The sequence below is a fragment of the Panulirus ornatus genome, chromosome 23, assembly GCF_036320965.1.
Source record: "Panulirus ornatus isolate Po-2019 chromosome 23, ASM3632096v1, whole genome shotgun sequence".
In the NCBI taxonomy this organism is placed as follows: Eukaryota; Metazoa; Arthropoda; class Malacostraca; order Decapoda; family Palinuridae; genus Panulirus; species Panulirus ornatus.
In genome coordinates this window covers 6,366,933-6,618,363 of record NC_092246.1, presented here as the reverse complement: position 1 = coordinate 6,618,363, position 251,431 = coordinate 6,366,933, and the positions used below count along the sequence as shown (strand labels likewise).

Below are 251,431 nucleotides of genomic sequence, written 5' to 3'. Positions count from 1 at the left end.
ATCGCAGCTGCAGATAATTATGTGCGCTTTTATCTAGAGCTTGGATAGGATTGCGAGCGTTGGGAATTACCAGAGCTTCTCAGAACTAGGAACACTTTTTTTGTACCGTGAACATGATACATGCTTGTCTTCACCCCTACGGCTGGGCGAGATCTCCAAGGCATATTATACGACGCAGAATTGTCTATTGCCTCATTCATGCTTAAGGAAAAGGAAGGAAAAGTTGAGAATGTCTTACCTGCAATGTTGGAAGTATTGTATGTTATTTTACAGAGCACATGATCAATATAAAGTGTTTTCCTGGAGCCGTTGGTGATACTGTGGAAAATTTGAAACAAACATATATATATATATATATATATATATATATATATATTTTTTTTTTTTTTTTTTTTTTTTATACTTTGTCGCTGTCTCCCGCGTTTGCGAGGTAGCGGAAGGAAACAGACGAAAGAAATGGCCCAACCCCCCCATACACATGTACATACACACGTCCACACACACAAATATACATACCTACACAGCTTTCCATGGTTTACCCCGGACGCTTCACATGCCTTGATTCAATCCACTGACAGCACGTCAACCCCTGTATACCACATCGCTCCAATTCACTCTATTCCTTGCCCTCCTTTCACCCTCCTGCATGTTCAGGCCCCGATCACACAAAATCTTTTTCACTCCATATATATATATATATATATATATATATATATATATATATATATATGCATGTATATTCATTTTTTCATATACTTTCTCGCTGCCTCCCGCGTTAGGGAGGTAACGCAAGGAAAGAAACGAAAGAATGGCCCAACCCACCCACATACACATATATATACATACACGTCCACACACGCACATTTACTGTCTGCCCTTATTCATTTCCATCGCCACCCCGCCGCATAATGAAATACCAACCCCCTCCCCCTTAATATATATATATATATATATATATATATATATATATATATATATATATATATATATATATATATATATATATGTATGTATACTTAGGAAATTTAGTTGTGTATATGTCGGTTCTTTTAGAGTGATTGTTGAATGTTATTGTTTACAGTTTCCACGGCAACCGGTGGCGTGGTTCGAGCGTTTTGGTTGTGTTGCCGCCAGTCATGGATACAGTGTATCCTTTTTCTGCTAACAAATACCAGAGTGTTGCATGCTAATAACGTCTTATCATTTGATTTAAAGTTAATAATCGCGAATGTTATTCTGTGTTTAAAACGTGAGTTTCGTCGTTATCAGACTTCACATTTGAATACACTTCATAGCTAGTTCTGAATACTCGAGAATCATAAGTTAAATGAGTGTCATGATAATGATGATTGTGATATTTATGATACGTAATTATATAATATTGGTACTACTCTCTGAATATCGGATAGAAGCAAATAACAGGACTTGGCACAAGATAATACCCATTATTAGTTACCAGTTATCTGTGTATTTATTAATGTATATCATATATATATATATATATATATATATATATATATATATATATATATATATATATATATATATATATATATATATATATATATATAATAGTTTGGAACAGTGGTTAAAATATGTTTCATAAACTGTAGGCAAAGATAATGTTTAATTACCATATATTTCACAGTTTAAGTTTAAAAGGAATATTCTCAAAGACTTCTCCCTCAAAGCCTGTAACATCGAATGATGTTGTCATCAAGGCTTGGGTGTTTGCTGAGCAGAAGACAGTGTTCAACTAACTTCCTCAGAATACCGCAAATCCTGTAACCATCGTTATCTACATGTATCATCCCCATGGGTTTCCCACAGACTTTCTGGCACCTCCATCACTGTATCGTATTACACTCATGTTTTATTTATCTTTTTTTATCATCATCCATCGTCATGAGGCAACGCCTCCTTAACCCTTTGGTGCAGTGGTGTGCTGGTGGGTCCCTGGAAAGTGGACGGCCTGCGGGTAGCGGGTGGTAGGGCGGTGTGGGCGGCTAGTGGAGGGATAGTGGCCACGCCCGTCACACGCCCGCAACCCGACGGCCGTAGAGCGAACCAGGAGGGAGGCTCGGATGTGAGCTGTGTCACGCAATCTGCCGGAGTCGCCCAGAAAGAGGATGGATCCGAGGAAGACGACACAGGTGGCTCCTGCTACATGAGCGTGGCGCCCCTCGTTACAGTAGACGCACTCGAGGTGAGGGGCTCCCATCCATTCCATGTTCTTCTCCATAACTAATTCTTTCCATTTATCATTATTATCTTTCATCCTCTTGGGGTAAGGTGATGAGACAACGAAACGGCACTCGTGCTTTCATATTTCCTAAACGGGATATGTTCAGGGCTAGGGTTCGTCTCCCCAGGATGCACCCAAAGTCAAAATTTACTTCACGGTTGTACCTACACGACACCCAGGTCCACAGATTGATACCCCCCCCCCCCCCATGGCACGACTCCTGGTGTGATGACCTGCGCATCACATGCCCAAGGGTCGTCCCGTCCTGCTTTTTTTTAGGGGTGGGTGGGTGGCCAAGTCTGACCCAGGACATCCAGTGTCTGTTATGTCAGTCAACTGTTTCCTTCTAACGGAATCTGAAACACTGAGGCAAAATGATGCAAACAATGGCTGCTTCTGCCTCGCCATTCTCGACCAGGTAAGTGGTCGAACATTGTTAGAAACCAGTGGGTACAGTGCCTACAGGTGCATTGTTAGGAACCACTGGGTACAGTGCCAACAGCTACACTGTTAGGAACCACTGGGTACAGTGCCAACAGCTACACTGTTAGGAACCACTGGGTACAGTGCCAACAGCTACACTCCCTAGTGTGACACAAGGGGGCGTTCATGTGGGTTATACACACGGTAAAGTGACGCTACTTTTGAGAACCACAACACACACACACACACACACACACACACACACACACACACACGGTGTATCTACGATAACTTAATGAATATGTTACTGTTCGCTGGTGGTTCTTGACCCTTGCACTCTCTCACGATAGATCAGTCCGTGTGGGTGGCATGTGGTGGTTGGTGGGCGGCTTGTGGGCGGCGAGGGCGTGTTGCTGTGGCGAGCCTGGCCCTTGCTCCTCCGGGGTCCTACCCATGTCATTGTCACGGGACACATTGTACACCAGCTGGAGTTCAGGTCAGGACGGGTCAGCAAGATGAATTACTTTGATTACAGTGTCGCTGAATTACTTTTGATTACAAGTGTCACTTAATTACTTTTGATTACAGGTATCGCTAAATTGCTTTGATATCAAGTGTCACTTAAGTACTTTTGATTACAGGTGTCGCTAAATTACTTTTACAAGTGTCACTTAATTATTTTGGTGTACAGTGTCGCTAAATTACTTTGATTGCAAGTGTCTTTTAATTACTTTTGTTTACAGTGTCTTTTAATTACTTTGATTACAGAGTCTCTGAATTACTTTTGATCACAGTGCCGCTGAATTACTTTTGACCACAGTGTCACTGAATTACTTTTTATTACAATCTCTTGTTTTCATGCACCCACCAGTGTTATCACATCCCTCAATCCTGCTTCATTCCTTCGTCTCATTGTTCATGTACCTCGCGAGGTCTAACTGTGCCCCATAGCTGCTGTAGGGACGACCCTGTGACCTGTCTGTCTGTCTGTCTCTCACACACAGCGCCGAAGGGGATCACCTGGGCGTCCTGTCTACCCCCCAGAGCCCCAGGGAATCCCCCGACACCGCAGGAGGGACTGAGGAGGGAGACACCGCCCAGGAACTGCCCACCAAGCTGATGTTGTCCCTGTGGAAGTGGCCGGCAGCGCCTCCCGCGTCCAACGGCGACAGTGGCAGCTGCCCGGACGTTCCAGCGGAGGGCGCACAGTCCTCCCCCCAGCAGGAGGTCGTGACGTCACTGGAGCTGCGGGCAGAGCAGGTGACCCGTATGTCACTGACCCGGGGGCTCTCCGGGGGCATGGTGGCCGCCATGCTAGTAGGTAGGTGGGTGACCTGTTGTGGGCGTGGTGGACCACGCACGGTTCCACCAATGACACATTGACGAGGTCACCTCCGTGGTGGTCGGGCGGTTAGCGTTCCTGGTCGTGACGCATTCACGGGCCGCCCAGGGTCGAGCACATAGGTTCGACTCCTGGTTGCGGTCGTCGGTCCACAGTCAGCCTAGATGATCATCCACTTTTAGGTCGATAAAATGGATACCTGGCTCAGGCTAAGACACAATCACTCACACACACACACACACACACACACACACACACACACACACATTTTATATATATATATATATATATATATATATATATATATATATATATATATATATATATATATATATATATTTTTTTTTTTTTTTTTTCTTTTTTTTTTTTTTGCTTTGTCGCTGTCTCCCGCGTTTGCGAGGTAGCGCAAGGAAACAGACGAAAGAAATGGCCCAACCCACCCCCATACACATGTATATACATACGTCCACACACGCAAATATACATACCTACACAGCTTTCCATGGTTTACCCCAGACGCTTCACATGCCCTGATTCAATCCACTGACAGCACGTCAACCCCGGTATACCACATCGATCCAATTCACTCTATTCCTTGCCCTCCTTTCACCCTCCTGCATGTTCAGGCCCCGATCACACAAAATCTTTTTCACTCCATCTTTCCACCTCCAATTTGGTCTCCCACTTCTCCTCGTTCCCTCCACCTCCGACACATATATCCTCTTGGTCAATCTTTCCTCACTCATTCTCTCCATGTGCCCAAACCATTTCAAAACATATATATATATATATATATATATATATATATATTATCCCTGGGGATAGGGGATTAAGAATACTTCCCACGTATTCCCTGCGTGTCGTAGAAGGCGACTAAAAGGGGAGGGAGCGGGGGGCTGGAAATCCTCCCCTCTCTTTTTTTTTTTTTTAATTTTCCAAAAGAAGGAACAGAGGGGGCCAGGTGAGGATATTCCAAAAAAGGCCCAATCCTCTGTTCTTAACGCTACCTCGCTATCGCGGGAAACGGCGAATAGTATGAAAAAAAAAAAAAAAAAAAATATATATATATATATATATATATATATATATATATATATATATATATATATATATATATATATATCATTAATGAGATAGCCTTGACCAGGGCCTCAGTTGCCCATGCCATTTCAACTACAAAACGAATAAATAAAAGCAATAATCTATAAAGAAAAATGATTAGCAATCAATCTTATTATCTCTATTGTACAACATAGATGTCAGGAGTGGTACTATGGCCTCTCCCTGTGAGCAGTGCCTTGACACTTGCTGTGTCTGAGGTGTGGCACTAATACGTGGTTGTGGTTGCCGGCAGTGGAGGACGAGGTGCAGGTGTGGCAGGTGATGACGGGGCCACTAGGAAGGCGCCTCGTCTGCCGCGTCGTCGGGTTCGGCCTCCTGAACCCCGACACTATCCACTCAGTGTGGTGCCTGGCTCCTGACGCGGTAAGTTGTGATGCTTGGCTCCTGACGGAGGTAGCTGTGGCGGGAGAGGCAGGGCGCCGCTGCCTGGCCCACGAGCGGCAGGGGAGGGTGCTGGTATGTGGTCTTCGAGAGACCTGGGTGGTTGGTGGTGTTGGATACGAGGAGCCAGGGGGGTCGGGCCAGCCACTACGTATGTAGGCTGCAGGAGGAACGAGAAGACAAGAGGAGGAGGAGGAGGAGGAGGGGGGTCTTGTCGTCTCACTGCAGTCCCGTCGAACTTCTCACTTTAAAGGAGGCCATCCTGTCCCTGCTACTGCCTGTAGTGCACATGCTCGAAGCTGCAATAGCCCCTGGGGTTTGTGGCTCCAGAAAACCCCTCGCGCAACAGGGTTGTGGGGTTTTATAAATACGGTTCCTCCTCAAGAACAATGATTCATTTTTTTGCTGTAATATTATTCGTATTTGATGAACATTGGATATCAGACTAACCATGATAATGTGCCTGGCTTAATCCCTCATATGTACTGAATAGTTTTATTTCTGTGACTATTTAATGTGGAGTGTTTACGTTGCAGCTGGCGATGGGCGTGGCCAGCGGTTGGGTGGTGGTGAGCGTGGGCGGGGAGGTGCGGGCGCGCGTGGGCGCAGGGGAACTTCAGCCATGCCATGAAGGACCTGTCACCGACCTGCGCCTCCACGGGTCCTACCTGTACACCCTAGGTCAGTACACACACACACACACACACACACACACACACACACACACACACACGGGTCCTACCTGTACACCCTGGGTCAGTCCCCGCACACACACACGGGTCCTACTTGTACACCCTGGGTCAGTCCCCACACACACACGGCTCCTACCTGTACACCCTGGGTCAGTCCCCACACCCAGTCAAGTCCCTACATTGTCTCACCTCTCAGCCAAATACACTATATAGTCGAAGGATGGTCTTATAAAGAATATTCATCAGTCATTCCTTCTCTACGACACGTCGTCCCTGCCACCTTCACTCGAACTCCCTGAGCACGAGAATGTGATCCTTTGGTGAGGTGGCCAACTGTGCGTCAAGGCACCTTTCAACCTTGAAGGTGTTTGACCGGGGCGACTGTTGCTTGAATTTCCTCTCGTAAACTAACGAAAGAATTTTACGGACCATTGCTTTTATGTCCACCCTCATTGGCTCTTTTTGGAATAACGGGTTCAGCGCCATCGCTGTCTCGAAACCTTCGAATATCATCTTTGTGTCGTGGCGTCGCCCAGGACGACTAACGGAGGTCGTGTTGCAGGTGGCGACGGAATGCTGAGGCTGTGGGAAGCGGAGATGTTGGAAGAAGCGGCTCTCACAGCTGCAGGTGGGTTGTTCTCTCCATCACCACCTGCCCCCGCCTCCCCCCGCCCCCCCCGGGGGGGGGGGGGGGGGGGGGGGGGGGGGGGGGGGGGGGGGTTAAAAAAAAAAAAAAAAAAAAAAAAAAATATTTTTATTTTATATTTATTTAATAAAAATAATTTTAAAAATTTTAAAATTTTTTATATATATAATATTTTTTATAATTTAAAAAAATTTAAAAATATTAAAAATTTTAAAAATATAAAAAATTTAAAAATTTTATAAAAATTTTTATTTTTAATAATTATATATTAAAAATTTTTTTTTTTTAATATTTTTTTTTTTTTTTATTTTTTTAAAATTTATTTTTTATATTTTTTTTTTTTTATATTTTATTTTTTTTTATATTATTTTAATTTTTTTTTTTTTTTATTTATTTTTAATTTTATTTTTTTTTAAATTTTTTTTTTTAAATAATATATTTTTTTATATTTTTATTATTTTATTTTTAATTTTTTTTTATATATTTTTTTTTAATTTTTTTTTTTATTTTTTTTTTTTATATTTTTTTTTTTAAAATTTTTTTTTTATTTTTTTATTTAATTTTTTTTTATTTTTTTTTTATTTTTTATTTATATATTTTTTTTTTTTTATTTTTAATTTTTATTTTTTTTTTTTTTTTTTTTTTTTTTTTAAAAGGGCCGGAATGCAGGGATGGGCTTCAGTACAGTAGGCCTGAATGCAGGAACGGACTTCAGTAAAGCAGACGCGTGTGTGTATTCATATGTATATAAAGATGCACTGTCTTGAGGGACCATTAAGTATTATTATTATTATTATTATTATTATTATTATTATTATTATTATTATTATTATCAAATGTGTTTGTGTTTGCTTGAAGAGAGAACCTGTCTCCCAGCACTTGTCTGAGGGTAACCAGACATTCCGCATGTGTGCTGGGGTCACTTGCGGCCATGTGTGGCTTGGTGTGGACATGGGGAAAGCCAGATAACGGAATACCCGATGGTATAGAACGAATTTGTGTGCAGAAGAACAGTGTAAGTGTCCAACACTCAGGAGCAAAATAACTTGTTATGGAACGCTATGCAATATAGAGTATACAGATATGGATATCTGATATGAAAACAGAAATGAATGGAAAACTTTTATGGAATGGGAGCCACCAGATACTCTGCGCATGCGCGATCATGAGCGACGCATTGGCTCGTTTGGGTTCGAATCCCGGGCGCGGCAGCTTGCCGGTCGGTAGGTTAGCCACGGCTCTGGTGAGAAAAATGACTTATGTACACGTATGTCAAATGTATTGATAGTTTGATGATATTACATTCCAATATTCTGTAATTCTGGTGAAGTTTTACACAGCTGGTGTACCGTCCCCGTAGGTGGTGTGGGCGAGATAGGAGGGTGGTGTGAACCTACCATGAAGACCAGTTGGCTACAGCTGGTGCGGGAACTGGCCGTCCACACAGGCCCGGGACAACCTGTCACCCTCACGCCCATAACCACGCCCACACTCGTTTGGCTGGTCCAGGTGAGACCAAAAAAACTAAAATGAATTTCCCATTTTATTTTTTTTTTTCACATCTCATCTTTCCTCCATCACCCAACTCCTTGCCTTTCTCACGCTTGTGCCTCTTACAGACCAACACGGGCGTGGTGTACGGCGTGTGGTCGGGAGAATGGGCGGCCCATATGTTGCACCAAGGGCCGAGTGGGCGGGTGGCTGGTGTGGCCATAGCACCGACTAGCCCTCGCCTGGCCACGGCAACTCACCATCGCTATCTCCAGGTCACAAGCCTCCCGCAGGTAAGGATTAATGAACTCGTCTCTATTAATTATATGTTCTTTATCACATTACTGTCTTTCCCTGGTTCTGATCCTTCGTGTCTGCTGCAGGTGGGCGTGGAAGAGGCTGGGAGGTGGAGAGTGCGGGCGCCCGCCTCCTTGGCCAGCGTTGAGGTGGAGGGTCGGCCGAGGTGCCTTGCATGGGCCGCCTGTCAGGTAGACTCACTGTTCCTTTCTTAACTTTACTTATAGTATAATATTGGGAAAGTCTGTTTTAACTGTGCATCTCTGTTATCTGTGGACATGGAATGATGACCTGGAATGTTCGTTTAGTGCTGAGAAAGTACAGTAACAGTTGCAGAGCAATGAAGGTCTGCGTTTTGCAGAGCGATATGAAATAGGTGACAGCGGTCAAGGTTGATGTGTATCACGAAAAATGGGTCAAATGATACAAAAGTAGGTGGCCACTGTCGTAACTTAATAGGGAATGAATTGTTTTCTTCATGGCTCAACTGGGTTCTGTTTACAAAACAAAGGGAGCATAACCGACCGCAGTCGCTACCAAACGTTGCCCCAGAGTGAAGCAATTATTTTTGGACTATTAAGTGTTTAACTGGAAGTACGCGGACCGATGTACTACGCTGAATATTACATATAAAGTGGCGACGAGGATAGAACTGCTGGAAAACGTTAATGAACAATGGAAAAGAGGGTATCCACGATCACCGGACGGTGTTGTCGAGTGATTTCTACAGTTGGTTTGCTGCAAGGAGCAACAATGTCTCTAATTGGTCACGCAAGTGAATTGGATCCAGACATTGAATCCTGGACTGAGTACAATGTGCGCCTGCAACATTATTTCTTGGAAAGTGACTGAAACGATGCAGGCAAGGAGAAAAATATATTGATAGCAATGGTAGGCCCTAAAACATACTAGTAGATGAAAAATTTATGCTAGCCTAAACGTCTTGGAATAGACATGACTTATGAAGAACTCTGTGAAGTGTTATCCAAACATCGTGAGCCAAAGCTGTCAAACACAATAACATGATTAAAGTTCTGCAACAGAATCCGGCGACCAGGAGAGCGTGGTGCTGAGTATATGACTGCCTTGAAAGAACTAACAGAGCACTAAAATTTCAGTCAGCTCTTTAACGACAGACGAGCAAGATCGAACGTTGCGCGATGAACAGACTCGAGCAAAACTACTGACAGTGGAGCGGCCAAGGCTGGTGAGATTCTGTTGTGCAAGAAAATCTACGATTTTGTGGAGGACCACTAAGAGGGGGAGGAGGACCACTAAGAGGGAGAAGAGGACCACCAAGAACAGGTAAAATGTATCAAGTGGAAAACGTAGAAGACCAGGAAGACGGATTAGAAAAGAATAATTCTATTGAGAAAGGTATGAAGGATTGTTTTGAATTCATTTTAGTATTATATTATAGTAGTAGACTAAATATTGAAGGGCAAGAGGTAGATCTGGAGATAGACACGAGTGAAAGTTTTACCATAATTGATGAACATGTTAATGAGAGTCTGTGACAAGGTGCCCAGATTACAAGAGAAACTAACGGATGATGATGTGATGCTAGTCATACAGAGGGGAAAGATTGATGAGAGTTAAAGGTGTTATGAAAGCTCATGTCACACACCATAGTCTAGTATGAGTTGTAGTTAGTAGCAGTAGAAGTTGATGGACGAAATTTGTTAGATAGGAACTGGTTACAAACACTTCAGTGTTTAATGTACAGGAACAGTTTGATGAGAGCCTGATTGGATTTGACCAGTGTAGACCCCGTTGCTCATGGATGTCAATTTGATAGGGAATGAATGCTTTTCGTAATGTCCCGACTAGGTTGTTTACAAAACAAGGGAGCATAAACCGACCGTTGTAGCTATCAGAAGTTTTTAACATTATTTTGGACTATTAAGTGTTTAATTGGAAGTACGTTGACCAATATACTACTCTAGATATTACATACACGTAAGAATCAATAAAGCCCTCATCCTGTAGCAGCAATTATAGCAGGAATACGCTCGTATAAAATTCGTCTGTTGTGGGGATGGCACAGCCGACACCCGACACCATATGTAAGCTAATCATGGGTGTGATGCATATTTCGACTGCCATACTGAACATCAAGGTAATTCTTGACTGCAAGGGAGGATGGATGAGGCTTTCATAAATTCGATTATTACGGGCGTATTGCTCACTTTCACATTAACCTCACATTTTCCCTGATGGTATATACCATCGCCTTAATTGGCATCGTTCAAAAAGAAAAATAATAATAATAATAATGCTCATATTCATACACAACAACTGTTATTGTATTCTCTAAACAGTAGACAAGGATTGCAGAATAAAATCACTTAATATATAGAGCTAATACTGAGTTGAAACTAACATAGACCCTTACGGATCACATGAAGACTCCCTGTGGTTTTTCTAGATTTCTGGGGTTAAACAAGAAACTTCTATTTGAAAGACGTGAAGGGTAATGCGTTACTCGTGTGATCTATATAGCTTGTAGCTGTTTCAGACTGCGTCGAAATGTCCTTTTCGTATTAAGTTGTGAAATTCGGAACATTGTACACGTTTACCTTATCCATGCCAAGTGATGGATATCATCAAGCATTCCAAGATGCGTCTCAACCTTGTAGGTGACAGGTGAGGACGATCTAGTGGTGGTGGGGCTGGAAGACGGCTCAGTTAATTTGTTCCTCCTGCACATACCGGCCAAGAGTACGAGGCAGCAACTGACTCTGGTGCAGGTGGAGCGGCCTCATGAAGCAGCTGTACGCCACATCAGCGTCTCGAAGAAAACGGACCCTAAAGTTAAAGGGGCAACTCCGGTACTCGTGACAGCCGGGGAGGACCGTCGGATGTTCATCTTCAGGTTGATCCGAGTGGGGAAAATCACAAAACTAGATCCGGTCGGCTTCCACCAGCTGGATTCTCTGCCAGAGAGAATTGAAGTGAAAGGGGTGAGTCATTTTTCAATGTAAGTATTCATGTGCAATGCATAAGGTCCTCCCGCAGGTAAACTTAGAACAAAACCATTTCTCGACCTCGTACAATCTCGCATATTTTTACCATTTTGAACTACGTCAATTCTTGTTTATACGCCCGCCTAATCCGCCTAATAATTTTCATTCTTTTAATTATTAAACTATGTAAGGCAGACGGTTTTATATTTTCATAATTGCTTACAGGAATCTGTTTTAGTGGAAATGCTGGATGGTTTAGTATTAGAAATTCCATCAGTCACCACCTGTCGTCCAAGCATCACCATGCCCGCCACTACACCCTCGCCCTCTACTGCTGCTGCTGCTACACCCACCAAAGCGTCGGCAAGGGCTGCGCCTGACTCGTGGCTGCTGCAGCGGCTCACCGGGCCACAGGAGACATGGGAGGGCGTGCGGGTGGTGCGCCGGCAGCTGGTAGAGGAGGTGGCCCAGACCTGCTGCTCCAGTGAGGACAACACCGTTGTCCTCACTGTCCCCTCGTAAGTTCCTGTTGTAGACCTCATCAGTCGTCGAGGCTTTCTCGTGGGTTCCAGTCTTCCAGAGGTTCTCTGGTGATGTTCAGTCACAGAACAGGTTCCGTAAGAGGCGTTCCAGGGCTTCTCAAAGGAAACGTAGTATTTCAGGGCGTACCACGGTGAGGTGACCATACGTGAACGTTCTCACTGAGGTGAGGCAGAGTCGTTCCCAGACGTTCCCTTATGGAATGCTAATCGTCCAGGTACTTTTCGGACATTTTCCAGGGCGTTCTGGTTGTTGACTGTCAATTACGAATTGTAAACTTGATCGCCATTTCTCACGTTAGCGAGGTAGCGCCAGGAACAAACGAAGAAAGGCTGCATCCGCTCACATTTATTATCTTTTCACCAAACCACTCTCCATGACTCTTTCACTTCGCATATCACCCCGAACAAAACACCCTACATCTACCACTCTATCTTCAAACACATTCAGCAGTCCTTCAAAACACTCGCTCTACATCTTCACTTCATCAATACCTGTTATCACTTCCCCTTTTGCTCCCTTCACCAATGTTCCCATTTGTTCTCTTGTCTTTCGGACATTATCTACCTCCTTCCAAAACATGTTTTTATTCTCCTTAAAGTTTTATGTTACTCTTACACTCCAACTCTTATTTGCTCTTTTTCATCCCCTGCACCTTCCTCTTGACCTCCTGCTGCTTTCTCTTATACATCTCCCAATCGGTTATACTCCTTCCTTGTAAGTACCGTCCAAATGCCTCCTTTTTTCTCTCTTTCACTGACAACTTTACTTCATCCCACCACTCACTACCCTTTCTAACCTGTCCACCTCCCACCTTTGTCATGCCACATGCATCTCTTGCGCATGTTATCATTGCTTCCCTAAATACCTCCCATTCGTCACCCACTCCCCTCAATTCATTTGCCATACTACACTCAGTCTCTGCTGGTATTTCTTCCCATAAGGCTCTTTCTCCGAGCTCGCTCACTCTCACAACTCTCTTCTCCCCAACATTGTCTCCTCTTTTTCGAAATCCTCAACAAATCTTCACCCTCGCCTCCACAAGATGATGATCAAACATCCCTCCAGCTGACCCTCTCAGCACATTTACATCCAAAAGTCTCTCTTTTATACGCTTGTCAGGTGATGCTTAATAGAGACCGTTGACCTTTTCTCCTGCCAGATATTCCCAATTAATAGTCTTTTCTCAACACAAAACTCTACCAGTTCTTCACCATTTCCATTCACAACACTGAATGTCCCATGTGCACCAATTATACCCTCACCTGCCATATTAGTGACCTTCACATTTAAGAATCACCCATCACTGATACCCGGTCTCGTGCAACAAACTGCTGACACTATCACTCAGGTGCATAAGCACCAATGATCCCCATATTTCGCCATCCATTTTCAGTTATACCCACAGCAGTCTAGAACTTATTTCCATACACTCTATCACACACTCCCACAACTCATGCTTCAGGAGTAGTGCTACTCCTTTCTTAGCTCTTGTCCTCTCACAAACCTTGATTTTACTCCTGAGACATTTCCAAACCACTCTTCCCCTTTACCCTTGATCTTCGTTTTTCTCAGAGCCAGAACATCCAGGTTTCTTTCCTCAAACATACTACCGATAACCCCATTCTTCTCGTCTCAGTTACATCTACACACATTCAGACACCCCAGTCTGAGCCTTCGAGGAATATGAACACTCCCTGCCTGCCTCAATCTTCTGTTTCCTCTTAGAATTTTTTTTTTCTTTTGTATCCAGTTATTCTTTTGGAAAACCTAAGGTTTTCGGAATCTTCCACTACAATGAACCACAAGAGGACCCGCCATCAGTTGGACCAACTGTTGGGATCACTTGAAATATTATTCTTAGGCAGTATCAAAGTTAGCCCGCGTCTTACAGCCAGTCGTTCTGTCAGTATATGGGTAACTAAAGAAGTGGAATGGTTGCGAGGCTTAGAGGAATCAGAATCAACTTCACAATGTTCTATTATTTCTCTCTCGTGCAAATAGACCTGATGGAGGGACGATGGTTGGTGTGACATCCCGCGGCCGCCTGGTGCACATCCACCAATCCCAGACATCCTACAGCGTCAGGATCTCCGGCAGGATGCGGAACAGTCCATCCTCAGAGGAGAGTACACACATCGCCGCCAGGCTTAGGGATGTCAGCAGTCACAGGGGTGAGTGAGTGTGGCTCCTAGTGACGACCCCTCGTGTGTACACTGAGGATTGTGGGTGATGCTCACTGCTTCCCGAGCCAGATAAAAGAGTCGAGGTTCTTGTGTGTGTGTTGATGCTTGTGAAGGTTTGTGAGTAAATATCTTTGAGCTTATTACTCATTGTTAAACCAAGTATATGTGGGTTTGTGAGTAAAGATCACTGTGCTTATTACTCATTGTTAAACCTAGTATGTGTAGGTTTGTGAGTAAAGATCCTTGCATTTATTGTTAAGCCTAGTTATGTAAGTTTGTGAGTAATCGTTGAGCTTATTACTCATTGTTGAGCGTAGTGTGTGAAAGTTTGTGAGTAAAGATCCTTGCACTGACTACTCATTAATAAGTCTACTTATATGAAGGTTTGTGAGTGCTTCTGAAGCTTTCGAAGTCAAAAGTTGTTGGTGTTTACCGGTGTTGTCAGAGCAGCAATCCAGTTCGTCATGATTCTTTTCATCTGTTTCATGGTGCTTAGGTCATGATGATTCCGTTTCCTAGTGAAGTTCAGGTGGTTTGCTCACTAGAAGTGGTATGAAGATTTATCACTGTTTAGCAATGGGATTACGAAATAGAATTGTCGTTTTCGATGAACGTTGTGGAATGTGACCCGTTTTCTGTTCGCGGACGATTCCCCAGAGGAATCAGGGTCGAGGACTGCTGGGGTCAAGAGGATCGTGCGGGAGGCCCTGGCCTGCGTGAGTGAGGATGGGGCGTGGGCGGCCGCCTGGGTGGCGGGCAGCGACCTCTTCCTCTTCCGAGCTCGAGGGGCGTCCTTCCCTTTGCCGCAGGAGACGCAGCCGCACCTCCGTCAGGTGGTCAGTACACTTTGGTTCATATTACTGTAGACATTTTCTAACCATTTTTCCCCCTTTTCTGTGCTTCAGCCACGTACTAGCGTCATATATATATATATATATATATATATATATATATATATATATATATATATATATATATATATATATATATATATATTTTTTTTTTTTTTTTTTTTTTCAGTTTTTTCCTCTTGATCTCAAAGCAGCACCTTCCTCTTCACTGTTGGGTCTCACTTGATCATGTAACTCGTTCACTTCATTAATTTCCAGAGTATTTACAAGAGCACATCATATACGTCGTAGAATGTTACATTAAAGATTATCTCTGAGCCACAGTGGCCCCTCCCTCCGTCGCGTCCTGTCTTGATGCAGGGCTGTCTAGCGCAGTCTGCTACGGTAGTATTGGAATTCTCATCGTCCTTTAGTCAATGGGTACAGTTCACATCATAGCCGCAATATGGAGGCTTATCAGCTAGTACAAAATGTGTCTCGTTTGAGGACGATTCTTGGGTACTGGTGATACGCGTCCGGTCTGATGCTGGTGTTCCCGGGCAGGGCGTGCGAGGCGTGGGGGCAGGTGTCGCAGGACCCAGCCTGGAGCAGCGGGCGCAGAAGGAGGCAGGGGAACGGCGGAAGGCGGCCATGGAGGCCCGGGCGTCCTCTCTGCAGCAGAAGCTCTCCAAGCTCAAGTGGGATTTCAGGAAGCTGGCTCTCAGGTACGAAGCCGTAGAGATCTCACTCGAGGGCGGGATGGCAATCGTACACCTCGCACTTGTTGAGTTATGCTCACCAGCGGCTCCTTCCTCACTCAGCTGACTAGCTTTGTGCTCACCAACGGCTCCTTCCTCACTCAGCTGACTAGCTTAGTGTGCTCACCAACGGCTCCTTCCTTACTCAGCTGACTAGCTTAGTGTGCTCACCAACGGCTCCTTCCTTACTCAGCTGACTAGCCTAGTGTGCTCACCAACGTCTCCTTCCTCACTTACCTGACTAGCCTAGTATGCTCGCCAACGGCTCCTTCCTCACTCACCTGACTAAGCCACTTAGTGCCACCTGCCCACCTGTGGTACTGGCCGAGTTGTTCCTGTTGGTGGAGAATAATAATGAGCAGTATGTCAGAACACTCACACGGAAGAGTCACCATGTTTTTTTTTTCCTTACAGAGCAGAAGAAATAGAGGGAGGTCGAGCAGTGTTGGAGGAGATCCCCCTGCACTCCATCATCACCACCACTCTCCACCAACACACCACCAACAATATGAACAAGGTCACACTTCAAGTTTCCCCACCTTGTTAACCTCTTCACTTCTACCTTGGTCATCTTGGTAGTTTGTTGCTAACCTAAACCTGTTCTCTTTTTGTCTCTTGTGTCAGGTATTGTAGGACAGAGCATTTACAGTATACTTTAGGTTGTAACTGTGAATGTTTTCCTGTTTAATGGCCCGATTTTCCTTTTTTCCTTTTCAAGAAAATTGTGTCAAGTCTCCCAAGTTCCCCGGAATGACAATCGAGATATCTATTTATGAATCAACTTTCCAAGTTGTCCTCCTCATATCATTATCACATTCTGAAAACTGGTGGGAAATATATGTCCTCCGTTCTCTGTGTTGCATGTTTTCCTCTGGGTGTTTACTTAACACGTGACGTCTTGCAGGTGGTGAGTGGCAGTAGCAGGGAGCTGGAACGTCTGGAGGTGCTGCTGGCTAAGCTGCGGACCCTCTACTCCTGGAACCCTCTGGTCTCCCTGCCTATCGTCCAGTTCCTGGGGTCAGTCACAGTCCAGGGAACACCCACCTCCTTACCCAACCTCTTGAGCCCCTCCCGCCTCATTAACCATTGAGTGTCCTCTTTTGTGTTCTGTGTGGTTTGATTCTTATACTCAGATAAATTTTCTGTGCCGTTAGCTTTTATTCCCCGTATTTTCATCTCAGGTGCTCAGTACAAACAGATTATGTACCCTCTTATGTTAGCTATTTCGTCAGTTTCTGTGTCCAGTAGGTAGATATAAGGCTTTCGAGCCTCATGAGTTCATTTTGTTCTGTGTAGTGTCAGCGTTTGAGCTTTATCTCATCTTTCAGTCTTAACATCGTTTTAAATTGTTTATACAGTCAATTTCTTTACTCTTTTTTTTTTTTTTATAAACGTTGATTTAAGAGGAATTTTGCGATCTTTGTTGTTTTTTTCGTAACGTCTAGTCGATAAATCTCGGTTTTTTGGAATTTGTGTTATCTACGGGAAAGACACAAAATCAAATACTTTAGCACTGATCTTTTAAAAGTTAGGGTTTTTACGTTTGCTGTCAAATCTGTAAAGTATATTCACACGCTTATAATGTCACATGTACTTAAATCTTTTACAGCAGCCGACACCGAATGACACCAAGTATATCCCTATGTTAATGCTTTTGTCCTCAGGTCCGATGGGAATGTGACAGCGGTCGACTCATCTGAGGAGGTTTTCGCTCTCCTGAGTCGTTTAGCTCAGGTAAATCCCAGGTTCACTGTGTTCCAGGTCAGTTCCGGGTTAACCGTGGTTCAGGTAAATCTCGGGTTCACTGTGGTCCAGGTCATTTCTCGGGTTCGTTGTGGTCAGGTGTCTCAGGTTCAACATGATCCTGGTGAGTGTGCTTCCTAGACGATGGTCTTGGCTTGATTCTGATTAAATTTCGTCTGTAACCCAGGTAGTATCCTGTGACCCATTGATTTAGATGATGGGTTGCTCACATGAGGCTCATATAGTTATTGACCCAGATGAACCCATGGTCTAAATAGTAACCCAAATTAACATTTGGTTGGAGATTGGTTTGTGAACGCTGGCCGAGGATAGATTAGGCTCCGGCAAATGAGTCTTAATCAAAATAAGTGCTCAGGATGAGCCTTTGTACCATGTTATTTTCACATTCTTGGCATCGGAATTAGTGTATAGACCCCCATGTCTCACTGCTGATGAGTTTCATGCCTTTGGGATAAAAGAACAGTGACGAACGGATGATTACAACTGTGTCGCTGTCTTCAGATCCGACAGGGGCGAGAGGCGGAGGGTGGCGATGGAGATGACGGCCCGGTCCTACAGCCTCACACTGTCCTTCAGGTAATCAACTCGACAAACTTCATGTGAGATACATCCAATAGAATGACTAAAGTGAATTTAAGATTTTGTTTTATCGAAGAAAAATGTTATGTACTTCAAAAAAGACAAAAAAAAAAAAAAAAATGGTTTGGATGATCCTGTATGGAATCGTTACACTGTGACCTTTTATATTTTGCAGGTTGGGGAACTCCTGGGCTTCTGGCTCAGGCTCATCCGCGAAGGGCCAGGTCCAACCGAGAGGGGTAAAGGGCCCCCAGCCAGGTAGGCACATGACAAAGCTTGTTAGAAGTCTGGATGCTCTACAAGGAACATGATTGCTGGAAGGCAGCGGTTATATTCTAGTGTTATAACTATGTAGGAGATATTGATACATTAGAACGGTGCTGCTTTACGTAGATGAGGCAGGCAGACTTGATCTCTGTGAAAAGAAAATATCTATTGAGGCTTAAACAAGCTTCACTTGTTAGTTTCCATGCAGTTAATGTATCCAAACTGTGTGCCTTTGCTTCAGCATGTAATTAGTTTCTTTGTGGGTTGTCTAATACGATATGTGCAGCGGAATGCAATTTTTATGAACATTTGGTTATATGGGAGACATCGTTAGTCATAATCTGTAACTCCATGTCTTCTTCAACAGAAAACTTATAATAAAAGTACAGTAATGTAAGTATTATGAGAGTCAATGAAAGTAGGAGCTGCTTAGCATATTGAAAACACTGGACATTTGTTTTTGTATAATTTTGAGAGGTGGGGGGCAATACGTCCTCGTAAAAATGGCTTAGGATTACAAGAAGCAGTAATCGCAAGCGATTATAGCTGTTGAAAATGGTAGGCAAGGAGCAGTTGAAAAGTGGTTTAACAGGCAGGAATGGAACCCTCACGACGAATTAATGAAGTACATGAGACTTGCCGTAGGTCAGTTGAAATGTGCTTCGAATTTTATGAAGCAAATCACCTCTGCTAGGAGGGAGCTTTCACATGAGATACGCTTTGCCGCTTCACGCCATAAGACTTTAAAGAGTACGACTAACTACATGAAAGTAACTGAACATTTTGCACTGCTAGAAACATGTAAGCCACAAGACGCTACAGAGCGTAGGGTGGGAGAGGTGGGCATGTGAAAGCTCCTTCCTAGCAGAGGTGATTTGCTTCATAAAATTCGAAGCACATTTCAACTGACCTACGGTAAGTCTCATGTACTTCATTAATTTTACGTCAGCAAATCACACCTCTGCTAGAGGTCGCTTTCCCATGAGGTTTTGAAGCCATGTGGGTGTCATACTGTAGACATGCAGAGAGGAGAAATGATACAAGCAGTAACCAACTGCAATATAGTAAGAAACCGCTCTCTACCTCAAAGTTTGGTCCTGGCGCCTTTGTCAATTATACTGTCATCGTTACCCAATTCCTCCACCCTGCCAACCTTTTGTCAGTCACCATCACTACCACCATCTCTACAGCTACTTGTTCTGCCACTCCTGTTTTAACGTTTTTTTCCAAGCTACCCTATGTATAACCACCCTCATTCCACCATCTATACAACAGCATGTGCCACTGTTTCTCTCTCCCACAGCCAACGCTATTACCAACATCTTTTTCACTATTTCTGCTGCCACTCCTGCAGTCATCCCTTCATTTGCCATCATGACGACCACCTCTACCACCCTAATCTCAATAGTTACCTGTGCCACCTCTTCCACCATCTTTGCCACTCTTGCTATCCTTTATCAATTGTTCCCCTTTTCAAACACCACCAACACCTCTTGCCATCATTAGTATCACCACCATAGCCACTGCCCCATCCATCATCTCAACCCTAGTTCTGTTCTCAGTTGAAATTTGATGTGCTGTCATCTCTTAAAAAGGAGGCCGCCTTCTCCTATATTTCGTACATCACAGGCAAGCTTCATAGTTGGGAGTTGCCTGTGTTTTCTATCAGATTCACCAGATAACATCACTTATAAGCATAGAATGAATACTCTTAATCCAGCTCCTGTTACCTGCTTATTATACAACAGTTTCTTCCACCATCACTGACTATCTTTGTGGTCATCACACGAATTACAATGGAAGATGAAAAATCATTGCTGGAAATACCAACATTTACAAGTGAATTCACATTAAACAAGGAGGAGACACCGTCAGAGTCATCTTTGCTGCACCTCAAGGAAACCTGAGATCATTTCCATGACCTCGACCTGACACATAAGGACCTGCATTACACCTCTACACCATAATGGATCATCTCAGAGGCTGTTTTCACTACACCTTTGACCTGGTACAGTCTGGTCAAATGCCATTGTCATTCCACCCATGCCACCAGCTATTAATGGACATGGCATTTAATAAGACCCATATGGATTAGTTTATATATCATCCTCACTACACCCTCATCTTTGCTGCACTCTCTCGACACCAATGACATTTGACTTGACCCTTTGAATTAGGCCAGAGGTTGATGCTGATTAATGGAAAGAATAAGAATGAGAAGAGGAAAGTAGGTACAACAGTTTCCCTCTTGCAGAGGAAGACATAACTAGTGAGAGCATCTGGATGGTGCAAGGAACTCATGATCTAATGAAATCTTGTCTGTTTACTGCTGGTAGGGTCACATACTTGCTTTACTTATCATTTATCACCCCACATACCCAATATACAACTTCCATATTGAAGATACTGAACACTTAATCATCAGCTGGCTTGCTTTCATCCAACCAAGACAAAACACATGACATTAGAACACATTTTGACACCTGACCCTTGCCATTGGTTGTGGCTAGCTTTCTGGATGCTGTAGGAGTCCCTTGAAAGAAGGTTTTGGAACAGGAGTAAGTGTCACATGTACCAGTATCACTTGGTATTATAATAAAGATTGCATAACAACTTCCACTTTCAGCACACAAATTATCATTAACCATCCCAAGAATTAGGTACAGTTTTATTGGTAGGTTGGAGTCAGTGGCAACTAAGCTTGGACAGGACAAACCACTGGAACAAGAAAGAGGACATGAACCCCTTCCTGATGCAGGGAGCCATAGAGAATGCCTTACCCCTCGTCCCAACAACCCTGCTCCTCCTTCTTCTGCAAATAGATCAGTCAGGTTAGTCTGATGTGCATTTTTATCAAGCTAGATTATTTTCTTTTATGATATTTTTTATCAAAATAGATGCATGTTGCATTGTGAAATTGGTTTCTAATATTCATCTTTGACAAATTAAAAACTTTCAGTTCAGTTGCTTCATATGTCAGAATCCTATTAAAGCAGTATTATAGTAAGATAGATTGAGCCATGATATTAGTTTATATTCTGAATGATACTGATAGCTAATAAGTTATGTGCTGTAGTTGATGCCTATGGTCTGACTTTGAGGCTCTTGCAAGTCTTTCTTGATTGAAAATTATGAATCTGTGGTGTTAATGGTTAGGGATTAATCTTATTTGATTGGAAATGCAGTTTTTATGGACCAGTGGGAGTGTGCATGTTTTCAATATCTATCCATTTATGTATGTGGTTATATCTCTGATGCTCATTCCCTCTGGGAACTCCCTCAAGGTGGTGACTGTGGCAAAAGTCTCCATGTGGCAAAAGTCTCCATAGCTGGTGAACTCTAGCGCTCCCTCTTAACCTTTAGTGCCTCACTCTTAACAGCCACTGGCTGATGGCAACTCTAGTGTAGTGTTTCCTGAGACTCCTAAGTCATGTTCGTACCAACTACTTCTACCTATGTTCCTGCCTGTTTTACCTATTTCATACTTCTACCTAGTGCTCCTGCCTAATGTTCTTACTACTAATAGTACTCATCCCTAATGTTCTTACCTACTACTTTTATCTGTTGCTTCAACCATTTTGCCAAGGACTGGGCTAGCACAAAGTGCTTACCACAGGAAAATCTAGAGGAATGAGAAATGATTTTTGTGAGTTGTGTCACATGTTATATGTGACAAGGAGAGATTGTATGTTCGTGAACAGAATGCTAGCAGAAAGAAAAGACAGCTGCCTGAGTCAGAGGACTGCAGGTTCACTATGGAAATGTCACTAACCCTCCTGATATGCATGAGGTAGTACTGGTAATATGCCTCCTTGGTCAGTGATTGCCTACAAACTGCTACTGTAGTAGACCAAATTGAAGGCATGCTCAATGACAACAGACAGTGTTTGCTGATTGTTGGCTGAAGAGAACAATAATTGTGTGCTTAATTTCATAAGACTGTACTGAGTGTGTCCTTGTCAGAAGGTCAAAATGTTTACCAGGTTATATTAGACCAGACTAAGTGTAAGTTCAGTGTCAAAGTATTGTTTGCCAGCAAACCAGAATAGGTGTGTGCAAGTTTGAGAAAGCCAAGGTAAGCATTTTTTTTTTTCAAACCAGAAGTGATTTGTTGAAGTGCTGGGTAGTCAGAATAAGTGTACCAAGAGTTGGTAGACCAGAATGAGTGTGCTGAGTGTTAGCAAACCAGGATATGTGGTGTAGTAGCAGACCAGATTAACCAATTCACAGACCCATGAAGCATAATGTTTTATCCAGGATTTGAGACCTATGAGATCCTAGGAGCGCAGATGCCACAAGCTCACTCACATCTTTGCTCTGCAAGGGCGAGCTAATAGATGCCTTCCAAAACTGAACTGGCATATATGATTCTATGCTTGGTGCAAACTAAGTAGAGCAAGTCTTGCTACACCCATAACCTAACCAAGAAATACTTAAACTCCTTCTTGAAGATGCATATTTCATTATCAGCCAGCAAAGGAGTGAAATATGTGAGATGCAAGGGGGTGAGATTTGCCCTACAGGCTAGCTCACTTTTCACTGAAAGGCCAGAATAAGTATGTACAGTGTGACAGCAGACCAAAGTAAGTATGTGTTGGAGTATTAGCAGACTATAATAACCATACGTAGAGTGTCAGCAGGCCTGTGTAAGTGTGAGAAGTATTAGCAGACCAGAATGGGTATGGAGCGAGTATGAACAGGCCAAAGTGAGTGTCTGTCAGCAGAGTAGTGAGGTTCTGAATGTTAACAGAGCAACACGAAGTTTAATGTGAACAGATCATTTTGTAGGTTTTGATTGTTAACAGACCAGCAAGAGGTTTTGAATATTAACAGACCAGTATGAGTTTTTGATATTAAACTAGCATGAGATTTTGAATGTTAACTACCATTGGGAATATGTGAATATTAACCTACCAGTGTAAGTTTTGAATTTCAGCATAGTGAGGTTGTGAATTTTAACATTACAGCTTAACAATTTGAATGCTGATCAGATCATAATGAGGTTGTGAGTCAGCAGATTGGATGTTAACAGACCAGAGAGAGATTAAGTTTAACATACCAGAATGAGGTTTTTGAATGTGAATCAGACCAGTGGCAATTAATTTTGATATACGAGAGTGATATTTTGTATATTAATGAGACCAAACTAAGTTGAATGTTAACTGACCAGATTGAGTTTGTGAATGTCAGCAGACCAGAGTGAATGTGGTGAGTGCATACACCTGACTCAACACCAGCCTTCCCCTTTCAGCTGTGAGGGTCATGAGGGGGACACCAGTGAGGAGGGCGAGGAGCAAGACAATGTAACCACTCTTCAGGCACAGGTGGGTCACCCTGCACTGCTTTATAGATCTTGAACTAACTATCTGAAAAAGAAATATTATTGTCATTGCACATTATATCATTATTCCATTCTTGGTTATTTTAAAAACATTATCTGTTCGTTTAATGACTTACCTTATTTTCAATTTTATTGCGAAGCACTGGTCACATTGATAGGCAGAGGAGATTCATTTGGAAAATTGACCCAGTGAGAATGAATTATTTGCAATAAGTTGCAAAGCAGACAAGAGACTCCACATAAAATGACATGTCATTTCCTGATGACACACTGTGCATTGATTACTTTTCAGTTTGCATAAAGAAGCCATTTCTAAGGAGGCTTTTAATGATAAGATACCAAGCATTGCTTTTAACATATGCCTCTTTGCTGTAGTAAATACGATAGTGCTGTGGCTCTTTAGGAGACATGTACTTTTCAAGAGGATTATGTCATGAAGCATTATAAACTATTTTAGGAGTAAGAATAAACACTGTATATACTGTTTATAACTGTTTATTCTTATGATAGACCTTTCTTGACTGATGAGCAGGTACGGGAAGTGGTGGGTCGTGTGGGGTCAGCAGGGCGAGGTGGGGGAGCTGACCTCGTTTCTGAGTCTGACCTGGACTTAGGGCATGACCTTAAGTGGAAACGTATGGCCTTGACCCGTCTGCAGGAGTACCGTGCTAGGGAGGCAGCAAGAGCATCCCAGGTAATACCATAGACACTGCTACAGGATGACTGTGGAAAGCAAAGTTTGGAAGATTTGAAGTGTTGTTCGTGTCTGGTATGTTAGTGGTGGTGGGGGGATAAAACTAGAAATAATACAGTTGGGTGTCTAGTGTTCCTGATTACCTGCTGTATCTTCATTGCATGATTGCTACTCACCAGCAGAATCTGTCTTGCAGTATCTGTTCTACTAAAATATATGCTAAACTATCGACATTTGTTGAAAACATGGAGAGACCTAATTTCATGTGAAGTAGCTATTTGGCTCAGAGCAGCATGTTCTCAAAGATGTTACACCTCATTAGCAGTAACACTGGAAATAACAAGGATGCCTGGAAGGTTCTTGAACTTGTCACCCATGTAGATCCACCACACTTGAAATACAGATATACTATGTACACTATAATATTCATTTTCCATGCTTTAAAAGTATATTTTACATCTGTACATGGCATACCCCACCCAGATCAACTCCAGGAGGATAGAGAGGTGAAATTTTGTGTCTTTATTCTACTACTATTTAAGGTTGAAATGTAGGAGAGTCAGGGCTCATTGTTTTGACATATATGACTTTGGGATATGTTATTCATGATGTAGTCCTGTTGTCATTGGCATTAGCACTGTTGAATAAGTTTAAGAATTTGAATACTTGCGTATCATCATTGATAAGTCATTTTGGTCTTGTCATTTTTACCTTAGAAATTCTACATTTTAATGAAAGTTGTACCAAATATTGCCTAAAACATTTGATATTGATAATGCTGTTCTCATCACCTTCAAAGATGTTGCTGACTGATAAATTTTTTCCCTCAGGTGTAGTAACCATCATACAAAGTGTCCCCCAAATATTTGTCAGTGCCTCACACATGACTTTTTTCACAGTTGTTCATAAATAATTCAATAGTCCTTCTCTGTACTAGTGTTATGGGTAGTATAGAACTTGATTCACTGATGTTTCTGACTAATATGTGACTCCTTTCCTCAGAGGTGTTGTTGTTTGGTAAGACAATTCCTTTCTATTCCAGTTGGCAGCATACAAGGTAGAACACTCCATTCCTGTAGAGAAGGGCAATGAAGGCGAGGGTAGACAAAGTGAGGAAGAGCAAGAGAAGGACATTCAAGATGAAATTAAAGTGCCACCTGCTAGTGTTACGGTGGCAGAGGTGGAGGCCCAGTTGTGGCGTCTCCTGGGCAAGGTTAGAACCATACTTCTGACCACACACCAGTAGTAGGATGTAAGGGAACAGAAAAATCATAAGTTGAAGAGCATTAGCTTGGTCTTGTTCTTTATGAGGGAAGGGTTTTATCCATTTACTAAAGTTCTTCTGATTGATTCATTTATGCTTGCAGAAATGAATATCCTTTCTGAACTTTATAAGGGTATGAATCTTAATCTTAAGATTTCAAAGTTTGTCAGTCTTTATGTTGACAGGCTTAGTGTTCTTCCAACTTAGTAAAGTAGCAGGGTTTAATTTTCAATGTTTTCACAGTTGTCTTCCTCAGCTGAAAATGACGTAGTAGTGTCTCACATGGGGTTATAGTCAGTGCTGTTGGATCAGGTTCCTGGTTGCTTTGGTGTGGTTCTTCCTGATTTATTAGTTTTTCGCACCTGCCAGTCTATATTTGACCAAGCTGTAGCCAACCTGTAACTCTCTTCCACTGTGATGATGTTATTCTCTAATGAAATATAGGCTGCTTTAATGGCTTTCCTCCTTTATGTGTCCAGCTTTTGTGGATAATTTGTGTCTCTTCCCATACAGGAAGATTTCCTGCTTGTTCTAATATATATATATATATATATATATATATATATATATATATATATATATATATATATATATATCCCTGGGGATAGGGGAGAAAGAATATTTCCCACGTATTCCCTGCGTGTCGTAGAAGGCGACTAAAAGGGGAGGGAGCGGGGGGCTGGAAATCCTCCCCTCTCATCATTTTTTTTTAATTTTCCAAAAGAAGGAACAGAGAAGGGGGCCAGGTGAGGATATTCCCTCAAAGGCCCAGTCCTCTGTTCTTAACGCTACCTCGCTAACGCGGGAAATGGCGAATAGTTTGAGAAAAAAAAAAAAATAGATATGGAAGGTATTAAGAATATATGGTGTGGGAGGCAAGTTGTTAGAAGCAGCGAAAAGTTTGTATCGAGGATGTAAGGCATGTGTACGTGTAGGAAGAGAGGAAAGTGATTGGTTCTCAGTGAATGTGGGTTTGCGGCAGGGGTGTGTGATGTCTCCATGGTTGTTTAATTTGTGTATGGATGGGGTTGTTAGGGAGGTGAATGCAAGAGTTTTGGAAAGAGGGGCAAGTATGAAGTATGTTGGGGATGAGAGAGCTTGGGAAGTGAGTCAGTTGTTGTTCGCTGATGATACAGCGCTGGTGGCTGATTCATGTGAGAAACTGCAGAAGCTGGTGACTGAGTTTGGTAAAGTGTGTGAAAGAAGAAAGTTAAGAGTAAATGTGAATATGAGCAAGGTTATTAGGTACAGTAGGGTTGAGGGTCAAGTCAATTGGGAGGTAAGTTTGAATGGAGAAAAACTGGAGGAAGTAAAGTGTTTTAGATATCTGGGAGTGGATGTGGCAGCGGATGGAACCATGGAAGCGGAAGTGGATCATAGGGTGAGGGAGGGGGCGAAAATCCTGGGAGCCTTGAAGAATGTGTGGAAGTCGAGAACATTATCTCGGAAAGCAAAAGTGGGTATGTTTGAAGGAATAGTGGTTCCAACAATGTTGTATGGTTGCGAGGCATGGGCTATGGATAGAGTTGTGCGCAGGAGGATGGATGTGCTGGAAATGAGATGTTTGAGGACAATGTGTGGTGTGAGGTGGTTTGATCGAGTAAGTAACGTAAGGGTAAGGGAGATGTGTGGAAATAAAAGCGTGGTTGAGAGAGCAGAAGAGGGTGTTTTGAAATGGTTTGGGCACATGGAGAGAATGAGTGAGGAAAGATTGACCAAGAGGATATATGTGTCGGAGGTGGAGGGAACGAGGAGAAGAGGGAGACCAAATTGGAGGTGGAAAGATGGAGTGAAAACGATTTTGTGTGATCGGGGCCTGAACATGCAGGAGGGTGAAAGGAGGGCAAGGAATAGAGTGAATTGGAGCGATGTGGTATACCGGGGTTGACGTGCTGTCAGTGGATTGAATCAAGGCATGTGAAGCGTCTGGGGTAAACCATGGAAAGCTGTGTAGGTATGTATATTTGCGTGTGTGGACGTATGTATATACATGTGTATGGGGGTGGGTTGGGCCATTTCTTTCGTCTGTTTCCTTGCGCTACCTCGCAAACGCGAGGAACAGAGAAGGGGGCCAGGTGAGGATATTCCCTCAAAGGCCCAGTCCTCTGTTCTTAGCGCTACCTCGCTAATGCGGGAAATGGCGAATAGTATGAAAAAAAAAAAAAAAAAATATATATATATATATATATATATATATATATATATATTGGAAAGGATCACAATTTTGCAAGTGATCAAGTATATTCCTATGAGTCCGCAGGGAAAATGAAAAACTATCAACTGTAAGTTCCCAAGTGCACTTTCATGTAATAATCACATCATCAGGGGAGATACAGGAAAGAAATGTGGGTCAGTTGATACACAATGAAGAGATGTAGCTAGGATGCCATTTGGTATATGTACAGCACTATTGCATAGGTAGATTTGTGGTTTGTTGTGTCATTTCTGTCTTCTCTTGTCCTTGTTTCCATGCCTCTATTAATTTTTCCTGCATATGTCCTGTTGCATCATCCGCATGACATTCTGTACACCAAACTTCTCTCTTGTGTATACTTTGGTCTTTAGCCTTTCTCAGCATTTCTTCTCTTGGTCTCTGATCCTATTGCCATGTCTGTGGGAGCACCACTTGAGATATCTCCCAGCGGGACTTGCTTCACTGGTAATAGGAACCAGTGTATATTTTCTCCATTTCACTTCTCTTGTTGTCCCTGCTCATCTCCATGATTCTCTTTGTCTTCTCTTTAACATTCACCAACATTCCACCTAGTTATTGAAGTTTTCTGAAAGCTTCCATTATCTTCACTAACTCCTACAGAAATTCCAGGCTGCATAACCTCTGTGCCTGTAGAAAGAAAGCCAGCCAGAATCTTGTCTCATTTGATCGCCCTGTCCTGAGCTAGAAAGAAGTGGATATAGTGTGGGAATCATGGGAAGGGAAGAGCTTCGTGGACCAATGCACTCTATCCCTGATGTGACAGCCATCAGAGTAGGAGGGATTAAACCACCTTGATTATGGGGAGAAGAAGGTACATAGGCTTTCATCCCAGCCAAGATACCATCTACTATATGGTCAGACAACCACTATAGTTCAGCACAGCTAGAGCCATCTCACCTAGCATTAATACCTGTCGCAGGAAAGTCAGTCAAGAAGCATTGCAGAGATGACTGCTGAGCTCTTCCAAAGTGCCAGAGTTGGCATTTTGAAAGGGAGATAAAGGGGTACTCATGCCCAAGTTAGAGGTGTTAAATGATGTCCTGAACAAGATACGGTGAAAATCGGTATTACAATTTATATTTTCTGAATACTGTAAACCCTCGATTTAACAGACCCTGATATAATGTATTTTGGATTTATTGGACCTGACAGATAATGATGTATTAATTAATAGTAAAAAAGAAATTCATGACGCACCATGTGCATTTCATATCGCACTTGTTTTTGGTATCAAAGGGTAGACTCGCTTTGTTTCAGTCTCAGTACATTCATGTTGTATGCAGAGAATTTTGAATTTATTTATTATATAATTTTGCAATCCTTACAATTCAAAATGGCATCAAGTGATAGAGGCGTTAAAAGAAAGCATTTGAACTTTATATTTTATTAAAAAATGGCCCGTTGGTTACATTCAATTTAACGGACTTTTGGCATTGACGGAGATCTCTTTCCCCATTAGTCTGTTAAATTGAGGGTTTACTTTACTGAATATTTTGAGTTTGCATCTGTAAAATTGAATTTTTGTTAGTTTTAACATTTCTGATACTTTTTATTAAGTGCTCCACCGTTTCTCAGACTGGGGATTATCTTGTTAATTTTCTTTTGTATTCTATCCATTTCATCATAGTCTGTCATTTGAAGTTGTCAGATATGCCCTGTCATCCTTAGGTAGAGCTTGAGGGCCAGCAGGTGAAGCAGTGGGTGGAGGAGGCCGCTGCTGCTCAAGAAGGTTTACTACGTCAGGTGAATCACTGGAGAGCAGAATGGGGCCATCCCCCCCTCACACTACCACATCTGCCACATCATCTCAATGTCCAGGTCAGTTATGTGCCCCAAGACCTTCATATCCAGGTAAGTCACCTACCCCTCTTGTTTGTTTGATCCACCATCTCTACAATCAAGTGAGTCATATTCCCCATGTATTTGTTACCTTACTCACCACCTCCAAATCCAGGTTGGTTATCTTCCCCTCAGTACTTGCTCACTGGACCCTTCCCCCTCCATGTCTAGTCCCTCATACTTGCTCTTCTGACCCACTACCTTCATAACCGAGTCACATGACCCATGACCTCCACTTCCAAGTAGATCATTTTTGCACTACCTTCACTTCCATTAGAGGCACATATTCTAAATATTTGATCATTTACCCCATTCCCTCTTACATCTAGGTGAGTTACCTGCCTCTTCCTGCTAGTTCACCTGCCTTGCCTTGTAAACACACATTGTGGAAAAAGCAAAAAACAATCCTAAACTTTTGCTTAGTTTTGTTGGAGCAAACTCTTGGTAAAAAAAAAAAAGAGCCTCTAAGCTATGGGTCTTGGAGGGAAGAATTCTTTAGGATGATGAGGAAATATGTGAGAAGATGAATGATAGATTTAAAAGTGTGTTCACTGTGGAGGACAATAATGTATCCACATTACTAAGGTGGGAAGGGGATGCAGCCTTGGAACATATGCTAATTGACTTAAACCCATATAAATCCTATGATACCGATGGAGTCTAGCCATACTTGCTGAAAGAATGTGCTAAGGCATTTGCAAGTCCACTAAGAATGTTGTTCAGTAGGTCGTTAATGGAAGGTGTTGTTCCAAAGATGTTGAAGAAGGCAAATGTTGTGCCTGTGTCTAAGAAAGGAGGTTGAGAAAGTGCACTGAACTACTGGCTAGTTTCATTGACAAGTGTTGTTTGTAAAACAATGAAAAATATAAGCAGAAAGCACATAAATGACTGCTTGCATAGGAGAAACTTTTTCACTGAGCAATAACATGATTTTAGGGAAAGGAGGTCTTGCATAACTATTCTTATAGACATCTATGACAGGAAGAGCCCCATCTTAGATCAAAGAGAAGGACATAAATACTATGTGTTCAAGGTATGTCAGAAAGCCTTTGACTGTTTCTCATTGGAGGTTGATTGAAAAGCTAGATTTGCAGCCAGGAATGAGAAGCAAAGAACACAGGTAAGAGGTGCATCCTGAAAGTGGGCTGGGGTGACAAGTGGGCTTGGGTTTAAACCCACTGCTATGCTTAGTGCATGTAAATGACTTGTTAGATAGACTGAACTCTTATTTGAATATGTTTATGGATGCGGATGATGTCAAGGTCATAAAAGAAATGATGATGATAGTGGCGTCAGCTTACGAGGGGACCTGGACAAATTTCAAAGCTGGTCAGGTGAATGGATGATGAGTTTCCAGCCAAGTTAGTGGAAGGTAATGAGGATAGGACAAAGCAAAAGATGGCCTTGATGTGTTTATTACCTAATGTGAAATAGATTACAGGAATTTGTATGTGAAAGGGATCATGGGGTCAATATTCTGCCCATTTTATAACCAGAGTTACATATTAGGATAAAAGAGAGAGGCATACTGTCCGCTGGCAGATATAAGAATTGCCGTATGATATATGAGCAGATTAATCACCACATTCTATCAGATGAAAACTGGATCATGTAACACAAGTCTGGTCCCTTCACCAAAAGAAGCATAAAGATCTGGTTGAAAGGGTAGAGAAAAGAGCAAGTGAATAAGAGAAGTGAGCTACAGTGAGAGGCTAAGGACTTCTGCCAAGATGTCCATTGTGGAGAAGAGGATAAAGGGAAGGGGTGGCTGATAACAACCTTAAAGTTTCTAAATCAGCTGGTTGATGTTAATAGGGAACAGTTCTTCAAGATATGGAACACCCGAGTAACCAGAAGCCATACTGAAAACCTAGGTAAAACGCTAATTAGAAAGGATGTTAAGAAGTGGTAGTTTAGTGTTACGGTGTTGGATGGTAGGAATAAACTAACCAAGTGACTGTGAATGCTGGCAATTTACAAAGATTTAAAAGCTTACTTGATGACGTTAAAAGTTCAGTAGATGGGATGTGTGTAGAACTTTCACCATGCACTGTACAAATAGGTATGTACATATGAAACACCTGGCAATCAAACTAGCTCACTCCTCCTGCCATCTCCACATATAGATGAATCCTGCCATCTCCACGTATAGATGAATCTTTTTTAGTGTAACTTCACTTGTAACCCATCTACCACTTCCAGATGAATTGCTTGTCCCATATCCTAACTCAATCACTCTGCCTCCTACATATATAGACAATTTGCCCTGTCCCATGTTTACCCACCAGCCTCACCCTTACATTCATGTGTGTAACTTGTCCCTAATGCTCACCTACATGCCAAACCTCCACATTCAAGTGATTCACCAGTCTCTCATTCATGCATCTGCTTCACTCTTATACATCTGTAGGTGTAATTTGTCTCTGGTTCATCCACCTGCCTCACATTCACATTCGGATGATGCACCTGTCTCTCATTTACTCAAGTGCTTCAGGTCCACGTCTGGGTAATTTATCTGTCCCTTGCATACCTCTTTTGTTTCATCACCTCAGTGCCCAATTTCAATTCATCAGTGCCACTTACTTCCTATTCTCAGTTGTTTTACTATTTCTCCATTAAGGTGACTGATCCTCCAGTATCAGATATACTGGTGCTGTTGGTGATTCTCTGCTCTGCTCCTCTTGCCTGTTAATTACTTTGTTGCTTTGATTTTTAGCTATTTTTACCCACGATCATTAATTTTTTATTGTTACCAACTTGGTCCAAATTTGCCTTAGTAAATCATGTAGCTTATTCACTGTAAATATTCTACAGACTGATTACAATATATGTCTTCTGAAACCAAGCTAACAAAGCAATAACAATGTTACAGGTTTCTGATGAGCTGGTTAATGAGTTCTACTGTGACGTGCTAGACCTAGATGAGTCAGGGGATATGGAAAGTTCTGGTGAGCGCCTGAGGCGAGGGACAGGTGGGGGCACCAGCAGGAGAGCCGCAGCAAGTAGGAGGACCAAATCATCTCCTTTAGCCACCACCCCTGGCAGGGACATGCATGCCAGGAGGAGACCAGATGCCAAGAAGAACATTGAGGGAGTAAGTATTTGCTAATGTAAGGGTTTTGTGCAATGCCAAATTTTTCCCAAAAAGAATTGCTAAAGTAGGTGTTTAGTTTAAAATAAGATAGTGTCAACAATGTTTCAAAAATTCTTTAAAAGAGTGGTCTTTACCACCACTACCTCAACATATAGTCAGTCACCTGAAGCACCATAATCTCACTGCTACCTTCACCCCATCAGTCACCACCACCATTACCACCCTCCTAAACCACCATAACTTAGACCATAATCATGGTGCAACTTACTGTTTTCTTGTAGCACTTGTCTTTTATATATAAAGTGCCTATGTTTCTTTTTAATATTCTTAGTACAACCAACATGATACAAAAAACAAAGAGCCAAGCATCCTGTAACTTGTGGTAATGGCATGCTGAAACTACCTTTGTTGACATTAAACTGGATAAACCAGTGTGTTATGAGACTGGATGAACCCCTGTCAATAAAGTGTATCTTTTGGTCCCATTCATATAATTTGCAATATTTTTAAGTATTACAAACATGCTGTATGTGAGATTTTTTTTTTTTTTTTTTTTTTCTGTCTCCTGCGTTTGCGAGGTAGCGCAAGGAAACAGACGAAAGAAATGGCCCAACCCACCCCCATACACATGTATATACATACGTCCACACACGCAAATATACATACCTACACAGCTTTCCATGGTTTACCCCAGACGCTTCACATGCCTTGATTCAATCCACTGACAGCACGTCAACCCCGGTATACCACATCGCTCCAATTCACTCTGTTCCTTGCCCTCCTTTCACCCTCCTTCATGTTCAGGCCCCGATCACACAAAATCTTTTTCACTCCATCTTTCCACCTCCAATTTGGTCTCCCTCTTCTCCTTGTTCCCTCCACCTCCGACACATATATCCTCTTGGTCAATCTTTCCTCACTCATTCTCTCCATGTGCCCAAACCATTTCAAAACACCCTCTTCTGCTCTCTCAACCACGCTCTTTTTATTTCCACACATCTCTCTTACCCTTACATTACTTACTCGATCAAACCACCTCACACCACACATTGTCCTCAAACATCTCATTTCCAGCACATCCATCCTCCTGCACACAACTCTATCCATAGCCCACGCCTCGCAACCATACAACATTGTTGGAACCACTATTCCTTCAAACATACCCATTTTTGCTTTCCGAGATAATGTTCTCGACTTCCCAGAAATATTTAGAGATTAATATTCCCAGAAATATTTAGAGATTAATGAAAAAAATTATTGAATGCACCCACCAAAATGCTCATGTTTCCAGTTTACATATGAGTGCAAATTCTAGAGTTTTCACATTGTTCATCTGTTCATGTATCAGGATTTGATATAGAGATGAGTCTTACCAGGTTTCATCCAAAAGAGGTTTCACTGCAAGTGAAATGACACCTTTTTGAGGTGGTATTATTGAGTGTACAGTCTTATCAAAGAACTTTTTATTCCAAAGTACAGTAAACCCTTGATTTAAAGGGACTAATCAGGGGGAGGGGGTTTCCTTTAATGCCGATAGTCTGTTAAATCAAGAATGTGATGTATGGGCCATATTTTAATACAGTATACAATATCCGGTAATACAATTTACAGTTCACATGCTTTCTTCTAACTCCTCTATCACTTGATGCCAGTTTGAATTGTAAGGATTGCAAAATTATTTGATAAAGTCACAGTTCTCTGTATACGGCCTGACCGCACAGTAGTTTGAGGTAGACTGATACTGAAATAAAGCGAGTACCCCACTTTATAAAAAACAAGTTTGACATGAAATTTTTGAATTTATGAAATTTTTGAATGATTAATTAATGTAATATCTTTTGCCCAGTCTGTTAAATCCAAAATCTGTTAAATCAGTGTCTGTTAGATTGAGGGTTTACTGTAGTTTACTTTTCCCTTCTACTGGATATAGCATATCCCTGGGCTGCAGGGCCCTTTAGAAAGGTATTGGTAAGCACCAGTGCTCTTTCATAGAAATTGGTCCTGGAGTATTTTTTCACAAATGTTACCATTTCCCATGTAAGGGAGGGAGGATAATTCTTAATGGATAAATAGAATATAAAGAAACATTATATCTCCTCACACACTTTTTCTTTACCTGTAGACTTTTTAGATAAGTGTTGAATACTTTTTTTTTAAACTGTTTTTTGACTTCTAAAATGAGTTAGAGCCAGGCATCTGTTAACTTGTGCCAGTGGCACTAAAAAACTACCTGTGTTAACACAAAACTGGATATAATATGATATGAGTGTAGATGACCTCTTGTCAGGAAGTGCTTTATTTTGCTATACAATAATCATTAACATGTTCAAGCAACACACATAAGCACACTGTAGGGAAAATATTTCTGGAAACATTAAGAGATCAATAACTGTTATTGCCATTTGTAAGCATTTAAATGCTCATCTTTAAGTTATATACAAGAGCAAATGTGTGAAAAGCAAAAATAGATATGTTTGAAGGAACAGTAGTTCCAACAATATTATGTGGTTGTGAGGCATGGGCTATAGATAAGGTTGTGGAGAGGAGGGTGGATGTGTTGGAAATGAAATGTTTGAGGACAATATGTGGTGTGAGGTGGTTTGATTAAGTAATGAAAGGGTAAGAGAGATTTGTGGTAATAAAAAGACTGTGGTTGAGAGAGCTGAAGAGGGTGCTTTGAAATGGTATGGACAGATGGTTAGACTTAGAGAGGAAAGGTTGACAAAGAGGATATATGTGTCAAAAGAGGGAACAAGGAGAGGTGAGAGACTAAATTAGAGGTGGAAGGATGGAGTGAAAAAGATTTTGAGCGATTGGGGCCTGAACATGCAGGAGAGTGAAAAGGCATGCATGGAATTGAGTGAATTGGAACGATGTGGTATACTGGGGTCGACGTGCTGTCATTGGACTGAACCAGGGCATGTGAAACATCTGGGGTAAACCATGGAAAGGTCTGTGGGTCCTAGATGTGGGTAGGGAGCTGTGGTTTCAATGCATTGCACATGACAGCTAGAGAATGAGTGTAAGCAGATGTGGCCTTTCTTTGCCTGTTTCCTGACGCTACCTCACTGATGCACGGGGTGATAATACTGTTTCCTGTGGGGTGGGGTGACTCCAGGAATGGATAAAGGTGAGCAAGTATGGATATGTGCATGTGTATATATTTTATTTATTTATTTTGCTTTGTCGCTGTCTCCCGCGTTTGCGAGGTAGTGGAAGGAAACAGACGAAAGAAATGGCCCAACCCACCCCCATACACAATGTATATACATACACGTCCACACACGCAAATATACGTACCTATACATCTCAATGTACACATATATATACACACACAGACACATACATATATACCCATGCACACAATTCACACTGTCTGCCTTTATTCATTCCCATTGCCACCTTGCCACACATGGAATACCATCCTCCTCCCCCCTCATGTGTGCGAGGTAGCACTAGGAAAAGACAACAAAGGCCCCATTCGTTCACACTCAGTCTCTAGCTGTCACGCAATAATGCCCAAAACCACAGCTCCCTTTCCACATCCAGGCCCCACACAACTTTCCATGGTTTACCCCAGACGCTTCACATGCCCTGATTCAATCCACTGACAGCACGTCAACCCCGGTATACCACATCGATCCAATTCACTCCATTCCTTGCCCGCCTTTCACCCTCCTGCATGTTCAGGCCCCAATCACACAAAATCTTTTTCACTCCATCTTTCCATCTCCAATTTGGTCTCCCACTTCTCGTCGTTCCCTCCACCTCCGACACATATATCCTCTTGGTCAATCTTTCCTCACTCATTCTCTCCATGTGCCCAAACCATTTCAAAACACTCTCTTCTGCTCTCTCGACCATGCTCTTTTTATTTCCACACATGTCTCTTACCCTTACATTACTTACTCGATCAAAACCACCTCACACCACACATTGTCTTCAGACATCTCATTTCCAGCACATCCACCTTCCTGCGCACAACTCTATCCATAGCCCACGCCTCGCAACCATACAACATTGTTGGAACCACTATTCCTTCAAACATACCCATTTTTGCTTTCCGAGATAATGTTCTTGATTTCCACACATTCTTCAAGGCTCCCAGGATTTTCGCCCCCCTCCCCCACCCTATGATCCACTTCCGCTTCCATGGTTCCATCCGCTGCCAGATCCACTCCCAGATATCTAAAACACTTTACTTCCTCCAGTTTTTCTCCATTCAAACTTACCTCCCAATTGACTTGACTCTCAACCCTACTGTACCTAATAACCTTGCTCTTATTCACATTTACTCTTAACTATCTTCTTTCACACACTTTACCAAACTCAGTCACCAGCTTCTGCAGTTTCTCACATGAATCAGCCACCAGCGCTGTATCATCAGCAAACAACAACTGACTCACTTCCCAAGCTCTCTCATCCACAAGACTTCATACTTGCCCCTCTTTCCAAAACTCTTGCATTCACCTCCCTAACACCCCCATCCATAAACAAATTAAACAACCATGGAGACATCACACACCCCTGCTGCAAACCTACATTCACTGAGAACCAATCACTTTCCTCTCTTCCTACACGTACACATGCCTTACATCCTTGATAAAAACTTTTCACTGCTTCTAACAACTTGCCTCCCACACCATATATTCTTAATACCTTCCACAGAGCATCTCTATCAACTCTTATCATATGCCTTCTCCAGATCCATAAATGCTACATATAAATCCATTTGCTTTTCTATATATTTCTCACATACATTCTTCAAAGCAAACACCTGATCCACACATCCTCTACCACTTTTGAAACTACACTGCTCTTCCCCAATCTGATGCTCTGTACATGCCTGTACATGTGTATATATATGTGTCAGAAATGTAATGTTGTGTGAGGTGGTTTGATCGAATAAGTAATGAAAGAGTAAGAGAGATGTATGGTAATGAAAAGAGTGTGGTTGAGAGAGCAGAAGAGAGTGTGTTGAAATGGTTTGGTCACATGGAGAGAATGAGTGAGGAAAGATTGACAAAGAGGATATATGTGTCAGCAGTCAGAGGTGGATTTATATATACTAGGCAGAGAGGAAGTTTTACACTCATGGGGCCCCAATTTCTTGGAAACCCCAGTCTCTTGAACATTCTCTTCTGTTACACAACTTTGCAAGGTTTAAGTATGCTGTCTTTATTGACCATATCCTTATTTATCGTAGTCTTTTCATCCACCACTCTAATACTATAAAAGTAATTTTTGTGTCTTTGATAAATTTCTTACTTGATTTCATGTTATGTCTTATGTTTGTATGTAATTACTTATTTGTTCTGTATGTAGAGGGAGTTTTACGTGTTTGAAGCTCCATCTCTTGAACATTATCTGCTATTAAGTTCCTGTATGTTGTCTTCATTTACCATCGTTTAACATCGTTTTAAACAAGTTTCTTTCTTTATGTCATGTATCCTCTGGTTGTTCTATCCCTAGATGTTTTGAAGAACTGTTTAGTGTCTACATCTGACTGAAAAGTGTAAAGGGTGTGATCAGGTTATCCCTCCCTTCTCTCTCCCAATGTGGGGAACTTTAGTGTTTATAGTCTTTTTTTTTTTTTTTGTAACTTAGCTCTCGTAATTTAGTACCATCTTTGTAGCTCTACCTTTGACCTTCTCAGTGAGCTCTTTGTACTTTAGGTGCATTGATCAAACTTGAGAAATATATTGTAGTTTAGGTCTATGTAGGATATAAACAGCTTGCTGAATGTTTTCGTATCCTTATAGTTGAAAGCTTTTCTAGTATTTGTGGGCAAACAATTTGCCTCTTAAGTGTTACCCTGATGAAGGTACCCTTTCTGCACCATATAATCTTGTTAAGGCTGAATCAGGTCGCAGCACAAATGTGTATGTCTCTGTGGATGTTGCAGACAGATGTGCCACCACTAAGTCTGTCTGGGTCCCCTCGTGTTGCCAAAAGTGCAAAGACTCCGCACACCACCAGGGATGCTCCTACCACTACTGCTCGCACTGCCCGTACTGCCACTACTTCTAGCACCACTGCCCGCACAACTATCACACCCCGAATTACTAAGACCCATCGAAGTGGTCGTGGGCGGCGCAGTGTGAGGGAAACTCCAAAACCACCACCTGCTCCTCGCCCAACCCTTACCCTGGACCAGGTGCAACGGATCCAGCGAGCGCGTACCTCCTACCTCACCTCTCTTGCTCAGGTGCGTGTGGTGAGGAAGGCATTACTGCTTGTTTTGGAATAAGGGTTGGAATATGTATCTTTAAGCTGGGGATGCTAGAGTTCAAAGATGTGAACTGGCAGGGTGCATATCTGTTTAGGGGATTAGTATACATGCTGGAGTAATGGAGAGCAGGTGTGTACAGGTAGGATGCATGTCTCTGGAGAGCCTGGTTTGAGTGTTTCTTTTGGAGATTACAATATGCATGGGAGAGTATAGAGAATGCTTGTTAATTTACGACAAAATTTGTATGTTTGTTAGGATGGAAGGTTAAGAATGTATTTACATGTGCATAATTTGCATGTGCATGTTAAGGTTTTTTCGTGTCCATCAGTTTGTTATGGGAGTGTGTTTGTGTGTTGGATATGGGTATGATGCATATATTATGTCAAGGGGTTATTGTGGCAAAACTACTGATCATCCATTGCCGTCCTCTGATCAGGGTCTGCTTTTTGTGGTTAGAGATAAAACTGCTGCTCCATCAGTTACTATAGATAGTCAGGGTCTGAGATATACAGTTAGTGGTAACACTGTTTCTGTGTCACCAGACTCTCTTATAATTACCATATATGATTAGGCTCTGTGGTCTACTGGTATTTGTGATAATATTCTTCCTTTAGCAGGTTCCTGAACCTCTTCAACTGGCTGCTCAGGAAGTGGATTCAGCTCTCAAGAAGCATGAGCAGGAAGTGATGAGTGAGCGTGGGAAGTTGGCATGGGCTGTGTTGAGGGCAGGACAGTTGGTAGAGGAGATCGGCGTGAGGGTGAGGTACAGTGACTCTGAAAAAAAACTTAGGATTGCTCTGAAGGAGAAGATCCGTGAGCAGCAGGTGGTGAAGGAAAAGGTAAGCCCCCTTAGGAAAGACCTTTCTGTGGTTTCCCCCATATATACTTGTACAACCCATTGACAGCACATTGTCCCCAGTAAACTGTATTTCTCCACTTTTGCTCTGTCCCTTGCATGCCTCACAATCTCCAGTATTTTCAGGCACCAAACCTTCAAAGCATCATTCATGCCATCTTTCACCTCTTCCTTGCTTACCCCCTTTTTCTTGTTCCCTCCATTCGTAACATTTATACCCTCATCATCATCCTTTCCTCACAGCCTCTCCTTATGAACAGACTGCTTCAACACACTCCTCTGTTCTTATACATACTTATCTTACCCTTTTATTTCTTATTCTGTCAACCCTCCTTACACCACATATTATCCTTAAACATTTCATTTTCTATGCAGGAAACAGCATCGCTGTCCCCCACTTCAGCAAGGTAGTGCCAGGAAAACAGACAAAAAAGGCCACATTTGTTCACACTCAGTCTCTAGCTATCACATGTAATGCACTGAAACTACAGCTTCCTATCCACATCCAGGCCCCTCAGACCTTTCCATGTTTTACCCCAGATGTTTCACATGCCCTGGTTCAGTCCATTGACAGCATGTTAACCCCAGTATACCACATCATTCCAATTCACTCCGTTCCTTACATGCCACTTGTATGTTCAGGCCCCGATCACTCAAAATCTTTTTCACCACATCCTTCCACCTCCAGTTTGGTCTCCTGCTTCTCCATGTCTCCTCCACCTTTGACACATATATCCTCTTTGTCAGCCTTTCCTCACTCATTTTCTCCATATATCCAAACCATTTCAACACACCCTCTTCTATCTCTCAACCTCCACACTCTTTTTATTATCACACATCTCTCTTATCCTTTCATTACTTACTCAGTCAAACCAACTTACACCACACATTGTCCTCAAACATTTAATTTCCAACACATCCACCCTCCTCCGTACAACCTTGTCTTTAGACCATGCCTCACAACCATATGATATTGTGAATGAGGAAAGGATGACTAAGAGGGTATACTTTAGAAGTGGATGGAACAAGGAAAAAGAGGGAACCATGGAGGAGATGGAAGGATGGAATGAAAGATATTTTGAAGGCTCAGGTCCTGAACATGCAAGGGGAGTGCAAGGCATGCAAGGGATATAACAAATTGGTGTGATGAGGTTTACAGGGAATAATATGCTGTCACTGGGTAGGACCAGGGCATATGAAAAGGTTGAGGGAACCTGGGGAAAGGACTGTGGGGCCTAATTGAGACAGTGGGCTCTGGGTTTTGTGCATAATACATAGCATTTAGAGAGTGGATGTGAGTGAGTGAGGCCATTTCTTCATCTGTTCCTCTTGCTAGCTTGTTGATGTGGGGAATAGTGAGCATTTTTTAATTTTTTTTTTTTTTATATACATTGCCATTTCCCGCATCAGCAAGGTAGCGTTAGGAACAAAGGACCGAGCCTAAGAGGGGAAAATCCTCACTTGGCCCCCTTCTCTGTTCCTTCTTTTGGAAAACTAAAAATTGCTGGGGGGATGATTGGATTATGTACTAATTGGTGGGCATGCAAAAGAGAGACTTGATTTGAATGTGCTGAGATAGGCATATGGTGGGATGTTGGGGGATGTCTGATCATTACTTGCTGGAGGTGAGGGTGAAGGTTTTTAGAGGTTTTAGGAAGAGAGAACATGCCTTAGGCAGGAAGAAGGTGATGAAAATGAGTGAACTTGGAAAAGAGGTTTGTGTGAAGAGATACCAGGAGTGATTGAATATGGAATGACGGAAGGTGAGATTAAATAAAGCTATGGGAATGGGTGAGGAATGAGAGATATTCAGGGTAGCCGTGCTAACATATGCAAGAGAAATGTGTAGCATGTGGGAGATGGATAATGAAGTTAAGTCATTAGTAAAACAAAAGAGAGGTGTATGGATGATATTTGTTGGAAAAGAGTGTGAATGATTAGATATACAAGAGAAAGCAGCAGGTTGTCAAAATGAAGAAGCTGGGCTGAAAAAGAGGCCATGTGAGAGTTGGGGTGAGCAAGCATCAGGAAAATTCAGGGAGAATAAGAAAATGTTTCGGAAGGAGGTTAATAGTGTGAGAAAAACAAGAGATCAGATTGGAGTGTTGGCAAATGCAAAAGGGGAAGAAGCAAGAGACAGAGATGTGGTGAAGAAAAGTTAGTGAGTATTTTGTAGGGTTGTTGAGTGTAGTCAGTGATAGGGTGGCAGGTGTGGGGTGTTTGAGTTGGGAAGTATGTGAGGTGAGAAAGTCATGGCAAGTGGTTTGGTGAAAAGAAAAGAAGTGATGGAAGCCTTGTGTAGGATGAAGTATAGTATGGCAGCTAGAATGGATGGCATTGCAACTGAATTTCATACAAAAGGTGACTTGTTTATTGATTGGTTGGTAAGGATTCTTAATGTAGGTATTCTTCTCATTAACCCCTCTCCTGTTTTATCTCACTTGTCCGTCCAGTACCTCTCTTACTTCTGCTTGCCGCTCCTCACTCTTACCATTCCCTCCTGTCCTCGCTGTCCCATTCTCTTCCTCACTTCTTTTCCAGATCTTCCCCTTCTCACCAAACCTGTTGCTCTTCCTGCAGGTCCTGGCCCTTCATCAGAAGATCCAGGAGTATGAGCATGAACTGGAATGTCTGGCTGAGCTTGAGGAGGAGGTGGACCAAGCATTTGCCAACTTAGTGGCTGACAATGCACAGTTTGAGGTCCAGCTTACTCGCTATTTCGAGTCCCGCACCACATCTGGTCTTGTGCACCCTGAAACAAGTACGTGCCTTAATTGTTGCATTAGATTTAGTTGTGCTGATCCAGATTTAGGTTCAGTTAAACCCTCAAGACCCTCACATGCATATTCATGGATTTCTAGAGTCATGTATGTTTCTTGAACCCTTCACCATGTTTGGTCTTGCAGCCCTAAGAGTCAGGTGTGATGCTTGAATTTACAGATCTGGAGTCAGATATAATGTCTTGAGTTCCATACCAGGCCTTTTCTTTATGACAAGTCATATGTGATGCTTAGAGTAGAATCCTGTGATGTATTTGGTCATGTATATGAGTATGTTGCTTTTAGTTTACACCACTCTACATTTTGCCTTTATAGGGTCATGTATGTATATTACAGGAATCCTTAAATAAAACTGAAAAATTGGATGACTTAGTGTTGTCTTTCACTAGAAACCATTATGGGAATCCTGGATTAAATGCTCTGTACACTCTGCCTAGAAATATGTAAATCATCCTCGTAGACAGAAATACTTAGAAATAATTTCCACCACATAGTAGCCCCAATTTATTATATGTATCAGCAGTTTGGTGACTCCATTTGTGGTACTTAGATTTGTAAGAGAGGGTCGAGTGGTGGGCATAAGAACTTTACACAAAGTAAGGAAGCTGAGCTGCTGCTAATCTTGCTGACGTCTGGACACATAATTACAACCTCCGAGATCCTCATTGGCTTTGACTGTTGACTTGGATCATTTTTGTAAAACAAATGAAGCAATGAAGTAGTCAGCTTAGGGAAAATGGGACACAAGCAAGGCAACCCAGAAAATGTGAAAAGCAATGATTTTGTACCAATAGTAGTGCATTAATGGAAAAAGTTACATGAAGTTTTAGTTGTGAGTGCAGAGAATATCAGCTAAGGAAATATTTATACTTACAAAATAGGTAAATAAATAGATAGATACATTGAGTAATATATGATGTACCATAGCATCCAGCAGTGGAAGCAGTGAGAACGAAGAAGGTAATGGCAGCAGTGACACTGGTGATAGCGACTCTGGTTTGGGCACTGATGAGGCAAGGACAGAGGGTGCTGGTCCCCGACCCCTTGGGTGTGAACCTGCTGTCTTTTCGCTTGTGACTGTTCTCCGGGAATTAAGGTATGTCAGTTATCTTGACTCATATGGTGCACCTTCAGTAGTTGAAAAATTCATTCAGACATAAAATGTTTCCCTTTTAAGCTTGTTTTCAGAACAGGAAAAGTTACTTCAGACTAGTTTTAGAATTGAGTTGTAGGGATGTAACCATAGATCTTATTTTCCAGTGAACAATATACTCTGAAATAGAATTTGGGTCCTTCAGTTTAGGAAATCTTGAATCTCCCTCAGTCTTATTTTTCTATCTGAGCAAGTTTGCTCTATCCTGCTGTTACTTTAATAGTGTTCATTACCCACTTACAACTCAAAATTCCTCCAAGGTGGCGAGTGGCAGGGGCAGTGGAACGATGTCGCCGGGAACGTGCCACAGAGGAGCGTCGACATGCAGCAGTCCTGCGACGTCTCCACCGTGCTACTCATATTGCTCATGCTGCCCTTACATCACTGACCACTCTCCAGGTAAGTCCAGATTTCACTACCCTTCTGAAAAATAAAAAGATTCTCAAATCTTTTTTACCGTTTCAACTAATCCTGGCACATGCTCATGCCCCAAACTATCTTCTCGGTTAGTTCAGGCTTCTTTTGCCTTCCTAGATAGCCCACCTAGACATCCCTCAACACTATTCAGGAAAGATCAGGCTATTCTGATGTCCCTCATCCCCAGCCAGGTGAGTTGCCCAGGCTGTTCCAATGTCCTCCACAACTCTCCAGGTGAATTCAGGCTGCCTTGTCATCCTTTGACATCCTCTATATGAGCCAAGACTACCCTATTATCCTTTGAAACCATTCAGAGGATACCAGGTGTTCTGACATTGCCTGAAACTCTCCAGCTGAGTTCAGGCCATTCTGTCCTGTTGTCCCTTGCTATCCTGGTAAGTCTATAACATCTTGCTCTCTGTCAACCCCTTCAAAAAGAGTATAGGCTGTCCTATCCTTCCTCACAGCCCTCAAAGCGGGTCAAGATCATCTTGGATTTGCCTCATCACCCTTTAGGTTAGCCCAGCGCACTTTATGGTCCCTGATACCCATTCCTACCATCTTCATAAATGAGATGAATCACAGAAAATTATACATTTATGTCATCAAGAAATAGATGTACTGCAACATCTCAGTAGATATTGATGAGAACCAAATGAAATGAAATAGAATTTTGAAGATTTTAGTGAAGATGCACAAATGAAAAAAATGGACTCATTCACTTACATCTTCTCCCTACGTGTTATATATATATTGCATGGAAAGTAGACTCCCCCACCCACAACCGATTCTCCAAATTTTGTCTAACCTTCCATATTTCGTGGTACAGCCAGTGATAGCACAGTGCCTCTCGTGTACCTCATCGCTCAAATTCGCTTTGTGTTTTGCACTTGCACAATCCTTCCCTCCTGTATTTTTTTCAAATGAGGAACAAAGAAAAGAGCCAAGTAAGAATTTTTTTTTTTACGGCTTAGTCCTCTTTTATGGAAAGTACCTCACTCACTCGGGAAATAGTGTACAAGTATGAATATATACACGTGTAATTTTTTCATACATATTTGCCATTTCCCATGTTAGTGAGGTAGCAATAGAAGGGAAAAATCCATACTTGGCTTGCATCTCTGTTCCTTCTTTAGGAGGGGAGGATTTCCAGACCCCCCTCACTATTACCCCTTTTTGTTGCTTTCTACAACATAGAGGGAATACATGGGAAGAATACTTTCTCCCCTATCTCCAGAGATAGTATATATTTTTTTTTTTTTTTTATACTTTGTCGCTGTCTCCCGCGTTTATTATTATTATTATTATTTATTATTATTATTATTATTATGATTATTATTATCATTATTTTTATTATTATTATTATTATTATTATTATTATTATTATTATTATTATTATTACTATTATTATTTTTATTATTGATATTATTAGTATTATTATTATTATGCTTATCGTTATTATTACACTTGATTACTGTTTCCTGAGTCAGCACTGGTTTCGGTGCATTACACATGACAGCTAGAAATTGAGTGTGAATGAATGTGGCCTTTTTTTGTCTGTTTTTCTGGCACTACCTCGCTGAAGCAGGGGGTAACAATGCTGTTTCCTGTGGGGTAGGGTAGTGCCAGGATTGGATGAAGGCAATAACATGGGAAACAGTGATCAAGTATGAAAAAAATATATATTTATGTGTGTGTGTGTGTGTGTGTTCTGTATGTGTGTGTGTGTGTGTCTGTGTGTGATAGAAATGTATTCATTCTTACATAGTTTTATTATGAAGTTTTACATGTTTCACTGTAGCAAGGATGCAATTTGTTTTGTGTTACAGAGTGAGCGGGAGGAGGTACTTGGTTCCATACCATCAGTGGTGTGGCTTCGACAAAGCCAAACAAGTGGCGACCTTATCTCCCTAACATGCCTCCCTATCCCGAACACAGAGGTTAGTCACTTTTCTTAAGTATGTGACTTGCCATCTTGTTCTCAACACAATAGGTAGGTCACTCTCCTCAGTTATATTACTGCAATCCTATCATAAATACATGAGGTTAGTCACCCTCCTTAGAAGTAAAACCTGCTGCCACGTCCCTAGTTGGGAGGTTAGTCCCCTCCCTTTGCTATATGATCAGACTTCCCACCCCTAACACATGGGTCAGTCACCTTTCTTTTACACTTTGAAATAGTTTTTGCTTCTCACTGATTTCTTTAAAGGATCGTGTGTTCACTGTGTTGAAATTGCTGTAAGATAGGTTTTTCTAGATTATTCCAGTGAATTTTGTTAAACTAATTTCCATGACTTGTTTGGTATCTGTGATTTTAGGTGGTAAAAATGTGTCTGCAAAATCACGAGTGGAAATATGTTAGCAGTGCGAATAGCCTATGTTTCGTGACTCTACTGTAGCTTAATTAAATCAGCTTTTTAATCATTATCATTATTTTCAGCAGTTATCTTAAGACATTTGGGGATAAAGAGAAGGGAGGCATCTTTGATGAGTCAAGGGTATCATTGGTTTCATCCACAGGTAAATTGCATCTTTGAAAATTACAGTAGCAGTAAGGTGCTAAAGCAAGATATAAAGTTTTTAATTTCTTTTGAAAGAGAAGAGAGAGGCATTTGGACGATTTTTGCAGGGAAAAAATGCAATTGAGTGGGAGATGTATAAAAGAAAGAGACAGGAGGTCAAGAGAAAGGTGCTAGAGGTGAAAAAAAGGGCAAATGAGAGTTGGGGTGAGAGAGTATCATTAAATTTTAGGGAGAATAAAAAGATGTTCTGGAAGGAGGTAAATAAAGTGTGTAAGACAAGGGAGCAAATAGGAATTTCAGTGAAGGGCGCAAATGGGGAGGTGATAACAAGTAGTGGTGATGTGAGAAGGAGATGGAGAGAGTATTTTGAAGGTTTGTTGAATGTGTTTGATGATAGAGTGGCAGATATAGGGTGGTTTGGTCGAGGTGGTGTGCAAAGTGAGAGGGTTAGGGAAAATTATTTGGTAAACAGAGAAGAGGTAGTAAAAGCTTTGCGGAAGATGAAAGCCGGCAAGGCAGCAGGTTTGGATGGTATTGCAGTGGAATTTATTAAAAAAGGGGGTGACTGTATTGTTGACTGGTTGGTAAGGTTATTTAATGTATGTATGACTCATGGTGAGGTGCCTGAGGATTGGCAGAATGCGTGCATAGTGCCATTGTACAAAGGCAAAGGGGATAAGAGTGAGTGCTCAAATTACAGAGGTATAAGTTTGTTGAGTATTCCTGGTAAATTATATGGGAGGGTATTGATTGAGAGGGTGAAGGCATGTACAGAGCATCAGATTGGGAAGAGCAGTGTGGTTTCAGAAGTGGTAGAGGATGTGTGGATCAGGTGTTTGCTTTGAAGAATGTATGTGAGAAATACTTAGAAAAGCAAATGGATTTGTATGTAGCATTTATGGATCTGGAGAAGGCATATGATAGAGTTGATAGAGATGCTCTGTGGAAGGTATTAAGAATATATGGTGTGGGAGGCAAGTTGTTAGAAGCAGTGAAAAGTTTTTATCGAGGATGTAAGGCATGTGTACGTGTAGGAAGAGAGGAAAGTGATTGGTTCTCAGTGAATGTAGGTTTGCGGCAGGGGTGTGTGATGTCTCCATGGTTGTTTAATTTGTTTATGGATGGGGATGTTAGGGAGGTGAATGCAAGAGTTTTGGAAAGAGGGGCAAGTATGAAGTCTGTTGGGGATGAGAGAGCGTAGGAAGTGAGTCAGTTGTTGTTCGCTGATGATACAGCGCTGGTGGCTGATTCATGTGAGAAACTGCAGAAGCTGGTGACTGAGTTTGGTAAAGTGTGTGAAAGAAGAAAGTTAAGAGTAAATGTGAATAAGAGCAAGGTTATTAGGTACAGTAGGGTTGAGGGTCAAGTCAATTGGGAGGTGAGTTTGAATGGAGAAAAGCTGGAGGAAGTGAAGTGTTTTAGATATCTGGGAGTGGATCTGGCAGCGGATGGAACCATGGAAGCGGAAGTGGATCATAGGGTGGGGGAGGGGGCGAAAATTCTGGGAGCCTTGAAGAATGTGTGGAAGTCGAGAACATTGCCTCGGAAAGCAAAAATGGGTATGTTTGAAGGAATAGTGGTTCCAACAATGTTGTATGGTTGCGAGGCGTGGGCTATGGATAGAGTTGTGCGGAGGAGGATGGATGTGCTGGAAATGAGATGTTTGAGGACAATGTGTGGTGTGAGGTGGTTTGATCGAGTAAGGAACGTAAGGGTAAGAGAGATGTGTGGAAATAAAAAGAGCGTGGTTGAGAGAGCAGAAGAGGGTGTTTTGAAATGGTTTGGGCACATGGAGAGAATGAGTGAGGAAAGATTGACCAAGAGGATATATGTGTCGGAGGTGGAGGGAATGAGGAGAAGAGGGAGACCAAATTGGAGGTGGATAGATGGAGTGAAAAAGATTTTGTGTGATCGGAGCCTGAACATGCAGGAGGGTGAAAGGAGGGCAAGGAAGAGAGTGAATTGGAGCAATGTGGTATACCGAGGTTGACGTGCTCTCAGTGGATTAAATCAGGGCATGTGAAGCGTCTGGGGTAAACCATGGAAAGCTGTGTAGGTATGTGTATTTGCGTGTGTGGACGTATGTATATACATGTGTATGGGGGTGGGTTGGGCCATTTCTTTTGTCTGATTCCTTGCGCTACCTCGCAAACGCGGGAGACAGCGAAAAAAAAAAAAAAAAAAGTTTGTTGAGTATTCCTGGGAAATTATATGGGAGGGTATTGATTGAGAGGGTAAAGGCATGTACAGAGCATCATATTGGGGAAGAGCAGTGTGGTTTCAGAAGTGGTAGAGGATGTGTGGATCAGGTATATGCTTTGAGAAATGTATGTGGGAGATACTTTGAAAAACAGATGGATTTGTATGCAGCATTTATGGATCTGGAGAGGGCATATGATAGAGTTGATAGAGATGCTATGTCTAAGGTATTAAGAATATATGGTGTGGGAGGAAAGTTACTAGAAGCAGTGAAAAGTTTTTATCAAGGATGTAAGGCATATGTACGAGTAGGAAGAGAGGAAAGTGACTAGTTCCCAGTGGATGTCAGTTTGTGGCAGGGGTGCATGATGTCTCCATCCATGGTTGTTTAATTTGTTTATGGATGGGGTTGTTAGGGAGGTGAAGCACGAGTTTTGGAGAGAGGGGCAAGCATGCATTCTGTTTTTGATGAGAGGGCTTGGGAAGTGAGTCAGTTGTTGTTCAATGATGATACAGCACTGGTGGCTGAATCAGGTGAGAACCTGCAGAAGCTGGTGATTGAGTTTGGTAAAGTGTGTGAAAGAAGAAAGCTGAGAGTGAATGTGAATAAGAGCAAGGTTATTAGGTTCAGTAGGGTTGAGGGACAGGTGAATTGGGAGTTAAGTTTGAATGGAGGAAAACTGGAGTAACTGAAGTGTTTTAGGTATCTGGGAGTGGATCTAGCAGCGGATGGAACCATGGAAGCGGAAGTGAGTCACAGGGTAGGGGAGGGGGCAAAGGTTCTGGTAACGTTGAAGAATGTGTGGAAGGTGAGAACATTATCTCGGAGCAAAAATGGGTATGTTTGAAGGGATAGTGGTTTCAACAATGTTTTATGGTTGCGAGTCATGGGGTGTGGATAGGGTTGTACAAAGGAGGGGAGATGTGTTGGAAATGAAATGTTTGAGGACAATATGTGGTGTGAGGTGGTTTTGATTGAGTAAGTAATTAAAGGGTAAGAGAGATGTGTGGTTAATAGAACGAGTGTGGTTGAGAGAGCAGAAATGGGTGTATTGAAATGGTTTGGTCACTTGAAGAGAATGAGTGAGGAAAGATTAACAAAGAGTATATATGTGTCAGAGGTGGAGGGAATAAGGAGAAGTAGGAAAACAAATTGAAGGTGGAAAGATGGAGTGAAAAAGATTTTGAGTGATCGGGGCCTGAACATACAGGAGGGTGAAAGGCATGCAAGGAATAGAGTGAATTGGAATGATATGGTATACCGGGTTTGATGTGCTGTCAGTGGATTGAACCAGGGCATGTGGAGCGTCTGGGGTAAGCTATGGAAAGTTTTGTGAGACCTGGATGTGGAAAGGGAGCTGTGCTTTTGGTGCATTACACATGACAGCTAGAGACTGAGTGTGAACAAATGTGGCCTTTGCTGTCTTTCCTTAACCCTACCTCGTGTGCGCGCCAGGGGAGGGGAGTGCCATTTCATGTGTGGCGGGATGGCGACAGAAATGGATGAAGGCAGTATGAATATGTACATGTGTGTATATGTATATGTCTGTGTATGCATTTGTATGTAAACATTGAAATGTATAGGTGTGTATATGTGCGTGTGTGGGCGTTTATGTATATACATGTGTATGTGGGTGTGTTTGGCCATTCTTTCGTGTGTTTCCTTGCACTACCTCGCTAACGCGGGAGACAGTGACTAAGTATAATAAATAAATAAATAAATAGATAAATAAATTTCTGGAGAAGGCATATGATAGAGATGGTAGATATGCTTTGTGGAAGGTATTAAGAGTATATGGTGTGGGAGTTAAGTTGCTAAAAGTGGTGAAAAGTTTTTACCAAGGATGTAAGGCATGTGTATGAGTAGGAAGAGAGGAAAGTGATTGGTTCCCAGTGAATGTTGGGTTGCATCAGGGGTGCATGATGTCTCCATGGTTGTTTAATTTGTTTATGGATGGGGTTGTTAGGGAGGTGAATGCAAGGGATTTGGAGAGAGGGGCAAGTATGCAGTCTGTTGTGGATGAGAGGGCTTGGGAAGTGAGTCCATTGTTGTTTGCTAATGATACAGCGCTGGTGGCTGATTTGGGTGAGAAACTGCAGAAGCTGGTGACTGAGTTTGGTAAAGTGTGTGAAAGAAGAAAGCTGAGAGTAGATGTGAATAAGAGCAAGGTTATTAGGTTCAGTAGGGTTGAGGGACAAGTTGATTCAGAGGTGAGTTTGGATGGAGAAAGACTGGAGGAAGTGAAGTGTTTTAGATATCTGGGAGTGGATTTAGCAGTGGATGGAACCATGGAAGCGGAAGTGAGTCACAGGGTAGGGGAAGGGGGCGAAGGCTCTGGGACTTTTGAAAAATGTGTGGAAGGCGAGAACATTATCTCGGAGGGCAAAAATGGGTATGCTTTAAGGAATAGTGGTTCCAACAATGGTATATGGTTGCAAGGCATGGGCTATAGATAAGGTTGTGCAAAGGAGGGTGGATGTGTTGGAAATGAACTGTTTGAAGACGATATGTGGTGGGAGGTGGTTTGATCGAGTAAGTAATGAAAAGGGTAAGAGAGATATGTGGTAATAAAAAGAGTGTGGTTGAGAGAGCAGAAGAGGGTGTATTGAAATGGTTTTTGTCACATGGAGAGAATGAGTGAGAAAAGATTGACAAAGAGGATATATGTGTCAGAGATGGAGGGAACGAGGAGAAGTGGGAGACCAAATTGGAGGTGAATGGATGGAGTGGAAAAGATTTTGAGCGATCAGGGCCTGAACATACAGGAGCGTGAAAGGCATGCAAGGAATAGAGTGAATTGGAACGATGTGGTATACCGGGGTCAACGTGCTATCAGTGGATGGAACCAGGGCATGTGAACCGTCTGGGGTAAACCTTGGAAAGTTTTGTGGGGCCTGGATGTGGAAAGGGAGCTGTGGTTTTAGTGCATTATACATGACAGCTAGAGACTGAGTGTGAATGAATGTGGCCTTTGTTGTCTTTCCTTAACCCTACCTCGTGTGCGCGCCAGGGGAGGGGAGTGCCATTTCATGTGTGGCGGATGGCGACAGAAATGGATGAAGGCAGTATGAATATGTACATGTGTGTATATGTATATGTCTGTGTATGCATTTGTATGTAAACATTGAAATGTATAGGTGATGTATATGTGCGTGTGTGGGCGTTTATGTATATACATGTGTATGTGGGTGTGTTTGGCCATTCTTTCGTGTGTTTCCTTGCACTACCTCGCTAACGCGGGAGACAGTGACTAAGTATAATAAATAAATAAATAAATAGATAAATAAATTTCTGGAGAAGGCATATGATAGAGATGGTAGATATGCTTTGTGGAAGGTATTAAGAGTATATGGTGTGGGAGTTAAGTTGCTAAAAGTGGTGAAAAGTTTTTACCAAGGATGTAAGGCATGTGTATGAGTAGGAAGAGAGGAAAGTGATTGGTTCCCAGTGAATGTTGGTTTGCATCAGGGGTGCATGATGTCTCCATGGTTGTTTAATTTGTTTATGGATGGGGTTGTTAGGGAGGTGAATGCAAGGGATTTGGAGAGAGGGGCAAGTATGCAGTCTGTTGTGGATGAGAGGGCTTGGGAAGTGAGTCCATTGTTGTTTGCTAATGATACAGCGCTGGTGGCTGATTTGGGTGAGAAACTGCAGAAGCTGGTGACTGAGTTTGGTAAAGTGTGTGAAAGAAGAAAGCTGAGAGTAGATGTGAATAAGAGCAAGGTTATTAGGTTCAGTAGGGTTGAGGGACAAGTTGATTCAGAGGTGAGTTTGGATGGAGAAAGACTGGAGGAAGTGAAGTGTTTTAGATATCTGGGAGTGGATTTAGCAGTGGATGGAACCATGGAAGCGGAAGTGAGTCACAGGGTAGGGGAAGGGGGCGAAGGCTCTGGGACTTTTGAAAAATGTGTGGAAGGCGAGAACATTATCTCGGAGGGCAAAAATGGGTATGCTTTAAGGAATAGTGGTTCCAACAATGGTATATGGTTGCAAGGCATGGGCTATAGATAAGGTTGTGCAAAGGAGGGTGGATGTGTTGGAAATGAACTGTTTGAAGACGATATGTGGTGGGAGGTGGTTTGATCGAGTAAGTAATGAAAAGGGTAAGAGAGATATGTGGTAATAAAAAGAGTGTGGTTGAGAGAGCAGAAGAGGGTGTATTGAAATGGTTTTTGTCACATGGAGAGAATGAGTGAGAAAAGATTGACAAAGAGGATATATGTGTCAGAGATGGAGGGAACGAGGAGAAGTGGGAGACCAAATTGGAGGTGAATGGATGGAGTGGAAAAGATTTTGAGCGATCAGGGCCTGAACATACAGGAGCGTGAAAGGCATGCAAGGAATAGAGTGAATTGGAACGATGTGGTATACCGGGGTCAACGTGCTATCAGTGGATGGAACCAGGGCATGTGAACCGTCTGGGGTAAACCTTGGAAAGTTTTGTGGGGCCTGGATGTGGAAAGGGAGCTGTGGTTTTAGTGCATTATACATGACAGCTAGAGACTGAGTGTGAATGAATGTGGCCTTTGTTGTCTTTTCCTAGCGCTACCTGGTGCGCATGCAGGGGGAGGGGGATGCTGTTTCATGTATGGTAGGATGGCGACGGGAATGGATGAGGGCAGCAAGTATGAATATCTACATGTGTCTATATGTATATGTCTGTATATATATATGTATGTGTGCGTTGAAATGTATTGGTATGTATATGTGCGTGTGTGGGCGTCTATGTATATGCATGTTTATGTAAGTGGGTTGGGCCATTCTTTTGTCTGTTTCCTTGCGCTATCTCGATGATGTGAGAGACAGCGACTAAGTATGATAATAAGTTTCTTTCAGTACTGTATTTTAGTTTTAAATGTATTGGTACATGTACATATATCAACAGGTTGACAGCTTGACTGCAGTGAAATGGGCAAGTAAGGATGATAATGCAGTGGCTACATTGCTCACTGAGTCCCATTTGCAGCAGCTGGAGCAGCGAGTTGCACAGGCTAAGGTTGTGCAAGAGTTGACTGCCCGTAGGCACAGGTCAGTTGATTAGTTATACAGGCCATTTGCACGGTCATATAAAATGTAAATAATTTGCAAGGTTTTAGATATCTGGGAGTGGATCTGGCAGCGGATGGAACCATGGAAGCAGAAGTGGATCATAGGGTGGGGGAGGGGGCGAAAATTCTGGGGGCCTTGAAGAATGTGTGGAAGTCGAGAACATTATCTCGGAAAGCAAAAATGAGTATGTTTAAAGGAATAGTGGTTCCAACAATGTTGTATGGTTGCGAGGCGTGGGCTATGGATAGAGTTGTGCGCAGGAGGATGGATGTGCTGGAAATGAGATGTTTGAGGACAATGTGTGGTGTGAGGTGGTTTGATCGAGTAAGTAACGTAAGGGTAAGAGAGATGTGTGGAAATAAAAAGAGCGTGGTTGAGAGAGCAGAAGAGGGTGTTTTGAAATGGTTTGGGCACGTGGAGAGAATGAGTGAGGAAAGATTGACCAAGAGGATATATGTGTCGGAGGTGGAGGGAACGAGGAGAAGAGGGAGACCAAATTGGAGGTGGAAAGATGGAGTGAAAAAGATTTTGTGTGATCGGGGCCTGAACATGCAGGAGGGTGAAAGGAGGGCAAGGAATAGAGTGAATTGGAGCGATGTGGTATACCGGGGTTGACGTGCTGTCAGTGGATTAAGTCGGGGCATGTGAAGCATCTGGGGTAAACCATGGAAAGCTGTGTAGGTATGTATATTTTGCGTGTGTGGACGTATGTATATACATGTGTATGGGGGTGGGTTGGGCCATTTCTTTCGTCTGTTTCCTTGCGCTACCTCGCAAATGCGGGAGACAGCGACAAAGCAAAAAAAAAAAAAAAAATTTGCAAGGTCACATTATGTCCCAAGTCATCAACAAGTCATTGTCAGTCCATAGATGATGCCCATCTCAAGTCATGTAGAAGGTTACTTCAAGCACTGGCCAGTTACAACATTGTTTTATGAACAGATTAGGCTCAAGGTCGAGTCAGGCACATGTCAGTGACAAGTTTATATTAAGGACAGATAATTCATCGTCATGCCAGGATATCCCTGAGGTAGAGGAGAAAGAATTTACCTCTTTATTCCCCACTTGTCATAGAAGTCGACTGAAGGGGGAGCAAGCGAGAGGCTGAAGACCCCTCCCCTTCTTGTATTTTTGTTTCTGAAATAGGAAACAAAAGGAGGAGTCAAGCAGGGATTGTTTATCCTCCTTAAAGGTAAAGGCTCAGGCTGGGGTGTCTGAATGTATGGATGAAACAAAGATGAGAACAGAGGAGAGATAGGTAGTATGTTTAAGGAAAGAAACCTGGATGTTCAGGTTCTGAGTTGAATGAATCCCAAGGGTAAAGGGGAAGAATGGTTTAGAATTTACTTGGGAGTAAAGTCAGGGGTTAGTGAGAATACAAGAGCTAAGGAAGGAGTAGCACTAATCCTAAAGCAGGAGTTGTGGGAATGTGTGTTAGCATGCTAGAAACTAAATTCTAGATTGATGTGGGTAAAATTGAAAGTGGATAGCGAAAGATGGCTGCTTATTGTTGCATATGCACCTGGCCATGAGAAGAAAGATCATAAGAGGCCCTGATCGCTCAAAATCTTTTTCACTTCATCCGTCCATCCCCAATTTGGTCTCCCACTCTCCTTGTTCCCTCCACCTGACACATTATATCATCTCTGCCAGTCTTTCCTCACTCATTCTCTCCAAATGTCCACATCATTTCAACATACCCTTTTCTGCTTTTTCAACCACACTCTTTTTATTTCCACACATCTCTCTTATCCTTTCATTACTTACTCTGTCAAACCATGTCACACCTCATATTGTCCTCAAACATTTCATTTCCAACACATCTTCCCTCCTCCATACAACCCTATCCATAGCCCATGTCTCGCAACCGCAACCATGTGATATTGTTGGAACTATTATTCTTTCAAACACCCATTTTTTGCTCTCCGAGATAACGTTCTCTCCTTTCTCACATGCTTCATTGCACCCAAACCCTTCACCCCTTCCCCTACCCTCTGACTCACTTCTGCTTCCATGGTTCCATTTGCTGCTAAGTCCACTCCCAGATATTTGAAACACTTCACTTCCTCCAGTTTTTCTCCATTCAAACTTACATCCCAATTGACTTATCCCTCAACCCTACTGAGCCTAATAACCTTGCTCTTATTCACATTTTATTCTCAACTTTCTCCTTTCACTCACTTTTTCAAACTCAGTCATCAACTTCTGCAGTTTCTCCCATGAATCAGTCACCAGAGCTGTGTGGTATCATCGGTGAACAACAACTGACTCACTTCCCAAGCCTTCTCATTCCCAACAGACTGCATACTCACCCCTCTCTCCAAAACTCTTGCATTTACCTCCCTGACCATCCCATCCATTAACAAATTAAACAACCATTGGGACATCACTCACCCCTGCTGCAAACCGACATTCATGGGAACCTATCACTCTCCTCTTTTCCTATTCATACACATGCCTTACATCTTTGGTAAAAACTTTTCACTACTTCTAGCAGCTTTCCTTGCGCACCATATAGTCTTAGGACCTTCCACAAAGTATCTCTATCAACCCTATCATATGCCCTTTTCTAGATCCATAAATGCTACACACAAATCCATGTTTTACTAAGTATTTCTCACATACATTCTTCAAAGCAAACACCTGATCCACACGTCCTCTGCTACTTTTGAAACCACACTGCTCTTCCCCAATCTGATATAATTTTCCAGGAATACTCAACAGACTTATGCCTCTGTAGTTTGTCACCTTTATCCCCTTTGCCTTGGTACAATGGCAGTATGCACGCATTTCACCAATCCTCAGGCACATCAGCATGATTGGTACAAGCATTGAATATCCTTACCAACCAATCAACAACCAACTCACCCCCTTAATAAATTCCATTGCAATACCATCCAAACCTGCCATCTTGCTAGATTTCACCTGCAAAGCTTTCACTACCTCTTCTCTCTTAACCAAACCATTCTCCCTGACTCTCTTACTTCGCACACCACCTTCACCAAAACACCCTATATCTGCCATTCTGTCATCAAACACATTTAACAAACCCTCAAAATACCCACTTTATCTCCTCACTTCATCACTACCTGTTATTACTTCCCCACTTGCCCCCTTCACTGATGTTTTCATTTGTTGTCTTGCCTTATGCACATTATTTACCTCCTTCCAAAGCATCTTTTTATTCTCCATAAAGTTTAATGATACTCTCTAACCCCAACTCTCATTTGCCCTCTTTTTCAACCCTTGCACCTTTCTCTTGACCTCTTGCTGCTTTCTTTTATACATCTCCCAGTCATTAGCTCTCCTTCCTTGCAAGTATTATCCAAACACCTCTCTTTTCTTTTTCACTAACAACTTTACTCCTGGTGTTAATAAGGCATATTATATATAGACATGGGTGTGAGAGAATGAGTTAGTGAGAGGTCCACAAAGAGGATATACATATGTGTTAGAAATGGAGGAAACAAGAAGGGGAGATCAGATTGGAGAAGGAAGGATTGAGTGAAAAAGATCTTGAGTGACTGGGGCCTGAACATGCAGGAAGGTGAAAGGTGTGCATGGGATAGAATGAATTGGAATGATGTGGTATACAGGGGTGAATGTGCTGTCACTGGACCGAATCAGGGCATGTAAAATGGCTGGGGTAAACCATACAAAGGTCTGAGGCCAAGGTGTGGATAGGGAGTTGTAGTTTTAGTGCATTACACATGACAGGTAGAGAATGGATGTGAGCGATTGTGGCCTTTCTTCATCTGCTCCTGTTGTTACCTTAGTAATGTAGGAAATGGCAGTCATGTATAAGAAAAAATATTTCACAATGTAAATTAACTGATTTGTAATTGTTGAAATATTCATTACTTCATGTATTGTGATAGGTTGGTTGGTTCTTTGGACTTTAGGCTTATCAACAGCCAGGGTCACTAAGGCTGTCAACATTAAGTTATATCAACCTGCTGTAAAGTCTGTAACACCTCTAAGAGTTAAGATTAATTCTAAGAACACACACATTCTCACAGTATTTGTGTCCTCTTAGTGCCAGTTATGACCCCATATTATTTAAGGGATGATGTTTGTTTTTAAATGTTGCACACATTACATCATAATATTCACATTATAATTTTTACAGTATGTGTTATTAGATAGATATGAAAGGTTGAGTGGGTTTTTAATCGATTTATTTCCTATTATATATTCTTAACAGGGAGGGACGGGCTGAGCGACGTGCCCTCACACAACAAGTTGAGCAGTTAAAGGAAGAGCTAGCTCATTTGCAGTGCACTTACCAGGTATTGTCATGCATCCATAAGCACCATAATACATCATTCCATATTGTCATCTACCCTAAGTTATTGTTTTGATATGATATTCACACATAAAGTGTTCTTCTATGTTCTTAGGCACAATATTTTAGCACACATTTTCTTGTATCTCTTGGTATTGTCATACATTACTCCATAGCTATATAATCCCTAGTGCCATCACCATTTACTTCATAATCACCAAGATTTCATTCTCACATTCCTATGTATCATAATGCATCCCAGGCATTACTACAAATTTATAGGTATTTTCATTCATTATAAAGTTTTATCTTGAATATTAAGTCCGTGAATCATTTATTGTTACACTCGTTCATAAATTTCTAGGTAATTTTATACACTTATGTGTACTATTATGTGTTTCTAGACCATCCAAGTTCATCAGGAATCATTATGCAACTAGTGTACCAGAGGCAGATTACTCATTAGGTTGGATAGGCTCCAGCCTAAGGACCAAGGACAGCAAGGGGGCCTGTATCTGCTGTTTGGGTGAAAGTGGTCATGTTAACATCTTTGATATAGAAAATATGTAAATGGGCAAAAGGCCTAAATCTGACAACATGGGTAGATAGTGGAGATAAAACTTTAATGCTCGGGCATAGTGAGGAAGTCGACTGTTTTAGAGATAAGAATGGAGTCTCATATATTACTTAACCTGAACTTCATTGATTTGATGGACAAATTTGTGGAAATATTTGAAATTATCTTTTTAGCTGCTTTGTATTTGTATTATCATTATATGTATTTCTCAAGATTTGACAAACAAATTTTCAGGAATGAAATGTTGCAAGTTTCTTTCTTTGCTGCTCTGAGCATGTACAGCCTTTGGGTTTATATCTTGTGAAATAGATATATGACCTACTGTCTGTTGTTTCATAAAATTTTTTGGCTCCTTGATATCCTGTATGAGGGACCTGCAAATGTTTCAGCCTAAAATTCATTAGCTCTTTCATCTGCCACTGTGTACATCATTATCTCTTTCACTATCTGTCTATCTATCTATCTATATTTCTGATGCTTGTTCCCTTCTGGAACTCCCTCAAGGGGATGGCCACAGCAATAATCTCCATAACTAGTGAACTCCAGCGCCATTTCTTAGACTATAGTGACTCATCAGTAACAGGCAACTGGCAGAGGGCAAGTCTAGTGTAGTGTTTGCAGAGGGTCCGACCTAATGTTCTCACCAAATGGGCTGTAAAATTACACATGTATACTACGTAGACACATTAGGTAATGTGTCTACCTAGTGTTCATGCGTAATTTTACAGCCCATTTCTTCTACCTAATGCTCAACTATTGCCTCTACCTGCTTCTTCTACCTAAAGCTCGAGGCTAATGTTCCAACCTACTACTTTTATCTTTTGCTCTTACTGTTTTAACAAAAGGTAGGGCCAGCGCAAAGTGCTCACCTTTGGAAAATCTATAGTTGTGAAGAATGAGTTATCTGAGTTCATCGTTGCGAAGTGTTACTTGTGACAAGGAAAGTTTGTATGTTTGTGGATGGAATGCCAGCAGTTTACGTGTAGGAGAGGTAGAAAGAAAAGACAGCTACCTGAGTCAAATGAGTGCAACTTGAGAACCACTGAAGTACTGGCATGGCCATCACTAACTCTCCCAGTATCTGATGCTTGTTCTCTTCAGGAACTCTCTTAAGGAGATGGCTGCGGCAAAAGTCTCCATATGTGGTGAACTCCAGTACTGGAGTTTACCTGTATTCTCAGATACTGTTTTCTACGTCCCCAAGCATAATCAAACATCCAGTTTTATTCTCTATTTTCAGATATATCCCAGTGTCCTGACGGATCATGCTACTTCCCATGGTACTATCCAACGCCAACAACCCCTGAAGCTTTTTATATTCTTAGTTAGATATCGTTCTTCTTTCCCAAGTACTGTCTTCCCCTACACCCATTGGTAATATCCATAATCTGTGATACTGTTGTACATTCTCTAGTGTTGTCCTTCCCTTAGTACTTTTCTAAATTTCTGGTTGTTTTCCTACATTTTCCTACATAATGTAGCATTCTACATTCTTAGGTATGATTGTATCACCTAAAGCATTTTCCCACAACCCAGGGTATCATTTTGTCCTATGCCCCTTGTTAATCCCTAATGTCCAGGAAATATTCTGTAACATATACCCTGAGGTACCATCCTGCAATACATGTGCTTGTACCTTCATATATCCACAAATGTCATTCTAGGTCTTGAAGAAGCATGTAATATCCTTTTGTTCTTTCCTGCACATTTAGGTACCATCCAACATCCCCAAGTACTGTTCTTATACCTCAGGCAGCATCTTAGATTCACAAGCTCTGTTCTTTATCCTTAGGTATTTATCTGCTTCCTCATAACTGTTCCAAATCTTGAGGTATCATTCTATTTCCTTTTTTACCTTAGTCCTCAGTGTTGTCTTCTTTCCTAGCTACCATCCTAATCCCTTCATACCAGTATACAGCCCTTTTGGGTCCCTTCCTTCATCTTTCACTCATATAGGACCGATGAAGCAGTTACTTATTGACACACATTCAGATGTGCATTGCCTTGGTGTCATCACCAGCTGTGTTCTGAACTTATGCATATCACATATCATCTTAGATGCATAGGTTACATAGATTATGTTATTTTGCTTGATTACATTTCCAGGGTGGACACCAGCATACATCCTTAGATTATGCACCAACTTACACCCACAGGTGTCCACCCTGGAAATGTAATCAAGCAAAATAACATAAGCTATGTGCCAACTTGCATTGCCATGTTATGTACCAGAAAGCATTCTTTATGTACATTAATTTTCGAAATAGGGCAATCTATTTGGGTAATCATAATTTGACCTGGAGACTCTTAGTGTCAGTTGTGTACATTTAGTCTGACAATATAGGCTTATGATTTAGGATTTACTCATTATAAAGGAAGAAAGTACACCAGGTGATAATCTTTTGGAATTGTTGTGAAAAGTAAGGATATTACCCAAAAAAGATTCAAAATATACTTTGGAACACATTCATATATCTATCCATCTCTATCTCTGATGCCCATTCATTCACTCTGGGAACTCAAACTCCCTCTAGTGGATGGCCATTGCAAAAAAGCCTTTATAACTGGTAAATTCCATTGCTGCTTCTTAGCCTTTGGTGCCTCCCTTTTGACAGGCCACTAGCAGAGGGGAACTCTAGTGCATTGTTTCAAGGGACCTCCTACCAGAAATTCTTACTTACTACTTCACCTAATGTTCCTGCTTAATGTTTCAACATACCACTTCTACTTACAGGAACTCACCTAATGTTTGTACCTCTTACTTCTACCTAATGTTTTTCCGTAATGCTTAATGTTCCTAGCTACTACTTCTGTTTTTTGCTTTACTATTTTGCCAAAAGGCAGGGCTATTACATAGTGCTTACTGCAGGAAATCTGGAGTTATGAAGAATGAGGTGTGTGAGTTAAGTGTTTTCAAGTGTTATGTAGGACAAGGAGAGATTGTATGTTTGTGCACAGAATGCTAGCAGTCCACATGTGGGTGAAGCAGAAGGAAAAGACAGTTTCCTGGGTCAGAGGAGTGCAACTTGACAACCACTGTGTAGCCATCACTAACCCTCCTGATACCCGGGCAGATTGCACCAACAATATACCTCCCTGGTTGGTGGCCACCTTCCAGCTACTATCATTCTTTATGTATAGAAAAATATCAAAAATAGAATAAGATTTTTATGAAAATATTTCTCTTTATCTAATTTGTGGCAAAAAATATAAGTAATGCCTTAGAAATCTTTAAATTGCAGCACATTTCATATAATTATGACATGCAGACTTTAGATATAGAAAACTACGACACTGCATATAGATATTTAGAAGGATTTTTATAGGACTTACCCTGATTTCCCTTGAATAGTACATTTTTATGGGTTTTATGTATATTTAGGAAGGAAGAAGATGTTGAACCGTGGTTTGCATACCATGGTACTGTCCCATTTCCACAAATGGCATCACTCATCTAGAGGTATCATAATTCTTTGTTTCATTTTCCTGTATTGTCTGTGTATTTAAACCTGAAAATAATGAATTCCTGTCAATTTCAGAAGCTGTGATGGCTCAAAAATGTGAAAACAGAATTTATGATATTCATATAAAGGTACAGAAGAGTATTTTGTTTACCCACACAGGTGACCAAGGAGTGCAAGCTAGGTGTGGGAGCTGAGGCTGACCTAGGTGTTGTTCAGGATGACTTGCGAACAAGTCTTGACCTTCGCTGGCCGGGCAAGGTGGTCAACCAGATGACCCGTCATGACACCACTATGACCCGGCTCAAGGTATCATGCATACTTGCAGGTTGCTTTTTTAATACCAGTGCACTTTAACACAGTAATGCTCTAAGTAAACATTAGAATGCCCACCTCTTTCTTATACTGAAGTGTCCTGCTAATTCATAAGCAAGCTCAAAAAGTATATTGACCTTAAGTGTTATACTGTTGTATCAGCATGATGTATTGACAAATATAAAGTTACCACTAACACACAAACAGTACACTAGAATTAATATTCTGAATTGCCTGATGTACTAACTGTATTAGAGAAAATTTCAAGTGTTCTTTGACTGTAGGCAGATATTGATGGGCGGACAAGAGAACTGCGGGCTTTACAGAAGGAGGAGGCTGCATTGGTAGCCCACATCTTGGCATTAAGACAAGAAAAGGAACACCTCCTGTATCACTTGTCACAAGCATCTTCACAAATGACATCCTCAGTAAATTTTAAACGTTTTTTTTCATAATTATAGTATTATATTCAAGATTTCCTTTTGTGAGTAATAAAGAAATCTTTTTTCTCATAAATGACAAAGATCCAGTTGCTTTCATGTATAGATTATTCTATTAAGTTCCATATGTACTCTTATCTCAGTGACATATTTCTAATCATAGGGACAACAAAAAAAGAGTGTTTCCAAGTCTGTTGTCTCAACAAAAAATGTAGGAGGGCCAGAAGAACTGCAGCATTTGAGGGCCACTGTGGCACAGCAGGACAACACCATCTCAGCTCTTAGGTGATTGTCATATTTGCTGTTGAGTACGAGTATAATTTTTCAAAGTGCATGTATTTCACAGGAGAGTGTTCAGTAGATGAATTGATTTGAAATCATATTCTTTCATGCCTTCATACTTGGTCACCATTTTGTGTTAGTGAGATAGCACCAGGAACAGATGAAGAAAGGTCACACTTGCTCATTGATGTGCTGCACAATTCATAGTACTGGTATACTTAGGAAAATTATTCCACATGAAAAATCTATTGTTGCATTAAAAATGTAAGTGGCTGCCTATAAAGCAAAATTATTCAACATGAGAAATGTACATTGTTACATTAAGGATGTTGGTGGCTGCTTAGCAACCATAAACTTAGCATGTTTATAATGAAATGAATTATCCTCCCATTACAGTCCCACCTCAGTATGCTTGGAACTTGGTAACATGTAGCGGCACTAGACTCCTCCAATCCAAACCACAGGTGCATTACACATGCCAACTCATTTGTGAATGTGAGCAGATGCGGCCTTTCTTTTGTCTGTTTCCTGGTGCTACCTTGCTGGTACAGGGTGTGGTGATTGGTTGTGGGGGAGAAGAGAATGTATATGTTATCTTTTTTCTTTTTCATCATGCATTTATGCTGTTTCCTGTGGGGTAGGGTGGCTTATGGAATAGATGGAGGTGAGCAAGTGTGAATAAGTACATGTGTATATATATGTTTTTTTTTTTTTTTTTTTTTATACTTTGTCGCTGTCTCCCGCGTTTGCGAGGTAGCGCAAGGAAACAGACGAAAGAAATGGCCCAACCCCCCCCCCCATACACATGTACATACACACGTCCACACACGCAAATATACATACCTACACAGCTTTCCATGGTTTACCCCAGACGCTTCACATGCCTTGCTTCAATCCACTGACAGCACGTCAACCCCTGTATACCACATGACTCCAATTCACTCTATTTCTTGCCCTCCTTTCACCCTCCTGCATGTTCAGGCCCCGATCACACAAAATCTTTTTCACTCCATCTTTCCACCTCCAATTTGGTCCCCCTCTTCTCCTCGTTCCCTCCACCTCCGACACATATATCCTCTTGGTCAATCTCTCCTCACTCATTCTCTCCATGTGCCCAAACCATTTCAAAACACCCTCTTCTGCTCTCTCGACCACGCTCTTTTTATTTCCACACATCTCTCTTACCCTTACGTTACTTACTCGATCAAACCACCTCACACCACACATTGTCCTCAAACATCTCATTTCCAGCACATCCATCCTCCTGCGCACATCTCTATCCATAGCCCACGCCTCGCAACCATACAGCATTGTTGGAACCACTATTCCCTCAAACATACCCATTTTTGCTTTCCGAGATAATGTTCTCGACTTCCACACATTTTTCAAGGCTCCCAAAATTTTCGCCCCCTCCCCCACCCTATGATCCACTTCCGCTTCCATGGTTCCATCCGCTGACAGATCCACTCCCAGATATCTAAAACACTTCACTTCCTCCAGTTTTTCTCCATTCAAACTCACCTCCCAATTGACTTGACCCTCACCCCTACTGTACCTAATAACCTTGCTCTTATTCACATTTACTCTCAACTTTCTTCTTCCACACACTTTACCAAACTCAGTCACCAGCTTCTGCAGTTTCTCACATGAATCAGCCACCAGCGCTGTATCATCAGCGAACAACAATTGACTCACTTCCCAAGCTCTCTCATCCCCAACAGACTTCATACTTGCCCCTCTTTCCAGGACTCTTGCATTTACCTCCTTTACAACCCCATCCATAAACAAATTAAACAACCATGGAGACATCACACACCCCTGCCGCAAACCTACATTCACTGAGAACCAATCACTTTCCTCTCTTCCTATTATTTATTTTATTTATTATACTTAGTCACTGTCTCCCGCATTAGCAAGGTAGCGCAAAGAAACATGAAAGAATGGCCCAACCCACCCACATACACATGTATGTTGTACATAAACGCCTTCACATGCACATATACATACCTATACATTTCAACGTATACATGCATATACATACACAGACATATACATATATACACATGTACATATTCATACTTGCTGCCTTCATCTATTCCCGTTGCCACCCCGCCACACACGAAATGATACCCCCTCCTCCTGTGCCCACGCGAGGTAGCATTAGGAAAAGACAACAAAGGCCACATTGGTTCACACTCAGTCTCTAGCTTTCATGTGTAATGCACTGAAACCACAGCTCCCTTTCCACATCCAGGCCCCACAAAACTTTCCATGGTTTACCCCAGACGCTTCACATGCCCTGGTTCAATCCATTGACAGCATGTTGACCCTGGTATACCACATTGTTCCAGTTCACTCTATTCCTTGCACACCTTTCACCCTTCTGTATGTTCAGGCCCTGATCGCTCAAAATCTTTTTCACTCCATCCTTCCACCTCCAGTTTGGTCTCCCACTTCTCCTTGTTCCCTCCACCTCTGACACATATATCCTCTTTGTCAATCTTTCCTCACTGTATATGTATGTATATGTATATTCATTTATATGTATATCTCTGTGTATATGAATGGATATGTCTTTCTCCATCTGTTTCCTGGGGCTGCCTTGCTAATGCAGGAAACAGTGATCAAGTATGGAAAAAAATGGAAAATAGAATTTAATCAGAACTAGGAAAATTTTGAAATCTTAACCTGGCTTATATTTGATGGGCATTTATATTTTTGGATGATTGCTCATAGCATGTTGAATAGTCACACTGAACTATGATGATTATTTGCTTAGTTTTTATTGTTGTTATTGTTTAGGTTCCCCATATTAATGGTTGGTTCACATAAAAGAATTTGAAAGTTCTCAACAGGCACCTTACATCTTTCGCAGAGTTGTCATGGTTGACTGATCAACTCAGAAAGTATTAGAAACTTAGATTTGCAGGAGTAAACTGTAATTAAAGAAGTTTATACTTCCACATCTTTGCAGACGTGAAATTAGAGGTCTTCGAAGCAAAACCGGCTCTGTGGCCCTTCCTGGTCAACCTTCCTTGTCTCCAGTGCCACACCCATCAAATGCTCCACTTGCACCACCATCTTCCTGGACAGAGGACTCTCATACTCAAAGAGAGCTTACATCTGCTGAAACAGCTGTGTTTGAAAGGAATCCCCAGCATCCACCAGAAACTGATCACAGTAAAACTAATGAAGATGAAAATGCAAGCAGTCCTATTTATGATGATAATGATGGTGATGACGAGCATACCACAAATTCTGGTGAAGATAATAGCATTAGTGCATCATCTGGTATGTGCAATTCTTAGGTCCATCTTCATTTTATACGGGCTTAAGATATTTAACCTATGATTGCAAGTGTGTTCCTGTGATTAGTATCATTGAATTTTTGCTCTGTATTTCATCCTTTTGTGGATGTTTTACAGGAATGTTAATGTAAAGAGTGACAGTTCTGACTGAAATATGGATTGATTGCAGTTATGGTTATGCATGTAGTATGCCCATGTAATGTTTTAAAAATTAGAGAAGCAGTAGAAAACAATTCTGTAGATTACTGAAAATTAGAAAGGGTAAAAAATTTGAGCTGATAGATATGACTATAAAGTCTGATTGGTCATGGAACAGCAGGACAACAGAATATAATGCATTGAAAGAACCTCCATTTTAATTCTTAAAGTCTCACAAATTTTAGTTTTTTCAGGTTTGAAGTTTTTTTTTTTCAATTCTACAGTTTCAAAGATTTTTTCATACATGTTCGCCATTTCCTGCATTAGTGAGGTAGCATTAAGGACAGGACTGAGCCAAAGAAGAAAATCCTCACTTGGCCCCATTCTTTGTTCCTTTTGGAAAAGTCAAAACTGGAGGGGAGGATTTCCAGCCCCCCACTCCCTCCCCTTTTAGTTGCCTGTTATGAAGTGCAGGGAATGCGAGGGAAGTATTCTTTCTCCACTATCCCCAGGGATAAGTTTGAAAGATATGGTCTGTGGATTACTAAGTTGCTAGGATTTTAACCCTTAAAGGACCAAGTCTCTAAATTTAAGGGGGGGGTTCCCATGACTTGAGTTAGCAGAACAATTTCAAAAGTATTTTTGCCTTGAATTATTAGGAAATATCAAAATAGAAAAGGAAGAATCTGGTAAATTATTTGCATTTGTCACTGTACAGACAATTTTGGCACACAGCATAGCTCAGCTTATTATGTGTATGTTGATTTATGTTGAATTGTACATCTTGGTCTCTTCTTTCCCACTGTCACCATATTACTTATATGCAAAAACTTTTCCTGGTGCTAACAGTTTTACTTTGCACAAGGAGGAACAGAAAAAGTGGCCAAGGGATGATTTTTTCCTCTAAGGCTCAAGCATCTGTTCTTGATGCTACCGTGTTAATTTGGGAAATGACAAATATGTATAGCTGTCTGTTATGAATTTGTCAAGTATGTATAACTGCCCATTATGAATTTGTAAGTTGATGTTTGTAAAATTGACAGAAATAGCCTCAGGAAAGCAGTTGTGCAAGAGGTGGACCATAATAAGAGAAACATAGCCTTTGGTCTGAAGCAGCCAGCTGGTTCAGCTAGAAATGCTTCATTTTGGAGAGATATTGAATATGTATAGGTATTTGTGGAAAGGTTTACCGGTACAGAAATGTGGTTGCATTAAAAAGTGTAGGATTTTACTAAGATATACAGCGTGCTTTATATAACACGTTACGGTATTATGAGAGTGATGGAAATTTACTTAGTTTTTTATATACGACTGTTATCACAGTTCAGTTTTGAGGTTAGACACCTTTACATGGGGGTTCCTGTTTTTGCCTTTTAGAGAGAGTTTTCACAACTTTCTTATTATGTATACAATGAGTGTAATTTCGTATATGGACTAATTAAGTGCCTCTATTTGCCACCCATTACCACAGCCCTAACTTGACATGTAGATCAAGTCATCATGATGGCATTCAAATGCCAGAAAAGGAGGATGATAGTGTCTGTGAAAAGCCTTGTTTTTCTTTCTGTCTATTAGTATCTTTGATGCCTTTTCTCTCCAGGAACTCCCATCAAGGGAGTGGTAAGGGCAGAAGAGCTTCCACCTTTCCCTGTCCCTACTTGCCTCCCTTGCATTTACTATTTCATGCATTCTTCGCACATTTCTCCTCCACTCTGTTTCACCATGTCACAGGTGGTTTTCCTTTCATATCATCCCTTTTGATTGTGTGACTCCCATATGTTTTTAAAGGTGATACATGGCTAAGGTTTATTGTTGGTACAACTATATGATGTTCTCATGGTGAAATCATCGTACACTTGGTTCCTGAGACTAATGTTCCTAATGGTGTGAGCAACAGCAACCTATGTTTCTTGGATGCCACTTCAAGTTGGGAATTTTGCTTCTGGGTACTGTATTTTTTTCAACTGTGTCAAGATGGTAGGCTCTTGCTTTTCTAAGGAGGAGAAAGCTCGAGTTCTTGCCTGGAAGCAAGAAAATGTTGGTACATGAGAGATTACTAGGCATGCTGGGTGCCCAGAGCACTTGATCAGGTGGCTGTTTCTTGCATCACCTCATCAGTGCCTTGCCTCTTGTAGAAGACCCTATGTACCCAAAACATGGACCTAAATTACTTTAGGAACCTTGCCAGTTATATGCCAAGACATTTGCAGATGGTAATCAAGGCCAAAGGAGAGATGACAAAGTACTCAAATGTAAGTGTGACATTGCCTTTGAAAATGTATAGGGAGGTTTTTTTTTTTTTTTGCAGACACTATTTTTGTGGTTGAGCAGGTACAGAAAGGCAAGGTAGATAGATACCCGAGGTGCAAGGATTCTCAGAATATTAAAACTGGTGAAATTATTGACCCCACCTACAACTTTCATGCTGCCTGGGACAAGCTTAGTTAGTAGGGTATAAACCAGTAGGTAGAACAGACTCTCATTGATAACAAGGGCTAAAATGAGAGAAAGAATGACCCCGAAGAATACTTCAGCGTCCACACGCTGATTTACAAGGAAACCTGAAAGACATGCAGGAAGATGTGGCTGAGTGGATTGCAGACTGAGGGAGACTGCAGTCTCAGTGAATGCCTTATCTGAAGCAGTGGAATCCTGAGGAAGCTTTTTGGATGAAAGTTAGGTGTCACATTGACGAAATCCCGAAGTATATTGCCATTACTGATTCGTTGAGTTCTTGCTTTCCTATCGTATTTTTGTGTGGGAGCAGCAGCAACAGAGTATTGTGAAAAAGAAAATGATTGGAGACTACTTCAAACAGGTTTCAAACTTATGGCAAGGGAGGTCAATTAGCCTCTGTCTGGAAATTAGTGCGTCTTCCTTTTTTATCACCTCTACACACTATAAGGGAGCAAACCTCAGCAGAAATTAAGTTCCTGCTCCATAGCCAAATTATTTTGTTGTTGCCAGCTTTTTGTGATCAGAGCATGCACACTTGTTCACTCCCACCAAATGAGGGACTGCTATTCCCTGTAAGTGCCTGATGCTCTCATGGATTGGGTTTATCATTTAGCTGGTCAGAGCATCATTGGGCAGAACAGCATGGCAGCAACTTTGCCATCTTGTATTCATGCTGTTACATCGTGTTCTGTACTGCATGTTACACATCCAGTAAAGTTTAAGTACCCAGTTATTGGTGAGTATATTATTTCACTTTCATTAATGTGCATGCATTTCCTGCTTAGTGTTCGGTTGTCCCATTTAACATAATTTGATTTTATAGTTGAGATATAAGGGAACTGATGTATGTAACGTAATACCTGAACTGGTTGAATGTAACTACATAATGTAATTGGTTATCAAATTTTCAAATATAGTTCTTTCACGCATTGGGCTCCCAGTGTGGCTTACGTGCCAGCTGCCTTGGAAGCAGGTCTTTGGATGTATTAATGGCTCACTTGAATAATGCAAAAAGTTCACTTTGCCTTAAAGTTTCTGTATTACTCCATTCCAGCCAATATAAGTTCCAGATGTGCATTAAGTGATAAGGAATGCTATGTTGCAGAGTTCAAGCAGAAGAGCATTACCATGGGTCAGACGTTAAGTTCTTTTACAGCACTCCCACTTGCACCCAAGCACAATTTAAGTGTTTTACTACCACCTAAGCTTCATCAGATTTTGGCACCATACCTTGGGATGTAACCCTTTCAAGTCATCTATGGCAAGTATTTATACAGTTCTGTTTTTGTAATGTACAAACATCATGTACATATTCATTTTTATTATTTCATGCCACTACAGGAAACATTATCTATTTTGTTGGTAGACTTGATCATTTATACTGTACAGGTGTGTAATCAAAAATGAAATTAATATTAAACTTTTCTTTCTTTCATACGTGATTACAGTTTTCTGCCTTTGCAAGTTATTTAGGAAATATCATCATTTGGCTCCTTCATGAGTTCCTTAAGTGATATGTGTAATAGAAACTAATGCATGAATAGTTACTAAAGATGGCTGAGAAGGTTGCATATCAAGGATAGGTGGCAAAATGTGTTGGGGTTTTGGGGTGTCATTAGGAGCATCATAAAATGTGTTCTCTTCCAAACTTTTGCTCCTCCTCTTAGCCTTTACCATCATTGACGAGTGTTCATACACTGCTGCTCTTATAGTATAAATCATGTACATATTTTTATGCATGAATTATTTTTTAAATTTCTAATTACACATCTGTACTGCATAAATGATTGACTGCCAGCAAAACATAAAAACAAAGACCCATTGCCTCCGGCCACCACCCTCACACACACTGCTTGTTTTTTAATTATCTTACTGTATTATTACTCTGCTACAACTGCTGTAGAACAGACACAACTATAATGGTACAAAACAGTCATATGTGCAACTTGATGGTAATTTTAAAATAATATGGGGTAGTATGCGAAGTGAGAGGGTCAGGGAGAAATGTTTGGTTAAGAGAGAAGAGATGTTGAAAGTCTTGTGGAAGATGAAGTCTGGCATAGTGGTGGGTTTGGATAGGATTGCAGTTAATTTTATTAAGAAAGGGGGTGACTGTGTTGTTGATTGGTTGGTAAAGATCTTCTGTGTACATTTGGATAATGGTGAAGTGCCTGAGGATTGGCGGAATGCATGCATAGTGGCATTGTACATAGGCAAAGGGGATAAAGGTGAGTGTTCAAACTACAGAGGCATAAGTCTGTTGAGTATACCTGGAATAACAACATTAAAGCCTAACACCACCTCAAGATCACACCAACATGTAGTTAAGAAATCTCCATATTTAAACACGAATGTATCATACAATATCAAAGGTGTTTCCAGACTCTGCCTGTACTTGGGTACATCATGAGAGAAAAGCCTCCCTTTGCAGGGGTGTAATGTTGTTACTGAATGAAAAGTAGTAGTCTCGTTCAGGAACTCCAAAGGTATCCATCATCTATCATTTCCTTGCTACTGATTGCAGGGAGCCTGTAAACGGGATCATGCACTTATACAGATACAGTAAAGAATACAGTATCAAATACAAGAACTGTTGGGGATGTTTATGAAAAAATTATGATTGGAAAAAGATCAAAGATGGAGTCATGGTTGGGTTTAACTTTATCATCCACACATTGGATAAAAAAATAATCAGTTTTAAGGGAACATTTTTTCCAGTTAAATGAGTTACATAGGATCAAAGTTTATGCAAACTGAGCCACACCAGTTGTATCAGCAAGGGAGTGGGGTACTAGTGTATTTCTCACTGAAATACACGTGTTGAAATATGGATGTTTCTTTACATTGGGGGGGGGGATACTGTTTCCTGTGGGGTGGGGTTGAAACAGGAATGGATGAAGGCAAGCAAGTATATGCACAGGTGTATATATATGTCTGTGTGTGTACATATATGTATGTATATGTTGACATGTCGACGTGCTGTCAATGGATTGAACCAGGGCATGTGAAGCGTCTGGGGTAGACCATGGAAAGTTTTGTGGGGCCTGGATGTGGAAAGGGAGCTATGGATTTCAGTGCATTATTACATGACAGCTAGAGACTGAGTGTGAACGAATGTGGCCTTTGTTGTCTTTTCCTAGCGCTACCTTATGCACATCAGGGGGGAGGGGGTTGTTACTTCATGTGTGGCGGGGTGGTGAAGGGAATGAATAAAGGCAGACTGTGAATTATGTACATGTGTATATACGTATATACCTGTGTGTGTATATATATGTATACGTTGAGATGTATAGGTATGTATCTGTGCGTGTGTGGACGTGTATGTATATACATGTGTATATGGGTGGGATGGGCCATTCTTTTGTCTGTTTCCTTGCACTACCTCGCTAATGCGGGAAACAGCGACAAAGCAAAATAAATAAATAAATGTTGACATGTATATGTATGTGCATATGTGGGCATTTATGTATATATACGTGTATAAGAGAATAAGTGAGGAAAGATTGACAAAGTATATATGTGTCAGAGGTGGAGGGAATGAGAAGTGGGAGACCAAATTGGAGGTGGAAGGATGGAGTGAAAAAGATTTTAAGTGATCGGGACCTGAACATACAAAAGGGTGAAAGGCGTGCAAGGAATAGAGTGAATTGGAATGATGTGGTATACTAGGGTCAGTGTGCTATCACTGGATTGAACCAGGGCATGTGAAGCACCTGGGGTAAGCCATGGAAAGTTTTGTGGGGCCTGGATGTGGAAAGGGAGCTGTGGCTTTTGATGCATAACACATGACAGCTAGAGAATGAGTGTGAATGAATGTGGCCTCTTTTGTCTTTTCCTAGCGCTACCTCGCACCCATGCAGGGGAGGAGGGTGACATTTCATGTGTGGTGGGGTGGTGATGGGAATAGATGAATCACTGTAATCAAAGAGGTATTAACATTAAATGAATTAAAGTATGTTGGTGGCCTGCAAGGTCATGTTTGGAACTATTGATATCTGTGGTAATATTTCCCTAGTTTTACATACATCATAGCAAAATATAAATATTTGTTATATTTTTCAGTAGTTATATGCAAGAGTTGCAAAAAATAATCCCCTAAAAAGTATTCATACGGAATTTTGTTGACTGATTTTTGAAGTCTATGCATCTCAGTGTGTGTGTATATATATATATATATATATATATATATATATATATATATATATATATATATATATATATATATATATATATATATCCTTTTCTAAGTATTTCTCACATACATTCTTCAAAGCAAACACCTGATCCACACATCCTCTACCACTTCTGAAACCGCACTGCTCTTCCCCAATCTGATGCTCTGTACATGCCTTCACCCTCTCAATCAATACCCTCCCATATAATTTACCAGGAATACTCAACAAACTTATACCTCTGTAATTTGAGCACTCACTCTTATCCCCTTTGCCTTTGTACAATGGCACTATGCACGCATTCCGCCAATCCTCAGGCACCTCACCATGAGTCATACATACATTAAATAACCTTACCAACCAGTCAACAATACAGTCACCCCCTTTCTTAATAAATTCCACTGCAATACCATCCAAACCTGCTGCCTTGCCGGCTTTCATCTTCCGCAAAGCTTTTACTACCTCTTCTCTGTTTACCAAATCATTTTCCCTAACCCTCTCACTTTGCACACCACCTCGACCAAAACACCCTATATCTGCCACTCTGTCATCAGACACATTCAACAAACCTTCAAAATACTCATTCCATCTCCTTCTCACATCACCGCTACTTGTTATCACCTCCCCATTTACGCCCTTCACTGAAGTTCCCATTTGCTCCCTTGTCTTACGCACCCTATTTACCTCCTTCCAGAACATCTTTTTATTCTCCCTAAAATTTACTGATAGTCTCTCACCCCAACTCTCATTTGCCCTTTTTTTCACCTCTTGCACCTTTCTCTTGACCTCCTGTCTCTTTCTTTTATACTTCTCCCACTCAATTGCATTTTTTCCCTGCAAAAATCGTCCAAATGCCTCTCTCTTCTCTTTCACTAATACTCTTACTTCTTCATCCCACCACTCACTACCCTTTCTAAACAGCCCACCTCCCACTCTTCTCATGCCACAAGCATCTTTTGCGCAATCCATCACTGATTCCCTAAATACATCCCATTCCTCCCCGACTCCCCTTACTTCCATTGTTCTCACCTTTTTCCATTCTGTAAACAGTCTCTCCTGGTACTTCCCCACACAGGTCTCCTTCCCAAGCTCACTTACTCTCACCACCTTCTTCACCCCAACATTCACTCCTCTTTTCTGAAAACCCATACTAATCTTCACCTTAGCCTCCACAAGAGGCTGATGATACAGCGCTGGTGGCTGATTCATGTGAGAAACTGCAGAAGCTGGTGACTGAGTTTGGTAAAGTGTGTGGAAGAAGAAAGGTGAGAGTAAATGTGAATAAGAGCAAGGTTATTAGGTACAGTAGGGGTGAGGGTCAAGTCAATTGGGAGGTGAGTTTGAATGGAGAAAAACTGGAGGAAGTGAAGTGTTTTAGATATCTGGGAGTGGATCTGTCAGCGGATGGAACCATGGAAGCGGAAGTGGATCATAGGGTGGGGGAGGGGGCGAAAATTTTGGGAGCCTTGAAAAATGTGTGGAAGTCGAGAACATTATCTCGGAAAGCAAAAATGGGTATGTTTGAGGGAATAGTGGTTCCAACAATGCTGTATGGTTGCGAGGCGTGGGCTATGGATAGAGATGTGCGCAGGAGGATGGATGTGCTGGAAATGAGATGTTTGAGGACAATGTGTGGTGTGAGGTGGTTTGATCGAGTAAGTAACGTAAGGGTAAGAGAGATGTGTGGAAATAAAAAGAGCGTGGTTGAGAGAGCAGAAGAGGGTGTTTTGAAATGGTTTGGGCACATGGAGAGAATGAGTGAGGAGAGATTGACCAAGAGGATATATGTGTCGGAGGTGGAGGGAACGAGGAGAAGAGGGAGACCAAATTGGAGGTGGAAAGATGGAGTGAAAAAGATTTTGTGTGATCGGGGCCTGAACATGCAGGAGGGTGAAAGGAGGGCAAGAAATAGAGTGAATTGGAGTCATGTGGTATACAGGGGTTGACGTGCTGTCAGTGGATTGAAGCAAGGCATGTGAAGCGTCTGGGGTAAACCATGGAAAGCTGTGTAGGTATGTATATTTGCGTGTGTGGACGTGTGTATGTACATGTGTATGGGGGGGGGGTTGGGCCATTTCTTTCGTCTGTTTCCTTGCGCTACCTCGCAAACGCGGGAGACAGCGACAAAGTATAAAAAAAAAAAAAAAATATATATATCCTGGGGATAGGGGATTAAGAATACTTCCCACGTATTCCCTGCATGTCGTAGAAGGCGACTAGAAGGGGAGGGAGCGGGGGGCTGGAAATCCTCCCCTCTCGTTTTTTTTTAATTTTCCAAAAGAAGGAACAGAGGGGGCCAGGTGAGGATATTCCAAAAAAGGCCCAGTCCTCTGTTCCTAACGCTACCTCGCTAATGCGGGAAATGGTGAAGTTTAAAAGAAAAAAAGATATATATATATATTTAGCGGGGGACTGGAAATCCTCCCCTCTCATTTTTTTTTTTTTTTTCTTAATTTTATAAAAGAAGGAACTGAGAAGGGGGCTGGGTGAGGATATTCCCTCAGAGGCCCAGTCCTCAGTTCTTAATGCTACCCTGCTAATGCGGGAAATGGCGAATAGTTTGAAAGAAAAAGAAAAAGAATATATATATATATATATATTATCCCTGGGGATAGGGGAGAAAGAATACTTCCCACGTTTCCCTGCGTGTCGTAGAAGGCGACTAAAAGGGGAGGGAGCGGGTGGCTGGAAATCCTCTCCTCTCATTTTTTTTTTTGATTTTCCAAATGAAGGAACAGAGAAGGGGGCCAGGTGAGGATTTTCCCTCTAAGGCCCAGTCCTCTGTTCTTAACACTACCTCGCAAACGCGGGAAATGGCGAATAGTATGAAAAATATATATATATATATATATATATATATATATATATATATATATATTATCCCTGGGGATAGGGGAGAAAGAATACTTCCCACGTATTCCCTGCGTGTCGTAGAAGGCGACTAAAAGGGGAGGGAGCGGGGGGCTGGAAATCCTCCCCTCTCATTATTTTTTTTTTAATTTTCCAAAAGAAGGAACAGAGAAGGGGGCCAGGTGAGGATATTCCATCAAAGGCCCAGTTCTCTGTTCTTAACGCTACCTTGCTAACGCGGGAAATGGCGAATAGTTTGAAAGAAATATATATATATATATATCTCTATATATATATATATGTCTGTGTATGTATATGTATGTATCCATTGAAATGTATAGGTATGTGTGAGTGTGTGGGCATTTATGTGTATACATGTGTATGTGGGTGGGTTGGGCCATTCTTTCATCTGTTTCCTTGTGCTACCTTGCTAACGTAGGAGACAGCGACAAAGTATAATAAATAGATGAAATATTTATGTATTTGAGTGGGTGGGCCATTCTTCATCTGTTTCTAGGCACTACCTCGCTGATGCGGGAGATGGCAGTTATGTGTAAAAATATATTATTCATGTAGCAATGAAAGATAAAGAGCAAAATTATCAGTATGAGGGATGAAGTAATGGTAAATTAACAAAAAATGAAGCATTTTTGTAGTGAAAAAAGAGAAAAAGTTGCAAGACATTTCTGACTGAAGAAGAGTGAATAGTAGGTTTAGTATAAATATCAAATGGAATTAGATTTATGTTTGGGTATGGTTTATCTGGATACTTGAGCCTTTAAAATGACAATAGAGATAATGGAAATTTAGGGAAATCCTACTACCACAATGCCTTCTTTTTTAGTTTTTCATACTGTTCACCAAATCCCACAGAGAGGTTGCATCATTAAATGAAAGTCATCTTTTTTTTTCCATTCACTCCATAGCTGGCATATAAAACACAAGAGACCAAAGTCCTTCATCCACACCCAAGATCTCAAAATAATTTCTAAATCGTATAATTTATAGGTCTTGATGCTTGGTATTATATTTTTCCAAATATGGTTATGAAATCAAATGCAAACTTCCTGTAACTGTTTATTTCCTATAATAAATTAAAAAATAAATAATGGCAATTGGATCTGGCTGACAAGAGGCAGGGCATGGGAATGGAGAGATCCTTCTCTGAAAGAAGGAAATATTCTTCAAAAGATAGCAAAGGTTCTGTAGAAAATGTTCACTTAAATTACCTACAAAGCTAATTCCTTCAGTGACTGAATTATAATGCCCAAAATGAGAATCAAACAATCCTTGTTCAATTAAGCTTTTAAATGCGCTGATACTGGTTCAAGACAGAAATTACAATGCGAATTGTCATAAACTTTTAGCTTGGAAACCTGTACCTTACTGAGGATGCCATATATCATTCATCAGTCATTTTATTTATTTATTTATTTTGCTTTGTCGCTGTCTCCCGCGTTAGCGAGGTAGCACAAGGAAACAAATGAAAGAATGGCCCAACCCACCGACATACACATGTATATACATACACGTCCACACACAGCACATATACATACCTATACATCTCAATGTATACATATATATACACACACAGACATATACATATATATCCATGTACATAATTCATACTGTCTGCCTTTATTCATTCCCATCGCCACCCTGCCACACATATAATAACAACACCCTCCCCCCTCATCAGTCATATTTACCAAAATATTTTTCCTCCACCCACTGTTTTTGAAGCACTTTATTTATTGATATGGAATTAATTATGCACTGTAATCAAAGAGGTATTAACATTAAATGAATTAAAGTATGTTGGTGGCCTGCAAGGTCATGTTTGGAACTATTGATATCTGTGGTAATATTTCCCTAGTTTTACATACATCATTGCAAAATATGAATATTTGTTATATTTTTCAGTAGTTATATGCAAGAGTTGCAAAAATAATCCCCTAAAAAGTATTCATGCGGAATTTTGTTGACTGAATTTTGAAGTCTATGCATCTCAGTCTGGTACAAAGCAGAAAAGTCAGTGAATATTGCAAATAATTAAAATAGGTAAATTATAATGGCGTACTTGACTTACAAATATAGTCCAGTTTTGCAGTAAAGATTCTCTCTATACTTTTCTATAAAATTTTCTCCATTCCCATGTCCCAAACAACCTTTAACCCATATGGGCGGTGTTTTTCTATTGTTAAGGTCACAGGTTAAGCAAATTTGGCCATTTGGTATTACAGTCTTGAGGCTCAACAGTTTATAATTAACAATTATATTAATTCTCATGGATTTAACTACCAGAAACAGCAATTTGCCAATCCTGTTACATAAAGTATGCTTAGGGATATAGATTACAACAAACAGCTCAGATTTGTAAGAGCAATTCAAATCCACCACAGCCTGACCACTAAAAACTGTGGACACATACAGATTTTCAGTTTAGTCAAGACCGTCAACTGTTAAACTTCACTGTTTGGTGCAAGTTAACCCCATTGATATTTACATGGATATTGCAGTAATCCATAAATGTAGGGATGGTCAATAATCTTCATAAGATAGGATAGTGTTCATAATATGACTTGACCTTAAAACTGATGGACAATCTTTGCTGCAAGACGATCTTGTGCTTTCCTGATTCAGGAGTTATAAATGGTTTGAGAATATGGTATGGTTGAACTAAGCTGCAAACGTAATCCGTAGTACTTCAATTAAAATAACTGTGCTCCATATAATGGAGGCGATCTATCACATACTGCATGGTATCTGATTATAAAAAGGATAAATATGTAGATTCAACAAAGTATTTGGTACAATTCTGCACTTGTAGAAATCGTCTCACAGTCAATAACAGTGAATGGCAACAATGAATACATTTAATCATTTCATATTTTTTTTTTATACTTTTAACTTAATATCTAATAAATTAATGAGCTATAGTGAATGCTCCTTTCATACCTGAACATCATACATATATTCTCAGTTTCCAATACCTGCTAAGTGTGACAACTTATAACTGCCACATTATATACAGTCTAAGACACTATTACACAGTTGTGAAAGACTGTATTCAGTCCTCAGTTCATGATACATGGAAACATTTTAAAATCATTCTCTTTAATTTTCAAGAGGTAATTGTTGGCTCACATATCAAGCAATTTTCCATCTTCAGACACTTCATAGTCTTCCTTTCATCTATTAGTCTACATCATAAGTGTTGTTACCACATTCACAGTAGGATGGCTTATGCATAGCCTTCCCCAAATGTATTTGTTACCATTATCTCCACATCTATAAATGTTGAAGATAGATCAACAGCAAAGATGCATACAGGAGAATTCTTGTAAGCTTATCATGTAACAAATAATTACCATATGCAAGAAACATACACCTACGGAAAAATGAGGTTCCCTCTATAAGAATACATAGGGGAATGTAGATAAAGGCAAGAAGAGCAGGAATTAGGGAAGGATTAAAATATAGGGAAAGCAGGCTATGATGGACATTGAGGAGATTTAAGAGTATGTGGTAAGGCAGTGTAACTTCCCAAAAGCAAGAGCCAAAAATGGTAGAAAGAGCAATCCCTCTGTGAAGTGGTTCTTTTAAGTGCCAGAGACTACATGATCTACTTCCTAAAAATAGATTTTCATTGGTTAATGAACCTTGTGCCCTACCTTTTACAAACCATGACACTTAAGTCCTAACCTGTACAAAATCTCAAATTTTCATTCTTCATATTTACACATACAGGCAGGGAATACTGAAACTGCAATATTATTAGTGTACCATGAATATGTTCATAGCAGCAGACATTCTTCCCATTCATCGTATCAAGAGCATGCTAGTGAGTTACTGACTATTTTCAGTTCCACAAGAAAATCTTTAATCAAGGTTAATCCTCCAAATATTGTGGTGGCTTATTTACTAATCTTTCTTTTTGTACTCATGTTTGTTGATGAATAAAGTTTCAATATAAAACTGAATGGACTTACCTAAATTCTTCATAAATGTAATTACTCCATGTTCAATACCAAATACCCATATGAACATATTTTGTGTAAAAATAAGATGCTTCAAATGCTTAAAAAAGAAGATACACTTTGAGCTTTCACAGAGAATTACATCTAAGTACATGCAGTATCAAGTACAGTTACTTCAACATTTGGTATCAATATTGCGCAGAGTGCCTAGCAGAGTTTCTTAACCTACAGTTTATTCTTATCTAGTATCTGAACAGTTCAGTTTGCTTTCATTATTACATAATACCTCAATTGCAAACATATGACTGAAATCTCACAGTTTTACTGTACACAAGACTCAGAAAATGCAACTCTTAAGCCTCCAGTCAGCAAAATTGTATCTTTTTCTTTTGATGAAAGTTATTCCTCATTATAGACTGGCTTAGGAGATGCAATGAGACGTCTCTGTAAAAGGCACTTAAAAGGCAACCTGGACTGTGCATAACAAGATATGTGCAATTTTTCTGACTAGATGAACCATAAGGCAGCCATACTGATGCAGATCACCAGCCTCATGCTGGATAATGTCCTTAATGTACCACCTTGACTATTCCTTAATAATATTCTGACTTTGGAACACTGTTTGACCCTATTTTGAAGTTTTGTTGTCTTAAGCTCTTTTTGCAAAAGCATTGCTAAAATACAAAATATAAACTGATTCCTATACAGTACTAGCCTAACAGTAAAGCCTTTCTGGTCACATTGGTAGCTGTCCTTATTATGTGTTAACAGTGTATCATAATTAGATATCTTAAATCCTTTTTTTCCATTGTAAAATGAAGACATCAGGACAATTCTGTAGCTATCTTGATCTTTTCCTGATAACGTCATTGACTAATGATTCAATTTCACTCCAAGTGAATGCTAAGTAATACTTTTTTCACAAATATCACACAAGTCAGGTGCTTCTTCATCTGATAATGGTATCTACAACTGAATTTTTACAGGCAAAACCAACTAACCTGACAAAATACATATTTCACTCATAGATATCAAGTAATCAAAATATGGAAACTATTTAAACACCTCATGTTTGACAGCACAGAAGCAGTTACATCAAAAGTAAAAATTTATGATGGATAACCTCAGATGTTAAGTTTAAAACAAAGTACATTTCTTCTTGGGCCAGACAGGCTGAGCAAAAAATGGCACAGACATCATATTAATGCAGAGATTCTGACTAGATGTTACAGAATGTTATCCCTGTTTGGGGAAGTTTAATGTCTTCTATACATCTCATTTCAAATGAAATGTTCAGAAAACAACCAGTTATATACTTAATCCTGATGAAAGTGCTTGATATTAAGAAGCTGGCTGTTACATAAATAGTGAAGGGGTTATTCTCAGTGTATCATTCCTTATTATGTGTTAATAGTGTATCATGATGTAATATCTTAAATACTTTTTTCCACTGAAATGTGAAGTGATCATAACAATTCTGTAGCTATCTTGATCTTTTCCTGACACTGTCATTGATTAATGATTCAATTTCACTCCAACTGAATGCTAAGTAATACTTTTCCCACAAATTTCACTGAAGTCAGTTGCTTCTATCCAAATACTGTTATAATCAGATACTGGTATCTATCACTGAATTTTGACAGGCAAAACCGACTAGCCTGACAAAATATACATTTCTACTTATGGATATCAATTAATCAAAATATGGAAACAGTATTTAAACACCATCTAATGGTGGACAGCACTGAAGCAGAAGTATGAAAAGTTCAAATTTATGATGGATAACCTTGGATGTTAAGTTTAAAGCAAAATACATTTCTTCTTGGGCCAGACAGGCTGAGCAAAATATGGCACAGACATCATATTAACGCAGAGATTCTGACTAGATGTTACAGAATGTTATCCCTGTTTGGGGAAGTTTAATGTCTTCTATACATCTCATTTCAAATGAAATGTTAAGAAAACAACCAGTTATATACTTAATCCTGATGAAAGTGCTTGATATCAAGAAGCTGGCTATTACATGAATAGTGAAGGGGTTCTTCCCAGTGTATCATTCTTAAAGTACTATTACCTATTTACCAATATTCTAACTGGCTCATCTAATATCTTAAAAACTATGACAGACTAAGTGTAATGTGGAAACCCTCATAACGAAGGATACAATTACAATTTGTAAATTCTCCAAGTCTTTTGATGATCTCCACACTTCAAGCAGCCTCATCAACAAATCAATCTTAACATTTATTTCTATGATTAATGATATATGGCGTCATAGTAAAGAGTACAAGTTTTGCTACATGAGTTTAAATTATGAATAATTGTCATTAACAAAATATTAATCTTAACATAAAAATTATTTAACGAGAAAAATATTGATATAAACATTCTATCACTACCTTTAAAAGAAAAACAGTATTTCAGATAAAGAATCGAATCTCAAGAAATAAGAAAAGCATAAATTTATAATATCAGTATTATGCAACTGAGGGACAACGTACAGACTTATGAATTTTCTCTTTTAGAAGAAGTCAAGTTGAAAAAGAAAAAGAACACAAATGGAAACCTGATTTGAGAAACTCTCAGCAAAATGTATCACGTATGAGAACTGGGTTATGACAGACCTAGGCAAGTCATCACAGAATGGTTGGTCTCTACCTTACACTTTGTAGGACACCTCGTTTCTTTCTCTTGTAACAAAAACAAGTAGAACTGTAAAAAATTAGTATTATACAATTTCTTAGAATATTCAAAGCACTGTAACTATTATATATCTTAAGAAGCTACATGAACTTCATTTTCAACTATCTTGTACAACAGTATCCATATAAATGTTTTCATATGATTACAGTATTGTGTTTACAGTGGCGAGATCATGACAATGATCCCAACATAGGTCATGAACACCAAGTTACAGAAACACAAGTTTCATGAGCTTTCCACGCATAAGCTCAAGACCACACCCACATCCACCCTGGCTAGCTGATGCACGACTGCTGTGGGTGTGGCCGGCTCAACAAGTGTTCACAACCAGGGTGGCAGTGGCCTGGGGTGGAGCCTAACTGCCTGAAGTAGGTTCCATTATGGTAGACTCCCAATGAACTGGGGTCAAACCCTAACAGAATGCAGTGTATAGATATACCTCCAGGATGGAATGACACCTAAAGGCACAAGTGGGTGGTTGGGCAGCAGAGGTTGGCCTGGATCCTATGGCATTGCCAGCACTAGTGCTTCACTGGATGCCTCCCATCATGGAGCCGAGAAGACTCTACTGCATGCGAGCCTCCTGCAATTGTGGCTGGGCTGCCTGATAGGGTGAAAGGGGAATCGTCCCCGCGGCTGCTGCAGCTGCAGCAGTAGCTGTCGGTGGTAGTGACCATGAATAACCAGGCACAGCAGCTGCATACTGAGACATAGCTGAAGCTGTAAGAGAAAAGACATGCTGAGGTACTGGTATACAAATAGCAGGCTTCCTTAGTTTATAAAAAAACCAAACTGCAAAGGTTACATACAACTATATCATTTGATAAGTTGAATGACATTTTGAGGAGAATCCTTATATTGGTCAGATTTTAAAGATATTATCAACTCTAACTTTCACGGGAAATATCTAATGCAGGTAGTACTGGATTCTGCCAGCTTGAGGTTGCACCATGTAACCTCAAGTGAAAAGTTACCTTTAGCAAGACTATATCATGAGTTAACGAAAGGGTATAATCTTGGAAAAGAAATTCTCACTTCAAAGGAGTTCTTCTTGTACCCTGCTACTAAGTTTTGAGCAGCCTTGAAGCTGCAGGAATCCCTAAAGAAGGGGTCCTGGGTTATATAATGATATCTTAGATGTGAGATACAACAATGAACTAGTAGCTCTTCAAGTTATACAAATTTTGTTTGCTTATCATATATAATAATTTGCAAGCAAAGGGAGAAAATAATGACCTTTCTAAAGGAAAATTAATAGCAGCAATGATATAATACAAGCAGACTTAAGAGGGTCAACAGACAGTGTATCTACACAATTTGCTCCAAAATCAAATGACTGGATCTCATGATCGTAAAGAACTGTAAAACAATACTTTGCAATGAGGATTAAATTTTGTACAAAAAGAACAATTAGATTAGTGGACTTTTATGGAATAAGCATGCTGTTTTTGGAGAATAATAGGATTTTTTTCTTTAACCCTGAAGTATTCATTGTAGGACTGAAGGTATGTATCTCAAGAGTCACTCTCTCCAAGCTACCATTTCCCATAGGTCTTGCCAGCCCCTGTTTAGCTAACCATGGGGTCTTTCAGGAACGTAACCCCATGGTTGACAAAGGACTTCTATACAACGTAACAATATACAGTACTGTTATTATACAAAAACTACAGTACAATAGTGTATTTTATATCTAAAATGCTTTCTTACTTTTCAATATTCAATCATATGACTGGCAGCTTGGTACAGTCTTGGAAGTTAGTCAACATATTATGCTGTCTCAGTTACTCAATGATATTCATATTGGAGGGATGCAACTTTTGCACACTGTCCTTGTGTTTAGTGATATTTTCGCTATTTCAGTTCTGAGATATATATTTTTCCTCTAACATTAACTGTCTTAAGAAGTTGTCTCAGGAAGAGTCCTGTATTCTTTCTTGAAGCAAGAAAAAGTGTCTATAAATAATATTTCAAAAAGCATTGGAAGGGCCCAGTTCATCATCTGGATTTTTTTTTTCTTCCTTTTAAAGTCATCCCTCACTGAAAAGCTGGGTTAGCCAACCTAGAAAGACCAGTAAGATGACTGATAACCTCAATGCCTCAAGCTTCATCAGGTTAATAGTCACCTTACTGGACTTTCAAGATGGACTTCACCAAGCTTTTCTGGAAGGAGTATGTTAGAAGTAGAAAAAATAAAGTGTCCAGATGGTGAACTCAGCCTTCACAGTACCTCTTGAAATCTTGTTTATAAGCACACTGCCGTGCCTTCAAGCAAGCATACAGCTTAGGACCCATGACCGAGGAAAAATATTACTTGAAACAGAAATAGCAAAAAAAATATCTACACACAAAAACAACCTCCTAAAGTTGCATCCTCCACTCTCAACACCACTGGGTAACTGAGGTGGCATACCATGTTATCTGACTTTTAGGACTACCCTGCTGGCAATTAAAACCTTATTTTAGATGATAATCATAAGAATTTTTTACTTTTAATCTGGGTAATCCGATACACATTTTAGATTGCTGCCCATGAATTCCAGCTTGATAATTTTGTCTTTGCACGGTGATGTCAGCACACTAACTGTATTCTATTCTGGAAAGTGTGACCTGAAGACGTTAGTAACAGTTCTGCTTTTCTTTCCCTAGCCTGCCATTATCTCTAAAGCAACAGAGTTGGTGTGTTCAATGATAATAAAGTTAGCTGACATAATTACACTCGTGCATTTACATATTTCCTCCATGTTTCAAGTATTCATCATCTTTTTATATTTCTTAATGGCAGGGTCTGCCACATAAATAAAACCGAGCAGCACTTAAGACAGGATGGGATGAAAGGACACCACAACAGAGCAGGCTGGTGAGATAACTATATCTGGCAGGGAAAGTAAGATCCTTGAGTGTTCCCTCAATGATGCTGACTACTTTGGACTCAACTTCTATCAAAATCACTACCATCTTCTGAAACTACATGAGAAAACTTTTTTTCGATGGTAGCACATAGCTTTGGCAACTGAATGTTTTAATTATAGCTATCTCATATATGCTACATATATTACTGATGAAAAGCTTGTAGATTTGTGTGCTGAAAAAGGCCGGGTGATTGGGAATACCTGGTTTAAAAAGAGAGATATACATAAGTATACATATGTAAGTAGGAGAGATGGCCAGAGCGTTACTGGATTACGTGTTAATTGATAGGCACGTAAAAGAGAAACTTTTGGATGTTAATGTGCTGAGAGAGGCAACTGGAGGGATGTCTGATCAGTATCTTGTGGAGGTGAAGGTGAAGATATGTAGAGGTTTTCAGAAAAGAAGAGAGAATGTTGGGGTGAAGAGAGTAAGTGAGCTTGGAAAGGAGACTTGTGTGAGGTAGTACCAGGAGAGACTGAGTGCAGAATGGGAAAAGGTGAGAGCAAATGACATAAGGGGAGTGGGGGAGGAATGGGATGTATTTAGGGAAGCAATGATGGCTTGCACAAAAGATGCCTGTGGCATGAGAAAGTTGGGAGGTGGACAGATTAGAAAGGGTAGTGCGTGAGTGATGGGATGAAGAAGTAAGAAAGTTAATGAAAGAGAAGAGAGAGGCATTTGGACGATTTTTGCATGGAAATAGTGAAAACGACTGGGAGATGTATAAAAGATTGAGGCAAGAAGTCAAGAGGAAGGTGCAAGAGGTGAAAAAGAGGGCAAATGAGAGTTGGGGAGAGAGAGTATCATTAAATTTTAGGGAGAATAAAAAGATGATTTGGAAGGAGGTAAATAAAGTGTGTAAGACAAGAGAACAAATGGGAACATCGGTGAAGGTGGCTAATGGGGAGGTATTAACAAGTAGTGGTGAAGTGAGAGGGAGATGGAGTGAGTATTTTGAAGGTCTGATGAATGTGTATGATGACAGAGTGGCAGATATAGGGTGTTTTGGTCAAAGTGGTGTGTGAAGTGAGAGGGCCAGGGAGAGTGATTTGGTAAACAGAGAAGAGGTAGTGAAAGCTTTGCAGAAGATGGAAAGCCGGCAAGGCGGCGGGTTTGGATGGTATTGCTGTGGAATTGATTAAATAAGGGGGTGACTGTGTCGTTGATTGGTTGGTGAGGATATTCAACGTATGTATGGTTCATGGTGAAGTGCCTGAGGATTGGTGAAATGTATGCATAGTGCCACTGTCCAAAGGCAAAGGGGATAAAGGTGAGTGCTCAAATCAGATGTATGAGTTTGTTGAGTATTCCTGGGAAATTATATGGGAGAGTATTGGTTTAGAGGGTCAAGGCATATACAGAGCATCAGACTGGGGAAGAGCAGTGTGGTTTCAGAAGTAGTAGAGAATGTGTGCATCAGGTGTTTGCTTTGAAGAATGTATGTGAGAAATACTCAGAAAAACACATGGATTTGTACATTGCATTTATGGATCTGAAAAAGGCATATGACAGAGTTGAAAGAAATGCTCTGTGGAAGGTATTAAGAGTATATGGTGTGGGAGGTAAGTTATTAGAAGCAGTGAAAAGTTTTTATCGAGGGTGTAAGGCATGTGTACGAGTAGGAAGAGAGGAAAGTGATTGGTTCCCAGTGAATGTCCATTTGCAGCAGGGATGTGTGATGTCTCCATGGTTGTTTAATTTGTTTATGGATGGGGTTGATATGTAGGTGAATGCAAGAGTTTTGGAGAGAGGGGCAAGTATGCAGTCTGTTGTAGATGAGAGGGCTTGGGAAGTGAGTCAGTTGTTGCTTGCTGGTGATACAGTGCTAGTGGCTGATTTGGGTGAGAAACTGCAAAAGTTGGTGACTGAGTTTTGGTAAAGTGTATGAGAAAGAAAGCTGAGAGTAAATGTGAATAAGAGCAAGGTTATTAGGTTCAGTAGGGTTGAGGGACAAGTAAATGGGGGGGGGGGGGGGGGGGTGAATTTGAAGAGAAAAACTGGAGGAAGTGAAGTGTTTTAGATATCAGGGAGTGGATTTGGCAGAGGATGGAACCATGGAAGTGGAAGTGAGTCACACAGTGGGGGAGGGGGTGAAGGTTCTGGGAGCGTTGAAGGTGTGGAAGGCCAGAACATTATCTCGGAGAGCAAAAATGGGTATGTTTGAAGGAATAGTGGTTCCAACAATGTTATATGGTTGTGAAGCATGGGCTCTAGATAGGGTTGTGCTGAGGAGGGTGGATGTGTTGGAAATGAGATGTTTGAGGACAATATGTGGTGTGAGTGGTTTGATCAAATAAGTAATAAAAGGGTAAGAGAGATGTGTGGTTATAAAAAGAGTGTGGCTGAGACAGCAGAAGAGGGTGTATTGAGATGGTTTGGTCACATGGAGAGAATGGGTGGGGAAAGATTGACAAAGAAGATATATGTGTCAGAAGTGAAGTGAACAAGGAGAGGTGGAAGACCAAATTGGAGGAGGAAGGATGAAGTGAAAAAGATTTTAAGCGAGCGGGGCCTGGACATACAGGAGGGTGAAAGGTGTGCAAGGAATAGAGTGAATTGGAATGATGTGGTATACCAGGGTTGACGTGTCTGGGGTAAACCATGGAAAGTTTTGTGGGGCCTGGATGTGGAAAGGGAGCCGTGGTTTTGGTGCATTACACATGGCAGCTAGACTGAATGTGAACGAATGTGGCCTTTGTTGTCTTTTTCTGGTGCTACCTCGAGCACGTGCAGGGGAAGGGGGGTGCCATTTCATGTGTGGTGGGGTGGTGGCAGGAATGGATGAAGGCATGTATGAATATGTGCATGTGTATATATGCATATGTCTGTGTATGTATACGATGAAATGTATAGGTATGTATATGTGCGTGTGTGGGCGTTTATGTATATACATGTATATGTGGGAGGGTTGGGCCATTCTTTCATCTGTTTCCTTGTGCTACCTCGCTAACGTGGGAGACAGCGACAAAGTGTAATAAATAAATAAATAAAATATTATTGATATGTAACTCCAAGACCTTTTTCTTTGAAAGGGCTCGTGTAGCTTCAAGGATGCACTACTGCAAGTCACAGGGAAATGATGGACGCCTTTGAAGTGAAAAGTTCTTTGATGAGACTGTACTGTCATCAACAGATAATGATACAGCATCAATGAAGGAGACTCTTTCATTGGTGGCATAATCACAAGCAAGCAGAGTCTGATAACACCTATGCTACAAATATATGAACCCCAGCCTAAGCCATGTACCCATTTATGAACTAGCCTCAAGGGCTGACTGAACATCTGGGTTGGCTATGAGCCCATTGCCCTTCCTTGGATTTTAGCTCAGATAGGTCTGAGTCAGAAATGCTAAAAACTTCAGTTTTTCTCTTTCACTGGAGTGTTGTTTCACAGAGTAGTGTGTTGCTATGATTCTAACCTATTCATCTGTCATTGATCAGGAAGATTTTATTAACAGCTACTGGACAAAAACATAGCTGGACTAAGTCCTTTTACTTGATACATTAAACATATTAATTTTGATGACGTAAGTTCAAGCCTTTTGCATGTAGTGTGCTATACCTTTTAGGATTAGTGATGGTAATTTCACTTCACATGCACAGCTTGTTACTTGCAGACAAATTACTTGAAATGCCTTATACCATACCTGCAGACACAGCTGCTGCTGCATATGGTTCAATGCCAGTTGCGGCAGCTGTCTGGTATGTACCTGGGTAGGCAGCTGCAGCACTAGTGTAGTCAAAGTATGCCTGTTGGCCAGCAGCTGTGAGTGCAGCAGCATGGTTGATTGGTGTATGTGTCACTGGTAGGAGACCAGCAGCAGTGGGTAGATAGGACGGATGGCAGATGTAGTTTGGATGAAGACTGGAAAAAAATATATACATTATTTCTATAAAACATATATGAATATTAACATATATATATATATATATATATATATATAAATATATATATTTTTTTTTTGCTTTGTCGCTGTCCCCGCGTTTGCGAGGTAGCGCAAAGAAACAGACGAAAGAAATGGCCCAACCCACCCCCATACACATGTATATACATATGTCCACACACGCAAATATACATACCTACACAGCTTTCCATGGTTTACCCCAGACGCTTCACATGCCCTGATTCAATCCACTGACAGCACGTCAACCCCGGTATACCACATCGATCCAATTCACTCTATTCCTTGCCCTCCTTTCACCCTCCTGCATGTTCAGGCCCCAATCACACAAAATCTTTTTCACTCCATCTTTCCACCTCCAATTTGGTCTCCCACTTCTCCTCGTTCCCTCCACCTCCGACACATATATCCTCTTGGTCAATCTTTCCTCACTCATTCTCTCCATGTGCCCAAACCATTTCAAAACACCCTCTTCTGCTCTCTCAACCACGCTCTTTTTATTTCCACACATCTCTCTTACCCTTACGTTACTTACTCGATCAAACCACCTCACACCACACATTGTCCTCAAACATCTCATTTCCAGCACATCCATCCTCCTGCGTGCAACTCTATCCATAGCCCACGCCTCGCAACCATACAACATTGTTGGAACCACTATTCCTTCAAACATACCCATTTTTGCTTTCCGAGATAATGTTCTCGACTTCCACACATTCTTCAAGGCTCCCAGGATTTTCGCCCCCTCCCCCACCCTATGATCCACTTCTGCTTCCATGGTTCCATCCGCAGCCAGATCCACTCCCAGATATCTAAAACACTTTACTTCCTCCAGTTTTTCTCCATTCAAACTTACCTCCCAATTGACTTGACCCTTAACCCTACTGTACCTAATAACCTTGCTCTTATTCACATTTACTCTTAACTTTCTTCTTTCACACACACACACACACACACATATATATATATATATATATATATATTTTTTTTTTTGCTTTGTCGCTGTCTCCCGCGTTTGCGAGGTAGCGCAAGGAAACAGACGAAAGAAATGGCCCAACCCACCCCCATACACATGTATATACATACATCCACACACGCAAATATACAATACCTACATAGCTTTCCATGGTTTACCCCAGACGCTTCACATGCCCTGATTCAATCCACTGACATCATGTCAACCCTGGTATACCACATCGATCCAATTCACTCTTATTCCTTGCCCTCCTTTCACCCTCCTGCATGTTCAGGCCTCGATCACACAAAATCTTTTTCACTCCATCTTTCCACCTCCAATTTGGCCTCCCACTTCTCCTCGTTCCCTCCACCTCCGACACATATATCCTCTTGGTCAATCTTTCCTCACTCATTCTCTCCATGTGCCCAAACCATTTCAAAACGCCCTCTTCGGCTCTCTCAACCATGCTCTTTTTATTTCCACACATCTCTCTTACCCTTACGTTACTTACTCAATCAAACCACCTCACACCACACATTGTCCTCAAACATCTCATTTCCAGCACATCCATCCTCCTGCGCACAACTCTATCCATAGCCCACGCCTCGCAACCATACAACATTGTTGGAACCACTATTCCTTCAAACATACCCATTTTTGCTTTCCGAGATAATGTTCTAAACTTCCACACATTCTTCAAGGTTCCCAGGATTTTCGCCCCCTCCCCCACCCTATGATCCATTTCCGCTTCCATGGTTCCATCTGCTGCCAGATCCACTTCCAGATATCTAAAACACTTTACTTCCTCCAGTTTTTCTCCATTCAAACTTACCTCCCAATTGAATTGACCCTCAACCCTACTGTACCTAATTACCTTGCTCTTATTCACATTTACTCTTAACTTCCTTCTTTCACACACTTTATCAAACTCAGTCACCAGCTTCTGCAGTTTCTCACATGAATCAGCCACCAGCGCTGTATCATCAGCGAACAACAACTGACTCACTTCCCAAGCTCTCTTATCCCCAACAGACTTCATACTTGCCCCTCTTTCCAAAACTCTTGCATTCACCTCCCTAACAACCCCATCCATAAACAAATTAAACAACCATGGCGATATCACACACCCCTGCCGCAAACCTACATTCACTGAGAACCAATCACTTTCCTCTCTTCCTACACGTACACATGCCTTACATCCTCGATAAAAACTTTTCACAACTTCTAACAACTTGGCTCCCACACCATATATTCTTAATACCTTCCACAGAGCATCTCTATCAACTCTATCATATGCCTTCTCCAGATCCATAAATGCTACATACAAATCCATTTGCTTTTCTAAGTATTTCTCACATACATTCTTCAAAGCAAACACCTGATCCACACATCCTCTACCACTTCTGAAACCACACTGCTCTTCCCCAATCTGATGCTCTGTACATGCCTTCACCCTCTCAATCAATACCCTCCCATATAATTTCCCAGGAATACTCAACAAACTTATACCTCTGTAATTTGAGCACTCACTCTTATCCCCTTTGCCTTTGTACAAAGGCACTATGCACGCATTCCACCAATCTTCAGGCACCTCACCATGAGTCATACATACATTAAATAACCTTACCAACCAGTCAATAATACAGTCACCCCCTTTTTTAATAAATTCCACTGCAATACCATCCAAACCTGCTGCCTTGCTGGCTTTCATCTTCCGCAAAGCTTTTACTACCTCTTCTCTGTTTACCAAATCATTTTCCCTAACCCTCTCACTTTGCACACCACCTCGACCAAAACACCCTATATCTGCCACTCTATCATCAAACACATTCAACAAACCTTCAAAATACTCACTCCATCTCCTTCTCACATCACCACTACTTGTTATCACCTCCCCTTTTGTGCCCTTAACTGAAGTTCCCATTTGCTCCCTTGTCTTACGCACTTTATTTACCTCCTTCCAGAACATCTTTTTATTCTCCCTAAAATTTAATGGTACTCTCTCACCCCAACTCTCATTTGCCCTCTTTTTCACCTCTTGCACCTTTCTCTTGACCTCCTGTCTCTTTCTTCATACATCTCCCACTCAATTGCATTTTTTCCCTGCAAAAATCGTCCAAATGCCTCTCTCTTCTCTTTCACTAATAATCTTACTTCTTCATCCCACCACTCACTACCCTTTCTAATCAACCCATATATATATATATATATATATATATATATATATATATATATATATATATATATGGTGCAAAACAAGTAGTGATAATCTCGAAAACTCTACACCACCAGAAACCACTTCCCAGACAAACACGAGTCACACTTTCCAATCTAGACTCCAAATATCACTCATTCTTTTAATGATAAAAACACTTTTTTTTTTTTTTATATTCTAAGTCTTGGGATAAGTGCAGCTACCACAGCCAAGACACCAAGCACTAAACTTTATGGTCTGTGGCCCAAACCAGTGCACGTGTGCTACAGGAACCTTATAAAGATGGAAGGATTTCGAATAGACAAATAATAATACAGTACATTAATAATAACTCAAAGAATAAGAAAATAAGAAACCAAACCATGCATCATACGCACTTCATATTGCACTAATTTTTCAGCCTCAGTCTGCCTCAAGCTATTGTGTGGTCAGATTGTAAACAAACTATTTCTGTAATTTCAGAATTGTGACTATCAAATGATTTTGCCACCATCACATTTCAGAATAACATCAAATGATTGTAAGAAGTACAATGAAAGCAGGCAGTCCGTCCTCACTTTTATTATAAAGAAGTATCCTTTCACAGGAGAAGGGTGGCATTACCCACGCTTTCAATCTGACTCCAGCTTACACCTGCCAGGCGAGCGTTTCCACGCTGCCGGGTGCCCGCTACCCAACTGTCGTACCTCACACTTAACCCAACAGTGACAGAGTTAAAATTTTAGAAAGCGTGTTAAACGTAAATGTGGCACAGTTACTCTCGATTTAACGGACTTTCGGCATTAACAGATACCCTTTCATCATGTTAGTCAGTTAAATCGAGGGTTTATATATATATATATATATATATATATATATATATATATATATATATATATATATATATATATATATATATATATATATATATATTGGAAAGGATCACAATTTTGCGCGTGATCAAGATATTCCTATGAATCCACGGGGAAAATGAAAGACGAAAAGTTCCCAAGTGCACTTTCGTGTAATAATCACATCATCAGGGGAGACACAAGAGAGAAATATAAGTCAGTTGATATACATCGAAGAGACGAAGCTAGGACGCCATTTGGTAAACATGTTTACCAAAACGGCACAATATCACTTAAATCTCAACTAAAACATACTGCTCTTTTCAGCTTTACAATAACCCTGCAAGAAAAGTAAACGCCTTTTCTCAATGTGTTGATCTGAGCTTGGCGAGGTCTCGTACAGTCCCAATCAATCAAATGAATGGTTGATTTTAGGGCTACACTTTACCTGTTTACTTATAAAATTACCCCACATTTTCCTGCTATTAAGAGTAGTACAGTCACAGTCTGCAGGGGTAGCACAGTTCATCACAGTGTCCATACAACTGGATCTACTGTGAAGATATATAATATTTTAGCTGTTTATTTGGTGATATGGTTATATTAGCGCGTGTGTGTGTGATGACGAGAGGTGCTACGTGTTCACAGAGACACAGTCGCCACTCTACCCCGGGAGACAACAGCAGTGGCGAGGGTCAGGGCAACACGTCGGGGTGGTCAAGGAGAGAGGTTGGGGACCTACGGCGCCACGGGCTCCTCATGATCAAACCGTCATGTAAAATTCAGCATCACCTGACAGGCGCGGCGCTGCCCCGGCAACCTCCCTCGGTCACGCTAACGTTCCTCCTATTCCTTCCGCTTCTTTCACATCCACTCCAACCCCTCATCCGCACTACTACTCCTGCCGTTCACATACTCCTCCTCCCCGCCTTCTTATTATCCATATCCCTCCCTCCTGCTCCCCGGCCGCACCCTCTTACCGACAACCTATCGTCTCTATCTACTCCTCCTCCTCCGCCGCTCCTGTAAAGCTGAGGGCAACGAGATAATCTACAACCTACAAACCATGGGTTGTTGAGGGAAGAATTAAGGGAGAAGGCCACTCTATGTGTGTGTGTGTGTGTGTGTGTGTGTGGGAGGAGGGGAGGGGAGACAAGACCAGGCCAGCGTGCAGTATTCATGACCAACAATTACAGAACACTTGTCCGTCACGCTATCCTGCCCCCCCCCCCCCCCCCCACCCACCGTGCACACACTCACACCCTGCTATAACACACTCACACCCTACTATAACACACTCACAGTCTTCTATATCACTCACACTCTACTATAACACACTCACACCCTACTATAACACACTCAGTCTTCTATATCACTCACACCCTGCTATAACACACTCACACCCTACTATAACACACTCACAGCCTTCTATATCACTCACACCCTGCTATAACACACTCACACCCTACTATAACACACTCACAGCCTTCTATATCACTCACACCCTGCTATAACACACTCACACCCTACTATAACACACTCACAGCCTTCTATATCACTCACACCCTGCTATAACAAACTCACACCCTACTATAACACACTCACAGCCTTCTATATCACTCTCACCCTACTATAACACACTCACACCCTGCTATAGCACACTGACAACCTGTCATAACACACTCACAGCTTGCCATAACACACACACACACACACACACACACACACTGGCCAGGAGCTGTAAGGTAATCCCTGATATGTGATAGTAATTCTACACCTCTGTCTTTGACAACAATTATACAAAACTAGAAAGGTAATTGCCACTTGAGAAAGCCCGCTCAAAGATTATCGTACAAAGGTCAAAATGACCGGGAGGAAAACTAGAAATAAAATAGCACGACGGTACGACCCTCGTGGACGACGGTGCGACCTTTGGATACGACCCTTGTGGAGGACGGTACGACCCTCGTGGACGACGGTAAGACCCTCGTGGACGACGGTACGACCTTTGGACGACGGTACGACCCTCGTGGACGACGGTACAACCTTTGGACGACGGTGCGACCTTCGTGGACGACTTTGCGACCCTTGTGGACGACTTTGCGACCCACGTGGACGACGGTACGACCTTCGTGGACGACTTTGCGACCCTTGTGGACGACGGTGCGACCCTCGTGGACGATGGTACGGCCCTCGACCGGCATGATGGCTTGACCTTCGACCTAAACTTACAGGATCAGGTATGGAGGAGGGTGGTTGGTTGGTGGTCATGGAGGGGGTCGTACGTGTATGTGCGGCTGGCTGGAGGGTGTGGGATACGACCGGTCTCACCCCAGCCTCGCTCCCCCCCTGGGGGGGGGGGGATCGTGGCAACACCTGGCCGTGATCTTACGCCGGAGGTCAACACTAGTTCCCTTCACGGTAACACCTGCACGGGTCGATCAGCTCCCGCCCTATCTATCCCTCCTCCCTCGCCGCCGGCTGCGTCGTCCCTCCACCTCCCGCACCTCAGCTATGTACCATACCATCCCCATCCCATTCTCCCCCAGCCAGCCCCCTTGCTCCCCCCCCCCCTACATCATTACGAGCCCCCAACAGGCCCAAGTCCTTACATTCCTGTAATGCCTTACTGTAACTACCCTCCTCCCCAGCCTTCGCCTCCCCCGGGGTCTGTAACCCCTGTATCTATCCCCAGTCCCCCCTACCCTCCCCGGGTGTCTCTGTCCTCTGTATCCCCAGGTCCTCCCCCATCCTCCCCCTCCCCCCCTGGGCGCCGCTCAGCACACACACACACACACACACACACACACACACACACACACACCTGCAGCAACAGTTGACGCACGGCTACCAACCCTCCCCCACCACCACCAACAGCTGACGGCTACCAACCCTCCCCCACCACCACCAACAGCTGACGGCTACCAACCCTCCCCCACCACCACCAACAGCTGACGGCTACCAACCCTCCCCCACCACCACCAACAGCTGACGGCTACCAACCCTCCCCCACCACCTCCACCACCAACAGCTGACGGCTATCAACCCTCCCCCACCACCTCCACCACCAACAGCTGACGGCTACCAACCCTCCCCCACCACCACCACCACCAACAGCTGACGGCTACCAACCCTCCCCCACCACCACCACCACCAACAGCTGACGGCTACCAACCCTCCCCCACCACCACCACCACCAACAGCTGACGGCTACCAACCCTCCCCCACCACCACCACCACCAACAGCTGACGGCTACCAACCCTCCCCCACCACCTCCACCACCAACAGCTGACGGCTACCAACCCTCCCCCACCACCACCACCACCAACAGCTGACGGCTACCAACCCTCCCCCACCACCACCACCACCAACAGCTGACGGCTACCAACCCTCCCCCACCACCACCACCACCAACAGCTGACGGCTACCAACCCTCCCCCACCACCACCAGCAACAGCTCACACGGCCTCCGCAACCACGGCAAGGAACTCATAACTTCCCCTGCAAGTCCAAAACCCCTGCAGGCAGACCCACTACAATCCTCTTTATAACCCACACACAACACACTGCAAGACCCTGTCTCCCAACTGGACCCACAACCTCTAGCAAACCCCTGAACGACCCCCAGAAACCCCCCCAGCAAGGCCATCATAATAATAAAAAAAAAATTGCCCATTTTAAACTCCTGTCAGCCAGCCCCCGAAAACCCCCCTACAAGGCCACTGCAACCCCCCTGCATGACCACCACAGCCCCCCAGCAAGGCCCCTTTAACCCCTGGTAAGACGTCCACACCCCCCCCCCCCTGCAAGACCTCCACAACCCCCCACTGCAAGGCCTCCACAACCCCCCCTGCAAGACCCAACCACGCCAACAAAACCACTGCAACTCCAAGTTAGGCCCTCCCCCACAAACCCCCATGGCAGCCCACAGCCACCCCTGTAATGACCCCCACAACCCAACGGATACGCCCCCGTAATCCCCTTCAAGGCCACAACAACTCCCAGTGGGGCACACAACCCCCTCCTCACCTCCTCATCCCCACAACAAGGCACCACAACAACCCCCCACTCAGCCACCCCCAGCAAGACGATCCCCCCCCCCTCCTAACCCCTGAGAACCCATGGGTATAATGAAGACGACCTGACTTGACCTGACCTGACCTGACCCATCGTGACCAAGGGGCGTAACCCTCTGACCAAGCTGAGCACAGCGGCTCCACACCACACGATGACGTCACCGATAACTTAACAACAACCCCCCCCCCCCACGTTGAACTGTTGTTATTATTGTTGTTGTTGTCAGATGTTATCTTGTTATCCTTCCCTGACAACACACACACACACACACACACACACACACACACACACACACACACACACACACACACACACACAGACGTGTGCCACCCGGAGTTGAAGAAGATAAGGAAAACACTATCGTGTGATATACCCACTGTGGTTATCATGTTATCAATCACTGCCACTGGTACACCCCAGCGGCGTTGCAGTGATAACCACAGACTCACATGGTCACTGCTGCCAGACGACTCGCCTAGTATACTGGGTATACACACACAGGTATATGCCACAGGGTAATACACATAGGTATACCAGAGCCGAGGGCTTATACATAATACATACACCCCACTTAAACTATACGCATACACCCACTTTAAACTATACACATACACCCACTTAAACTATACACATACATCCACTTAAAACTATACATGCCGATCGTATGAACTCATACAACATTGTATGGTCAATGCACAACATACGTGTGATAAATGAGGGGTAATATATATCCAAATTATCCACTGGATTTAATACTTTCAATACGTTACTTTTTAGCCAGGGGGAACGCTTATTGTACTTACAGAACAAGAACATGTGGGAAGGTAATGTTCTTTATAACACAGGGGGGTGATATGCCAGGAGAGTTTACCCCCCTATATAACACAGGGGGGTGATATGCCAGGAGAGTTTACCCCCCTATATAACACTGGGGGATGATATGCCAGGAGAGTTTACCCTCCCCCCTATATAACACAGGGGGTGATATGCCAGGAGAGTTTACCCTCCCCCCTATATAACACAGGGGGATGATATGCCAGGAGAGTTTACCCCCCTATATAACACAGGGGGATGATATGCCAGGAGAGTTTACCCCCCCTATATAACACAGGGGGATGATATGCCAGGAGAGTTTACCCCCCCTATATAACACAGGGGGTGATATGCCAGGAGAGTTTACCCCCCCTATATAACACAGGGGGTGATATGCCAGGAGAGTTTACCCCGCGTCACGCAAACGGGTTGCGGTGTGACGCAAACTCGTCCGCTCCGTTACATTCAAACGTTTCTTGCGTTACGTGACGTGACGTTACGGTAACACGTACTCCTCCACTGTGGAAATATTATACGGAGGATTGAAGGGGATGATAAATGGCGATTGAAGGGGATGATAAATGGCGATTGAAGGGGGTGATAAATGGCGACTGAAGGGGATGATAAATGGCGACTGAAGGGGATGATAAATGGCGATTGAAGGGGATGATAAATGGCGATTGAAGGGGATGATAAATGGCGATTGAAGGGGATGATAAATGGCGATTGAAGGGGGATGATAAATGGCCACCTCAACCCGCTGGTCACGACTGTACGACCCTGGAGCACGACTTTACGACGGCCTGTCCTTCGACACGTGAGTTATGAGGCCCAAGGATCGTAACTTGGTGCTCACGGGTCGTACCGTCATGTTCACGGGTCGTACCGTCATGTTCACGGGTCGTACCGTCATGTTCACGGGTCGTACAGTGGTGCGTCATGGGGGGGGGTGGTCTCTGCTTTCTTGACGCAAGTCTTCTGCGTACTTTTGTGTTGGCCCAGGGGAAACAGGAGGCCAGGCAGGGTGGTAGTGACGCAACAGGAGGACTGACAGGGCAATGGTGACGCAACGGGAGGCCAGGCAGGGCGATGGTGACGAAACAGGAGGCCAGGCAGAGCGATGGTGACGAAACAGGAGGCCAGGCAGGGCGGTGGTGACGCAACGGGAGGCCAGGCAGGGCGGTGGTGACGCAACAGGAGGTCATGGTGACGCAACAGGAGGCCAGGCAGGGCGGTGGTGACGCAACAGGAGGCCATGGTGACGCAACAGGAGGCCAGGCAGGGCGGTGGTGACGCAACAGGAGGCCAGGCAGGGCGGTGGTGACGCAACAGGAGGCCAGGCAGGACAAGGAGCAACAGGAGGAGGAGGAGGAGGAGGGAAGACGGGGGTGACTGGACACGAGGGGAGACAGAGGGGTGAAGGCGCGGGTGTGAGTGTTCGTGAGGGCGCGGCGGGCGAGGGGCTTGGCCAGGCTGGCTGGCGTGGTCCCCACATTGTGAGCCAGGGTTACGAAGCACTCTTGCCCCCACGCCCCCGTCTCCCTCCCTCCCTGCCCCACAGAGCCCAACGGGCAGAGGGAGCGGTGCGCCCTCACACACACACACACACACACACACACACACACACGCACACAAGGTCCCGGGATGCCGGGACACGTCCCTCCTGTGTCCCAGGACGGTGGTCACGGCACAAAGCCCCGAGGGACGACTTGCCCTCACGATCCCACGCGTGCCTCTCTCATCGTACGACGCCCTTAACCCGACGGTAGCAGCAGCATGATACGACCCTTGAGTACGACGGTAGCAGCAGTATGATACGACCCTTGAGTACGACGGCAGCAGCAGTATGATACGACCCTTGAGTGCGACGGTAGCAACAGTATAATACGACCCTTGAGTACGACGGCGCGTCCTCTGGCTTGACGCGCAGGCATCACGTAAGGTCCAAGGCATCGTATTTGGCGGTCGTGTCGACGCGTTGTCGTGCGTCGTGGGGTCGTCCTCAGTAGCCTCGTGCCGTGCACAGGGGTCGTACCATTACGGTCGAGGGGTTAATGGCCGTGAGAGAACACGTTCCATATAACGACGTAATGAGCAGTTCTCCCTAATGGCGCTCACAAACGAACCCGACCCTGAAGACGTGTGTGTGTGTGTGTGTGTGTGTGTGTGTGAGTGTGTGTGTGTGTGTGTGTGTGTGTGTGTGTGTGTGTGTGTGTGTGTGTGTGTGAGTGAGTGAGTGAGTGAGTGAGTGAGTGAGTGTATGTATGTGTGTGTGTGTGTGTGTGTGTGTGTGTGTGTGTGTGTGTGTGTGTGGTGTGTGTGTGTGTGTGTGTGTGTGTGTGTGTGTGTGTGTGTGTGAGTGAGTGAGTGAGTGAGTGAGTGAGTGAGTGAGTGAGTGAGCGAGTGTGTGTGTGTGTGTGTGTATGTGTGTGTGTGTGTGTGTGTGTGTGTGTGTGGTGTGTGTGTGTGTGTGTGTGTGTGTGTGTGTGTGTGTGTGTGTGTGTGTGTGAGTGAGTGAGTGAGTGAGTGAGTGAGTGAGCGAGTGTGTGTGTGTGTGTGTGTGTGTGTGTGTGTGTGTGTGTGTGTGTGTGTAAGGGAAAAAATGCGTGGTGGTCCTGTGCGCGTGCCGACCCCCCCCCCCCCCCCTCTCACGAGTGCGTGAGTGGCGGGGGGGAGGGAGGGGGGTGGGGGGTGGCGCCGGGCGCCGCGTGCAACCGGGTAGAGTGCGTGGGTCAACGCACCACCACACTGGGTGGTAGGAAGACCCCCCTACTGGTCCTGGCGTGTGGGCCCGGGTCGACGCGGACCATCATCATATCTGACCCTACTAGTGGGGGGAGGGGTGGTTTCAGGGCCAGACCTGTCCACCTCTCATCTGGGGAAGACCCTCGCTAATTGGAGGTCAGGGCTAACTCGCTTAGTACACAGACCTGCCCTCCACAGCCTCGCTAATCACGGCTAACTCGCTTATCACACAGACCTGCCTGTTCTGCCCTCCACAGCCTCGCTAATCAGACTACACGTCACTCGGTGTTAATTACGAGGTTTTACACCGAGTGATGTTTCTGGTCACACTCTGGGGGGGGGTCTGGATGTGGTCATGGAGGCTGGCTGGAACACTCTGGGGGGGGGTCTGGATGTGGTCATGGAGGCTGGCTGGAACACTCTGGGGGGGGTCTGGATGTGGTCATGGAGGCTGGCTGGTACACTCTGGGGGGTCTGGATGTGGTCATGGAGGCTGGCTGGAACACTCTGGGGGGGTCTGGATGTGGTCATGGAGGCTGGCTGGAACACTCTGGGGGGGTCTGGATGTGGTCATGGTGGCTGGCTGGTACACTCTGGGGGGGTCTGGATGTGGTCATGGTGGCTGGCTGGTACACTCTGGGGGGGTCTGGATGTGGTCATGGTGGCTGGCTGGTACACTCTGGGGGGGTCTGGATGTGGTCATGGTGGCTGGCTGGTACACTCTGGGGGGGTCTGGATGTTAAGGTAAACGAGTATTGTACCTGGCACTACGAACGGTGCTTTGAGAGGTGGGGGAGGTGACCCTGGCGTTGCCCCAACGCCCCCCCTCGAGAGCCCCTCCCAAGCCCGGGGCAAGGAGAGGGGGGGCATCCCCCCGCCCCACACACACACACACACACACACACACACATCTTCGAGAACCAGACGAACCTGAATAAATTATCGGTAGTTCGAGTCAAATCCTCTAAAGACGCATCTTAATTACCGAAGGGATAAAGGCGAATAAATCGTCCGTACACCCCCAGAATAAATCGTCCGTACACCCCCAGAATAAATCGTCCGTACACCCCCAGAATAAATCGTCCGTACACCCCCAGAATAAAACGTCCGTACACCCCCAGAATAAATCGTCCGTACACCCCCAGAATAAAACGTCCGTACACCCCCAGAATAAATCGTCCGTACACCCCCAGAATAAATCGTCCGTACACACCCAGAATAAATCGTCCGTACACCACCAGAATAAATCTTCCAGCTGTATTTCCAGCACCACCAAACAACAGAAGCAGCAAACAACTGTGTGTGTCATTAAGCACAAACAACTGACCCAAGTAACCACTTAACTGACTCATTAACTTGAGCCCATTAATCAATGACCTGATTAACGAGACGACTTAATGACTAAACAACCTGGGAAGCCAATGAAGTCAGTGCTAACAACTCCACGACCCCTAATAACCGTGCAGCCAAACGAGGATTAACGAGTCGTTATCTTTACGAAACTACAAGTGAACCACACGACACACAAGACTGGATAGGCATAATGACCTATTCTAAACCACATGAACTACCGAACGACCGACATGACTAGCGACACTACCCAAACGACCACAACCCCTTCAGGCCTAACAACTCTAAACGTCTAACAACCCGAAACTACCGACAACTGAACGAGGCAACAATCTTAACTCAAGTCTGACTCACACCGAACCATTTGACAAGTTAATGATTCGGGGCAATCCAGTACCTCCACGTACCAGTAACTACCAGGGAAACAAGGATGATGACCAGCACAACAAGCAGTTATACCTCAACCATCTCAGAGCTAACGACCTGACCAATTAATGGCAGAAACTCAAACCACCGCTTCAACAGCCAATTAGAGCCACCAACAGCTTAACAAACCACCTCGAATGACCGGACGCCACGAATGACCTTATAACGGGTCACCGAAGCTGCCAGAGCCAAGACTACCTTAACGACTTAACCAGGGCCTCCACAACCCTACCGGTCTTAACGACCCCAAACAATCACCCGGGGAGATGATCTACGAGCAGTGAGCGACCAAGATGATTGGCCACTGATATCATTTATTACACTTTGTCGCTGTCTCCCGCGTTAGCGAGGGAGCGCAATGAAACAGACGAATGGCCCAACCCACCCACATACACATGCATATATATACACGTCGACACATGCACATATACATACCTATACATTTCAATGTATACATACATATACATACACAGACATATACATATATACCCATGTACACATTCATACTTGCTGCCTTCATCCATTCCCGTCGCCACCCCGTTACACATGAAATGGCACCCCCCTACCCCCGCGAGCGCGTGATGTAGCGCTAGTAAAAGACAACAAAGGCCACATTCGCTCACACTCAGTCTCTAGCTGTCATGTGTAATGCACCGAAACCACAGCTCCCTTTCCACATCCAGGCCCCACAAAACTTTCCATGGTTTACCCCAGACGCTTCACATGCCCTGGTTCAATCCACTGACAGAACGTCGACCCCGGTACACCACATCGTTCCAATTCACTCTTTCCTTGCACGCCTTTCACCCTCCTGTATGTTCAGGCCCCGATCGCTCAAAATCTTTTTCACTCCATCTTTCCACCTTCAATTTGGTCTCCCACTTCTTCTCGTTCCCTCCACCTTTGACACATATATATCCTCTTGGTCCATCTTTCCTCACTCATTCTCTCCATGTGACCAAACCATTTCAAAACACCCTCTTCTGCTCTCTCAACCACACTCTTTTTATTACCTCACATCTCTCTTAACCTTTCATTACTTATTCGATCAAACCACCTCACACCACATATTGTCCTCAAACATCTCACGTCTAACACATCCACCCTCCTCCGCACAGCTCTATCTATAGTACACGCCTTGCGACCACATAACACTGTCGGAACTACTATTCCTTCAAACCTACCCATATATATATATATATATATATATATATATATATATATATATATATATATATATTATGGGGGAGGCAACCCACCCAATTCCCCCCCTGAGGGTCGAACACCTTCCAGACGAAGTCTTGCGCCAATCACTCACTCGTCCTCCCCCTCAACCACACTGAGTCCAAAAACGGGGTCTGAGCACTTGAACCCCCTCCCCTCGCGCTCCCTCAATGAGCAGCGTGGGGGGTAATGTCCACATGACTGGTGGCCACTCTTAACCACCGGTCGTTATTAACCAGTGGCCGCTATTAACCTATTGATTCGCCATAAAACACCTCCTGAATAAATGGCCAGCGGTTGGGGGGGAATGGATGGGTGAGGGTAGGCTGTGGCGGGAGGAGGAGGAGGAGGGTGGCGGCGCCGCTGGCTGCTGCTGCTGCTGCTGCTGCTGCTGCTGCCGCCACAGCTGGTGTTTAATGGGCTGATCCCACTGAGCGCCACAGGGGGGCTCACAGGTGCCCAGGAAGACTCGACTGAACAGCCCAACTGACTCTCCCTCAACGGAGGCGCTCAGTAACAAACGGTGGATGTCACCCCCCAGCTACTGCAGTACTCAGACGTCATCCAGGGCTCGGACGATCCTTAGGGACGTCACCCAGGGCTCGGACGATCCCCAAGGACGTCACCCAGGGCTCGGACGATCCTCAGGGACGTCACCCAGGGCTCGGACGATCCTTAGGGACGTCACCCAGGGCTCGGACGATCCTCAGGGACGTCACCCAGGGCTCGGACGATCCTCAGGGACGTCACCCAGGGCTCGGACGATCCTTAGGGACGTCACCCAGGGCTCGGACGATCCTCAGGGACGTCACCCAGGGCTCGGACGATCCTCAGGGACGTCACCCAGGGCTCGGACGATCCTCAGGGACGTCACCCAGGGCTCGGACGATCCTCAGGGACGTCACGCAGGGCTCGGACGGTCCTCAGGGACGTCACCCAGGGCTCGGACGATCCTCAGGGACGTCACCCAGGGCTCGGACGATCCTTAGGGACGTCACCCAGGGCTCGGACGATCCTCAGGGACGTCACCCAGGGCTCGGACGATCCTCAGGGACGTCACGCAGGGCTCGGACGGTCCTCAGGGACGTCACCCAGGGCTCGGACGATCCCCAGGGACGTCACCCAGGGCTCGGACGATCCTCAGGGACGTCACCCAGGGCTCGGACGATCCTTAGGGACGTCACCCAGGGCTCGGACGATCCTCAGGGACGTCACCCAGGGCTCGGACGATCCTCAGGGACGTCACCCAGGGCTCGGACGATCCTCAGGGACGTCACGCAGGGCTCGGACGGTCCTCAGGGACGTCACCCAGGGCTCGGACGAGCCTCAGGGACGTCACCCAGGGCTCGGACGATCCTTAGGGACGTCACCCAGGGCTCGGACGATCCTCAGGGACGTCACCCAGGGCTCGGACGATCCTCAGGGACGTCACGCAGGGCTCGGACGGTCCTCAGGGACGTCACCCAGGGCTCGGACGATCCCCAGGGACGTCACCCAGGGCTCACACGATCCTTAGCTCCTCACAAAAGACAGAGGAAGAGACTCATAACTCACATTAACCTCATTTTCTTGAAGAGCCCTTAAACATCCTCATGGGACACCCCCCCTCCTCACCCCCATGATCATGGGGATCTCACCACCCCATCCCTCCCCCCCGCTTAGGACCTTCCTCGCCACCTCTGCTCACAAGGTATGAACACGCCCCCTTCTCCCTGTACTCACAAGATCTCAACACGCCCCATGTACTTACAAAGTCCTCACGTTCCCCCATGTACTCACAAAGTCCTCACGTTCCCCCGTGCTCACAAAGTCCTCACCCCCCAACCCCTCATGGTGGTCAAATATTCAAGAAGCGAGGGGCGGGACTCATATGATCTGACCTGCTCACACGGCTGCTCAAACATTCATGAGGTATCGCTCGTTGCTTGAAGCACTTACACGCTTGCCTGTGTGTGTGTGTGTGTGTGTGTGTGTGTGTGTGTGTGTGTGTGTGTGTGTGTGTGTATACACTGGCGCACAGGCCACTGGCATACACCTCACACGTCATCACCATCAAGAGACCACGACGGAACCACACGGGTCCGCCTCACAGGTCGGGGAGGAGGGGGAGGGGCGTGTCCAGGTCGTCAGGTCAAAAGGTCATGTGTAAGAATGGGGGGGGGGGTAGACCTTTACGTAGTACGGTCATACAGCTACCCACTCAGACACACCAGGGGGCAGCAGCAGGAAATTCGAAGTCATCACAGGTCAGTGACTCAAACACACACACACACACACACACACACACACACACACACACACACACACACACACAGGTCAGGAGGGTTTAAGACTCTGCAAGACACAAAGATCCAATACAGCACAGCCCCCCAGAACACGCCACTGCTCCTGGTACATACCACGAGCACCTGTGTGTGTGTGTGTGTGTGTGTGTGTGTGTGTGTGTGTGTGTGTGTGTGTGTGTGTAGGGAGGGTGAGGAGGAGGAGGTGGGTGAGAGCACAGGTGCGGGTTGTGGAGGAGGAGGAGGAGGGAGGAGGGTGAGGTGGAGTGTGTTCTGCTGCTGCTGCCTGGATCCCATGACTGCCCCTCCTCCTCACCCACCCAGTACTACAAGACCTCGCCCCCAACACCTGCCCTCACGCACGGCTCTGTGAGATTGAGAGACATTATATATAAGAGAGAGAGAGAGAGAGAGAGAGAGAGAGAGAGAGAGAGAGAGAGAGAGAAAGAGAGGGAGAGAGAGAGAGAGAGAGAGAGAGAGAGAGAGAGAGAGAGAGAGAGAGAGAGAGAGAGAGAGAGAGAGAGAGAGAGAGAGAGAGAGAGAGAGGTGGGTGGGAGGTGGGGTAGCGGCGGAAGACCAGCTGCTGTTGTGGTGGTGTTGTAGTAGTGTTGTGGTGACGGGCCCCACTTGTTGCTAGGATTCAGACCTGGTGAATGACTGATGAAGTGTGAGCGCCCCCCCACACGCCACGCCATGGCGAACGCTGCTGAGCCCAGCGACCGAGCTTGCTGGGATCGTCTGCTGAGCCCAGCGGGCCGAGCTTGAGGTGCCGCCCCGTAGAGTGAAATGATACGGGGGTGAAGGGAAGGGGCAAATCTGTGCCCCGTGAATGGTCAGGGCGCGGGGAAGGGGAGGGTGGAGGAAGGAGGAGGGGCGCTGGCGGCTCCTCCTCCTCCTCCTCCACACACCCCCCACCCGTCAAATGATGAAGTGTGTATACCACCGTGAACACACACACACACACACACACACACACACACACACACACACACACCGCCCGTGATAATGATCATGATGATGATAATGATGATGATGATGATGATGATGATGAAGTGGGGTTTGGAGAACACTGAACGGTGAGGAGGTGAGGAAGGAAGGCGGCCGGACGACCACACCTGCAAGGGGGAGAGACTCTTGGCCAAGTGCGACACAGGGACATGGGTTTAGTACGGGCTGGTCACGCGAGAGAGAGAGAGAGAGAGAGAGAGAGAGAGAGAGAGAGAGAGAGAGAGAGAGAGAGAGAGAGAGAGAGAGAGAGAGAGAGAGAGAGAGGAGAGCTAGAGAGAAGGAATGGGTGGGACGGGCGTGTCTGGAACACTATAATAATAATAATAATAATAATAATAATAAAAATCTGACGCTCAACCACTTCAGGCAGGAATAAAGAGGGCGCAAGACTCCATTTCAGTGGAGGGAACCTCAACTTAGTGGGAGGGGGGGGACACAGTAGGGGCGCATGCCAGTGGGGCCTTTTACGAAACGGGTGGGTGGGTGAAGGAGGGGCGACCCGACCAGTGGAGTGCCTTTAGGATCCTGTCCTGGGACCCCCCGCTCTTCCTGATCCGTGTGCGAAGGTCACGAAGGACGTAAAGAGCGACGAGGATTGCACCACCTTACGACGAGACACGAACCAAATCACATGAGGGCACACAGTACGTCACTGACGTAGTTCCAGGTCGTTAGATGACAAGTAATGAAGATGAGATACTGTAAAACAAGGCTTCGGTGTGAGTACTGCCTGCGGGGAACGTACATGTGAGATGCATCTGTGGAGTCGACTTGTTACCTCCCCTGACACCACTGGATGGTTATCAAGACACACAAACCGCTGGCAGGCAGACATCAGGAGGTACACACGCGAGAAAAGTACTCCGCGAAGCTCAATGTTCACTGTGTATCTCTGGCCAAAAGTATATTTTGAGTCTCGAGTCTGATCACTGTAATATGAGAAGTACTGTGTAATGATAAGAGAAGGTCCAGAGGAAGGTACGAAAGATGGTGCCAGAGTGGAGAAAGATGAGTTACTGTGGAAGGTCAGAGGCCATGCGTTTGTCCACAACGGAAGATAGAAGAGTAAGGGGTGACTTGATTATAACCTTTGAAGCTTTTCAACCAACACGTTGATGATGATGATGATGATGAGTGAATAGGTCCTCAATGAAGCCATCAACTTTAGAGTGAAATGCGTCAAGAAGGATAGAAAATGGCTTGGTGCATTATCCATGTGACGTCTCGTTACAGCAGCGATGGCACGACACCAGCTGATCACAGTCGCCAGCCATCTGACCCTAGTCACACACACGCTACACTTGCTCACCACGATCGCCAGCCACCATCTGTCCCGGACTTACAACACCTTTTGGACCTTCATTCTTCTCACAATACTCAATCATTCCGACGTCGTAAGTTACGTCACCTTAGACGGAGATTCGACGGCGAGAGAAGTGACAGTGCGAAGATGTGAGGAAGGAGATACGACATGAACGTAAGGTTACGTCCTTCACATCCAGCCTAAACGCAGCCACGTCCTTCAACTGCTGGGGAGCCACTGAAACCCCCTGGTCGCATCTTCCTACAAACTGCCAATGGCAGTATGACTCCCACAGCTACATGGTGAGCCGGAGTGACAAGTGGATGCGGAGGAGCCTTCTCCTCCACTATTCTATCCCTACTACAATAATTAGTCGATAAGGGAGATAAACTCGTCATGGGCCATCAGGTCTCCTGTTATCTGGCCTTCCCACGTACCCCTGGTTCCGTCCCTCCCACGTACCCCTGGTTCCGTCCCTCCTACGTATCCCTGGTTCCGTCCCTCCCACGTATCCCTGGTTCCGTCCCTCCCACGTACCCCTGGTTCTGGCAGAACTCACACGCTCACAATGGACGCCCCACACTCACTTCATCCAGCAATGCGTATGTCACGCTGGGTCACGCGTTCACTTCGGGGCCATCCATGAGTCACTACGTGTCACGCTGTGTTACTAAGTGTGTCACCTCGGGTCATCCATGAGTCACTATGTGTCACGCTGTGTTACTATATGTGTTACGTACCATTAGCTAACCATACTGTACGGCGCTACAGCTGGACAATCGTAGGGGCCCAAATTTCTGTACCGTCCCAGATTTCTGTACCGTCCCAGATTTCTGTACCGTCCCAGATTTCTGTACCGTGCCAGATTTCTGTACCGTCCCAGATTTCTGTACCGTCCCAGATTTCTGTACCGTGCCAGATTTCTGTACCGGCCCAGATTTCTGTACCGGCCCAAATTTCTGTACCGGCCCAAATTTCTGTACCGTCCCAAATTTCTGTACCGTCCCAAATTTCTGTTCACACGCGACTATATTCCAAGACCCAGTTCAACCCATTAATGGTTTACGTCTTCGCCAACATGGGTCATGGGTTCAATTTCATGGTATGGCTTTTGGGAGTTCGATCCCGACGTCTTTGGAAGACCTGTTCAATTTTCCATGGTTGGCAATCGTCACATACGTGTGTGTGTGTGTGTGTGTGTGTGTGTGTGTGTGTGTGTGTGTGTGTGTGTGTGACTACAGTAAGGGTCAAGTGACCATTGTCTAAGGAAAGAAAACTGCCTGCATTTCCCTGTGTTACACAGCTGCCCATCTACCACCCTAGAGAGGGAGAGTAAGGGAGAGTAAGGGAGAGTAAGGGAGAGGAAGGAAGAGTAAGGGAGAGTAAGGGAGAGGAAGGGAGAGGAAGGGAGAGGAAGGAAGAGTAAGGGAGAGGAAGGAAGAGTAAGGGAGACTAAGGAAGAGTAAGGGAGAGTAAGAAAGAGGAAGGAAGAGTAAGGGAGGGTAAGGAAGAGGAAGGAAGAGTAAGGGAGAGTAAGGGGGAGGAAGGGAGAGGAAGGAAGAGTAAGGGAGAGTAAAGGAGGGGCTTGGGGGGGAGATGGCAGAGTGTCTTGGAGGGGGGGGAGGGCAGAAAATGAGTGTCTCTATGGGGCGGGGTAGGGTGGGGGTGTGAGTGACTGGGGAGGGCCGGAGTTACGTGTATGGTGGCGGGAGGAGAAGGGGGGCAGGGGGGGGGCAGCAGGAGGAGGAGGCTGGCACAGCGATGTCTATTTTCAGCTGAGCCGGTGAGGGGTGAGTGAGGGAGAGGGGTCGCGGGGGGGGGGGGCGGGGGGGTCATGGAAGGGCATCATGGGGGAGGGCAGGCAATGAGGGCACCATGGGGAGCGGAGGTGGGTGGGCAATGAGGGCACTATGGGGAGCGGAGGTGGGTGGGCAATGAGGGCACTATGGGGAGCGGAGGTGGGTGGGCAATGAGGGCACTATGGGGAGCGGAGGTGGGTGGGCAATGAGGGCACCATGGGGAGCGGAGGTGGGTGGGCAATGAGGGCACTATGGGGAGCGGAGGTGGGTGGGCAATGAGGGCACCATGGGGAGCGGAGGTGGGTGGGCAATGAGGGCACTATGGGGAGCGGAGGTGGGTGGGCAATGAGGGCACTATGGGGAGATGGGGCTGGGCAAGCAGGGCACCGCTGGGGTTGTAGGGTGGCGGGTAGGTAGTCAGTCAAGGTGCGGGAGATGCACTGTGACTCATCCTGAGCCATGAGGAGTCGAACGCTCGCCCGGCCTCACCAACATCCCTGGTCCAACCCCCAGGTCTCCCCCTAGCACCTCCTCCTGCAGGAGTACCGGGGACTGTGAGGTCCTGGCAGGTTCCTTCGACACCCGGAGTCCCCCAGCCCCTCCTCCTGCAGGAGTACCGGGGACTGTGAGGCCCTGGCGACCTGCTACGACCCCTGGAGTCCCCCAGCAACTCCTCCTGCAGGAGTACCGGGGACTGAGAGGTCCTGGCGACCTGCTACGACCCCTGGAGTCCCCCAGCAACTCCTTCTGCAGGAGTACCGGGGACTGAGAGGTCCTGGCAACATCCTCCGACACCCGAAGTCCCCAGCCCCTCCTCCTGCAGGAGTACAGGGGACTGTGAGGCCCTGGCGACCTGCTACGACCCCCAGAGTCACTAGCCTGACACCCCCACATCCCCCGAGAGTGTCTCTATGGGGGAGACACGTATGTGGAGGGAAGTGTGGGACGGACCGCCCTACAGACTCGTGCAATCTGTGAGGCAGGACAATTGTTCTTCGTGGGCACGAAACAGAACAGCTTAGACCACGGGTTGTGCTCCGAAACACCAGGAATCATAACACCAGGAGAGGACATACTAGGACACCAGGAGGAGATATACTAGGACACCAGGAGGGGACATACTAGGACACCAGGAGGGGACATACTAGGACACCAGGAGGGGACATACTTGGACACCAAGAGGAGATATACTAGGACACCAGGAGGGGATATACTAGGACATCAGGAGGGGACATACCAGGACACCCGGGGGGGACATAGTGGACCCCCGTCATTCCAACTTTGTGTTAGATTCATCACTTAACTGCGAAAATGACGTTATGAATGTGTGTGTGTGTGTGTGTGTGTGTGTGTGTGTGTGTGTGTGTGTGTGTGTGTGTGTGTGTGTATCTTTACACGCCATCTAAAGGTGTTCTCAACACCTGGTAACCTACACATGTAAATTACTACCAGCTCTTTTTTTTTTCTCCCCCTATTTTCTTTCGTCTATTCAGAGACACAAGTGCTCGTATCCACAGCTTCACCTAGCCCCAGCGCTACGCCTCAACCAACTTTCATATCCGTATTTTCCCCATTTCTGTGAAACTCTTAATCGGATACTAAGTGTATTATCTCCATTTTTTTTGTCACCACCTTTACGTAAAAACCTATTTATTACATAATGAATAAAGATACTTATAATTGCTTTGCTGGCCAGATGGACTTTGGAAAGTAATACATCTTCATGGTGCGGTGTTCGATGCTCTGTGGATCGTGGACCCGGATGATAATAATAATAATATTTCCGGGAAATTAAAACAAAGATATGTCAGTATATGTCTGACCTTACGAACGTGACGCCGCCACGCCACGCCACGCCAAGCCTCGCCACGCCTCGCCACGCCACTCGGACGATCTCAGGCAGATGATAGGCATGGGGGGGGAAGGGGGGGTTTGCTGGACTATGAAACACAGGTGGCGGTGGTGGGCCATGGTACTGACGGGCCATGGGTGGGCCGTGGGGCGGTGATGGACCACTATGGGCCAGAGTTGGGCCATGAGAAAATGGTGGACCATGGGGGGGGGGGGGGCAGCTGTAGACCATGGTGGTGGTGTGGTGATGGTGTGGTGATGATGGTGATAGATGGTGGTGGTGTGGTGATGGTGATGGTGATGGTGATGGTGATGGTGGTGGTTGGCGGTCGTCCAGCTCTGGAGGCATTTGAGGATGCGCCTGTTGGGCGGGTGCTGTTATCAGTGTGTGTGTGTGTGTGTGTGTGTGTGTGTGTGTGTGTGTGTGTGTGTGTAGCGTGACCCAGGAACACGCTGCCCTGGACGGCTCGTTGTCTGATGTACGACACACACGGGCCCACGTTGGTGGACCTTACTTCCTACGTGCCTCTCCATCACCAACACCACTACCATCCCAGTAACCCCCACCACAACCACCCCAGTATCACCACCACCACCACCCCAGTATGACCAACACCACCGCCCCAGCACCACCCCTGTACTATCTCTCCTTATCTCCCCGACGCCCCTGGCCTCTCTATCTCTCATCTTCCTGCAATTTCAAATCTGATTTTTCCCTGTGACTCCCAGCGGCTGCCACTGCTACCTGGCTGGCTGGCCCACCACTGGTGCTGCCTGCCCTCCCCACCCACCACTGGTGCTGCCTGCCTTCCCCGCCCGCCACAGGTGCCATGAGCGTGCACCAGGGGTGGTGGGTTCATAAGGACAAGTTTGCAGCACAAGTCTTGGGGAGGTGACACGAAGCGTGAGGTGTGGCGCGTCAGCGTGCGGCAAAGGCTGGCGTACAGGAGGAAGCGTGAGATACTGGGTGTACTGCAGGGTGGCTAGCGTGAGTGTCCTCGGTGCAGGGAGGCTAACGTGAGAGCCCTCGGTGCAGGGTGGCTAGCGTGAGAGCCCTCGGTGCAGGGTGGATAGCGTGAGAGCCCTCGGTGCAGGGTGGCTAGCGTGAGAGGTATCAGCGACAGGATGGCGTGAGAGAGGCAGATAACATGGGACTCATCACTGTGGGAGAGATGAGGTAGGGTGTGTGGCAGTGTGGAGGTCACGTCTCCCAGGCTGCTGGTACAACACGTCTCCCATGTCCGTGGGGCAGACCACGTCTCCCATGGCACTGGTGCAGACCACCTCTCCCATGGTACTGGTGCAGACCACGCCTCCCATGGCACTGGTGCAGACCACCTTTCCCATGGTTCTGGTGCAGACCACCTCTCCCATGGTACTGGTGCAGACCACCTCTCCCATGGTACTGGTGCAGACCACGTCTCCCATGGTTCCACTCCACAATACTTCAACGACTCACATATAGTGAGAAATTGGTCATGACAGAAGCGACCATGTTGCAAGTGAGCACAGCGGTGCCATACAATGACCAAACATTGCCTCTGTCGCATCTCTCACCTGGCTACGGGGGCACTGCCCTCACTACCCTACCTCACGGACAGTGACCCCAGCCCTCCACCCGCCCCACCAGACGGCCCTCACTACCCTACCTCACGGACAGTGACCCTAGCCCTCCACCCGCCCCACCAGACGGCCCTCACTACCCTGCCCCACGGACAGTGACCCCAGCCCTCCACCCACCCAACCAGACAGCCCTCACTACCCTGCCCCACGGACAGTGACCCCAGCCCTCCACCCACCCCACCAGACGGCCCTCAACACCCTGCCTCTCTGGTTGTGGGTCTACTCCCAGCCCTGGCCCCACAGACGGCCCTCAACACCCTTCCATGAGAACCCTGCCTCCTCCCTAGCGAGGCCCCTGGCACGGCTGTCCCCATGAGAACCCTGGCTCCTCCCCAGCCAGGCCCCTGGCACGGCCGTCCCCATGAGAACCCTGGCTCCTCCTCAGCCAGGCCCCTGGCACGGCCGTCCCCATGAGAACCCTGTCTCCCCAGCCAGGCCCCTGGCACGGCCGTCCCCATGAGAACCCTGCCTCCTCCCCAGCCAGGCCCCTGGCACGGCCGTCCCCATGAGAACCCTGCTCCTCCCACGTCCCCAGCCCCACACCCACCTCCGGGGGTAAGAGATGAGCCTTGGGTGGGGGAGGAGCAGTTGCCTCCCTCCCCACACCTGACCTGTGGCTATGCTTGATGATGTCATTATTCCCCCGCTTGCTGGGTATAGGGGGAGGGGTTGCTGTAGGGGGAAGGGGAGGTTGCAGTAGGGGGAAGGGTAACTGTATGGGAATGGGGTAAAATGGGAGAGTTTAGTTGTAAGAGGAGGGGGTATTTGTACGGGGAGGGGGTAGCTGCTAAGGGAGGGGTAGTTGTAAGGGGAAGGGGGTAGCTGGAAGCGGAGGGGGTAGTTACAAGGGGAAGGGGGTAGCTGGAAGCGGAGGGGGTAGTTACAAGGGGAAGGGGGTAGCTGGAAGCGGAGGGGGTAGTTACAGGGGGAAGGGGGTAGCTGGAAGCGGAGGGGGTAGTTACAAGGGGAAGGGGGTAGCTGGAAGCGGAGGGGGTAGTTACAGGGGGAAGGGGTAGTTGTAGGAGGAGCGACAGTTGTTGTTGAGGGGTGAAGGGAGGTAGTTGGAACTTGCTAGGTGCACGACCCACCTTAACCTACCCCTTCCCCCCCACCACAAACTACATGTAACAAGCTCCCCTGGTCCACCCCTCCCAACCGAGACCCAAGCCTCTCCCTTCACCACTCCCTCCAACCAAATACACATTGACTCACCATCATGGTGGTGGTGAGTGTGTGTGTGTGTGGGGGGGGGGGGGGCAGTGATTGGTGTTGCCTGATGATCAATAACCAACCATTACTCTCCTGTCCACACACCGATTGTTCCTCTGGACAATACCAGTGTTCCCTGAGGAGGGGGCCAGGTATGTGTCCAGTTCAACCCTAGGCTCAACACATTGACCCACCGCCAACTTTTTACCTGGCCCACTTAACACACACACACACACACACACACCCCACACACACCTGGCTTACGGAACATCTAATGAGCACACCTGTACACACTGGCCTCCCTTAACTTCCCTAACGAACCGGGCCAAGTCTGTGGTACGCAGGAGAAAGACGCTGATGAACAAGTTAGTTCATGAAGAACATCTGTGCAGCGTGTGCGACTTTATCCTTGAGAAATTCAACTATTTCACCCTCCTCCTAAAAAGTCGTACGCACTTTCCTCCTTGTCTCTTCTTTTTTTTTCCCTTTCATAATTCTCTCTCTATATTCCATTCAAAGCCAGGCCATGAAGTGGACTTCTGTCGGTGACTGGAGCCTTTGATGTAGAGAGAGAGAGAGAGAGAGAGAGAGAGAGAGAGAGAGAGAGAGAGAGAGAGAGAGAGAGAGAGAGAGAGAGAGAGAGAGAGAGAGAGAGAGAGAGAGAAGGCCATGAGAGGAGGTGGCTATGCGACTATGAGCCTCCGTATGCCTTCGTGTATTGAGACACCATCAACTTGTCATTCCCTCCCACACCAACATTTCGTCTCATCCGCTTCCTGCCACACCATACCAGGCGCCGGATGTCACTTTCCTGAAACCAACCTTCACTAGCCTGAATCTGGTGCGAGTGAACTTCATCAGCCGCCTGAAGTGACCAACACTGAAGTCTTATCTCCGGTGTTTCAGCATCAACAAAAGAGATTCAACGGTGGATGGAGCACTTCACATACGCAGGACTCGAAGTGCACATGAATATGTTACCTGAGATGGCAGAGTGGTGTGGGGCTGGATGGCTGTCCCCTGTAATTGGTAATCCGCGGAAACACACATACACACACACACACACACACACACACACACACACACACACACACACACACACCACTCATACCTCCAGAGTTATCCAGAGTGTGTGGTGTGTGTGTGTGTGGTGTGGGGTTGCACCTGCGGGCACGTGTGTGCGTGAGTGTGACGACACATGTTGCAACAGCATCTGTAGCCACCACCACCACACGTCACTCCCTGCGAGAGCAGACACCGACGGCAGGCAAGGCCGCCTTGCGACACGAGGGGGGACAACCTGGTTCAGGGGGTCAACCTTGATCAGGAGTGAACTCCACGACTCACTGTGACCGGCTATATGACTCCTCCCTCCCTCCCTCCCTCATTGGTGGTGATACTGAAGGTGGGGTTGATGGTGGTGACACTGGTGGCGGTGTTGGTGGAGATAGACGTGGTGATGGGGGGGTGGAGATAATAATATGGATGGTTGGTGATGTTTTACTCCACGCACAGTTATTTTCCACGTCACCAATGACCCATCTCTCCCCCTCTAAACTCCCCACTTAGGGTGATAGACATGCCACCCCGTCCATCATCTCCCCCCAACCTCACCCTTCTATGCTCCCTTGCTCACCGCTAGCGAATGTCTGAGGTCATCCAACACACTGCCATGAGACATGGCATTTCTCCGACCTGCTTATAAATGTGGGAGGGCATCTTTCTAGTTACGAAACAAACACATAACCTGTGTGCGAACCAGTGTGGCCTTCACACACACACACACACACACACACACACACACACACACACACACACACACACACACACACACACACACAGACGTACGCATTCAAGAAAGTGGGTCAGGTATTCACACTCGCACACATCATGACACCATCACGAGGTGCTCTTGCGGCGACAGTAAAGTCTGATGCGAGTTTGTCCTGCCTGCACTCGTCTTCAGAACCACCTACAACCAGAGCCGTTTAACAACCATCCAATGCGGGAGGACACAGCGAAGTGCGACGGTGGATCAACAACTTCGCAACAACGAGGTAACAATTTTTTCCTGTAAAGCCAAAGAATTCTACCACCTCCATGATAGAAAAAAAAAATTAATGTCTTTTGTTGCCACAAAGTGTTCTTGCGATCTGTGATGTGTACTGTTCTGATTGAGAGAGGACACTAAGACACTACAACTGGTATATCATTCACCACCTCCATCACTCACCACCACCACCTCCAACAGCCATCATCAACACCATTACCACCACCACAACTATCGTGCTTGTTTCCCACAATCATCACCCCTCCACCCACCATCATCACAACCCCCCTCCCCACCACTATACCTACCCACAACATAAGCCTCCCCCAGGATCATACCACAGGGCACTGACCTACAGGAATGCAAAGGACAGCAATGTGGAGGTCTTCTGTAGCTAGGGTATGAGGGAGGACCAACACACACACATCGAACTGAGGACGATGAAATATATACGTGACGGAGGAGGACCCAGGGAGGGAGGTAGGAAGTGAGGCACAAGAAAGGGGGGAAAGAAGAAAGTGGGCAAAGCACAGCAAGAAATGGTAGGAGAAGGTGATACAGAACTCAGAGACCCAGAGTAATGACATTGACAGGATGAGGAAGAAGAAATGGACAAGAAATAAGGTTCCATCACCACTGGGAGAAAGAGGAGAGGCACTCAGAGCAGCAGCAGGGAGAGTAAAATGACAACACTAGCTTCAGGGAGGCTTGTACGTTGATGACATGGTGAAGGGAAGGAATGGAGAAGAGGAAGAGGGATGGAAGCACAGGGTGGTGGTGCCATGTCCCCACACCAGTTGATAAAGAGTAACTGAAGTCTTGAGTAAACCCATGGCACGACGCGCGTAGCGCACCCGCTAATGACTCACAATCATGTACACAAACAGGGATACGTTGCGTTCTATTTACCTGATCGCATGTATTCCAGCCCATATATATATATATATATATATATATATATATATATATATATATATATATATATATATATACCCTGGTTCGAACGGCAGCATCCATAAAGCAAGGAGCTGTAGACAAGGACTAATAATAATCATAAAATCTAACGAAAGCATCCCCGCGCCGCTCACCCGCCAATGAGAGAGCGGAATTGATTGGTGTGGGGACGAGCCCGGAGCCAACCAGTGCGCCGCCCGGGGCCCGCGCGACCAATGGGGCGACGTGAGCGCACACGCGCCCCAGCAATCACAACAACCGACCATTTACCTCTCCCCGCCACTCAACCCTACACGTGCGGGTTTAAGTACGTGTAAAGTGGCCCACTGCTCTGACTCTGTAATTACGGTGTATGCCACTGTCACCACCATATCGCTATATTCAGGGGTATGTACTGCGCTGCGGGCTGGATCTGCAGACGGTATGTCTACCACGCTTAAACCTATAAGACGAAGCAAACAATATTAAGGATCGGAGATTATGAGGTTCGCTCTTATATTAACACCAAAAAAAAAACCACTTCTAAATTATGTTAAAAACTGGAATATTTACACACACACACACACACACACACACACACACACACACACACACACACACACACTGCAAGTGTGGATACAGAGCCAGTGATGTGTAAACATGCACTGTCCAGTGCCAAAATAAAGAATAGCAGTGAAATCTGGATGGCCGTCTCCTGAGACTTGCAACCAAGATGGTCGACTGGTCAGGGTCTCTCTGGATGGCTGTCTCCTGTAGCCAGGGGAGACACACACACACACACACACACACACACACACACACACACACACACACACACACACACACACATACACACACACCAATCGTTCTCCCTGAACTGTACACAAACGGGGATCGCGATGGATACACACACACACATAAAAAGACGTAGACACACACACACACACACACACACACACACACACACACACGCTTCAGTATAGACATGTACACACACTGGTATCCATGCCTACACAATACACACCAGAACAGAGTCATCAGCAGATAACAACAGGTGAGGGGGACCACAGATAATTATCCTGTATATATCTTTTTGACCTCGTTCAGGGCCCGCGTGGTCCACGGGCATGATCCGTTGACTGTTGGAAGGCTCAGACCCGACTGTGTAATGTACCTACCCACTGGTGGTAATGTTGGCAGTGTGGTACATTCTGATGGTAATGTCGGCAGTGTGGTACATTCTGGTGGTAATGTTGGCCGTGTGGTATTTTCCTGGTGGTAATTTGGCCGGTGGTACTTTTTTGGTGGTAATTTTGGCGTGGGGTACATTTGGGGGGTAATGTTGGCGTGTGGTAAAATTCTGGTGGAATGTTGGCATGTGGTACATTCGGGGGTAATGGGGCCCGGGTGGGGGAAAACCCATTCCCTGGTGGAAAAGGGGGGGCTGGCCCTGGTGAAAAGCAGACAAGCAGGGCTTGGTCCCTGGTGCAAGCAGACAAGCACAAGCAACCACACCGCCACCCTCCAAAGCGTTGCCAACAACAGACAACAGCACGACACTAACCCCCAACAGCAACACTGGCTCTGGCCACCAACCAACCAACCACACGGCCACAGTCGCGATGGAAACACAAGTGTTAACACAACTCATCATCAATACTTAAAATCATACATACATAAAAAAAAAAAATATAAACAACATAAACTAATACTATATAAAATAAAAATAATTAAATATTTAAAAAATAAAATTTTTTAATAAAATTAATAAATTTTTAAAAAAATAAAAAAAAATAAAATATATATAAATAAATATATAAAATTTTAAAAAAAAAATAAAATAATTATAAAAAATTTTAAAATTTAAAAAAATTAAAAATAATAAAAAAAAATATATATAATATAATTTTAAATAATAATAATAATAAAAAAAATATTAAAAAAATATATAATAATAATAATATATTAAAAAAATAATTTTTAAATTTTTTAAATTTTAATAATAATTTTAAAATTTAAATTTTGCCCCTTTAAAAAATTTTAAACAAAATTTTAAAAAACTTTAAAAAAAACCCCCTTTTTTCCCTTTTTTTTCCCCCGGGTGTTTGGGACCCCCTTGTTTTTCCCCCCTTTTTTCCCCCCAAAACCACGATTTCTGCCCCAAAAAATTAAAAAAAACCCCCCCCCATCCCACAAACCCAAACCTTTTCTAAACCCCGTTAAAAAACCCTGTTTTTAAAAAGGGTTTTAAAACACCCCAAAAAAAAAAAATTTCCCCCGGGAAAACCCCCCCCCCCCCTTTTTGGGAAACCAAAAACGGTTTAAAATTTTTTGGGGAAGGGGGGAAAAATTCCCCTTTCCCTTAGGGGAAACCCCCGCCTTTTTGGGGCCCCCCCCAAAAAAATACCCCCTTTTCCCTTTTCAAAAAATTTTTTTGAAAATTAAAACTAAAAAAGGATTCACGGGCCCGTTTTAAAAAATAAAACTATAAGGGGTAACCGGAAAACCAAAAAATCCGTTCCCAAATTTTCCGGGCCCCCCAAAGGCAAGCCGAACGGGGCTAAATTTAATTTTTCCGTTCAAAAAAAATGGTTGTCGGAAAAACCCCCCCAAGAAAAAAACCCCCCCCTTTTTTTGGGCCCCCCCCCCTTTTCCCCCCCCGCTCCCGGGTTTTTTTAAACCCGGGGCCGGGCTGGGGTTTTTGGGGCCCCCCCTTTCCCCCCCCCCCCCTCCCCCCCCCTTTTTTTTTCCCCCAAAACCCCGGGGGGGGCCCCGGGGCCCCCTTTCCCCTTTCCCCAATCCCCCTTCCCCCCTTACCCTCCCCCAAACCCCATTTCCCCCGAACCCCTTCCCCCCCCCGGGTTCCCCCCCCGGGAAAGGGGGGGGACCCCCCCCGCCCCCCCCCCCCCCCCCCCCCCCCCCCCTTTTGGAACAATAAAACCCCCCCAAAAAACCCTACAAAGTTAAAGTTTTTCCCCCCCTTTAAAAAAAAGGTTTCCCCCAGTTTTTTCCCAATACAAATTTGGGAAAACCCCGGGGGGGGCCGGCCACCTTTTCCCCCCTTTTTTCCTCCCAACCCTTTTTCCCAAAAATCTTTTAAAACCCCGGGGAAAAATTTTTTTTTCCCTTTTCCCCAAATTAAACCCCAAAACAAAAGTTTAAAAATTTTTAAAAAAACCCCCCTTTTCCCCGTTCCCCCCCCCGGCTCTCTCTCTCTCTCTCTCACACAGCGCCATTCCAGTGCCACACAAGAAAGCTATCCGTAAGTGTAAATTTGGTGAACACGTCTACTGCGCCACTGTAGGTGTGGTGTGCCTCACGTCTGCGGTCCAGGGTGCGTCCAGCCTCTATGTCTCCAAGTGGTTCCCAATACTTCAGGTCAGGTCTTGAAGAGCGTCAGCAGCAGAGCTGCGCATAATAATCTTACGACACTTGCTAACGACGCAGCCGTCGCCCAGGCGCGGAGGTACGTTGTTACGAGAGAGCGGTCTTCAACGTGGGAGGGTATTATAGATGACGTGGCGAGAGGGGGGCCATGACTGGTTTAGCTCTCTCTCGTCTTAACAGGTTCGTAGAATCCATCCTAGCATCTCTTTTGAGGACAGGTACAACAAACGCGCCAAGGAAATATCATATCTTAGAGGTACAATTGTATGCAAATGATATTTAATCAGAATAGATATATATAGAATTACTGTTATCAAGTAACAGGTGTATTGCTAAGCAGGATAGTACAGTTGATGGTAACTGTATGATAGACTATATAGTACACTCGTGTCTCCAGCACTACCAATATCATCCTATATTTCCCGTTACAGTACATTTCCTGCCACTGTACCTACTCCATATGTTAGAATCAAGTGACCTGAAACAGAGGCGTCTACATTCATCAACATTATCACGAGTTTTCCCACAAAAATTGGTATTGCTCATAGGCAAACACAGATAACATCCATGGTTTATATATATATATATATCAACCAAGATAGGACGCTAGCTATGACCCTGCGTGGTGTAGTGGTTGGCGTTCCTGCCCCGTGACGCATTCGTGAGGGCCGCTCAGACTTGCGGCAGTCGGACCCACAGTCAACCCAGCTGTTCATCCACCCCTTGGGGTTAGTCGATAAAATGGGCACCTGGCTCAGGCTAGGGTTCATATATATATATATATATATATATATATATATATATATATATATATATATATATATATATATATATATATATATATATATATATATATATATATTCGCCATTTCCCGCGTTAGCGACGTAGCGTTCAAGAACAGATGACCGAGCCTTAGAGGGAAGACTCCTCACTAGGCTGCCTCCTCTGTTCTTTTTGGAAAGGTAAAACAGGAGGGGAGGTTTCCAGCCCCCAGCTCCCACCCCTTTTAGTCGCCTTCAACGACATGTAGGGAATACGTGGGCAGTATTCTTTCTCCCCTATCCCCAGGGATGATATATATATATATATATATATATATATATATATATATATATATATATATATATATATATATATATATATATATATATATATATATATATATGGCGTTAATAACATAGAGTATTCGAAGCCGTGAGACAGAAGCAAAGATCAGCCACACGATCTTTGGACAGACCCCAACAACTGAAGACTCATCACAGATCTTTGCTAATATTCCCCGGCCGGGGCGCTGGCTGGGAGACTCTCTCTCTGTCTGTCTCTTTCTCTCTCTCTCTCTCTCTCTCTCTCTCTCTCTCTCTCTCTCTCTCTCTCTCTCTCTCTCTCTCTCTCACATTGGCTCCGGGCGGACTTCTCGGGCGGGAGTGTAAGGCAGTGCTGTGGGGATTGATGACATAGAGAGAGAGAGAGAGAGAGAGAGAGAGAGAGAGAGAGAGAGAGATAGAGAGAGAGAGAGAGAGAGAGAGAGAGAGAGAGAGAGAGAGAGAGAGAGAGAGAGAGAGAGAGAGAGAGAGAGAGAGATCCAGCGACCTAGTGACTCAGGTCGGGCGCCTGGTATGAGAGGGCGTGACTGGCGCAGCGATGGTGATCCTGGCCACCACGGGCCAGGCACGATCCTCTCACAGTACCACCACCATCACTGCCACCACTACCACCACCACTACCACACCACCACCACACATCACCACCACTACCATCACTACCACCACCACTACCACCACACATCACCACCACCATCACTATACTACGACCACCACGCCACACATCCCCACCACCATCACTACCACACCACCATCACTGCCACCACCACCACCACATACCACTGCCACCATCACCCGACCACCACACACCAACAGTAGGAGAGATATTAAGGACAGGCTGCACACTACGCTAACAGCAGCCCCCACCATCCCCGCCTCACACACTACAGCAGCCCCCACCATCCCCGCCTCACACATTACAGCAGCCAAAACCAAGTTAAGCTACGCATGGTCATCATCATCAGCATGACTATCATCTTACAGCAGAGCAGCATCTTCCACCCACCCACCCCAGCCTGCAGCAGGAGGAGGACCCACTTCCCCTCCGTCACCCCCTGCAGGAGGACCCACTTCCCCTCCGTCACCCCCTGCAGGAGGACCCACTTCCCCTCCGTCACCTCCCTGCAGGAGGACCCACTTCCCTTCCGTCACCCCCCTGCAGGAGGACCCACTTCCCCTCCGTCACCTCCCTGCAGGAGGACCCACTTCCCTTCCGTCACCCCCCTGCAGGAGGACCCACTTCCCTTCCGTCACCCCCTCCGTCACCCCCTCCGTCATCCGACACTCCGGTCACCCACCACACACAAAGTCAACACATGACCAACCGTAAATACCGACTACATTGCCAGGGGCACCAACGCGATTATTGCCCCCCAACCGTCACCCTGGACACCCTCGCCACGGTCTTAAGAAGAGAATCCGGCTCCCTCCTCGTGTGAGAATAGGGGACACGTCCCTCCCTGTCTGACAACACCATCCACGTCCCTCCCTGTCTGGCAACACCATCCACGTCCCTCCTAACCACCTCACAACAGATAGATCTCCCCTCCCTTCTCCGCCAGCGTCACCAGCCCTGACCTCCCAAGATATACAAGACCTCCACCTCAATCTTGGTCGCAAAGTAGAAAGGAGGCCCACATGCCACTCTCCTCTACCCCATGTTCTACCTCTACCCCATGTTCTACCTCTACCCCAGGTTCTACCCCTACCCCAGGTTCTACAAATCCATCATTACCAGCGACACTGACCCCTGACCCACAAGCCAACAAACAAACAAAAACTAGATTTCTTCAAGTGTCCTCAAACAATTTGTCTTTGTTTTCAAAGAAAGAAAGAGATATATTCGAGACGCCACAGAACACAAGACCAATTCAAGGTGCACGAGGCCAGACGAGCGGTTCACCACTGTGTGCACGAGCCACACCTTCCACAGTGGTGGCCGCCGTGTGCACGTACCACACCTTCCACAGTGGTGGCCGCCGTGTGCACGTACCACATCTTCCACAGTGGTGGCCGCCGTGTGCAGGCTTTGAGCCAGGTCTGTGAGCTGTGGGATACGCCCGGCCAGGTGTGCACAAAATGGCGGGTAGGCAAGTGACACACTTAACAAATTGGATAATTGTCACGGTGAATTCACATTTGTTACAAACCTCAGAGTCTATATATATATATATATATATATATATATATATATATATATATATATATATATATATATATATATATATATATTTTTTCAATTTTCCAGAAGAGAGGATGTTCCCTCTGGTCTTAACGTTGCCTCGCTAACGCGGGAAATGGCAAATATGTATGAACAAAAAAAAATTTATCATTATTATTATTATTATCATTATCATCATCATCATTATGATACTGTATCGCTGTTTCCGGCGTCAGAGATGTAGCGCCTATCTATAGCCCATGCCTCGCAACCATATAACATTGTTGGAACCACTATTCCTTCAAACACACCCAATTTTGCTCTCCGAGATAATGTTCTGGCCTTCCACACCTTCAACGCTCCCAGAACCTTCGCCCCCTCCCCCAACCTGTGACTCACTTCCACTTCCATGGTTCCATCTACCGCTAAATCCACTCCCAGATATCTAAAACACTTCACTTCCTCCAGTTTTTCTCCATTCAAACGTACCTCCCAATTAACTTGTCCCTCAACCCTACTGAACCTAATAACCTTGCTCTTATTCTCTCTTTACCAAACCATTCTCCCTGGCCCTCTCGCTTCGCACACCACCCCGACCAAAACACCCTATATCTGCCACTCTATCATCAAACACATTTAACAAACCTTGAAAATAATCACTCCATCTCCTCACTTCATCAATACCTGTGATCACCTCCCCAATTGCCCCCTTCACTGATGTTCCCATTTGTTCACTTGTCTTACGCACGTTATTTTCCTCCTTCCAAAACATCTTTTTATTCTCCCTAAAATTTAATGATACTCTCACCCCAACTCTCATTTGTCCTCTTTTTCAACCCTTGCACATTTCTCTTGAACTCCTGCCGCTTTCTTTTATACATCTCCAAGCCATTTGCATTACTTCCCTGCAAGTATCGTCCAAACGCCTCTTTTTTCTATTTCACTAACAACTTTACTACTTCATCCCACCACTCACTACCCTTTCTAATCTGCCCACCTCCCACCTTTCTCACGCCACATGCATCTTTTGCACATGCCATCACTGCTTCCATACATACATCCCATTCCTTACTTACTCTCCTCACTTCATCTGCTCTCACCTTTTGCCATTCTTCACTCAATCTCTCCTGGTACTTTCTTACACAAGTCTCCTTTCTAAGCTCACTTACTCTCACCACTCTCTTCTCCCCAACATTCTCTCTTCTTTTTTGAAAACCTCGACAAATTTTCACCTTCGCCTCCACAAGACATCCCTCCAGCTGTCCCTCTTAGCAGATTAACATCCAAAAATCTCTCTTTCACGCGCCTATCCATTAACACGTACTCCAATAATGGCCTTTGACCATCTCTCCTATTCACATACGTATACTTACGTATATCTCTCTTTTTAAACCAGGTATTCCCAACCACCAGTCTTTTTTCAGCACTGAAATCCACAAGCTCTTCACCATTTTCCATCTAGCAACACTAAACACCCTATGTACACCAATTATTCCCTCAACTGCCACATTACTCACCTTCGCATTCAAGTCACCCATCATTATAACCCGGTCTTGTGCATTATATATATATATATATATATATATATATATATATATATATATATATATATATATATATATATATATAAGGAAAAGTCTCTTGAAAATCTATATCTTGGACAATTCATTAATCAGAATTCTTAGTTAAGTTGTTCTGTCTGATGGTTCCTAGGTGCACACAAGCTGAACACCGTCAACTGGTGGAGGGACGTGATGGACGGTAACCAACTTATATATCATTTAATGAACATTCTAGAGTCAGACCTTCAACTCACAAAGTGTACGAGTCTCACTTCAATATGACGGTTAACTGATGAAGCTTTGACCACTGCTGACACGAAGAAAGCAGTGGGATAAGGTTAGCTACATCACCGGTGATCAAGGTCTAGAGAGAAGTTATCCCTTAAAGATAAAAAGGAAGGAAATAACACTCACGAGTTGCCAGAGATGGTCGCCCGTCGTACGTCCGGCAACAGTGTGCGCCGCCAGCCGGTCTGCTGCCAGTTGTCTAATCCGCTGGCCAGAATATACAACTTAGTAATCTATCTTTGGTCTCTGCATTTCATAAGCTATTACAAAATAAAAGAAATTCCTCGAGCCACAAGTATAGTATTTCAGACAGTGAGCAAAACATTCCTTTTCCTGTGAACTCTGGTGGTGTACAAGATTGTAAACAATGGGCAAATGGCTGGCGAAGTATCACACTGCCTGGCATCAAATCCAAAATATACTTACCACAACGTTCCTTCCAGACGTGAATTCTCGAAGTAACCCCAGACATGTCGTGCCAACACGGGGGTGGTGGTGTGTGTATGGTACACTACAGAGCTGACCAATGTATCAGCAGTGCATGTGGTATGGCACTCAATCTATGCATACTACGTCACTCCACCTATGTATACCACGCTACTCCACCTATGTATATACCTCAACAGACAAAGCTTGATGACATCACATTTTAAGATATGCTTAACTAGCATGACTGATACAGTGCTACAGCAGCCCCCACCAACCCCGCCTCACACACTACAGCAGCCCCCACCATCGCAGCCTCACACGCTATAGCAGCCCCCACCATCCCCGCCTCACTCACTACAGCAGCCCCCACCAACCCCGCCTCACACACTACAGCAGCCCCCAACAACCCCGCCTCACACACTACAGCAGCCTCCACCATCGCAGCCTCAATCACTACAGCAGCCCCCATTATCCCCGCCTCAAACTACAGCAGCCCCACCATCCTGGTCTCACACACTACAGCAGCCCCCACCATCCCCGCCTCACTCACTACAGCAGCCCCCACCATCCCCGCCTCACACGCTATAGCAGCCCCCACCATCCCCGGCTCACACACTACAGCAGCCCCCACCATCCCCGCCTCACACACTACAGCAGCCCCCATTATCCCCGCCTCACACACTACAGCAGCCCCCACCATCCCCGCTTCACACACTACAGCAGCCCCCACCATCCCCGCCTCACACACTACAGCAGCCCCCACCATCCCCGCCTCACACACTACAGCAGCCCCCATCATCCCCTCTACCCTCCCACCACCATATACTGTCCCACCTTCCCCAGGTCTACCCTTCCAATACCATCTACTATCCCATCTTCCCCAGGTTTACCGTCCCACACCATCTACTATCCCATCTTCCCTAGGTTTACCGTCCCACACCATGTACTGTCCCACTTTCCCCAGGTCTACCGTCCCACACCATCTACTGTCCCACTTCCCCAAGGTCTACCCTCCCAACACTATCTACTGTCCCACTTTCCCCAGGTCTACCCTTCCAACACCATCTTCTGTCCCACTTTCCCCAGGTCTACCCTCCCAACACCATCTACTGTCCCACCTTCCCCAGGTCCAGCCTCCCACACTATCTACTGTCCTACTTTCCCCAGGTTTACCGTCCCACACCATCTACTGTCCCATCTTCCCTAGGTCTACCCTTCCAATACCACCTAGAGCTCCACCTTCACCAGGTCTACCCTCCCATATTGTTATTTCTTTCTATGTTGAAGGTTCCAGTCAGGGACATACAGGGCCACATCAAGACCAGGCCTGAATTGAAATATGAAGAGAATTATGAAACGGAAAAAGGAAAGACAAGGAAAAATATTTACGGATTTTGGAGGAAGTGAAAAACCTGTTCTTTGAAATGTGCTAGGTCATAGTTAAAGGGAAAGACATGAGAAGGTAGAGAGTTCCAAAGCTTCGACGTGTAGGGAAAGAAACAGTTGTCAAAACGGCCCACCTTTGAGTTGCCGATGGCCACACAACAATTGTGTGACGCAGTAGCTTGCCGTGCATTGCGTGGTCTAGGTAGTGGTGGGGGCACACAAGCAGTCAGTTCTCGGGAGCAAAAACCAAAGTAATACATAGAGAAAAGGGAAGTGAACTAACATTAAAGCGCAAGGCAAGGGGGTCAAGTTAGGAAGTTAGCCTAGGACAGATTATAAGGCGGACAGCTCTCGACTCAACTCTGTCAAGTAAGGATGCAAAGCTAGAACCACCCCAGATGTGAGAGCAGTACCCCATACAAGGATGAACGAAGCCCTTGTATAAAAAGAGCAAATGTTCAGAAGAGAAGTAGTTTCGACACCCAAATAGGACACCCAGTTTCTTTATAGGCAGACTTAATTATTCCTGTAATGCGGGGTTTCCAAGAGAGAGAGAGTGGATGTTACAGTAATACCAAGTATGTTTACTGAGTCAAGAGGTGGAATTATAGAACCGTCAAAGGAGAGACGAGAGTTGAGGAGTTTTCGATAGAGAGATGGGTCTTGGAGGTATCAAACTAAAGATTTTGTATACCCCTCTGAGACATCCTGTCCAAGTCTGAGTCTACTGAGGAAGTTGTGTCAAAACGTGGTGCAGATCGAGTGAGAGAAGAAGCAGATTCGAAGGATGTGGATGAATGCAGTGTTGAGTCGTCAGCGTATGAGCGCACAGGATTATTTGTGGAAGAAAGGAAATCATTGAAAAAAATGAAGAAAAAGTGTAGGGGGTCATCCTACTCAGGGATGGGACGTATTCTTTCATGTTTACAACGAGAAGGAAAAGTTTCGGTTTTTAAACAGAAATGGAATAGACGAGCAAGCACAGGTGCAAGTTCAGATACACACTCTTTCAGTACAAGGGGGTGGATGCCATTAGGACCAGAATAAGCCTTGCTTGTGTCCAGAGAGAGAAGCGTTTTTCGAACAGTCCGAAAAGAGATTACGGGAAGAGGCACAGGAGTAGTAAGAGGAGCATCTGGGGTTGAAGGAATGTTAGGGTCATCCAAGGTGGAATTAGAGGAGAAACGGGAACCAAAGAGAGTTGCTTTGTCAATGGGAGAGACAGCTATAGTACCGTCTGATAGGAAAAGTGAGGGAAAGGTAGAGCGACATAAGGTGTTAGAGATGCCCTTAGCTAAAGACCAGAAAGACCCATCAGTGGATGACGAGGAGAGGTTATTGCGCTTCCATTGGATAAAGGAACGCTTCGCCTCGCAGATAACGTTCTTGCGGCGGTTACGGGCTGTGATAAAAGCTGAATGGGAGTCAGAGGAAGGAGAGTTTTTCCAAACCCGATATGTTTGATCCCTTGTCTGAATGGCCTCAAAATAGGAGCGGTTGAACCATGGATTGGATGAAGAGGTCGTCTTGGAGGATGAGGGGATGAATGCATCCATTCCCGCTAGAACAACCTCTGCTATGCGTTGGGCGGAGACAGAAGCACCACCACACAAAAGAGAGTAATTTACTCAAGGAAAGTCAGAAAAGAAGTTACGTAAGTTATTCCAGTCAGCCTTGTTCAGGTGCCAGTATTTACACTTAGAAGGAGCTGCTGGAGGGGGAGGTGCCGTTAAAATAGATACATTCATGAGAGTGGGATCAGATGAACCAATTAAGGGCGAGACTGTGTATTCCCAGCGGGATGGACTAGAGGTGAAAAACGAATCCAGAATACTAGGAGAATGGTCACAACGGTCAGGAATATGGGTAGAGTGGGAGACGATTTGCTGTAAATCATTGAGAATGGAGAAGGTGAGGGCTTCAATCCCTCTACCATCCGTATGGGAGGAATGCAACCATTCCCTATGGTGAACGTTGAAATCCCCGAGGTAGAGGATCTCGGCTTGCGGGTGAGATGATGATGTCACGTCTCATGGCAGGTGTTTAGATAGTCGAAGAAAGATACCAAATTTGTAGAATTAGGAGAGCAGTAGGCGAAACAGAGGAAAAGTGTGGAAGTAGGAAGACAGACCCTGAGCCACATAACATCGAAGTTTGGGGACTCAAGGTCCTTGAGGCGTGCAACAGGTGTGTTGATGTTGGACTAAGCAGAAACAGCACCTCTGAACCGGAATCGTGAGTGGAGGTTATGGTTGGATATGAAAAAAGGGACAAGTGAGAACATCATTAGACAACTGTGTCTCAGACAGAAGGAAGAGATTAGGAGAGACACTTAGACAGAGGGTGTTCCACTGGGGAGAGGTGAGTAGAGAGAGAGACCACGAATGTCGGTATAGTGAACTGATAAAGAGGAAGGTCTAACAGAAAGGGGGAAGGTTGTGGGAGGGGCCGGTACTACTACTACTGCCAGAACCCCTCCCTCTCATTGGCAGTAGAGTCAGCCACCCCAACTTCCTCAGGTCTACCCGTCCGACACCACCAGATGACCCTATACTCCCCCCCACTCTCACTGGTAGTACTCCGCCACCCAGCCGCCCCTCCTTCGCTACTCACTCGCGCCAAACACATACACACACACACACACACACACACACACACACACACACACACACACACACACGTCTTGGGAAATAACGTCGAACATCTCTGGTGGTCGCACCTCCTGTTTTCCTCTACATCTTACTGCTTTCAGTTTCCTTATTTTTGCCTTTTTTTTTTTCAAAGTCTCTCTCTCTCTCTCTCTCTCTCTCTCTCTCTCTCTCTCTCTCTCTCTCTCTCTCTCTCTCTCTCTCTCTCTCCTTCTCAGTATGTCAACCGCGTCATCTATGTTTATCATCAATTACTATGAAGGTTATTATACAACTTATTAAGTCGACGGGGATAGAGAGAGAGAGAGAGAGAGAGAGAGAGAGAGAGAGAGAGAGAGAGAGAGAGAGAGAGAGAGAGAGAGAGAGAGAGAGGTGGGGGAGGGGAAGGGAGGGAGGGATGGGGTTGGGGTGGGGTGGGGGGAGATTAGCTTTAACCCAAGGGCAGGGTATTTAAATCTTCACGTATCACTGAGTTACGTCTTGCAAAAACGATCAGAAAGTTGTGAATATTTCTCCAAGGTTAACGCTTCAAATGTTCACGCACACACGCACGCACACGCACACACACACACACACACACACACACACACACATACACACACACACCGTATGCGCTGAAGACGTGCGCAGACACACGTGAAATACTGTTCCAGGTGTGGCTGGGGGGGAAGAGGCCAAGTGCCGAGGGATGGCAGATGGTCACGTGTGCCACCTGACTATAAGGACGGAGGCCGGGAAGAGGCCAACACCTACAGACCAGCCCTCACCCCCGGACCACCGTGGTCTGTTAGGTCCTGGAAAAGACCATCATCAGAAAGCCAATGGCCGACTTCCTACACGGGAGACATTACCTGAGTGAGAGACATGGAGAGGAGCTCAAGTTCAGCGAACCTCTTGGATTTCCACGAGAGAGTAAGCTCTCTGGCATGAGAGAAGGCTGGGCGGATGGATCCTTTGTATCTGACTTGGCAGTGGGTATGTGGGCACCGTGGCCGTGTGGGAAGCTGATCAAGAGGTTGGGGTCACACAGGAAGGAACAAAGGTGGCTGGTTCGCCAGAGGAGACTTTCCCGAAGGGGCGGAGGTCTGCAGTGGAGTGCCGCAGGGCCGTGTTTCCAGATCGATGATTCATTCTCTCTCTCTCTCTCTCTCTCTCTCTCTCTCTCTCTCTCTCTCTCTCTCTCTCTCTCTCTCTCTCTCTCAACGACTTGCCCTAATGCATGGATTCCCACTGGAATGAGTTTTGCAGAACGACGCAAGGTCGTGAGGGGAAGTAAAGAGTGCGGAGGACTGCATCGAGTTACAAGGGGACCCCGACATGACTCCAAAGATGGTCTGCCACGCGGCTGATGAAATTCAGACCCGACGGAATACACTGAGGACGAGACACTAGTGAGTGTAGGACTCATCATTCCCAAACTAGTGCCAGAGTACCTCAGTAAAAGACTAGTTAAGGAGACAACCTGTCAACTGTCAAATACAAGAAGAGGGTTTATGGATCAGAAAAATAGTTAGCAAGCTGGACACATACACCACACGACCTGAACCTAGATTATATTTCTTATGTCTGGTCACCACACCTGGAGAGGCGTAAATACCTAATACAAAAGGTGTAAAGAAGGACAATAAAGATGGTACCAGAATTACTGACAGCCGGGTTACAGGAATAGTCTTACATTTGCCCACTATAAAGGAGGGAAGAGTGAGGGGCGACCTGATCATAACACTTCCAAGTTTCTAAACCAGACTGATGACTTAGACACAGAACAGCTCTTTGAAAGATGGAGGGAACGAGTGACCCCCAGACCATGACATGAGAATAAAGAGGATGTTTGTCATGTAGGATGTAAAGGACTTATATAGTATATAGTGGAGGATGAGAAGACACTGAAAGAGGATAGAGTCATTGCAGTCAGCATGTACGAGTTGTGAGATTTTGTGGGACAGAAGTGATGGTTCAGGAAATGGGGGCCTAACGGGTGCAAAACTCCTTCCTCGTTCAGGAGAAATGGGTAATTATACATACACACACACACACACACACACACACACACACACACACACACACACACACACACACACACACAAACACACACACACACACACGTACGTATGAAGATGTCATGTGTTGCCAAGGTGACAAAGTAAGGGGGGGTGGAGGGTGGGGTGTGGATGCAGAGTGCGTCAGGTGGTGTGAGCCAAATGAAGGATCGTCCACTGCTCCACCGACGTCCATACGACATTCCACGCCAAGCAGGGATATCCCACTACTCCCTCACTGCCTCACCCCACTGCATCGCGCGACCCCCAGCGCCTGCCACCACTCCCTCACTGCCTCACCCCACTGCATCGCTCGACCCCCCAGCGCCTGCCACCCACACGTCCCCCACCACCACCACACCTGGACTGCCAACCCATCACGGGTCTGACACACACACTCAGTAAAGTGCGACACTAACGAGTCTAAAGCCTGAAAGGTGTTAATTATTGTATGGGCGATTAACACGGCGTTAACTGCAAAGCTTACCTTACCCCTGGGCCTTGATCACGACGGTATACGACCCTTGGCTTATATGATGGCCTGACCTTTGTCCTGGCACTTGTAGGCCACTTCAAAGGGCAACCCATCCTATCCAGGGGGGTCGCACCGTCGAGCTTATCATACCCAAGGATCGTACTGTCGAGCTCAAGGTTCGTACCATCGTTGCACAAAGATCGTACCATCGTGCACAAAGATCGTACCATCGCGCACAAAGATCGTACCATCGCGCACAAAGATCGTACCATCGCGCACAAAGATCGTACCATCGCGCACAAAGATCGTACCATCGTTGCACAAAGATCGTACCATCGTGCACAAAGATCGTACCATCGTTGCACAAAGATCGTACCATCGTGCACAAAGATCGTACCATCGCGCACAAAGATCGTACAATCGTTGCACAAAGATCGTACCATCGTTGCACAAAGATCGTACCATCGCGCACAAAGATAGTACCATCGTTGCACAAAGATCGTACCATCGTGCACAAAGATCGTACCATCGCGCACAAAGATCGTACCATCGTTGCACAAAGATCGTACCATCGTGCACAAAGATCGTACCATCGCGCACAAAGATCGTACCATCGTTGCACAAAGATAGTACCATCGTTGCACAAAGATCGTACCATCGTGCACAAAGATCGTACCATCGTTGCACAAAGATCGTACCATCGTGCACAAAGATCGTACCATCGTGCACAAAGATCGTACCATCGTGCACAAAGATCGTACCATCGTGCACAAAGATCGTACCATCGTTGCACAAAGATCGTCCCATCGTGCACAAAGATCGTACCATCGCGCACAAAGATCGTACCATCGTTGCACAAAGATCGTACCATCGTTGCACAAAGATCGTACCATCGTGCACAGGGAGTCAAGTACTCGAGAGTGAGGGTAGGGCAACATGGACACTAATCATAAGGTCCCAACCTCATGAACGCGTAAGGTGAAGCTTCGTCACCCCAGCAGTAGTAGCACTAGATATACACATGGCTCAGCTTGAGGCCACCACCAACCCCTCCATAGCCACTAGGTCCTAAACTACCTTTGCCCTGACGAGACACACGTATACAGACGACAACACAGAGCTGAGAACTCTAACCATAAGCGTTGATGTAATGTACCCGTGTGTATGATTAGGTAGGTATTACTCATAATGTCAGACGCATAACTGTGCACCTGCAACATTAGATATCATCTCAATTGTACTTACGGTGATAAGCAAGCCTCCGCCTGCTGGTCATGTTACATTATCTCCAGCATAAGTCACGCTTACATCACAACCAACAAATCATTTTCATTGCACGAAAAATGAATTATGACGATGATGATGATGATGATGATGATGATGGTGATGATGATGATCATAATAATAATAATAATAATAATAATAATAATAATAATAATAATAATAATAATAATAATAATAATATTAGGCTGTACTCACCCATACTGGGCAGGGAGCATTGCAGGATACCTCATGCCCGTGAGGGGAATGCCTGTAACATAAGGAAACATTACTCAATGAACTCCAAACATTAAGAGTAAACATCTTCAGATTAATGTTTATAGTGTCAGCAGCGGTGCAGTGCGTGGTACAGTGGAACACTGACCACGGGAATGTTAGGTAGGCCTGAAAAAGAGGTTCACTGGTGAACGGGTCATTAGGGAGACTTTTCAAAACAAGGTAGAACTGGACGTATAGTTAACTAGAATTTCATACTAAGAGACACACGGAGATCACAGAAGATGCTGGCATCCTGACACTGACACGACAAGAGGCGCCAACACTGGCGAGGGAATGCAGCACATCTCCCTGTACACTATCACTCACCAACATATTCACTATGGAGGGATACGCCATCAAACACATCTTCACTACACCCTTGATAAACATCTTCACTAAACGCTCGATAAAAGTAAAATCACTTCACTTTCGACAAACGCATCAGCTGACTACCATCCCAACTCCTCTACCATCCCAGCCTCTCTAGCATCAGCTGACTACCATCCCAGCCCCTCTAACATCAGTTGACGACCATCCCAGCCCCTCAAGCCTCAGCTGACGACCATCCCAGCCCCTCAAGCCTCAGCTGACTACCATCCCAGCCCCGTAAGCCTCAGCTGACGACCATCCCAGCCCCTCAAGCCTCAGCTGACTACCATCCCAGCCCCTCTAGAATCAGCTGACTACCATCCCAGCCCCTCTAGAATCAGCTGACTACCATCCCAGCCCCTCAAGCCTCAGCTGACGACCATCCCAGCCCCTCTAGAATCAGCTGACTACCATCCCAGCCCCTCTAGCATCAGCTGACAAACTTACCCCCATCCACATGGGGTGTCCCCTCCCCCCCTCCCACATCAGCTGGAGAACATTCATGCCCCTGGTGTTGGCACGGTGCTGGGGGGATGGTGGCACTCTTGGCACCGCTGTCGCCCACACGAGGCACAAACAGGCATAGAGAGCCACATTCCCTCGCGGCCCCTGGCATCTCCTAATGGCACCCGGCAGTTGGCACCGGTGGTGGACCTCGTTAACGGCACGGGCGGTCAGTTAAATCTATGATGGTGTTTGTCTAAACCTCTTATCTAACAGTTGGTCGCCGGGTCTGGTTAACATACCAGCCTTCCTTCCTTCCTTCCTTCCTTCCTTCCTTCTTTCCTCCGGGACTCTGTTGGTCCCACAGTTTTAAGTTTTAAGTCAAGTTTTAAGTTTAAACTTTGTTTTAAGTCAAGTTTTACCTGTGGACCAAAGCTATCAAGTCTCCCTTGTACTGGACCGGTTATCCAAGCGTTGGTCTGCACCTGGTCGGTGGACCACTGTTATCCAAGCATTGGTCTGCACCTGGTCGGTGGACCACTGTTATCCAAGCATTGGTCTGCACCTGGTCGGTGGACCACTGTTATCCAAGCGTTGGTCTGCACCTGGTCGGTGGACCACTGTTATCCAAGCATTGGTCTGCACCTGGTCGGTGGACCACTGTTATCCAAGCATTGGTCCGCACCTGGTCGGTGGACCACTGTTATCCAAGCGTTGGTCTGCACCTGGTCGGTGGACCACTGTTATCCAAGCATTGGTCTGCACCTGGTCGGTGGACCACTGTTATCCAAGCGTTGGACCGCTGTTATCCAAGACACTGCTGGTCCATGCTCTTTGTTTGTCCAGCCAGCCATCACTGCCCCTCACTAGACCCCGATCTACGTGAGGCGTTCTCAGAGTTCTTACCACCTAACGACTCGTTACCCCGACGATGCTCCGTTTATCACAGACTCGTTCATCTTTCGGCATCATTAACACGGGTTTGGTTATCTGGGCCCCAACGAATCAAGAGGTTCAGTAATTACTACCGGGTCTTCAGGCCTGGTAAAAAAGGCCATCAAAACCCACGGAACTGTAGTCCATCTGTGAAAAAAAAAAAAATCCATTCATTTACAACCTTTTTTGAACTAAGTAGTGTAAACCAATATTACCTCCCGCCATTCACAACGAAACGCTTCGAAATTGGAGAGAGAGAGAGAGAGAGAGAGAGAGAGAGAGAGAGAGAGAGAGAGAGAGAGAGAGAGAGAGAGAGAGAGAGAGAGAGAGAGAGAGAAGAGAAAAAATGGGGTGATTTAGACCATGGAGTTACGAGCCGTGGAGGAGAGTGTGGTTCTGAAAGTGACCTACGTGATGGGGGATGGCTGGTGCGAGTGACGCGCGCGGCAACCTTCAATGAGGAAGGACATGTTCACTTACGTAACATGTGCGTGTGTACATATGAGAGGAGGGAAGTGAAGCTACTGGGTAGCGCAGAGGAGGTGAGGGTGTTCGAAGCCTCGTCTCCAACGTGTCGGATAGAGGTGGGCTGAAAGGTCTTTGTGTACTGGAGGAAAGGGTGGGTTGGGGGGATAGGCTGAACATGACGCTGGTTAGGATGATCCGACCTTTGACACAGCCCCCCACCCCCTATAGGTCAGGTCCAAAGGGTTTGGCTATCATATCCAAGGGTCGCACCATCATACTCAGGGGTCGTACCGTCGTGCTCAAGGGTCGCACCGTCATGCTCAAGGGTCGTACCGTCGTGCTCAAGGATCGTACCGTCGTGTTCAAGGGTAGTACCGTCGTGCGCAAGGGTCGTACCGTCGCGCGCAAGGGTCGTACCGTCGCGCGCAAGGGTGGTACCGTCGTGCGCAAGGGTAGTACCGTCGTGCGCAAGAGGCGAACGCTCTACATGTCTAGGAACCTATGAACACGAAGGCGGTTGGAACCCAAGTTTCACGACGACGGCTTAACCAGACCTGACACCGACGTGCCTGGAGTGTCTCGGGCCAGAACCCTTGGGTGACGAAGATCTCCCAACTGCGGGTAGGAGAAGTTCGCCAGGGCCCCGTCCACCGCAACTCACCCCCAACCAGTAGCGTAGTCTTTCACGTGTGGAGACAACGTCTGGGAGTCTATCTTCCCTCACTTCTTCCGTCTTGTGTCAGACGGATGTGCAATCCAAACATGTATACAAACGCGGCTATACACCGAGGACATGTCATGCGTGGGTCGAAGGCTCTACAGCAAGCTACTTACTGGTCTAGTAACCTAAATGGCACACACGACGTACGAGTCGAAGGACATGAGTCTTCCTACGGACACGGTGACTCTTTAGGTGACTCCCAGGGCAAGGGATGAATAACCACTCTCGTTCTCACAATGTAATTAAGTAATTGTACTTATCTATCTAAGCATGAGAGGTAGGGAGCTCCAGATTCATGAGAGCCTATCTCTCTTGAACATTGTATCACATCAAGGTGTCTTCAAAACATTTGTATATTACCAACGCTCACAGTTTCCTTGTTTGGTGTATTCTCACTAATTACGAGCATTACGCTAATACAGTACTTGTGTACCTCCTGTCTATCATGCTTCTTGCTACCTGCTTCCCAAAGCCTTTAGCTATTCTCCAGACGAACTGTACACTGTCGACGACCTTCAATTGTGAGTGTGGAATGACCTGGTTTCAATTAGTTGTTTGTACCGTAGAGGGAGGGAGTTTTACAGACCTGAACACTTGTGCTGTAGAGGGAGGGAGTTTTAAAGACCTGAACACTTGTACTGTACGGGGGAAGGAGCTTCACACTGTCGAACATTACTATACAACGCCATAACTTACTAGCAGGTATCCGCATTGCCATGTCTTCATTCATTTCTATTCTATTCATCCACCACTCTAATACTATATAACTACTTCGTTATTTTCCTTTTAACAAGTTTCTTGCTTCAAATCATGTCCTCTGGTTGTTCTACCCTCAATATCTCTCGGAGAACTGTTCACTGTCTACGTCATCGATCTATCTGCAAAATCTATAAGGTTACGATCAGGTCATCTGTCACTCTTACGAGGATGTACAGAGTCGAATCCTCTCTCTAGGCTTTCTGGTATCATCTCTGTTGCTTCTTCGTACCTCTTATATTAGCTCTTTGTTCTTCATACCTCCTCTATTAGCTCTTTGTCTTCGTACCTCCTGTACAAGCTCTTTGTCTTCGTACCTCCTCTATTAGTTCTTTGTTCTTCGTACCTCCTTTATTAGCTCTTTGTCTTCGTACCTCCTCTATTAGCTCTTTGTTTTCGTACCTCCTGTACAAGCTCTTTGTGTTTCACCAACTGAGATGACCAAAGTTCCGAATCATATTCAAGCTTTGGCCTCGCACATGATGGGGACAGCTGGATGAACAATTCCTTATCCACGAACATGAATGGGATGCTAATATCTGCTACCACACGGAGGCTGGTCCTCTTAACGTACCTCCTACGATGGTATTGTGGCCACAAGTTAAGGGGCAAATGTCGACTGCCAAGTCGTCTTCCCCACACGCACACACACACACACACACACACACACACACACACACCGATGCCTTCATCTGGAGGATAATCAACTCTCGCTTCTTTGACTGTGACACATCCTCGCTATCTTGCATTTACTTGAAAACTTCATCAACCATCTCCAACAGAGACCAACTTTGCACAGTCCGTTAAGGTTCCTGAGTGTACGTGTGTGTGTGTGTGTGTGTGTGTGTGTGTGTGTGTGTGTGTGTGTGTGTGTGTGTGTGTGTGTGTGTGTTATCGGATGATACGAGTGATAACGTCCCTGTACCGAGGCTAGTGACGCCAGACCCTGCTACTGTTACTGCTGCTGCACCAGCCTAACCCTTTGACCCCCTCCCTTCCCTGCCAGCACCATGGCGCATCCCGCACCCCCAGCTCTCCCCTGCCATGACAGACACAAGAACCCAGCGAAGGGGCTGTCAAAGAGAACATGGCTCGTCCTAGGCTTGACCCATGATGAGATGTCGCCAGCAACTTCCATGACGGGCACCGCCATTCGTCCTCCTCCAACATCCACCCAAACACCAACACACACACACACACACACACACACACACACACACACACACACACACACACAGCGTGGGAAACGCACTTATACTTACCTTCCCCACACATATCTCACACTTCCTCCTCCCTCACTCACCCCCACCAACTGAGGCCTCCTACTCCCTCACTCACTCACTCCCACCAGCTGCCCACCCCCTCCTCCTCCTCCTCTTCCCTCATTCACCCCCACCAGCTGCCTCCTCCTCCTCCTACAACTCCACCCCTCGTCCTCGCCAGCTGCCCCATCTTCCGACATCACCAGTGGCTGCCCTCTTCTCCCCCACACTCACCAGTTGTCTCCTCCTACAACCCCACCAGCTGCACCCCTCCTCCTCCTACACCCCCACCAGCTGCACCCCTCCTTCTCCTACACCCCCACCAGCTGCACCCTTCCTCCTCCTACATCCCTACCAGCTGCACCCCTCCTCCTCCTACACCCCCACCAGCTGCACCCTTCCTCCTCCTACATCCCTACCAGCTGCACCCCTCCTCCTCCTACACCCCCACCAGCTGCACCCTTCCTCCTCCTACATCCCCACCAGCTGCACATCCTCCTCCTACATCCCTACCAGCTGCACCCCTCCTCCTCCCTCACCAACTGCACCTCCTCCTCTCTCACCGTCTACCACACACAAATGCTTCGCGTCTGAAAGCATTTCATTTCTTCTTCCACAACCATAATGCCTGCCACCCAGTCGTCCTGAGACAGTGTCCCCTGTCGTGACCATGTCCCTCCGCCTCCCCTCACTCACCCGCCTCCTCCCCCACACACACACCCAACACCCCAGTTCCCCCAGGGCCAACATCAGCTACACTTCACCCCCTCACCTTCTGTATCTACCTCCCCCCAAACCTACCATACCATTACCCTCCTTCCCTCTCGACCTTCTCCAACACACCCCCACCCTCCCCCTCCAACCTTCTCCCGTCTCCTCAAAATCTGTCCCCTACTCCTCTCCAGCTGTTCCACCCGCCAGCTGCCTCCCCCTCCCTCCCTCCCTCCAGCTGTGCCCCACGTGCCGCCAATATGTCCCCAGGGGCGGTGGGGGACCCCCGTGCAGGAGAGCAAGCTGGGAGACACCGCGACAGGGAACTCCGCCACGCCACACACACACACACACACACACACACACACACACACACACACACACACAAACGACACCAACTCCTCAACCACCGTCGGAAAAAAACTACGGACAATATGAGCGATCCGGATTGGATCCAACGTGGATCAATCACCGAGGTAAACAAGTCCCATGTATTACAAATAGAAAAAAATAAACAAAAATGGCTTCCTTGAGTGTTCTGAGGTGTGTTCCACAAGTCTGTGGGGGCACGCGGCACGCGGGCGCAGCTGTGCTCCTACAGTTTATGTGTAGAGAACCACCACACGAGGATTGGTCAGTACGTCACCTGCTTTCCCCGAACAGTGGAATACTCTTCCCTTTTTGTTTGTCTGTCTCATTCCCCCTTCAACATTCTCACCCACTGATGTCTTAAACATTCTTTATCTCACGTACACTTCATGTCTCCTTGCCTCCATGATGTCCCCTGTCTGTGGGCAAATTTCCACCCGTGCCACGTCCGTGGGCTACTGTATCATCAACGTACGCGCCGGAAATCAATATAAAATGAATTATAAGCTTGGACGTGTGTCAGTCACCACATGTGGCACCATAGCACCCTGTCACCAGCACATCTGCATGACCATTAACCTTTTTAGTGACATCATTAAACCCCCCACCCTCAGCAGGCAGTCAGCCTCCGTACTCAAGGAGTTAAGTCATCGAACCTTCAAGTCGTACTCGAGGTGTACAATAGTCCTACTCGAGAGGTTAGGTCGTCCCTACTTATAGAGGGTCCAGTCGTCGTACCTACAGGACTTAAATACAAACACAAAATGATGTCTCGGGAGGATGTGTTCTCCCCAGGAAGACCGTCCTGTGTTTCCCATGTCTAGAAGGGCGTCCTAGGAAAGACAGGAGGTATGGGGGGGAGGGGGGTTGAGAAAAGGGGGGGTGGCGCGTGGCCAGGGGGGGTTTTTAGGGGTGCTGGGGTAACACGAGCTGGGTGGAGGCACACTTGATATGCCGGGGAGGTGCTCAGTCCTCCTGCCTCCCCCCACAGGTTGTGAAGCCCACACCACACTTGCCCTGCCTCACTCCCCCATCACAGCCCAGACCCCCACACTTGCCCTACCTCACGTTTTACCACAGCCCAGAACCCCACACTTGCCCTGCATGACGCCCTACCACAGCCCAGACCCCCACACTTGCCCTGGCTCCCGCTCTACCACAGCCCAGACCCCCCCACACTTGCCCTGCCTCACGCCCTACCACAACCCAGACCCCACAACCCAGACCCCAGCCTTCCCTCTTATCTCTACCGTTGTCACAGATATTCTTATCTTTTCCTCCTGTTACTCCCATCTTGCTTGACCCCATCACCCCCGCCTCCTTCCCCCAAGCCCCCGACGTGCCTGGTACAAATCCCAGTTGGCACAGACCATCTCGCATCCATCTCCCATGACGCAAGCGGAGTGCCTGCAGGCAGTGGATGGTCACCCGTCCGTGCGGTTTAAAAGACGCTGTTTCTCAAACTCGACTTCGAGTTGGCTCGTCTGAAATGATTTCGCCCGGGCTTAAAAATTTACCTTGGGAACAGAGAGAGAGAGAGAGAGAGAGAGAGAGAGAGAGAGAGAGAGAGAGAGAGAGAGAGAGCCTCTCGCCAAACCAAGTGTTCTAACACCTCTAACAATCGCTCTGACGACTCACACCTTCCACAGTGGTCGAATCTACCCACTACTGTTTGGTGACCCTCGTCTTGAAGGAGTCGTGTGAGGAAGCAGTGTCGTGGCCCTTGACCCCCTCCGTCCGTCTGACGCATCGGGAGGTCTTCACCGCCACCCTACAACCCCCTAACAACAACCCCCTCTCCACCACCCCACACACACACACACACACTGTTGGCTTTTCCTCCCTCACTTTATTCTCTCACATCCAGCTCCCCCCCGTGTGGGGGCCGGCTCCGCCCCCCGGGGGGTGGTTTTGAGGGATGAATCTCTCTCTCTCTCTCTCTCTCTCTCTCTCTCTCTCTCTCTCTCTCTCTCTCTCTCTCTCTCTCTCTCTCTCTCTCCCGTGTGACACCCCAGGGTTGTCTCCTCACGGTCCTCCCCCTCCTCCTTCCTCCTCCTCCTCCTCTAGCTACGATTTCCTTTTGCAACACGTGACCACCAGCTCCTCCCTCCCTCCCTACATTCCTCTACTCCTTCCATATCCGCTCCATCTCCCGTCTCGTCGTCTCATATATATATATATATATATATATATATATATATATATATATATGTGTGTGTGTGTGTGTGTGTGTGTGTGTGTGTGTGTGTGTGTGTGTGTGTGTGTGTGTGCCGGGTTTTCCTATCGTGGCACCTCCAAGTCCTTAAGTCACACACACACACACACACACACACACACACACACACACACACACGCCCCCCATCCCCACCCACCGCTGGGTGTCGTGGAGCCTGGCGGTGGTGGGTGAGTGGTGGGTTGGTCGCTCTGGTCGTCGCGCGCGCTCGTGCAGCAGCAGCAGCAGCTGGTCCTCCTCCTGCCTCACGTCTGCAACTTTTGATTTTCTCGTCTATATTTATCAGGAAAATCTGGCAAGGCGTCGTCCCCCGCCCCCCCTCCTCCCCCACATGCTAGGGATACTAGTCGCCGGGGAGCTTAGCATGGGCTGGGGAGCTTAAGGTGGGCCGGGGGAGCTTACGGTGGGCTGGGGAGCCTAACGAGGCCTAGGGAGGTTAGCTAGAGCTGGGGAGCTTAAGCGTTGGCCGGGGGGAGTTAACGAGGCCTAGGGAGGTCAGCTAGAGCTGGGGGGGAGCTTACTCAGCTCCTGGGGAGCTTGGCTGATGATGATAAGCTCAGCCACAGCCGAGGGGGGCGCTCCATATCGAGACTGAGCAGCGCTGGACCTGTTTCTGAACACTTCAGACAACTGAAGAAGACGAAGACTAAATAAAATGAAAATGAAGAGGAAATCAATCAGGAGCCAAGTACATCAGTGGACATGTGGCACAAAAATGTCTTCATTGGACGTTGTCTACACTAAGGAAAACAAAATCCATTTAAAGCGGATCATTATTTCCTTTTTTTCTTGACCACTCGGGTGGTGGTGGTGGTGGCTGTGGGTGGGTGGAAAGGAGGCTGTGTGGATCCTCACGTCCCCAGGTGGAGGAGTCTGGTGATGGTGGATGGAGCAGCAGCAGGAGAAGGAAGTGGTGGAGGTGGATGAGGAGGATGTGGTATTACATAACTTTTCTATGAAGTTAACATGTTCAACAACTTATCAACCAAGACCGAACGACGGCACCTCGACTTACAGACCTTGAGGCGAGGCGAGTAATGTTGGTGGTGTGTGTGTGTGTGTGTGTGTGTGTGTGTGTGTGTGTGTGTGTTGGTGGAGGTCGGGTGCTGGAGGATGTTGGCGACGGTGGTGAGGGTGATGATGTCCTCCGCCAGCAGCACTTGGAAACACTTTTACAGCTCAGCCTGCTGTGCCAAGAGGAGCAAACACACCTGCACCGACCGCAGCTGAGACTCTCTCTCTCTCTCTCTCTCTCTCTCTCTCTCTCTCCTGCCTCACTCGATTCAGCTTCTCGGATCAAAATCTCATTCAGGAATTGCTACCGGGTGAAGCAGATGGCGGATCATGCACCCTTCAGGCGTCGTGTGTGTGTGTGTAGCACCACCACTACCAGTCTTCCTCCACAGCCTAGCCTGGGTGATCCACCAGTACCTTCCTGTAGAAGGTGATGGATCAAGGCTGCCTGGTGTGTACGACCAGCATGTGCCTCTCCTCACCTGTCGAGGTCAAACCCAACAGAAATGTTACGTTCAATGTGTGGGGTCCAAAGCTGCTACATTCACGAAAAAACCCAGTCGGACGATCCTGGCAGAGCTCAATGTCGCGGCAAGATAAATAATATTTCAAATCTGTCTGACCTACTGTGCCCATTCCTCTCCCACAACAAACTAGTCACGGGACTTGAAGGTGTCACCACAATCGCGGGGAGAACACACGCTGGACAACCTTTCCCGCCAAATAACAACCACATACTGAGGTTCGAACCACTTGATACTGACGACTCATCTGGAAACACTGAAATACATCACGAAGATATTCACCCACGGAGCTAGAAACCTTACGTCAATAAGAGCAGAGGACCCAGACATTGGCCCTGCCGGATTCCCTTTGGGTTTTACCACATTATGCAGTACAGCGACACTCCAGCCACCGTGCGCTGAAGAAAAGTGCTCCTACCAACGCCTCTAGTACTGGGCCGACCATGCTCGTTGCTTACAGTCGTCGGCCAGTGGCTCGTGCGCTGGTCCAAACCACGCTCCCTAGTTCGCGGCCCGGCCACTAGATGGCGTTAGTGCCACCAAGGCGTCTTCATAGCAAAATACACACGCCCCCTTAGCTCCTAGCTGCTGCACTCAGCAACGGGCGCCCTACCATCGTGGCATGTTTATACGTCAAATTGTCAAATGAGATAAGAACCATGGTAGATAAGAATAAGAGAAAATGATAAGTGTGGATAAGAGCAAGAAGGCCAAGGTCATACTCCTTCAACCCTACAAGGTCATTTTAAGTTATAGCCCCACACTTAAACACTTTTAAAAGTAACCATTATCTATGAAGTCAAATAGTGCTATTTTCCCCTTACTTCAACCTTCGTTAGGTTATCACGAGTTGACAATCATGGCCTCAACGTTCACTCTGAGGTCAGGACCACACACCAAATGGTTCATCCCCCGGCTGTGAGGTCACCCGTGTACCTGTATTGCACACGAAGTGGCTCACCACCATGAGTGAGGGAACCTCTGTGTTAGGTGACTGGAGCCAATATCATTCCTTGACGAGAGAGAGAGAGAGAGAGAGAGAGAGAGAGAGAGAGAGAGAGAGAGAGAGAGAGAGAGAGAGAGAGAGAGAGAGAGACCCGTATTGCCAGCCATACTCAAACCAAGGTATTCGTTATATCCGACCCCTCAGGGAGTGAGTGGCTTCGTTATCCGACCAGTCAGGAGTGATTTCGTTATCTGACCCGACGGGAGAGGGGGGGGGGGTGACCTTTGCTATTCTGACCGACATGGGTGAGTAACAATATTCCGACCATACATGAATGACCAGGAACCAGTGCGCGCATGCCCGCCCGGGAATAACTGAAACACGAGCGCCCACATAAAAGAGGGATTTGGCACGAAATGCGCATGCGCTGTTAAGCCATCTGGCGTCCGTCGCAACTGGCACTATGCGTCTAAGTTGGTCCTGTTCGGCCGTTGTCTCACCATGATGGCGAGGTCGGCGAGCCCGCCCGGCTGTTGCTAACAGCGAACACCGGCAGCGAACACGCGTAGCGAACACCTCGGATGCCACCACCTCCTGGCTTCCAAATCCCCACGAAAGTTCTCATTCCCTCGCCAATATTCTCTCCCCAAATCGTGAACTACGAAAACAAAGCATTGTTACATTCATTTTCTTGAGTTTCAATATAAGCGGAAAAAAATATCACTCGTTCTTAAAGTTGAAAGGAAATCTTCATTCGTCTGGCAGCGCCCACCCGAAGGATGCCATCGCCACCTGTAAGAGATTTGATGTTTACATCTATCATCAGCTGTTGCACGTGGAGGAACAACACTCAAAGGAAAGTTTCGTTAACAGAAGCTGCACAAAGGGTGTCAGTAGCATCAGGAGCGTCAGTGGCATCAAGAACGTTGGCCACAGAAGCATAAAAAACATGGCAGAAGCTATATATGGATCAGCGGTTACGTCTTGGTGGCCAACAGCAACTGATCAGTGGTTACGTCTTGATGGCCAACAGCATCTGATCAGCGGTTACGTCTTGGTGGCCAACAGCAACTGATCAGTGGTTACGTCTTGATGGCCAACAGCATCTGATTGATGCACCAGCTTACCTTACCTATATATATACACCTAAGGATGATATCAGAGGTCTTCTACCCCTACACTTAGTCTGGGACCAAGCCGATGCTCTACTCCTCTGTCCAGTCAGGGGTGCAGGCCCCTTTATTTGAATTCTCGATCATCCTGTCTGCCTGGTACTGGGCATTTTCATCAAGCTGAAAAGCCAAGTATGGAATATGGGTTCCTCCTGGGGGGGTTTGGATCACACGTCTATCCTTACTTTCCTCCAGGCCTGTTCGCTTTCACACGTGACCTTATCTTCAATACGGCAGGACTGTTCGGGATTTGGGGACGTGGAGCCACATCGTCAGTTTCTCACACCATCTCATCACTGCCTCCACTCCGTCTTTTATGGTGGGAGACCTACACTGCACTTTGGGACATCACTCTTCCTAGGAGGATCTACACGTGTATCTTGGGACACCTCTTTACCTCAGGGTACGTGTATACATACTCCTCCCTTTCTCTTCAATTAGCTTCCTTCGGTACATCTCTGTGGTTTGTCGACAGTACCTTTTTTCCATCAACAGCGGTGTCCACGTTATGTTCTGTCCTGAAACTTTTGTTTCAGTAACACTTTTATCTTCCACAATACACCAATGAACATTGTGAGAACTCATGTTCTCAACTTTAATGGTTCTCATCACTGACTATCGTCGAACTTCTTAAACAGCTAGAGATACAACGAGAGGTGTAGTTAATGTCAAAATTTCTTTTCTATCGAAATTTCTCCGTTCTTGAGGTTGTGTATTTCGTAAATGTCTACATTTTGTTCCAGTACATTCTCTTCTTGACAGAGTTGAAAGAAAGGTGGTCCGACTTGTAAACTGTCCCAGGCTAACTTCTAAACTTGACCCACTTTATCTACGCCGCAATGTTGGTTCACTTTCCCTCTTCTGTAGGCACTACTTTGGTTTTCGCTCCCAGGAGCTGGCTGCTTGTGTGCCCACGCAATACTCGGCAAGCTGCTGCGTCACATGATTATTGTGTGGCCATTGGCAACTCAAGAGTGGGCCGTTTTGATAACTGTCTCTTTCCCTACACCTCAAATTTTTTTTTTTGAACTCTCTGCCCTCTCATGTCTCTCCCAATAACAATGACCTGGCACATCTTAATAGGCAGGTTTCTCAATTCTTCCAAAATTCGTAATACTTTCCATTGTCTCTTCTTTTTCTCTTTCATAATCCTTTCTATAATTCAGTTAGGCCCGGTCTTGGTGTGGACGTTCGTCTGTGACTGGAACCTCCGAGGTAAAAAGGAAGAAAAAAAAAAAGACCAATGGTTTATTAGGAGTCCCCCCGCCCTCCTCACTGCCTGGTAAAGTATCTCTGTTGTCTTGGCACCAACTCTGGTTCCATACTTATCATTCCTCTCTACATTTACGTAATACACTTCTCCCTATAAACCTTGACGTTTAATACCTTGTCTTGGCAAGTTGCTAGGAAGTCGGTCTGCTGCCAAATTTTTCACAACCCCCCCAATTATGAAACAGATTACTCGTCATCACAGGAATATTCCGGCTGTAAGAAGGAGTCGTCTTATGTCGCATAATTACGTAAGGGGTTAGTGTCTGCGATGCGTGTGAACCAGACCAGACAGTACGTACTTCTGGAAGTACCCATCCGTTCGTGAGGTGACCGACCACACCATATTAGACAGTATGTACTTCTGGAAGTACCCATCCGTTCGTGAGGTGACCGACCACCAACTGCTGGCTGAGGACTCACTCTCTCCCACCTGTTTACATCGACTCTTTGTCATTCCTGACAGTACCATATCACTGGCTACCTCCCGCCGCACTCCCTCTCGCTATGTTCTTCCTCAAGATCATTCGCGTCTGTTCGACCCCTCCGTCTCCACCATCGTCTCTTGCCTCCCCCCAAATAAGCCCTTTGTCAACAGTGTTCCCACCTCATCCGTACATTAAGCTACAACGTCCCTCCTGGGTATGCACAAGTCGTCGCGACACAAAGTTCCCTGGAAGGAACCTCCTTCGCTGACTGGTAGCCCAGCCGCGCAGGTCCTGGGGGGCCTGGAGAGGAAGCTGTCAACATCTGTGTCTTGACTGCTGCTCTCACACCACGGGGGACGGAGGGACGACAGCGGTCACGCAATGTGAGGTGACAGGGAGTGAGGTGATTGTTGGAGGCTGGGAGTGAGGTGATCGAGATAAGGCCATGAAAATAAATATAATTAGGGGAATAAGAGAGCGACATATATACATATATATATATATATATATATATATATATATATATATATATATATATATATATATATATATATATATACGTAAATAGTGCATATAAACGCGCACTACCATATATATATATATATATATATATATATATATATATATATATATATATATATATATATATATACATCTCGAAAACTACGGACAATATTCTCTCTCTTTTTTACGAGGGTCAGGGGTAGACCACGAGCGACCCGCCTGTCTGCCTGTATGGTAACTACACATTTCATTTCTCTCATAAGAAATACGTTTAAGAGGCTAATCCTCCGGGAACCCAGCAGACGACGCCGCCTCAGCACGGTGATGCAGGTCAGTACGTCACTGACCGATATATACACAGACACTCTGAGGATTCGAACCTGCCCAGTTTACGGTGAATGCTGGAGCCATCAACGAGCGCCCAGCACATGATGATGATGATGATGTCATCATCATTCCCAGGTAACAAAAGCCACGAACTGAGGTGTATATATATATATATATATATATATATATATATATATATATATATATATATATATATATATATATATATATATATTGGTCAGGGTTCACCTCTGGCGCCCTGGCGTTCGATAGCGGACAGTGTATCATACGAGGTTATCACACGATGATAAACATACGGTGAAGCCACGGGCTTTCATAACACTACAACAGCAGCAGCAACAACAGCAGTGGCAGCAGCAACAGCAGCAGTGGAACAGCAGCAACCCCCACCTCCTACATGTCCGACGTCAATTATATGACGCTGAAGAGAAGATCTATTTTAAACTTTTTCCTTCGTAACCAGAGTAACGTTGTGTGCGGGATGGTAACTACATGTTATGTATGGGGCTTACAACTCCCATCACCCGACCACCCTCACCCCAGTCCTGGGCACAAGTCCTATGTACACCGCCATCACACGACCCCTACTGGACGGGTCTGCCACCATACCATGGACGGGTCTGCCACCATACCATGGACGGGTCTGCCACCATACCATGGACGGGTCTGCCACCATACCATGGACGGGTCTGCCACCATACCATGGACGGGTCTGCCACCATACCATGGACGGGTCTGCCACCATACCATGGACGGGTCTGCCACCATACCATGGACGGGTCTGCCACCATACCCGCCCACAACCCACCCACCCGACCCTCCCCGCCCACAACCCACCCACCCACCCGACCCTCCCCCAATCCGTCTTCCCGACCCTCCCCGCCCACAACCCACCTACCCGAACCTCTCCGCCCACAATCCGTCTACCCGACACCCCCGCCCACAACCAGTCTACCCGACCCTCCCCGCCCACAACCCGTCCAACCACCCGACCCTCCCCGCCCACAACCCGTCCAACCACCCGACCCTCCCCGCCCACAACCCGTCCAACCACCCGACCCTCCCCGCCCACAACCCACCCAGCCCACCAGCCACTTCCTGCACACTTACTTTAACTATTTTTAACACCTGATCTCATGTCGACCATGTCCTGCACCCACTGCTACCCCTACTCCCTCCTTCCCTCCTTCCCTCTACCGCGTCACATCACCCCACCCACACCTCTCTCACCCCACCTCCTCCCCGTCACACCTCCCCTCCCACTCCCCCCACACACAAATACACCCCAACCATGACCGTCACGTGTCCAAGCTGCCTCTACATGGAAGGGGGGGGGGTCTATATGTCCCCCCCCACACACACCCTTCCGTCAGGGCCTGTCAACAACAACAACAACAGTAAACAAACAAACAAATACAACAGGGCCCAGCCCGAGCTGTGGGGGGGTGAGGGTGGGGGGGGGGTGTGAGGACTCCACCAGGTAGAACCAACATCAAGGACAAAAAATCCCCGCCAGGAGGAAAACATCGAGAAAAAACAAACAAACAAACAATCACAACAACAAAAACACGAGGCAGGATCCTTCTACAACGACAACAACAACAACAAGGCCACCCCACAACCCCCGCTCTCTCTCTCTCTCTCTCTCTCTCTCTCTCTCTCTCTCTCTCTCTCTCTCTCTCTCTCTCTCTCTCTCAGCAGAGGAAGTAGTGAGGAGGGGGAGGGGGGGACGGTGTCAGGTGGCCAGGGGGGGCGGCAGGGGGCGCTCCGCCCAAGGCAAGACTTCCCTCCCTCCCTCCCTCCACCCCACCCCACCTCCCATCACGGCCCAGACACCTCCATATGGTGCCCGCCACACACACACACACACACACACACACACACACACACACACACACACACACACACACACATACATACACACACACACACACACAAGAACACATATACGAAATGTATGAAGATCAACGCGGCGTCTGTACACACGACAAGAAGAAAAAAAATCAAAACCTTGTGAACAAACATGACTTGACCAGCAGGCCTGCTGGGTGGAGGAGCTGGGGGTGAGTGGAGGAGCAAGAGTGGGTGGAGGCCTGCAGGGTGGAGGAGCTGGGGTGGGTGGAGGCCTGCTGGGTAGAGGAGCTGGGGTGGGTGGAGGAGCTAGAGTGGGTGGAGAAGCAAGAGTGGGTGGGAGCCTGGTGGGTGGAGGAGCTAGGGTGGGTGGAGGAGCAAGAGTGGGTGGAGGCCTGCTGGGTGGAGGAGCTGGGGTGGGTGGAGGAGCTGGGGGTGAGTGTAGAATCCAAAGGTGATCGTGACACTGTCTTGTGCCCACGTACACACAGACAGGACCTGGGGGAGGGCGTCCTGGAGGGAGGGCCGGAAATAAAAGGGATGAGTGTGGCTAGAGGAAGTGGGAGGAGGGGGGGGGGGCTGGGTAGACTGGGTGAGGGGGGAGTGGGAAGGGTAGGGGGGGGGGGGAGTAAGGTGAGGGAAGACAGGGCCAGGGGTGAAGGTAAGGGAGTGGCTAAAGGGAGGAGGGGTGGTGGGGTGCGGGAGGCAGTACAGAGCGCGGTGTTGGGTTACACACAGGCCAACCTACTTATTTTGAACCCAGTGACAACCACCTTCCACCCGCTCACTCCACCCACACCCCCCACAGTGACAACCACCTTCCAGCCGCCCACTCCACACCCATCGTCCACCCACACCCATTGACAACCACCTTCCAGCCCCCCCCCCCCACTCCACATCCCTCCACCCACACCAAGGGTTACCTGGCTTAAGTTGGTGTGCGCGCGCGCGCGTTTGTGTGTGTGTGTGTGTGTGTGTGTGTGTACATACGAACACAGACATGGTACATACACCATGTACAGAGACTGTGGGGGTGGGGAGGGCCACTCACTGCCCGTAGCACACTTAGAAAATAATGACGGACAATAACCAGCTCTGTCAGACACCAGGTTGGGCCAAGTGCTTCCACACACACACACACACACACACACACACACACACACACACACACACAGAGCGCATACCTTACGTAACCATCATCACATAGTATTGATTACTGAAGAGCAATATATGGCGCGCACCTAACCCTAAGCACGCGCACCATCCCTACTAAAAATATATAAAACACAAAAACATCCCCCGCGCACGATCCCACACACAAAAAAACCAAAAGCATCCCCGCTATATTAATTATCATGTTCATAATAATATGCAAACACAGGTTATAACACTTCGCATCAATGCAACACCACAACAGGATAAAAAAAAAAAGAAAATCGAATCCTATATCATCTCAAATGATCCCATCTACGAAAGTAATAATTTTAAGAGACTGTCTTCTGAAACCATTACATTTATGATAGTAATATATATCTTTTTTTAATATCGTAGTTTCCCTTAGCGAGGGGTGGCGCCTGCACGTCCCCCCAAAACAAGGGTCCTGGTTTGCGACTCCCATCCACTCTCTCCAGCCGCCATGTATAATGCACGACCAAGTTATATCAATAACACACAAGTGTGTTACGTGGCGTCGCCTGCAGTGCACCACAGTTATCGGCACTGGAGTAATAACAGATGGCTGGAAATACTGATCGGGAAATATCACAGAAACATCGGTAACAAGTTACTAAGGCCGAAGGTGGAACTTGTGAGTGAATATCGGTATCAGGTTACTATAGGCCGAGGGTGGGATTTCTTCGTTCAAGTTATGAGTCAATATAAGTTCCAGGTTCAACCTCTCTTTCTTCCGTTCCTCGGCATAACTCAGGCAAAAACACCAAACCAAAGTTATGGGTCGTACGCCAATCAATTATTTAACGTTGGAGAACAACGTCATTTTCACTCTGGCCAGACCGGCGCGCGTCTACGTTATGAACCATAGTGTGTGTGTGTGTGTGTATGTGACACCCTACGGACGCTCCAAGACGAACAAAGTCATCACTAAGTCTCTGCCAAGCTACACACATACACACACACACATACCAAAAAAAAAAAAAATTCAGACTAAAAATAAAACTCGCAAAAAAAGATGCATGCTCCGCGACCCAAACTATCGTACAGTCAGAGGCTTCCGAGCCGCCTGCATACCTGCCTGACGTATGATACATAATATAACCAATCAGAGACGACTAGAAATGGTTGCGAATGGCTTAATTCTACCGTCACCTTCACTATGACCACCAGAAGTCTGATCTAAAATCCTGGATGATACGATAAAACCAAATGACGAAAAATTGTAAAGAAAATCTCCCACAAACGCGCGCAGCTGGCAGGAGGTTTATTTCTACTGTGTACAATGCTGAGCCTGGACGAGTCTTACGGTAGCGTGAACAGAGAGAGAGAGAGAGAGAGAGAGAGAGAGAGAGAGAGAGAGAGAGAGAGAGAGCGGATGTGACGGTATGCCACACTGGTCACCGTCACATGAGCGGGGGGGTGGGTAAGGTCACAGCTACGTCACGCGTGGCGCCGTTTGTGACGTGTGGACAAAGCAAGCTCTCTCTCTCTCTCTATCTCTCTCTCTCTCTCCTTGGCGCTTTCTGCTGTTATGTCTTTCGCAGTACATGAATTTGACTTTATATATATATATATATATATATATATATATATATATATATATATATATATATATATATATATATATATATATATATATGCTACCGGACTCTCCCCCCTTACCGCCTTGTGGATACGCCCCGATTGAAATGTCATCTTCGGGGGCGGGGCTGCGTCATCATTGGTCGACGTACGGGGAGAGAGAGAGAGAGAGAGAGAGAGAGAGAGAGAGAGAGAGAGAGAGAGAGAGAGAGAGAGAGAGAGAGAGCGTTCGCGCCAAAGGAGTTCATCATTATCCTGCTCCTGCAAATAGCGCAGCCTAGTCGCAGCGGGATCTCCTGGGGAAAAAATGGGTGGTCCTGGGCATATATAAGACTACATACTGGACCCTATGAGCATTGTGTTCTAATACGACCGTTGTGGATGAACCAGATGTTCTTGTTCACTGCTGGAAGTGGATGAACCAGATGTTCTTGTTCACTGCTGGAAGTGGATGAACCAGATGTTCTTGTTCACTGCTGCATATAAATGTCAAAGGGGCCTTAAACATGACAGGTACTACGATCCCTGAGTGAAGAAATTGTGTCGGGGGTCCACAGCCACAGAAAGACTGTCGAGGCTTCTCACCACAGCAATAGTGTCATCACCACAGCAAGGGCCCACCGCAAAACAAGTGTCAAAGGCACCTCACTACACCAAGAATACCAAGGATCATCACCACAGCAGCAGTAACGTGGCCCCCCCCCCTCACCACAGCAGCAGTAACGAGGGCCCCTCACCACAGCAGCAGTAACGAGGGCCCCTCACCACAGCAGCAGTAAGGGGGGGCCCCCTCATCACAGCAGCAGTAACGAGGGCCCCCCTCACCACAGCAACAGTAACGGGGGCCCCCCTCACCACAGCAGCAGTAACGTGGGCCCCTCACCACAGCAACAGTAACGTGGGCCTCCCTCACCACAGCAGCAGTAATTGGGCCCCCCTCACCACAGCAACAGTAACGGGGGCCCCCGTCACCACAGCAGCAGTAACGGGGGCCCCCGTCACCACAGCAGCAGTAACGGGGGCCCCTCACCACAGCAGCAGTAACGGGGCCCCCACCACAGCAGCAGTAATAGGGGGCCCTCATAAGGCAAGGAGCTGAGGGCCCTCACACAGCAAGGGGCCCGGGAGAGTAATAATAGTGTTGCTGGCACTTGGACAACGGTAAACAAACAGTTCGGTCTGTTTGGACCAAATCTGTCGTTATGGCCCTCTAGCGTCCTTCACAGGAGGGGGCGCACTGGAGGAAGGGGGCGCGATGAGAGGAGGGGACGCACTGAGGGAAGGGGGCACACTGGAGGAAGGGGGCGCGATGAGAGGAGGGGACGCACTGAGGGAAGGGGGCGCACTGGAGGAAGGGGGCGCGATGAGAGGAGGGGACGCACTGGAGGAAGGGGGCGCACTGGAGGAAGGGGGCGCGATGAGAGGAGGGGACGCACTGGAGGAAGGGGGCGCACTGGAGGAAGGGGGCGCGATGAGAGGAGGGGACGCACCGAGGGAAGGGGGCGCACTGGAGGAAGGGGGTGCATTGAGAGGAGGGGACGCACTGAGGGAAGGGGGCGCACTGGAGGAAGGGGGCGCGATGAGAGGAGGGGACGCACTGAGGGAAGGGGGCGCACTGGAGGAAGGGGGCGCATTGAGAGGAGGGGACGCACTGAGGGAAGGGGGCGCAGTGGAGGAAGGGGGCGCGATGAGAGGAGGGGACGCACTGAGGGAAGGGGGCGCACTGGAGGAAGGGGGCGCGATGAGAGGAGGGGACGCACCGAGGGAAGGGGGCGCACTGATGAAAGGGGGCGCATTGAGAGGAGGGGACGCACTGAGGGAAGGGGGCGCATTGAGAGGAGAGAGCGCACTGAGGGAAGGGGGCACACAGGAGGGATGGGGCGCACTGAGGGATGGGAGCACACTGGAGGGAGAGAGCGCACTGAGGGAAGGGGGCGTACTGGAAGGAAGGGATGCATTGAAGGGAAGGAGGAGCACCGGAGGAGCAAGTGTGGATACAAACACAAGAGGGAAGAAATCAACTTGAATAAGGAGAAAGAAATATGAAAACAGGATGAATATACGGAGGGGAAAATACATTATATGGGAAGGAGAAATGGAAGGAGGAGGAGGAGGAGTTAGGGAGAGTAGCAGTGGTAAAGGCAGCAGGAGAACAGGGAAGCACGCGAATAGGCAGAGAGTTTCCTTTTCTCTGATTACTGACGTGGTTTAGGCAGGGTCATCCGGGCGAGGAGTGTGGGGCGGAGGATGGCTGGCTGGCTGGTGGTGGTGGTGGTGATGTACGAGGGGCAGCTGGTGGTGGCCTGCAGCAGCGAGGAACACCTGTCACACCTCACACTCCCACCTACCTACCACACTTAATACATCTACCCATATATATATATATATATATATATATATATATATTCCTATGAGTCCACGGGGAAAATGAAACACGATAAGTTCCCAAGTGCACTTTCGTGTAATAATCACATCATCAGGGGAGACAGGAGAGAAATGTAAGTCAGTTGATATACAACGAAGAGACGAAGCTAGGACGCCATTTGGTAAACATGCGATTGTCCAAGACAAACAACGAGCTTATCATAAACTTCTCATTTTACAAATTCTATCAACAATAAAGTTATCAAATTTGTATAGACCATAACTAATATTAAGATTATAATCATTTGTGTATTTAATGATAGATGATTCAATGATATTTCTCGTGGTAATAGAGTTAGAGTTAATAACTGAGATGGCATTACTCCAGTCAATACAATGATCATAGTTTTTAACGTGATTAAACAAGGCATTTCATTCTTGTCTTGTTCTTATACCATATTTATGTTGCTTAAGTCTAAGAGAAAGATCCTTACCAGTTTGCCCAATATATATATATATATATATATATATATATATATATATATATATATATATTATATGTGTGTGTGTGTGTGTGTGTGTGTGTGTGTGTGTGTGTGTGTGTGTGTGTTTAGGTATGTAGTTATGTACTTCAATTTCTAGGAGACAAAAATGGAGTGAAGCGGGGAGTGCTCATCCTCCTTAAAGGCTCAGATTGGAGTCTGGGGTGTCTGAATGTGTGTGGGTGTGATCAAGATGAGAAGAAAGGAGAGATAGGTGATATGTTTGAGGAAAGAAACCTGGATGTTCTAGCTCTGAGTGAAACGAAGTTCAAGAGTAAAGGGGAGGAATGGTTCGGGAACGTCTTGGGAGTAAGGACGGGGTAAAGTCAGGGGTTGGTGAGAGGAGAGAAGGTAAGGAAAGAGTAGCACTACTCCTGATGCAGGGGTTGTGGGAGTGTGTGACAGGGTGTAAGGAGGTAAATTCTAGATTGATGTGGTAAAACTGAAAGTGGATGGCGAGAGATGAGTGATCATTGGTGCTTATGCACCTGGTCATGAGAAAAAGATCATGAGAGGCAAGCGTTTTGAGAGCAGCTGAGTGTGCCAGCAGTTTTGGTGCACGAAACCGGGTATTAGTGATGGGTGATTCGATGCGAAGGTGGGAAATGTGGCAGTTCAGGGTATAATTGAGGTGCATGGGGGTATTCAGTGTTGTGAATGGAAATGGTGAAGAGGCTCTGGATTTGTGTGCTGAGAAAAGACAGGTGATTGGGAGTACCTGGCTTAAAGAAGGGATATACACAAGTATACTTATGTGAGTAAGAGAGATGGTCAAAGGACATTATGAGATTACGTATTAATTGATAGGCGTGTAAAAAAACTTTTAGATGAAAATGTGGTGAAAGGGGCAGCTGGTAGAATGTTTGATCACTTTCTTGTGGAGGCGAAGATGAACATTTGTAAAGGCTTTCAAGAAAGAGAGAATGTAGGGGAGACGAGAGTGTGAGAGTAAGTGAGCTTGAAAGGAGACTTGTGTGAAATACCAGGAAAGGTTGTATGTAGAATGGCAAGGGTGGGAGCAAATGACGTGAGGGGAATGGGTGAGGAATGGGATGTATTTAGGGAAGCAGTGATGGCATGTGCAAGAGATGCATGTGGCATGAGAAATGTGGGAGGTGGGCTGATTAGAAAGGGTAGTGAGTGGTGGGATGAAAAAGTAAGCTTATTAGTGAAAGAGAAAAGAGAAGCGTTTGGACGAAACTTACAAGGAAGGAGTGCAAATGATTAGGAGATGTATAAAAGAAAGCGGTAGGAGTTCAAGACGAAGGTGCAAGGGTTGAAAACGAGGGCAAATGAGAGTTTTGGTGAGTGAGTATCATTAAACTTTAGGGAGAATAAAAAGATGTCTTGGACGGAGGTAAATATGGTGTGAAAGACAAGAGAACAAATGGGAACATCGGTGAAGGGGGCATGGGGGAAAGTGATAACAGGCAGTGATGGAGTGAAGAGTAGATTGAGTGAGTATTTAGAAGGATTGTTAAATGTGTTTGATGACAGAATGATGAGCGAAGAGAGAGAGAGAGTCAAGGAGAGTGGTTTGGTGAAGAGAGAAGGGGTGGTGAAAGCGTTGCGGAAGATGAAATCCAGCAAGGCGGCGGGTTTGGATGGTATTGCAGTTGAATCTGTTAAGAAAGGGGGTGACTGTATCATTGACTGGTTGGTAAGGATATTCAATGTATGTATGGATTATGGTGAAGTGCCTGAGGATTGGTGAAATGCATGTATAGTGCCATTGTACAAAGGCAAGGAGGATGAAGGTATGTTCAAACTACAGAGGCATAAGTTTGTTGAGTATACCTGGAACATTGTATGGAAGGGTATTGATTGAGAGGATGAAGGTATGTACAGAGCATCATATTGGGGAGAAGCAGTGTGGTTTCGGAAGTGGGTGATGATGTGTGGATCAGGTGTTTGCTTTGAAGAATGTGTGAGAGGAAGGTTAACTAGATTTGTGTCAGAGAGCTGGACTGGCTGGAATCAGGTTCTTGGTCGGGAAGTTTTGCTATGACACTCAATGGTATCATTGGTAATCCTTTGTCGGACCAATAATCACTTGATCTTTCCTCTGAGGAAGACATTCTCTCGGAATCTTCATCACAGGAGGTGTCATCTGTTTCGGTGACATCCTACCTAACTCATACCTCATGCAGGACCCCGTCGACGTACACCTTTCTTCCCTCCCAGATAGGTTTTTTTTTTTTTCACAAATTTTCCACTTTCCCCCTCGTAGTAATTTTAGTGTCGCATTTCTCCACTTGTCTCCTCCGTTTCTATGTTCTATGCTCTTCAGACCAAGATTCACGTAGCATTCATGGATCTGGAGAAGGCATGCGATAGGGAGGATCATCAATTAGCCAACACCTGGTGCAGACCAGCACCAGCTGTGCTGCACCACCACCACACAAAGCATAATACCATCTTCATCCACTCCCATCCACATCACCTTGCCCCATCCACCACCACCCACCACCACACGGCCTTAACACACACACACACACACTCACACACACACACTCACACACACACACACACAGCCTCAACACAGACGAGCGGGACACAGAAAGAAAGTCGCATGCCTTCCGTGTGGTAATTATAGTCTGTACCCGGAGACCATGAGGAGTCTCCCCCCACCTCGAGCACCTGCCCCTCTCCCTCACCACCGCCTCCCTCTCCCTCCTCCACCAACGCCTCCCCCACCCACACCTTCATACACTCCGACGCTCCACCCCCGGTGCCCCTCTCACCCCTTTCGTCAGCATCATCATATTTATGGCAGCGTTTTACACCAGGAGCACAATAGCTGTAACGGTAAATCTGAAGTGACGTATGGCAACCGTGTGCCCTGACGGCTGGCGCTACGGTACGGCAAGCCACACACACACACACACACCAGCACTGCTCGACACCTGGTGGCTGGGATACATCAGTACAGCTGTAGCATGTGGGCCTCCTGTAACCTGTACCTCAATCCCTCACCAACTGTAGTCTGTGGGGCTCCTGTAATCTGTCCATCTACCTATACATAGGTAAGGCTGGGCCTCCCCCTCCAGTCATAAGGCTCCTCCTCCTCCTACTCCCACACCTTATCTAACCCCACCTTCACACCCCCACACACTCCTGATCTAACCCCACCTTCACACCCCCACACACTCCTGATCTAACCCCACCCTCATACACCCACATACTCCTGATCTAACCCCACCCTCATACACCCACACACTCCTGATCTAACCCCCACCCTCATACACCCACACACTCCTGATCTAATCCCACCTTCACACCCCCACACACTCCTGATCTAACCCCATCCTCATACACCCACATACTCCTGATCTAACCCCACCCTTATACACCCACACACTCCTGATCTAACCCCACCCTCATATTCCTCCCATCTAACCCCACCCTCATACCCCGCCCATCTAACCCCACCCTCACACCCCCACACACTCCTGATCTAACCCCACCCTCACATCTCCCGTACCTCCCACGCACCATGCAAATAACCTCTTCCCAATAATCATACATGATCACACTTGGTAAAAACTGAAACGATTGATCTGGTTAATCTGAACCGATTGATCCGGTTAATCTGAACCGATTGATCCGGTTAATCTGAACCGAATGATCCGGTTAATCTGAACCGAATGATCCGGTTAATCTGAACCGAATGATCCGGTGGTAATCTCGAAAACATAACACTGAAAATACCTTCACATTGGAGGGAGACTCAGCAACCACATATTGGAATACATTCCCAACAGGTGTAGCAACTGCAAGGACTATCACTACCTCCAAAGAATGTAAATGACCTCCAAAGACTAACACTACCTCCAACGACTGTTGCTGCCTCCAAACACAGAATCCCTCCTTCCTACCCCAACCCCCCCAACCCCCACCCACCTCCTCCAGTGAAGGCCCCCTGTGGGATCTTTCCCCCTTGCTCCTACTTCGCTACAAAATTCACACGTCGTCCCTTCACAGGTCATCTCAATAACCCTAGTCAAGATGGCCGGTCAGGTCAGGTCACCTGCTAGTACTTGTCCCTGCCATGTATCCCTTGTATATATGGACTCCCTCGTGACTTCCTCCCTCCAATAGGGATGTTAATCCCAGGTTCAATATAACGATATATGACCCTTGGGTATGGCACCTTCGACTGAGTCTTGACCTTAAGGAAGGTCAGGTCAAGACGGTACACGCCATTCAAGGTCGTACCTTCCTGCTCCAGGGGTCATGTCGCTGGTGTGAGAGAGAGAGAGAGAGAGAGAGAGAGAGAGAGAGAGAGAGAGAGAGAGAGAGAGAGAGAGAGAGAGAGAGAGAGAGAGAGAGAGAGAGAGAGAGTGTGTGTGTGTGTGTGTGTGTGTGTGTGTGTGTGTGTGTGTGTGTGTGTGTGTGTGTGTGTAGGACGGAAGGGGGAGAGGGATGGGTGGGTGTTTCTCTCGTCTCCCGGCACTAACACACCCCCATCCCTCACCCCCACACACACATCCCTCACCATGGGGCACATACGACATTTCTTAGGAAGCGGAGGGGTGGACACACACACATCCCTCACCATGGGGCACATACGACATTTCCTAGGAAGCGGAGGGGTGGTGGTTTGGGGGTGTCGACCACAGGTTATCTTGGCCACCCGGAGATAAGGTAGTCTCATCATCAGGGCCATCAGCCTACCCTTATCTCCTCTGGCTCCTGGGAGATGCCACTGCTGTTGCTGTGAATCCCAGGTGATGCTGCTGCTGCTGCTGCTACCGTAACTGCTCCTGCTGTTGCTGCTTCTAACGTTACTGCTGCTAGTGCTGTTGTTGTCACTACTAACGTGACTGCTGCTTGTCCTGCTGTCACTTCTAACGTTACTGCTGCTGGCTTGACACAGTATTGTGTACTGACCACTACCATTGGTACGCTACTGCCACCAGGACTGTTGCTTCTCTCCCTCAAGCTGCTGTCCTCACGGCTACCCGGCTCTCTTGCCCAAGCTAAAAGCTTAAATCTTTCTCCCCCTCCGCTAATCATGGTAATCAAGCTTGTCCGATAGTTACTCCTTGTTACTCGTGGGTGGAACTCCAGTTGACACAGCCACACGAACAGCTGTTCTGTTCTCCACATGGTCGTGAGGAGGGACCTTGTGTTCACGTGTGGCTGAGGGAGAGAGAGGAAGGGAGTCACTCCCTCTCTCCCTCCCTCCCTCGACTCCTCTGAGGAGCCATCTGCTCCTAACACCTGTCATAACTCGTACATATCCTATCATCTCATCACATCATAACACCTGTCATATCCTACCATCTCATCACCTCCTAACACCTGTCATAACTCGTACATATCCTACCATCTCATCACCTCCTAACACCTGTCATAACTCGTACATATCCTATTATCATCTCCCATTCACTGCTGCTCGACTTCTCATTAGGAGAAAGATATACATATACATATACATCTTCTTCAGCGTCCAGTTATCATAATAAAAAAAAACAAAGTTTAAAGTCATGAGCACAGCAGTTGCACATGAACGCCATACTAAAGACCCTGTTATCTCACTTTACCGGAGTGAGTCACCCGTTCCTCCTCACAGCCTATCAGCAGATAAGGCCATGTATTTTTCATAAAAGTCTCGGTGATAAGAAGCGTTGGACGCTGCCTCACCACCACGCTCCTCATCCTCTGATCACTGAGGGAAAAACCCGACGTACAAGATGTTACAGGACACCAGGGGGACGTGATGTCGTGAGGGCCGTCCAGTCTGGCGCCCCTGGGGGACGCGCCAGCCACGGGTCTCCAGCGTCCACACGTACGGACGGGCGACGACGCCACAACAAATCATATCATATCATATCGGCCGACATTCCCTCTTCGGGATATTTGTACATTTGGTTTCCTGATGCAACACAAGACACGAGAGATCTCCAGAGCTGCGGCGGCTCCGGGAGAGGAGCCGCTCAGTTCCCTGGCCACCAAGCGGCACTTCGTCCCTCCCTCGCCAGTCCCCTTCTAGAATCAGTTCCTCCCCCACCCCCTCTCCTCTCTACCCCCAGTGCCAGGTCACACACACACACACACACACACACACAGGCCAATGTCACTTCCCTCCCTCCCTCCCTCCTCCCCTCCCTCTCGTACCAAATGACTCCCCGCCCCTCACCGTCCACCCCTCCACTGCCTCCGTCCACCGTCACATATTCCACCCCGCGCCAGCCACTAGCACGGAGCGCACCCGACCCCTCCCTCCTACCCAACACCCCCCGGTATGGGACTGTTGGCGTCACGGCTCGCCACCCATCACCTCACCCAGCTCGTGACCAGCTGAGCGAAGGCCACGTACATCCCCCGAGGTGGCGCGTGAACACGTGTCATCCCGGAGATGATCGGGACTACGAGGAGGAGGAGGAGGAGGACCTACACGCGCCACAACGAGAACCACCGTCAGGTCAGGTCGGCCACGACATCCACGACGCACGGGCCAAGCTGCGAACTCAGGCCAGCGAGGGCGTGGGGCCAAGGTGTGGGCAGGTAGCGAGGCCACGCCAGCGTTGAGCTGCAGAAGGTCAGGCAAGACGGCAGGAGCGACAGGGTCTTGTGTGTGGCAGGGGAACCAATGGCTATATTTATCTGGGGAACGCATGGAACCCACACTATCCCCACCCCCTGCCCACATCATCCCTGCCCACACCATCCCCACCCCCTGCCCACACCATCCCTACCCCCTACCCACACCATCCTCGTCCCCCACCCACCAGCCTCACCCCCTACCTACACCATCTTCACCCTCACCCACACCCAAACCATCCTCACCCCCACCTACACCATCTTCACCCTCACCCAAACCATCCTCACCCCCACCCACCTAATCCACCCTATCTCACCCACCTAACACCAACCATTGCTCGCCGTTTCCCGCGTTTGCGAAAAGCGCCAAAAAAACAGACGGATAAAGTCCTCATTTGCTCGTTCCTTCTCCGTCTGCTTGTGAAGAGTCGCCTCTGGCGAGGTGTACCATCACTTTCAGTGGGCGAGCGGGAGTCCAAACCTGACGTGCAACTCTGCACTCCAAAGGAGCCAGCTTCTGATTGCAGTGCTGCAGGAGGAGCCCCACCTCCCCCACCTGTCGAGTCGTCCAATCTCTGACCAGCAAACGTAACATAGACGCCCACCACGCAAACACAGACCAATCACTGGCTGCCTGGCGACCACAAACACAACGCCCACATCTGCTTCTTTCCCTTTCACGTCGAAGCTTTGGAACTCTCAACTCCTCTCATATGACCTGGAACCTTTCAAAATACATGGCTTTCTCTTCCACCAAAGTCCGTAAATACCTTCCCATTGTCTCTTCTTTTTCCGTTTCCTAATTCTCTCTATATTTCAATGAAGGCTTGGCCTTGCTGTGGACTTGTGTCCGTGACTGGAGCCTTCAACACAACGAGAAAAATCACATATCCACGCCATCAAACCCTAAGGCAAGACCCTCCTCCATCACTCCATCAGCAGTAACACAAGAGACAATTTGCTTACACAAAGTCTAAAAGTAACTACCCGAAAGCACGGAAGTGATGCGATCATAAGCACGGTAAAACACGGTGTAAATTGGAGCGATAATGACCCACTGGAGGCGAAAACCCAGGGCCACCTTATGCACGACCAGGGCCGAGGTAGGAATACCAACACGAGAAACGGGATGGGGCACGACAGGTCGCCAGGGTCAGCGAGATAAAGGGTGTGTGGGGGAAGTGGGGAATATCATTACCACGGAGCGCGGACGCGGAACATCGCGAGAGGACGCGTCTCGCGTCGCCATCGACCGGTGGCGCCCCAGCGAACGGCTGCTGTGTACACACGTCGGCGGTGAGTGTGGCCGACCCCCGGGGGAGGAATTACCTCTCCCCAACACTGGAATACGGGGCAGCAAGTGGCCCTCAGGGATGGGTTATATTACCGTCATACCAACAGCGTGAGGGCAGCAAGTGGCCCTCAGGGATGGGTTATAATACCGTCATACCGCCAGTGTGAGGGCAGTATGTGGCCCTGAGGGACGGGTTATATTACCGTCATACTACCAGTGTGAGGGCAGCAAGTGGCCCTGAGGGACGGGTTATATTATCGTCATACTAGCAGTTTAAGGTCAGCAGGTCATGCCTTGAGGGAACCAGAGGGAAAGAGATCTCCATGGAAGAGGCCGCAGCCCACACCCACACCATCCTCACCCCCACCCACACCATCCTCAACCCACACCAACACCCAGCCATAACGTGGCACAGGTGTGTGTGTGTGTGTGTGTGTGTGTGTGTGTGTGTGTGTGTGTGTGTGTGTGTGTGTGCACACCTGCCTCACCTCAGGCTAGGCACACTCGACCACAAGGTGATGCGGGCCGTACAGCTGTCAGTGTTCCCACACGACGCAGGTCCTGTGGGCCGGAGCCACGTGTCCAGACATCCGGCACCACACCACACCTGGGGCTGCTACGCTCGCGTCCACACCTGACCACCACTCTGGATGCCACGCTTGAAGACCATCACGGAAGCCGCGCCTGAAGACCATCATGAGGGAGGGGGGGTACGAGGGTGTGGTACGCGGGCGCCCCTCACGACCATCATACAGACCACAACGGAAAACATCATGCCCAGTCGGGGACAGTGGCAGGACTCACCCTCACCTCTAGCAAGTGGTGCAAGAGTTTATCTGTGAACACCTGTCTTCCGGTGGACAGGTGTTCACACACACACCTTGACACCTGAGCTATGCCAGTGACTGCCCCTAACCCCCCCTTCCCACGCCACTAACACCCACCACTCCGCCGCGCCTGCTTTATTCGCAGGGGCCTCCCGAGTGCCCTGCCTCAATGGCCACCGTTCCTCAAGGGTCTTCCTCTCCGAAAACGACTTTCAGTTGGTCGCTGCCACAACCAGCCTCCCCACACCTGCCCCCTCCACCTGGCGGAGGGTGAAACGAAAGCTGGAGCGGGTGGGTGGGTGAGTGGGTGGTGGGCAAGACCAGTACAATGTGTGAAGACGGCAGTGCGCGGACAAGGGCTTCCCGGAGACCTGTGTGGCCATGTAGTACCTGGTGGCGGTAAGAGCGATCTGGTGGAGGAGAGCGACACCTGGTGGGAAGGGAGGAGGAGTGGAGAGAGGGAGTGATAAACGAGTAGAGAGATGGAAGGGGAAATGGAAGATCTGTCAAGGGGAATACAAAAGAGTGAGATAAGAAGGAGATTAGAGAATATGAGTGGGGTGAGGGACACGAAGAAAAGGAGATAGAAGGAGAGAACAGAGGCAATCAAAGGAGATAGAAGGAGAGAACAGAGACAATCAAAGGAGACAGAAGGAGAGAACAGAGACAATCAAAGACACCTTTCACAGGAAGTGGGCCAGACAAGCTGAGGTTAGCGACGTGGGCAGAGCCCAGCAACACCGCCACCTGGACCTCATGATATGAGGAGGGTGAGGTGAGGGGGATCCTTGATACTCCTCCATCAACGTATATTCCTCCGTCATTGTATATTCCTCCAACACCGTATCTCCCTCTACCACCGTATATTCCTCCATCAATGGATTTCCCTCCATCGCTGCATGTTCCAACATCACTGTATATTCCTCCATCCTCGTATCTCCTTCCATCACTGTGTATCCCTCCATCTCTGTATATGCCTTCATCATCATACGATCCACTATGCAAATGCCTTATCCCGCCCTTGAGTGCGACGGTGCAATCTTTTGAGTACGACGGTACGATCTTTTGAGTACGACGGTACGATCTTTTGAGTACGACGGTACAATGCTTGGACGCGACTGTGCGATCCTTGAGCACGACGGTACGACCCATGATCACGACGGTACGACCCGTGAGCACGACGGTACGACCCTTGGGTATGATAACCTTCTCTTTGGCCTGACCTCCTAGTTAAGGAAGCAGGTCAAATACGTCGTGCTCAAGGATCGCAGTCGTGCTCAAGGATCGTACCGTCGTGCTCAAGGATCGCACCGTACTACTCAAGGATCGTACCGTCGTACTCAACGATCGCACCGTCGTACTAAAGGATCGTACCGTCGAACTCAAGGATCGTACCGTCGTGCTCAAACGATCGCACCATCGTACCAAAGGATCGTAGCGTCGTACTCAAGGATCGCACCATCGTGCTCAAGGAGCTACTGCTTTGACTACAGCCTCCCCCTCCCCGCTGCCCAACCCCCAAGTCTCTCCAAACATCAGAAATGTTGCGATTTTTTGCGAGAATTATCAATAGCGAGAGTAAGGGGGGAGGGAGGGAGCCACCTACTGACTGGCCCACACACCGGTGTCGTAATATTGTACGTCAACTCGTACAAAGAATCTGCATAAAGAACAACATTGTCGCGATCCTCACCGTCCGATCAACAGCGAATGGTTACTCCACATTCACTATAACTGGACCAATAGGAGGATGTTATTACACGTTCACTATAACTGGACCAATAGGAGGATGTTATTACACGTTCACTATAACTGGACCAATAGGAGGATGTTATTACACGTTCACTATAACTGGACCAATAGGAGGATGTTATTACACGTTCACTATAACTGGACCAATAGAAGGATGTTATTACACGTTCACTATAACTGGACCAATAGGAGGATGTTATTACACGTTCACTATAACTGGACCAATAGGAGGATGTTATTACACGTTCACTATAACTGGACCAATAGGAGGATGTTATTACACGTTCACTATAACTGGACCAATAGGAGGATGTTATTACACGTTCACTATAACTGGACCAATAGGAGGATGTTATTACACGTTCACTATAACTGGACCAATAGGAGGAGGAGGAGAAGGAGGATATTCCCAACACACTATCACTGGACCAATAGGAGGGAGGTTATTACCAGCACACTATAGCTGGACCAATAAGAGGAGGTCATTCCCAATGACACAGTAGCTGGACCAATGGGACGAGATCCCTTATACACCTGAGTCTTGGCACACTGACGCGAGTACCAGATCCCATGGTCCACTGTAATGTAGGCAGGGAGTGAGGAGGTTTGGCTGGTGTGTTGCTAGGTAGGTAGGTAGATATGCAGGTAGGTAGGTAGGTAGGTAGGTAGGTAGGCAGGTAGGTATGCAGGTAGGTAGGCAGGTAGGAAGGTAGGCAGGCAGGAAGGTAGGTAGGTAGGTAGGTAGGTAGGAAGGTAAGTGGGTAGGTATACAGGTAGGTAGGTAGGTAGGTAGGCAAGTAGGTATGCAGGTAGGTAGGTAGGTACACACACACATACATCATGAACCTGACCAGCCTATATGTCAGGGGCACTTGCCTGCCAGCCGGACACAAGTCATGTACGTGTAGTGAATAATGCTTCCCTGGTGACGACCCCCTCCTCCTCCTGCAGGAGCCAACCCCAGCGCCAGGCCCCCGCCTCCTCCTCCTGCAGGAGCCAACTCCAGCCCCAGGCCCGCCTCCTCCACTTACCGCCACTCGCGAGTGCACGCGCCAATGTTCGGGAAAATCATGTTTCAATTTGGTGAGGCAGTTTGGCTGAGGGGATCACGATTGGCGGACACGCGAGGCCCGCCAACCCTACCCACCCACCACCCTGGCCGCCAGCTCCACACATCTGCTCCACCTCCAACCTCACAAGGATGATCCAGAGATCATGCCACACTTCACGATACTTAATTGTTAAACATTTATATATAAATTTTTGCCCTCCTTTTCTATCCTTCTCTTTCTATCCCTTTGGTATTGATTCTAGCACCAGGATCTATAGCTACCCTCCCGGCAGGTGCTCTCGAACCCACTACCCAACATGGCCATGTGGCATCCGAAGTCATGATGATTCCTATGAACTGTTCACACTTATGTGTACGACTCACCTGTGACCTCAGATCCATGCATTATGCATGACAGTAAGAGGGTGGACGCGAGCGAATGCCATTTCTTTGTGTGTTCCACGTGCTACCTTGTGATTTGGGAACAGAGGACTGAGCCTTAGAGGGAATATCCTCACTTGGCCCTCTTCTCTGTTCCTTTTCATTTGGAAAATTCAAAATGAGAGGGGAGGATTTCCAACCCTCCCGCTCCCTCCCCTTTTAGTCACCTCCGACACGCAGGGCATACGTGGTCGTGTGGTGCACGAAAGGCACTGTCATGGCCTCACACATGACAGCGACAGCCGACCTGAAGTGTGGGTCTCCATCCCCGTCAGGAGGCGCAACACACACACACACACACACACACACACACACACACACACACACACACACACACACACACACACCAATATTGACAACCCTGACAATATTGATATCATGGGGTTATAACCTCCTGACAGGCTAGGATCACACGAGCTGTCCCAGCCTGGCCCGACCTCTGACCTGACCTGCGAAGGAACAGCTCAAGGATCAGCCCAACACTCCCAAAAGGTCGTAGTAGAGTCGTGTTCCAAGGTCGTACCGTCCTGTTCCAAGGGTAGTACCGTTGTATTCGAGAGTCGTACCGTTGTATTCAAGAGTCGTACCGTCGTGTTCAAGGATCGTACCGTCGTGTTCCAGGGTCGTACCGTCGTGTTCAAGAGTCGTACCGTCGTCTTCAAGAGACTTACCGTCGTGTTCCAGGGTCGTTACCGTCGTGCCACAAGTCAAGTGTCCACTTCACACCACCCTCACTTGCGGAAGTACACGGCAATATTCACACCAACTATGTAAGCAATGGTTAGTAACCATAATAGAAATAACGTCTTCTACAGGATACATTTACCTCTTGGGGGAAGGAAGGAAGGGACCACATAGACATGACCAACGCAGTCCACCTAGGGAGAGGTTATGCCTCACTTTACCTTACACACACACACACACACACATGGACCTTCCTGCCTGTAGTGGGTAATGCAAAGCTACACAGGTGATCACACATCAGTTGACGTTATTTATATCATGGTGCCACGGCGTCTCTGTTTAGCGCAGAGTACGAAGGCTCAGTCCGGACCTTCCCTCGTGACATACACACAACTGGCAAAGCTGAACTTGAGAGACACTTTAACATGGTAGTCTGAGGCCAGGGTCTGGTGTTGAATGAGTAACCCCGGCTCCATCCTCCGCGCTCGGCCGCCACTGTAGGGTAAAAAGGGACAGAGGGACAATCAGGAAGATAGCAGGACAACATAGTCGTAAGGACAGACAGCAGTAGGCCTATACAGCAAGGTATCAGGACAACATAGTCGTAAAGACAGACAGCAGTAGGCCTATACAGTAAGGCATCAGGACAATAAGGTCGTAAGGACAGACAGCAGTAGGCCTATACAGTAAGGCATCAGGACAACATAGTCGTAAGACAGACAGCAGTAGGCCTATACAGCAAGGTATCAGGGACAATATAGTCGTAAGGACAGACAGCAGTAGGCCTATACAACAGGTTATCAGTAGAGAGATGATGTCACAGACAACAGCAGAATATAACAAAATACTGACAGAAGACGGTTGTAAACACATCCAGTAAGAAGCACGAATACCCGACAAAGGCAAACACAAGAGGGGTTGTGAGGGGGTAGAGAGCGTGAGATGGACACATGCGACAGGTAAATAAAGACTTACATAAGGCAAACCTCACACCACAGGACGACACCAGCACAGGTCGAGTGAGGGGGAGGGAATCCAGGAGATGAAGGAGTCCGCACGGAAGCCAGGATCAGGAACAGTACAAGATGATGGCGGGAATAACAGGCACGAGTGATTGGAGTGAAGAAGACGAGGGAGAGGCAGTAAGAGTAGGGAGTAGCACACGAAGGAGGCCAGGAAGATGGTGCCAGACCGAGGGGCCGACGAACAAGGCTCATGTACATAGGAGACAGCCGAGGGAGCAGCAGGTAGGAACACAACTATGGAACGAGAAACCAAGGGGAAGAGACCCACGGAACAAGGAATCAGGTGAGCAGACATATGTAACTAGAGACCAGCGCGAGGCGTGAGGTTGGAGAGGGAGACACGGGTGACGGAGGCGCCGTGGCTGGGTGGCGTCAGTGAAAACAGAGCGCCGGCAGGAACCAACCGTAGAGGGCGTCCTCACATGCGACCGGACCCCGGGGCTTGGCGCCCAAGTACGCCAGGTTAACATTAGCCTTGCGTCCGTCGATGACCGGGTTGGGTTCCTTGATGGCCCGCTCCGCGCCCGTCTTGTCCGCCATGGTCACCTGCCCATGGGAAGGAAGATCCACAAACGTTAGTACAGACGCCATATACATCAATGCCAAAATGGGAAATATATATATAAAAAAAAAGAGAGTTTTTAGGTTTTATATTACGTAACCCCCTCGAGCACAAGGGTAGAACCCTTGAACACATGGGTAGGACCCTTGAGCACGACGGTATGACCCTTGAGCAAGGGTATGACCCTTGTGCATGGCGGTACGACCCTTGAGCATGGCGGTACGACCCTTGATCACGACGGTACGACCCTTAGACTTGATGGTTCGTCAAATACTTGGTTATGATACCCGAGGGTCGTACTGTACGATCGTACCATCGTGCTCAGAGGTCGTACCATCGTGCTCAGAGGTCCTACCGTCTTGCTCAGAGGTCGTACCGTCGTGTTAAGAGGTCGTACCGTCGTGCTCTGAGGTCGTACCGTCGTGCTGAGGAGGTTAACAAGAGTATAAGAGGTGGGGGAAGAGGACATCATATAGAAAACATCTTGTATACATGTACTGCTCCTGCTGCTGCTCCTGCTGTGGTTGGTGAAGTTTATAACTTATAGTTGTGTAAGTCTGGCGGAGTTACAACCCTGCCTCACAACCACAACATTCCTTTACGATTATTAATGTAGTAACATTCCCCCCCCCCCCCCCTTTAGTGATCCTTTAACAGTGTTGCCATCACTACACACAGATAAGGAAGAAAAAAAAATCACAGTTTGGTACTCCATCAAACGGATAAGACTAGTGAAATACAAGTACATAAAAGATGCACGGAAGCCGCATGAACAGCTAGGGGAAGACTGTGAGCTAAAAGTAGCATGACTACAGATATTACTGAGGTGGGAAGAAAACCACACTTGGCAACACTAGGCGGTCCATTGCAGGCACACACAAATTTGATCAACAACAACATCTCTCACAATCACAAAAAGATTACAACAGGAATGTCTCATGCCACCAAGTTATATAGATAGACGCCACTACAGGATAACAACTGTGTGTGTGTGTGTGTGTGTGTGTTTGTGATACCTGTTTACTGTTTGTGTTTATTGTTTGTGTGGGACGAGGGGAGGGGAGAGGTGGGATCTCACTCACGCGTCACCCCTCTGGGGTTGGGCCTCAATACAAACACAACCCACCCATACAACACCTGACCCCCCACCCATACAACACCCAACCCACCCATACAACACCGAACCCTACCCATAGAACACCGAACCCTACCCATACAACACCGAACCCTATCCATACAACACCTGACCCACCTATACAACATCGAACCCTATCCATACAACACCCAACCCACACATACAACACCCAACCTACCCGTACAACACCAAACCCCACCCATACAACACCCAACCCACCCATACAACACCCAACCCACCCATACAACACCCAACCTACCCGTACAACACCTAACCCCACTCGTGCAATACCTAACCCCATCCATACAACACTCGACCCACCCATACAATACCCAACCCACCCATACAACACCCAACAATATATACACTGTAAAGTCTATGAAGCTGAAATCCTACCGGATACCTTCACTAACACAACACTGTTAACTAAACTGCATACCACCAGGATACCTCGGTCAGGAGGGAGGAAGGTCAAGGATCTCATCAACCCAGAGGGTACAACACACACACACACACACACACACACACACACACACACACACACACACCAGGAACGACTGTCAACAAGGATCGTTTTATTACAACACCAAAGCTAACTTTCAGCTCTAGACACACCACCCCTTCACTGGAGACTCACAACCCCTCCACTAGAGGCTCACAACCCCTCCACTGGAAATTCACAACCCCACTTCCCATTCACAACCCCCCACTACTGGTTCACAACCCTCCACTGCAGATTCACAACCCTCCCCACTGCAGATTCCACCCTCACCCCACCCCCCACTGCACATCAGGCCGCCACTGGAGACTGCCAGAGCAGCGGGTCGCCACCGTAAGCAGCGGCGCGTCGCGTTACGCTGCCGGTAACAGGAGACGGCGCTAAGCGAACGCGGTGGCTGCAAGTGTTTGTGGGGATGGCGGCCCCCGTAACCTAAAGCGCTGAGGCGAACGGATCTGGATGCGCACGACCCCTGCGGCAGGAACTGACACACACACACACACACGGCCAGTGGCTGGCTGGTGTGTGATGGACCTGCCAGTGTACAGGAGGGTGGTCGGTGGCGGGTCTGTGCATGTGTGTGTGTGTGTGGCTGGTGTGTGGTGGGCCTGCCAGTGTACAAGGAGGGTGGTCGGTCGTGGGACTGTGCGTGTGTGTGTGTGTATTTGTGTGTGTGTGGCTGGTGTGTGGTGGGCCTGTCAGTGTACAGGAGGGTGGTCGGTGGCGGGTCTGTGCATGTGTGTGTGTGTGGCTGGTGTGTGGTGGGCCTGCCAGTGTACAAGAGGGTGGTCGGTGGCGGGTCTGTGCATGTGTGTGTGTGTGGCTGGTGTGTGGTGGGCCTGCCAGTGTACAAGGAGGGTGGGAGTGAACGCTCGTGTGGGTCTGTATGAGTGACTTCCTCACCCTCCTCCTCTCGTCTGATAACACCCAACCCCACACGAGCGTTCACTCCCACCCTACTGTTCTCCCCACTGTCAACCATCTTCTGTCCTCAAACCTCCTCCGTCAACCTCTTTCCAACCTCTTTATTACCGTCAACCTCCTTGTTGCACTGTCGACCTTCCTCAACGTGAAGTCTCTCCTGACCGTGACCTGACCTTGCCCGCTGTGGGTGACACGGGGGCTTATCACCCTCGACCTCTGACGAGGTCATCCCTTTAGAGATGATAGTGACGAAGGTTGGGTGTCCACGGGAGGGCAGGAGGTGATAATGAGGGGTTGGGTGGGTCGGTGGGCAGGAGTGATAATGAGGGGTTGGGTGGGTCGGTGGGCAGGAGTGATAGTGAGGGGTTGGGTGGGTCGGTGGGCAGGAGTGATGATCACCCGAGAGTGATAGTGAGGGGTTGGGTGGGTAGTAGTGATCCCCCGCGGGTGACAGTGAAGGGTTGGGTGGGCAGTGGTTGCGCCCCCTCGCCCCGCGCCCCACCCCGCCCTGCCCTGGAGGTGATCCTGAGGGGATGCGTGGTTAGGTGGGCCACGGGTGAGCAGCAGACCAAGTAATCCTAAGCTGTGGGGCCAGACACCAGACACTAGCCCGGTCCCTCCACCTTCCTCCCTGTCTTGCTCACCCAGTCTGCTGGTTCCGTCTGGCGGTGCCCCACCACCTTACCGTCAGTTCCAGACGCCTTTTCCCCATAGCTCCTCCTCCCCCAGGGTGCTGCTGGAGGCCTCAGCCCGTCATGGTGGCCAACTGCAATCCAGGACCAGCCATGGCCATGGGACACAACACCAGTCCACATTCGGCTATACATGTTCACTGAAATACCTCACTGTTCTCACGGTTCTTCTCCTCCTATTAGCTCGTCCTGTTACATGTGTTACACACACACACACACACACACACACACACACCAGAGATGTCGTGGATATTCTCCCTCCCTGGTCCTGCGTGGCTCTTGATCACCACACACAGACTGACCCATCCCGGTTTCATGCACGCCTCTCCTCTCCCTCTGCTCTCTCCCTCCCCCATCCTGACAACGGGAGGAGGAACACATGACCCATCTACGGTGCCGCCCTGGGGAATGGCACCGCACCCGCTTCGTCTGTATGGCCTCTCTCCTCCTCCTTCTCCTCCTCCTCCGGCAAGGTGTTGCCCCAAACCAGCCATACTTCGCCAGGCCACACTCATACCCTTAACGCATCCTATCACTCATCCCTCACTCATCATTTCCTTTTCACTGGTGTTCATAACTCGTACAATGTACTGTCTAAATCAACTCCCCTTAAACCCACAGAGGGTCAGGTCGGAGGTCACGAGACCCACCCCCTCATCCCCCACCCTGGGCGTCGTGCTCCGGGGTCGTACCGCCCAGCCAAGCTCAAGGGGGGGTTGACCTTGCACCTCACCCCAGACCCAGAGTTAAGACAAACATGTGACTGATAACGACCCATCCACTCCCCCAAAACACCCACACCCCAACCACCCCGACCGCTGTAGGGGATCGATACCAAACGACATCGTTTTGCCGACCTGCCAAAGAATGAGTGCCACTTGTACGCGCACACACCGCCCACATATCCTGCTTAATATTGTACGTACACCGCGTCTCGGTTGCCCATACGGATATAACACATCACTAGGGACTGGGGTGGTTAGCTTGCCTGGTCCTCCTCCACTGGAGTCATTACTGCGGTGGTCAGTGTATAACATGGGCCTCCTATGCACAGCAGAACACACACACACACACACACACACACACACACACACACACACACACACACACACACACACACACACACTCCATCATGCCTATAGGATGATGGTTTAACATAGCGCATTAACAAAGTAGCTTCAACACAGCGTAGCCTCAATGCTTCAAGCCAGCCAGACCTCATTGCTTCAACAGAGCGAGACCTCACTGCTTCAACACAGCATAATAACCCCACAGCATAACCAAGCAGCTTCAACATAGTAACCCAGACAGCTTCAACACAGCATAATAACCAGACAGCTTCAACACAGCATACTAACGAGAGATTCAACACAGCATAATAACCTGACAGCTTCAACACAGCATAACAAGCTGACAGCTTCAACACAGCATAACAAGCTGACCGCTTCAACACAGCATAATAACCTGACAGCTTCAACACAGCATAATAACCTGACAGCTTCAACACAGCATAATAACCTGACAGCTTCAACACAGCATAATAACCTGACAGCTTCAACACAGCATAACAAGCTGACAGCTTCAACACAGCATAACAAGCTGACAGCTTCAACGCAGCATAACAAGCTGACAGCTTCAACACAGCATAACAAGCTGACAGCTTCAACACAGCATAGTAACCTGACAGCATCAGTAATTCGTGATAATCACACAAGCTTCATCATATCATATTCGTCACTAATATCAATACAACGTAATAACATAACCAGCTTCAACACAGTCAAATAATCTCATTATTAATAATACGGTAGCGTGGTCTTCACAGTTTCAACATAGCTCGATAATCACATAGCTTCAACACAGCATAATAATCTCAAGAGCTTCAACATAGCGTGATAATCTTAACAGCCTCAACACAGCGTGATAATCGCAACAGCTTCAACATAGCGTAATAATCTTAACAGCCTCAACATAGCGTATTAATCTTAACAGCTTCAACATAGCGTAATAATCGCAACAGCTTCAACATAGCTCAATAAAAACATAGCTTCAACATAGCGTAATAATCTCACAGCTTCACACAGCATAATAATCTCACAGCTTCAACATAGCTTAATAATCTCAACAGCTTTAACATAGCGTAACAGTCTCAACAACTTCAACATAGCGAGATAAGCTCAACAGCTTCAACATAGCGTAATAATCTCACAGCTTCAACATAGCGTAATAATCTGAAAAGCTTTAACATAGAGTAATTGTCTCAACAGCTTCAACATAGCGTTATAACCGCAACAGCTTCAACAAAGCGTAATAATCGCAACAGCTTCAACATAGCGTAATAACCGCAACAGCTTCAACATAGCGTAATTATCTCATCAGCTTCAACATAGCGTAATAACCGCAACAGTTTCAACATAGCGTAATAATCGCATTACCTTCAACATAGCGTAATCTTCACGGCCTCAACATAGCGTTCTGACCTCACGACTTCAATACAGCATAACAGCCATAGCTTTAACACGGAATAATAACCACAGCTTCAACATAGCTCAACATCCTCATAGCTTCAACAACCCCACAGCTTCAACACAGCTTAATAACCCAACAGCTCTAACACAGCGTAATGACCTCAAACCTTCAACAAAACGCTATTATCACAGCTTCATAATAACGTAATGATATCATAGCTTCAACAAAGCGTTATAACATAACTTCAACACAACGTAACGACCACAGTTTAACAAAGCGTAAAGATCTTAAAGTTTCAACACTGTGTAATAACCCTAGTTTCAACCTAGGGTAATGACCCACATTTCTAACACAGCGTGGTAACCCATCATAGCTTCAACAGCGCATAATGACTCTCTCACTCTCACTCTTTCACTCTATCCTTCCACCTCCAATGTGGTCTCCCCGTTCTTCTTCTTCTTCTTCTTCCCTTCAGCTCTGACTAATATTCCCTTTTTGTCAACCTCTCCTCACTCATTCTCTCCATACGTCCAAACCATTTCAGTAGACCCTCTTCACCTCTCACAACCACACTATTTCTAATACCACACATCTCTCTAACCCTTTCATAACTCACTCCAACATTTCATTTCCAACACACTCATATTCACATTCAGCCTTATGTATACCCTCTTCCTCGCATCCATATACTACTGTTGGGCCTACTATACTTTCAAACATACCCATTCTATCTTTCCCATTTTTCTTCAGCACTTCCAGAACCTTCGCCCCCTCACCCACCCTACCCTATGCTCAGTGTCCATTTCCAGGTATCTGAAACGCTTCACTTACCTTCACTTATACCACAACACACCTATCCCTCAACGTTGATGAACTTAATAACTTGCTTTAATTCTCATTTATTCTCAACTTCCTCCTCTTACACACTCTTCCAAACTCAGTCACCTACCTCTACAGTTTCTCACTAGAACCGGCCACCAGTGCTGTATTATCAGCAAACAACAACTGACTCACTTCCCAGGCCTCATCATTCCCCACACAATGCATGCTACTTCCTCTATCCAAGAGTTTCGCATTTATCTCCCTCACCATCCCACTCATAAACAAACTGAATAACCATAGTGACATTACACATCCCTGCCGCAGGCCAACCTTCACTAGCAACCATTCACTCTCCTCTCTTCCTACTCGTGCACATGCTTGACACCCTTAATTAAAAAAAAAAAATCTCACTGCTTCCAGCAGCTTTACTCCCACACTGAATGTTCTTAAGACCTTCCACAAGGCATCTCTATCAACCCTATCATACGCTGTTCACGACTTTGTTGGAAGAGAGGATGTTTACTGCTTGTCAAGTCATTTCTGTACGCACGTATGTATTTTGTCAAGTGTTGTGTTTGTTGTCAGTGAAGGGGATACGCTTTGTATTTCTACGCAGTGGCTGGCTGGTGGCTGGGTATCCACCTGCTCGGATGGGAAGGGTCAAGCGATGTCGCAAAGAACTGATTGCTAAGCAAACTGAGACGGAACTATATTGGGGAAGATCTTTGCTTCACTATGTAGGTGCTGAATATTAAGGGCTGTTAGACAGCCAATGATTGTTTAAGAACGATAACTGGCCGCTTTGTAACGATGCTACATTTGCATCTAATATGGTAAATGACCAGGCAGATGAGGCGTAGTATAGGGTGGAGCGGATGAATTGCTTGTAGCGGATACAAAGGAGTTCTTTTCCTGAGCCAAATCTGATGCCTGCTAGTGTCTCGTGGGCATTTAGACTTGCGCTTAGTGCTAAACTTTATGACTTGGGAAGTGAATGTTACGTGATACCGAAAATGGTCGGTGTTTTGTTGCGTAGGCCTAAGCCACTGGTCATTCAAGGTGACGGGAGCGTGCAGGCTGGATTCGTGGCTGTAGGGAAAACAAGGAGTAAACTGCAAACTTCTGCAAGGATGCAGACATTCTGTCCTAGGTCAGCCACTCTTCCTGGAGAATAATGTTAGTGTTCATTTCTACTGCTGCTACTGTTGTGAGAGATGTGCTACGATGTGATGATGCGGTCGTTTGCATGTGAGAGATCCTTGACAGTGTGGTCTGCAAGAGGTAATGGAAGGTCACGTAGGAAGAGATTGGTGTGTGCTGGAGAAAAAACTGCTCCATGGGGAACACCATCGCAGATCTTGAATGGATTTAGAGGTGGGAAGCCTTCGTGAGTTGTGACACTGGCTTGGTGATCAGCTATGAAGTGGGACAACCAATATACACAGAGGAAAGAAAAAAAAATGATACAAGAGTGCATCGTAATACCAACTTTGTCTCATTCAATACATAAATCAATCAATACTGGTGCGGCGCTGCAAGACATGCATACATTCAGAAACACACACACACACACACACACACACACACACACACACACACACACACACACACACAACGGTGGCAACATGTTCTAAGCCTTATAAATTATAAATCTCTTCTATGACCCACAGCAGTTCCTACGGTAATATCTGGAATTCCCGTTAAAGTCTGCGATCCGTTCGTAAAATTCGTGTTTAGGGTACAGTAGGTCTGTAATGTCTGATGAGGTTCCATAGGATGTCAGCAATAGGGGTATCATAATTCCGTATGTCTGGCTTGGTGTACACCACAGTAACTTCAGTACGGTCTAAGACAGGTCAGTCATTCTTAGAATGGTCTAAGGCAGGTCAATAAGCTAAGCTTGGTCTATGGCGCCTTCATAACTTAGGTATGGTCTATGGCTGGTCCATGGTGTATGGCTGGCTCGGACCTTTCCGGGTAAAGTCTGTAACTTCAATCAAGAATGTAACTTCACTAAGACAGAAAGGTAAACAAATCTGCATAACTTCCATATATTTGAGAATTCAAGATGAGAATACATGTTCAAGTCACACCCGCAACCATTATTCTCTTTCTCTGGCTTCTACCATTTCCAGTCTTTGAATCCCTCCTCAGCACCCATTCTTTTTTTTAAAAACATCTCGAATCTAACTGATGTCTGCTCATCATCTCTGAGACATTTTGAAAAGCCCAGTATTGTAGCCCTTGATATATCCAAAAAGTTCAGACACAGTATAGCGCTGGGATCTCATCTCCAACCTTCCCTCTTTTGGTTTCCCCTTCCTCACTTTGCTCACTCATATCTAGCTTCCTCTCTGGCCGATTTAGCTCGATTTCCTGATGTACTCAGCTTGACAATTGCTCCAATGCCTTTAAATCAGCTCCAATCCTTATTGCTCGATGTCCGTCTCGTCCCGTCACACTTTTCTCCATAAGCTCACTCTTGAACAGGATTTCCCCAGTGGAACTGACGAAACCTGCTAATTAGTGTCTAATGCTTCTCACACCCCATTTCAGCCCATCTCTCCTTAAATCCTTAACGACTTCATTCATCTCTTCTGATGAACCTGTAATGCCAAAACTTAACACAAGAAACCTACTTAGTATCACTGTAACGTCTACCCTGTCTTGGAAACCCGACGTCACAAAAGTAAATAAATCAGCCTCTTAAAAAAAAAAAAAAAAACTTTTCAAAAGCTGCGAATTTCTTTTTATTCTGAACAGCTGCTCCAATTGACTGATCCATCCTTGCATGAAGTACTGCCTTCACATGTGCGGAAGTTTGAATCAGATACCATGCATACATCACATGTCTGAGATGTGTATATATATACACACATATTACTGTAGTGTCTGACGAGTCGATTAAAAAAGCCTTCCCTCCTAGACTAGAGCGTGGCCTGAAGCATACTTCCATCCCGTAAGAGGCGTGAGGTATCACCAGATCCGTGAATCATAGGCAGCAGACAAAGTCGCGTCCATACTGAGGCTTTACCGACTCATCCAGTGCGACCTCGAAGCCTGACCCACTTCCCCTACGCAGCAGTGTTGCTTCACTTTCCATCTGCTCCCACACACGGGCTGCTTCTGCGCCTCCGCCATTCGTTCTATTCAGCCAGCTAATGCGTCACCTCATGACTGTGTGGCCATTGACAACCGAAGGGTAGGCCGTTATTATCTCAATTTCTTTCCTTACACCGCTGAGTTTTGGAGCTCTTTACCGTCACAAGTCTCTCCTTGAACGACCAGTTGTCCCCCTCCTTTTTAAAGGGAAAACATGTCATTGTTAGGAAAGACACGAGACGGTAACGCCTTTTAAAACTTACTTTACTTCCTTCGAAATTCCTCTCAGTATATGTCCTCCGCTTTTTCTTATTTCCCCGTCCTCTTCAATACTTTTCGTAGTTCGTCTAAGTCTCCTTGGCTTTGATGTGGACTTCTTTGCTCGCGACTAGAACCTCCATCGAAGATAAAAGTCCTAAAATGATATCCCTTAAAAACACTCACGTGAAATTCTGACTCAGCTCCGCTAGCTTCGACCAGCCGGGGGCAACAAGAGTCAACCAGTTAGGTAGAGCAGATTGAGACACTCAGCTCCTCTAGATTCGACCAGCCGGCGGCAACAAGAGTCAACCAGTTAGGTAGGGCAGATTCAGACACTTAGCTCCGCTAGATTCGACCAGTCAAGAAAATCCAGCCAGAGAGAAACGAAGGGTCTATGGCGTCGTACCCATCACAATCATGCCATCAGACCGGAAAGATTCGTAAACTATCGACCCCATTACGATATTCAGACCCCCCACCCACCCATCCCATCCCCCACTCCACTATCTATAACACACTGTTCTCCGTTCAGACCTCCGGCCCCTACCCCCTACCCCTCCACTATCTATAACACGCTGTTCTTCACAAGTTATTCACTGACTGTGAACAGTTCAAGTGTCCGTATTAGAGGCATGTCAGCAAACTGAAAAGTGCAAGGCTGAAGTTCCTATCTAGACAGTCAGGAAGAGCTGAAGTTCTTGTATGAACAAATAGGAAGATCTGAAGTTCTCTGAAGTTCTTATATGAATAAATAGGAAGAGCTGAAGTTCTTATATGTATACATAGGAAGACCTGAAGTTCTTATATGAATAAATAGGGAGATCAGAAGTTCGTATATGAATAGATAGGAAGAGCTGAAGTTCTTATACGTATACATAGGAAGAGCTGAAGTTCTTATACGTATACATAGGAAGAGCTGAAGTTCTTATATGTATACATAGGAAGAGCTGATGTTCTTATATGAATAAATAGGGAGATCAGAAGTTCGTATATGAATAAATAGGAAGAGCTGAAGTTCTTATACGTATACATAGGAAGAGCTGAAGTTCTTATACGTATACATAGGAAGAGCTGAAGTTCTTATACGTATACATAGGAAGGGCTGAAGGTCCCATTTCAGTAACGTTCATCTATGCAGCAAAGTCGGGAGACTTTGCATACTGAAAAATATAAACATATACTCGAGTAGAAAATACTGGTGACCTGAGCTAAATAAAGAGGCGAGATAAAAGCTGAAGTCGTAAATATGTTAATGAATAAGTGCTACACCTGCCTCGATGACTCGCCCGCCCCCTGCCAACACTTCTTCCATCCCAGGCCTGCCAACACTTCCACCATCCCCTACCCCCTTGCCAATACATCCACCGTCCCAGGCCTGCCAATACTTCCATCATCCTCCCTGCCAATACTTCCACCGTCCCAGGCCTGATAACACCTCCACCATTCCCCCCCTGCCAACACTTCCACCGTCCCACTCCTGCCAACTTGTCGTGGCTCCAGCCTGTCGAATCCTTCCAGACCTGCTAACTTCCACAATGCCTGTACAGACCCGGGGGCTGGCCCGCGCCCTCCCCTTCTCGCGCCCTCCCCTTCCCACACATCCTAGGGATATGCTCAGCATTCCCCTCACTCCCCCCTTCCCTACACACACAGACACACAGACACAGACACACACACACAGTCCCAGCACCAACCAGCTGCTCCCTTTTAATTCCTGAGGAGATGTGTGTGTGTGTGTGTGTGTGTGTGTGTGTGTGTGTGTGTGTGTGTGTGTGTGTGTTGAGCCATGACCAGGTCCTCGCCAGCCAGCCAGCCAGCCACCTCTCCCCGGCCTTATGCGGCCACCTCAGCACTATTTTCAACCGTCAGGCAAAAAGCTGTTGCCTAAAGTGTGTATGTGTGGGAAGGGCAGACTACTGTAGCTGGCTCCAAGACGTGGTACAGCAACTGCCTTATATAACCAACCACCCGGGCGACACTTGCCACCTCCTGGGGAAGGTAAGACCGCCACAAGCCACCACACCTAACCCCTTGGCTGTGGCCTCTGACACGGGCCTTATACGACTTTCGTGGTGTTACCGGACGCCCGACAAAATGTGGTTAGGAAAGCAACAGGAAAGGTTGGGAACCCTGACGAGTATGTGTGTGGTGTGTGTGTGTGTGTGTGTGTGTGTGTGTGTGTAATCACTATCATTTCGGTACGTGCACGGGGTAATTACTGATTTGTAATCATCAAATACAATTCAGGGAGGGAGTTCTGATTCTCTTCAAATTAAAGTGATATCAAACTCAACAGGCAATAGCCTGGCTGCTTTGCTAAACTTTATGAATATATATTCAAAACCTTTCCCAATTCCCACCACTGTGCATCGCCCGGTGTTCCTGGCGGTTCCAGGTAACTGTGGTGTGAGACAGTCTTGCGCCCCTTATGATCTGAGGATTTTCCTGTGTACTCATCGCAACTTCTGTTTTTAAGGATATTTCGCTACGGTCCTCTACGCCCGTCGTGCCCTTTCTTTTCTTACTGTACTGTAGGATGCCTTTCTAAGCTTTCGCGGGTGTCAGTAATGGGGTACATCTCCCGTCTGAGTTTCAGAAGTGGAGCCTCAGAGAAACCAGGTGCTCCCAGTGGCTCGGTTCCTCCCCCTGCGTCAGTAAGAGCCGTGGAAAGCCTTCCCACGCTTCCTAGTCCTTTACGACTCCCTGGGGCTTAAATGGTGATGTTCGTGTGCACCAACTCTTCTACTCGTGACCGTCTTTAACGATTTTGAGAGCCGTCATCATCGGCTTTGCTCCTCGCTTGTATCGCAACATCCAGCCTATCATCTTCTTACAGGCAGTACCGGCTACCTCGTTTTGAAATCATTGCCCCGTGGTCCTTCGTACTGTCCAATCCTCACAGATAAGACTGGGGAACCGACTGGGCGAGAGTACAGATCCTTGAGGGACTTAGCGTCTTCTTGCGAAGGATCGGCAAAGAGCCAGACTGACAACGTGTTGTGGTCTGTTCGTTAACAAGTTAACAGGGTGTGTGTATGTGTGTGTGTGTGTGTGTGTGTGTGTGTGTGTGTGTGTGTGTGTGTGTGTGTGTGTGTGTGTGTGGGTGGGTGGATGCGTGGGAGGGTCAGCAACCAGCCAGTGACAGTAACCTAACCTAACCAAAGCCTCAATCGAGCGTCAGTAACCAAGACTCAATCGAGCGGCATTAACCAAGAGTCATTAACCAAAACGCAACTGAGTGTCGTTAGTAATAGAGTAAAATTAATAAGGCTCCACATGAATGAGAAACTACGAAATTAGTAATAATGAGGAATATGACGAGGTTACTACACACGGTCAAACTGGACGGTGAGAAATGTGTGAGACACCTGGAATAACACTGAGTGTCTTAACAAGTCTAATGAGACCCATTTGTAACACTGGGAGTCTTAACAAGTCTAATGAGGCTCATTTGTAACACTGGGAGTCTTAACAAGTCTAATGAGGCTCATTTGTAACACTGGGAGTCTTAACAAGTCTGATGAGGCTCATTTGTAACACTGGGAGTCTTAACAAGTCTGATGAGGCTCATTTGTAACACTGGGAGTCTTAACAGGTCTGATGAGACCCATTTGTAACACTGGAAGTCTTAACAAGTCTGGTGAGGCTCATTTGTAACACTGGGTGTCTTAACAAGTCTAATGAGGTCCATTTGTAACACTGAGAGTCTTAAGTCTGATGAGGCCCATTTGTAACACTGGGAGTCTTAACAAGTCTAATGAGGCTCATTTGTAACACTGAGAGTCTTAACAAGTCTGATGAGCCATATCTTACGCCTCAGCAACACAGCTTAATAAGACTTGATCCCCAAGCTCAAACAATTGGGAAAGCTTAAAAAAAAATACACACATTAAAAGCTTAAGTCAGACTGAGCCACAGCTTACAAAATCTTGAATAACAACTAACACTCAAGTACAGCTTAGTCAGGCTGAAGGAGAGCTCACTCAAGCTGAGGAGAACAGCATAAAAAGCTTTGAGCAGCTGCTTACGACTGACTGACTGACTGATTGAGAGCTTTGTAAGCTGAAAGAAGTTGAGTAATACTACGGATAAGCTGAGTGAAAATGAAGGACAGCTTACTCAAAATGAAGGACAGCTTGGTCAAAATGAATGACAACTTGGCGAAAATCAAAGACAGCTTGGTCAAAATGAATGACAACTTGGCGAAAATCAAAGACAGCTTGGTCAAAATGAATGACAACTTGGCGAAAATCAAAGACAGCTTGGTCAAAATGAATGACAACTTGGCGAAAATGAAGGACAGCTTGGTCAAAATGAATGACAACTTGGCGAAAATGAAGGACAGCTTGGTCAAAATGAATGACAACTTGGCGAAAATCAAAGACAGCTTGGTCAAAACATTGGCGAGATCAGTCAAAATGAAAAGCGGTTGAGCTAAAGTTAAGGACAGCTTAGTCAATATGAAGGCCAGCTTAATCAAAATGAAGGACAGCTTAGTCAATATGAAGGCCAGCTTAATCAAAATGAAGGACAGCTTAGTCAATATGAAGGCCAGCTTAATCAAAATGAAGGACAGCTTAGTCAACATGGACGACCAAAAGAAGACAGCTTAATCAAAATGAAGGACAGCTTAGTCAACATGGAGGACCAAAAAAAAGCTTAATCAAAATGAAGGACAGCTAAGCCAACATGGAACACCCAAAAAAAGCATAGTCAAAATGAAGGACAGCTTAATCGTATTGCATAACTTTCTCAGACTGAAGAACAAAGTGAAAAACTTTCAGCATGACTAATGAACAAATTAGTTCTTCTCATGAACAACCCGGTCCAGGGGATGAATGGCTACAGGAGAGCGTGAACAACAGAGGAGTAAGACACAAGACTGAGACAGCGACTAGTGAGGAAGATACAAGACTGAGGCGTAGACTCATGAGGAAGACACAAGACCGAGACAGCGACTAGTGAGGAAAACACAAGACTGAGACAGCGACTAGTGAGGAAGACACAAGACCGAGACAGCGACTAGTGAGGAAGACACCAAGACTGAGACAGCGACTAGTGAGGAAGACACAAGACCGAGACAGCGACTAGTGAGGAAGACACAAGACCGAGACAGCGACTGGTGTACGTGAGGAAGACCTCCTCCTCCTGGTCCATCCCTCCTCCATCCTCCTCTGGCGTCGGGTCTACACAGTGTGCAGGTCGGTGGTGCTGCTGCTGCCACATCCAACACACACACACACACACCTGCGGCAGACGTGTGTGTGTGTGTGTGTGTGTGTGTGTGTGTGTGTGTGTGTGTGGGTTACTCTCATCCACTGTGGAAACATCACACCTTTGGGAGAAGACATACGTCATGGCCGTGGTCTTCTACCGCTGGCGTCCCCCCCTCCTTGCGGCAGGGGTGTGGGTGGTGCGTCCTGGGCATGGCTCGGGCACCCCTGCTGCTGCAGGAGGCCACCGGCTGCTCCAGGTACGTATTAGTGTCAGTACTCACTCACTAGTGGACGTACATCAACGGGACTGAGTACATTACCAAAAACCACACGTAGAGTGTGTCTCTCTGTTGTGAGTAAGTACATCAAACAAGGGGTGGTCCAGGAGAGACAGAGAGACCCCCGCTGGCTACATGAACAGAGTGCTCACACCACCAGGTAACTACTGATGCCTCAAAACAGAAGAAGAAAACGAGAGAGAGAGAGAGAGAGAGAGAGAGAGAGAGAGAGAGAGAGAGAGAGAGAGAGAGAGAGAGAGAGAGAGAGAGAGATGTCGCTCACTCGATTCAGGAAGAGTGTGTCAGAGAAGAGCCTATCATTAAGTACACGAACACACCAAGCAAGGCAAAAGGCTTATACAAAAAAAAATATATATATATTTATATATAGGCTAAAAGGCGAAAACTATCACAAATCAATATTAATCAAGTCATGAAATATACAAGAAGTAAACTTACTAATCACAACTGGTGAGAATACAACAATAACAACCACAAGAAAATACATCAATCTTGTCCTCTTTTTTTTTTTTTAAACTATTGAGGTTATCAAACACCTCGAATAAAAATCAGTCACACCAAACAACAGGTGGAAAATTTAAAAAAAAAAATTATATATAAGAAAAAATCCAACACGTCAGTTTCAGTTCAATACAATGGCATTCGTAAGAGAGAAAACTAGATGTGGTAAGAGGAGTTTTAATCATCAAACGAATTTAAAACAGAAAAAAAAAAAAGGTGAGATCAAAGATAATCAAAAGAGAGAAAGAGAGAAAGAAAGAAAGAGAGAGAAAAAAATCAAATTGAAAGAACAGACAGACGCAACACTAAAAATCAGAGAAGTCAATAGAAACACAAAAATAAAATCAGAAAGGCACTTCCCACTCATAATGTTTTTATTGGAAAAAAAAATTATTCTTTTTTTTTAAATTTTTACTTTGGACTGGTTCTCTCGTATGTACAAAGAAGAGCAAGAGACCCTGGTGAGGGTCGCCTGCTTGGGCTCTACACTAGTGAACAACACCTACCAAACATCAATCAATCCTCACCAAGCCAAGAAAAAACAATTAAGCACACATTGGCAAGAAAAAAAAAATGAAAAAAAAAACTGTCTCCAAACATCACGTCACGAACCCCATTTTCTTTGCATGGGCAACCGAGGTACTTACTAACCCGTTCTCTGTGACGTACTTACAAGTGAGCAACCACATTCCAGTTTCGCCCGATTGGGAAGCACATTTTTTTTTTAGCTTCGCTTAAGGTTGTTGTGGTGGTGATGGTTGTAGTTGTGGTGGAACAGGTGGACCAGCAGACGACTAGAAGGCAATAAGTGGGTTACTGAATTTGACTAATAAAGATTTACAGAAAAAAAAAACGAAGAAGAAGTAGAAGAAGAAAAAGAAGAAGAAGAGTAATGTGCTAGAGATGAGAAGAGGAAGGAAAGAGGCTGAGGGAGGGAAGGGGAGAGGAGCGGCGTCCGAATTCTTAAAACAGTATTGTGGTGAAGTTGTTTCTTGCTGCTGGAGTTGTGGACAACCCAAAACCTTCCTTGCTCTCACACGACTGCTGGTGAGTGGTTGTGATTTACAATATATATATATATATATATATATATATATATATATATATATATATATATATATATATATATATATATATATATATATATATATATATATATAAAGGAAGGACCGTGATTAGAACTATGGTAATGCGTGTGTACACTGTTTCAGAATTCGGGCCAAGACTTTGTGTCAACTGAATTCAGGAGCAAAAAAAGACAATGATATCATGTTCAGGTCATCAAATATTCATCAATACAAGCAAAGGTTTTCATCATGGCAGGGGGAGAAAATGAGAGGGGGGAGGGGAGAATCTTCACCATGGGGGAGGAGGGTGAGGGAGGATCTTCTTCATCACCGCTGGGGGGAGGCAAGACAGGGGGGGAGAGAAAAAAATTCCTCAGAAGAAAATTCCTGAAAATAAGACTTGTAACAGAATACTAGGCAGGCAGGGTACACACTCATGGGGCTTTCCTCTAAATATATAAGCAGCAGCAGACGTTCAGGGCCAATTCCCCCTGGGTGACATCTATAAATACCGACCAAAATGCCCAGTGTTCGTAGTGGCGAGGGGAGGTGGGCAATACAGTGGTATGGTCTGTTTGCGGCATCCACGCATCTTGCCCCGGTCATACGGGGGCCAACCCCGGGAACCTGCACCCACTGACGTAACCCCTTTGTGTTTGAGAGGTTCCCAGGGCACAGCACCCTTACCCTGAGAGGCAGGAGAGGTCCCAGGGCACAGCACACCTACCCTGAGAGGCCGGGGGCGTTCCCCAGGGCACAGCACTCTACCCTGAGAGGCAGGAGGCGTTCCCCCAGGGCACAGCACTCTACCCTGAGTGGCAGGAAGCGTTTCCCCAGGGCACAGCACTCTACCCTGAGAGGCAGGAGGCGTTCCCCCAGGGCACAGCACTCTACCCTGAGAGGCAGGAGAGGTTCCCAGGGCAGCACCCCCTATCTTGGCTATGCCCTGGAGAGCACCGTGTTCCTGGACAGTTCAGCAAACCCACCATAAAGTCAGTGATGAAATGCCGCAGTACACACACACACACACACACACACACACACACACACACACACACACACACACCCACACACACACTACACCTAGCGTCAGTGTGGCACTATACACTGTGCTATACTGATGCCCAATAAAAAAGGGGGGGTGTGTGGATGGGGGCCCCTGGAGACTATACCACGGTCGCGTGACATGGTAAAATTACGGCGCCATAGAGATAAAGGAGTGATAATGCCTCCCTAATAAAAAAAAAAAAACAGTGTTGACAAGTGAGGGAGAGAGGTATGTGTGGTGTGAGGCCATGAGAGTCGGCGCTCAGCCACAAGGCTGGGTTTGGAGAGGGAGGGGTGGTGGCTGTGACGTCATTGGTGAGGGTCTGGCCGGTATGGGTGTGACGTCACGGATGATAGGAAGTACCTGTGACGACATCACAGATGATGATGATGGTAACAGGCTTGTGACATCATAGGTGATGGTACAGACTTGTGACATCACAGATGATGATGGTATAGGCTTGTGACATCACAGATAGTGATGGTACAGGCTTGTGACATCACAGATAGTGATGGTACAGACTTGTGACATCACAGATAATGATGGTACAGACTTGTGACATTACAGATGATGGTACAGGCTTGTGACATCACAGATGATGGTGGTACAGGCTTGTACCATCAAAGATGATAATGGTACAGGCTTGTGACATCAACACCCACCAAGACACAGGGATCATATATATGTAACCCACATACGGCGATGTGTACCTGTGTTGGGTCTTACGATAAAATTACTCAATTGTCAACTCTTACAAAAAATGGTCACTATTTCTGCAATGAAAGGGGGGGGGGGGAAATGAATGAAGAAAATATGTCATAGAAAAGGCCTACTAAAATACCATCTATTTTGAAAAGTTTTATAGAAAAAGGTGTGTGTGTGTGTGTGTGTGTGTGTGTGTGTGTGTGTGTGTGTACACTCTTATCAGTGTTATCAACTCGCCAATATATCAAGGTCGTCATGAGGCCCATGTGACACACATTGCTAAACTCTTTAACATAAGCCGAATGTAATCATCTCAAACCTGGGTTTCTTTCTTTTGTTTTCTTATCATTCGTCAACATACAACTTGCAAGTGGACAGGGCTTCGAAAATGAGGGGGGGGAAGTGAGCGATAAATACGGTTAAACACAGAAAAACAAGTACAAATGAGGGAGACATAATACTGCCCACGAATTCCCTGCGTTTGGTAGAAGGTGACTAAAAGGGGAGGGAGCGGGGAGGGGCTGGAAATCCTCCCCTCCTGTATTACTTTTCAAAACGAAGGATAAGAGCAAGGAGCTAAATGAGGACTTTCCCTCCCCCCCTCTAAGGTCCAGCCATCTGTTTTTGTCGCTACCTTCCTTACGTGAGAAATGGAGAGTACGCATTAAAAAAAAAAAAGATGTATATTAGTGTTATCATCATCTGCTTTCGTGACCCGTATGTACGTACGAGGCAATACAAGGCGCTGCAATGATATGAAAGCTGCTAGCGCGTTCCCGTGTTGAACGTGCCGCGAGATCATATTCCCTCGTCAATGGTTATGTTGCCGACAACCCGGCACACCGCTCGGCCAAAAAAAGGCTATTTTGCCAACGAGTTTATTTTCGCCGGTGTTTATTTTCCTTTGCCCTACCGCACGGTTAGGTTGAGATAGGCCAGGATCGGCGTTGGGGGCGCCCCCCCCCCCCCTCAAGAAGCGCAGACCCCAAGCTGGGGGTTTTGCTAAGGCTGACTGGCTAGACTGTTTTAACCTAGCAGTGTTCTAGGCTGCAACATAGCGGCGGGCACGGGGAACAGAGAAAGAGACAGAGAACCCAGTTGAAAAGAAGATGGTGAACAGTATTTGTGTATCTGTAAACTGGGAATAAAGGACTGGTGACTGGTGGAAGCACCTGGTTTAAAAGAAAAGAGGAACATATACGCGAGTATACTTCGGTAAGTGGGGTTGATGGTAGGGCGGGCAAGACTGCATTATGTCCCAGTTGATAGGCGTGCTAAGGAGAGGATTTTGGATCAACATGTGCTGAGAAGGGCAGCAGGTGAGAGGTCCCTGTGGAGGCGAGGGAGAAAGTCTGTACAGACATTTGGAGATGAGGGAATGACATGAGCGCGGAGTGGGTGACGATAGCGAATGGGCTTGGAAATGAGGCTTGTGTGAGGAGACACCACGAGATACTGAGATAAGAACGGCAAAAGGTGAGAGAAAGCGTAATTCGAGGGGAGAGGAATAGGAGGTACATAGGGAAGGAACGCTTATACGTGCGAGAGGAGCATGCGAAAGGTGGGATCTGGACTTGAGAAAAGGTATCGAGTGCTGGGACGAGGCAGATACTTTGTTAGTGAAAAAGAAAAGAGAGCTGTATAGGCATTACCCGCAGGGAAGGAGTGCGTGTGATTGGGAGATGTACAAGAGGAAGCGGCTGGAAATTAGGAAGAAGGTGAAGAAGAGGGCAAATGAGATTTTGGGTAAAAGGGTATCAGAAACTTCAGGGAGAACTATATAAAAAAATGTTTAGGAAGATGTACAGCGTGTGGAGGGTGATGGAATGCGCACAATACCAACACTGTAGGAGGAACACTGGCCTCATGAGCGGTAAAGGATGTTAACACGGCTTAAGCATCTGCTCTGAAGAATCCCTGGGAAATATATATATAAAAAGAGCTGGGAAATATATATATAAAAAAGAGATGGATCAGTAGGTGGCATTTACGTCTCTATCTGGAGAAAACGTGCGTTGTTATAACAGATAATGATGCTTTGTGGAAGGGTGTTACGTATACATATGGTGTGGGAGGAAGGCTGCTACTAAAGGCAGATATTGGGTTCCATCGAGAGATTAAGCCGTGTGTGCTTATCCAAGACGAGGGTGGGTAGGTCTGTGCGATGGGCGGGTCTGCGGCAAGAGGGTGTGTGTGCTCTCACATGTGGCTGTTTTAATCTGTTTATCGATGGTTTGGTGAGGGGAAGTAAATTACAGACCCATTATGGGCTGCCCCATCACCAGACCCAGATGGGTCTGTGCTCTGGCACTCACCACACGAGAGCACTCGTCCAAGAGGAATGAGGGAGGGGTGAGTGAGTGGATGTGGTGAGTCTTGGGTGTGGGAGATTGGCGTAGGGCGCGGGAGGAAAACGTGATTCGGTGGTTGGATGTTTGGGGTGTGAACATGGAGGTGGTCGTCCGGAGGGTGAGTGTGTGTGAGCTGGTGTGTGCGTCAGGAAACCTATGACGAGATGGGTGATGATGCGGGAGGGAGGGGGGCCTGAGCAGTCCTGAGGTGGAGTGTGGGTGGTGGGCGTCAGCCTGAGGGCGTGCGTGGGCGGACATGGACGACAGTCGACACATAAATAGTCCAAGGACAACGTGAGCAAAGTAAGGAAATTAGCCCTCTCTCTCTGTCTCTCTCTGTCTCTCTCTCTCTCTCTCTCTCTCTCTCTCTCTCTCTCTCTCTCTCTCTCTCTCTCTCTCCCCGCATGGGGAGAGGTGAGTGTACACCTCACGTCAGCTGGGGGATATGGCCATGAGCGATCATGGAACCCCGCAGCATCTGGCATGAGAAGGAAAACAGGTCCTAAGAATGAAAGTGAACGACATATCCCCCGCCATGTCTTCCCCCAATTCACTGTTCTAGGAAGTGTGTGTGTGTGTGTGTGTGTGTGTGTGTGTGTGTGTACGTCCAATCTATTCCAGGATTTCTGGTATTTAAAGACGTCTTGTACGAAGGGCCCACTGCTTCTGGCTTGTGTCTGAACCTAATATACTTTGTCACCAAAGGCTGTATAGATGTTTACTTTTATTTCATTATATACTGTCCTCTTCGTTAACAATAACCTTAAACTGATGGTTAGTACTTTGCTCTGTTGATCTATGAAAAATAGAAAAAAAAATTATGTAAAATCTAAGATGAAAAATGGCGCGCCTGATGGTCTCGGCCAATCAGGTGTCACTGCACAAAGAGTTACTCAACCGGCCAACCACAGGACGCCTACTACGCCATGTGGAGTAATTCCCCAGCCATGAGAGGCGGCTCATGATTGGTTGTGGCGCTCCAGCACGTCATCTAATTGGCCACGCTGCAGCCTCTACCACGGATACACTAAACGTATCTTTTTCATCACTGAAACTTTCGTGATGTTTGAAGTTGTAACAAAAGGCGGAACAAACTCTACATATATAAGTACGCATCCATGTCATGTAGTTACTAATATCCTTCAGTTGATATACATAATATATATACCCTCCAACAGCAAGGGTTCGAACCCAGACCTTTTGAGAGGTAGCTGGGAACGCTAACCACTCGGCTATGATCGCTCCTAACATACAAATGACTATTCAATTACTAGTAATCGAATACCCATCGTCTCGCATCCAAGAGCAACGAGGTCTAGAAAGGATATAAATCCCATCAGCCTCACACCAACAGAAGCCAGCAGTTTTACAGAACTTACTGTCAAACGTTCCCAGCTACCACGCAAAAGGTCCGGGTTCGAATCCTTGCTGTTGGAGGGCATGATATATATATATATATATATATATATATATATATATATATATATATATATATATATATATATATATATATTCTTTTTTTTCTTTCAAACTATTCGCCATTTCCCGCATTAGCGAGGTAGCGTTAAGAACAGAGAACTGGGCCTTTGAGGGAATATCCTCACCTGGCCCCCTTCTCTGTTCCTTCTTTTGGAAAATCAAAAAAAAAAATAATAATGAGAGGGGAGGATTTTCAGCCCCCGCTCCCTCCCCTTTTACTCGCCTTCTACGACACGCACGGAATACGTGGCGAGTATTCTTTCTCCTCTATCCCCAGGATATATCCAATATATATATATATATATATATATATATATATATATATATATATATATATATATATATATATATATATATATATATTGGAAGAGATCACAATTAAGCGCGTGATCAAATAAATTCGTTACTACAAGTAAATAGACTTTCGTGTTATGATCATATCATCATTGGAGATACAGGGAAAGAATACAACAGTCAGTTGATAGAGCTACGTCTCCTCTTAGTATATCAACTGACTGTTATATTTCTCTCCTGTATTTCCCTTGATGATGTGATCATCACACGAAAGTGCACTTGGGAACTTATCGTGTTTCATTTCCCTGTGGTAGGGGACTGGGGAGAGAGAACACTTCCCACGTATTCCCCGCGTGTCGTAGAAGGTGATTAAAAGGGGAGGGGGCGAGGGGCCGGAAATCCTTCACTCATTTTTTTTTTCAAAAGAGGAACAGAGAAGGGGGCCAAGTGAGGATATTCCCTCAGAGGCTCAGTCCTCTGTTCTTAACGCTACCTCGCTAACGCGGGAAATGGCAAATAGTATGAAAACAACAAAAAAATTAATCTATCTATCTATTATATATATATATATATATATATATATATATATATATATATATATATATATATATATATATATATATATACATATATATTATTCCTTTCAATTCAAAAGACTTATTCTCCAGAATTAATGGAACCATCCCATTAACAAGATCCTCAGAACACATACAGGTATGACAACTGTCATGTCAAGCCACACGGTCACGACAACTACTGTCATGTCAGAACACCACTGTCATGCAAGTATCATCCCCATGACACAAGTGTATGACACGTGTCATGTCAAGACATGAGGATGTATGACAGATGTTGCGTCATTCACGATACATGATGGTATGACAGCTGTCACGTCACGATACATGGTGGTATGACAGCTGTCACGTCACGATACATGATGGTATGACAGCTGTCACGTCACGATACATGACACATGAAGGCATGACAATCATGACGCAAGATATGAACACCGTCGTGTCATGTCATGACTCATGAAGGTATGTCACTCATGACACAGCTATGACAAGTACACCCCCGCCAACATAAAAAGTTCCATGACCAAGAACCAAACTTGCGTTAACCACACCTCAACCACACCACCACCCACACACCACCAACCAATGGTCGCTCATCAACCAGTCTAACTACCACCACAACAACTACCACCAGGTAACTGGTCGACCAACTCCACCACCAGGTAACTGGTCGACCAACACCACCACCATCAGGTAACTGGTCGACCAACAACACCACCAGGTAACTGGTCGACCACCACCACCAGGTAACTGGTCGACCAACACCACCACCAGGTAGGTAACCGGTCGATCGCCACAACCACCAGATAACTGGTCGACCAACACCACCACCACCAGGTAACTGGTCGACCAACACCACCACCATCAGGTAACTGGTCGACCAACATCACCACCAGGTAACTGGTCGACCACCACCACCAGGTAACTGGTCGACCAACACCACCACCAGGTAACTGGTCGACCACCACCACCAGGTAACTGGTCGACCAACACCACCACCAGGTAGGTAACCGGTCGATCGCCACAACCACCAGGTAACTGGTCGACCAACACCACCACCAGGTAACTGGTCGACCACCACAACCACCAGCTAACTGGTCGACCAACACCACCACCAGGTAACTGCTCGCCCAACACTACCACCAGGTAACGGGTCGCCCAACACCACCACCAGGTAACTGGTCGACCATATACCTCCACAATTCATCACCACTACCAGGTAACTGGTCGACCATATACCTCCACAATTCATCACCACTACCAGGTAACTGGTCGACCATATACCTCCACAATTCATCACCACCACCAGGTAACTGGTCGACCAACACCACCACCACCAGGTAACTGGTCGACCACCACCACCACCAGGTAACTGGTCGACCATACACATCCACACTTCCGACCATAATCCCACACTGCGCCCGTCTCGTGATTCACTTTCTTGCTACAGGAAAAGCCATTTGAAGCCAATGGCGTCTCCATTACCCGACTGACCTATGTTATGTTGATCAATGGTCAGTATTGACCGTGTTCATGTGCCTGCACGCATGTATGCATATATATATATATATATATATATATATATATATATATATATATATATATATATATATATATATATATATATATATATATGAGGAATCTATGAGGCGAGTATGAAGTCTGTATCATGCACGGGTCATGGGTTTAACCTGGTAACAGGGAGGTCCCCACAGAGCAGCCAGTCAGCCACACGCAGACGTAAGGACGCGACACAATATCCTTCAAAAATGTACAGTAGTTCTGGGGGCCATGATGAGGGGGGAGGGGGGGAGGGATCCTGTACCGCCACACCATCCTCTGACATGACCACTTCCACACCCTCGCCTCACACACACACACACACACACACACACACACACACACGACATCTGCTCAGGGGAGGGTAATGTTCTTGATCTCATGATATGGTTCTGCAATGCCTCAACGCCGCCCACACCTGCCTGTTTAGCATCCACACCTGCCATGCGCCTCGTACACCTGCCGAAGCCCTGGTCTTTCTTTGCGCCGGCACCTGCCGCCCTAACGCTCACACCTGTCTGCCAGCCACACTAAGCCAGGCAGCAAGCAAAAGCACCCACACACACACACACACACACACACACACCCGCCGACGCCCATCACGCCATATGATCGCCAGCTGTCGGGCGAATATAATAATCCACGTCTTGAAAAGTATGGTTACCTTCGAGTCTCTCTCTCTCTCTGTCTCTCTGTCTCTCTCTCTCTCTCTCTCTCTCTCTCTCTCTCTCTCTCTCTCTCTCTCTCTCTCTCTCTCTCTCTCTCTCTCTCTATCCCGGGAGAAAAAATATCTTTCTGGTCTCCCAACGTATGTCATCCATACACTTCCTCACCCGACACTCCCCGTGTCTTTTGATTTCAATTACGTCGTATTATACCATCACCGGAGCAAACCTTCTCCCATCGCTCACAAGCAAGCTCGGGAGATATTCTCTTCCTATCATTACAATCCGAGCCACAATGTAAACAAGCAAGGCCACAATGTAAACAAGCAAGACTCATTACAATCCTAGCCACAATGTAAACAAGCAAGACTCATTACAATCCTAGCCACAATGTAAACAAGCAAGACTCATTACAATCCTAGCCACAATGTAAACAAGCAAGACTCATTACAATCCTAGCCACAATGTAAACAAGCAAGACTCATTACAGTCCTAGCCACAATGTAAACAAACAAGACTCATTACAATCCTAGCCACAATGTAAACAAGCAAGACTCATCACAATCCTAGCCACAATGTAAACACGAAAGACTTAAACCTAACAGTAGACTTTCATAAGACCTATCATTTCGCTTCTTTTTCAAATGAATTGAGCATTTAAGTCATAGTGTTACCCCCCAGGTGCACACAGGGTTACCATGCGACCATATGATAATACAAGCGTCGCTAAAACCAACGTGATCAGTGTAAATCAAAATATAAAATCAATTACTGGTCCCTGTGCTCTTCATGTGTACCGTGGGCATCACCAATTTACGATCTTTTACACTGAGTCAAGTAAAACTTTGACTGGGCCCGTCATTATGTAAATAATATTACTGAAACGATGTGCGGTAATAAAGGCATTTGTCATCCATACACACGGGTACACACGACAAGCATCCGTCATCCGTACACACGGTACGGCAGGAGGGGGCCTGGACACATCCGTCATCCGTACACGGGCACATGTTAAGGATGGGTGTATCCGTCATCCGTACACAGTCAGACGCTCGAGGGATGGCCAGGTCCAGGTAGACACCGGGCTAACATCAGTGCCGAAATAGTGTTTCTTGCAGGAGGAGGAAGAAGAGGATTAGGAGGAGGAGGAGGAGGAGGAAGAAGAAGAGGATGAGGAGGAGGAGGAAGAAGAAGAGGAAGAGGAGGAGGAGGAAGAAGAAGAGGATGAGGAGGAGGAGGAAGAAGAAGAGGACCAGGAGCGACACCAAACACCTCTTGGCACCAGCCACCAGCACACACCTGAGACTCGTCCATCACTGGCAACACCACTCCTGCTGGTGCCCCAGCATTACCCCCCCAGTCACGCTGGTGTGGGGAGGCGAGCGCTGCTGCTGGTGACACACACACACACACACACACACACACACACACATATTCGCTGGGAGGAGTGTACAGATGGGATCAGCGATAATATATTACCGTGGAGTCAATGTTTCTTTGTGACAACCATACGGAGAGCCAGGGGAGGTTACGGCGACGAGGGGCAGTCAACCCTCGTACAGAGAGAGAGGCATTTCTATTTGTGTATTGTGTATGATGTCTTCACTCGTGTTGCTCCCTCTCATAGCCTCTGCATTCCATATATATATATATATATATATATATATATATATATATATATATATATATATATATATATATATATATATATATGCTGATTATCACGAGGACAATGAAACACCGTAAGTTCCCGAGTACACTTTCGTGTAATGATTACATCTCCCCTGACGATGTGATCATCACACGAAAGTGCACTTGGGAACTTATGGTGTTTCATTTGCCTCGCGGTTATCAGCAAATACTAGATCACGCGCACCACTGTGACCTACTGCAATATATATATATATATATATATATATATATATATATATATATATATATATATATATATATATATATAATCCCTGGGGATAAGAGAGAAAGAAAACTTCCCAAATATTCCCTGCTAACGCGGGCAGTGGCGAATATGTATGAAACACAGATAGATACATAGATAGACATACATAGATAGATCCCAGTTTACAACAGGTACCTATATCACTGACGCGCCTCACGCGCGGGAGGATGAACAGCTGCAGGCGTGGCAGAGCCGCGCCAGCCCCGCGCTCGGCGCTCAGCCTTACTGTACTGCAGGCATCAGAGTGAAGCGAGTCTTCCCCAGAGATAGGAGAGATATGAAGAAAGTCCCCCAGAGAGAGGAGAGATATGAAGAAACTCTCCAGAGAGAGGAGAGATATGAAGAAAGTCCCCAGAGATAAGAGAGATATGAAGAAAGTCCCCCAGAGAGAGGAGAGATATGAAGAAAGTCCCCCAGAGAGAGGAGAGATATGAAGAGAGTCCCCCAGAGAGAGAGAGGAGAGATATGAAGAGAGTCCCCCAGAGAGAGTGAGGAGAGATAAGGAGATAACCGAGCCAGATATATGAGGTAAGAGGCAGGTGAGGTGTAGCTGTGTGGGGACACAGGTGTGACCACGTGTCCACCCTGACCTCCCACACACACACACACACACACACACACACACACACACACATACACAAACTCCCCCCCCCCCCTCCCCCCAGACACGTGTCCCACCAGGAAGTGTGGACGGATGTGCCTGCCCCCCCCCCCCCCCAAGCCTCACCCTTCCTCATATATCATGAGGTGGGGGGAGAGGGGTGATTGGGGGGGAGGGGAATGAGGGCACCAGGGGTGGGGTGGGAGGTTAGTGTGTGGGGTGGGTGGGGACCACCTCAACGCCCCGCCTGGGGAGATACCATCATCCACTACTGCATCATCCCCATCACTCTCCCCATCACTCTCCCCATCACTACCCCCATCACTCTCCCCATCACCGCTCGTTCTCCTGACCCCCATCCCGCCACTACCCACGACAACACTACCTCCAACACTACCCACGCCAACACCACCTCCACCACTACCCACGCCAACACCACCTCCACCACTACCCACGACAACACTACCTCCAACACTACCCACGCCAACACCACCTCCACCACTACCCACGCCAACACCACCTCCACCACTACCCACGCCAACACCACCTCCACCACTACCCACGCCAACACCACCTCCACCACTACCCACGCTAACACCACCTCCACCGTCGCCAACACCACCTCCACCACTACCCACGCTAACACCACCTCCACCGTCGCCAACACCACTTCCACCACTATCCACGCCAACACCACCTCCACCACTACCCACGACAACACTACCTCCAACACTACCCACGCTAACACCACCTCCACCGTCGCCAACACCACCTCCAACACTACCCACGCTAACACCACCTCCACCGTCGCCAACACCACTTCCACCACTATCCACGCCAACACCACCTCCACCGTCGCCAACACCACTTCCACCACTTCCACCACTACCCACGCCAACACCACCTCCACCACTACCCACGACAACACCACCTCCACCGTCGCCAACACCACCTCCACCACTACCCACGACAACACCACCTCCACCATCGCCAACACCACCTCCACCACAACCCACACCAACATCACCTCCACCGTTGCCAAAACCAACTCCACCATCGCCAACATCACCTCCACCGTCGCCAACACCACCTTCGCCACCAACCCCATCGTCACTACAACCACTATTGCCACTAACAACACCATCACCACCACCACCACTATCGCCACCACCAACAACAACGTCTCCGCTGACGTCATCACCACCACCACTATCGCCACCACCAACAACAACGTCTCCGCTGACGTCATCACCACCACCACTATCGCCACCACCAACAACAACGTCTCCGCTGACGTCATCACCACCAACACTATCGCCACCACCACCAACAACGTCTCTGCTGACGTCATCACCACCAACACTATCGCTACCACCAACATCAGTCATCGCCATCACCACCACGGTCCCCACTACTAACGCCGTCCCCGCCACACGCCCCCACCACTAACGATGTCCCCACCACTAATGCCGTCTCCACCACTAACGCCATCACCATCACGGTCCCCACCACTAACGCCATCACCATCACGGTCCCCACCACTAACGCCATCACCACCACGGTCCCCACCACTAACGCCATCACCATCACGGTCCCCACCACTAACGCCATCACCATCACGGTCCCCCACCACTAACGCCATCACCACCACGGTCCCCACCACCGCCACCGACGCCGCTCACCTGCTCTACTTCCTCACGGGCGGGAGGGAAAGAGATGGGGGGGGGGGGGGGGGTAGCTACCCCATCCCCCCCTCCAGCCGACACCCACCCCCTAACTCTCCGGGGTCAAGGACCTACGCTACACTCACCGCTTGTGTGAGGAAATAAGAACAAAATGGTGAACACACACACACACACACACACACACACACACACACACACACACACACACACACACATATATATTATCTGTCTATTAACTTATTCATCTACTATCCCTGTTCTCTAACGCTAGGACCCCTCTCTCTCTCTGCAAGGGTTCCTGCAGCATCAAGGCTGCGCTGCTTAAAGTAGCAGGGAAATGATGGACTCCTTTGAATGAGACGTTGCTCGTAGAGACTGTGTTCCCTTCCGCCAACAGGTGATGACTGCAGCCTCCCCAGAGATCTTTCTCTCGTTGGGATGTAAGTTTGAATGGAGAGAAACTGGAAGAAGTGAAGTGTTTCCGACATCTGGGAGTGGACTTGGCAGCTGATGGAATCATGGGAGCGGAGGTGAGTCACAAGGTGGGGGAGGGGTCGGCGAAGGTTCTGGGAGCGATGAAGAATGTGTGGAAGGAGAGAACGTTATCTCGGAGCGCAAAATTGAGTATCCTTGAAGGGATAGTAGTTTCCAACAAAATCATATGGTTGCGAGGCATGGGCTATAGGTCTGTGGGGCCTGAATGTGGATAGGGAGCTGTGGTTTCGGTGCATTACGCATGGCAGCTCGTGTAAGAACGTGAGCGGATGTGCCCTTTCTTCGTCTGTTTCCAGGCGCTACCTCTCTGACGCAAGGGGTGGCGATGCTGTTTCCTATGGGGCGGGGTGGCGCCGAGAATAGACGAATGCGAGCAAGTGTGAATATGTACATATGTATATATGTGTATGTATATGTGTGTGTATGTATGTATGTATGTATGTATGTATGTATGTATGTATGTATGTGTGTATGCATGTATGTATGTATGTACATGTATACGCATATATGTATATAAATGTGTATGAGAGTGGATGTGTCTTTCTTCGTCTGTTCTCTGTCGCTACTTCGCTACCGCGGGAAACGGCCATCAATTATGGGGGGAAGAGGGGGGAGAGAGAGAGAGAGAGAGAGAGAGAGAGAGAGAGAGAGAGAGAGAGAGAGAGAGAGAGAGAGAGAGAGAGAGAGAGAGAAATATGTCGTAGAGGGCAACGAAGAGGGGCGGCAGCGGGGCTTGCTGAAAATCCTCCCTTCCTGTATTACTTTCCAAAAGAAAGGAAAAGAGCATGGAGCTAAGTGAGGATTTTCCCCTCTAAAGCTCTGTCACCTGTTATTGACGCTACCTCGCTCGCGCAGGAAACAGCGAGCACGTAGCGCTTAGGTTACCGGCCTCGTCCACCAGGCGGGACCACAGGCCACAAAGTATGTCTGTCTATCTGTGTGGGGTTACTTCGGGCCACTAAGGATTAAGCATTTACATGTTTACTGTGGAAACTGCATGTTGGGTAGGACTGGTTGTGCGATATGCTGAAAAGGTCTTTGTAATATCTGAGAGATGGGTGGTACCAAGAACGAAGAAGAGAAAGTGAAACTCTTACATGCCTGGGGAGCCTGGTTTCAGACGTGTGTAGATCTTATGAGGTGATGTCTGGGACTGGATTGGGAGGACAGTTGTTTGGCGCTTCTCATTTCAGTGTTTACATATGTCGTGTCACTGTTGTGTTTACTGGAGGAGGAGGAGCGATGTAGGAGTTCAAGCTTCTGGTGTGTGAGGCAGGGCTGAAATTTGCTCGTCTACCCTTACGCCCTTCCATTAATGATGACTTGGTCTATCTATAGTCAGTCTTATCTATAGTCAGTCTGCACCGTTCTCATGACAATGGCCCGCAAGAAATTAGGCTTCTAAAGAGATGCTGATCGACCCGGTAGCTGCAGTAGTACATATGATCACCCTCTGTTTAAGGAACACAGGTAAGTAGAGCAGAGAATTCTTACCAGACACGTGTTATATTGTGGGTGCCAGAATGCGTCCGAAGATTACAGACACATATGGCAAGGAGCGAGTCACTAGGACCACTCCAAATACTGGCTCTGATCTGGACATGATAAACACACCCTTGACCACCATACTGACGAAGGCCTGTTGGTTCGAGAACTTCGTGACTCTTCTACCGACACTGGTAAACTCGAGAATATCCTGACTACGACATATCCTAAGCCTTCTTGTTAATATCTCTGCCTATTTCCCTGTACACTGCCAGTTCCGTTCCTCTGTGTATGTAGATGTACATCCTCTGTCATCTCGCTCCACACATCACCATCAACGTTAGACTCTCTCTACCTTCTTACCATACGATGGGAACCCTGTGAGTCCGGGTCCACACATGGGTCCACCTGTCACCCTCCACTGCTGATATATGCTCCGCGCTTGCCTCCACCCACCCTAACCTGCGTGCCCCTCACCCATGCTGTCATAGAAACGCTTTGTCTGTGTATCCGTAAATCTCAATGAAAAAAAATAGATAGATATATAGGCGAGATAGAGAGATAAAAAGACAAAACAAAATGCAGATATATGTTTTCTTAGTCCCTGATATACTTGTAGGTCATGACGCCCACATCTTGTACGATGCCGGACAGGCATTCATTCAGGGCAGACTAAAGGCACACTGATAATACGATCCAAGGCAATCCAAGGACCATTAAAGGTTGTCTAAGGATCCCCTGGGGGGTTAACCATGGGGGCACAAAGGCCCGGAAAGACAACCAAATGAGGCTAGTCAAGAATCCACGAAGGGGCGGTCACATAGCCACAAGAGGCGAGCTAAGAATCCACAGAGAGCTAGCCAAACGACCATCAGGAGCCAGCCAAACGACCATCAAGAGCCCACTAGGAGCCAGCCAAACGAGCACCAGGAGCCAGCCAAACGACCACCAGGGGCCAGCGAAAGCTCTGCCTATGGTCGCCTTGAAAAAACCAGACGAGGACATCCAACACGAGACTGAATGGTTTTCCTTCACGAAGAATTGTCGAATACTTTTAAGCGGGAGGCCTGGCCGAGGAAGACGAGAGGGGCAATGGTAGAGAGGTCGAAGAGGAGACAAGATGGAGGGTAACAGATGTGGAAAGATAGATGGAGGAGGGGAAGGAGAGGAAGGCGGAAGAAGGTATGGAGAAGGAAACAGAGGAAGGGAAGAAATGGGAGTAGTGTGAGGTCGCTCCAATGTGTGTAATATCAGGTTCTATTCCACTGAGGTCGTCCTATCCCTCCCAGTAAACTAGCCTACCCCTCCCACTAAGACCAGCATACCCTTTCCGCTATGGCCAAACTATCCCACCCACTAAGACCAAACTATCCCTCCCACTAAGACCAAACTATCCCACCCACTAAGACCAAACTATCCCACCCACTAAGACCAAACTATCCCTCCCACTAAGACCAAACTATCCCACTCACTAAGACCAAACTATCGCTCCCACTAAGACCAAACTATCCCACCCACTAAGAGCAAGCAATCCGTTCCTCCTACAGTCCCACGTATGTACTTCAGGCCACCGTGTTACATTAAGAGCCACTGTCGCCTGCTTACCTCTCGCGCGTTACTCGCCCGCCCTGACCCCACATATCTCTCTCCTCCCATGCACTGCACATTCCTGTCTCCTATGTACCGCCACTCCTCCCTCCTCCATGTTGCCTCGCTCTTGTCTCTCGCCTCTCCATCATTCGCATGAAGTTCTATCAAGACCAATTCTCTTGGCGGGAACCTAATGTCGACCAAGACCCCGCCCTTAGCAGAATCTCGGAACTTGACCCACGTTGTGACCTGTGACCAGCCGGGGTCGACCTGACCTGCCCTGACCTGACTTTTAGCCCCGACACAGTAGAAACCTCCTCACAAATGAATCTACCGCCGGCGTCGTTTCCCTCGTGCGCAGCGTGGGCCCGTGCAATATTCAAGGCCTTTCGTGGAGGTTGAAAGAGTCAACATATAAAGAGCGCTTGTGATCACTGCCAGGCAGTGATGGACGGTGCCCCAGCACGACACACCACACCCGCCCCTCGACCCGACCGACCTGATGGTCGACACGCCAACCTCGCCCGCCACAGTTCACGTCTCCCCCCACCCCCAACCTTCCTCTCTTGTGTCGCGTCTCTCCTCCTCCTCCTCCTCGCGCTGCCAATTTTCGTAACTTTGCAAGTATTACCGTCTCTAAAAATACCGAGTGCGCTCCGTCGCACGATGAAACCACGCGGATGTTTTGTGTGGCGCAACAAAATGGCGACCAAAACCAACATGGCGGCGGCCAGTGAGAGCTGCTTTGTCAGAACCCGACGGCACATCTCGGCCCCGGCCGCCCGCGCCGGCTGCGTCTCCGCCGTTACATGCGCACATACCCTTCGTTCCAATGGCCCATTTCCGGGTTCAGGCGGAGCTCCTGTCGAGTCCTGGGGGCGGGTGTGCCAATCTGCGTGCCGCCCGGCTGACAATGGGGTTGAGGGAGGGAGGGAGGGTTGGGGATAATGGCCGGCGTGGTCGGGTTCAGACGTCGCCGATGAATCTGGCGCGAGTCATCCTCCGTGCGCGATACTTCTGGTTCATGCCGGCTGGGCCCCCTCTTACCTCCCTCCTCACTCACTCACCTCCTCCCTCGCCGCTCTCCGGGGTCACGTCTCCCTCAGAGACACGACGCAGTGTCGCCAGCGAGGGGCGTGGGCCACGAGCACAGCTGGGACGAGGGCTGGAGCGCCGGGAGGAGGCGGAGGGTCTGAGCTAACCCATCGACCAGTGGGGGATCAAGAGGGGTCACGTAGGAGACTCCGGGCCTGCGTCAGGAGGAGCGGGGGCGGAGACACGTTCACTGGGGTGTTCTTCCTCAGTGAGGCTGGGAGGAGCGAGGCAAGGACACGCCTACTATAGATCCCTTCCTCTGGGGGAGAAACTGTGTCCGTCAGGTCTACCATGCCCTTCGTTAACCACCCACGAGACTTGAGGGCAACATCAGCTCAGGGGAAGACCGAAGAACAATTGTGTAGCGTCACCAGCATCAGCATGAACCAGCCGGCGGGCTGGAGCCAGTAATGGCGGGTGTGTGTGTGTGTGTGTGTGTGTGTGTGTGTGTGTGTGTGTGTGTGTGTGTGTGTGTGGCGCACTTGGCTCACTAACACTTGTGTGTGTGTGTGTGTGTGTGTGTGTGTGTGTGTGTGTGTGTGTCAACCTGTGTACTCGGATCTAACCAGATCCCATCACACCTCACACCCTCTTGCTTGCCCCCGTCTCCACCCGCTACCCAACCTACCACTCCCTCCCTGACCAGATGCTTCTTCCCGACCACAATGAAGTTGTCTGAAAGTCGTACGTGGACCCGGACACACCCCCTCCTTCCCCCCGAAAGCTTATCAAGCCTGGAAACTTCAGCACCGACCGGGATTGACCTGACCTTGAAATTCACCCCCCCCCTTATCAAACTAGGAAGACGTCCAGTGGCAATGATGGTTGGGCTGACCTCCGGGTCCGACCATGTAGAAAATTATCTCCCATGTATACGTCACTGAGCTCCTCCCTTCCAGCCAAAGCGCCAAGCAAACCAGCTGACGTGGCATGATGACCTTTGACCCCGGAACGTTCAGCGGAGCAGGTTTATGAACTGTTATCGTGAACATCTGAACGTCTGAAGAACATGACAGCCTGAACCCGTAGACCCAACTCTCTCACAGTTGGTCCACGAAGAACAGACTGATCCTTGATTACCACCGTCTGGTGTATAGCTAAGACGATGACCTGACCTTTGACCTAGGCCGTCTTGAAGGCTGACCGACCCTTGACCTCAGCCGTCTTGAAGGCTGACTGACCCTTGACCTCGGCCATCTTGACGACAGACCGACCCTTGACCTCGGCCATCTTGACGACAGACCGACCCTTGACCTCGGCCGTCTTGAAGACTGTCTGACCCTTGACCTCGGCCGTCTTAAAGGCTTACCGACCCTTGACCTCGGCCGTCTTGACAGACCGACCCTTGACCTCAGCCGTCTTGACAACAGACCGACCCTTGACCTCAGCCGTCTTGAAGGCTGACTGACCCTTGACCTCGGCCATCTTGACGACAGACCGACCCTTGACCTCGGCCATCTTGAAGGCTGACCGACCCTTGACCAAGATGAAGATGACCCGACCCTTAACCCCGAGCTTCTACCTATAGTACCCCTTGTGTGTACTTTACGTTGACCTCGGGCTGTGTTCTCTGACCTCGAAGCTCTGCCTGTAAACTAAGCTTCCTTAAGTATAAAGCTTAGCGTGCCAAGCTGTCTGAAGCCTTAACGCCCGTACACCCTACGCGGGTTGAACAGTCTGGTGCACTCAAGGAATTTCCTTTAAGTCTGGCTTTTAAACTATCACAATGCCTCTGATGGTTAAGTGAGGAGTAAAAACCTTTGAACTCCCTCCCTCCCTCTCTAGTTCGGCAACATTCCCGGATTAAAACGCTAGGCCAGTCCGGACCAGCGGTGCTTCGCTGGTTTTACGCTCCTACACCACCCGACCGCATCATCCTGGCTTACGCGTCTTGTGTGTCGGTAAGGTCAGCCAGCATCGTAACTCCCACGTCTTTGCTGGACCTTTTCCGTGTTAGGGCCGCGCCTGGCTACGTCTAATCTGGTTGGTATGGAACCAAGTTTCTTCATCCATTCCGTAGCGGAGGAGCTGAAAAATTCCTCTTCGCCACGCAACATTCTGATCTTTTTTTTTTTTTTTTTTCCAGCGGCCAAGTGGGTGATCCGAGTGATAGTCGTAAACAAATGTTCGATGTCTTATTAATCGACAAGACCGCCATGCCGACTCTGGCGCCATCTGTCGGAGATGACACGAAGCCGTACTGGATGTTGCTCTCACTATCAGACACACGAGTGATAACCAACTGCACGGTGTGTTGCTTGTCATGAAAATGGCCTTTTGCCTCGATCCCGACCTCTCTGACCTGTTAAATGGCCTGATGCCTTGACCCCGACCTCTCTGGCCCTTTTAATGATCTGATGCCTTGATCCCGACCTCTCTGGCCTATTAAATGGTCTGATGCCTTGACCCCGACCTCTCTGGCGCTTTTAATGCCCTGATGCCTTGACCACAACTTCTCTGGCCATTCTAATGCCTTGATGCCTTGATCACAACCTCTCTGGCCACTCTGATGCCTTGATGCCTTGACCACAACTTCTCTGGCCATTTTAATGCCTTGATGCCTTGATCACAACCTCTCTGGCGCTTTTAATGCCCTGATGCCTTGACCACAACTTCTCTGGCCATTTTAATGCCTTGATGCCTTGATCACAACCTCTCTGGCGCTTTTAATGCCCTGATGCCTTGACCACAACTTCTCTGGCCATTCTAATGCCTTGATGCCTTGATCACAACCTCTCTGGCGCTTTTAATGCCCTGATGCCTTGATCACAACCTCTCTGGCCATTTTAATGCCTTGATGCTTTGATCACAACCTCTCTGGCCATTTTAATGCCTTGATGCCTTGACCACAACTTCTCTGGTCATTTTAATGCCTTGATGCCTTGATCAAAACTTCTCTGGCCATTTTAATGCCTTGATGCCTTGATCACAACCTCTCTGGCCATTCTAATGCCTTGACGCCTTGATCACAACCTCTCTGGCCATTTTAATGCCTTGATGCCTTGATCCAGACCTTTGTGGCCAGTTTCCCTCCCTAACTACCCATGGATGAACGTCTCACTCCGTCCCGATTGTGAACGGCGTTCCTGAGGGCTCTACCTGTCCCCTACGTTCTTCCTCCTTTTCACCACTTTCCTTTATTCCACAGATAACCAAATACTCCCACACGAGCACGATTGAACACTGGACTCCCCACTTCTTTCATACCTCCACCATCTTCTCTTGCTCGATCTACGTCTCGTCTCGTCACAACTAATTCACGAAACTTGGATTTATATGCGATTTCCTAGTGGCACAGAAGTAACCTATTTCAATCTAATGTTTCTTTAAAAACCCATTTTAGGCCATTCAAGACCTCTAGAAACTCCTTTGTCATCCTCAATTCTATTTCCAATACCCCTTCCTCCCACCTTCCTCATCTCCTCTGATGGCTCTCCAATCCTTACAACCCAACATCACAAACACTGCATCACCGTAACAGCTCAACCAACATGGAAACTCCACACCAGAGAAATGCTCAAGTCTGCCTCTCAGGAACTGGAAGAGCTGTCCAGATGCCGGAAATTCTCCCTACAGAACACCTGCTTTTGACTCAACAAACGACTCATTCATCCCTGTATTCAGTTCACATCTGAGAAGGTTCTAGAACTGCTTATTCATCTGACCGTCCGAAGTAAGTAGCAAGTCTCCCACTGACTTACCAACTCTTCCAATCTTAATTCAATATTGGCTTTTCGGACCTTCCCCGATATAAGCTAAGCCATGCTTTACTCGCAAACCAGGCGTCACACGATGATCATGTAGCCACAACTGGTAACTTATTTTGATGTCTGTTTTTTCCCCTCCACCGCCAAGCTTTGGAACTCTTTATTTTCCCCGTTTTTCCAGGCAGACACGACAATTTAAACCACTGAATAGGACAAAGGTTCTACTTCCATCACTCCTTGATTATTTCCTCTCTATATATATTTTGTCTATCTTTCAAACCCATTTCCCCTATAGTCATTCTTCTATCTGTAACCCATTCCATATTTCATTTACAGCCTGACCTCGATGAAGGCTTCAGTCCAAAGGAAAAGAAAAAATAAAATGAAGGTAAAAAACCTCAGCCCCGACTGACTCCATGGCGAGCCTAGGATAAACATCACAAGTGTTAACACATTGTCTAGTGAACTGCATCACACCTGCAGCTGTCAGCCCTCCTCCTCCTCCTCCTCCAGCAGGAGAGAAAACAGAACACATTTCCTCGACTTTGGATACCACCTACAACTCCATCTGTGATACACTCTTACGGCACCAGCTAGAAGGAGGACATAGCGGGACACTACACAGGGCGCTTTGGTCCACAGGTGCGTCGTGAGACGAGAGGGGGTATGAGCGGGGGGAACAAAGACACCGGGAGTGACTGAGGCTCGGCGTAACGCACACAACAAACACTCTGCACTTTTATGGCCTGGCGACAACTACAGTGAGAGAGAGAGAGAGAGAGAGAGAGAGAGAGAGAGAGAGAGAGAGAGAGAGAGAGAGAGAGAGAGAGAGAGAGAGAGAGAGCTACACAGACACACGGACCACACAGAGCTCTACCCATGGTCCAAAACAGGCGGTCTGGCCTTAAAACGACGTTAAAAAAGGAGAGAATCCCCGACCGCCCTCCACCCCCTCGGGAAACAGGAGAACAGGTAGAAAAAAAGAAAATACCTTGCAGGATTAATACGCCTGACGGAAAATTCTTAGAGCGAAGTCATACAGTAGAATGAACATGAATATGCCATGCATCCCATCACCGCCGACATGTATCCCATCACTTTCTTTGTTATAAAGACGATACTAAGGATGATAAACTTGAGCTCCAGCCTCTCGACTTACCATGTCTATATTTTCCCTGATGATGCAACATGACAAACATTCTTACATACTCTCACAACAGGCGACACGGGTTAATCAAAGTGGGTATGATACCGTAGCCTAGCCAGGTTGAGATCAGTGGTTAAGATGACAGCATGATATACCACTACGTTATGATGACTGATCAAATGAATAACTCAATACCGGAGAGAGACAAGTGATGATCAAGTCTAATTTTGAAGATAGGAAGGGTGTTGTTCCGATCAACATTTCCTGGGAGCTTATTCCACGCATCAATAATGTCGTTGGTAGAGAAATATTTCGTTCAGTCCACTTTAATTTACGTATAGCGTCACAACCTTGCTTTTACTGTACGTCAAGTTTCTGTTCACAAATCCTAACATCTTATTTGACTTCATGGCTGCTTCATTACAGTTCTGGGTGAATCTGAAGTGGTTCGAGACTCCGACCCTTAGATTCCTCACACCAGGGGTGTCCTTTATCTTGTAGCCCCTTAGTTCATAATCGAATATTTTGCTGAGGTTTCCTACCCGTTAACAGCTGCCATTTACTGACGTTCAATGGAATATGATTTTCATCTTCGACACCGTATCTTCCTCAGTTAATATGGCACTGCCGATCTTTGGAGTCGAAGCTAAGTCATTCGGTCTTACTTCCGAAAACTAATGTAAACAATGAAAAGTACAGGCCCAAGTACAGGTCCCTGTGGAACTCCACAAGTAGCGGGTTGACTATGGTAATGATTCCCCCATTCATTATGAGCCTCTGCTTCCCTATCCCGTCAACAGAATTCTATTCAATTTCCTGTGCAACCAGTAAACCCTAAGGCCCGGGCTCTAGGCATCAATCTAACGTGAGGGACTTTGTCGACTGCTTTCTGGAAGTCTAGATGTATGATATCTTTTGCTTTCGTCTTGGCGCGGGTGTTGAACGATGTATGATAAAGTTCAAGAAGGTTTGCAAGGTATGATTTGCGTCTTCTAAAACCATGTTGTGTATTATTGACCAGGCGGTGTTGTTCCAAGTAGGCTCCGATTTTATCCCTTATCAACCGACTCTAGAAGTATACATAATTGATGTGAGGCTAATAGGACGGGAATTACCGGGCAATTCGCGGCTTCCCTTTCTGGATATATGCGCGACGTCTGCTAGCCTCCAGTCCTGTGGGGCGATGCCATCCTGGAGCGATTTATTAAAAATATGTGTTAACGGTCCGGCAATTTCGTGTTTTGACATTTCTAATCACTCGTGGACCGAAACGATCAAGACCTGGGCTATCTAAGCCTTCAACTTACCTATCTGTGTTAGTACTTCTCTAACTGTGGCGGAAAGTTCTTGTATCATGCAAGCGCTAACTATTTCGGTCTCAGAATTCGTGTCGCTGCTTTCTAGCGTAAAAACTAAAGTTAAAAACTTGTTCAGGATTGTTGCTACGCTTTTACCATCTACAATGGGTTCCCCATCCTCGTTTACTAAGTGTCCTATACCACTCCCTGTGTTTCTTATGATTGGTATACCTATAAAAATCTAAGATCTATATAACCATCTCTTGCAATACTCACTTCCTACTCCTCTTGGCTTGTTTGATACGTCTTTTCACGTCTCTCTTAACTGTGATATATGGCGTTGCAATATACGGGTCATCGTCTCATTTACTTGTAAAATCTATTTCTGCGTTATACTGCTCTTGAAATATCTGGGGATTACCTTTCATACCTGTTGCTGGGTTTACTAGTCTGTGTCGTGCATGGGAAGGCAGTGTGTGTGTCTTGCTGGTGCATAAACTGACGCCAAAGGCTGTCTCATAATTCCTCGGGGCTTGAAAGAGACAGAGATCTGGCAGAAAGGAAAGAAGGAGACTGCCTAAGCATTACGACTGGGGATACACAACGGGTAAAGAACCACTTCCAGGCTGCTGATCACTCGTAATAATCTAAGACACTGGAACAGAAGCCAAAGATGTATTTCACCGATTCGGAAACCATCATAAATTCATTCGTTCAAGAAACTAGTGGAATAATGAAGTCAGGACTGCTAAGGAGTGGAAGGCAAATACTCAAGTGTCTATCAAAATACATAAAAAAAAAATACATCAAACTCGGAAGGCAAATACTTAAGTGTCTTATACATAAAAAAAAAAATATCAAGCAAAGATTTGCTGGGATACTAAAGACTCTGCAAACAGGATGACAACAACAACAGATACATGACGAAGAGACGATAAACATTTCATATCACCATTTCCTTAGGAACAAACTAAGCCGGATCCATTACGTGAGACTATACCCTTACAGATGGCCCAGACTAACAGACGTATCAATCACAAATGAACAACAGACACCTCACACCTCCCTAAGCGAGAAATGAACAACAGACACCTCACACCTCCCTGAGCGAGAAATGAACAACAGACACCTCACACCTCCCTGAGCGAGAAATACAATGAAACTGAGGGTGGTGCGACTAGGTTCCGACAGCACTATATCTACACCCTTACATGACTGAAGGACAGACTGTGTTACACAAGAGTTGCGACAAGGCTCCGACAACACTATCAGGACAGACTGTGTTACACAGGAGTTGCGACAAGGCTCCGACAGCACTATATCTACACCCTTACATGACTGCAGGATAGACCGTGTTGCACAGCCTCTGTTCAACTTAGAATCGCTCAGTTCTAGCGTCTTTACCCGCATGTCTCGGGGATTTATATCATCGATCATCAATTCATTCAAATCGCAAGTCAACCGAGAGAACACAATTTGTTTCAAATGATGTGACCTGTTCGGTGCCATCGCCAGCCGTTCATATCGGACTAATTCATTGTCATATTTCTCGGAAGTGTTTCAAGTGCTAGGCTGTGATAAGGAATATGAAAGAGAGCAATCATCTGGCCATGGGGTTCCAATATGATTCCGGCAGAGAGGTTAAAAAGAAAATGGCTGCGCTCTGAAGTTTGAAGTTCGTCACAGAAGCGAAATGTAACCTGACATCGTACGAAGATGGAGTCGATTTACGATTGCCTCGGTCAGCTGGTACTCTGTAATTTCCACTAATGCCTTACATGAAGAGATACACCACGAACCCCTTGCCTAGCATCACTAACATCCCGCCTAGCATGACTGACACCTTGCCTAGCATGGCTGACATCTTGCCCAGCATGACTGACACTTCGCCTAGCATGACTGACACCTCGCCTAGCATGGCTGACACCTCGCCTAGCATGGCTGACACCTTGCCTAGCATGGCTGACACCTGGCTTAGCATGACTGACACCTCGCTTAGCATGACTGACACCTCGCCTAACATGGCTGACACCTCGCCTAGCATCATTGACACCTCGCCTAGCACCAGTGACACCTCGCCTAGCACCACAGACAACGTCACACATGGCACCAATGATGGCCACCTTGGGTGAATGGAAATTTGGGGACGAAAAGGATTTAACGAAATAAATCAAAAGTTCTCAATGCTATTCGAAAGGCAGACGGGGAAGAAAGATATATATATATATATATATATATATATATATATATATATATATATATATATATATATATATATATATATATATATATATATATATATATACATATCCTTACGACCATGCAAGGGAATCAAAACTGCCACACGGGATCGGTCGAGAATCTTGGTATCTTGACACACAACGTACACCACTCAAGCCGACTCCCTCGACGGTGGGACAGCAGTGGCGGGGCGGGGCGGGGCTGCGACGAAGCGAGTGAACTCAGGGGAGAGGACATACATACAAGAGGGGTACGTACATACATGAGACGAAGCGGTTCACCGGTGGGGCAAGACAGCCTGGATCACTACATCACCACCTGGGCGTTGGCCGGAAAGCCCTGTGTATATACATAGTAAGGTGTATGAAGGGTCTTCCCTGGGCGAGACAGATGATAACTGTTATCTCTCGCGTATGTTAAGATCTGATAAAGGCCTCGCGGGGACAACGCTGGAACAGTGTGTGACAACGTGCAGTGTGGTCGTGCTTGCTGTCATATTCCGTACGAGGTGGCGTTACCCACACACAACACCGACAACACTCGAACGACCCCTGGCCTCAATACGATTTCTTTTCTTTTCTTTCATACTCGTTCGCCGTTTCCCGCGGTAACGAGGTAGCGCCGGGAACACACGAAGGAAATGCCTCGTTTCCTTAAGCCATAATTTTCAAACGAAAAGTGAAGAAATCAAAAGGAAAAATGATCGTATTCTTTAACGAATGATAATGAAAAAACTTCTCAGCAATATAACTCAAGTTCCATCGACTGAATTATACAAAATATGGAATCAAATCAATATCTTACCACGGGGAAAACAATCGTGACGTAGAATGTCATAACAGCATTACCTAAATATGAAGGAAAAAACAATTACCTCTGACTGCACGGCCAACCCTGCAGGAGTGACTGCGATCATAACTACAGAAGACATACTGGTGGTTCACCGTGAGAACATGAGGCCCGGGTCAGTGTGAGGGAGGCAGCCAACACCAGCAATGAGGCCCGGGTCAGTGTGAGGAGTGAGGGAGACAGCCACAGAGGACAGCCACCACCAGCCATGAGGCCCGGGTCAGGGTGAGGTGTGAGGGTGACAGCCACAGTGGACAGCCACCACCAGCCATGAGGCCCGGGTCAGTGTGAGGGGTGAGGGAGACAGCCACCACCAGCCACTCCTCATTACTGGCACCCTGCCTGAGTCACACGTCTTATGAAGGTTAGTCACCCAGCGTAATGCTGGGTCACCCGCGTGGGAGGGTGTGGCGGTGCGTGGGAGGGTGGCGGTGCGTGGGAGGGTGGCGGTGCGTGGAAGGGTGGCGGTGCGTGGGAGGGTTGTGGTGCGTGGGAGGGTGGTGGTGCGTGGGAGGATAGTGGTGCGTGAGAGGGTGGCGGTGCGTGGGAGGATTGTGGTGCGTGGGAGGGTCGTTGGAGGATGACGTGGGAAGGAGTGCAGTGGGTGGAAGGGTAGGTAACCGACATGGGAGGAAAACAGTGGAAAGGAAGGTAGCTGAAGGTGGAAAGAAAAGAGTGGAAGAGGACTTGGGAGGCTGGACGGGGTGGAATCAGGGAAAGGGCAGGTGTGGAGTCAGTGGGAGGGCAGGTGTAAAGTCAGTGGAAGAGCAGAGGGAAAGGTCGGATGGCTAAATGTAAACGTGTTGGGGGAGGAGGGAGGGTATGTGTGACCACAGGGCGAGGTCACGTGTAACTATGAGGCACGGAGGTGGTGGGGAAGGGAAGGGGAGGTGATAAGGCAAGAGGCTGGAGAGCTGGGGAAACAGTGAGGGAGGAGGAGGGGCAGATGATGGGAAAGAGATGGGGGTTGGGAAGGGGAGTACATGGAAAGAAGAGATAACAGAAGAACCAGATGGCCTACGACCAGGTTATCTACCACACAACACTAACCCTCTCCTCCATTCCTTAGCTATACCGAGGGAGGCCAGATCATCAAGCGGGAGGGACATGTAGGCCAGAACAGGAGGGGCAACTACAACGAGGTTGGAACAGGTGGAAGAGGCCAAGTAAGGCAAGTGAGAGAGGACGTGAAGATTGGGAAATATGAGAGGACTGGTGGTATGGGACAGGTGGGAGAGGGGCAGCTGGGTTCAGACAGGTGGGGGAGGACAGGTGGTTGGGACAGGTGGGAGAGTACAGGAGGGATGGGACAGGTGGGAGAGGGCAGCTGGGTTCAGACAGGTGGGGGAGGACAGGGGGTTGGGACAGGTGGGAGAGTACAGGAGGGATGGGACAGGTGGGAGAGGGCAGCTGGGTTCAGACAGGTGGGGGAGGACTGGGGGTTGGGACAGGTGGGAGAGTACAAGAGGGATGGGACAGGTTGGGACGCGACAAGTGGTAGATCACTTGGAAAAAGCCACTTGGGACAGGACAGGAGAAGACAAGAGGGTAAGGCCAGATGGGATAAGACAGGCCGGGATGGGACAAGCGAGAAGCGACATGTGGATGGGAGACAGGTGAGTGGAGAGAGGAGGAGGAGGAGGAGGAGAGGGGCAGGTGGATGGAGAGAGAGATGGGACGGGCCAGGTGGATGATCACCTCGGTGCATCTGCCGTGTAACCCCCCCCCCCCCCCCCAGAGGCCAGGCTGACTTCCAGGCTGCTTGGGTTAGGTCGCTGAGGGACTGAGGTGTTCGAGACCCGCTGGCCTACCTGGCCTAGCTCGTCTGATACACCCTCGCTCTCCTCCTCCTGTGTGCATCACATGGTGTTTGGTGACACCCTCGCTCTCCTCCTCCTCCTCCTCCTCCTCCTCCATCCTCCTGTGTGCATCACACGGTGTTTGGTGGCAGGTGGGAGGGGTTCGATGGATGACGATCGGTGGGAGGGATGAAGTGGATGGTGGTGACACGTGGGAAAGGGGACGAGCAAGAGTGGGATTAAGTGGAAGGGGACATGTGAAAGGGGACGAGTGAGAACGGACTTGTGAATGGGGTCAAGTGGGAGGAGACAGGCGAACGGGGACATATGGAAAGGATAGGTGGGCAGGGGAAGAAGTGGGAAGGGCCAGGTGGGATAGGAGGGGAGGGTTAGGACAAGTGGATAGGGATACGTGAGGAGGATATATGGTAGTAGACAAGTGAGATGAATGAGGCGGTAGGGAACCTGTGGGTGGTGACATGTGGGATGGGACAAATGGGTCACGACAGGTGGGAAAGGTGCAGGTGGGTGGGGTTTTGGGGTGGAAAGGGCAGATGGGAAGGAACAGGTGGGAGGGGATAAACGGTTGGTGACAGAAGGGAAAGAAACAGGTGGATGTGGACGGGTAGGGAGGGAAAGGACGGAAAGATGGAAGAGGGGATGATGAAAGAAGACAGGTTGGAGAAGATACATGGGAGGGGACACTCCCAAAGGAACAGGAAGAAGCAAATGATACAGGAAGATGGGAAGGTAAGTTATGAGAGGGCAAGTGGAAGGGGCAGCTGGAGAGGCACAAGGTAAACCACAAACCCTTCACAACCATTCTCCCAGGTCACACAACCTAAACACTCTCCCAGGTCACACAACCTCAACACTCTCCCAGGTCATACAGCCTAAACACTCTCCCAGGTCACACAACCTAAACACTCTCCCAGGTCACACAACCTAAATACTCTACCAGGTCACAAAACCTACCACAAACATCTCCTCAGACAAACAACTTACCACAAACAATCTCTCAAGTTTCACATCCTAATACGAACATCCTCCCAGGTCACACAGCCTACCACAATCACTCACCTGGGACACAAATTACCACAAACACTCTCCAAAGTCACAAAAACTACCACAAACACTCTCACAAGCCATATCACCTACCACAAACAATTCCTCGCGACAACCTACCACAAACATGAGAACCTACCACAAGCTCACTGCCGCACAGCCAAACCACAAACACTCTCTTAAGCCACACAACCAACCACAAAACACCCTCGCAAGTCGTAGAACTGACCGAGAACAATCTCACACACCACACAAAGCCTACCACAAACAAACCACACAAAGCTTACCACAAACACTGGCAAACGTCACACACAACCGACCACAAACAACTCCTGCATGCCACAAAGCTTACCCTAATCAACCCAGCTTGCATTATCAACAAACCCTTTTGTCACAGGACTTATGTGTATATTACCAAAGCCTCTATGAATCCACCCAAACTGTCGAGAATAGCCAAACATCATCACTGCACCTTTCCTATCAACTCAAACCAATACACACCACTACAGATCTCCTAGAAGTAGTAATATAAGCAAACCCATCCTTCTTAAGGCGCCTTTACCCCCACTACACCACCACATCTACCCTCAATGATAATGTTGCATGTATGCAAGAGGAATTCGTCCCTGCCTACCAGAGTGCCTGGGGGCGCCCCGCCAGGCTGTGCCGTACGTCAACTCGCCACCTTCAGCCCCAAGATTAGATAACGCGACCGACGCACACCCATTACAAAGGACCTCCCCCCTCTCCTCATCCCCACCCATAAAATCACATGCTAATTAGTTATCTAAGGTGACCCCACCAAAAAAATAACCCTGGCTATCTCCCTCCGGCATCGTCTTTCCCAAATACATAAACGCAATGTTACTGAAAACCTCCACAGCATGAATTTGGTTTTGAAGGTGAGGAGCGACATGCAACGGCGGAGGGGGAGCGGGATGTGTGGCGAGACGTGGCATCGTCTGGCCACGACCCACGATGACAACCCCGGTAAACACAACCACTGGGACGAGGGAGGCCCCGCGACAGATCACCAATAAATCTCATCACCTCCTGGTTAACACCATCCCTGGGGCCAGCTTCACGCCATTGTTGGGCGAATGTGAGCGTTGGAAAGCGAAGGCGTGGAGGGGTGAGGGTGAGGAAGGGCAAGCAATGGCTGAGTGCAGAGGATGTGATGGCAGTGGCGGTGGGATAACAACGGTGTGGCAGGTAAGGCTTAGGATAGGGCAGTGTGTGTGGTGGGGGGGAGGGGGGGGTTACAGTAGCATGATAAGGCAGTCGGGGCCCTTGGCAGGGTAGTACTGGATACGGAAGTTGTGTGGTGGAGCACCGCTACGAAACCAAGAGGTCGGGACTGTGAACACAACACACTCCAGACGGTTGTGAGGGGGGGGGGGGCTGACTGGCTGGGAAATGAGGGGGGACGGAAGCAGTGAATGTGTTGGAGAACGGTGAGGGGAAAGCAAAGGCCATGGGCATGGTACGAGACGAGACAAATGAGGGATGAGCTTCAGCCAGTGAAATATGAGGGGGGTTTAAAATGAGGAGAACCTAAGCCTTGTATGTGTGAGTGTGATGGGTGATGATGATAATGAGGTGGCCAGCCCAATGCATGAGGACGAACACAGTGAGACGGTGCAGCAAGATGGTGACGGGTGGGGGGCAGGTGAGGTCTAGGGGCTGGCGATGAGAGGTAGTGAGGAGTGTACACAGGTGAGGGTTGACAGTGAGGAGGAGGAGCAGGTGAGGGCTCGTGCTAAGGGCTAGTGGTGAGGGTCGGGGACGAGCGAGGGATGATAGGGGGACGTAATAAGGATGGGGGTTAGGTAAGGCGGGGAGGTAGGTAAGCGAGGAAGGCGAGGTGAGAGGTGAGCGAGTGTGGGTGGAGGGGTATGCCAGGGAGCGAGGGGCAGATGGCAGGGAGGTCAGGTGAGGAGGTGCATGACTGGGGGTTGTTGTTCGTTGGGTGACCTGTGAGGAAGATCATCATCACGTCCCTTGACCTCTCACCATCATTCCCCGCGGGGCATGACCTCTCACCATCTCTCCCCGCGGGGCATGGCCTCTCATCATCATTCCCCGCGGGGCATGGCCTCTCATCATCATTCCCCGCGGGGCATGGCCTCTCATCATCATTCCCCGCGGGGCATGACCTCTCACCACCATTCCCCGCGGGGCATGACCTCTCACCATCATTCCCCCGAGGCACGGCCTCTCATCATCTCTCCCCTAGCAGCATGACCTCTCACTATCGCTCTCTGCAGCATGACCTCTCACCTATAAGACCTCTGTAGCATGACCTCTCACCCATCAGTGTCCTTGGCGCATGACCTCTACTCATCACTCCTCAAGAAGCATGACCTCTCGGCATCCCTCCCGTCGCAGAGTGACCTCTCACCTTCACTCTCCGTGTTAAAAAAAAAAATAGGAGTAACGGTGAGGAGAGAGAATGAGGAGGTGGTGTCAAGCTATGAAAAACAAGAAGGTAAAAAGAGGGTGTGTGTGTGTGTGTGTGTGTGTGTGAAGCGGACCATGAGCATCACTGGCGGAAGGAGGGGAGTCAGCCAGCAGGAGTGGTAACCTACACAGCTGGGGAGGGGGTAGGGGTTGAGATGCACCGACGCCAGAAATAACCCTTTTTTTTCAATCCTTGTTGGGCCATTTAAACCGAGGCGCGTCCCCCACCGGACGCGAGGGCTGGAGGCTGGTCTACAGCAGCGCGGTGAGGATCGTGGCCAACCGGAGGAGGAGGAGGAGGAAGGGTGGTAGGTGAGTGGGTCGGGTGGTTAATACACAGATCCCTCACGCAGTTAATACTCTGTGAAGTATGTGACATCATCAATATGCTACTCCAAGTTCCTCCACTTTTTTTTTTTTTTTTTTACCCCTCGCCACCCCGGTATCCGGCCCTTCACGTGTGTCCACGCACCACCAACTCACCCCTCCCCCATTATGTTAATCCAATCTCCTTTTTAACCTCTTCAGCGGGAGAGCGAGACCCCCTCGAGCACGACAGTATGACACGTACGACGACCTGACCTCGGAACCCGACCGTTGAGGGTCAAGTCCAAAAGGCCAGCCAGCCATCATAACACACTGGGGTCGTACCGTCGTGCTCAAGGGGAGGCTATGCTGACCATTACCCACTCCTCCAGTAAGATGACTGGGGCTTAAGTATCTATCTATTAAGTATCTATCTATTCCTCTATGATTAAATCATAAAGTCTCTTACACATCGTCTAACTTGAAAGACATAAAGAAATCGTGTCTTAGTAATTTTTTTTTTTGGTCAAACTTCGAATATGCAACGAATCTAATGGGATAAGAAAAACACCCTAGGCTTTTTACGCACCAAAACTGTGCACCACAAGGCAAACACGCGAAGTCTATCATTAAGTTCGTGGCATGAGGACTACAGAGGAGGTGGGCTACAGCGGAATTCATAAAAGCCTACCCAAGTGGTACCAGGAGAAGAATTACGACCCGCTGTATCACGGCATTGTGTGGCCTCGTTCCTGTAACGCACTCTACACACACACACACACACACACACACACACACCGGTCCCTCCCACAGTTTTCTCTGTCACCTGGAACTCACCCACGGCGCCACTTCGGCAGGAGGCCATTGTACCATCTCCTCCAACACAGTTACCTCGCTCCCCGCCCCCGCCTCCATAACCCCCCCCCCCCCAAAAAAAAAGACTACAGCTGAGCGCAACTTCGTGGGGCGTGTCTCTCTGGAGTCTGTACAAATCGTTAAAGTGAACACGTCCCGAGGCCCCAACCACCATCATCAATAATCACCAGCCTACCTTCCTTGTGTTACTGTAAAAAAAAAAAAAGAAACATCTGTCTGCGCCGCCCCCCCTCCAATATTTTTCTTTTGTCCACACTGTTCATACTGTATGTATCTGTCTACGAGCGAAGAAGACTGAATACGAGGATTCACTTACGTAAGAACAGTCGAGGGAGCAAGAGGAAGGAAGAGGCCGAGCTGACGGAAGAGACGAAGTGCAGGAGGGTAAGTATCGGGGCCGAAACATTCAGGAAGGTGAGAGGCGTGCATGGGACAGAATGAATAAAGATGGGGGGAATCGATGTGGCAGTGGGGGAGCGGTGGAGGGCAACGTGCTGTGAATGGGCTGAACCACAGGGTAGATGAAGCGGTCACCGTAAACCATGGAACAGTCTGTGGGGCGTGGCTCTGGATGGCGGGCTCTGGTTACGATGCATTATACATAACATTTACAGAATGGATGTATGTAAATGACACCGATGTTCATTTGTTACTGGCGCAACAAGCTAAAGCGGGGAAAGTGATTATATATATATATATATATATATATATATATATATATATATATATATATATATATATATATATATATATATATATATATATGGTGGAAAGGATCACAATTTTCCCCGTGGACTCATAGGAATATATATATCACAATTTTCCCCGTGGACTCATAGGAATATATATATATATATATATATATATATATATATATATATATATATATATATATATATATATATATATATATATATATATATATTCAGCTTTAGCAGCAAATTATTCGATAAACCCATAATTATTATCGTTATCATCATTATCCCCCTAATCTACTCTGCATGTTATATTCCACTTCCGTTACCGTGACTCTACATCCCACTTCCGTTATTGTTATATTCTAAGCACCCCCCCAACCCCACACGGTCCGTTCATAACACTTCTGTTACACTGTCCTGCGCCCAGCTGCTGCCGTGGTTCACACGATGCTATAACTCAACCGACTTGAAACTGGTTATACGTATCTCTCTTCGAACTCCCTCACAGTTACGAGTTATCGTCCCCAAGGCAGCTTTACGAACTGTGGTCGTATAACACCAGACTTTCGCTGCGACGGTCACATCCATCTCCCCCGTGACTTATACTGACGGTCACATCCATCTCCCCCGTGACTTATACTGACGGTCACATCCATCTCCCCCGTGACTTATACTGACGGTCACGTCCATCTCCCCCGTGACATACTGACGGTCACGTCCATCTCCCCCGTGACTTATACTGACGGTCACATCCATCTCCCCCGTGACTTATACTGACGGTCACATCCATCTCCCCCGTGACTTATACTGACGGTCACATCCATCTCCCCCGTGACTTATACTGACGGTCACATCCATCTCCCCCGTGACTTATACTGACGGTCACATCCATCTCCCCCGTGACTTATACTGACGGTCACATCCATCTCCCCCGTGACTTATACTGACGGTCACATCCATCTCCCCCGTGACTTATACTGACGGTCACATCCATCTCCCCCGTGACTTATACTGACGGTCACATCCATCTCCCCCGTGACTTATACTGACGGTCACATCCATCTCCCCCGTGACTTATACTGACGGTCACATCCATCTCCCCCGTGACTTATACTGACGGTCACATCCATCTCCCCAGTGACTTATACTGACGGTCACGTCCATCTCCCCCGTGACTTATACTGACGGTCACATCCATCTCCCCCGTGACTTATACTGACGGTCACGTCCATCTCCCCCGTGACTTATACTGACGGTCACATCCATCTCCCCCGTGACATACTGACGGTCACATCCATCTCCCCCGTGACTTATACTGACGGTCACGTCCATCTCCCCCGTGACTTATACTGACGGTCACATCCATCTCCCCCGTGACTTATACTGACGGTCACATCCATCTCCCCCGTGACTTATACTGACGGTCACATCCATCTCCCCCGTGACTTATACTGACGGTCACGTCCATCTCCCCCGTGACTTATACTGACGGTCACACCCATCTCCCCCGTGACTTATACTGACGGTCACGTCCATCTCCCCCGTGACATACTGACGGTCACGTCCATCTCCCCCGTGACTTATACTGACGGTCACACCCATCTCCCCCGTGACTTATACTGACGGTCACGTCCATCTCCCCCGTGACTTATACTGACGGTCACACCCATCTCCCCCGTGACTTATACTGACGGTCACGTCCATCTCCCCCGTGACTTATACTGACGGTCACGTCCATCTCCCCCGTGACTTATACTGACGGTCACGTCCATCTCCCCCGTGACTTATACTGACGATCACACCCATCTCCCCCGTGACTTATACTGACGGTCACGTCCATCTCCCCCGTGACTTATACTGACGGTCACATCCATCTCCCGTGACTTATACTGACGGTCACGTCCATCTCCCCCGTGACTTATACTGACGGTCACATCCATCTCCCGTGACTTATACTGACGGTCACGTCCATCTCCCCCGTGACTTATACTGACGGTCACACCCATCTCCCCCGTGACTTATACTGACGGTCACACCCATCTCCCCCGTGACTTATACTGACGATAACATCACGTTACTAACGATGGCTGTCACGAACAACTACCATCCCTGACACTGGTGGTTGTAACGAGCTACCGTCATTAACGCTACGAGGTATACCATACTTCGCTAATGAAACACTGGCGGTTATATCCACTTCCCGACGTTACTAACATACTCAAATGTTCACCACAATGGTTCCGTTGCGCAAATCACGTTACAAACGCCCCTTGTCACATCCAACACTCTTTGCTCTTTGATGTCACTCGACTCATATCCAACAACTTATATGTCCTTCAAAGGTGAGACGAATCAAAATAACTGATAATCAAATGTAAAATACTGAAGAGACTAAACCACACAAAGCATCATTTAGTAAATAAGCACAAAAATAAGACAACACAGAGGCTATATTACCATGAACCACAGGCTGGTGGTCGCTGCTGGACTGGTGGGAAAGAGGTGGGTGGTGGTGGCGAGGTGGGGAAGAGGTGGGTGGTGGTGACGAGGTGGGGAAGAGTTGGGTGGTGGTGACGAGGTGGGAAAGAGGTGGGTGGTGGTGACGAGGTGGGGAAGAGGTGGGTGGTGGTGTCGAGGTGGGGAAGATGTGGGTGGTGGTGACGAGGTGGGAAAGAGGTGGGTGGTGGTGACGAGGTGGGAAAGAGGTGGGTGGTGGCGCGAGTACCTACAAGCACTCACATGGCGAGTAAATAGTGGAGGGACTGACGAAATATTAATAAAGCGGACGAGCGGGTCTGGAGTGAATGCTGATCAATGGAGCCGGTGAACACGCGCTATGTGGCCGACAGGTTGTGGCGGCCGCACACACGTAGTGATCGCAGGAGATACTCAAGTGTCCGGAAAAATATTGACCCCTTGAGCACGACGACGGTATGGCCTTTAAAAGTACACAACCTTGACGACCACTGATCATGACCCGTCCCTCCGAGGGTGAGGCTGAAAGGCCAGGACATCATACCCAAAGGATTGTACCATCGTGCTCATCAAAGGTCGTACCGTTATGCTCAATGGTCGTAACGTCGTGTTAGAGCAGACACTACAAAACACAGTTTTACGGTCTGCATTTGGCATAAAAGTCGGGAATAAGCTGTTGATAACCAGTAAAGTGTCAGCAAAGCGTAAAACTGAGCAATAGAACGATAGCCATTAGAATTCTAAACCCTTACTCGATGTCTGGAAAAGAGAAGCCTACAGGGTAACGAAGTTCAACATGGAATTCGAACCACATAGCCTTACGCTACATTTACCTACAGAAGACATAAAAATCATCACACTCGAATATAACTCGACTAAGATGATAAATAACAATAATCGGAGGTAATAACTATATCTAAAGTACTTGTGAGTACCTTAAGTACGAGTTTAGAGACGTAACAGGTATTGTGTCCCCCTCGTCTGCCTTACTCTTTGAGTGGCGGTCTTATAGCATGTTTACAATTTAACCCTGGAACACATAGGTACGCCCCTTTGAGCATAATGACACAGCATTCGACCTGACCCTTAAGGATCAAGTGAAAGGCCAGACCATCATACCCCAAAAGGCCGTATCGTCATAATTCAGGGTCGCACAGTCATATTGTCCGCTTAACAGTCCTTCCACCTTGATTCTCGCTTCTCATTTAATTCAACGTTTTCTCAAAGGAGTTCATTGCTAAAGATCTCACTGCATTCACCACTGCCAAGCACGACTGATTTCTTTTCCCACAGCCAGTGCCAAGCTTGCCTGATTTCTTTTCCACTAAATCCCGTTCAACGATCGGCGGATTTGTTTACATCAGGACTGAGCGGCGTGCCACCTAGCAGGAAACATTTCGCCTTGCACGCTCGTTACGGTACGATAATTACGCTACTGCCATAACGCTCTACAGTATACACTAAGACCCATGAGCCTCAATAAGCCCATCAAGTACATCACGATTTATTATTTCCTGTATGTGAGGTGAATCACAATATCTAATTTCAGAGTTAAACTTCACAAAAAAGTGTTCTCATAAAGTCTCCTTATGATTCCATTACGAGATGACGAGGCAGGCTAAGGTTACACAATACGTGACGTTACGTCAATCATCAATAAAACGCGTTGACATGGGGGGAGTCCCTCCGACTACCATATGGCAGGCAGGGAGGCAAGAACCCTTGTCCTGACATTACCTTCGAGCCATCACACAAACACACACACGAAGCTAGCCTAGTCACCGCCTTCAATGTTGGCGTTGCCCGATTCCCTTCGTCACTTCCGAGGTGGATTGATCCATCACAAGAATGCATTACTTCCACACCATCACACGCCCTCCCCTACCACCTCTGAACATATGTACGTACATAAACATTAAGATTTGTATCACCTGTGTAAAGGCGACGCATTTTGTCTAATGATATCGAACATTGACATGAACATGAGTCGTCTGAGCGCAGTACAACAACCTGTCAGTGGCCTCGGCTCATCCCGTGGCTGCAGTCTACTCCCTGAGGACGACTACAACCTGGAATTAGATATTAATAATTCGTGAGATGTCGTGCTGGCCGTCACACAACAGCCTAGCCCAAAAGGCTCCTCCTTTGCTGGCGCTCCTGGCCAGTAGTCCAAGCCACTGGCTAACCTTACTCCTTCCCAGCTAAACTCCTCTTGCCAGCTACCATTCCTCGTCCCCCAGTCTGACTCACTCTCCACAGTAAACCTCACTCCCTCTGCGTATTTAACTTCACTCCTTCCACCCACCTACCCTCACTCCCTCGTACCAGGAACCAACTAACATCACTAGTCATCATATACCCCACCTCCCTTTCCCCGTTGGTACACTAAAACTCAGCTAGAATCACCACACTCCACTACATATGTGTGACATCACAAGTCCAAGCATATCATTGCTTGAACTTAGTAGCAGGTCGCTTCACTACTCGTCCCCTTTAAAAAGAAAAATGCTATGAAGCGCAGCTCACGTCACACACTTTCATTCCAGCATTATGCTTATACACACTACAACGTCTAGCGTTACTTAGCGATTCACAAGAGTATAAATTCGTGATGCCGTTCTTGTTGCTCCAGCTATCACACATCCATATCCACCCCCGGTCACTCCTACGTCGACCATGTACAACCACATAGCTCCCGACGCTACCCTTCGACAGTCACTTATTACGGACGCGTACAACCACGTAGCTCCCGACACTGCCCTTCGACAGTCACTTATTACGGACGCGTACAACCACGTAGCTCCCGACACTGCCCTTCGACAGTCACTTATTACGGACGCGTACAACCACGTAGCTCCCGACGCTACCCTTCGACAGTCACTTATTACGGACGCGTACAACCACGTAGCTCCCGACGCTACCCTTCGACAGTCACTTATTACGGACGCGTACAACCACGTAGCTCCCGACGCTACCCTTCGACAGTCACTTATTACGGACGCGTAAATCCACGTAGCTCCTGACGCTACCCGGTACCCGCCACTCATCACGGACACGCGCAACCAAGTAGCCCCTGACACTACCTCCCCCGTCAGTTTTATCATGGACACGTCCCGCCCTGCAGCTGCTATCACTGCCTCCCGTCACTTACCATAGTCACGTACAACCACGTAGCGAGTGATACTAATCCCATATCACGAACGTGTACGTCCATATTACTCCTAACACTGTCCCCAACTTCCAACAGTCCTTATAACGAAAACGTATGACCACGTACCTGGACCCTACACTCCTCCACCCATCCTATCACGAACACGTACAACTACATAACCATTGTAATTCTCAGAAGACAAATGGCACCTAAGTGATGAACTGTGGTGTCTGTTTTTCTTTCTCCCTTCTCCCCTCGCCCGTGGCTGGTCTTAGGCAGTAAGGACACCGCCAGAGGCAACTCTGTTGTCGACTCGTCACTTACACCTTCCATAATGATAAACATGTAATAAAGGGTAGGAGGAGGAGACCTCATATATGAGTCCTTCTGATACACCAACGCGCTTACCAGAACTTCGAGTCGTCGCCCACTACAAATGTTCATCAAGACTTCGACCATTACGAGAGTTGAAAACAGAGGCGCCCCAGGATGAAGACCAGGACGGGAGCCAAACACAACACCAAGAACTGTTGCCGTGTCGAACTTCCTACGTCATGAAATGTTCATCTTAAAACTCTCTGACGCGTAAGCCAAGATGATATGGTCTGTGTACATGCTACCACGTACAGACGTCTTTGTGAGCAAACTGTAAGGTAATATAACCGAGTGTAAACAATGTGTTCTATATAACGAGAGCTGGTGGTACATGAGCGAACCAGTCACAACCACACGTTATGGTCAACATCACAGCGGAAAGCCACAGAAATGTTAATACATCATTCATGCCCAACTTCGCCAAGTTGTAAATGCCAAGCGTTCATTAAAAAGGAAGGGGGACTCCCAGTCGTTTAAATATCCACGACACGGATGGCGTGCACAGAGGAGCAGCCATAAATGATTTTCTAAAGGCGTCAAGACTTGATTCCATCGAGGGCGAGTGTATGGTCTTGCCTTCCATGGTCTAAAGAGTTCTCTTCATCAAAACTTTAAGATGATCGAAGATTCTTCGACTGGTGGCTCTAACTTGACGAAGACGACGGTGTTGACACTTGCATCTGAAAGACTCTAAGCCCCAATAACCAACCAGTTTATCCCACGAGCCAGTCAACTACAAATATATCTATCAGAGATTCATGCCTTGTTGTGCTTGGTCGTTTGAACACGAAGGTGTGAGACCCTTGGCTATACATGGTTTGACCCAGGACCAAAATCTTAAAGGGGTCAGGTCAAAAAGGTCAGGCCATCACATCCCGAGCTGGTACCGTCGTGTTCAAGGCTTGAGTACCCTTCGAGTCTCAACAAGAGACGTTCAGAATCGTGACCTGGAGAGATGAAGAAGCCCTCACTCAGACAGGCCTGTTAAAGGTTCCCTTTAACTATCTATTTCTGGTTGCCGACCAGAAATAGATAGCAGAGGCCATCCGCAGGGACGGTCTCATTCTCCTCCAGGGAAAGTCGAACGTTCACCTCACCATCAGTAGTGATGCCCACCATTATCTCCTAGGATAGTGTCTCCCCCCCAACCCCACTACTAATCTATATTAGTAACCTCCCCACTACTGCCATGTGACTACCACTAACGCAACCCCACTACCATCTACAGTGTTGCCATCCCACTACCATCTACAGTGTTGCCACTCCACTACCATCTACAATCATCCTCACCACCCATCACCCTCATCAACCATCACCCTCACCAACCATCACCCTCACCACCCATCACCCTCACCACCCATCATCCTCACCACCCATCATCCGTCACCGGCCTCCCCCCCATCACCAATGGGCATCTGTCCCTCTGCCTTATCAACCGCCACCTGTAGCCCCTTCAACCATCAACCCACCACCATACAGCCCCCAAAGGCCTCATTTCTTAAGCCTCAAAATCAGTGTGACCATCACCAGAAGGCACCAGCCCTAACCCTCAACACCCACCAGGCCTCACTGACATTCAAGGCCCCCCAAGCCCTGATAATCACCAGCAATCCCAGACTCCAGCCCCACTACTGACTACACTACATACCACTCACCTCCAACCATCGGCAGTCCTCCAAGCCACACTCACCAACCCAGTCCTCCAACAACCAAGCCCTCAAGCAACATTAATGTCAACCAATCCACGTAAACACCAGCCCTCAAGCAACACCACTGTCTACCAATCCAGTCAGACTCTAGCCCTTACGCCCCAGAAATCATCACCAAATATCCCCCCAAACCCCAACAGCCTGCATCCTCAACCTGCATCCTCAACCTGCAACCTCAGCCTGCAACCATCAGTACTCCTGCAAACCTACACCATCAACCACTAGTCCCTACCATATCACCCAGTCCCATCAACCACTAATCCCCGACCTTATCATCCAGTCCCATGAACCACTAGTCCCCGACCTTATCATCCAGTCCCGTCAACCACTAGTCCCATTCTATCCCAGCCCCGCCAAGCAAAACCCCTTACCCTACCCCCACTAGAAAGAAATCATCCTCAAGCCCCATCAAAGCAGCCCTTCACAAGCAATCATGAGCCTTTTCAAACCCCCACCAAGCAGAAGTCCCCCCATCCCTTGCCCTATCAAACGGAAGCCCCGTCTCCCAGCCCCACTAAACAGAAGCCCTCCCCCTGCCCAGACAAAAAGAAACCCCCCATTCCCATCTCTACCAAGCAGGAACTCTCCTCTAGCATGGACAAGCAGAAGCCCCGTCTCCCAGCCCCACCAAGCAGAAGCCCCTCTCCCAGCCCCACCAAGCAGAAGCCCCTCTCCCAGCCCCACCAAGCAGCCCAGCCACAGTCGGGGACACATGAAGGGGGAGGGGGGTATGCCTCCAAGCGGCAGCAGGACCAAAATAGTGGCATTAGTGGGCCCGTGGCACTGTGCCATCCCACCTCACCCCAGCCCCAACCCCCTTCCCCGGAACCCCTAACTCCCTCGGCACCCTTCACCCCATTCTCTCCCTGGCACCCTTCACGACACCTTCTCCCCATCTCCGGCCCCTACCTCCCCCATCACGGCACCCTTCTTTCCACCCTTTCTCTCACCCTCTCCCTTCACCCTACCTTCTTGGCTCTATCCCAACCTCTCCCGGGCACCTTTCTCCCCAGCTCCCCTTTCAACCCCATCTTCGCTCTCCTTCCTCCCCACTCCCTCCCTTGCTCACCTCCCCTACCTTCTCCTCGGCTTCCCTCCCCCACTCTCTCCCGGCTCCCTAACCCACCAACCACTCCCCGGCAACCCTTCACTACCCTCTCCCGGTTCCACTCCCCATGTTCTGCCAATCTCCCCACACCTTCTCCATAGTTCCCCTCTTCGCGGCTCTCCCCACCTTCGCTTCTCTCCCCACCCACTCTTCGTCTCCCTTCCCGCACCACTTTGGATCCCCCTCCGCTACCTTCTCCCACGCTTCTTTCACCCATCCCCTCTCTCCGGCTCCCATCCCTCATCCCTCCCTCCTCCACTCCCCAGTTTCCCTCCCCCCCCCCCGACCCATCCTCCTCTCCCCACACCATCCACCAGCTGCCCTTGGTTGTGCTCTGGGAGCCTCCCACTGGTACCCTCCCCCCCACAACCCACACCCACCCTCCCCCTACACCCACACCCACCCTCCCCCAAACAACCCTCCGTCAAACACGGCTCACAGACGGATCATCTCGAGGCCCTCATGAACAACACTGGGACGACATTAAAGAAAATGATAACGTCCACGAGAGAGAGAGAGAGAGAGAGAGAGAGAGAGAGAGAGAGAGAGAGAGAGAGAGAGAGAGAGAGAGAGAGAGAGAGAGAGAGAGAGATCCTAAGGACTGGCGAATTTACTAAACCTAACCTAACCTAACCTAACCTAACCTAAATTTCTAAAATAATAGTGACGGATTTTGCGGTACGATGTAGACAAATGTCTCATATATTTTTTTTTTTGTCGCTGTCTCCCGCGTTTGCGAGGTAGCGTCTCATATATATATATATATATATAATATATATATATATATATATATATATATATATATATATATATATATATATCTTATTTGTCGTGAACCTAATTTAAAATAGGAAAGGCTTCATGTCACTACATTCTTACACCCTCGGCCATACTATAACCAATAATTTTGAATGAAAATAAATGAATGCATACATTCCACACGGCCGCTCCATTACAGAGAGTATCAGGCGAGTCACGCCTTACATAAAGCTGAAATTAACATATAAACAGAACGTTGTTTAAACAAGTGGGATCAGTCACGGCAACCTCAGCCACCTGTAAATTCATTCTGAACACGGGGACGTGTTAATGTGGCCGGTTCGTTCCACGTTCCACGTCCCTGTGACTGATTGGCAGCTGGGTCATGCATGCTTCGAACCTCGAGCAGCACTGTTGACGCTCTGGTCGGGAGTGGCAGGCTGGGCCACCTGTTCTCGGTACGTCCCCTACAGCAGTGGTTACCCGGTCTGCGTGTCAGCGCGTCCAAATTGTCCGCTTGCTCGAGTGTGTGGAACTTTCAAAGGCGCCACACCATCACGCACCAGCCCGACCGACCCGTTCGGGAAACCCACACACACACAGACACACACACACACACACACACACACAAAACACTCGCCTTTATGCAAAATTCACAGATAATTCCTCTTGTTTTGCCGTGTGTGGTCAGGCTGTGGGTAATGGGAGTGGTAGGAACAGAGGCGAAAGCATGAGGTGTGTGTGTGTGTGTGTGTGTGTCTAGCTACAGCGGACATTGCCATCGGACACACACACACACACACTACACCCACGCTTGAGGATTATACCCCCACCACGGAAAGCATTTATCCCGCACGGCGTCGGAATAATGATATTTCACAGTTAGGTGCGCGATGCGGGGTTTGCGGTGTGGTTGTGCGCGATGCGGGGTTTGCGGTGTGGTTGTGCGCGATGCGGGGTTTGCGGTGTGGTTGTGCGCGATGCGGGGTTTGCGGTGTGGTTGTGCGCGATGCGGGGTTTGCGGTGTGGTTGTGCATCGCGGGGTTTGCGGTGTGGTTGTGCATCGCGGGGTTTGCGGTGTGGTTGTGCATCGCGGGGTTTGCGGTGTGGTTGTGCATCGCGGGGTTTGCGGTGTGGTTGTGCGCGATGCGGGGTTTGCCGTGTGGTTGTGCGCGATGCGGGGTTTGCGGTGTGGTTGTGCATCGCGGGGTTTGCGGTGTGGTTGTGCATCGCGGGGTTTGCGGTGTGGTTGTGCATCGCGGGGTTTGCGGTGTGGTTGTGCGCGATGCGGGGTTTGCCGTGTGGTTGTGCATCGCGGGGTTTGCGGTGTGGTTGTGCGCGATGCGGGGTTTGCGGTGTGGTTGGCGGGGATCAGGCCAGTTGTGACCGTACTAATTCCCACGTTCCGACCCACGGGTATGATGGTCTGGCCTCTGAACTTACTCAAGGATCGCATCGTCGTGCTCAAGGATCGTACCGTCGTACTCAAGGATCGTATCGTCGTGCTCAAGGATCGTACAGTCGTACTCAAGGATCGTACTGTCGTGGTCAAGAGCCATTACGTCGAGGTCACGCGGATCAAAATCAAATTGCGTCAACAAAATATTTACAGGCTTGACCAAATTGCATGCATGTATCGCACTGTCGGGGTTACCAGCGGCGAGCAACAAGGTTCCAGTCCTGGAGGGACACACACACACACACACACTGCTCTTCTTCAGCCATGTACATGCCTGGCCAAAAGGATCGAACTCGCACTTCGACTATGTTTGCGGATGATGCCAAAGTGATATTACAACCGATATATGAGTATGGCATCAACATGCAAGACGACCCACAAAAACTCCGAAATTGGTCCGATACAAAGTTGAAGAAAGTGCAAAAAGTGGTGAAGAAGATGATGGGACACAGTGAAAGAAGGGTTCAATACAAAGTTGAAGGAAGAGCAAAAAGTGATGAAGAAGATGATGGGACACAGTGAAAGAAGGGTTCAATACAAAGTTGAAGGAAACGCAAAGTGATGAAGAAGATGAGGGGACACAGTGAAAGAAGGGTTCAATACAAAGTTGAAGAAAGTGCAAAGTGATGATGAAGATGAGGGGACACAGTGAAAGAAGGGTTCAATACAAAGTTGAAGAAAGTGCAAAGTGATGATGAAGATGAGGGGACACAGTGAAAGAAGGGTTCAATACAAAGTTGAAGAAAGTGCAAAAAGTGATGAAGAAGATGATGATGGGACACAGTGAAAGAAGGGTTCGACAATGAATATCATCCAACAAGATATATAAGCTGCAGGAATACATGTGACAGAGGCTTGAGAGTCGACACTGTACCTAACTTCCCGTCACTTTGCAAGGTCAGAGGAGAAAAACTTTGCTGGCAAACATGAGACTCGACTATTGCGTACATGGAGATCAAGCTATTCGACATACCACACTCACAATGACCGAAACTACAATATACTTCGCAAATTCGGTTACCGCACTTAAATGCGTAAAAAGGATCTTCTGAAGATCTGTCCCTCCCACACACACAGGTGGGGGTTATATTCAGGTGGGGGGCAATCTTCGGATGGGATTAATCTTCAGGTAGGGGCAATCTTCAATTGGGAGTAATCTACAGGTGGGAGTCAATCTTCAGGTGGGGGTGGGTAATCTTCAGGTGGGGGGTAGTCTTCATGTGGGAGTAATCTTCAGGTATGAGTAATCTTCAGGTGGGGGTAAATCTTCATGTGGGGGGGTAAATCTTCAGGTGGGGGGGTGGGTAATCTTCAGGTGGGGGGGGTAATCTTCAGGTGGGGGGGTAATCTTCAGGTGGGGGGTAGTCTTCATGTGGGAGTAATCTTCAGGTGTGAGTAATCTTCAGGTGGGGGTAAATCTTCATGTGGGGGGGGTAAATCTTCAGGTGGGGGTAAATCTTCATGTGGGGGGGGGGGGGTAAATCTTCAGGTGGGGGTAAATCTTCATGTGGGGGGGGTAAATCTTCAGGTGGGGGGGTGGGTAATCTTCAGGTGGGGGGTAATCTTCAGGTATGAGTAATCTTCAGGTGGGGGTAAATCTTCAGGTAGGGGGGTAATCTTCAGGTGGGGGGTGGGTAATCTTCAGGTAGGGGGGGTAATCTTCAGGTGGGGGGTGGGTAATCTTCAGGTGGGGGGGTGGGTAATCTTCAGGTGGGGGGTGGGTAATCTTCAGGTGGGGGGTGGGTAATCTTCAGGTGGGGGTAATCTTCAGGTGGGGGGTAATCTTCAGGTGACTCGTTTACGCACGAGGCGTGTGTGACAAAGATGGATGAACAGAATTAACCAAGTGACGAAGCTGTGGTTGCTGCTGCTCATAGTAGATGACACGAAGCTTATACGACATAACCGAGGCACCTGTGAGGGTACCAATCACCACCCCCTCCTTCCACGAGGTACCAACCACTCACCCTCCCCTTCCCTTCCCTTCCCCGAGGTACCTGTGGGGTTCTAACCACTCATCCCCCTCCCCAAGGTACCTGTGGGGTATCAACCACTCACCCCCCTCCCCTTTCCCCAATCCCCTTTACAGTACAAAAAAAAATATTCACGATTTTACGAGAGGGAGGCGTGGCGGAGGGGTGGAATTCACGTTGTGTTATGGTAATTAATTAATACGCTTCCCGAAACTTCCGGTCATATGATCGGCGGGCGCATCCAAGAGCGTCCAGCGGCGGTGTCGGCTTTGGGGAGGCGTCGCTCTCGAGCGGTTTTCCAGGCTACGAGCGAGTTCCCCTTCATCTGATCCGGGCTCTCCACCCCACAAAAAAAACACGAGAAAACATACCAGCGACGCCATAACGCGACGAACTGGCTGCTCACATTTCCCAGGCTGTCCAAAGTCTGGGCATCTCATAATAATAATAATAATAATAATAATAATAATGATAATAATAATAATAATAACAATAATAATAATAATAATAATAATAATAATAACAATAATAATAATAATAATAATAATAATAATAATAATAATTTTTTTTTTTTTTTTTTTTTTTAACTATTCGCCATTTCCCGCATTAGCGAGGTAGCGTTAAGAACAGAGGAATGGGCCTTTGAGGGAATATCCTTACCTGGCCCCGTTCTCTGTTCCTTTTGGAAAATTAAAAAAAAATAATGAGAAGGGAGGATTTCCAGCCCCCCGCTCCCTCCCCTTTTAGTCGCCTTCTACGACACGCAGGGAATACGTGGGAAGTATTCTTTCTCCCCTATCCCCAGGGATAATATATATATATATATATATATATATATATATATATATATATATATATATATATCTTTTCTTTCTTTTAAACTATTCGCCATTTCCCGCGTTAGCGAGGTAGCGCTAAGAACAGAGGACTGGGCCTTTTTTTGGAATATCCTCAACTGGCCCCCTCTGTTCCTTCTTTTGGAAAATTTAAAAAAAAAAAAAAAAAAAAAAAAAAAAAAAAAAAAAAATAATAATAATAATAATAATAATAATAATAATAACAATAATAATAATAATAATAATAATAATAATAATAATAATAATGATAATAATAATAATAATAATAATAACAATAATAACAATAATGATAATAATAATAATAATAATAATAATAATAACAATAATAATAATAATAATAATAATGATAATAATAATAATAACAATAATAATAATAATAATAATAATAATAATAATAATAATAATAATGATAATAATAATAATAATAATAATAATAACAATAATAACAATAATGATAATAATCAATGGCGTCTTAGATTCGTTCGCTTCATTTTCCTTTCCAGGCTACGAACTCCACCGATCTCCCATCATTGATCACAGCAATGCAGGCAGACTCGTTGCTCGGTGAGTTTCCAAGTTACACACTGTTTACATTACGGCCACCACCAACCACACTTGCGGCTCAACGACAACTGACTGGAACGTAAAGTTACTTCCAGTAGCTTTATCTACAAATTGACTGGAACGTAAAGTTACTTCCAGTAGCTTTATCTACAAATTGACTGGAACGTAAAGTTACTTCCAGTAGCTTTATCTACAAATTGACTGGAACGTAAAGTTACTTCCAGTAGCTTTATCTACAAATTGACTGGAACGTAAAGTTACTTCCAGTAGCTTTATCTACAAATTGACTGGAACGTAAAGTTACTTCCAATAGCTTTATCTACAAATTGACTGGAACGTAAAGTTACTTCACGTAGCTTTATCTACAAACTGACTGGAACGTAAAGTTACTTCAAGTACCTTTATCTACAAATTGACTGGAACGTAAAGTTACTTCAAGTACCTTTATCTACAAATTAACTGGAACGTAAAGTTTTTTCAAGTAGCTTTATCTACAAATTGACTGGAACGTAGAGTTACTTCCAGTAGCTTTATCTACAAACTGACTGGAACGTAAAGTTACTCCAAGAATCTTGATCTACAATCAATTCTTTTTGTCTGTTATTTCGCCTCTGACCCACAGTTATGACTTAAAAGATGAAACCAAAAAAAATAAATAAATAATAAAGGGTGACTGGATAATGGGAAGCATAAACATAACAAAAATAACAAAACAACATAATGATAACAAAGGTATAAAGAACCAGGATTAGGATCACATGAAGCGCGATAACACAGGAATGGTACCAAAAAAAAATTGAAATGATAAGACGAAACGGGAGATGTGAGCATGAGCATAGTTGATCATGAGTGATAAAATGAGGCATGATCATGAGGGATAAAATGAGGCATGATCTTGAGAGATTAAGAAACATGACTGACTGGACGAATAATGACAGGTAATGTGAAGCGTAATTATTACTTTACCAAGGAAAAAATATCTAATGAAGCATGGCTGTAAGTTAACGCTGGAGAATAGAAATTATACAGCATGATCCTAGGTGACCAGAGAAAAATACGAAATGATCAAGATTATGAAGCCAAGATACGAGAGAGAAATATAGCAGTAAGTTGATATACAAGGAAGAGACGTCCGAGCTACGTCTCTTCGTTGTATATCAATTGACTTATATTTTTTTCTTGTGTCTCCCCTGATGATGTGATTATTACACGAAAGTGCACTTGAGAGCTTATCGTGTTTCATTTTCCTCGTGGACTGATAGGAATATATATATATATATATATATATATATATATATATATATATATATATATATATATATATATATATATATATATATATATATATATATAATTCCCTGGAGGAACTTTGCTTGGAGCAACTGTCCGAGGGGAATTGGTGGCGGAATAATCAAGGGGTCTGTTCAAGGAGTAAGCTTGGATATGATGATGGTACAGAGGCAATACTACGTCTCATTACGTTTTACCTACGGACAGGTAATACATAGAGATATGTTGTAACTTAACATATAAAAGATATCAACCACGATTACAATCTGAACCAAATCAACTGAAATTCTCAACGATAATATGAACCACGATTACCACCAGGGAAAGATATACGGACTATGATTATTACTTAACGGAGAGAAAAATATTTACTTTCTCACTCGAAATATATTAATCCACCTCTCTCAGTAACGCTTTTCCTTCTCTCAAATGCAAGTTTATCACCTTCAAAATTGTTACCCAACAGCTCCGAGCTAAAAATTAGTTACACATAAATAAAATCCACGCTGGCTTACGTAAACATTCTTACTTTTATACAACCAAGTTACGGAAGATTTTAAGTATTTTGTTCAAACACGACACACTCGATTAAAATGGGAACTTGCCAATAGAAAAGCAAATGTATTGCTTTGTTTTTTGAGTACAAATTTGGAGTTTGCCGGACGAATAAAACATTATTTCCAACACAAAAGTACTTAGTCAACACTCTACATAAAATTATTTAAAAAACAAATTTCTCGTTAATTTATCGGTACTTAATACGTTATACAAGTACATACAAATTACAGTTTTGACAAAGCCAAACCGCACCCCTCTACTCTTGCCACACAGGGCAGGTACGTAACTTGGAGTTAACCAAGACGATGCTCACTTTGTCTTAGATGCTCCCTCCCCACGCACACACACACACACACACACACACACACACACACACACACACACACACACACACATAAACATATAGGAAAGGGAGCTGTGGTTTCGGGCATTATTGCATGACAGCTAGAGACTGAGTGTGAACGAATGGGGCCTTTGTTGTCTTTTCCTAGCGCTACCTCGCACACATGAGGGGGGAGGGGGATGATATTCCATGTGTGGCGAGGTGGCGATGGGAATGAATAAAGGCAGACAGTGTGAAGTGTGTGCATGTGTATATATGTAGGTGTCTGTGTGTGTATATATATGTGTACATTGAGATGTATGCGTATGTATATTTGCGTGTGTGGACGTGTATGTATATACATTGTGTATGGGGGTGGGTTGGGCCATTTCTTTCGTCTGTTTCTTTGCGCTACCTCGCAAACGCGGGAGACAGCTACAAAGCAAAATAAAAAAAAATACATATATATATATATATATATATATATATATATATATATATATATATATATATATATATATCTGTACTAAAGGTCACTAAAGGGTGTCTGCTGCGAGCTGATTTGGGCACTGTAGTGTTCACGGGAGAGGCAGACAAAAATCAAATCGGCTATAACAAGGTTCTCCTCTGTGGGAGAATAAGAAATACGAACTTGCATCCCTGATTTACATGGATGGAAAGGATGGTAAAGTCTAAGGTACCCTAACATCGCCCGGCGAAAATCAGCCTTATATGTATCTCACAGACTCAGAGGATCATTGTCATTATTGACATTTATTACACAAGTTTTCACCGTGTTCCTACAGTGCGATGGGTGACTGAGATAACTGCTATACGCTTTGTGTCGAGGGGAAGCTGTGTGTGGAGGTGGTGAGGGGGAGGAAGTGTGGAGTGGACCCCCAGGCATTGCTGGGATGCTGGTGCCGTCCAGCCCTAAACATACACACACAGACAACACACACCTGGTGCACCCCACACAGTGTGCCTCGCTCTACTCGATTCCCGGCACTCTTACAAAAGATATACATATTGGAGTAAACCTCTGCCAACCCCAAAGGTTTTGTGGGCCATTAAACTACGTGCAGCCAACACCGAAAGCTTAACTAACTCTATATATTCCACCGTTTCATCCATAACAGCCTGTCGAAGTCTTTAAATGTACCATGTAAACATTGAGTCGTGAGACAGAGAGGGGTAAGGTACCTCTTACACCACAGGAAGACACAACCGTAAAAGACACACACACACACACACACACAGCCTGTCGGAGTCTTAAGATATACCATGTAAACATCGAGTCGTGAGACAGAGAGGGGTAAGGTACCTGCTACACCACAGGAAGACAGAACCGTATAAAAAAAAGACACCACAAACACGCACGCACACACACACACACAGAGGCAATAGAGCAAACATGGGTCCAAAGTACTTACAAAACCGTAGCCACGGCTCTTCGCACTCTGTCTATCTGTGATCACGACAGCCTCCTCGATCTCGCCGTACACCTCGAAATGTTCCCTGAGCGACTTGTCTGTGGTGTGGTACGGGAGGCCTCCCACGAAGATTTTGGTGAAGGTAGTGTCCTTCTGGCTAATGCCCGGTGCTTCTAACTGCTGTGGGTGCATGGTGGGCGTGGTGATGCCTGAAGGCATGGTGGCGGGCAGGGCACTCGGCATGAGCATGGTGGTGGTGGTGGTGGTGGTGGTGATAGTGGTGGTGTGAGGAAGTGATGAAACGAAGTAGACCTTAACGCGAGGGAGAACCACGCTAGACTGGACTACCTCCACACGCACACCGACTCCAACTGAGAGACTGGCACTCGCTTCTTGCCAACACCGCCACCATGTAACTCATTTTGCGTTCTCGAAACATGGACGCAGGAAGCCACTGTCCACCCATACTACGTCGCTTTCGTAATAAAATGCACCAGACTGACCATATCTTACGAGAAGTGTAAGCCAGATTGTCCCAATGTAAGCGTAGCATTATTGTGAATCATTTCGCAGCATGCGCTCTGGGGGGACTGCGCATGCGTCCCTGCGGAAACGAGCCACGTGGGTCGCGCGCCTTATCCTTCACATATCTCCTCTCCACCGCACAGCTGCACTGAACACATACACAAATAAAGGAAAACACGGTAACACGTACACACGCCCGGGCTCAGCAGTTAAACTTGTGCATACGACGGTGGAGGACGAGGAGACCCATCGACGCAAAACATCTGCTTTTCTGTCCAAGTCTTGGAAGTAACCTGACGTCTTTTATTGGAAGTATCAATAAACACGCGTCATCCCACACCTAACACTAACGTAGTTTTCAACAAACACGCACAAAAACACGGGAGTGTAGAGCACAGAGGCGAGCTGTGTGTCTCGCTGTCTGTCTGTAGGATTTGTGTGTGTGTGTGTGTGTGTGTGTGTGTGTGTGTGTGTGTGTGTAAATGCCGGGTGCGTCTATGTTTGAGCGTATGTGTGTGTGTGTGTGAGTGTGTGTGTGTGTGTGTGTGTGTGTGTGTAAATGGCGGGAGCGTCTATGTGGATATGTGGAGTATATGCAGTGAGATATACGGATAAGCGATTGTGTGAAAGCATGCATTTATAGGAGAGTGTAAGTGTATACGATAGAAAGAAAAAAAAAACTGATAACATAGAAAGAACTTAACTACATACATGCACAAACGACCAGGTCTGCGTAAGGCCAGGAAGAGAGAGAGAGAGAGAGAGAGAGAGAGAGAGAGAGAGAGAGAGAGAGAGAGAGAGAGAGAGAGATTACTTTTCTTACCGCTATCTTTTTCTTTTACACACAAAAGAAAAGTCCTTTAGTATTTTCCCGAGATTTATCGCTCAACACTTTCAATAAAATGACAGAATACTTACACGTAAGGTTACGAGACGGGGAAACACGAGTGTAAAACTCCCCCACCACCCCCATCCTAACCCATGAAAAAAATAGCATTCTCTCTCTCTCTCTCTCTCTCTCTCTCTCTCTCTCTCTCTCTCTCTCTCTCTCTCTCTCTCTCTCTCTCTCTCTCTCTCACACACACACACACACACCCACACCCGGGACCCCTTGCAATAGGCGGGAGCGTTACCGCTGGGATATGATCGCCCCTACTAGGGAAATGACTATTCGAATACTATGTACTCGAATACCCTTCCTCTCACGTTGGTGAGCAACGGGGTCTACACCGGTCATTTCCCATCAGGCTCACACAGCCAGCAGATAGCATTTTTTACCGAGCCTAACTGTACAACGCGGAGGTATATGAATACGAACAAAGTGAACATGAACGCGCACTTTCATAGAACATACAAACCTCCAACAGCCAGGATCGAACCCGAGTAGCGCACGACCTTCTCGTCCTTTCAATATAGTGTCGTCAATGTGCTCTTTAACTTTAATGCTGTCACATTGAGGTTGTCTGTCTGTTTGCCACGAGATGTTGCTCCAGCATAGTGTTCTCAATGGTATCAGACTCAGTATTTGAATATCCTTTATTCGTCCACATTTGCCGGACACGTCGAAGTTCTTGGTGTAGAAGTTGCCGAGGTTGGGCACACCTTGATCGCTCTCCTCACACGTATTTCTGTAAACGTCGGTGAGGAAAGATCCTGTTGTGGCACTCACCATTACATCCAAGAGAGGAGGAATCTTACCATTATCAGTCAGCTCTGCTGCAAGTCTTAAGCCCTGAAGTCTCTTGGAGTCGGTCACGGAGGTTTTCCAGTGAGTTTGAGTTATCGACGCAGGTCAAAATGTCGTCTATGTATCTGCAGTTAAGCCTGGGGTGTCACGCTCTCGCGTCGCAGTGCTGTGGTTTCGACATAGGACATGTTAATGCCTATGCAAAGAGAACTTCCAATGGGGGGAGGACTCACCCCCCATGGCTATTCCATCCACCTGCCAATAAAGCTTGCCTTACGGACATCTGAAAGGTGCAGGTAGGTAATATATCTCCTAATTCCTATGAGTCCACGGGGAAAATGAAACACGATAAGTTCCCAAGTGCACTTTCGTGTAATAATCACATCATCAGGGGAGACACAAGAGAGAAATATAACAGTCAGTTGATATACATCGAAGAAACGAAGCTAACACGCTATTTGGTAAACATGCGACTGTCTAAGACTTCGTCTCTTCGATGTATATCAACACACTGTTATATTCCTCTCTTGTCTCCCCTGATGATGTGATTATTACACGAAAGTGCACTTGGGAACTTATCGTGTTTCATTTTCCCCGTGGACTCTTGATCACGCGCAAAATTGTGATCCTTTCCAATATCTCTTAATATATTTCAGGGCATCTTCAGGGGGGAGGTAAGACATGGTGTTGGTAAACATAATCCAAGACGATGTCTATTGTCCTCTCCAAAGGTGCATTTGTGATGCGAGACCCATCATACAGGGAAGGCGTGATGCCCTGTGGTTCTTTATTCCTAAGGATGTCAATAAACTCTTCAGTCGACTGTTGGGAGTAAGTTGAAGGAGAGGATGTATGGTGAGATCAAATGGTCTAGCTTCATGGCTGACCTGTAGGTAGGTGAAGGGAGATCTGAAAGATGATCGGCCTGGGAGGATGTCCCGGCTTGTGCGTTCCCGTGGAAACATTCTGGTTCAAAGTCGCCCTTTAGACGATCGAATTCGACGTCTTCCTTCACAGCATTCGCAGCCGCAATGAGAGAGTTGAGGCGCTTTTTGAGTGTATCTGTGTGTGTGTGTGTGTGTGTGTGTGTGTGTGGGGGGGGGGGGTGGGGGGGGGGAGGCTTCTTGAAACCTGCTGAAATTTCGTAGGATCTTGCAGTCTGGTCGCACATTACTCTAGGCATTACAGTCAGGGATGAACATCGTCAGTGTCTGATATGTCTGCTCGCCTGACAACGATCACCTCCTCTCATTATGACGTCATTGTTTGCGCCACTTCCCGTAGACGCGGTGGGACGAGTCCCTTCAAAAGGTGGGGCGATGCCTCTTTACTTCTGGTATCCTCCGTCAGTAGCTGTTCCTACACTTCACACACAGGTCATCACAGAGAGAGTATATATACAAATCTTAGCCTTCTCGTCAGCCAGTTCATACGTTGGGGGTGGGTGACGATTAATGTTTAGACTAAGGGACTTCTATCTCCTTCTCCTCAGACAAGTGTTCACATGAGAGATTAACAGAAGGTAGTCTGTAGGTTGAGGAGTGGCAAGTGAGACACCATGCTTAGTACGCGTCGACATGATATTGTGAAGTGTCTCCGCTGTACGTAGTCTTCCATCATGTTCAGTTTCAACGTCATTATATTCCTAGTAATTTCCTCTAAGTCTTCTTTCCGTGTTCAGTTTCAACGTCATTTTTTTTCCCAGTAATTTCCTCTAAGTCTTCTTTCCGTCTTTCAAACTGCCTTTCTTTCACATGCATCTGTTCCTCTACCAACTTCCTCCCGAAGTGGCGAGTAAAGCGTCATTGCTGGACTGCTCGGGAGTGTCATCGTAAATTAGTATACCCTGGGGAAACCGGTTTTCTCTAAGGCACACAGGGAATTGAATACGACACCAGTGTGGTTCATTGATCTTCTTTCTTATGTTCGCTAATTTTCTCAGTATCATTCTGCCTTTAGGGTTCGGTGCTCGCACCTCCAGTTATCCGTAATTGTTTATTTATTACATTCAAACTGTCGCCTTATACAGAGGCATCATCAGGAATCGACCAAAAGAGAGAGAGAGAGAGAGAGAGAGAGAGAGAGAGAGAGAGAGAGAGAGAGAGAGAGAGAGAGAGAGAGAGAGAGAGAGAGAGAGAGAGAGAGAGAGAGAGAGAAAAGCAACTGCGTCACAAAACTAGGAAATGACATGGAAAACGCAAACAGAATATTGAAACACTGGGAAAAACACACACAACTCACAGCGTATGAAAGTAAAGGTAAAACACGGAAAGCGAAACGAAAACAAAAGACAATCAGAAGATGCGATCGCAATTCATGCCGGAATTGGACGTTTAGATGATCATTTTGGGGACCATCACAGCAACAGTGAACTCTCTCTCTCTCTCTCTCTCTCTCTCTCTCTCTCTCTCTCTCTCTCTCTCTCTCTCTCTCTCTCTCTCTCTCTCTCTCTCTCTTCATATTACCATAATACCACGACCTATACCTTAGCATGGGCGATGATGATGGTCGACGAACACGCTTCCCGCGCTGAGAGACCTGAAGTGGGATCCAGGCTCACGGAAACAATGCAATTCTCGTTAAAGATGGAGAACCAGGAAGATGGAGGAGTGAAGGGTAAAGAAGAAGGGCGAGGGGTAGATATGGAAGGATGAAGGACAGAGTTGAAAGGGGTCATGGGTAGAGATGAAGGGGTGATGGACAGAGATGAAGGGGTGATGGGCAGAGATGAAGGGGTGATGGGTAGAGACGAAGGGGGTGATGGACAGAGAAAGAGGGAGAAAGGGTAGATGTGGAGGGGTAGCATGCAGGGAAAAGGAGATGAAGGATAGAGACTGAACAGTGTTAAGGGTAGGCGTCGGACGGGTGAGGGGATAGGAGTGGAGCGGGTAGATGAGAGAGAGAGAGAGAGAGAGAGAGAGAGAGAGAGAGAGAGAGAGAGAGAGAGAGAGAGAGAGAGAGAGAGAGCTGGGTTATGGTAGGTATGAAGGCGAGTGAGGGTTGGGGTGGGTTGGGGTGGGTGGTGGGGGATAGTCAGGTGGTGGTGGTGTGGTAATGGTGGGACACAGGTGGACGGCCCACCTGCCGCCGCCCCCCTCCCTCGGACCTCACTACTACCACCACCTGCTGCTGCCTCCCCCCCCTGCCCCTGCTGACACCACCTGCTGTTGCCTGCCCCCTGCCCCTGCTGACACCATCCCTGCTGCTGCTGCTGTCTTTATTCTTCCTGCTGTACCTGCTGCACCATCTGCTGTATCATCACCTACTGCATCACCATCTGCTGTACCATCACCTCCTGCACCATCTGCTGCATCATCACCTGCATCACCATCTGTTGTACCATCACCTCCTGCACCATCTGCTCTCTCACTTATGCCCACATTTACTAAATCATTGGCCTGTGCGTAATACCGGAGCTCAGGGTTCTCCGTGGCCCCAACGCGAGGTTCCGCCCGTAATACCGGGGTTCAGAATGTCCGTGCCGCCTAACGGGGTTCAAGGTGTCCGTACAACGTACCTAAGGTATCGGCCGTACTACCGGGGTCCAGGGTGTCTGTACCACCTGGCGGGGGTACTGGCTGCAATACCGGGGTCGAGGCTGTCCGTACCACCTGGCGGGGTGGGGAGGGGGGGGAGGGGTTTGATGACCTGACCTTGAAGGTGACCTAACTTTAGACCAAGGTCAAATACCACGCCCCAGGGTCGTACCGTCGTGGTCAGGGGGTTAGTGTGAGATCTGGTCCTGTGATCTCCAGTTGCCCTCTGTCGGCGGGGTTTGGAAACACACGACAGTCACCACTGCCCATCCGTTAGTCCGGATTGGAAGCGTCCAGCAGGTTGGCCAGATGGAGGGAAGGAGGAGGAGGAGGAGGAGGAGGAAGGAGGAAGGAGGAGGCAGGGTATCAGGTGTGTATGTGTGTGTGTGTGTGTGTGTGTGTGTGTGGTGAGGGGGGGAGGTTTCCCCTGCATCCCCTGGCCTGGTCCATCACTGCCCCGTGCCAGGCATGGCCCGCCCCGTGCCAAGTCTACGCTGCAACACTGTGTGCTTGCCCGCAGACCGCGCACTACACAAGTGTTCCATAGTCCAGTAGTGTTCACACACGCAACACATCCTTGTGCCGTCATTCCACCATGGGAAACTATTCCTTTTCTCCTCACTCGTTCGCCTTTTTTTTTTTTCCCCTACCGTCGTGAGGGATCGCGCAGGGGCGCAAGTACGTATTCGAAGGGGAAAAATCCTCGCTTAGCTTTCTCCTCTGTTCCCAGTTTCCGAGAGTGATGAACCAGGAGGGGGGGGGGAAGGATTTCCATCCCCCTCGCACCAGCTGCCTCTTTTTTTAAGTCACCTTTCCACGGACGCCACGGGACACGATGGGGAGGCAGGGGTCTGTCTTCACTTTCCCCAGGAATGGGAGAAGACGTCATCATGGTGCATCAACCAACAGTGTGTGAGTAGCCACATTATACGACGTGATTACCTGTATATATGCAAACATTATCCCTGGGGACAGAGGAGGAAAGAATACTTCCCACGTATTCCCTGCGTGTGTCGTAGAAGGCGACTAAAAGGGGAGGGAGCGGGGGGGGGCTGGAAATCCTCCCCTCCAGTTTTGACTTTTTCCAAGAGAGGGAACAGAGAAAGGGGCCAAGGGAGGAGTTTCCCCTCTTAGGCTCAGTCCTCTTGTTCTTTAACGCTACCTCGCTGACGCGGGAAATGGCCACTATGTATGAAAGAAAAGGAAGAATATGCAAATATATATCTTGTAGGTCTGCAATGACTCATTTCTAGGGTCTGGGAAGGGACTTCCACGCTCGTGGACCCTGCCTCTTGAACCATCTTTACCTAGGACGAAATTTCGCCATTTGAACCTGGGTAGCGCGTGGCGCTCACCGCGGGAAAACAGAGTTACGAGAAAAATCTTGTCAGATACATGTTGTCGAGTCTTGGTAGCAATGTGTGGTCATGAACCGAACGCATTCATTTGTTGTATTTTGTATGTAAAATACGCGTACATAATTCATTTGTTCCCCATACAAACTTAAACACTTCACAGATGTACGTAAATGAGATGTGGCTGTGTGTATGCAGTATGCAGATACATAAAAAAAAAAATGGAGAACATTTTACAGGTTGCTGGGAACGAAGTTGACCAATCCAGTATGAGGGGACCACTGCGCCAGCAACACTTTCCAGGGTAGAACCTAACACCATAACTGGCATGCCATTTTCCCTCCAGTCTTCGTCATCTACGTTGGTCAAAGTCTTTGTACAATAAAAGTCGTCATACTTCCTTAAACGCAATAAGTTCCTTCCAGGGTAATATATATATATATATATATATATATATATATATATATATATATATATATATATATATATATATATATATATATATATATATATCATACTTTGTCGCTGTCTACCGCGTTAGCGAGGCAGCACAAGGAAACAGGTGAAAGAATGGCCAAACCCACCCACAGAACACATGCATATACACCCACACACGCACATGTACATACCTATACATTTCAACGTATACATACATATACATTCGCAGACATATACATATATACACATGTACATATTCATACATGCTGTCTTTATCATTCTCGCCGCCACACCACCACACATGAAATGTCACCCTCCTTCCCCCCCTCGTGCGCGAGGTAGCGCTAGGAAAAGACAACAAAGGCCACATTCGTTCACACTCAGTCTCTAGCTATCATGTGTAATGCACCGAAACCACAGCTCCCTCGCCACATCCAGGCCCCACAAAACTTTCCATGGTTTACCCCAGACGCTTCACATGCCCTGGTTCAATCCATTGACAGCAAGTCGACCCCGTTATACCACATCGTTCCAGTTCACTCTATTCCTTGCACGCCTTTCATCCTCCTGTATGTTCAGGCCCCGATCGACTCAAATCTTTTTCACTCCATCCTTCCACCTCCAATTAGGTGTCCCACTTCTCCTCGTTCCCTCCACCTCTGACACATATATCCTCTTTGTCAACCTTTCCTCACTTCATTCTCTCCATGTGACCAAACCATTTCAATACACCCTCTTCTGCTCTCTCAACCACGCTCTTTTTATTACCACACATCTCTCTTACCTTTATATTACTTACTCGATCAAACCACCTTCACACCACATATTGTCCTCAAACACCTCATTTCCCACATATCCACCCTCCTCCGCACAACCCTGTCTATAACCCATGCCTCACAACCACATAACATTGTTGGAACCACTATTCCTTCAAACAGAGGACTGAGCCTTTGAGGGAATATCCTCACTTAGCCCCCTTCTCTGTTCTTTCTTTTGGAAAATTAAAAAACGAGAGGGGAGGATTTCCAGCCACCGGCTCCTTCCCCTTTTAGTCGCCTTCTACGACACGCAGGGACTTCGTGGGAAGTATTCTTTCTCCCCTGTCCCTAGGTATATATATATATATATATATATATATATATATATATATATATATATATATATATATATATATATATATATATATATATTTTTTTTTTTTTTTTGCTTTTGTTCTTGTGAATTTAGGTCTTACAAAGCGAAGATGATATAAAAGGTACAGTAAAAGACATTAAGAAGCGTCGCGTGATTTCATTTCTATTTCTAATAAAAAACTTCGAAGTACAACATCAAGATTATGAAGAATATATGCGGTCGCATCTTCGCTAGGTAATACTTACTCTAAAGTTATTATCTACATTTTGAATTCATGCTCACTGGCAACAACTGATATGGATCAATGAAACGTAAATATTTCAGTTTATCTGAAAATACCAAAAGTGATCTAATTTTGAACTCGCATGCAATCTAAATCTAAGAATTTGAAACATAGGGAACAGGGAATGTACAGAGATGCTCAGAGAGTTTATCCTTATGTATTTCATCATTATCTGGGTGTGTACGTTATTAGTGTATCATATAATCATCACAAATAAACGGAGTTTGTAGCAATGTAGCCATTAATAGACCATGGTAACCACGAACGAACGAACTAACGAACGAACAGCTCTCCCCTACCCCCCTCCCCCCATCTCTCCCCTCCTGGTCCAGCCGAATAGGCTGCCAGAGGTCACCAGATGGAGCACCGGCTGGGATGTTCTCACCATTTCCCATTTATCTGTTGAACCGTGCCAACGGTGGTGTCCTTGGTACAGCCGGCACTGGGTTTGTTATCACGAAGCAGCGGATGAGGCTCTCCCCCGAGATAGTGAGGCAAGGGTTACCCCCTCGAGTATTAAGTCATGCAAATATAGAAATTATACTGGCATGTCTGCAAGACATATTCAACTTGGTAAGATCGTTGTGAATATAATATTAGCAACTTCTGCCTCAGATATTCATTAGCGTAACGGGTACCTGATGGTAAATAATATTTTACATTAGTTTCAGGAGGGTAAAACTTGCAAGGTAGTAGCTAGTAAGGACTATAATTTCCTTTTTCTGTTTACTTAATATTAGCAGACAATGGGTTAGTAAAACATTCATAACCCACGGATCTCTGACCTGCGACGCTAACCTTTAAAACTTAATGCAGACGTAGAACTTTATTATATAGTTTTGGAAACTGTAAGTTCCGTCCACATCCAGTTTTCAGATATTCTGTATACGAGCATATTGTGGCATTTTAAGTACAAAATCCCCCTTTATTTACTTTATTTACGCACTGTATTCAGAATGTATTATATATAAAAAAAAAATCAGGTTATTTTCATCCATTCACACAGTCATGGGTAATCACACAATATCGGGACACCAGTTTTAATATGCTAGTCATTGTATATATTATACTATGAAAACGATCCTTGCATTGTGATAACAGAACTCTATACGATGGTACAATGTCTTCTAACAAATATGATGCGTCTGGTGGTAGTGGTGGAAAGTTTTGTGGGGCCTGGATGTGGAAAGGGAGCTGTGGTTTCGGTGCATTACACATGGCAGCTAGAGACTTGAGTGTGAACGAATGAGGCCTTTGTTGTCTTTTCCTAGCGCAACCTCGCGCGCGCAGGGGGAGGGGGTGTGTCATTTCATGTGCTGCCGGTGGGGGGGGGGGGGGGGGGGGGAAGACAGGATGGATGAAGGCAGCGACCATGAATATGTACATGTGTATGTATGAATATGTCTGTGTATGTATATGTATGTATACGTTGAAATGTATAGGTATGTATATGTGCGTGTGCGGGCGTGTATGTATATATATATATACATGTGTACGTGGGTGGGTTGGGCCATTCTTTCGTGTTTCCTTGCGCTACCTCGCGAACGCGGGAGACAGCGACAAAGTATAAGAGAA

The 251,431-nt window shown here is 46.5% G+C and overlaps 2 protein-coding genes across 5 annotated transcripts; one reads left to right on the top strand and one right to left on the bottom strand.

Moving 5' to 3' along the window:
• Positions 1–1,938: 1,938 nt before the first annotated feature.
• On the top strand, positions 1,939–68,283 carry LOC139756752 (uncharacterized). The gene is made up of 37 exons (XM_071676503.1): positions 1,939–2,206; positions 3,019–3,164; positions 3,673–3,989; positions 5,365–5,495; positions 6,050–6,194; positions 6,768–6,833; positions 8,212–8,360; positions 8,471–8,635; positions 8,726–8,830; positions 11,279–11,602; positions 11,831–12,123; positions 14,150–14,319; positions 14,989–15,167; positions 15,726–15,886; positions 16,334–16,436; positions 16,824–16,936; positions 17,584–17,653; positions 18,185–18,259; positions 18,438–18,520; positions 21,208–21,360; positions 23,781–23,853; positions 24,403–24,564; positions 25,607–25,777; positions 29,712–29,861; positions 32,755–32,976; positions 38,882–39,184; positions 39,826–40,047; positions 42,645–42,825; positions 43,772–43,940; positions 44,258–44,396; positions 46,244–46,354; positions 54,022–54,164; positions 58,390–58,474; positions 62,671–62,817; positions 63,108–63,251; positions 63,427–63,548; positions 66,520–68,283. Exons 1-37 carry the CDS (start codon positions 2,168–2,170, stop codon positions 66,851–66,853), a joined length of 5,865 nt encoding a protein of 1,954 aa, XP_071532604.1. The 5' UTR covers positions 1,939–2,167; the 3' UTR covers positions 66,854–68,283.
• Positions 68,284–77,534: 9,251 nt separating this feature from the next.
• LOC139756751 (RNA-binding protein 38-like) lies at positions 77,535–241,278 on the bottom strand. 4 transcript variants are annotated; one of them, XM_071676500.1, is made up of 6 exons: positions 240,899–241,278; positions 171,690–171,831; positions 135,618–135,669; positions 127,288–127,368; positions 89,774–89,928; positions 77,535–83,873 (listed from the first exon to the last, which is right to left on the bottom strand). In XM_071676500.1, the coding sequence occupies exons 1-6, from the start codon at positions 241,145–241,147 to the stop codon at positions 83,719–83,721; spliced, it is 834 nt and encodes a 277-aa protein (XP_071532601.1). In that variant the 5' UTR covers positions 241,148–241,278; the 3' UTR covers positions 77,535–83,718. The 4 variants fall into 4 exon arrangements, with proteins under 4 accessions (XP_071532601.1, XP_071532600.1, XP_071532603.1 ...); XM_071676499.1 differs by having other exon boundaries at positions 89,711–89,928; positions 240,899–241,274; XM_071676502.1 differs by lacking the exon at positions 127,288–127,368 and having other exon boundaries at positions 240,899–241,273.
• Positions 241,279–251,431: the final 10,153 nt, after the last annotated feature.

Excerpts from the sequence above, each read along its gene's own strand:
- LOC139756752 (XM_071676503.1), top strand. The coding sequence starts at position 2,168 with ATGAGCGTGGCGCCCCTCGTTACAGTAGACGCACTCGAG. Across the intron at positions 2,207-3,018 it reads TTACAGTAGACGCACTCGAG|ATCAGTCCGTGTGGGTGGCA; the intron begins GTGAGGGGCTCC and ends CTCTCACGATAG. Across the intron at positions 18,521-21,207 it reads GGTAAAGGGCCCCCAGCCAG|GTTGGAGTCAGTGGCAACTA; the intron begins GTAGGCACATGA and ends TTTTATTGGTAG.
- LOC139756751 (XM_071676499.1), bottom strand. The coding sequence starts at position 241,147 with ATGCTCATGCCGAGTGCCCTGCCCGCCACCATGCCTTCAGGCATCACC. Across the intron at positions 135,670-171,689 it reads ATGTGAGGACGCCCTCTACG|GCATTCCCCTCACGGGCATG; the intron begins GTTGGTTCCTGC and ends CTTATGTTACAG. Across the intron at positions 127,369-135,617 it reads ATGCTCCCTGCCCAGTATGG|CGGATTAGACAACTGGCAGC; the intron begins GTGAGTACAGCC and ends TATTCTGGCCAG.